The 288,358-nt window shown below is 44.9% G+C and overlaps 1 protein-coding gene and 1 pseudogene across 1 annotated transcript; both read right to left on the bottom strand.

The window, feature by feature from the left end:
- Positions 1–42,576: 42,576 nt before the first annotated feature.
- KDM5B (lysine demethylase 5B) lies at positions 42,577–159,082 on the bottom strand. Its single transcript, XM_073616068.1, has 28 exons — positions 158,775–159,082; positions 141,790–141,867; positions 129,438–129,560; positions 129,051–129,221; positions 126,303–126,353; positions 121,873–121,998; positions 121,685–121,781; positions 117,814–117,896; positions 117,519–117,677; positions 110,616–110,735; positions 109,444–109,602; positions 109,181–109,362; positions 108,947–109,109; positions 108,722–108,841; positions 104,458–104,652; positions 100,830–101,011; positions 100,063–100,184; positions 99,537–99,687; positions 83,746–83,860; positions 78,972–79,324; positions 78,731–78,869; positions 68,636–68,815; positions 67,817–67,978; positions 64,484–64,963; positions 64,214–64,325; positions 60,909–61,105; positions 60,178–60,441; positions 42,577–43,442 (listed from the first exon to the last, which is right to left on the bottom strand). Exons 1-28 carry the CDS (start codon positions 158,907–158,909, stop codon positions 43,305–43,307), a joined length of 4,557 nt encoding a protein of 1,518 aa, XP_073472169.1. The 5' UTR covers positions 158,910–159,082; the 3' UTR covers positions 42,577–43,304.
- On the bottom strand, positions 102,084–102,189 carry LOC141130843 (U2 spliceosomal RNA; annotated as a pseudogene).
- Positions 159,083–288,358: the final 129,276 nt, after the last annotated feature.

Below are 288,358 nucleotides of genomic sequence, written 5' to 3' on the forward strand. Positions count from 1 at the left end.
CAGGGACTGTGCGGACATACAGAAGATGGTCAGGGACTGTGCGGACATACAGGAGATGGTCAGGGACTGTGCGGACATACAGGAGATGGTCAGACTGTGCGGACATACAGGAGATGGTCAGGGACTGTGCGGACATACAGGAGATGGTCAGGGACTGTGCGGACATACAGGAGATGGTCAGACTGTGCGGACATACAGGAGATGGTCAGGGACTGTGCGGACATACAGGAGATGGTCAGGGACTGTGCGGACATACAGGAGATGGTCAGGGACTGTGCGGACATACAGGAGATGGTCAGGGACTGTGCGGACATACAGAAGATGGTCAGGGACTGTGCGGACATACAGGAGATGGTCAGGGACTGTGCGGACATACAGGAGATGGTCAGGGACTGTGCGGACATACAGAAGATGGTCAGGGACTGTGCGGACATACAGGAGATGGTCAGGGACTGTGCGGACATACAGGAGATGGTCAGGGACTGTGCGGACATACAGAAGATGGTCAGGGACTGTGCGGACATACAAGAGATGGTCAGGGACTGTGCGGACATACAGGAGATGGTCAGGGACTGTGCGGACATACAGGAGATGGTCAGACTGTGCGGACATACAGGAGATGGTCAGGGACTGTGCGGACATACAGGAGATGGTCAGGGACTGTGCGGACATACAGGAGATGGTCAGGGACTGTGCGGACATACAAGAGATGGTCAGGGACTGTGCGGACATACAGGAGATGGTCAGGGACTGTGCGGACATACAGGAGATGGTCAGGGACTGTGCGGACATACAGGAGATGGTCAGGGACTGTGCGGACATACAGGAGATGGTCAGGGACTGTGCGGACATACAGGAGATGGTCAGGGACTGTGCGGACATACAGGAGATGGTCAGGGATTGTGCGGACATACAGGAGATGGTCAGGGACTGTGCGGACATACAGGAGATGGTCAGGGACTGTGCGGACATACAGGAGATGGTCAGGGACTGTGCGGACATACAGGAGATGGTCAGGGACTGTGCGGACATACAGGAGATGGTCAGGGACTGTGCGGACATACAGGAGATGGTCAGGGACTGTGCGGACATACAGGAGATGGTCAGGGACTGTGCGGACATACAGGAGATGGTCAGGGACTGTGCGGACATACAGGAGATGGTCAGGGACTGTGCGGACATACAAGAGATGGTCAGGGACTGTGCGGACATACAGGAGATGGTCAGGGACTGTGCGGACATACAGGAGATGGTCAGGGACTGTGCGGACATACAGGAGATGGTCAGACTGTGCGGACATACAGAAGATGGTCAGGGACTGTGCGGACATACAGGAGATGGTCAGGGACTGTGCGGACATACAGGAGATGGTCAGGGACTGTGCGGACATACAGGAGATGGTCAGGGACTGTGCGGACATACAGGAGATGGTCAGGGACTGTGCGGACATACAGGAGATGGTCAGGGACTGTGCGGACATACAGGAGATGGTCAGGGACTGTGCGGACATACAGGAGATGGTCAGGGACTGTGCGGACATACAGGAGATGGTCAGGGACTGTGCGGACATACAGGAGATGGTCATGGTAATGAAAAGCAGAAACTCTCACCTGACTATCAAGGTAACATCACATTGCTGCAGCAGCAGCAGCACTCGCTAAACACTGGAGTCACAGCCACAGACGATCCCGGTGCAGACGGCAGACAGGACAGATAATCACTCTTCCAAGTCCTCCGTCCTCTACTACAAGCAGGAGAAGCCGACTGTCCACTTTGAGCGCCCGCTCTGCAGTGCATTCTGGGAGGTGTAGTCTCTGCAGAGCGCAGGCACCGCCCGGTCGAGTCTAGTGTGTGCTGAGCTGTGGAGAACTACATCTCCCATCACGCAATGTGGTGCCGGCTAGGACAGTGGTGGAGCCTGCTATTGGCTGCCGCCACTGATGAGGATGTTACAGGGTGGAACTTCTAAAGTGTGCCGGCGATGTTCTGTCACACTAATCTGACAGAACCCTGGCCCGCTCACCCTGCCAGCCTGGGGACACCGATCGCGACTGGGGGACATTCCCTTCCACTCCCACACACAAATTAGGAAATCTAGGCGGCCGCGAGGCCCCTATACACGCAGGGCCTTAGGCAACTGCCTACTTTGCCTAATTAGAGAAGTAATGGTCCGTCCAAACAATCACAGAACAGCCAAATCCCTGCTCACGTCACTGATTGCCCTAGTAACTGGAGACACGTTGCTGCAAATCTAGTAAACAAGTTAGGCTGGCTCACGCAGCCCCTTTAATAATTTTTTTTCTACTTGGTGAACTTTTTAGCTTTGTAATTAAATTTGCATTCTGTCTTCACCGTCTTTTGTAAATATTCAAAACAATTCACATTAACTCCTCCCTGCTGTTCTCCATCTGCTTTCTATTGGCTTAATTTCCTTGTACCTCTCCCCCTCACCATGCCCCGTAAACTTTCTCCGCCCACCTGAAGGCTGAGGAGCTTGTTCTCAAATGATAACCCCGCCCACTAGAGGAGAGATTTTTTTTGTTTTTTACCCAGTTATTACCTTAGCTCCACCCCTTGGTGTGCGAGTCCCGCCCCCTCTGTGGGGTGGGGTCTGTGGGTGTGAGTAGTTGGGGGAGGAGTGAGAAGATGGCGGCTGGGTGTACAGGGGAGGTGAGTGACTGAGGAGGAGGGGAGTGACTGAGGGGGCCCTCAACTCTGTATCCTGTCTGAGCTGGGTGTGTGATGGGGGGTCAGGAGCTCCTCCTGTATGTATCTATCCTCCTATATACACCCATCCTCTGTATATGTCACACCTAGACAGGTCCCCCCCTCCCCTATCTATATACCATCCCCTCCCCCATCTATATACCATCACCTTTGTATGTGTGTATATATTAGGGCTGTTACTGATTAAAATTTTCGTGTTCGATTAATCAATTTTTTTTTAATCGATTAATCGACTAGATTCGATTAATTATAACGCACATACAGATCCAACTACTTTTAGCTGATTTAGCACCGTTGTTATGGCAACGGCCGTAGCCGGACATAGCGGGGCATGGATAGGACGTCACACATCATAAACTCAGCCTCACCGTGCCCATAATCTTAGACTTACCGTGGCCATGATCGCAGCCTCACCGTTCCCATAATGCAGTCTCACCGTGGCCATAATCGCAGCCTCACCGTGCCCATAATGCTGTCTCACCATGCCTATAATGCTGTCTCACCGTGCCCATATTCGCAGTCTCGCCGTGCCTATAATGGCAGCCTCACCGTGCCCATAATGCAGTCTCACCGTGCCCATAATGCAGTCTCACCGTGCCCATAATCGCAGCCTCACTGTAGTCAGTGCCTGTGCCTAGATTACACAGTCTGCGGGCATCTCCCTCTGTGTGTCTCGGAGCTGAGTGTGAAAACTTTGGCCACGCTGTGAGAAAAGTCCCGCCCTCCTCCTAGATCAGCTCGTGTGATAGACAGAACACTGCGTCTATCACACGAGCTGATGTAGGAGGAGGGCGGGACTTTTCTCACAGCGCGGCCAAAGTTTTCACACTCAGCTTGGAAACACACAGCGGGAGATGCCCGCAGACTGTGTATGACATATAGAGGAGGAGGGAGCAGAGCGCAGCGCTGCAACCACAGCTTGGCCCAAAGTGGCCCCAGGGCAGGCAGCCTACCAATCAAAAAATTAACGATTAATCGAGCAATTAATCTTTAATTTCCACAGCCTTAGTATATATATATATATATATGACCCTCCGATGATGTCATGAGTGACGAAACGCGTCATGGTGGAGCCATACGACGTACGTAGACACATTAGTGAGCTCAGGGAAAGACAGCACTGATCCCTGTAGAAGATATATGCCGGGAGCGGTAGTAGACGCTGTGGAACCTGAAGTTATCTGATGTAATTCTGTGAACACTGCTACATTATATGCTGATTCCTGTTAGTGTACATCTTGAAGGGGGGTTTCTCTCTTCGGTTTTTAATGATAAATAAAATTGTTATAAACAAGATTACGCTATGTCTGATCCCTCTTTTTCATTGTTGAATAACTGAATGATCTGAGCGCTGTCACGCTTTAGATAAAGGAAGGAGGATACCGGCAAGGATGTTCCCCCGATTTGAACGATATACATGCTAAGATTAAGCTCTTATCTGGTAAGAGTTTTATCAAGAGGTGGTTTCCTTGCATACCCCCCCCTCTTTATCTGTGCACGTGTGATGTGGACTTTCCTCTGGTGACAGAAATCCTTTCTGTGAAGCGTTCTTCTTACAATTGATCTTAAAAGGACTTTCTCTACAATAATTAATGACACTATTTGGTGTTTTTATCATATTGATGTACAGACTTTACTGAATGAACATATATTGAATTGATTGTGCATGGTTTATGACTAATCATATTTATAAGCGCTGCCCGAGTCCATCTGACTTTTTGTTTTTGTTACTGTGATTCTTTCTTTTTTTTAGAAAAGGATTTTTTTAGGCAGCCGCTGTTGCCATTAACTTTGGCCGTCAGAATCAATCTGTCTCTGGGTGTTCATTACCCCTAAAGCGCTTGTTTTGTGTGATAATAGGCCCCGTTTTCACTTTCACATATATATATATATATATATATATATACCTGTCTACCATCTATATACCATCACTTATGAATATATACTTCCCCATCTATATACCATCACCTTTGTGTGTGTGTGTGGTGTGTGTGTGTGTGTGTGTGTGTGTGTGTATATATTTGTCAATATGGGGTGCTGTGTGTACATTAATGAGTAAAAAAATTAACTTAAATGATTTTAGAAAATGGCTGCAATATAACAAAGAGTGAAAAATTTAAGGGGGTCTGAATACTTTCCTTCCCCACTGTACCTCCCCTTATCATCTAAATACCATCACCTCTGTATATATACCTCCCCTCCCATCTATATACCATCACCTCTGTATATATATATATATATATATATATACACCTCCTCATCTATATCCCATCACCACTGTATATATACCTCCCTCCCCTGTCTATATACCATCACCTCTGTATATATATATATATATATATATATATATATATATATATATATATATATATATATATATATATATATATCTCCAGTGGCAAAACTTTCACGGTCGCAGCAGTCGCACTTGCGACTGGGCCCTGCCATTCTGCCTCTGTGGGGGGGCCCCAGGACTCGACATCTCCCCCTGCACCTCTGGCTGTCCATTTAGAATGCAGTGGGAGGTGACGATCGGCAGCCCTATGTTGCTTGTGGGCGGCGGGATCTCCCTGGGGCTAGAAGTTCTCTTCCTATACAGTGGAGAGGGGAGGGGCCTCTGACCCGAGCATCTATCAGTTTCACTCTTCAGTGTACAAGTGAGTTGGCTCTGCTTGTACACTGTTACTGATACATGCCCGGGTCAGAGGCCCCCCTTTCCACTGTATAAACTGGGGAAGAGAACTACTAGCCTCAGGGATATCCTGCTGCCCACGGGCAACATAGAGCTGCCGATCATCGTCTCCCACAGAAATGTGCTGGGGGTTGGTGAACAGACAGTGGAGACCAGCCAGGTACAGGGGAACCTCTGGAGGGGGCGGGCCATCTATCTGGGGACCCTGATGTAAGGGGGGAGGCCTCTGGTGACACTGATTTAAGGGAGGCTCTCTGGGGACACTGATGTGAGGGGGCTCTCTGGGGACACTGATTTAAGGGGGGGCTCTCTGGGGACACTGATGTAAGGGAGGCTCTCTGGGGACACTGATGTAAGGGGGGGCTCTCTGGGGATACTGATCTAAGGGGGGGTTCTGGGGATACTGATCTAAGGGGGCTCTCTGGGGACACTGATTTAAAGGGGGGCCCTCTGAGGACACTGATGTAAGGGAGGGGCCCTCTGGGGACACTGATGTAATGGGGGGCTCTCTGGGGACACTGATGTAAGGGGGGTCTCTCTGGGGACACTGATGTAAGGGGGGGCTCTCTGGGGACACTGATGTAAGGGGTGCTCTCTGGGAACACTGATGTAAGGGGGGGCTCTCTGGGGACACTGATGTAGGGGGGGCTTTCTGGGGACACTGATGTAAGGGGGCTCACTGGGGACTCTGATGTAAGGGGGGCTTTCTGGGGACACTGATGTAAGGGGGAGCTCTCTTGGGACACTGATGTAAGGGGGGCTCTCTGGGGACACTAATGTAAGGGGGGCTCTCTGGGGACACTGATGTAAGGGGGGGCTCTCTGGGGACACTGATGTAAGGGGGGGCTCTCTGGGGACACTGATGTAAGGGGGGGCTCTCTGGGGATACTGATATAAGGGGGCTCACTGGGGACTCTGATGTAAGGGGGGGCTCTCCGGGGACAATGATGTAAGGAGGCTCTCTTGGGACCCTAATGTAATGAAGGGGCCCTCTGAGGACCCTGATGTAAGGAAGGGGCCCTCTGAGGACACTGATGTAAGAGGGGGCTCTCTGGGGACACTGATGTAAGGGGGGGCTTTCTGGGGACACTGATGTAAGGGGGGCTCTCTTGGGACACAGATGTAAGGGTGGCTCTCTGGGGACACTGATGTATGGGGGGCTCTCTGGGGACACTGATGTATGGGGGGCTTTCTGGGGACAATGATGTAAGGGGGGCTTTCTTGGGACCCTAATGTAAGGAAGGGGCCCTCTGGGGACACTGATGTAAGGGAGGGGCCCTCTGGGGACACTGATGTAATGGGGGGCTCTCTGGGGACACTGATGTAAGGGGGGGGGCCCTCTGGGGACACTGATGTAAGGGGGGGCACTCTGGGGACACTGATGTAAGTGGGGGATCCACACTCAGATATGTAACGATCATGCGTATATATATTATCTACATGTGTATCCCCGCCCAAGTGTACAACTTTTTTTACTTCACTGCTATGGGCTCTAGCCCGAGATCTTTTGTAGACCTAGCAACACCCCTGGTGGGGGCCCTTCATGGTTTCTTGCACTGGGGCCCTGAAGATTCTAGTTACGTGTCTGACACACAGAAGGCTTTTTAACATAATGCATAGACTGCATTGAGATTAAAAACCTTCTGATTTTACAAGCCCTTTAAAATCAAACTGTCATTCATGTAGAAAATGTACTGTGTACATTGTTATACCCTAGAACAGGAGTTGGCAACCCCCAGCACACATGCCAGACATGGCACGCAGCCACATTATGCTGGTACGTGAGAAATGCCTGGGACACCCACCTCTCACACATCAGCAAAGCCGGTGTTGTAAAAAAAAAACGTCGACCATGCAAAAGCTCACCCGCATCACAACTGGTGCAGCTACGTCACAAAACAACTGATCGCGGGGCCCCAATGTGCATACGCGGCTTTACCATGCATGCGCAGACGCTAATTTCTGTCAAGAAAAATTATAGACTTGAGCGGGCAGGCGGAGGCGGTGCAAGTTTCTTAATTGCATCATCCTCAGCACCGCTTCCAGCCCCGCCCCTAGCCTGCTCTGGAGAAGGGGGGTGGGCCCCCTTGCAATATAGCACTGTGCATAACAATGGGACCAAGGTTGAGGAAAAATATAGAGCTGCACCGCCTCCAGCCCCGCCCCTAGCCTGCTCTGGTGAAGGGGGCGGGCCCAGTGCATGATATACTATGTATATGTCAATGGCAGGGCGAGAAATAATATGGAGCTGTGCCTGTGGGAGGGGCCAAGCCTTTGGATAGAAGACATTCCTCATCAATATGAGCATCCACACTGCATGATGTACATAATGTGAAGGGCTGTGCAATCTGTTCAGTAATCTGTCAAATCTGTCTGTGCACAGCCCTGTAAAATACATACAGTATCTCACAAAAGTGAGTACACCCCTCACATTTTTGTAAATATTTTATTATATCTTTTCACGTGACAACACTGAAGAAATGACACTTTGCTACAATGTAAAGTAGTGAGTGTACAGCTTGTATAACAGTGTACATTTGCTGTCCCCTCAAAATAACTCAACACACAGCCATTAATGTCTAAACTGCTGGCAACAAAAGTGAGTACACCCCTAAGTGAAAATGTCCAAATTGGGCCCAAAGTGTCAATATTTTCTGTGGCCACCATTATTTTCCAGCACTGCCTTAACCTGCTTGGTCATGGAGTTCACCAGTGCTTCTCACAGGTTGCCACTGGAGTTCTCTTCCACTCCTCCATGATGACATCACGGAGTTGGTGGATGTTAGAGACCATGCACTCCTCCACCTTCCATTTGAGGATGCCCCACAGATGCTCAATAGGGTTTAGGTCTGGAGACATGCTTGGCTAGTCCATCACCTTTACCCTCAGCTTCTTTAGCAAGGCAGTGGTCGTCTTGGAGGTGTGTTTGAGGTTGTTATCATGTAGAAATACTGCCCTGTGGCCCAGTCTCTGAATGGAGGGGATCATGCTCTGCTTCAGTATGTCACAGTACATGTTGGCATTCATGGTTCCCTCAGTGAACTGTAGCTCCCCATGACACTACCACCACCATGCTTAACTGTAGCAAGACACTTGTCTTTGTACTCCTCACCTGCTTGCCACCAAACACACTCGACACCATCTGAACCAAATAAGTTTATCTTGGTCTCATCAGACCACAGGACATGGTTCCTGTAATCCATGTCCTTAGTCGGCTTGTCTTCAGCAAACTGTTTGCAGGCTTTCTTGTGCATCATCTTTAGAAGAGGCTTCCTTCTGGGATGACAGCCATGCAGACCAATTTGATGCAGTGTGCGGCGTATGGTCTGAGCACTGTCAGGCTGACCCTCCACCCATTCAGCCTCTGCAGCAATGTTGGCAGCACTCATACGTCTATTTTCCAAAGACACCCTCTGGATATGACGCTGAGCACGTGCACTCAACTTCTTCGGTCGACCATGGTGAGGCCTGTTCTGAGTGGAACCTGTCCTGTTAAACCGCCGTATGGTCTTGGCCACCATGCTGCAGCTCAGTTTCAGGGTCTTAGCAATCTTCTTGTAGCCTAGGCCATCTTTATGTAGAGCAACAATTCTTTTTTTCAGATCCTCAGAGAGTTTTTTTGCCATGAGGTGCCATGTTGAACTTCCAGTGACCAGTATAATAGAGTGAGAGTGATAATACTAAATTTAACACACCTGCTCCCCATTCAAACCTGAGACCTTGTAACACTAATGAGTCACATGACACCGGGGAGGAAAAATGGCTAATTGTGCCCAATTTGGACATTTTCACTTCGGGGTGTACTCACTTTTGTTGCCAGCAGTTTAGACATTAATGGCTGTGTGTTGACTTATTTTGAGAGGATAGAAAATTTACACTGTTATACAAGCTGTACATTCACTACTTTACATTGTAGCAAAGTCTAATTTCTTCAGTGTTGTCACATGAAAAGATATAATAAAATATGTACAAAAATGTGAGGGGTGTACTCATTTTTGTGAGATACTGTATATGGGAGGTCAAGGAACATTATAGAGCAGTGTCTGTGACAGTGGCGGCTAGGGCTCAAAAATTTTGGGGGGGGCACAAACAAACTCAAAAATACTGAAACCACCCCCTCGGCTCCTCAGGCTTTCTCTGCCGTGTCTCCTCTTCCGCCAAAGCGTTAGGCATCCAATAGGATCGCCTAATGCTTTTGCCAGTCGGGAGACAGATCTCACTGACCTGCCTGCTGATTGGCAGGAAGAACGTTAGTGTGAAAATTCATTTGCTATGCCACACAACAGGGTGGGATCGGGACGCAGTGCTCTGTGTCCCAAGCCCACCCTATTTTGAAGCCTATTAGAGCCTCTGGCCCTAATCACGTGCTTCAAAATACACATCCCCGCCATAGTATTTCATGTGTCCAGCGTCCTCAAAGGGGCCGGGCACATGAATAGAGAGGGCAGTGGAGGTGTCCCGTGCCCACAATGCACGGGCCACCACTGGTCTGTAATCTGTCAAGTGCTGGGGGCTTGATCGCCTCCTCTGCTTTTCCTCCAATCAAGGGCCAAAGAAGCTGAGTGTGAGTTTACCTATAGCTCTCACACTGGAGATTTGTACACAGAGGACTCCTGGGTAGCCGGGGGAGAAGGAGAGGGCAGCTGGGTGGCCATTTAGTGAAGAAGAGGGCCCCTGGGTGGCTGGGGGAGAAGGAGAAGGCACCTGGGTGGTTGGTAGAGAAGGAGATGGCCCCAGGGTTGGCCAAAATTGGAAGAGCTGGTTCTTGGGTGGTTGGAGGAGGAGAGGGTGCCACCCTTCTCCCTTGAGGACAGGGTCACCCTTCTCTCCCCCGGAGGACGGAGTCATCCTTCTCTCCCCAGAGGATGGGGACATCCTTCTGTCCCCCGGAGGCCGGAGACCCCAAAGCACCCTCCCCATGTTGAGGGCAAGTAGCCTGGTATGGTTCGGGGGGGGGGGGGGGGGGGGGGGGCTCGCCAGGTCACCGGACCTGAAGGACCTGGTATGGATTTTGGGGGAGTGCACCATGCCATTTTTTTTTTATTTTTGCACGGGGTTCCCCTTAAAATCGAAACCAGACCTGAAGAGCCTTGTATGGATTTTAAGGGGGACCCTACACCATTTTTTTTGGCACAGGGTTCTCCTAAAACACTGTTTTATGTATGTATATATATATATATATATATATATATATATATATATATATATATATATATATATATATATATATATATATTATACTGCCTGCACTAACTGGTAATAGAGTCTACACTGAATATCTAGTCTATACTGTGTGAGTGTGTGCACACAGTTGTGCTCAAAAGTTTGCATACCCTGGCAGAAATTGTGAAATTTTGGCATTTATATTGAAAATATAACTAATCATGCCAAAAAACTGTCTTCTATTCAAGGATATTAATCATATGAAGCCATTTATTATCACAGTTTTTTGATCCTTTTTAAATCATAATAACAGAAATCACCAAATGGCCCTAATAAAAAAAAATATGTTTGGCCTTGGTACAGACACAGAAGGTGGCACACAGGTTAAAATGGCAATTAAAGGTTCATTTCTCACATTTGTGTCTTTTTAATTACAATTAGTGTCTTTGTATAAATAGTCAACGAGTTTGTTAGCTCTCACTTGAATGCCCTAAGCCAGGGCATGACAAATTTGCTTGGAATCTAGGAGCCAGCTAAAAAAGTTAGGAGGCAGGTTTTTTTTTTAACGACCGACAAAGCTTTATTTTCAATATGAAAATGAACCAATCTTAAATTTACACAGAAAGACGACCAGAACCAAACATTATATATAGGCATTTAACTTGTGTAGGTAATGAATATATTCTGATGTGACACCAAGAGTTTATTTCCTGCCTTGCAGGGACACAAGACCGCCATATCCCCGCTAAGGGTCCTCGGCTCGGCCTCGGCTTTCGGGGTTATACCGGGATGATGCTCGCAGCTGCAAAAAGCTACCGTTTTTTTAGAGCAGGCGATCGGCTTTCCAGGTATAACAACCAATGCAGCTAAAAGCTGCTCGGCTGTTATCCTGGAGGAGCGGGAGGGAACATCCCCCCCTCCCGCCGCTCTGAGCGGGCCTCCGTCCCACCGGGAGACCCGATCTGCGATCCAGGATTTCCGGCGCCTAGTGACAGACTGGAACGAAGCCAGAAACGGTTTTGTTCCAGTCTCCTGAATGTAAACACGAAAGCGACGTCACTTCCTGTTTACTCGGCTGCCAATGGTGCCGGTTTAAAAAAAATATACAGTATTCAGAATCGCTGAAAACGGCGATCTGAATATTTTGAAGTGTAAAGGAGGGATTTGGGCTCTTTTAGACCCCCGATCCCTCCATAAAGAGTACCTGTCACCACCTATTACTGTCACAAGGGATGTTTACATTCTTTGTGACAGCAATAAAAGTGATCTTTTTTTTTTTTTTTTAAAACACAATTTAATAAGAAAAAAAAATTTAAAGCGCCCCCGTCCCCGCGAGCTCGCGCAGCAAAGAAAACGCATATGGAAGTCACACCTGCATATGTAAACGGTGTTCAAATCACATATGCGAGGTATCACTGCGATTGTCAGAGCGAGAGCAATAATTCTTGCACTAGACCTCCTCTGTAACTCTAACCTGGTAACCGTAAAAAAAATTTAAAGCGTCAAATGTGGAGATTTTTAGGTACCGTATTTTGTCGCCATTCCACGAGTGCATGCAATTATAAAGCGTGACTTGTTTGGTATCTATTTACTCTGCGTAACATCATCTTTCACATTATACAAAAAAATTGGGCTAACTTTACTTTTTCGTTTTTTTTAAATTCATGAAAGTGTCTTTTTTCCCAAAAAGTTGTGTTTAAAACACCGCTGCACAAATACCATGTGATATAAAATATTGCAACAATCGCCATTTTATTCTCTAGATTCTCTGCTAAAAATATATAAATATATTATATATAATGTTTGGGGGTTCTAAGTAATTTTCTAGCAAAAAATACAGATTTTAACTTGTAAACACCAAATGTCAGAAATAGGCTTAGTCATAAACCAGCCACCCCACACTCACCATTAGGCAAACGGCGCCAGATGACACCTGCAATCACTTCCTTTTCTTCTCCACTTTGGGAAGGAGATGGGCGGGCAGTGAAAACAGGCAGGGGAAGCGCCATTACCATTGCTGGTTGTCTTGTCATACCAACGGCCACCACAAGAGGGCGCCAGATTCCAGAAGGAAGCATAGGACTGCAGAAGGCCGCAAAGCTGCGGCCCGACGCGATCGCGCGCTGGGGGGGTGCGCACGGAGACCGGATACCCCAGTTGTGCCGCCCCAGGTGCCAGGTCGCTAATTCTAGTCGCAAATGCGACCCGGCGCCGGTCGAGCCCTGCCCTAAGCAGGCTAGACACTGAACCATGAGGAGGTAGAAAAGAACAGTCAAAAGTCATGTGTAACAAAGTAAGGGAACTTTATAAAGTTGGAAAAGGATATAAAAAGATACCCAAAAGCCTTGAATATGCCAGTCAGTACATCCCTTATTAAGAAGTGGAAATTTTGGGGCTTTTTTGATACCAAGCCAAGGTCAGGTAGACCAAAAAAGATTGCAGCCACAACTGGCGGAAGAATTGCCCAGGATAGAAAGAAAAACCCACAGGTAACCACAAGAGAAATACAGGCTGCTCTCCAAAAAGACAGTGTGGTTGTTTTTAAAGCGGGGTTCCACCCAAATTTTGAACATTATCTCTATGCATTCTCTTCCTTGCCTAGATGCTGACATGCTGTGTAAAAAAATGTAAATCGCCGTAATTACCTTTTTTTTTCTAATCTTCTTAGCACTTCCTGGTTTTCCTCCCATGGGAGTAGGCGTGTTTCTAGCCTCTCCCAGACCTCCCACAGTCCCCTGGGAGCTAGTCTCAGGCTTCCCAGCATGCATTGTGCAACAGCGTCATCACAACATCTCGGTGAATGCTGGGAGCACAGCATTCACCGCATCCAGGAAATACATGCTTGTGGGCTTCAAATGCCCACAATGAAGATGGAAACCGCCTTCAGTGAATTTTATAAGTTATTCTTTACAACAAAATCGGACACAGGCGGACTTATTACACAGAACATGTGAGTAGATAATCATGAGAAGAAAAGTTTGTGAATGAACTCCAAAAAAAAAAAAACGATAGATAGGTGGACCCCCGCTTTAAGGAGCACAATTCAACAATACTTGAACAAAAAAGAGCTGCCAGAAGGAAGCCTTTACTACGCCAATGCCACAAAAAAGCCAATGAGGCATGTCAAGGTGTTGTTGGGCATATTGTAACCAAGCTTTTTTGTGGAACTTGTGCAGTAAAGGCTTCTATCTGGCAAGTTGACCATGCAGCTCTTTTTTGTTCAATATCATCATATTGTGCTCCTTAACCACTTCAGCCCCGGAATAATTTACCCCCTTCCTGACCAGAGCACTTTTTGTGATACGGCACTGCGTCACTTTAACTGACAATTGCGCGGTCGTGCGACATCGCACCCAAAAAAAATTGACGTCCTTTTTTTTCCCACAAATAGAGCTTTCTTTTGGTAGTATTTGATCACCTCTGCGGTTTTTATTTTTTGCGCTATAAACAAAAAAAGAGCAACAATTTTGAAAAAAAAAAGCATTATTTTTGACTTTTTGCTATAATAAATATCCCCAAAAAATATATAAAAAAAACTAATCCCTTTCTCAGTTTAGGCCGATATGTATTCTTCGACATATTTTTGGTAAAAAAAAAAAAAAAAAATCGCAATAAGCGTATATTGATTGGTTTGCACAAAAGTTATAGCATCTACAAAATAGGGGATAGATTTATGGCATTTTTTTTATTATTATTTTTTTATTAGTAATGCCGGCGATCTGTGATTTTTATCATGACTGCGACATTATAGCGGGCACATCGGACACTTTTGACACTATTTTGGGACCATTGTCATTTATACAGCGATCATTGCTATAAAAATGCACTGATTACTGTATAACTGACACTGGCAGGGAAGGGGTTAAACACTAGGGGCGATCAAGGGGTTAAGTGTGTCCTAGGGAGTGATTCTAACTGTGGGGGGATGGGCTACCACTGACATGACAGCGATCACTGCTCCCGACAGGGAGCAGTGATCGCTGGTCCCCTGGACCCTGTTCCTTCTCAAATACTTCGGTCACCATCTGACTCAATCCTACACTCAACTCATATCATCAACTTCTCACTCTCTACTGGCATCTTCCCCAGCCCTCTAAAACATGCGCTAGTCACTACCATACCAAAAAAGGCCTCAGACCCCACCAATCTTAACAACCTAAGATCCATCTCTTTACTCCCTTTTGCCTCCAAACTCCTTGAACCTTTAGCCCAGGTTCACACTATACCGGGCTGCGGATCGCACAGGAGCGCTGTGCATCCCTGTTCCCTGTTTCAGGGACGAATCAGGGCCGATTTTATGCCTGAATTCGTCCCTGAAACGGAGCCAAAGACGCACAGCGTTTTTGTGCAGTGCGCTCCGCAGCCGCCCCGAAGATATGTGAACCGGCTCCATAGGGAGCCAGTCACATTCTCCTACTATGCGAATTAGATGTGGAGAAACGCACATCTAATTCGCATAGGCGTGAACCCGGGCTCAGTCTACAACCGACTGAGCGACCACCTCATTGAGAATAACCTTCTTGATCTCCTTCAGTCTGGATTTCGCCAACAGCACTCCACAGAAACTGCCCTCCTAAAACTCACAAACTACTTACTAACAGCCAAAACCAACGGTCATTAATCTATACTCTTACTCTTGGACCTTTCTGCTGCCTTTGATACAGTTGACCACACTCTACTCCTCAAAAAACTCAATTTGCTTGGTCTCCATGGCTGCACTCTCCGTTGGTTTGAATCTTACCTATCTCATCGCACCTTCAGTGTCACTTACAACTCCACTTCCTCTTCTCCAACTCCTCTTACTGTGGGGTCCCCCAAGGTTCTGTCCTTGGACCTCTACTATTCTCGATCTACACGTCCTCCCTGGGTCAGCTGATAGCCTCCCATGGCTTTCACTACCATTTATATGCTGATGACACCTAAATCTCTCTCTCTGCCCCTCAGCTCACCCCATCAATCTCCTCAGGCATCACTGATCTACTAACAGACATATCAGCCTGGATGTCAAACCACTTCCTCAAACTTAATCTATCTAAAACCGAGCTCTTAATATTTCCTCCCCCATGTGCCCCCTCCTCTGACTTCTCTGTCAAGATCAATGGCACATCTATCAGTCCATCCCCACATGCCAGGGGTAACCTTAGACTCTGAACTGTCCTTTCAGGCCCACATACAATCCCTGTCCAAATCATGGTGCCATGGCCTCCGCAACATTTCCAGAATGCGCCCCTTTTTAACTAATGATACCACCAAGCTTCTCGTTCACTCCCTGGTCATCTCTCGCCTCGACTACTGCAACTCCTTCCTCATTGGATTACCTTTACATAAACTATCCCCCCTTCAGTCCATAATGAATGCCGCTGCAAGACTCATCCACCTTACCAACCATTCAGTGTCCTCCACCCCTCTGCCAATCCCTCCACTGGCTTCCACTCACCCAATAAATAAAATTCAAAGTACTTACAATAATTTACAAAGCCATCCATAACTCTGCCCCCAGCTACATCACTAACCTAGTCCCAAAATACCAACCAAGCCACTCTCTTCGGTCATCCCAAGACCTCCTGCTCTCTAGCTCCCTTGTCACCTCCTCCCATGCTCGCCTCCAGGATTTCTCCAGAGCTTCTCCCATCTTTGGAACTCCCTACCCCAATCTGTCCGACTGTCCCCTAATCTATCCATCTTTAGGCGATCCCTTAAAACCCTTCTCTTCAAAGAAGCCTATCCTGCTTCTAACTAACACTGTTTTACTTCCTCCATCAGCTCATCCCCCCACAGCTATTACCTTTTGTATCAATTGACCCTTCCTTTTTAGATTGTAAGCTCTAATGAGCAGGGCCCTCTGGTTCCTCTTGTACCAAATTGTAATGTAACTGTAATGTCTGCCCTCATTTTGTAAAGTGCTGCGCAAACTGTTGGCGCTATATAACACCTGTATAATAATAAATAGGCAGAACGGGGAAATGCCTTGCTTAAGTAGCCATGTCCCCATTCTGCCGCTCCGTGACACGATCGCGGCACATCGGCGGACATCGAGTCCGCGGGCGCAGTCACGGAGTACGGGGTGGGCGCGCCCACAATGCCACATCTTAAAGGGGACGTACCTATACGCCCATTTGCGCAGCCGGGCCATTGTGCCAACATATATCATCGTGCACTGGTCGACAAGCAGTTAAAAACAAGTACACCGTCTTTTTCCAGAGCAGCCTGTATTTCTCCTGAGGTTACCTGTGGGTTTTTCTTTGTATCCCGAACAATTCCTGTGGCAGTTGTGGCTGAAATCTTTCTTGATCTACCTGACCTTGGCTTGGTATCAAGAGATCCTCAATTTTTCCACTTATTAGATTGAACAGCATATTCAAGGCTTTGGATATCTTTTTATAACCTTTTCCATCTTTGTAAAGTTTCATTACCCTTTTATGCAGGTCTTTTGACTGTTCTTTTCTGCTCCCCATGGCTTAGTATCTAACCTGCTTAGTGCATCTATGTGAGAGCTAACAAACTCATTGACTATTTATACACAGACACTAACTGTGATTTAAAAAGCCATAAATGTGGGAAATTAAACTTTGAAACACATTTTAACCTGTGTGTGCCACCTTCTGTGTCTGTACCAAGGCCAAACATGCCAGGTTATGTAAACTTTTTATCAGGACCATTTGGGTGATTTCTGTTATCATTATGATTTAGAAAAGATCCAAAAAACTATGTGATAATAAATCACTATCCTTGAATAAAAATAGGATGTTTATAACAGCTTACCTGTAAAATCCTTTTCTTGGAGTACATCATGGGGCACAGAGCCTTAAGTAATTACTTAATGGGTTATGGGCCACCTTCAGGTGTTGACACTGGTATACCCAATACAGGAAGTTGACTCCCCTATATAACCCCTCCTCCTTCCAGGAGTACCTCAGTTTTTGTAGCCAAGCAATACACTTAAACCCCATAAAAAGAGGGGCGGGACCTCTGTGTCCCATGGTGTACTCCAAAAAAAGGATTTTTACAGGTAAGCGGTTATAAAAATCCTATTTTCTTTATCGTACATCATGGGACACAGAACCTTAAGTAATTACTTAATGGGGCGTCCCATAGCAATGCTACTTGAGGGGAGGGAGACACAACCTGTAGGGCACCCCCAGACCTGAGGACTTATACTGCTGCCTGCAGCACATTGCGCCCGAAGGAGATATCCTCATTCCTCCTTACATCCACTTGATAAAATTTTGTGAATGTATGGACTGAAGACCAAGTTGCGGCCTTGCAGATCTGAGCTATGGAGGTCTGGTGACGCACTGCCCAAGAAGCACTAACCGCTCTGGCAGATTGCGCCTTGACTTGAAAAGGGAGAATCTTACCCTTTAAATCATAAGTTTAAATAATAACTTGCCAAATCCACTTAGCGACAGTGGATTTCAATGCTGCCTGTCCTTTCTTAGGACCTTCTGGCAGAATAAATAAGGCATCAGTCTTACGAATCTGAGCAGTTGCCTTTAAATAGATTTTCACTGCTCTCACCACATCAAGACAATGTATTGACTTTTCTTCCCTGGAACATGGTTTTGGAAAAAACGATGGTAGGACAATATCTTGGTTCAGGTGAAAACCTGAAACTACTTTTGGAAAAAAGCCTGGATGAGGGCGTAACACCACTCTGTTCTCATGACAAATCAAATATGGCTCTTTACAAGAAAGAGCAGCCAATTCCAAAACCCTCCTTGCTGAGGATATAGCAACCAAAAATACCAGCTTCCTTGTCAGAAGGACTAAGGGAATATGCTGTATTGGTTGAAAAGGCTGTTTTTGTAACACTGACAAAACTAAATTCATGTCCCAAGGACTTAAGGGTGTTTTAATTGGTGGATTAATCCATATCACCCCTTGCATAAAACCCCGGACTAAAGAATGTGTAGCAAGCGGTCTTTGAAATACAATCAATAAAGCTGAGACTTGGCCCTTAATAGTATTCAGGGCCAACTTCATCTCTACGCTTAATGGTAGAAAGGCAAGAATTCTGCCTATGATACATCTCCAAGGGTGCCAACCCTTGGATTCACACCAGGTAACATAAGCCTTCCAAACTCTATAATATATAGTTCTGGAAGCTGGCTTCCTTGCATTAATCAAAGTTGAGATAACTGACCTGGAAAACCCACGTTTCTTCAAAATGTGGGTTTCAATCGCCAGGCCGTTAAATTTAGCGTTCGTAAAGTAGAATGGAATATCGGCCCCTGTGAGAGCAGGTCTGGCCTTAGTGGGAGGGGCCATGGACCCTCCACTGCCATCTTTACGATTTCTGCATACCATGACCTTCTGGGCCATGCTGGTGCTACCAGAATTACCGGCTTTCTTTCCAGCTTGATCCTGCAAAGAAGTTGAGGCAGCAACTGGATAGGGGGAAATGCATAGATCAGTGAAAACTGATCCCACGGGTTCACCAACGCATCTGTTCCGCATACAAATGGATCCCTTGTCCTTGACACAAAGTTGACTGACTTCATGTTGAATCTGGATGCTAGAAGATCTACGTCTGGAGTCCCCCATCTTTGGCAAACAGCCCAAAAGACGTCGGGGTGAAGAGACAATTCCCCTGGGAATAACTGCTGGTGCCTTAAGTAGTCTAGATAATTGGTCTGAAGGATTTTCCTTTCAGCAAATTCTGGGTTAGTAACCACCAACTGAGGCTTTGGGACACTCTTGGGGACAGCCGCATTGGCAAGTCCAAAGCTTGGGTCATTTTGTTCCAAGCAGACAGGATACTGTTTTGCAACAGTCTCGAATGGAACTGTGCATCTTTCCTAACAACCTCATGCAAAGGTGAATTGAGGGATCTCTTTTTGGCCTGACCATCCATACCAGCTGTTGCATGGAGCTGATCTTTGCTGGAGGCAAAAACACTCTTCTCTGGACTGTGTCTATGATCAGGCCCAAATACTCCAGCTTTCTTAGCGGTTTTAAGGAAGACTTCTCTAGGTTGAGGATCCAACCCAGACTTTCTAGGTAACTGGTTGTAATGCGTACACTTTGCTCCAAGCAAGCCACTGACTGGTCTAGTAACAATAGATCTTCTAGGTACGCCAAGACTGTTATGCCCTGTGACCTTAGCCTGGCTAGAGGTGGGGCCAGTACTTTTGTGAACACCCAGGGTGCTGTAAGGCTACAAACTGAAAGTGTTGTTGTTCTACTTCGAACCGCAGAAATCTCTGGTGAGCAGAAAATATGGGGACATGCAGATATGCATCTCTGATGTCGATGGATGCCATAATTTCTCTTCCTTGTAGGATGGAAACTACTGACTTGATTGACTCCATGTGAAAGGAGCGGATCTTCAGGAACTGATTTAGATTCCTTAGATCTAGAATGGGTCCGACATCCCCATTTGGTTTTGGTACCGTAAACAGGTTTGAATAAAACCCCAAACCTTGCTCTTCTGTGGGAATCTGTTTGATTACCCCCTGAGCCAATAATCGGTCTTTTCCGACGGAAAATGTGTGATAGGACCTTGTTGTCGGAAATTCCGACCGTGTGTAGGCTCCATCACACATTTTCCATTGGATTTTCCCACACACAAAGTTTGAGAGCAGGCTATAAAATTTTCCGCCAACAAAATCCGTTGTCGGAATTTCCTATCGTGTGTACACAAATAAAGCTATTGGCTACTGCCCCATTTATAGTCCCAACTTACTTGTTTTACGTCAGCGCGTTCAGAACGATCTGATTTTTTTCGACAACTTTGTGTGACCGTGTGTATGCAAGACAAGTTTGAGCCAACATCCGTCGGAAAAAATCCTAGGATTTCGTTGTCGGAATGTCCGATCAATGTCCGACCGTGTGTATGGGGCATAATGCTTGAAACAGGGATTGCCTTCTCCCTGGGTCTTTGGGAACGTTTGATTTCAGGAAACGAGACGGTGGGAACTCCCGAAATTCTAGTTTGTATCCTAGAGACACTGTGGAGATTACCCATCTGTCCTGAATTTCCCTTTGCCAGACTTCTGAGTATTTCAGAAGTCTTCCCCCCACTCTAGTGAGGGGGGAAGCCTCTTCATGATAAAGGCTTTATTCCGCTTTGCAGATTTGCAGCCCCAGGTCTTCTTTTGTGCCTGGGTCTGACCCTGAGGTTTTCCTCTAGAGTCTGGCAGTGGAGGCCGTCACCACTGCCTAGAGGCAGATGCCCCTGGCGCAGGAGAAAAAGTCTGTTTAAATGAAGAACGTTTATACTTTCTTTTGACTGGCAAAAGAGTACTCTTTCCACTAGAAATCTGGATGTATTTATCCAAATCATCGTTCCCCCTGACCAACATCTTAGACACTGGCGAAAAAACTGAGGTACTCCTGGAAGGAGGAGGGGTTATATAGGGGAGTCAATTTCCTGTATTGGGTATACCAGTGTCAACACCTGAAGGTGGCCCATAACATATTAAGCAATTACTTAAGGCTCTGTGTTCCATGATGTACGATAAAGAAAGACAGTTTTTTGGTATGATTAGTCATATTTTCAATATAAATGCCAAAATTTCACAATTTCTGGCAGGGTATGCAAACTTTTAAGCACAACTATAATTTTATATATATATAGATTAAATACACTGCCACTAACAAACATGCCTGCCTAATCTAGCTCAATCTATCTCCGTCCACAGTCACACACTGCCGTTATGTAAGCAGCCTTATATAGTGTGGAAGAAAAATTTTACAGCGCACCCATGCAAAAAACCAGGGCCGATCCTAGGGTCACCGGCGCCTGGGTGCAGAAATATTTCTGGCGCCCCCACATGGGCGTGGTCATCTTACCAACTCCTCTCCTTTATAAATGTTTCTATGGCAACGACTCAAACACAGAGATGCTCCCCTAAGTCTTTGTTACCCTAGGATCCTCCCATGATCTTTTAATAATAAAAAAAATACAGGAAGAGCGTACACTAATGAGACCTGGAGGGGAGTCTCTCTGATGCACACAAAGAGGGCTTCTGTTAGAGAGTCTGTTAGAAAGAGCCCCCAGACATAGTACAGGAGATGGCCAGAGACTGCAGACATGATACAGGAGATGGCCAGAGACTGCAGACATGATACAGGAGATGGTCAGAGACTGCAGACATGATACAGGAGATGGTCAGAGACTGCAGACATGATACAGGAGATGGTCAGAGACTGCAGACATGATACAGGAGATGGTCAGAGACTGCAGACATGATACAGGAGATGGTCAGAGACTGCAGACATGATACAGGAGATGGTCAGAGACTGCAGACATGATACAGGAGATGGTCAGAGACTGCAGACATGATACAGGAGATGGTCAAAGACTGCAGACATGATACAGGAGATGGTCAGAGACTGCAGACATGATACAGGAGATGATCAGAGACTGCAGACATGATACAGGAGATGGTCAGAGACTGCAGACATGATACAGGAGATGGTCAGAGACTGCAGACATGATACAGGAGATGGTCAGAGACTGCAGACATAATACATGAGATGATCAGAGACTGCAGACATAGTACAGGAGATGGTCAGAGACTGCAGACATGATACAGGAGATGGTCAGAGACTGCAGACATGATACAGGAGATGGTCAGAGACTGCAGACATGATACAGGAGATGGTCAGAGACTGCAGACATGATACAGGAGATGGTCAGAGACTGCAGACATGATACAGGAGATGGTCAGAGACTGCAGACATGATACAGGAGATGGTCAGAGACTGCAGACATGATACAGGAGATGGTCAGAGACTGCAGACATGATACAGGAGATGGTCAGAGACTGCAGACATGATACAGGAGATGGTCAGAGACTGCAGACATGATACAGGAGATGGTCAGAGACTGCAGACATGATACAGGAGATGGTCAGAGACTGCAGACACGATACAGGAGATGATCAGAGACTGCAGACACGATACAGGAGATGGTCAGAGACAGCAGACACGATACAGGAGATGGTCAGAGACTGCAGACACGATACAGGAGATGGTCAGAGACTGCAGACACGATACAGGAGATGGTCAGAGACTACAGACACGATACAGGAGATGGTCAGAGACTGCAGACATGATACAGGATATGGTCAGAGACTGCAGACATAATACAGGAGATGATCAGAGACTGCAGACATGTTACAAGAGATGGTCAGAGATTGTAGTTATGATACAAGAGACAGTCAGAGACTGCAATCATAGAACAGGAGATGATCAGAGACTGCAGACATAGTACATGAGATGGTCAGAGACTACAGACATAGTACAGGAGATGCCCAGAGACTGCAGACATAGTACAGGAGATGATCAGAGACTGCAGACATAGTACCGGAGATGCCCAGAGACTGCAGACATAGTACAGGAGATGGTCAGAGACTGTAGTTATGATACAAGAGACGGTCAGAGACTGCAATCATAGAACAGGAGATGGTCAGAGACTGCAGACATAGTACAGGAGATGATCAGAGACTGCAGACATAGTACAGGAAAAGCCCAGAGACTGCATACTACAGGAGATGGTCAGAGACTGCAGACATAGTACAGGAGATGATCAGAGACTGCAGACATAGTACAGGAGATGCCCAGAGACTGCAGACATAGTACAGGAGATGGTCAGAGACTGTAGTTATGATACAAGAGACGATCAGAGACTGCAATCATAGTACAGGAGATGGTCAGAGAAAGCAATCATAGAACAGGAGATGGTCAGAGACTGCAGACATATTACAGGAGATGCCCAGAGACTGCAGACATAGTACAGGAGATGGTCAGAGACTGTAGTTATGATACAAGAGACGGTCAGAGACTGCAATCATAGAACAGGAGATGGTCAGAGACTGCAGACATAGTACAGGAGATGGTCAGAGACTGCAGACATAATACAGGAGATGGTCAGAGACTACAGACATACTACAAGAGAAGGTCAGAGACTGCAGACATTCTACAAGAGATGGTCAGAGACTGCAGACATACTACAAGAGATGGTCAGAGACTGCAGACATACTACAAGAGATGGTCAGAGACTGCAGACATGTTACAAGAGATGGTCAGAGACTGCAGTTCCTATGGATACTAGTACATAATGGCCGATCGGCCCTCTCACCTGACCCAGCGATACAGCAATGGTTCCTCTGATCAGGAGTCAGCTCACTCTGAATTGCCCATGGTGACTCCGCTGGGTAGCATCCAGATCTGTATTCCTGCAATGACTCCATTCCTTTCTCTGCCAGGGATGGCGCTAGGCTGTGTGGCTTTCCCTCTGGTGGCGCAGGGCAGCGGGGTTCTCTCTCTGATGGTGTTCTCTCAGCACTGTCCTCTCCCTCTGGAGTCCTGGGTGTACTTCCATGAAAACTTTCCCAGGCTCCTGTCTCTCTCTCTCTTTCCCATTCAGCTGAGCATGCTGTGTGGGCTGCAGTTTCCGTGTTACAGTGGGGCTGCCAGTTCTCGGGACTATATGTCCCACAATCCTCTTCTCTGCTCCTTTTCCTATTCTGTTTCCTCCCTGGTTGATATGAAGGCGGGGGGAAGAAACATAGTGGGCAGCTGTGCTGGCAAGCACCGCTCACTAGTACAGCAGCCCGCAGGAGGAGAGGGAGGGGGGAAAGGAGAGGGAAGGGGGAAAGGAGAGGGAAGGGGGAAAGGAGAGGGAAGGGGGAAAGGAGAGGGAAGGGGGAAAGGAGAGGGAAGGGGGAAAGGAGAGGGAGGGGGGAAAGGAGAGCCCGCAGCTGCATTGGCTTCACTAGGGTTAGGGTCACCCCCCTTCCACCAACTATAGTCGCCCCTCAGTACAGACCCCTCTCCACTACATATAGACCCCCCTCCGTCAGTGCAGAACCCGCACTAAGTATAAACCCCTCCCTCAGTACAGACCTTACTCAGTACAGATCCCCCCAGGTAACCCCCCCTCTATTAGCACAGACCCCCCCAGGACAGATCTCCCTCTCCATTAGTACAGACCCCACAGGACAAACCACCCCTCCATTAGTACAGACCCCCCCATTAGTACAGCCCCCCTCCATTAGTACAGGCCCCCCAGGACAGACCCCCTCTCCATTATTACAGACCCCCCTCCATTAGTACAGACCCCCCCCTCCATTAGTACAGACCCCCAGGACAGACCCCCTCTCCATTAGTACAGACCCCCCCCCATTAGTACAGACCCCCCATTAGTACAGACCCCCCATTAGTACAGACCCCCCATTAGTACAGACCCCCCATTAGTACAGACCCCACCTCAGTACAGACCCCCCATTAGTACAGACCCCCCATTAGTACAGACCCCCCCTCCATTAGTACAGACCCCCCAGGACAGACCCCCCCTCCATTAGTTCAGACCCCCTCCATTAGTACAGACCCCCCTCCATTAGTACAGACCCCCCAGGACAGACCCCCTCTCCATTAGTACAGACCCCCCCTCCATTAGTACAGACCCCCCAGGACAGATCTCCCTCTCCATTAGTACAGACCCCACAGGACAAACCACCCCTCCATTAGTACAGACCCCCCAGGACAGACCCCCCATTAGTACACCCCCCCGACAGACCCCCTCTCCATTATTACAGACCCCCCCTCCATTAGTACAGACCCCCCTCCATTAGTAAAGACCCCCCTCCATTAGTAAAGACCCCCCTCCATTAGTACAGACCCCCTCTCCATTAGTACAGACCCCCAGTACAGACCCCCCCATTAGTACAGACCCCCCCTCCATTAGTACAGACCCCATTAGTACAGACCCCACCTCAGTACAGACCCCCCCATTAGTACAGACCCCCCTCCATTAGTACAGACCCCCCAGGACAGACCCCCTAGTACAGACCCCCCATTAGTAAAGACCCCCCCTCCATTAGTACAGACCCCATTAGTACAGACCCCCTCTCCATTAGTACAGACCCCCCCTGACAGACCCCCTCTCCATTAGTACAGACCCCCCTGACAGACCTCCTCTCCATTAGTACAGACCCCCCCTGACAGACCCCCTCTCCATTATTACAGACCACCCCTCCATTAGTACAGACCCCCCAGGACAGACCCCCCCATTAGTACAGACCCCCCCTCCATTAGTACAGACCCCCAGTACAGACCCCCCCATTAGTACAGACCCCCCCTCCATTAGTACAGACCCCATTAGTACAGACCCCACCTCAGTACAGACCCCCTCTCCATTAGTACCGACCCCCCTCCATTAGTACCGACCCCCCAGGACAGACCCCCTCTCCATTAGTACAGACCCCCCTCCATTAGTACAGACCCCCCATTAGTAAAGACCCCCCTCCATTAGTACAGACCCCCTCTCCATTAGGACAGACCCCCCAGGACAGACCCCCCCTCCATTAGTACAGACCCCATTAGTACAGACCCCCTCTCCATTAGTACAGCCCCCCCATTATTAGTACAGCCCCCCTCCATTAGTACAGCCCAGACCCCCCTCCATTAGGGTACATAAATAAATCAAAGCAGGCAGGAGTGGGAGACACAGAGAGGAGAATGTGTCAGGCACGGACCGCTCCTCCGCCCTCCCCCCCGCGCGCGCGCGTGACATCACTGTGCGGCTGGTCTCTCTCCACGCAGAGACCAGCCGCTCTGCCTCCAATGTCATCTCTGGCTGGCAGCTGCTCTCTTTCTCTGAGGAGGGGCTTGAGCAGCAAACAGCGGCGCCTTTCTTCTTAATCTTGGAACACCGGCGGAGAGCCGCCGCCGGACACAATCAAGAGGAGGATGGAAGGGAGCACTCTGGCGCTTCAGCGCCCCCACCTCTCTGGCACCTGGGTGCACTGCACCCCGTGCACCCCGTCTAGGACCGGCCCTGCAAAAAACATTCACCTCCAGCAAGGCTAGTTTAAAAACACCTAAACAGTCTCAAAAAACATTTTCAAAAATATGGGGATTTGGTCACACTATATTGCTATATGGTGCTAAGTCCACTTACTGCGACAAAGTACCCCATGATTAGTGGGTCCTACACTATCCATAGATATGGGAGACATTCTCATTCTCTCCCATATCTATGTCGCAGTAAGTGGGCTTAGCACCATATAGCAATATGGTGTGACCAAATCCCCATATTTTTGAAAATGTTTTTTGAGACTGTTTAGGTGTTTTTAAACTAGCCTTGCTGGAGGTGAATGTTTTTTGCATGTGTGCGCTGTAAAATCTTTCTTCTATTGTATGGTCTTATGGCTGCACCAGCTTTAATGAGAAGGTGTGCCACCCAAATATCTTGTTTATTTTCTTATATAGTGTGGGACGTGGACTTGGTCCCTCTGAGCCATGATTGGCCAAAGGCACCCTGCCTTTGGCTAATTATGGCTCTAGCAGCAGAGCGCGCTGTGATTGGCCAAAGCATGCAGATCAGGTGCATGCTTTGGCTAATCATCAGACATCAATGCACTGCAATCTCGCAGTGCATTATGGGGTGTTCCACGGCACTCAAATTTGCCACGAACGCCCCATAATATTCGCTGTGCGGTGAACACCCAATGATTGAGTCGAACATCGAGCTCATCCTTATTGACTACCAACAAGTAGTTAAATTCTTGATTAGCGTAACAAAACTGTCCATGTAGTTTAGCCCCAATGTTGGCCATGCACTTTAAAATTTGAAGTTTTTCATAAACTTTGAACTAATCAATGTGGCATAGGCTCAATCATTTCCTAGTTAATAGTGACTGGATAAAACTATGTATTTTTGGAAAGCAACAGAAGTTGTCTTTCAATTGATACTACAGGGGTTTTGATAAATTTCCATCCCAATTACAATCATTAGCTTGCTCAAAAAAGGGAAGCAAATGACACCATGGTTGGAAGACTGCAAAGGTTAAAATCTGACGGAGCTTTAACATGGTGTTTCGAACAGCATAACTCTTGCTGTCCGGCAAGAAAGATTGGTTTATAGTCGTAGTTCAATTTTTCCCCAAAAGTCCTGGATTCACACAGCCCTGCCCCCTTTCTGTTCCATGTCAGCTTCTGACCTCTACAAACCTAGCCCACAGGAGCATTTGCTAGGTGGCAAAAAAAGACCAGGTGCTTCAGCCAGAAGTCTGAGCCCGGCACCGGGGGGGGTGCTTTACCTACCTGACACGACTTCAGGTGATGCGACCTCCTCCTGCAGCTCAGCCGTAATGTGCAGCGCACCCAGCGGCCGCATTGTAATTCCCGCCTTCTGGAACCTGCAGCACCTATGATGGACGTCACACATCCCGCGGCCCCGGCATTGGACCAGTGGGACATCCATCATAGGCGCTGCAAGCTCCAGAAGGCGTCATTCGGCTCTGCTCGGGGTCTGATCGGTCCCCGCTCGGGGCTAACAGAACTGAGCATACCCAAGGCTTTTTGGTTACCCACTCGGGGCCCCAGCCCCCCCCCCCCCTTCCAACACCACTGCTAGCCCATTTTTAAGCTGGCCACACACTGGTAGAATTTTGTTTGAAAGGTTTCATTTTAAGAACGTTTGATTTTCTAATCATTAGTGGGGTCGAATTGATATTTGCTTTTGACCCCAGTAACAAGAAAATTCCATTCCCAGACCATTTGTTCCAAAATCAAATGTTAAAAGCAAAAAAAAAAAAAAATTGAATGGGATTCATCTGACTTTGCCAGGTATACGATATGTCTTGAGCTCATTAATATCACTACAGGGCCTGGAGATCAAACTTACTGCCAAGGAGGAACTTACATTTACTTAAAAGAGAAGTATAGGGTTTTGGGGTTTTTTTTTACCTTCTGTGTCTGTACCAAGGCCAAACATGCCAGGTTATGTAAACTTTTTATCAGGGCCATTTGGGTGATTTCTGTTATCATTATGATTTAGAAAGGATCCAAAAAACTATGTGATAATAAATGGCTTCATGTGATCACTATCCTTGAATAAAAATAGGATGTTTATAACAGCTTACTTGTAAAATCCTTTTCTTGGAGTACATCATGGGGCACAGAGCCTTAAGTAATTACATAATCGGTTATGGGCCACCTTCAGGTGTTGACACTGATATACCCAATACAGGAAATTGACTCCCCTATATAACCCCTCCTCCTTCCAGAAGTACCTCAGTTTTTGTAGCCAAGCAATACACTTAAACCCCATAAAAAGAGGGGCGGGACCTCTGTGTCCCATGATGTACTCCAAAAAAAGGATTTTACAGGTAAGCTGTTATAAAAATCCTATTTTCTTTATTGTACATCATGGGACACAGAACCTTAAGTAATTACTTAATGGGGCGTCCCATAGCAATGCTACTTGAGGGGAGGGAGACACAACCCGTAGGGCACCCCCAGACGTGAGGACTTATACTGCTGCCTGCAGCACATTGCACCCGAAGGCAATATCCTCATTCCTCCTTACATTCACTTGATAAAATTTTGTGAATGTATGGACTGAAGACCAAGTTGCGGCCTCGCAGATCTGAGCCATGGAGGTCTGGTGACGCACTGCCCAAGAAGCACTAACCGCTCTGGCAGATTGCGCCTTGACTTGAAAAAGGAGAATCTTACCCTTTAAATCATAAGTTTAAATAATAACTTGCCAAATCCACTTAGCGACAGTGGATTTCAATGCTGCCTGTCCTTTCTTAGGACCTTCTGGCAGAATAAATAAGGCATCAGTCTTACGAATCTGAGCAGTTGCCTTTAAATAGATTTTCACTGCTCTCACCACATCAAGACAATGTATTGACTTTTCTTCCCTGGAACATGGTTTTGGAAAAAACGATGGTAGGACAATATCTTGGTTCAGGTGAAAACCTGAAACTACTTTTGGCAAAAAGCCTGGATGAGGGCGTAACACCACTCTGTTCTCATGACAAATCAAATATGGCTCTTTACAAGAAAGAGCAGCCAATTCCGAAACCCTCCTTGCTGAGGATATAGCAACCAAAAATACCAGCTTCCTTGTCAGAAGGACTAAGGGAATATGCTGTAATGGTTCAAATGGCTGTTTTTGTAACACTGACAAAACTAAATTCATGTCCCAAGGACTTAAAGTGGAGTTCCACCCACTTTTACAACTCTTCAGCATCCCTCACTAAACTGTGCACTGTAAACAAATTGGATATTTTTTAATTTTTTTTCTCAGCACCTACTGTATATCTGCTGTATTCATTTTTCACTTTCTCCTCCCTGGCCGCGGCCCATCGCATCATTTCCTGTTTGCAATGCCTTCTGGGAAGGAGCGGCAACTTCCTCTGAAACTGCCGTTGCTATGGAAACCTGACCTGAAACCTATTACACTGCTTGTGCTGCACTGAGCATGTGCGAGATCTGCAAGGATGAGATCCAGGAAGAAATACAGTCTGGCTTCAGATGCCCACACTTAAGATGGCCACGGCCTGCTGTAAGTTTATAAAATAACAAACTACTGCTATAAACTAACAAAACAGACCTTAGTTTACAGACTAACTTTACTAGAATACATTAAGCTTGTGTATTATAGGGGTATTTTTATTTAAAAAGTATCATTTCGGCCGGAACACCACTTTAAGGGTGTTTTAATTGGTGGATTAATCCATATCACCCCTTGCATAAAACCCCAGACTAAAGAATGTGTAGCAAGCGGTCTTCGAAATAAAATCAATAAGGCTGAGACTTGGCCCTTAATGGTATTCAGGGCCAACTTCATCTCTACACTTAATGGTAGAAAGGCAAGAATTCTGCCTATGATACATCTCCAAGGGTGCCAACCCTTGGATTCACACCAGGAAATATAAGCCTTCCAAACTCTATAATATATAGTTCTGGAAGCTGGCTTCCTTGCATTAATCAAAGTTGAGATAACTGACCTGGAAAACCCACGTTTCTTCAAAATGTGGGTTTCAGTCGCCAGGCCGTTAAATTTAGCGTTCGTAAAGTAGAATGGAATATCGGCCCCTGTGAGAGCAGGTCTGGCCTTAGTGGGAGGGGCCATGGAACCTCCACTGCCATCTTTACAATTTCTGCATACCATGACCTTCTGGGCCATGCTGGTGCTACCAGAATTACCGGCTTTCTTTCCAACTTGATCCTGCAAAGAAGTTGAGGCAGCAACTGAATAGGGGGAAATGCATAGATCAGTGAGAACTGATCCCACAGGGTCACCAACGCATCTGTTCCACATACAAATGGATCCCTTGTCCTTGACACAATGTTGACTGACTTCATGTTGAATCTGGATGCTAGAAGATCTACGTCTGGAGTCTCCTATACTTCTCCTTTAAGTGGCTAGGTCCAGAATCTGCAAATCGTGTTAAGAGACTGAGAGCAGTATATTTGGACTACCCATGTTATGCATGATGCATGTTCAAGGCTCGAGCAAACTTAGCTATTGTTAGACTTCAAACATTTACAGAAATAATAGAGAATCATCACAACCTCCAAGAACTGAGTAATCTCTTGATGAAGCTAGCGTTGACCAAGGCAGACCCTCAACTGCCAGAATCAAGCTATTTGAACACGACTCAACATGTAAATCTAGTGGTGTCAAAATTGCCATACAACCTGCAAGAGAAATGGGTAGCACACAGATTAAAATATAAAAGAGGCAATAATGTATCCTTCCCTGCATTCTCTTATTTTTGCAGGTTCATCAGTGATCAAGCCTGAATAAGGAATGATCCCATCTTCAGCTTTATTGAGCCCATTTTGATAGCTTCTTCTACGGATTAGTGTGTTTTTGCTGATAGAAATAAAGATCCCAAAAAAAAAAAAAAATTAAAAAAAAGAAAGTGGGCTTAGGGAAAGGACTTTAAGAGCAGAAATGAACTCCAGAAATTTGGGATATGCTATAGGTGCTGTGCCTCTTCAGACCATTTTGCCAAAGACTAAAGATATTATCATTTGCACAGAATGCAGCAGTGTCAAGCATGTTACAATTATGCATCCTACCCCACCTACTGATAAATTACAGCATTCAGGTATATCCAGACCTGCCTCAAACCATGGTGGGGAGCCACAAAGTCATGTTCTAACTGCAACAATGGTTTCCTCTTCATGTACTGAAGTCTGTGGGGAAGGCTCCAATTCCAAATGTGGTGCTAAAAAATGTCTTGTCAAGAAAGGCTAATGGATACATGGGGGGTTATTTACGAAAGGCAAATTCACTTTGCACTGCAAGTGCTCTTGGAAGTGCAGTCGCTGTAAATCTGAGGGGTAGATCTGAAATGAGGGGAAGCTCTGCTGATTTTATCATCCAATCATGCTGTTTTTTTTTTAATTCTCCTTGCATGTCCCCCTTGGATCTACAGCGACAGCACTTCCAAGTGCACTTGTAGTGCAAAGTGGATTTGCCTTTCGTAAATAATCCCCATGGTCTCAAGGGTGATATGCACATACCTTTGCCAACATTATTTGAATGCAATCAGTTACCCAAAAGGAAAGCAATTTCTACTCCAGAAGCTGCATATTATTTCAACCTAAGGCACCAGACTGATCAAGTTCCTGCTATGGACATGAACGCTATAATCTTCGTTGTAATGGGTAAAGTTCCACTTTAAGGAGCAGTGTTTTGTACTACATCTGACAATAAAATAGCCCTATCAGTTGAAGACGGAGAATTAATTATTCATGGACAGTGAATTCATGGATGATGCCAACAGCTGTGTTGCACCTTTACCCCTTCATGCTATAAAGAGTCAAGCTTCCAAGTGATTGTGAGCAGGCCTTGTCCAGATACATCTCACTGCAGCAAACTGACAAATACCATGCTGAGCTAGCTCCACCATTACAAGAACATGATGAGTGCTGGTATCTCCCCTTGGATGTGTATCACCCACGCAAGCCAAAACAAACCAGGGTAGTGCTCGATTCCAGCACAAAGCATCAAGGTGCATCACAGAATGACGTTCTTCTTACTGGTCCTAACCAACAACCTTGTAGGAGTACCCAATGTGGCCAAGCAAATAGCAAACAATGAACATCTGTTAGTGTGTGTGCAGTACACATCAAAGTTATAGAATCTGTGGATGTGCCAAGTTTCACCAATACTTTAAAAGTATAATCAAAGTGATACTAAAGGATCGTTTTTTATTTATTTTTTTTTAAATGACAACCATGTCATAGTTGCCTCCACTGTGCAACTCGTTTTGCACAGAGTGGCCCCGAACATCCATTTCTGGGGTCCCTCGGTGGCTCCTCCACACATTAATCCCCTTGGAGAAGCGCTCTCCCGAGGGGGTTACCTTGCGGGCACGCTCCCAAGTCCAGCGGGGGGGGGGGGAATCTTCCAATGGAGACACTAGTTCTGGTGACCTGAGGGGCTCCAAGAGATTCCCTTAATTTGCAGGGATTTCCTCACTTCCTGTTTGGCTATGGGGCAGGAAGTGAAGAAAAATCTCCACAATGGGACACTGATGGCGCAAAAAAAAAAAAAAAACATCAGGGATTATAACCTTCTCTTGCTCTAGCCAAAATAAAAATGAAAGTTTTGCCTATAGAAATTCTACTTAAAGTATCAGTGCCCCCACAGCAAGCAGCTTGTTATGGGGGCACCCGAGCCGAGTCACAGCTCCCTGTGTCCATTTAGACACGGATCCCTGTCCCCTCTCTCACGATTGGCTAGCTGACTTTGACAGCAGAGACAGCCAATGGCACTGCTGCTGTGTCTCAGCCAATAAGGAGGGAGACCTCAGGTAAGTGTTAGGGGGGCTGCTGCACACAGAAGGCTTTTTATCCGAATGCATTAAGATAAACACCTGCCTTTACAACCACTTTAAAGGTGATTCCTTGAAATCAGAGGACCAGTGAAGCTGTTAAGACCTGACTGTGGAACTAATTTCACTCAAGCCTACCGAGAGCTACAGCTCAACTTTAAAGCCCAGTACAGACGTTCCAAAAGCGTACCGCTGTGTGTTCAACAGAAGCCAAACAACTGGCATCTGTTGAACTGTCTTGCTGGAAAACCAGCATTCAATCAGTGCTTGCAGCCAGTGGCTGCACGTGCTGATCTTTTGTATTCTGGCTGTCAGAATGGTTATACAAAAAAAAATATATATATATATATATAAAATGAATATGTATACCCAGCTTAAAGCTGACCATAGAGGAGTAGAAGTTCAAAACAAAAATTCCTAGGAAAGGAATGTTCTAAAAGTTTGTTCATTTTGTAATCATTAGTGGGTCAAATCGACATTCGTTTTCAACCACTGACAAGAAAATTCAAAGCAGAATGGAAAATTTTTCTTGAGCCATTTCTAACAGTGTACGTGGTTTTCGCTTGGTAGAGTCCATTCATTCCAAACTCAAACATTAAAAGCAAATGAAATCGTTTGAACATCTAAATGTTCTGGGGATTTTCATACGAATCCTCCTAAGAATTTTTGTTTGAAATTCTATAAATCTATGGCTAGCTTAAGCCAATCCATGGCTATCTCGTTAACAATGGCTGTACATGGGTTTTCAGCCTTCCACATTCTTCCCACATTGCTTTTGAAACGGATTAAAGAAGGAATATCTTACCATACTGCAAAGACACAGAAAATGGCAATGTCCTAACCCTAATTTGCAAGTTGGAGATCTTGTCATTTTGAAGGACCAAGCTGAAAGAATTGACTAGCCCATGGGACTCATTAGGACATCATTAACCACTTCAGCCCTGGAAGGATTTACCCCCTTCCTGATCAAGCCCTTTTTTGTGACACAGCACTGCATCGCTTCAACTGTCAATTGCACAGTTGTGCGATGTTGTACCCATACAAAATTGAGGTCCTTTTTTTCCCACAAATAGAGCTTTCTTTTGGTGGTATTTGATCATCTCTGCAGTTTTTATTTTTTGAGCTATAAACAAAAAAAGAGCGACAATTTTGAAAAAAAGCAATATTTACTTTTTGCTATAATAAATCTCATATATATATATATATATATATATATATATATATATATATATATATATATATATATATAAAAATCTTCCACAGTTTAGGCCAATATGTATTCTTTTACATATTTTTGTTTACACATAAAATCGCAGTAGGCGTATATTGATTGGTTTGCGCAAACATTATCGCGTCTACAAAATAGGGAATAGATTTATGGCATCTTTATTTGTTTTTTTTTAATTAGTAATGACGGCGATCTGCAATTTTTATCGTAACTGAGACATTGCAGCAGACAGATCGGACACCTTTGACACTATTTTGGGACCATTGGCATTTATACAGTGATCAGTGCTAGAAAAAAATTGGATTTTTAAAACAGCTTACCTGTAAAAATCCTTTTCTTTGAAGTACATCACGGGACATAGAGCTATAGTAGTTACTATGTTACTAGTAGTTATAGGCCACCTTCAGGTGATGGACACTGGCACACCCTAAGGCCCCATACACACTATTAGATTTTCTGCAGATTTTTATGTTCAGATTTACCAAAACCATGTAGTGCAAGGGCCTGCCTGATTGCATACAAATTGAAACTCTTAAGGTTTGACCTCATATTATAAGGTTTTGGTAAGTCTGAAGACATAAATCTGCAGAAAATCTAATAGTGTGTATGGGGTCTTAGACAAAAAGTCCACTCCCTATATAACCCCTCCCACTACTGGGAGTGCCACAGTTTTGTAGCAAAGCAATACACGTGTATACCAAAAAAGAAGGGAGGGACCTCTGTGTCCCGTGATGAACGTCAAAGAAAAGGATTTTACAGGTAAGCTATTTTAAAAATCCTATTTTCTTATACTACATCACGACACACAGAGCCATAGTAGTTACTATGTGGGATGTCCCTTAGCAATACCAACTGAAGGGAAGGAGACACAACAAAAGTAGGGGACTAAGGCTAGAGGACTTATACTGCAGTCTGCAGTACACTCGCCCAAAGGGGATATCCTCATGACCTTTTACATCTATTTGATGGAATCTGGTAAATGTATGGACTGAAGACCAAGTTGCGGCCTTGCAGATTTGAGCCATGGAGGCTTGGTGATGCACTGCCCAGGAAGTACTAACAGCCCTGGTGGAGTGCGCTTTAATATGAAAAGGTGGAATTTTTCTCTTTAAATCATAAAGCTTGAACAATCACTTGACAAATCCATTTAGAAATAGTAGATTTTGACGCTGCCTGTCCTCTCCGTCAACACAAACAAAACATCTGTTTTACGAATCTGAGCGGTCACCTTCAAATAGACCTTGACTGCTCTCACCACATCAAAAGAATGTAGTGACCTTTCTTCCGCAGAACGAGGTTCTGGAAAAAATGAAGGCAGAACAATATCCTGGTTTAAATGAAAACCTGACACTACCTTCGGTAGGAAATTAGGATAAGGACGCAATACAAGCTTATCCTTATGAATAATCAAATATGGCTCTTTACAATAAAGAGTAGGCAACTCTGACACTCTTCTTGCAGAAGATATGGCAAACAGAAAAACTAATTTCCTTGTCAAAAGGACCAAGGGAATATCTCGTATCGGCTCAAAAGGCTGTTTCTGTAATGCCGACAGGACTTGGGATCCTGAGTCCCAAGGATTCAGGGGTGACCTAACCGGAGGATTAATCCAAGTTACCCCCTGAATAAAGCTACAAACCAGAGAGTGTGAAGCAAGTGGTCGTTGAAAAAATAGTGATAAGGCCGATACCTGGCCTTTGATAGTGCTCAAGGCCAGCTTCATTTCTAATCCCATCTGTAAAAATTCAAGGACCCTACCTGTGACATATTTCCTGGGGTGCCAACCCCTGGGTTCACACCAGGAGACATATGCCTTCCAGACTCTATAATATATGACTCTGGAGGCCGGCTTCCTAGGATTAACCAAAGTAGAAACTACAGAACCTGACAGCCCACGGTCTTTCAGAATGTGGGTCTCAACAGCCAAACTGTTAAATTTAGCATTTGTAAGGTAGGATGGAATACTGGACCTTGCGAGAGAAGGTCTGACCATGGTGGTAGGGTCCATGGGTCCCCTACCACCATCTTTACAATCTCTGCATACCAAGATCTCCTGGGCCACAAGAATCACCTCTTTCCCTTCCTGCTTGATCCTGCGAAGAAGGCGCGGAAGCAGCAGAACAGGAGGGAATGCATAGATCAGAGAAAACTGATCCCACGGAAAAACCAAGCCATCTGTTCCGCATGCCAGCGGATCCTTTGTCCTTGACACAAAGTTGATCTTTTTGTTGAACCTGGACGCAAACAGATCCACGTCCGGAATTCCCCATCTTTGACATATTGACAGAAAGATGTCGGGGTGAAGAGACCATTCTCCCGGGAACAACTGTTGGCGACTCAAGTAGTCCGCCAGCCAATTCTCTATTCCTGGAATGAAGACTGCCGATAAGCGAGGAATGTTGTCTTCTGCCCAAGTTAGGATATGATTTCACCTCTCTGGGCCGCACGACTTCTTGTGCCCCCTTGGTGATTGATATAGGCCACTGTTGTGGCATCTTCGGATTGGATCCTGACAGGACAATTCTGTAATCTGAGCGTCCAGGCCTTCAGGGCCAGGCGTGCTGCCCGAATCTCTAGAATATTGATGGGTAAGGTCCTTTCTGTTTTGGACCATTTCCTTTGGACAGACGCTTCTTCCAGGACTGCTCCCCAGCCCAGAAGGCAGGCATCTGTTACCACCTTCCAGGTAACTGGTAGGATTTCCCTTTTTGAAGAATCTTGGATATCAACCACCAACTGAGGCTTTGACGCACTTTGGGGGATAAACACATTGGAAAGTCCAGAGCTTGGACCTTCTTGTTCCAAGTTGACAGGAGACTGTTTTGCAGCAGTCTCGAATGAAACTGCGCATAAGAAACGGCCTCGAATGAAATCTTTCCCAACAATCTCATGCAAAGTCGAATAGAAGGATTCTTCTTTGCTTTGGCCACCTGAATCAGTTCCCTTATTGAACTGATCTTTGCCTGGGGCAAGAACACCCTCTTCTGAGCTGTATCTATGATCAGACCCAAGTACTGAAATCTCCTTGAAGGTTTTAAGGAGGATTTCTCTAGGTTGAGAAACCAACCTAGGTATTCCAGGTAGCTGACTGTGGTGACCAAACTTTGGTTTAAGCGGGCTACCCACTGATTTATCAAGAGTAGGTTGTCTAAATAAGCTAGAATCGTTACACCCTGAGCCCTTAATCTGGCTAAAGGGGGAGCCAGAACCTTTGTAGACACTCGAGGTGCAGTAGCTAGACCGAAAGGCAGAGCTACAAACTGAAAATGAAGATTTTCTATCTCGAAGCGTAGATATTTCTGGTGAGCGGGAAAAATAGGTACATGGAGATAAGCATCCTTGATGTTGATTGACGCTAGCAGTTCTCCACTTTGTAGAATGGAGACCACTGATCGGATTGACTCCATGCGAAAAGAACGGATATTCAAAAACCGGTTTAGATCTTTGAGATCTAAAATGGGTCTGACATCCCCGTTTGGTTTTGGTACCGTGAAAAGGTTTGAATAAAACCCTAACCCTCGCTCTTCCATGGGGATCACCGATATCACTTTTTGAGACAAGAGATGATCCAAAGCCAGAAAGAGACTTTTTTTTCTGGATCTCTGAGAACGTTTAATCTGGGAAAACATGGAGACGGGAACTCTCTGAACTCTAATTTGCAACCTAGAGATATTGAGGAAGCCACCCATTTGTCTCGACACTGTTCCTGCCAGACCCTTGAGAACTGCAGAAGTCTTCTCCCCACTCGAGCGAGCGGGGGCGCCTCTTCATAAGGTGGTTTTAGTATTTTGTTTTGTGGGTTTCCTCCCCCAGGGCCTCTTTTGACCCTGGGGTTGACCTTGAGGTTTACCTCTTGAACTTGATGGTGGAGGCCGTCGTGACTGCCTGGAAGCTGATGTTCCTGGCACTGGAGGAGAAGCTTGTTTAAAAGAAAAACGCTTAAACTTCTTAACTGGTAAAAGGGAACTTTTTCCATTAGAAATTCTTTGGATGTATTTATCCAGATTGTCTCCAAACAACCGTTCACCGTGAAATGGAAAACTAGCCAAGAGCTTTTTGCATGGCGCTTCGGCTGACCAATTTTTCAACCATAGAATTCTACGCACATGCACCAGCCCGAGCATAAGCCGTGAGGCCTGGAGAATAGAATCTCTCATCGCGTCTACTGTAAAACATAACACCTCTGATATCCCGGCCAAATCTTGCTGCCAGCGCAGGCTGAACCACTAAACCTGCCAGAGAAACATTGTTTTTAAATAGGAATTCCAACTTCTTATCTGTTGGATCCTTTAGCATTTAAGCATTGTCTACCGGACAAGTCAAGTTTTTGTTCACAGAGGATATAGCAGCGTCAATTGCTGGAATCTCCCATTTCTTATTAAACTCTTCCTCCATAGGATAAAGTGTTGGAAACTTTTTTGGAGGAAAAATCTGTTCATCTGGGTGCTCCCACTCAGAATACATAAGCTTTTTTTAGTAATGAATGGATAGGAAAAGCATGAATAGCTTGGGGAGGCTTTAGCAAACCCAAACCAGAAATGGGCTCATCGACTGACTCTACTGGCAGCAAAAATGTAACACGGACCAATTCAGTGAGAGATTGAACCAACAACCTTACCTGTGAACCCGATCCATCCGTATTAGACTCTTCAGAAGAGGAGTCATCAGCCTCTTCCTGGTCCCCTGAGAGAAAATTCGTAATTTCTCGCCCCGTTCCTCAGTTTGAGGGTCCTGGGTAATGGACGGGGACCTGTTACGCTTAATCCTACTCCGGGAGGCGATTAAGGCATCAGTCTTTTGTTCCAAGCCTGAAATGGTTGAGGGAAAAACCTCTTCAGTAATATATACAGGGGCTGCAGTGTTAAGAGCAGCTGCAACAACTGACATCCCTGATGACTCACTCTGACCAGCCAAAGCACTTTCAGGGAAGGATGCCATCTTTGAGATGGTACTAGGCTTCCTTGTGGCTGTAGAAGCCCTTCTATAGCCCTTCTGACCATAGCCTGATGCACAAAGCAGAGGTACTACCAGAAGGAACGCATCCACTGCTTGAGCAAGAGTCCAGCCCTGCTGCTGCTATTAATGCTCAGCCTGATGCAATGGTAAATGTGTCAAAAGGAATGCCTGTGTCACCAAACCTCTTTCATGCCCCTCTTGCATCCCTCCGTCAGCTTGCAGCAATAATGGTGACTTTAAAAACGCTCATTCCCGTTCCAGATGTTGGAGGACGCCAACGCCGTGCTAAGCCCAGCCCCCCCCCCCCCCCAACGCCTACGGCCCCCTCCTCTTTTTTTTTTTTTTTAAATGGCTTTCCCGCGTGGGCCTCTGATCCTACGGGATCACTCTGAGGGGAAAAAAAAAGGCGAGGAGGGAGCCTGGAAGCCGCAGAGAAGGGTGGCGTGCTGATCATTTTTTTTTTCCGTTTTTCTCCTGACGCTCTTCCTTGCGAAGAGAGGATATTACAGCCCAGGTGGGGGGTGTCCGGTGAGGAGAAAACCCCCCCAGACTTACCAGAGGTCTGCTGCTGGCTGGAGAGAAAAGGAAGCCTGCTGTTCTGGCCACAGCGTGATCTCTTTGAGGAAGCATGAGAAGGTATGTGCTCCATACAGCCCCCAGTGGTGACATATAGGCATGGCAACATTTACTAATGAAAGGAGACATTTCATAAGAAAATTCAAAAGTTTCTTAGAAAACTCCACTTACCTTTCCCGCCGCAGGGTTTTCTGTGGTAAAAATTAACAGACCCAATCTTCACCCTTCACGGTGGGTTCTAATAACAAACCTTCAGGAGCCGGGGACCCTCGGGGAACCCACAATCCTGGACCTACAATAGCATCCTGCCAGTAAACTTTATGGTCTTAATACCTAAAGTACTGGATTCCAGGATCCAGCTCTCAAACTCTAAAGCTCTACTATGGATCTGTGTCCCATGATGTACGATAAGAAATGCACTGATTACTGTGTAAATGTCACTGGCAGGGAAGGGGTTAAACACTAGGGGGGGTTAACTGTGTTCCCTCAGCATGTTCTAACTGTAGGGAGGATGGGCTTCACTAGAACATGACAGATCACTGGGAGCAGTAGATCCTTGTCATGTTCCTAGGCAGAACATGGAAATGCCTTGTTTACATAGGCATCTCCCTGTTCTGCCTCTCCGTGCCACGATCGCAGGACTGGCATGCACAAACCCGCTAGCCACAGATGACGCAACATAGGGGTACATCGTTTTGCGCACCTGTGCCACTTTGCCGACGTATATCGGCATGAGCCAGTCGGCAAGTGGTTAAGAGCACTCCTAGTGATGACATTACGGTATACACGGTGGAGGTGAAGGTTCAAAGACAAGTTACTGTAAAGACATTCATCAGACCTATCACAAAACTTGTACTGCTTTTGCCTTTTGGGAACTGAAGATGTCAAGGACTTTCAGCTAATATTACCAGTTAGACAATATAATAGTTCTTGCCTTAATAGTTTAGGTTGTTGCATTATACGATTTTTTTTCTAATTTTGACTTTCAGATTTTCAAGACATCAACAGCAAATGTGTATACAAAAAAAGGAAAAAGGATAAAACCAAGGAAAACTCCAAGATCACTTACCGACCAGCCCGCAGACAACCAAATTGACATAACAGTATACATTAAAAACAGGGGTTTAGTCTGCACACATTTGCAAATACATGCATAAGCTAAGGCCACACAAGGCACCCTGGTATCTGTAGTCCTATCCTAAACCAGTTTTTACTGCATACTGTTAGGTCAATTTGGTTGTCCGCGGGCTGGGCGGTAAGTTTTGCTTGGAGTTTTCCTTGGCTTTTTTGTCTAACAGCAAATGTGTATGCAGCCTGTGTTTGTTTTGTGACCATTTGTTTTTTTATTATGTTGCCACCTTTATGACCATTTTTTGTATTACATGTTAATCTCCATTTCCTTTCCCCACCTTGTGAGGTGGTTTCATCTTTCTGGTGTGCAAGTTTTTTCCTTCCTCCCTTACAAGATATACATTGGGGCTAGGAAAAGACAATATTCCTTTCTGACCAACAAACACTTCCATATCAAGTCTACTGCACCCCATTGTATTGCCAAGGTGTTCAGCATGCAATAAAGACATTTGTGGATTTCAAGCTAACTGATGAAGAATGTCCCAGGTGAGTGTCTCTGCTATATACAGGCCAGGCATAGAGGTCTCAGTAAGGGATAGACTATTACAACAATTGGAGTCAGAATAGTTTGTCTGAAAATCTACTAGCGTATGGCCAGTTTTACTCAGGAAGCAGATATTACTGTAATTATTCTAATATGTTACACAATGCATTGGAATAAATATAACAGATACAAATGTTAGTTGTTTCATATAAGGACAACATTATATTTACTGTTCAAATGTGGCATTACATACATTAAAACATCTGACACTATTGAAAAAATTGTGAAGCTTCACACCTTTGTTGGTTCGATTTCTAAAGCTGGCTCAGATTTTTCAATCCCCCACCATAACCCAACTTCTCTCACCTTGGTGAGTGTTAGGAGGGCATAGATTTCTATTGCAAGGGCCAGTAAATCATAAGCATGGAGGGTGGAAATTCAGACTTGTTCCAAGTAAGTGCCTCAGTACTAAGCCAAGATCAGCATGACCGTCCCAGACCTTTAACCTTTTAAAACTAAGCTATTAATGGTTGCCTATGCATTTCTTCCATCACAAAATTACTATACTATACAAATATTAAAAAGGTAACCTGTACCTACCGTTACTCAGAAAATGCTAGCTGTCTGTCAGCTACAATCCAAGATAGAACCATAAGGTTGGAGCTATACATCTCATTCATAATGGTTTCTTTAAAATTTTGTTCTTTAGAGAAACCTATCAAGTGAGAAGTGGTCAAGCCAGGAACACAGACAAAGACTTCTATAATCTGCATTTCCAGCATGTCCATGTTCAAGCATTAGAGCCATATGGTCAGGATAACAGCCAATCAACCAGCACTTTTAAAAGAAGGTCAAACATTTTTTTTAAAAAGCGGTGGTCAGCAATGGAACCGATCCATGCCTTGTGTTATGGAGTTATCAATTGGCTGTAAATACCAGTAAAAGGATTTCAAGACCAGGTGAAATTTTAGCATTCTAGCACTTTAAATAACCAGCTTTAACTCTTAAATATGCAAAAACATTTTGTTGTAACCAAGGATTTTATTCCACAATATAAACTGCAAAATTTAATACAAGCTACAAGAAAAGCCAAAACAAACAAGAATTAATAATAATTAACAGGATTTTAAGGAAACTTTCAGAGCTCAGTTTGCTATGTCTAACACGCTGGCTGCCCTAAGCACCTACTAATCCACCATTCTGTACAAAGGCCCACTTCATTGCAGTGGCCACTTAAATCAGAGCAACTGGTTCAGTATCTCAATTCAGATATTGTAATTAATGACGGGGAGAAAAAAAAGTTATTGCTCAGGAAACATGTCCTACATTAAAGACAAAAACAGAAACTAGGTGTCGTTTAATGGAACTGAAACCTCAAAATCTTGGTACCTTACCACAAGTTAACATTTCATTCACACTCCTCCTAATGTACTGCACTGACCATGGATCCATACAGTGAGGTATGAAAGGGATGAAAGCTCATCTTTAAACAGAAAAACAATCTAGAACAATTCATTTTGCTGGAGAACCAGCACATCTGTAACGTGTAACAGTTGAAAAGTTAAGTAAAATATACAAAACAATTTGTATTTTCATTAAATCCCAATTGTCTTGAAGGAGTGAGAAATTAGTTTTCAGGGTCTGAAAAGCACCATCAGGGGCCGGATTTGAAAAGAAAACCGGGCACGTGTCTAGAGGAAAAAATCCTGAAGTCTTGGGAGCAGTACAGTCAAATCTGAGTGGAGAAATTCATTTGTGTGCAGCGGCAATTGCATCAATGCAGTGGGCACACACGTAATCCTCCTTCTCAGCAGCTTCAGCAGAAAGACCAACACAGACTTGATGAAACCAGCGATTACAGCTTCCATCACATTGCACCCAATGAACCTGCAAAACAAACATTTTTGTCTGAAAAATATAGTAATTTCTTGCAATCACTTTATTAAAACCGTACCGCAAATGCTTTGGTGCACGATCGTATAGGTACCGGGTACAGCAAAAAGTCCTAAAAAGCAACCAGCATTTCTATTTTATAGCAAAGTAGTACAGGGAGTATGATCATAAACACAGAGGGTTGGGAACTTCTGTCCTCCGATAGACCCCAAAAATTATAAATTTCTTCCTAGGGACATAGGAAGTCTAAGGGCTCTTTCACACTAGGTGCGTTGTGGGAACACATGAAAAAATATGTGTTTTCTCACACGTGCGTGCTTTCACGCCTAACAAAGCGCATAAGTACCATGTGTTTTGGTGCAGCACTATTTCAAAAAGCATGCTGGCAGCTTTTTTGCCTGCTTCTTGCACATAGGGCTGCCCATTGAAAAGCACATGTGGGGCGGCACAGTGGTGTAGTGGGTAGCACTCTCGCCTAGCAGTAAGAAGGGTTACTGGTTCAAATCCCGACCACGACACTACCTGCCTGGAGTTTGCATGTTCTCCCTGTGTCTGCGTGGGTTTCCTCCGGGTACTCCGGTTTCCTCCCACACTCTAAAGACATGCTGGTAGGTTAATTGCATCCTGTCTAAATTGTCCCTAGTATGTATGAATGTGAGTTAGGGACCTTAGATTGTAAGCTCCTTGAGGGTGTAGGGACTGATGTGAATGTATAATGTATATGTAAAGCACTGCGTAAATTGACGGCGCTATACAAGTACCTGAAATAAATAAATAAAATAAATGTGCTTGGACACATCTCCTGGTGTGAACAAGGCCTTACACCTCAGTCCATCAGTCAGACTGTTTATTCCAACAGATGGATGGGCAACACAGCAAATGAAGGTTAACAGGCTCAAGACAAAACAGAAACCTGGGGAGCTTCTAGAAGAACCTTATGCCTGAAGTTGACATCAGAAGAAGCCTTGACATACGACTGGTAGAACACCATAAATGAGTGAACAGGGAGCCAGGTAGCAGTAGAGGAATGTCAGCAGTTCTTGAATTGCAGAGAGGCTCTGTGTCTTTTTTTAAACCTATTAGAGAACCACATTCAGATCCCAAGTAGTCATAGGAGAATGAAACAGAGCAACATTGGAAACTCCCTATACAAAAGTCTCAAAACAGTGAGTGAAAGGCAAACTGTTTCAAAAGGAACAGGGAGAGCAGAAATCGGGTCCTTGACAGCACCGAAATCCAAAAGCTGGTTCAGGATTAGCTGTAGGAGGAAAAGGATTTTTCCCAAGAGGAAACTCCTAAAGGTGGAAGCCCCATGACTCACCCCATATGAAGTATGCCTTTCTAGCTTTTAGCTCTGAATAACAGACTCAGATATGCTTCAGTCTTTAAAAACCTGGACATCAATAGCCAAGCCATGAAAGCCAGCAACAAAGAAGCAGGATGATAAATACAAATCCTGACAATCTGGAACAGCCCATTGAGTGACCTCCAGGAGACTTCCCAGTGATGGCGAACATTGGCACCCCAGATGTTTTGAACTACATCTCCCATGATGCTCAACTGCTCTGCAGAGGGCATGAGCATCATGGGAAATGTAGTTCCAAAACATCTGGGGTGCCAAGGTTCGCCATCACTGATCTAGGCCTTGTGTAGGCATTGATTTCCTTCATATACTCTTTTGTGGTACGATTTCTACATCTCTTGGATGTCTCAGTGGCTATTGGTCAAAGTTCAGTTGAACTACTTTTGGAAGTTCCAAATGTTTAAGAATTTCTGAATTCCTGTTTCCCCTAAAGGAGTTTTACTAGATTGGCATACCATATCTGTATGGGCAAGTGCAGAACAATGAGAATAACCTGAATGGCCCCCCATCTTAAACCTGTGAAGCCTACGTAGCCTCAGTACTTAAAACAGAGGAAATCTCAATCTAGCATAGACCTGCTGGTGCTAACAGTGAGTGGTAGAGACAGGGACAGAAAAACTGCCTCAGCTCTGGACTGATCACTCCATCCATGTCCACTGATGCAAGCAGATCCACCCGTTGCAGGATGCAATGACTGCCCTGCCTGATTCTATACAGCAGGCTGAAAGGAACTATTTTTAAACCCTGAGAAGAGGGATTTGTTTCCAAGAGCCTTAGCTTTTTCTTTTTTTTTTTTTCTAGGGCAAAAGAGTGCTCTTTCCACTGCTGACTTCCTTAATAAAAGGGTCTAGACGTTCACCAAAGAGACATCAACATGTAAAAGGAGTGTCCAAGTGTTGTATATAGGCTAGTTCAGCAGATCAGTATTAAAAGTGTACGTAAACCCCCCTATTGTTTTCAGCCAAGGAAGCTGCCATCTTTGCCTCTGTTTAATCTACAACTGCCATGATGCTGCACATGTGATCAGTTATGACACCAGCCATTGGATGGTTTGACAATTTGGTTGAGAGCACAGTTCAACATGGCACCACATGGCAAAGAACTCTGAGAATCTGAAAAAAATTATTGTTGCTGTACATAAAAATGGCCTAGGCTATAGGAAGATTGCCAAGACCCTGAAACTGAGCTGCAGCACGGTGGCCAAGACCATACAGTGGTTTAACAGGACAGGTTTCACTCAGAACAGGCTTCTCCATGGTCAACCAAAGTTCAGTGCATGTGCTCAGCGTCAAGAGTTTGTCTTTGGGAAATAGACATATGACTGCTACCAGTATTGCTGCAGAGGTTGAAGGGATGGGGGAGGGGGTCAACCTGTCAGTGCTCAGACCATACGCCGCACACTGCATCAAATTGGTCTGCATGGCTGTCGTCCCAGAAGGAAGCCTCTTCTAAAGATGAAGCACAAGAAAGCCCGCAAACAGTTTGCTGAAGACAAGCAGACTAAGGATATGGATTACTGGAACAATGTCCTGTGGTCTGATGAGACCAAGATAAACTTATTTGGTTCAGATGGTATCAAGCGTGTGGAGCGGCAACCAGGTGAGGAGTACAGACAAGTGTGTCTTGCCTACAGTCAAGCATGGTAGTGGGAGTGTCATGGTCTGGGGCTGCATGAGTGCTATCGGCACTGGGGAGCTACAGTTCATTGAAGGAACCATGAATGCCAACATGTACTGTAGCATACTGAAGCAGAGCATGATCCCCCTCCCTTCGGAGACTGGGCCACAGGGCAGTATTCCACCATAACGACCCCAAACACACCTCCAAGACAACCACTGCCTTGCTAAAGAAGCTGAGGGTAAAGGTGATGGACTAGCCAAGCATGTCTCCAGACCTAAACCATATTGAGCATCTGTGGGGCATCCTCAAACGGAAGATGGTGGATCGCAAGGTCTCCAACATCCACCAGCACTGTGATGTTGTCATGGAGGAGTGGAAGAGGACTCCAGTGACAACCTGTGAAGCTCTGGTGAACTCCATGCCCAAGAGTCTTAAGGCAGTGCTGGAAAATAATGGTGGCCACACAAAATATTGACACTTTGGGCCGAATTTGGACATTTTCACTTAGGGGTGTACTCACTTTTGTTGCCAGCGGTTTAGACATTAATGGCTGTGTGTTGAGTGATTTGAAGGAACAGCAAATTTACACTGTTATACAAGCTGTGTACTCACTACTTTACATTGTAGCAAAGTGTCATTTCTTCAGTGTTGTCACATGAAAAGATAGAAGAAAATATTTACAAAAATGTGAGGGGTGTACTCAATTTTGTGAGATACTGTGTATATGTGTATATGTATATGTATGTATATATATATATATATATATATATATATATATATATATATATATATATATATATATATATATATGTATATGTATGTATGTATGTATGTATGTATATATATATATATATATATATATACACATATACATATATATATATATATATATATATATATATATATATATATATATATATATATATATATATATACACATATATTTTATATATATACACTACCGTTCAAAAGTTTGGGGTCACCCAAACAATTTTGTGTTTTCCATGAAAAGTCACACTTATTCACCACCATACGTTGTGAAATGAATAGAAAATAGAGTCAAGACATTGACAAGGTTAGAAATAATGATTTGTGGGGGGCAGGAGGCGGAGCCTAGCGGAGCAGACATGCATTGTTAGAGCTCCACACCGCTGAGGAGAAAAGAGAAGGACAAAGCGGAGCCTGCAGGCTCAAAAGGTATCCATTTGAAACTTTTTGCCCCAGGGAACAAACTGTGAAAGTTTGGGCAGGAAATATGGTACTGGGAGGAAACCGTGGCAGAAAAAAAAATCACCTCACAAAGAGCTCACAGGCACTCACTGCAGCTGAAGCAGCTCCAGTCACCTCACAAGATACAGCATCAGGGCGCTCTCACAGACAGAAAATGTCACAGCAAGACTCTCCATTTGAGTCAGATACAGAACAAATCCTCTCACAAACTTCTCCACAAGCCTCCTCAGTATCCCCAGTAATATTACAATTTGAAAAGATGCTTCATAAGGCTTTAAAACAAACCTCAGACCAAATAACAAAAAGCCTAACCAAAGAAATAAGAGAGCTGGGAAACCGCACCGCAGCCTTAGAAATAAAAATGGATGAAATTCCCACACTCCAAAGACATGCTGGTAGGTTAATTGGATCCTGTCTAAATTGGCCCTAGTATAGGTATGAATGTGAGTTAGGGACCTTAGATTGTAAGCTCCTTGAGGGTATAGGGACTGATGTGAATGTATAATATATATATATGTAAAGCGCTGCGTAAATTGACGGCGCTATATAAGTACCTGAAATAAATAAATAAATAAATGAAATTGAAATTACAACCCAAGAAAATATAACAGAATTGGAATTATTAAAAAAAGAGAATTTAATACTTCAAACTAAGCTCGAAGATTACGAAAATAGAGCCAGACGTTCAAACTTGCGCATAAGGGGAATACCTGAAACTGTGACAGACCTGCAATCTACTATTACTGCTCTATTACAAGAACTAAAGCCAGATATCCCTATTGAACGTTTAGAACTGGACAGAGTACACAGAGCCCTCACAGCCAAAAAGAAAGATGGACCCCCACGTGATATAATCACAAAATTTCATTATTACAGAACGAAAGAACAAATACTAATTGCTGCAAGAGAAAAAAAGGAACTTAATTTTCAAGGACACAATTATCAAATTTTTGCTGACCTATCCCAACTTACTATTACTAAAAGACGATCCATGAAACCCCAACTAATGGAACTGCAACGCCACAACATTATGTATCAATGGGGCTTCCCCTTTTCAGTCAGATTTAACTACCAAGGTACAATTTACAGAAGCAGATCAGCAGATGAACTACAACAAACCCTTTTAAAATTAAATCTGACAGAACCCACAAGCAGCAACACTCCCACACGCAGAAGAATGGCATCATCTTCACCTTCAGGCAGCACCCAGAAAATTTCAGAACAAAATGGGAATCATCATTCTCACAAAAGAGGCCGTTATGCCACATCATCCATGGACCAAGAAGATTCAATGGACTGACATCCTAATTCCTGATATCTCTTCATTTACTATACTAAGAGATGGTTCTCTATAAAAAAAACCTATATTTATAACTGAATGTAACTGCATTCTGATAGTCACACACTGTGTGGGATCATGTTACATTCCAGTTATATTTCTTATTACTTCTGATTCATATAGCCTTAGAATATATAGGTGAAATAAGGAAATTCTTGTTCAGTTATATATTATCAGGTAATAACAATAGATTTATTACTTTTTAGGACAAATATGTTCAATAATCCAGAAGTAAAACAAATATATTATTACCTAACTAGTTCCTAGAATTATGTTTTTGTTTATTCTAATCTGAAGCAATACAACCTCAATTTTATGAGTTAACATATCTAAACAGTTACATATGAATAAAATATGTAATTGTTTACTCTAAAAGGGTTAAAATCCCAAAATAATTCAAACTATCTTCATCAATACCAAAGTTATTAACAGTACCTTTCTAACTGAATTATTTAGCCTAGGGCAAGACTAACCATATACAACCACCCTGGAATAAATAATTTCAACAAAAACTATATTCTGCACTCCAATTAATGAAACATCATTTTGATGTCTTTTGACATAGCACTTCTCTCCTGTAAGCGGAAGATCCGTGTACCCCCATTAGCCCTCCTCATTCTCCCAACCATATTATGTGGGAGTGTGACGAAGGCACTTATTCCCCTGAGAGAGATATTTATTCTCTTTCACGGGTAAATTGTGATTACTTGCAAAAAATAATTTATACAATGTATCATCTAATCTCATATGTTTTTTGTTTACTCTTTACTCCAGAATTCACTGGTTTCTTTTCTATCTATTCATCTCTTCAGTCCACACAGGTTGATCTGCGCAGTCAGCTCTGCATAACAAAAAGTAAGTCAAAACTATTTGATCTATTGCCATGGCACCACTGAATATACTTTCCCTGAATGTTCAGGGAATAAATGTCCCTCAAAAAAGGACCAAAGCCTTCCGTACTTTCCATAACAAGAAGGCTCACATAGTATGCCTCCAAGAAACACACTTCACCAAAGATTCTACTCCAAAATATATTTCTCCTTTTTATCAACAAATTTACACGGCTTCTGCCTGTACCAAGCAAAGGGGAACTCTAATTGCATTTCACCGATCCACACCATTCACCTTATCATCAGAAATTAAAGACCCAGAAGGTAGATACCTGATACTCATGGGTTATATAATGGATACAGCAATCACGGTGATTTCCTACTACGCTCCTAACAAACAACCTACACCATTCCTCTCACATATATTACAAGTGATTAATACACACAAAATAGGAACAGTGATAATGTGCGGGGATTCGAACCAGGTCCTCCTCCCATTTCTAGATAAATCACCTTTTACACCATCCAAAATAACCTCTAGATTACCTTTTTCTCAACTTCTTTCCAAATACAATCTGGTAGATTCATGGAGAGAAAGTAACCCAATGAAAAAGAAATTCACTTATTTCTCGCACCCTCATCAAACCTTCACTAGAATAGATCATATTTTTCTAACAATAGGAATGATACCAGAAATTATTGCATCAGATATAATTCCGATTCCGTGGTCTGACCATAATGCAGTATGCACTACTATAGCCTCAGCCATACCAAAAGCACATGACCCAACGTGGTACTTACCGGACATAATGCTCAAACACCCACTACATCAGATGGCCATTGAACAAGCTTTAAAGGAATACATATCAATTAATAATACAACAGACATCTCCCCAATAACACTGTGGGAAGCTCATAAGCCTGTCTTGCGTGGTACAATACAAAGACAAATGGCACTATTTAAACGGGAACGCAAAAATCTAGCAAAAAAACTAGAACTCAATTTTAATGCAGCCTACATATCATTTCAAGATAATCCATCTCAGAGTACAAAATCTCATCTGGAAAAATCTAGATTGGAATACGATCTATTTCTCACTGAGTCAGTTGATAAATCCCTCAAACGCTCCAAACACAATTTCTACATGAATACAAACAAACCAGGTACATATTTGGCTCGGGCATTAAATTCAACTAACAAATCTTTCAAACCAATACGTTTGAAATTATCAAAAAATGTTTACACTTGTAATCCAGTTAAAATAGTCCATACATTTCACTCACATCTCGCAACTTTATACAAGACAAACAATGAATTTAATCCTACAGAGGCTGAATCCTTCTTCTCAAAAATAACCTTACCTGAGTTATCTCAGAATCAAAAAAGCAGTTTGGATGAGCCTATAACTATAGATGAAGTTGCTAACGCCATAAAAGACCTAAAACTTAACAAAAGACCAGGCCCAGACGGCTACTCGGCTTTATACTATAAAACATTCTCAGAAATACTCTCTCCCATTCTCACTGAAACTTTTAACAAACTTCTAGATGGACATTCTTTTCGGCAAGAAACACTAATGGCAATTGTTTGTATGATCCCAAAACCCTTTTCTGATGATACTTCCTGTGTGAATTATCGGCCTATCTCTCTGTTAAACCTCGATATTAAATTATTAGCAAAAATAATAGCAAAACGCCTCAATAGCATTATAGGAAAATTAATACATAGAGATCAAGTAGGCTTCATGCCAAATAGACAGGCAGGCGATAATATACGCAGGGCAGTGTTATTGGCACATATTGCTAAAAAACGGAAAATCCCTTTATGTTTTCTATCTCTCGATATTAAGAGGGCATTTGACACAGTATCCTGGCAATATATGCAATATTCATTACAAAAATGGGGTTTTGGACCCCACTTTTTAAGCATTATATAATAAACCCAAAGCCTATATAAAATATGCTGGATACAAATCTGAAGCCTTTAATATCGAAAGAGGTACCCGACAGGGTTGCCCATTATCTCCCTTATTATTTGCCCTTATACTCGAACCCATGGCCCAATACATCAGAACAAACCAAACTATAACTGGCATTGAAGTAGGAGGTATTACACACAAATTATGTATATTTGCAGACGATATATTACTTTTTCTATCATCACCACAGGTCTCTGGTCCTAACTTAATACCAGCTCTTGATGGATTTGCAGCCCTATCCGGCCTTATGATTAATCCTAAGAAATGCCTAGTGCTTAATATTTCACTCACAAACATGGAATTGATCCCGGCTAGGGCTGCACTCCCATTCACATGGGCAGAAAAATCAATCCCATATCTTGGAATTCATTTAACAGCATCTCATTCTGACTTATTCTCAAACAATTATCCTCCTGTATTAAGACAGATCACAAATCTAATAAAACAATGGTCGCAACTTCCTTTATCCTGGATAGGGAAGATTAATGCAATCAAAAGGACTATTCTACCCAAATTGCTTTATCTATTCAGAGTCCTCCCTATTCCAATTCCTTCCTATTTTTTGAGAATAGTACAAAAAAGAGCAACTTCGTTTATATGGGGCTCTTCTAAACCACGTATACCTATACACACACTACATCAGGGGTCTCAAACTGGTGGCCCTCCAGCTGTTGCGGAACTACAAGTCCCATCATGCCCCTGCCTGAGGGAGTCATGCTTGTAACTGCCAGCCTTACAATGCCTGATGGGACTTGTAGTTTCACAACAGCTGGAGGGCCGCCAGTTTGAGACCCCTGCACTACATCTTCCCAAAAATAAAGGAGGCCTGGGATACCCTAATTTTACTAACTACTACAGAGCAGCACATTTGGCCAGTCTGTCCAAATACCATGCAAAACAGGAAATCCCATTATGGGTATTTATAGAGGCTTCAGAAAATGACCCTCTATTAATATCAAATTTATTATGGCTTGATCCTAAAGACCGCTTTAAAATTCATAATCCCATAACTAAACACTTCCTATCTCTCTGGGATAAACTAAAAACAAAATATCAGTTACAATCTCCACACAATCCTCTCCTTTCTTTTATCAGAAATCCGGCCTTTTATCCGGCATGGATCTACCCAAATTCTTTTAAAGCTTGGACAACATCAGGCATTCAGACACTAAATGACTTCATAGCATCTAAATCATTCCTTTCATTCCCATCGCTTAGAGAAAAATATGATCTACCAAACTGAGATATTTAGATATCTCCAAATCAAAAATTTCTATACACCATTCCTAAAGGGGGATACACCATTATCCCAATTATCCATTTTTGAATCAATCTGTACAAAAGATCCATTTGCTAAAGGTACAATTTCATCACTTTATAATCAATTATATGAATCAGCAAATCTTAATAGACCCTCTTATGTTCAGCGGTGGGAGGAGGACCTGGGACGAACTTTAGAAGACACAGACTGGTCTAACATATGGCTCACATCTAAGTCATCTTCACCCAACATCTTAGCACTGGAGACAAATTATAAAGTCCTAACTCGCTGGTACCTTGTACCCGCTAGAGTGGCAAAATATTCACCTAATACCTCAGCTCTTTGTTTTTGAGGATGCCCAGAAATAGGCACATATTTACACATATGGTGGACGTGCCCAGTAATCCAAACCTTCTGGAAGGAAGTCTTCGTGATTGCATCTAAAATATTTAAAAAAATAATACAACCAGATCCATATTTAACTTTACTTAATCTAAAACCAGAATGGTTAACACTCTCTCAATTCAAACTTATGATCCAACTAATAACGGCTGCAAAACAAACAGTGGCCAAGGCATGGAAATCTCCTACATTGGTACTAGCAGAAACAATTCACAGAATGAATAATACAATGTCCCATGCTAAGATGGTAGCCATCGATCAAAATCAAATTCCAAAATTTGAAAAACTTTGGCATCCTTGGATAAAACAACAGTTCCTGTCAAACTTCAATGACTCTGTCCTGTTGCCATGGTAACAGATTAAATGACTTACAGAGACACCCATTCTAAGGCTTCAAAGAGAACTAAAAAGAATAATAAACTGACGAGCGGGACAACCTTGTGGACCATACCTCTACCTTTCAACCCTTTTTCTTCTTTCTCTTTCCTTTTCTCCACCTTACGATTAAAGCTCATTATCAGAATTTATTTGACCTATATACACTCTACTTGTAAACAATATGTATAGTAGGTATAAATCATTTAAATACCTACAAAAGTAACTAAGGAAATGATATATATCTTTAATTTAGGTTTACGTGAACCCAATGTTTAATATTTGAAATTTCATGATATTTACCTATATAAACCCTACTGTAAAACAATGAGCTTACTTTATAGATCCTTGTAAACTTACTTTATGTATCTTTATAACATTGTATACTCAATAAACTTCTTTTGACAAGAAATAATGATTTGTATTTGAAATAACATTGTTTTTACATCAAACTTTGCTTTCATCAAAGAATCCTCCTTTTGCAGCAATTACAGCATTGCACACCTTTGGCATCCGTCCACAACACTTTTTTCCAGTCTTCCTCTGTCCAATGTCCGTGTTCTTTTGCCCATCTTAATCTTTTTCTTTTATTGGCCAGTCTCAGATATGGCTTTTTCTTTGCCACTCTGCCCTGAAGCCCAAAATCCCGCAGCTGCCTCTTCACTGTAGATGTTGACACTGGTGTTTTGCGGGTACTATTTAATGAAGATGCCAGTTGGGGACCTGTGAGGCGTCTGTTTCTCAAACTAGAGACTCTAATGTGCTTATCTTCTTGCTTAGTTGTGCAACGCGGCCTCCCACTTCTTTTTCTACTCTGGTTAGAGCCTGTTTGTGCTGTCCTCTGAAGGGAGTAGTACACACCGTTGTAGGAAATCTTCAATTTCTTTGCAATTTCTTGCATGGAATAGCCTTCATTTCTAAGAACAAGAATAGACTGTCGAGTTTCAGATGAAAGTTCTCTTTTTCTGGCCATTTTGAGCGTTTAATTGACCCCACAAATGTGATGCTCCAGAAACTCAATCTGCTCACAGGAAGGTCAGTTTTGTAGCTTCTGGAAGGAGCTAGACTGTTTTTAGATGTGTGAACATGATTGCACAAGGGTTTGCTAATCATCAATTAGCCTTCTGAGCCAATGAGCAAACACATTGTACCATTAGAACACTGGAGTGATAGTTGCTGGAAATGGGCCTCTATACACCTATGTAGATATTGCACCAAAAACTAGACATTTGCAGTTAGAATAGTCATTTACCACATTAGCAATGTATAGAGTATATTTGTTTAAAGTTAGGACTAGTTTAAAGTTAGCTTCATTTAAAAGTACAGTGCTTTTCCTTCAAAAATAAGGACATTTCAATGTGACCCCAAACTTTTGAACGGTAGTGTATATATATTATATAATATATATATATATATATATATATATATATATATATATATATATATATATATATATATATATATATATATATATATATATATATATAGAGAGAGAGAGAGAGAGAGAGAGAGAGTTGTTCTATAGATATCTATAGTACTCTTCCATTCGATGTTGCTGAGACAAGCCTTTCGGAGATAAGGAAATATAAAAAATTTTACAGGATGTGACCAGTCATTGTAAAAAAATTCCTCCATTACAGAGCGTACTAGAAAGGTCTTGAACGGCTTAGGAGCCCAAACTGTAACTTTTTATCAGACAGAATCCAGAGGCTGTTTTCAACAGCACACTTTATCGACCAGTACGAAGATGGTACATCTGAGTTTTGGGGAGACAAAGATGGAAATGGCCTCTTACTGCAGAGATTCTTCTAAATCTGAAGAAAGCACTCCCTCTTCTACCCTGGAGCCAAAACAGTCCGAGAGACAGTGAGGCAGAGAAACTGAAGCGAGCCACGGTGGCTCAGAGTTTCTAACAAGGCAGTGATTTTTTCCCATTAAACCCAACATACAGGTGGAAAATCCTCAGCTCAAACAAGAGGAATTGGATGCGCCTAATGGGACTGATGAGGAGGAAAAGGCAGAAAAAAGATAAAGGTCTCTGCTGAATGAAAAAGGATCCTTAGCTGGAGAAAGAACACCCCCCCACCACCACCACTTATGGACCCCACTGGCAGAAGGCTTGTCTGAACACCCCCAACATACATCTTCCATCTACTTATCCTCCATTTTTGTGGGAATAAGCCCCTCAAGGTACTCACGGCAGTGCAGCAAGGGGAAGGTTAAAACTGCCCTGAAGGAGTTAATATGGTGTGCCACAGTAGTAATTTGCCCTCTTAAAGGGGGAAAAAAAAAAAATCAGGATGCAAAACAGTGCTAAGTGATCACAGCAGCCTGTAAACCCTCTTGAAATGGTGCCTCAAAGAATCCAGTGCCCAGGTATATGTACAGGCAAAACCCACACCTTCCTTTATTTTGGCACGGTTTGGATCGGTCCCAGTGACATGCCTAGGATACCAATTCATAAGCAGTGTAAGTAACCAGAAGAGCAGGTATGTAGTCAAGCATCCATGACCTAAGGACACTATTTAAAAAAATGAAGATAAATGGTATTTGGGGGTCCTTACAGTTCTGTTTATCAGTGCCTAGTCACCCGAGGGAAGCAACATATAACCCAGTAGTCTAAGAATATGGTTGTGTCTATCACTATATGATCAAGAAACAATGGTTTCAATCAATCACTAGATGATGGTATTAAAACTGCCTTGGTGGAAAAAAATGATTTTTTTTTTAGACAAAGTGGTCTCTTTTTAAAGCGGAGTTCCGGCCACATTTTTTTTTTTTCAGGTTTTGGATTTTATATGTTTGCTAGTGGATATTGATAAAATATTTATTTTATACTCACACCTTAGTAAATCCTCTTCTGCCCATTGCCATGATGAAGCCCAATCGCAATCTCTTCTTGGATTACCAATGGGTAACCAGCATGCACCTCTCGATATCGTGCATGCGTGATGATCTGGCAGCCATAGCGCCGATTGTTTAGAAAGTTGCCATAACATGCGGCGGAGGAAGGTCCCGCCCCATTGTTATGGCAACCGCCTTAAATCGTGTCATTTCCTGTTGGGAAATAACGCGATTTTTGCTCACAGTACTACCCACTGACTCCTGGGAAACGATGACTCGCATTTCCCAGGGGCACAGGGGAGTGAGGAAGTGACTAGGAGCTCCACGGACCAGGAAGTGGCAGATTAGGAGCCACTACATAACAGGGCATTTCTGGTAAGTAAAAAAAAAAAAATTTAAAAATTCCCCCCAAATGTTTCTTAATACTATTAAAAGTCTGAATATACAAAAAAAAATTTTCAGGGTGGAACGCCACTTTAAGTATCAAATCAATAAAAACACAATAGACTGCTTAGTTTCTGGTGATTACTTATGATTTTTGCAATGTTTTATTTATCTTTTAAAGGGCATTTAAGCCCACGTAAAAATTGTAATACAGTATCTCACAACAGTGAGTACACCCTTCACATTTTTGTAAATATTTTATTATATCTTTTCATGTGACAACACTGAAGAAATGACTGTGGTCTGATGAGACCAATATAAACTTATTTGGTTCAGATGGTCTCAAGCGTGTGTGGCAGCAATCAGGTGAGGAATACAAAGACAAGTGTGTCTTGCCTACAGTCAAGCATGGTGGTGGGAGCGTCTTGGTCTGGGGCTGCATGAGTGCTGCCTGCACTGGGGAGCTACAGTTTATTGAGAAAACCATGTATGCCATGACATGCTGATGCCGAGCATGATCCCCTCCCTTCGGAGCCTGGCCACAGGACAGTATTCCAACATAACAACCCCAAACACACCTCCAAGACGACCACTGCCTTGCTAAAGAAGCTGAGGGTAAAGGTGACGGACTGGCCAAGCATGTCTCCAGACCTAAACCATATTGAGCTATGGAGCATCCTCAAACGGAAGGTGGAGGAGTGCAAGGTCTCTAACATCCACCAAAATATTGACACTTTTGGGCCCAATTTGGAAATTTTCACTTGGGGGTGTACTCACTTTTGTTGCCAGCAGTTTAGACATTATTGGCTTTGTGTTGAGTTATTTTGAGGGGACAGCAAATTTACACTGTTATACAAGCTGTGAACTCTCTACTTTACATTGTAGTAAAGTGTCATTTCTTCAGTGTTGTCACATGAAAAGATATGACAAAATATGAACAAAAATATGAGGGGTGTACTCACTTTTGAGAGATACTGTATATTGGTGTTTACCAGTCTTTAGATATGGTGACTGCATCCGTTTTCATTTTTCAGGCTAGAAATATTTTCAGCAAGTACAGAAAATACCAGGTTTCCGGTTAAATTGCTTTTCCTCAAATTTTAGTGAATGGCCGTGAATCTTTTGAAATGTCCTTTCGCTGAAATGTTTTATCCCTATTGTGGGGTCACCAGTACGTTATTTGTACACTGAAATCATACAGTTGTATGCAAAAGTTTAGGAACCTCTGACAATTTCCATGATTGTCATTTATAAATATTTGGGTGTTTGGATCAGCAATTTCATTTTGATCTATCAAATAACTGAAGGACACAGTAATATTTCAGTAGTGAAATGAGCTTTATTGGATTAACAGAAAATGCGCAATATGCATCAAAACAAGATTAGACAGGTGCATAAATGAATGTATTTTGGACCATTCCTCCTTACAAAACATCTCCAGTTCAGTTAGGTTTGATGGTTGCCGAGCATGGACAGCCCGCTTCAAATCACCCCACAGATGTTCAATGATATTCAGGTCTGGGGACTGGGAAGGCCATTCCAGAACATTGTACTTGTTCCTCTGCATAAATGCCAGAGTAGATTTTGAGCAGTGTTTTGGGTCGCTGTCTTGTTGAAATATCCAGCCCCGGTGTAACTTCAACTTTGTAACCGATTCCTCAACATTATTCCCAAGAATCTGCTGATATTGAGTGGAATCCATGCGACCCTCAACTTTAACCAGATTCCCAGTACCCGCACTGGCCACACAGCCCCACAGCATGATGGAACCTCCACCAAATTTTACTGTGGGTAGCAAGCGTTTTACTTGGAATGCTGTGTTCTTTTGCCGCCATGCATAACGCCCCTTGTTATGACCAAATAACTCAATCTTTGTTTCATCAGTCCACAGCACCTTATTACAAAATGAAGCTGGCTTGTCCAAATGTGTGTTTGCATACCTCAAGCGACTCAGTTTGTGGCGTGTGTGCAGAAAAGGCTTCTTTTGCATCACTCTCCCATACAGCTTCTCCCTGTGCAAAGTGCGCTGAATTGTTGAAGGATGCACAGTGACACCATCTGCAACAAGTTGATGTTGTAGGTCTTTGGAGGTGGTCTGTGGGCTGTTTTTGACCTTCTCACCATCCTTCGCCTTTGCCTCTCCAATATTTTATGTGGCCTTCCACTTCTGGTCTTAACAAGAATTGTGCCTGTGGTCTTCCATTTCCTCACTATGTTCCTCACAGTGGACATCGACAGCTTATATCTCTGCGATAACTTTTTGTAGCCTTCCCCTAAACCATAATGTAGAACAATCTTTGTTTTGAAGCCCTCATGTTGCCACTCTTCAGAGGAGAGTCAAAGAGAACAACTTGCAATTGGCCACCTTAAATACCTTTTCTCATGATTGGATGCACCTGTCTAAGAAGTTCAAGGCTTAATGAGCTCACCAAACCAATTGTGTGTTCCAATTAATCGGTGCTAAGTAGTTACAGGTTCAAATCAACAAAATGACAAGGGTTCCCAAATTTATGCACCTGTCTAATTTTGTTTTGATGCATATTGCGCATTTTCTGTTAATCCAATAAACCTCATTTCACTACTGAATATTACTGCGTCCTTCAGTTATTTGATAGATCAAAATGAAATTGCTGATCCAAACACCCAAATATTTATAAATGATAATCATGGAAATTGTCAGCGGTTCCTAAACTTTTGCATACAACTGTATCCCCTCTCAAGCGTCTCTTCTCCAGAGAGAATAAGTTCAGTGCTTGTAATCTTTCCTCATAACCAAGATCCTCCAGTCTCTTTACTAGATTTGTTGCCCTTCTCTGTACTCTCTCCATTTTCAGCACATCCTTCCTGAGGACTGGAGCCCAGAACTGGGCGGCATACGCCATGTGCGGCCGGACCAGAGTCCTTGTCATTTCATGTGCGCTGCACTAATAGCACAATCTTATCCCCCTTCTATAAACTATTAATCTGTAATGAAGATGAAGTGAGAGTCAGGGTAGCTGCCCTGGGACAAAAGTATGTTAGCAGAATTGCCAGGTGAAAATAAAGGACAAAATGCCTGAAAAAAAACAAAAAAAAAAAAAAAAAAAAAAACAGAAAATCTACCTCATCTCCTTCTGGTTCCATGCAATGATCTGCTGGACAAATTGCATTTTCATCCTCCGATTCAGATGTGAAAGAACTATTTGAGTCACTGTCTCTATCAAGCCGTTGCTCTCTACTGCATAAGCCTTTGGACTGTAGCGTTTTCACCCTCTTTTTTCGAGGAGCTGGTGTCTTCTTCATCCTCCTCTCTATACCCTCATGACGCCTCTTCAATTTTTTTTCTGTGCTGTCTGACCTCTCCTTCTTGGTTATGCAGTACATGGCCTAAAAAAAAAAAACAAACAAAAAAAAAAAATATTTTACTGTAGTCAAATCAGTGCAAAACATTACCATCTAGTAACATTGAATGGTAAGGGACAATATAAACTCTACTGGATCCAAAATATTGACTCACAATGCCCCCAAAATTACAGATACTAACAAAAGAGTTGCTATTCTCATAAAAGCTTGTGCCCCTAAACGGACCAGCAAATATCTGATGCGAAACCCAGGTCTGATTTCTTCAGTGCAGGGAGATGGAGGAAGAAATGCAGGTAAATAGGGATGAAATACAAGTGGAAAGAGATGATTTTAAAATTCATCATCTACATATCGCTCCAATTTTGTCCAGCATTGATTTCACTGGCCTCAGAGTAATGAGGATCCAGCCACATTTTATTTGAGAAAACCTACAGATTCAAAAAAAGTTGTCAATAGTCAAAATTAATTTCTCTAAATCATTTTCTTGTTACCTCAGAACGTGTCGCGTTCCATTCTGTTCCCTGCTGTTTATTGTGTCCCCGATCTTTTCCTGAGAGAGTTGGGTTGCTTTCTGGGTTTGTTGTGCTTGGTTGGGTCATAAGCGCTTGATACAATTCTTGCACTTCAGGAAGTGAGACTTGTAAAAGCTGAGCTTCCATCAGTAACTCATCTAGCTCACCACTCAAACCTAACAGAAGGCAAGAGTATTTAAATGTTACCGACTTACTATTCTTCCACATTACTGCAGTATTCTTGTAACCTCTGGCTTGAAAGCCTTATGTCTAAATTGACAATAACCTAAGAGAATTAAGATCGAACCTAGAACAGCAAATGCATCTTTTATATTAAGCATATTAGCAAACATGGGGATTATGTCAGTATCTTATTTCTCAGCAGTCACAAACACCCTATATGGTGTAATAACAGTGTCTATCTTCCCACAGAAATAGTTAACTCTCCATCACTTGCATGTGGAAAACAGGTAACACTAATTCTGTAAAGCCAGATCAGAAGCAGAATTCAGGCATGAAGATCTTTTTTCAAATTTTCAAGTTGATAGAGAGAAACAGTTGCCTGAACCAACTGCTTTCAGAGATCAAGACATTCTTTATAGGGGTTAGCCAGATGCTGAATTTAACTGAGGAATGTTATCTAGCTGGCTAAACAAATTGCTCCAATTGCAGTTATTCCCTGAGATAAAAAGCCTTAAGTGTCTACCTGTAAGATTTTCTGCCCCACCCCCCTCCTCACTGGTGAATCAAACGTTCTGCTTCTGCTGAATATTTCCATACACATCTGATTTTATAAACAAATCACGAAATTAAGAAAAATGTAATTCACAAACTATATATTTTTAGATTAGATACAATTAAAAAAAAACCTTTTGAGATTTAGCAATATCAGTCTAAATGCTCATCCCTATGTTTGCATGAATCAAAATGACAGGTGCTCGAGGAAGGGTAAACTGTGTCTTCTTGTGGGAGAAATCAGTTCTGTGGCTTTAAAAAAAGAACTGCAGAATACAAAATAGTAAGGGCTTCCAATTTAAGTGAGATCAGATGAAGATCACACCTCTGTCACCTCACCAAACCCTACTCTATTCATTCTTGTTGACCACATAAACAGTGTCTATGGGAGTTCACTACGCTCTCTGAATATCATTTGGATTGAGTAATGTCAACACATGCTAATATGTATGCTTGAAATATCATGCTTCACGTCATGCTACACTGCAACGTCTAATATATATATATATATATATATATATATATATATATATATATATATATATATATATATATATATATATATATTTAACAAGAGCCTCTTGTTTATGTCATCAATAATAGGCACTCCTACTACTATTGCTTCCCCTGTAATTAAGAAATGATTGGGAGTCTAAAGATCTTGCTTCTTCCACCTATTTAAGCTTGCCATACACTTGCTATGGAATTCCTTTACAGCATGGATTGACAAATCTGCAGTGCTTGCTATAGTATTTTGCCAGCCAGTGCCATAAGATATCAAAATACCCAAACAGTGGCTGTATTATCGTAACTAACAGTGCATTTCAATCTGTGTGTGCATAAGGATTTAAAGGATGATTAAAGTCTCTTTGGGAATATTTGACAGAGCTTAGCTATACTATACTACATTAATTTCTGTAACCAGATGGCCATAGTTAGAAACGAAAAAAAAAAACCTTCCAAACAGCTTCTAAGGGGTCGGATGAAAACAGACCGCCTGTCCGTTTTCATCTCATCCGATCCGCCAGACGGATGGAAAATAGGATTTCCATCCATCTGCATTTAGCGGATCGGATGTCAGCAGACATGTCACTGCTGACATCTATCGCTCCACAGAGGTGCATGGAGCGTCCGTTCAGGTCCGCCTGAAAAACTGACAGGCAGACCTGAACGGTCCACCTGTGTGAAAGAGCCCTAACTCTCTAAAGAGTATTCTCATTCACTCCTGTTTTGCATTTTAGAATGTGTTTACAGATTTCTAGGCTTTTCTTCAGACAAAATCTTACCTGAAAAGAGGGGAGATTTGTACTTCCTGTTACTAATCAAGAGACTGTTTAAACAAGCTAAGAACCTAGGACAGCTCTTTCATATTCTAGAATCTTCTTAACAGGTGCACACCTTTAAGTTTAACTGCTTAGACCTGCTGCCAGCTTGACATCAGAGGTCCCAATCTGTGTAGCAGAGCTGCCATCAGCAGCCTTTTACAAATTGATTGATTATAAAGTTTTTGCTAAATTACCAGACAGATTAAAGAATTCCAGGCTACCATCTAACTACAGGAAGTGAGAGGAAATATCTCCAAAGTGATGTGTATTCCCCTCTTAAAATCAGTTGTCAAAGGAAAAAGGTGTTTCCACTAGAAAATTTACCCTCACCTTTCATTCTGGTCACAAACCCAAAACTAAAAAGGTATATTTGAAGATAGTTTTAAAAAAATAAAATACCCCGCTGTGTTTCCCTTTAGAAGGTTTCCTACATATTTCAGTTTTTGATCAAATCAGCAATGTAAACAGGAAGCTATTTCACTTTATAGATAGAATTGAATTAGATCACCCATTACTTCCAATCTTACAGGGACTCCAGTAGCTATTTCATGCCTTGTCACACTGGTTGTTACAAACTCAGTAATGGAGTCATGTCATCAGTTAAGTGACACCTATGTGCCAACTCATATTTTTGGGTTGAACCGGCCTTTAAATATAAATTATTTATATGTTTTTAAAATCATTGTGATACTTGTAGCAAGAGCATGATTATCTCTTATGTAGGTGCTTTTGTTTCCTATGATGTGCTGCTGCAAAGTTAGGCTTGTTGCAAAGCATATTGCTGCCTGAAAAACAACCTAGACAAAGCATAATTCCCTACCCAATATTGAAAGTCTAACTGAACTGTGTATGTTTTGGAGCTTCAGTTGACAGCATGTGACATGCCACCATATGCATTAGTACCATTAGTGAGGGCAACGTATACCGATGTACAACCCAAATGGCATCAGGCAGACACTGCATTGGGGCTGGTCATGATATTTGATGACCAACCCAATCTTACAGGGCATTACAATGCCAACCCCTTCTTCGCCCACAAGGAATTAAGGTGTGTCATTTGTGCATAGGTAGAGTATGCCTATACAAAAACAAAAGAAAGGGGTTTATTATAATTCACTTGTATTTGGTTGCTTCCCAAAACTATTTATTTCAATCTGTGCAGACAATTATGCAAATATCTACACAAGAGTCTAATCTGTAAGTTAGGAAACGTGTGCAACTTACCGTTTAGAGGGATACAATTACGCCCCGGAGAAAATGGAGAGGTGATGTATGCCGTCCTGTTGTCCCACTCATGGGGCAAAGAAAAAGATGTGGCCCCAACACTTTGTGACACCTGAAGAACAGGTAACTTACATTAAATATTTACATTTTCCCTAGCTGACACAATCCCCTAGCTGGAAATCACCACAGTCCGAGTATCTAGCTACTTGCAGTAGATGGTAATGAAATAAAATATTTTAAAGACAAATTAACAATATCTCAGACTCTTACATTACAAGTCTCTGTCAGCTGCCCAGCAGTGGCTTGCCATCTGTTGTAGAACTGACTTGAGCTGATCCTTTCCTGTGCCAGTTTTATTTCTCCAGAAGACAACATATGTTGTGCCCGATGCTGCCAGTTCACTGTCCTCTCAATAAGATAGCGGAGGGCATCCCCCTCTGGTAGTCGAACACGTAAACGTTGTAGAGATGCCAATAGAGGGAGAATCTTTTCCAGAGGTGGTTTCTTTGAGCGGTGACATTGTGGACACAGCCAGACTTGGGATCCATGCTTTGGCGCAGTAATGCAGCTAGAGTGGAAGCAGGCTCGGCACAGCTCACACTGGATCATGGGAGCAAAAGGTGATCCCTGACATATGCACACTTTCCAGTCACTCGGCTCTTCCCTTGACAAGATTCTGTTCTCATTAGACATGCGTACAGCATGTAAAGACTCCATCTCATGCAGTCTTGCTTGACCCAGAGTTGCCATCTGTTAGGGTGTACAAATTAGAGACAATGAAATCAAAAAACTCTTAAAATCAAATCCTTGATTTATACACATAGGCTGCCTCCTTTAACCCTTTTCACTGCTTGAGACCCCCCCCCATTTTTCACACACATGCCAAAAAGTACCTGTTGAAATTAACACTTAAAACTCAAAACATTATATCATGTTTTAAACAGATGACCTCTAGACTAAAAGGATAGTAGTTTTTATGTTGCTTAATATTAGTGAAACTTTTTTTTTTTGGATAGAGTAAGGGAGGGTTATAATCCCTGTAAGATTTTTTTTTATCCCATTGTGGAGATTTCCCTTCACTTCCTGTTCCATAGCCAAACAGCAAGCGAGAGGAAATCCCTGTAAATCAAGGGAATTCCTAGGGGACCCCCAGGCCACCAGAACGAGTGTCCCCATTGGAAGATCCCCCCCCTTATTACTTTTCTGGGGACAACCCAAAATTTGGGATTTTCCTTTACTTTCAATGATAATGGTAAACAGGGCAAACAGAGAGGGTGAATCTCCTTAAAGCGGAGTTAGACCCAAAAGTGGAACTTCCACTCATTTGTCTCCTCTTCCCCTCCGGTGCCACAATTGGCACCTTTCGGAAGGGGGGGGGGGGGGGGGGGGTTGGGGGGAGGACAGGATACCTGTCTTTTTTTTTTTGGGTGGAACACCGCTTTAACGGACACAGATGGCAATAAAAACTGACAGGTGTTCTAATCTCTCTTTACTCTATCCAAAACTAAAAAAAAAAAAAAAAAAAAAGTTTTATCTTTAGTTGTACTTTAAATCAAAGCAAAAAAATATACATTCAAATTTAATGCACACAAAATCTCCAAACATTCTGTACAATATATAAAACAAAAAACAAAAAAAAAAAACAAAAACATAGGACTAAGCCAAGCAAAAAGTTACTGAAGATGTCAATACTTAAATATCATGTGCAGCCTTGAAAAGGCAGCAAATTATGATGCCCAAAATGTTTCATAGGTGATGCTTTAAAACCCTTAACAAATTATAAATTTAGTTGCTACCACTTCTAGGAGGTGAATGTGTTAAACTAAGCCACCAGTCAATAGTTTTGTCAAGTGACTTAAAATCATATGAATAAAAATGTACACAATTATCTACACACACACACACTAATTTACTAAAGGAAAATCCACTTTGCATTAAAAGTGCACTTGGAAGTGTAGTCGCTGTAGATCTGAGGGGAAGGTCTGCTGATTTTATCATCCAATCATATGCAAGCTAAAATGCTGTTTTTTTAATTTTCCTTGCATGTCCCCCCCCTTAGATCTACAGCGTCTGCACTTCCAGTGCAAAGTGGATTTGCCTTTAGTAAATAACCCCCAGTATCTCACAAGAGTGAGTACACCCCTCACATTTTTGTAAATATTTTATTATATCTTTTGCATGTGACAACATTGAAGAAATTATACTTTGCTACAATGTAAAGTAGTGAGCGCACAGCTTGTATAACAGTGTAAATTTGCTGTGCCTTCAAAATAACTCAACACACAGCCAATAATGTCTAAACCGCTGGCAACAAAAGTGAGTACACCCCTAAGTGAAAATGTCCAAATTGGGCCCAATTAGCAATTCTCCCTCCCCGGTGCCATGTGACTCGTTAGTGTTACAAGGTCTCAGGTGTGAATGGGGAGCAGGTGTGTTAGATTTGGTGTTATCGTTCTCATCACTGGAAGTTCAACATGACACCTCATGGCAAAGAACTGAGGATCTGAAAAAAAGAATTGCACATGCTCAGCGTCATATCCAGAGGTTGTCTTTGAGAAATAGACGTATGAGTGCTGCCAGCTTTGCTGCAGAGGTTGAAGGGGTGGGGGGGTCAGCCTGTTAGTGCTCAGACCATATGCTGCACACTGCATCAAATTGGTCTGCATGGCTGTCGTCCCAGAAGGAAGCCTCTTCTAAAGATGATGCACAAGAAAACCCACAAACAGTTTGCTGAAGACAAGCAGACTAAGGACATGGATTACTGGAACCATGTCCTGTGGTCTGATGAGACCAAGATAAACCTATTTGGTTCAGATGGTGTCAAGTCTGTGTGATGGCTACCAGGTGAGGATTACAAAGACAAGTGTGTCTTGCCTACAGTCAAGCATGGTGGTGGGACTGTCATGGTCTGGGGCTGCATGAGTGCTATGGGCACTGGGGAGCCATGAATGCCAACATGCACTGTGACACACTGAAGCAGAGCATGATCCCCTCCCTTTGGAGACTGGGCCGTATTCCAACACGATAACGACCCCAAACACACCTCCTAGACTACCACTACCTTGCTAAAGAAGCTGAAGGTAAAGGTGATGGACTGGCCAAGCATGTCTCCAGACCTAAACCTTATTAAGCATCTCTGGGGCATACTCAAACTGAAGGTGTAGGAACACAAGGTCTGTAACATCCACCAGCTCCGTTATGTCGTCATGGAGGAGTGGAAGAGGACTCCAATGGCAACCTGCCAAGAGAGTTAAGGCAGTGCAGGAAAAGAATGGTTTTCACTTAGGGGTGTACTCACTTTTGTTGCCAGTGGTTTAGACATTAAATGGCTGTGTGTTGCGTTATTTTGAAGGGACAGCAAATATACACTGTTATACAAGCTGTACACTCACTACTCTACATTGTAGCAAAGTGTCATTTCTTCAGCATTGTCACATGAAAAGATATAATAAAATATTTACAAAAATGTGAGGGTTGTACTCATGTTTGTGAGATACTGTGTGTATAGATGTATATATGTGGGGATAGATCTATCTAGTATAAAAACGCACACACACACACACATTGCAAATATAGAAGTCAAAGCAAAAATATTTCACTTACAGCAGTAGCAGTGTCTTTACTTTCGTTCAGAGCTTTCTCAAGCTCCAGTAAACCATCTGGCTTTGGGTATTTCTTCTTCCCCCCTGAAGCCGCCTGCTCCTTTATCTTTCTCATTTTTCTTTTTAAACCTGGAGAGCCAACATCACTTCGGGGACAGAGAACCTGAAAAGATGTTTAAAAAGATAAAATTATACATATGCTAGAAACTTCCTGAAATGAGAGGGTGAAAAGTGAGTACGGTTAGCATATGTGCCCATTCAGCACAAGTTTGGTGACAAAAGTAATAATTTTAAAGGTTCAGTTAAAAGGGGGAAAAAAAAAAAAATAAAAGTTTAAAGTAAAATGGTATTAACTAATAAAATAAGATGGTTTAAAGCCCTTTGCGCTGCCCGAGCTCTGACATGTACCTATGTGTGTAGGTTAGCCCTATTTACTTCTATGGCTAATACACATCTCTGCTTCAATGCACACATCACTGTGTAGTATAATGTCAAGCTGAGGAAGGCTTTTCTCATCAAGCTATGTTTTAGAGATAAATCTTTGCCCATGTACAAAAGTTTTAAATTTGCTGAAGTGTTTTCCTGCTCTCAAGTTCAGAACATGCTTACTGAGACTGAGGAGTGAATGCACCAAGCTAAAACAAGTGCTAACCTTTATTACCCCACCCTACCACAGCGATCACCACCTTGACTAAAGCCTACATAAGTAGACCGACTCCACTAAACCCCCCAAATGATTACTATAAATGTTGCACAATACTGAACCCAAAATTAAGACAAAGAAATAACTGAACCCCTTATTCTTTTTGTTGGGACGTACCTCTAACAAAGTGTAGGGCGAGTTAGATGTTAAAAAAGTGCTGGTGGCACACTCCGTCCAGGAATGGACTTCACCCACAAGGGCTTCAAGTCTTGGCAAAGGACCAAGATGTACAGGAATTGCTCTACCCTGAGTCACAAGTTCTACCAATCCATCCAGAACAGGAACTCTAGGTCCAGTCTAAAAAACAAAAAGATTCAGAGTGATTAAAGTGGATGTAAACCTCATGTTTAACAATTACAATACATACACCATGTTAGTCTTTTCTTTAAGCACTTCCATATGGCGCAAATTCCATCACTCCTCTCCTACATGTAAAAAATCATAATTTTTTTGCTTGAAAATTACTAAGAACTCCCAAACTTTATATATTTTTAGCAGAGGCCCTAGGGAATAAAATGGCGGACATTGCAACTTTTTATGTCACGCGGTATTTGCGCAGCAATTTTTCAAACGCGTTTTTATTTGGGAAAAATAGGATTTTTTAAAACAGCTTACCTGTAAAATCCTTTTCTTTCGAAGGACATCACGGGACACAGAGCCACAGTAATTACTGATGGGTTATATAGGTATCACTGGTGATTGGACACTGGCACACCCTATCAGGAAGTTCAACCCCCTATATAATCCCTCCCCCTTGCAGGGATACCTCAGTTTTGTAGCCAAGCAATATAGTGTATTAGAAGAGGGGCGGGACCTCTGTGTCCCGTGATGTCCTTCGAAAGAAAAGGATTTTACAGGTAAGCTGTTTTAAAAAATCCTATTTTCTTTCTCGAACATCACAGGACACAGAGCCACAGTAATTACTGATGGGATGTCCCAGAGCAATGCTACCTGAGGGGGGGGAACCACGACCAAGTAGGGTGCAATCAGACCTGAGGACCCTGTACCGCTGCCTGCAGCACACTACGCCCAAAGGCGATATCCTCATGCCTTCTCACATCCACCTGATAGAATCTGGTGAATGTATGAACTGAAGACCAGGTTGCGGCCTTGCAGATTTGAGCCATAGAGGCCCGGTGATGCACTGCCCAAGAAGCACCAATAGCCCTTGTGGAATGTGCCCTGATCTGAAACGGAGGAATCTTCTGTTTCAAACCGTAAGCTTGAATGATCAACTGTTGAATCCATTTAAAAATGGTAGCTTTTGATGCTGCCTGTCCTCTATTGGGACCCTCTGGCAGCACAAACAAAACATCCGTCTTGCGGATCTGAGTAGTTGCCCCTAGATAGGCCTTAACTGCTCTTACTACATCCAACGAATGTAGAGATCTCTCTTCCGGAGAACAGGTATCTGGAAAAAAGGAAGGTAGAACAATGTCTTGGTTTAAATGAAAATCAGAAACCACCTTCGGTAAAAAACTAGGATGAGGGCGTAGTACCACTCTATCCTTGTGTATAATCAAATAAGGCTCCTTACAGGAAAGAGCTGCTAATTCTGATACTCTTCTAGCAGAAGAGATGGCCACCAGAAAAATTAATTTCCTTGTCAACAAGACCAAAGGAATCTGACTTATTGGTTCAAAAGGCCGTTTCTGTAACACAGCCAGGACCAAATTCAAGTCCCAGGGGTTTAGGGGCGCTTTAACCGGAGGATTAAGACGCATCACCTCCTGCATAAAGTTTCGGACCAAAGAATGCGAAGCAAGTGGCCGCTGAAATAATACTGATAAAGCAGAGACCTGGCCCTTGATGGTACTCAAGGCCAGCTTCATCTCTAATCCCATCTGTAGAAAATCAAGGATTCTACCTATGACATATTTCCTGGGATGCCAACCTCTGGATTCACACCAGGTTATATAAGCCTTCCAGACTCTATGATAAATCATCCTGGAAGCTGGCTTCCTTGCATTAATCAAGGTAGATATGACAGGACCTGAGAGCCCACGACTCTTCAGAACGTGGGTCTCAATAGCCAAACCGTCAAATTTAGCGTTTGTAAGGCAGGATGGAACACTGGACCTTGAGATAACAGGTCTGGGCGTTCCGGTAGTGTCCACGGGGAACCTACCGTCATCCTTACTATTTCTGCATACCAAGTCCTTCTGGGCCAAGCGGGGGCCACCAGAAGTACTGACTTCCTTTCCTGCCTGATCCTGCGAAGGAGTCGTGGTAGTAGCAGAATAGGCGGGCATGTGTAAATCAGTGAGAACCGATGCCACGGAATCACCAACGCATCCGTCCCGCATGCAAGAGGATCTTCTGTCCTTGCCATAAATCTGTCTATCTTTTTGTTGAATCGGGATGCAAAGAGATCTACATCTGGAACCCCCCATCTTTGGCATATGGCCCAAAAGACGTCGGGATGCAGAGACCATTCCCCTGGAAGTAACTGCTGGCGACTTAGATAGTCCGCCTGCCAATTTTCTATTCCCGGGATGAAAACTGCCGATATGCATGGCACATGCATCTCTGCCCAGACTAAGATCTGGTTCACCTCTTTTTGAGCAGCTCTGCTCCGGGTGCCTCCCTGATGATTGACATAAGCCACTGCTGTGGCATTGTCGGACTGGATCCTGACCGGACAACCCTGTAGCCTGATAGTCCAGGCTTTTAGAGCTAGATGTATCGCCCGGATCTCCAGAATGTTGATGGGTAAGGTCCTCTCTGTTTTGGACCATACCCCCTGGACCGCAGCCTGTTCCAGAACTGCTCCCCAACCTGACAGACTGGCATCTGTTGTTACCACCGTCCAGGTGACCGGTAGAAAGGATTTCCCCTTCTGCAGGTTTTCGGGTATGAGCCACCAATTGAGGCTCTGACGCACCGCATGCGACAGGTGCATCGGAAAGTCTAATGCCTGAACCTTCTTGTTCCAGGTCGACAGAATACTGTGTTGCAGCATTCTTGAGTGAAACTGAGCATAGGGAACTGCTTCGAATGAAGACACCATCTTCCCTAGTAGCCTCATACAAAGGCGGACTGAGGGACCCTTCTTGGTCCTTACTGTCAGAATCAGCTCTCTCAAAGCAGTGATCTTTGCCTGGGGTAGAAATATTTTCTCCTGGCTTGTATCTATAATCAGACCTAAATACTCCAGTCTTCTTACTGGTTTTAGGAAAGACTTTTCTAAGTTGAGGATCCAACCCAGGTGTTCTAGATACCTGACCGTGGTCCTCAAGTTTCCATTCAAAGAGGCTACCGACCGGTCTATCAAGAGCAGGTCGTCTAGGTATGCTATGACAGCTATACCCTGAGCCCTTAATCTGGCCAGAGGAGGAGCCAAGATCTTTATGAACACTCGAGGTGCAGTGGCTATCCCAAAAGGCAGAGCCACAAACTGGAAATGGCGCCCTCCTACCTCGAAGCGCAGAAACTTCTGATGAGCAGGAAAAATGGGCACATGCAGATATGCATCTCTGATGTCTATTGATGCCAGAAATTCTCCTCCCTGCAGGGTGGGAACTACTGTTCGAATTGATTCCATGCGGAAGGATTGAATCCTTAGGAATCGGTTCAGATCCCTTAAGTCCAAAATGGGCCTGACATCCCCATTTGGCTTTTGGACCGTAAAAAGGTTGGAATAGAAGCCCAATCCCTGGTCCTTTGCGGGAACTATCATAATGACCTCCTGCGACAAAAGTCGCTCTAACGCTAGAAGGAACGACTGCTTCTTCTCTGGGTCTCTGGGAACATTTGATCTGAGGAACGGAGGAGAAGGGAATTCCTGAAACTCCAGCTTGTACCCTAAGGTTATCGTGGAGACTACCCATCTGTCCTGGAAGTCCTCGTGCCAGAGCTCTGAGAACTGTCGCAGTTTTCCCCCCACTCGAGTGAGCGGGGGCGCCCCCTCATGCAGAAGTCTTAGTGTTTTGCCTAGTAGGCTTCTTTCCCCAGGACTTCTTTTGTCCCTGGGGTTGACTCTTGTCTCTGGACCCCGATGGAGGCGGCCGTTGAGACTGCCTGGAGGCTGAAGCCCCCGGGCGCTGGGGAAAGAGTCCGTTTGAAAGAGGGACGCTTACTCTTCTTCTTGACAGGTAAGAGAGTGCTTTTCCCACAAAAGATTCTCTTGATATAGTTATCCAAGTCCTCTCCAAACAACCTTGCACCATGAAAAGGAAACCCAGCCAGTAGCTTCTTACATGGTGCTTCGGCTGACCAATTTTTCAACCATAGGATTCTACGTATATGCACCAACCCCAGTGAAAGACGGGAGGTTTGCACGATAGAATCTCTAATGGCGTCAACCACAAAGCATAAGGCCGCTGGAAGGTTAGCAAACCCCTGGGCCTGCTGTTCAGGTAATACTTTGATGACCTGCTTAACATGGTCTCTTAAGTATTGACAGACTCCAATCGCTGCTACTGCAGGTTGGGCCACTGATCCTGCTAAGGAGAAAACATCCTTAAATAGGGATTCCATCCTTTTATCTACAGGATCCCTGAGCATCTGAGCATTGTCTACAGGACAAGTCAGGCTATTATTTACGGAGGAAATGGCGGCATCAATAGCCGGTATTCCCCACATATTAATAAACTTTTCTTCCATCGGATAAAGTGTTGAAAACTTTCTCGGCAGAAAAAAACGTTTGTCTGGGTGATCCCACTCAGAATAAATAAGCTTTTCAAGTAAAGTATGAACAGGAAAAGCATGTGCTGCTTGGAAAAGTTTCAGTGACCCCAAAGCAGAAGAGGATTCTTTAGCAGTTTCAGGTATGGGCAACTTAAATGTGGAGCGGATCAATCCAGTGAGGATCTGCACTAAGACTTTCTCCTCTTGGGAAGTCGCAGAGGGTCCCTCTCCACCTGAATCCTCCGAAGAGGAATCATCTGTCCCATCCCGATCCTCTGAAAGGGATTCATCTCCTTTATCCCAGAGCTCCTCTGTCTGAGGGTCTTGGGGAACAGAGGAAAGCCTAGTGCGTTTTCTTCCACTGAGTGAAGACGTAATCACGGCCATTAATCTTTCCTCTAGACCATTAATGGTTGAGGAAAAAACCTCTTGTGTAATATATACAGGGGCTGAAGTGCCAGAAGCAGGTGTAGCCCCTGATCCCGATGGCTCTCCCTGCCTAGCCGTCCCTGGCCCATCTTTAGGGGGGGAGGATGCTGCCGACAGGGGGCCCTCAGAACCTGAACGAGATCCCCTAGTGTCTCTGGTTCCTGGGGTGCTTGAACCTCTTCTACCCATAGTGCAAAGCAACAAGGTGTGAGGTATACAAATGAACACTGCCCGCTGAGCGATGTAGTCTGGCTAAAAGCCTTGCTACCCAATGCTCAGTCTGGTGTTACTTCAGTAAATGCTGCCTAGGAGAATGCCTGTGTCCCACCTTACATGCGACCGTCAGCTCTGTGTCTCTCAGAAGGCTGAGTGCACCTGTACAGAGTGCCTTTAATAGCATGCAGCTGGCCTGAGTGGGAGTCTAAGCACTCTGTGCTGACATCCCGCCCCCTCCTCTACCGCCCCCCCCTCGAGTTTTGAAAAAAACGAGCGCTTCCCGCGCTGCCGACTCTCCTGTCATGCTTCCGGAGAAAGGCTGGGGATGGGGGGGGGGGGGGGGGGAGGAGGGAGGGAGGCTGGTAACAAGATCTGCCTGAACGGCTATCTTGAGAGATGGTGGCCATTAGGCCGCAGAGCCCGGGTGGTATAACCACTTTCTAGACCCCTGTGGCCCCTCTCTAGCCTGGGGGGAACATTCAAACATGAGAAATCCCCCTTTCCACCTTACCTGCTTGCAGCCTGCTTGAGACGCTGGGACATAAACAGCGATTACAACACCTGAGACAGAGTCAGCATGTGTAGGTTTGTGCTCTTGGCAGCCCCCGGTGGTCACAATAGGCATAGCATGCATTTACCTTAAAGGAGAAAAGCCACTAGAACTCAAAAATTCTGTGGAATCTCCTCTTACCTTATCCAGCCGCAGGGTGCTGTTTACACAGACCCAATCTTCACCTCTCACGGTGGGCTCCGTTTGAAAAAACCGTCAGAGACTGGGGCCCCCATCAGTAGGGGGATCCAACAGTTCTGGGAACGTAAAGCACCTCGCCAGAAATTAGGAAGTTTAAAGCCATTTTCTGATCTGCGGGGTCCAGCTCTCTAAAAAGAGAAGCATTACGGGTAAAACCTCATTTCTTCGGACACGAGGCCCGGGTACCATTCAATTCGGCCATGAAAAGACACTTTGAATGGATCCGGTTCGCCTGGCTTGCCCCAGTATAGGATCTTAGGATATTCCCTTTGGAGCTCAGCACAGGACATCTTTACACGTCCATCACCTAAGACACTGGCGTAAAAACTGAGGTATCCCTGCAAGGGGGAGGGATTATATAGGGGGTTGAACTTCCTGATAGGGTGTGCCAGTGTCCAATCACCAGTGATACCTATATAACCCATCAGTAATTACTGTGGCTCTGTGTCCCGTGATGTTCGAGAAAGAAAAACACACTTTCCTGAACTAAAAAAACAAACAAAAAACAGTAAAGTTAGCCCAGTTTTTTGTATAATATGACAGATGATGTTACGCTGAGTAAATAGATACCATACATGTCACGTTTTAAAATTGTGCACACTTGTGGAATGGCGCCAAACTTCAGTACTTTAAAAATCTTTATAGGTTACATGCTTCAAGTTACAGAGGAGGTCTTGGGCTAGAATTATTGCTCTCACTCCATTGTTCACGGTGATACCTCACATGTGTGGTTTGAACGTCGTTTATATATGTGGACATGACCTACGTATGCGTTCGCTTCTGCATGCGGGGGGACGGGGGCGGCTTTCATTTATTTTTTTTTGTTTTTTTAAGCTTTACCTTTAAAAAAAATGTTTTTGATCACTTTTATTCCCATTACAATAGGAATAGTGTGCAAAAGGTCCTCTTTATGGAGAGATGTGGGATATATATATATATATATATATATATATATATATATATATATATACATATACACACACACACATATATACTCTGCCCTCTCCCGTCACTCAAATTATATATATATATATATATATATATATATATATATATATATATATATATATATATATATATATATATATATATATATATATATATATATATATATATATATATATATATATATATATATATATATATATATATACACACATATATATACATACACACACACACCCATGTGTGTTTGGGCTTTGATTTAGGGTGCACAACCTAACGCAACAGGCCGCACACACCTATGAGGTGGACATTGGGTCTCTGATTAAAGTGTCTGAACCGCTTCACAAGCATTAGACTGCTGGTGCCTGATAAACATGGAGCAGTGCAAAGAAACACAGAAGGTAAGTGCTTGAGCCCAGGGGTTAAACAGTCCTGTTCCTTCCTCTGGCCCCCAGCTGATTCCACAGAATATACTAGAATGGCTGAGCAGCCTTACGGCTCATTTACACATGTGGTGACCTCTGAAGAGCAATCCACATTTGTATTGTTCTTCAGAGGGCATTTGACAGGCAGGGAGGAGGTGTTATATCACCTCCTTACCACCTGTTTAAACCCCACAGCATCGCCCTGCAATTTAATGCATTGCACATGGATGCGGGGAGCCCCCATTCACTTGAATGGGACACATTTGGCAGGCAATACTGCTGACTGAACCCAACAGTGCAGACATGTTTTGCCGCACTGTGATGCAAAACATTTTGGCTGTGGCAGGTATACATCCCCCTCTGCTGCCTTTTCAGCTTAACCACTTGCCGGCCGCCGCACGCCGATGTACGTCCCTTTTTTGAGGACGGATATCGTTATGGCAATAGCTAACTGCCACAACCCCGGTATCCCCGTTTTCAGCCGGCGGTCGGATTCGCCGCAAGATCACTTTTATCGGTGGCGGGAGAGGCCCCTCCCGCCGCGAACCGGTGCCCTCCGCAGCGACGATCGCATCCGTTCCCTAGCTGTGCATGGAGACGAGTGAGGGGGAAGATGGCGCCCACCCGTCTCCAAGACACTGCAGGGCGGAACCGACGTCAAAACGTCACTTCCACCCATACCTCTTAAAGCCAGATTTTTTTCAATGTCGTTTTTTCAAATGACATTTTTTTTGTTTATTGCATTTAATTCCAAATATGAGAACTGAGGACTTTTTGACCCCAGATCTCATATTTAAGAGGACTTGTCATGCTTTTTTCTATTACAAGGAATGTTTACATTCCTTGTAATAGGAATAAAAGTGACCCAAATATTTTTTTTTAAAAGAACAGTGTAAAAATAAATTAAAAAAATTTTTTTTTTTAAAAACGCCCGTCGAGCTTGCGTGCAGAAGCGAACACAAACATGAGTAGCGCCCACATATGAAAACGGTGGTCAAACCACACATGTGAGGTATCGCTGCGATCGTTAGAGCGAGAGCAATAATTCTAGCCCTAGACCTCCTCAGTAATGTAAAACATGCAACCTGTAGAATTTTTTTAAACATCGCCTATGGAGATTTTTGAGGGTAAAAGTTTGACGCCATTCCACGAGCGGGTGCAATTTTGAAGCATGATATGTTGGGTATCAATTTACTCGGCGTAACATTATCTTTCACAATATAAAAAAAATTGGACTAACTTTACTGTTGTCTTATTGTTTTATTCAAAAAAGCAATTTTTTTCCAAAAAAAATGTGCTTGTAAGACTGCTGCGCAAATACGGTGTGAAAAAAAGTATTGCAATGACTGCCATTTTATTCTCTAGAGTGTTAGAAAAAAAAACAATATATAATGTTTGGGGATTCGAAGTAATTTTCTAGCAAAAAAAAAAAAAAACTGTTTTAAACATGTAAAACACCTAAATTCCGAAACAAGGCTGGTCTTTAAGACCCCTTTCACACCGAGGGCGTTTTGCAGGAGCTATAGCATTAAAAATAGCGCCTGCAATCCGCCCTCAAACAGCTGCTCCATTGTTTCCAGTGTGAAAGCCCGAGGGCTTTCACACTGGAGCGGTGCACTGGCAGGACGTCAGGAAAAGTCCTGCCAGCAGCTTCTTTGGAGCGGTGTGTTTACCGCTCCTCCAACACTGCTCCCCATTGAAATCAATGGGGCAGCGTTGGGATACCGCCGGCAAAACGCCGCTACTGCAGGGCATTGCGGGCGGTTTTAACCCTTTCTCGGCCGCTAGTGGGGGGTAAAAGCCCCCTGCTAGCGGCCGAAATGCGCTGCAAATCCAACGGTAGAGCGCCGCTAAAAATAGCGGCGTTTTACCGCCGACACTATAGGCGGCTCGGTGTGAAAGGGGTCTAAGTGGTTAAGGGGAATGGTTGGGTAGCAGTTAAAAACAGCTCAACCTCTAATTTTTACTGTCCCCCAACCACAAGTGTAAACTGAGTCGCAGGGCACTCTGAAGAGTGATCCATAGTGGATCATGTTTTGAAGGTACTGACAGGTGGTGAAGAAGAGTTATGTTGCCTCCTCATCACCTGTTTTAAATCCCTAAAAACCCATGCCACTGTGCTGTAGTCATGTGCATTGCACACGGTTGTAGCGCAGCCCCATTCAGGTGAATGGGTTGAGTTAAGCACGCGCAGTGCCATGCACCACTAAAATGTTTGGGTTTGGCTTGAAGAAAAGGTGGCAACCCTATACACAGCAGACACTGCCAACACTTATCTGTGCTTATCTCTGCTAAGGGTGGAGGAGGGGGGAGACATGCTTTTACTGTCATCAACAGAGCCAAACAGGTTGACTACTGTAACTACTACTTGAAAGTAGGGCATTACAGTAAAAGTGCCCAGCCATTGAGGGGTTAATTGTAACCTCCTGCTCAGCTCTCTGCCTGGCAGCTCCCCCTCCATTAGCAGAGATAAGCACAGATAAGTGTGGGCAGTGTCCTGCTGTGTACTTGGGCTGGAGCTCCTTTCGGGAGTGACCTGTGTGATTGGCTGTGGGAAGCATGCCCCTTCTCTCATGCCCATACATAAGTCTTCTAATTAGTCTGTCAGTCACAGGAGAGGAGGGGTGGCAACACTGTGTGTCGGGTTTCTTTATTGTAGGAAATCGATGAGGATTGTAGATGACTGGCTGCTCCTTTCCTGATAAGACTGGGGGCAGATGGCTTCTATTGCTTTGCTGTGTGTGGTAGACTGGTTATTTCAATTTTGATGTTTCAGGTTTACATTCACTTTAACTTATTTTGTGATATAAAACTAACCTGTAAAGTCTCCACCTTCTGCAGCCATTCTCGAGCTCTTTCAACAGCATCCCTTAAAGACTCCACACTTGGAAGGTAAACAGGGACACTTTCTGCTTCCCGAAGAACAGCAGTCACAGAACTAAGATTTTGCCGGGGCCTAGAAGAAAATATGTATACATTACAGAAAGGAACATTTACTATGCGCTCCCAACATTCCAGAAATTGAACTACTGACAAGTTGATATAACTGACACCTAACCTTGCTTTGAGCAGACTTTTGCACCGGTCATCCATATGTTCTGACATAGTCAGGAGCTCCTGAAGCTCAGCCATTGCTTTCTCCACAGTAGGATGAGGAGCCAGGCCAACACCCAAATCTATAAGTCTCCTCATAACATCCAGTGTCAGTGTCCCAGGATCCTGGCAGGCTTGCTGTTGTTCCTCTAACCAGCGAGCCTGTTCCAGGCGCTCTCGCAAACTTTCTAAGGGCAATTCCAGGTCAAACTGAAAGCTGGAATCAAGAAGCTGCTGCAAATCACTTGATCTGGGCATATCTGTTGCTAAAAGCTTCTGACTGCACGTTTGGAATTCCTCCACTCGGTTTAGGAGGTCCTTAAAATAAAAAAAATTAAAAAAATAAAAGAATAAAGGTCACTGGAGGTATTGTAAATAAGAAATACAAAGATGGGGAGGGGGGTAGAAATATTCTTTCTGATAAGCAAAATAAGACAATAAATCTAGAAAGCACATATGCAAACCAAAAATTTACATACGAGAAGAGGGGGAAGTTGGGAGGTTCCAAAAGAGTACACACACAAACCAGTCGTACAAAATATCACACATTAACCACTTGCCCACTGCCTAACTGTAAACGTACATCATTACGTTGGACGTTAAATACCGGAGTTATAGCAGCAGCAGCAGCAGCTAGCTGCCATAACACCGGTATCTTTATTTACAGCAGATGGCTGCCTTTCCAATAAAAGTGGTGCCAGCAGCGCATTTGCTGCAAGATCACTTTTATAGGCGGCGTGAGAGGTGTGCTGCTCTGAGAGCTGGCTGAGGCTATAAGGAGTCCAGACTATTAACCCCCATGCTGCCCTGAGAGCTGGCCGAGAATATAAAATGAGCCCAGTATTAATCATGTGCTGCCTTTTGGGGAGAGGAGACGAGTGCTGCTCTGTGAGTGTGGACTAGGACACGGCTGTACTATAATCAGGACCTCATTGTTAACCCTCTGTTGTACATATACACACACAAAACACTGCATCAGGAAAGTATTCCCAGTGCTTCACTTTTTCCACATATTATGATACAGCTTTATTCCAAAATGGATTACATTATTTTCCTCAAAATCCCCAAAATGACAAAGTGAAAGTATGTTTGAAAACTTTGCATATTTATTAAAAAAAAAAAAAAATCACATGTACATAAGTATTTACAGCCTTTGCCACGACATTCAAAATTGAGTTCAGGTGCATCCTTTTTCCACTGATAATCCTTGAGATGTTTTTACAACTTGGTTGGAGTCCACCTGTGGTAAATTCAGTTGATTGGACATTATTTGTAAAGGGACAAACGTCTATATAAGGTCCCACATTAACAGTGCATGTCAGAGCACAAACGAATCTATGAAGTCCAAGGAATTGTCTGTAGACCTCCGAGACAGGATTGTATCGAGGCACAGCTCTGGGGAAGGGTACAAGAAATTTCTGCAACACTGAAGGTCCCAGTGAGCACAGTGGCCTCCATCATCCGTAAATGGTAGTTTGGAACCACCAGGACTCTTCCTAGGGCAGGCAGCCTGGCCAAACTGAGTGATCAGGGGAGAAGGGCCTTAGACAGGGAGGTGACCAAGAACCTAATGGTCACTCTGACAGAGCTCCAGCGTTCCTCTGTAGAGAGTGGAAAACCTTCCAGAAGAACAACCATCTCTGCAGCACTCCACCAATCAGGCCTGTATGGTAGAGTGGCCAAACAGAAGCCGCTCCTCAGTAAAAAGGCACATGACAGCCTGCCTGGAGTTTGCCAAAAGGCACCTGAAAGACTCTCAGACCATGAGAAACAACATTATCTGGTCTGATGAAACAAAGCTTGAACTCTTCGGCCTGAATAGCAAGCGTCATGTCTGAAGGAAACCAGGCACCGCTCGTCACCTGGCCAATACCATCCCTACAGCGAAGCACTGTGGTGGAAGCATCATGTTGTGGGGATGTTTTTCAGCAGCAGGAACTGAGAGACTAGTCAGAATTGAGGGAAAGATGAATGCAGCAATGTACAGAGACATCCTTGATATAAGCCTGCTCCAGAGCGCTCTGGACCACAGACTGGGGCGAAGGCAGGGCTGACGCAAGGATTTTTGACACGCTAGGCAAAACCTCATTTTGTCGCCCCCTTGGCTCTGCTGAGTTTTTTGCGGCGCCTCTTTTTCTCCAGCCGCAGTCTGCAGGTCCACACTCGGGGGGGGGAAATGTAAACACAGACAATGTATAATCATCAGTTGCAGAGTGAAATTTACATACCTCAGTTCATACAGACGTAAGTGCGTTTAGGTCTGCTTACTGCTGACAGTGCAATCCTGTGTGAATTTTATAAAAGCGTACACATTGTGTCACATATCGTCTTTTTATATGGCTGTTCATAGCAGATCACTAATAGGTAATAATCATGGACCCCTCTACAGCAAACACAATCATTTTGCGCAACACAGACAAATCAGCTTCCAGACACAAAGGTGCCAATTTTTTTGCGAATATGACATTCAATAAACATTCTTGATAATCAGATAATTTTGTGAACACAGATGACTGATCCTTGCAGATTTAAAACGTAGATAGGAGTGATGGTAAGGGGTGGTGTCTACAGCCTATGTCCTCCAGCATCACAATCAAAATCTTAGAGATTTTCAGAAATAAATTTTGATGGCGGTGAGGAGATTAAGATTGGTGACATTGATCGGCCAGTTTTTGATTGGCAGGGGAAGCCATGTCAGAGATGACATGTGGGGGTTGAGGTGCAGTGCTGGCAGCCTGTAAAGGGATACTTTTTAACCTCTTTGCCAACGTTAACTCTGTTAGTAGTGGGGCGACACAGCATGTACTAGGGCAGTATGTGGTGGGCAGTAGGTGGTGGAGGCAGATTGAAGTTGCAACCCTGGGAGCAGTTTCCTGCCGTTTGTGTGCAGGTTAGGGAGCTGAAGCACTATAGACAGAAGGAACTCCTGCAGGGGAAAACTTCAGGTCACTCACCTCATGGCTACAGGTGAAGATTCCCAGGGTTACCATCTCAGCTCCTCCTTCCAGTGCAGTCTAGTGTATTTTCAGACAGAGAAGACACTGATGTATGTGGGAGTCAGCCACTGAGCCACATCCCCGTTCCACCACCCCGGCCCCACCTGGCACTTAGCCTTGCCTGCCCTACAAGGCCAAGTGCCAGGTAATGCAGCTGAAGTAAGAGGCTGCTCCTGTCAGACCCCTTTGCGACCCGATAGAGCAGAGGACTAAGCACCCACCTGGAGCCGCTCCGGGGAAGGGGGGATTCTGCCTGCTTCTCCCTGCCCAGCAACTCTGCACCAGCAACCAGCCAGATGGAGCCATGGGAGTCGCCTCCTGCTCCTCCCGCTACACTCCGCACCACGCCAGCACCTGCCAGGGGGGAACCAATCCTCTGGAGGGGACCCAGGAGCTTGCCCCTAGGCGGCACTGCGCCCTAGGTGGCTGCCTAGTCCACCTAGTGGTAGCACTGGCCCTGGGCGAAGGTTCATCTTCCGACAGGAAAACGACCATAAGCACACAGCCAAGATAACAAAGGAGCGGCTACGGAATAACTCTGAATGTTCTTGAGTGGCCCAGCCAGAGCCCATACTTGAACCTGATTGAAAATCTCTCGAGATCTGCAAATGGCTGTGCACCAATGCTCCCCATTCAACCTGATGGAGCTTGGGAGGTCCTGCAAAGATTAATGGGAGAAACTGCTCAAAAATAGGTTATTCCAAGCTTGTACCATCATACTCAAAAAGACTTGAGGCTGTAATTGGTGGCAAAGGTGTTTCAACAAAGTATTGAGCAAAGGCTGTGAATAATTATGTACATGTGATTTTTTTCCTTTTTTATTTTCAATAAATTTACAAAGATTTCAAATAAACTTTTTTCACCTTGTCATTATGGGGTATGGGTTGTAGAATTTTGGAGGAAAATAATGAATGTGTATATATATATATATATATATATATATATATATATATATATATATATATATATATATATATATATATATATATATATATATATATACACACACACACATATATATATATATATACACATACACACACACACAGTGTGTATATATATATATATATATATATATATATATATATATATATATATATATATATATATATATATCTGACAGGCTGTAATGACTCCTCTGGTGATCTCCTTGTGCTATCTGAGCTGAGGAATGGGAGTCTGCCATGCTGGGATTTGTAGTCCCATAGAGAATCTCTCCTTTATTTCACTTCCTCTCTTTTGCCTCCATTTCTCTATTTTTGTCCCCTCTCTCGGTCACTGTCCTTATACTCTCTCCTCCTACACCCACACCCCACTCTTATCCTGACTTCTGCACTCAATACACCATATTTTATGTTACTTACTCCTGCATGCAAACATGTTGTATGAACTGGAGGAGGAGGATATGGGATGACAATATGGTCCACCTGGCTGTGGGGCCGGCAGTGCTGAGTGTTGGGAGTGCTGTGTTTCTTTATCACTTGGTGTCATCCAGAAGGTAATATTACACTGCACACTGATAGAATATGGAGACCCCCCCTTGCCTGCACCTCTCCCTCTTGATCTCCCTAAATGCCAGAAATAGGTAATTGGTATTGGCAAGCACTTAAAAAAAAAAATTAAAAAGTATTGGTAAAAAAGTTGCATCTGTGCATCCCTAGTTTTAAGCCAAGCATGGAAAGTGTCTACTGCTGTTACATTTTATGCTTGCGAATACGTTTATTTTTATAAATATATAAATACCTTGAGTTGAGGTGTCTGGTTGATGCTACATGGAAGAGAATGTAGCTGCTTTACAAAAGACTTGAGTTCAGCAACAGTTAGCTGATTCTGAGACTTTCCACCCCCTGACCGAAACCTGCAATGAGGACAGGCTTTATTAGTCACTGACAAACAACTAGCTGCATTAGAATGGCAGAAGAAATCATTGGCTTTGGGCCAATATCGACAGCATCAATTTGACATAATTTTGTGACACTTCTAAGATGATTCATTCACTGAGCTTTTATCTACTTTTATCCTGTAGTTGATCTTCTTCTAGTGCAGTGGTTCTCAACCTGGGGGTCGGGACCCCCTCAGGGGTCAAATGATGATTTGCCAGGGGTCACCGAAATCCTGGGCTGTTTCATTATCCCCCCACCAAGGAGTAAGAGAAGGAATAAAAATAGAGAATACATGGAAGGGAGAGGAAAAGATGGGGAGGAACAAAGAAAAAGGGAGAGAAAGAATAAGAGAACAAGAAACACGGCTAGAGAGAGGGATGGGGAAAAAAAACAAGAAATTAGGATAGAGAGAGCTAAAAGGGAAAGAAAGGAGAACAAAGAGAAAGAGTGGTACATCCCAAAATGTACCATAAGGAGTTTTAATACTGTACGAGTGGAAGGGAGCGCTAAATGTCCGTGGGTTAGGGGCGCAAATTACTTGTCTTGCCTTGGGTGCTGACAACCCACGCTACGAAAATAATTTTACTGTTAGGTGTTTTTACTGTTAGTTACTGTCCCCACAACTTAGGAAATTTTATCAAGGGGTCACGGCACTAGCAGGTTGAGAACCACTGTTCTAGTGGGCTTTGCAGTCCGATTGAATTTTGGGAATTCAAACCCCACTTGAAGCGAACAAAGGCAAGTGGACATAGGCCGTTAAAGAGGAATTCTGGTAAAAAGGGGGAGGGGGTATTTTTCTCAGAATGAGCAGTACTCACATGACATGACTACTGCTCAGCTCTAAAGCCTGTGTGATGACGTAAAGTGGGGACGTAAAGTATTCAGACCCCCTTAAATTTTTCACTCTTTGTTATATTGCAGCCAATTGCTAAAATCATTTAAGTTCATATTTTTTCCTCATTAACGTACACACAGCACCCCATATTGACAGAAAAACACAATTATTGACATTTTTGCAGATTTATTAAAAAAGAAAAACTGAAATATCACATGGTCCTAAGTATTCAGACCCTTTGCCCAGTATTTAGAAGAAGCACCATTTTAATCTAATACAGCCATGAGTCTTTTTGGGAAAGATGCAACAAATTTTCACACCTGGATTTGGTTGGGGATCCTCTGCCATTCCTCCTTGCAGATCCTCTCCAATTCTGTCAGGTTGGATGGTAAACGTTGGCGGACAGCCATTTTTAGGTCTCTCCAGAGATGCTCAATTGGGTTTAAGTCAGGGCTCTGGCTGGGCCATTCAAGTACAGTCACGGAGTTGTTGTGAAGCCACTCCTTCGTTATTTTAGCTGTGTGCTTAGGGTCATTGTCTTGTTGGAAGGTAAACCTTCGGCCCAGTCTGAGCACTCTGGATATCCCTGTACTTGGCTGCATTCATCTTTCCCTCGATTGCAATCAGTCGTCCTGTCCCTACAGCTGAAAAACATCCCCACAGCATGATGCTGCCACCACCGTGCTTCACTGTTGGGACTGTATTGGACAGGTGATGAGCAGTGCCTGGTTTTCTCCACACATACCGCTTAGAATTAAGGCCAAAAAGTTCCATCTAGGACTCAGACCAGAGAATCTTATTTCTCACCATCTTGGAGTCCTTCAGGTGTTTTTTTTTAGCAAACTCCATGCAGGCTTTCATGTGTCTTGCACTGAGGAGAGGCTTCTGTCGGGCCGCTCTGCCATAGAGCCCCGACTGGTGGAGGGCTGCAGTGATGGTTGACTTTCTACAACTTTCTCCCATCTCGGTTGACTTTCTACAACTTTCTCCCATCGACTGCATCTCTGGAGCTCAGCCACAGTGATCTTTGGGTTCTTCTTTACCTCCCTCACCAAGGCTCTTCTCCCCCAATAGCTCAGTTTGGCCGGACGACCAGCTCTAGGAAGGGTTCTGGTCGTCCCAAACGTTTTCCATTTAAGCAGAAATTTTTTTGTAACCTTGGCCAGATCTGTGCCTTGCCACAATTCTGTCTCTGAGCTCTGCAGGCAGTTCCCTTGACCTCATGATTCTTATTTGCTCTGACATGCACTGTGAGCTGTAAGGTCTAATATAGACAGGGATGATCAGAAGAAATGGACAGCACCTGAGTTAAATATGAGTGTCACAGCAAAGGGTCTGAATACTTAGGACCATGTGATATTTCAGTTTTTCTTTTTTAATAAATCTGCAAAAATGTCAACAATTCTGTGTTTTTTCTGTCAATATGGGGTGCTGTGTGTACATTAATGAGGAAAAAAATGAACTTAAAATGATTTTAGCAAATGGCTGGATTATAATCAAAGAGAGAAAAAATTTAAGTGGGTCTGAATACTTTCCTTCCCCACTGTATTTCCCACAAGTGTGTTAACAGTCTGGGCTCAGAGGAAATGGACAGAATTAAATAATTGTCTCTCTTCCTCAAGAGGAAAGGCAGCACTGAACTAAGGGAGGAACCTGTGGACAGCACTGGAGCATGAAGAGGATATAGAAAATCCCCTTTCATTAAAAGAAAAAACAAATAAAAAAAAATAATAAAATGTAAATACTACACACTTCATTTTCTCTGTTAAATCCAATATATACAGGCTCCAGAAATCACATTTTTGGAACGTTTGGCATAATGCTTCACTGTATACAGATTGCTGTGTGCACTCCTTAAGTTTGACATTGGGCTGTAGCCCAGCAGCCAACCTAAGGAGCACAGTAGGCTGACAATGCTGATAACTGTGATGCAGTGGCTTAGCGTTGCCAGATTGCAAGTACTGTTAATGGCAAATTTTCCAGGTAAGAAACTTTGCAATAGATTCACACACAAAAAATAAAAATAGGATTTTTGTCTTACCAGTAAAAAAAATTTCTTGGAGTATATTACGGCAGTGGTCATCAACCCTGTCCTTTAGGGCCCACTAACAGGCCAGGTTTCATGTATTACCTTGGGGAGATGCAGACTAGAATACTGCAATCACTGAGCAGCAAATGATATCACCTGTAATGTATTTCAGTTATCTTGCAAACCTGGCCAGTTAGTGGGCCCTGAGGACAGGATTGATGACCACTGTATTACGGGACATATAGGATGGTATTCTGGAACCAACAGATTATGCAGCTGCCTTCAGCAGACAGGACATCGGCAAACAAAGCAGTAAGGACAGCCCTGTATAACCTTTCCCACTCCCAGCAAGCCTCAGTTATTTAGCAAGCAATAAAATGAGTAATTCAAAGAAACTCGTTTGCTGCAATTCCAAAAGAAGGATTTTACAGCAAGACAGAAAATCTCAACATCTTAATCATATTACAGGGCACAGGATGGTATTCTAAAACCAATAGGAAGTCCAGAAGCAGTCCAACTGAAGAGTTAGCAACAAAGTTAACAAACAAGAGCCAGGAAAATTAACATGGGAACATATAAGGCCCTACAGCTTTACAGGCCCAAAGAACCCGCTGGTTGAACAAATTTAATAATGTATGGCCAGAGGGGCATGACCGGATGCAGGTGTGAGCGGTGAGTGAGTGAGTGCTCTCTCTGGCTCCAACCCTGATGCTGCACTAGCGCTGCTGTTTGTGCTTACCCAGCCGCATGAACACCCGCATGAACACCCTGTGAAGATCCCGGTTCCTGCCTGTGATTTCTTGAAGGCTACTTCTGGTTCCTGACGGAGGGATGGCACGCTGACTGGCCGGGTCGACAGGAGAGGGGACCGGGAAGGAGTATCTGCCCTGCTGTACTGAGCGGAGCGGAGTGCCGGGACAAATATCGCCGCTGTGTTTGTGGTTGTGCCTGGTTGCCTAGCGATGCACTGCAGACAACGCGAGAGGCTGAGCAAGCTGAGTAAGCAGATCCGTGACGGGCATAAGAAATAGCGGCAGAGACCACCTCAGACTCTGAACGTGAAAAAAGTGAGGAGATCCGGAGCGGTGGACAACGGGTCCGGATGAATCACCTGTGAGTAGGCTGCAAACACCCTGCAAGTATCCATCCTCTAAGCTAACTGGAGAGAGGTAAAGAACTTGATTCTTATATATTTATAAAGCAAAATGCCAGTGACTGTTACAGCAGGGTGCCTAGGGCTCGTCGTTTATTAATGAGACCGGATACTTAATAAAGCAAGGACAGACTGGTTGACAGCCAGGTCAGGCCGGATTTAAAGGTACCTAGTGTGTTATGACTAAGAAGAAGGGGGAGGACCAGCAACAGCAGCCCCAGGAAAGTATGCCTATCCAAACTACCCGCTCAACTAAAGAAAAGGAGAAGGGGACTCAAAATGTGGCTGCAGAGACAGCTGCTGCGAAACTGGAAAAATTTGCTCATAGCTCAATGCAGTCCCCTACTAAAAGTATTAAACCACCTCCGGGGAAAACGTCGGTAGGGGGCCTTGGGGACAGAAAAAGCCTGGGGAGAGGTCCTGATAACCCGGCGGTTAGCACAAGAATAACAAATAAAAAAAGTCCTGAGAGGGGGCATTCGGGAGAAACAGGGGATAGCAGTCCCAGTGCAGCCGGAGTCAGTGAACAAGAACCTACCTTAAAAGAGGTATTATGCGCTGTTAATGCTTGCAGGAGCTCGATAAGTGGGATGTGGGAAGAATTAAAAGCTCTAGGCGAAGAATTTGGCACTATTAAACAAGAACTTCAGAAAACAGTGGAGAGAATTAAAGGTGCGGAGGAAAGGGTTAATCAATTAGAGGATATTGTAATCCCAATGCGGCAGGAATTTATCAAAATGCAAGCCCAGCTGGATATTAATAAGCTTAAACTGGATGAATGGGAGAACAGGTCACGAAGACAAAATGTAAGAGTGATGGGTCTCCCCGAGAAAAGTGAGGGTTCCGGCCCCGAAGAATTCATTGAAAGATGGCTTAAGGAAGTTTTTGGGGCTGAGGCTTTTTCACAGTTTTTTTCTATTGAGCGAGCTCATAGAGTGCCTTCCAGGCCAACACATGTAGGAGATCGCCCGAGACCAATGATTCTGCGGTTGTTTAATTACAAAGATAAGCTGAACTTAATGCAAAAATCGAGAGAGAAAAGGGATGTCTTCTTTAATGGGGTTGAAATCTCGATATATCCAGATTATTCCCCAGACCTTCAAAAGAGAAGAGCAGGTTTTTTGGATATCAAACGGGTCCTACGGAACCATAATATACCATATGCTTTGCTATATCCAGCACGGTTGCGTATTGAGGCCCTAGGGACTATTCGTTTCTTTGAATCTGTCAAGGGAGTCACGGACTGGTTTGAAGAGAACAAAAAGAACTTATAAAGATGACATTGTATAGGTGTAATTAATCGTTTTGCTCTTTTTCCTTTTTTTTTTTTTTTTTTGTTTTTTGTTTTCTCCTGGTGTGCAGCATCAAGGGTTGGGAGGGAGAGGGATGGGTGGAAGAAGTTGTAATGAGAGTAAGGTTTAGATTGGTGACGGGGGTCTTATTGGTCCTCGGGGTGTTGGGGCTGGGGCGGAAGGGGGGGGTCGAGTGGGGATTGAGAGGGGTGGGGGCCATCACAAACGAGGCTTGGAGAGCAAATACAGCGTGGCGCCCGATGATGACGTCACACGCATGCGACGCGTTTCAGAATAGGCTCGGCCGGCCTTATCCCTTCCTAGAGGCTTTAACCATCCAACTAGTGAGCAGCAGCACGGCTGAACGGATGCTCTGGCGTCCTACACATCTCTCCCTCCCCTTCCCTGGAACCCCTATCCGTGCATCTGGGATATAACCTGGCTCCCAACTCAGCAGGATTTGTGTTGGACTGTTTGCTGCAAGAGACTGCACCCGGCTGCAAGAACTAATCCTCTCTGGACCTGGCATGCCCTGCAGGAACCGCTGTGACCTGTAGTTTCACCGCATCTCTCCAGCCCAGCCAACTGACCCTAATGCAACTTCTCCAACTTCCATGTGAGTGGATATTGTTGTTTTAATAAAATGTATTTATGATTTATACTCAGAGGCGCCCCTCTTCTTTTTGTTGTTTTAGCTTGCTGGACCCTGCTTTTGGCTCCTTTGGCGGCCGCCCTGACTGACCTCTCGTATATACCCCCAGTATATATGCATGAACTTACACATGCATTTTTACAGTTTTCAGTTCCTGGACTAAATCGGTTTTACTTTCAAGGTAACTGTGCTTTGCGCCTTTTTACTTGTATTATACTCAAGGGGAGTGAGTATTTTGATTAGGAGAGGAGTGAAGTTTTCCTGCAGGGATGTCAGTATCGATAGTTTGGGTTGTTTTATTTTTCTGTATTGTTTAATTGAGGGTAGGCCATTTGTTATAGTAAATGTGTATATTCCCCCCACCATTTAAGATGGAGATCCTGTGGTTGCTACTGGGGTTTTTGGAGGATAAGAGAGAGGTCCCGCTTATTATAGTGGGAGACTTTAATAATGTGCTTGATAGCAGGTTAGACAGGTTCCCGCCTGGGCCTGGTGGTGGTAGAGGGTTGGAGGGAAGGCTGGTACAGTTCCTCGAGGAGGTTGGGTGGTGTGATATGTGGAGAGCGCGTAACCCCAGTTGCCAGCAATATTCTTGCTTCTCGGGGACCCATCACACTCTCTCCCGTATAGACATAGCCATTGGTAATCAGGAAGCCCAACCCTTAATAGGTAGAATTGAATATCGCCCCAGGGGGGTGTCCGACCACTCGCCATTGACATTGACAATACTTAAGCGAGATAATGGGGGCCGGAGAATGTGGGCATTAAATCCAACATGGTTGGGGTTATTGGGGAATAGGGACGAAATTTGTGTAAGACTGAGAGAATTTATCGAATTCAAAACTGGCACCGCCTCGGGGGGAGTGTTTTGGGACTCCTTAAAGGAAAACCTCAGAGGGCTCTTGATACAGCAGATATCTAAAATAAAAAAGCAAACAAGGGCAAGTGGAGAGTTGATTAGAGAAGAGGTCCGAGAATCAGAAAGAAAGTATATAGTGGATCCAACTATTCTGGGTAATGAAGCAACAGGAATATAAAAAGGAAGAGATTAGAAGAGCAGAAAACAGGAAGGTTTTCCAGTGGCAGAGGAACTTTGAGGAGGGGGAAAGAGTGGGTCGGACGCTGGCCTTACTGGCCAAAACTAATTCTCCCTCTTCAATAATTCCCATGATTAAAACTAATGAAGGGGATATTTCATCAGAGCCTGAGGTAATTATCCAAACATTTGCAGAATTCTATAGAGATCTATACAAAACGCGTCACTGCCCGGAACAAATAGAGATGGAGAAATTTTTGGAAGGTACGGACTTACCGGTGTTGTCAGACACAGATATGAATAGTCTGGAAGCACCGATAACACTGGAAGAACTTGAGCAAGCAATAAAGAATATGCCGAATCAAAAGTCCTCAGGCCCCGATGGATTGCCATCTGAGGTTTACAAACATTATGGGGAGGTGTTGGCCCCGGAGCTTTTGAAGGCACTGAATTGGTCAGCTGCAGTTGGTAGTTTACCCTTGTCAATGTCTGAAGCTATTATAGTACTGATTCAGAAAGAGGAGAAAAACCAATTAGATACATCGTCATATAGACCAATTTCATTGTTGGGTACGGATGTCAAGATTTTGGCAAAAATCTTGGCATCCAGGCTGAATAAATGTATATCTTCCTTGATCCACCCGGATCAGTCTGGGTTTATGCAGAACAGGTCTACTAGTAAAAATATACGAAGGGCCTACTTGAATCTCCAGACCCCGGTACAGAATGCAGGTTCCAGGGTTGTCTTGTTCTTGAATATCACCAAGGCATTCGACACCCTGGAATGGGGATATTTATGGTGGGTGATGGAGAAATTTGGGTTTGGACCCCTATTTATTAATTGGCTTAAGATCCTATACCAGCATCCCAGCGCTAGATTAAAAATAAATAACACATATTCAGAACGGATATCTCTCGAGAGGGGGACTAGGCAGGGGTGCCCCTTGTCGCCCCTGCTATTCGCCCTGGCAATGGAGCCTTTTGCAGAAGTGATAAGGAAATCTTCAGGTCTGCAGGGTTATAAAAGAAAAGGGACCGAGGAAAGAATAGCACTATACGCTGATGATGTATTGTTGTTTCTGGGCGACATGGGGCCATCACTAGTAAAGGCGATGCACTTGGTGGAAGGGTTTGGGAGGATATGGGGGCTAAAAGTCAACTGGGAGAAGTCTATACTTCTGTCGCTTGACTCGACTACTGGTTCTCCCCCTCAGGGGCTTCCCCGTCTCAGGGTAGTAGAGAAGTTCAAGTATTTGGGTATAGTATTAACTAATAACCCAACCCAGTATATTAAAGACAATCTAGCTCCGTTATTAGAAAAATTTAAAAAGAAGATAGATATTTGGTGTCGGCTCCCCCTGTCTATGGCGGGATGCGTACATTTGATAAAGATGATCTGGATGCCACAATTAATGTACATATTACACAACTCACCGGTCTGGATTGGGAGGGACTGGTTTCTAAAAATCAATTCTCTCTTTCGTGAATTAATATGGAAGAAGGGTAAGGCCAGGATTAGTCTCCAGACCTTGCAGCGCCCTAATAGGGAGGAGGGATTGGCGGTGCCTCATCCATATAGATATTTCTTGGCGGCCCAGTTGCAACATATGGGGGGGTGCGAACGTATGGGAGAGGTGAATTCCAGCGTAAATATTATGTTATCAGGGAATCTGCATAAATCCTTAATAGGCGCACTGGAAGCCGGGTCTATAGGAGCCCCATTTCCAACATATAAATTGGTCATGAAAGTTTGGCGGTTAGTGAAGATTGAAATGAGATATAGGGGGGTTACGGAGTTCTCACCTATTTGGCAGAATGGGCAACTACAGGAATTAAAAGCTATTGAAATAAATAAGATCTGGGAATAAATAGGCTGGTGCAAATATTCGATGGTAATATATTAACGTCCTTTTCGGACCTGAGAGCGGAGTTTGGAATCCCTAAAGAAACATTTTACTTTTATCTCCAGATCAGGCATGAATTAGAGCTGCTTAGTAAGGTGGTAAGGGCGCCCAGCCTTAAGGGATTAATATCAGGGATTTATGATCAACTAATGGCTAGGGCAACTAGTTTAACTCCACTCTCGCGCGCGCGCGCGCGAGGGAGGGGTGGGAGACTGATGTGGGGGAGTTGAGTGATGATCAGTGGGAGAGAATATTGGAGCTTGGTCCGCTGGTATCCCTCTCTGTCGCAGCGGGCCTCGCACCTCTTGCTCATGCACAGAGCCTACTATACCCCCAAGAGGTTGCATAGATTCGGCCGAAGACCAGACGATAAATGCCCTAGATGTCTAGAGACGGGTGATCTTATTCACATAATGTGGAGATGCCCGAAACTAGTCAGGTACTGGACTGAGATCTTAAATATTATAGATGCCAGGTTTGGGATAAGACTGGAATGCGAGGCTAAGGTCTGCGTGCTGGGGTTAATAAGTAAGAGTGTTGGGGAAGGCCATAGAGGAATAGCAATTGTACGTTGTTTATACCAGGCGAGGAAACTGATCGCGAAAGCATGGTTATCAACAGTGCCTCCTACTTCTGTAGAATGGGTTAATACAATGAACACAGTGATCGGCACAGAAAGGGTGATCTATACTAGAAGGGGAAGTTATAAGAAGTTTATAAGGATATGGGGCTTATGGTGTTAGGGAAGTAATGATGAAATATACAACCTTATTGAGGATAGGAAAATAAGAAACAGGGAACTGAAACACAAAGGGATAAGCATAAACACTAGGTACATAACGGGGTAATAATTTTCTTTTAAAAAAGAGAAAAAAAAAAAAATAATAATGTATGGCCAGCCTTACAAAAAGAAGCTGTAGCAGAGAGATAAACCTAAACACATTGTACCAGAGCAGACCAGAGAAAAGACAAAAATGGTCCCACAAGGTACAACCTGGGATGGAATTTCCTTGCCTACCAAGTGCATTGGAAGATCATGCGAGAAGTCTATTTCAGAGCCTTTAAAAGCATAGAGGAGATCAAATCTGGTCAGCCCCTGTACCTCAGGACCCAGGCATCAACAGCCAAGCCATTAAAGTTAGTGACCAACAGGATGGTAGACTCACCCCTGGGGGGGTTAATCCAGATGATCAGGGAAGCAACGGGGAGTCTGTCAGGACCATGGTTGTCCAAATACAAAATCCTCCTGGGCCAGTTTGGTGCAATAAGCTTCACCAGAAAGAACTCCATCTGATCCTGAAACAACTGATGCCATGGAGTCACCAGAATATACAACTGCAAAGGTCCGAGGATTCATGGTCATGGATACAACCTCATCCATTTAGTTGCCGAGTTTAGAGCCAGGAGGTCCACATGTGGTATCCCCCACATGCAACAGAACTCAAAACACTTCCAGGTGAAGAGACCATTCCTTGGTATCGAGACATTGATGATCATTGAATTCAGTATGCCAATTTTCCATGCCTGGGATATGAACAGAGGTTGGGGCTGAAATGTGAAATCCAGCCAAAGCCAGAATCAGTATTCCTTCTTTTTAACTAGCTCTAGACTTTGGGTGTGCTACACACGGAATAACTGCAAGGTTTGCAACTGTCTGTCAGACATTAGCTGACAAAGACTGAACCCATTGTTCCCCTAGCTGCAGGCTGCCCAGATACCCAACAATGGGGATAGAGCAAAGCAGGGTGAGAACAGGTGTAGCACCTTGGTGAAAACCCTAGGCGCAGTGGACAGGCCAAAGAGAATGACAACATTTTTGTAATGTACCCATAACAAAATGTAAATAGCATTGATATGCCAGAAGATGGAGATGTAAGCATACTTGACGTTCACAGAGGCCAGAAGATGATCCGGATGAAGGGAAGTAATGACTGAACGTGCGGATTCCATACAGGAGTTGTGGAACACAAAGGCATCTGTTGAGAATTTTTAGATACAGTATGGGGCAAATGCCTCCTTTTGCCTTGGGGATGGGTCAACAGATTTGAACAGAAACCCTGGAATCTTTCCCCCCTCTGGGCCAATAGCTATGGCTCCTTGAGAAAGGAGCTGCTCGGAAGAAACATGAAGGTTTCCCTGCCTGCGCAAAGATATTGCCAGGTTGTGCCCCCCATAACTTCCTAGATATAGGAGTTCAAGGATTGTTCCCAGAGGAGTTTGCCTTCCTTTCCCTTCCACAAAAGAGGCTTTTTTGCACAGAAGCTCCGCAGGCCAAACATTTCACCTAAAGGATCCTGCTCATAAGTACCAAAAGCAGACCCATCCTGGATAACTGGTGAAGTGTATCCACTAGCCCTTCAACAATTAAAGCTCTTGTCTGTGGCCCTGCACTACTGAGTTAGAGGACAGAAGGCTCTGTTAGTATAGATGTACGGTGTTAAGCGAACCATGAACCAGAAAGCTGGAGTCTTTTAGACTGGTGTGGTCACAATGGCAGGTTGCATAGCAGGGCCTGCCAAGGCAAACAAGGCCTTGGAAAGGGCTTCTAACCCTTTATCCACAGAGTCCTTGAAAACTAGAACATGCTTAATAGTTACCATTAAGGTTTCATCAAAACGGAGTTCCAACCAGATGTATCATTTTATTTATTTTTTTTAATCCATCTGTTACACTCATAGTATGCTAATATTGCATTCATTAGGCTGGTAAATTGCGCCACTTTTGTTTCCATTATATTAAAAAAACTAACCTTATATGCCTCCTGCTTGGGGATTCCCATCTTGCTTGTGGGCAGGTGAAACCCACAAGGATAAACTTCTGGGTTTATGGTGCTGCTGAATAACCAGCATGCACCGCCCCTTCTCGTGCATGCGCAGTAAGCACACATCGCATCAATGAGAGCCCTCGGCGCTGCCCACTGACTCCTGGGAAAGAATGACACACATCTCCCAGGAGCCCTAACGAGCACAGGCGCTGAGGGAAATGATGTAAATCGCTGCGGAGCTGAAGAGGCAGAATACAAGAGACCCCATAGCAACAGCGAAGAAGGGCCAAGTAAAAAAAAAAACAAAAAAAGTCCATTTGTCTTTGCTGAAGGATTATGATGTTTATTTCTGTAAAGTAAATTTTATGGGTGGAACTCCGCTTTAAGGACTGGTTCACACGATTGTGAAAAGTTTCTATGCGATCATGCGCATTCCTGTGCAGTGCGGTTTTGACAGCCCATTCATTTGAATGGGCTGCAAAATACACTGAAATGCAGAAATAGTAGTGCACGCACTACTTTTTCAGAACACCCCGCACCAAACTGCAGGTTACTATGATACCATGCGGTTTGGTGGCAGCAAACGTGTTTAACAATTCATTGGCACCTGCATGATTCTCTCAAGGGCGAGTTTACTTGTGGTGCAGGTAAACGTGCACGGAACTCCTTTCCTGAATTGTGTTTTGGTGTGAATGGGCTCTAAGATAAGAAATGGCTGGGTCTCTGACCAGCTCAGCCCACTTTTTCAGGAATTGCTGTTCACTAGGATGATGCCCAATACAGAAAATGGGTAGAAGACAGTCAGAAACTCGATACATGCACTTTATTAGTCCAAATTTATTGCAACCCCATAAAAGATGAATATATACAGCAGATATTAACGCGATTCAGCCATAATGGCATTAAGGCTGAAATGCGTTATCTGCTGTATATAGAAAACCCAGACTGGTGACCTTTGGCAAGGCCAATGCAGTTGCACCAGGTAAAGGTACATGTGCACTGCATCAATAGGGATAGACATAGTATCCTTAAAATACACTATATAATCCAGTTGTACAATCTTCTATAGATATACCATTAAATATGTAGTAATTTGCCTGCCATATTTGGTACAAACTGAACGGGCAATTTAGGTCTGTCATTCTAAAATAGTTTTAAAAAATCTGAAAAATTGTACAGATTTTGTACAATCAGACCGTATAGTGTATGGCCAGCTTAAAGAGGGGCTCCAGTCTTCCCACAAAAAATTTAAAAAAAAAGTCAGCAGCAACAAACTGTAGCTGCTGACTTTTAATATAAAGGATACTTGCCTGTCCAGGGATCCAGCGCTGTCCTCACTCAAGCCCATTATTCAAATCGGTTTCGGGATCAGGCGCTGGCATCTTAACTAAAAGAAACCGGCAGTGAAGCCTTGCAGCATCACAGCTAGCTACCCACTGCGCATGTGCAAGGCACGCTGCACTTTGTAAATTGTCCCGTAGTCTTCTGGGACCTGCAATGTGTCCCAGAAGGCTGCAGGAGATGTTGAACTTTCGATGAGATCGCCGCGGTGATCCAACCGGGAGAGGGTACCCGTCACAACCAGGTTCTGATCCACCCCCCAACCCCACCCTCTAAAAAGAGCCAATTGTTAAAAGAGAGGGGGTGGGTTGCAAACAAGCAGAACTTCTCCTTTTGGGTGAAGTTCTGCTTTAAGTTTGGAAGATATATCAGCGTACTGAACTTCCTTATGTATCGAGTCCTCTGAACCAAACAAGGTACAATCATCATGCTCCTCTTCATGAAGTGCAGAAGCAGCCAGAGGAATATTAGATGTGAAATTAAAATTCAGACATTGTGACAGAAAATTCCTCCAGGAAGTTGCCGTCCTACTTATCTAAAGGGGTAAAGGAGGACTTTAGTGAAGGAAAAAAAAAAACTCTATAGGCTTGTAGAATCAGGACTCTTAGGGGGCATACTGCAGACCCTCCCTGAGCGATAACCTGAACATAGATCGGTAGAGCCCACCCCCCTTGTGCCTTTGATGCGAAACAAAATGTGAGATGTCGCACTAGGAGTACTCACAACCATACACTGCAGAGCAGGAAGGGTTAAACATTTTTTCACCAGTTACTGTACTGTGCAGTAGAGAGCTCAGGAACATCCAAAGGATCACTGTGCTGTGGTGAGGAAGGTGCAGCCAGAAGAAGTCCATATGCACATGCGCAGCACACCCATCTGGGAAGGAGACTGTGCAGCCACAGTTCAGTACCCAGGCTAAAAGCCTGATAATTCAAACATTGGGCCATTTTTATTTTTTTTACGGCAGCGGTGTGTCCTGCAGTTCTCCAAGTCAACCTTGAGGGATGTTAGGGACAAAGGCTCATTCAGTGATCGTCACCTAGTAGATGTACCCCCTAGGGAGTCTTTAGGACCAGGTTTCCACTGATGGCTGTACCACAGCCCTGGACCTGTAGAACACACAACAGCGCAGGCCTAGGTGAGCACCGAATGCAGAGTTGACTGCCCAATTCTTTCTGGTGGTGTCTGAGAACAGTTTTATTATCACAGATAGCTACAAGAAAATGGCTGAGATCGGAGGAGCTTGATTGGCTGACGAGAGAGGTACCAGGAAGTGTTGCAGAGCGGACATAGGACAGGGGGAATGCCGTGAAAACCGGGGCTGCAGAACCAGACCACAAGTGTATATCACCCCTCAGCAATATAGCACTTTAAAAGGCGTTTTTATTTATTTCAAATGTGAGTTGTGTATATGTGGAGTTCTGTTTGCAACTAAAATGTTTTAAACGTTATCACGGTATTGCATGCCTCTGTCATTTCCCGCATGTGATGTATATGAGGAGAGTCTCTTAACATCCCAGGAGAAAATAGTGACCTCTGAGCTGTGTTATTATCGGAAGTAGCAGGTGGCCTGTGTTCGATACAAGTGTCCCATAAACCTGCATAGGATAAAGGAAGCAAAGGAGGATCTCTGTTGGCTATTGCTATCAATTACAGGCTTATTTTTTTAAGACCCTAAGGCAAGGGTACACCCGGCGGGGGTTGTGTGTGCACAACGCATGAAGACACAATTATCACATGGTTGATGTGAATATGGACTTTTGCTGTTTAGTTTAAACACTCATCAAGGATTAATTGAAAGTCATGGAGCACGAGCACTTTAGTTTTTTCATATATATGGCGTGTAGCGGTTTAGTTTAATAACCTCATTGAGGACCGAGTGCAATATCACGGAGCATGAGGACTTTATTTATAGTGTTTATATGTTGTTATGCTTTAGACATTTATGTTCTATATAGTGGTTATTGGATTCATATATTTATATTAGTATTGTTTCCATATATATCAGCTCTGCACAGTGTGATATATATATATATATATATATATATATATATATATATATATATATATATATATATATATATATATATAGCATTATCACACTCTGGGGAAGTGCAGGCAGCTGATTATAGTTATATCTGTGTTTATTTTAGGTTAATTTAGGCTTAGTGTGGCAGCTCACAAGGTTTTTACCCATTGTCTGAGAACAGTCCCCCTGGGCAAAGCCACGAGGCAACCAGAAGTTGCCAAAATGAGCCTCAGTGGAATAGCAGCAGTTAAAGAATCTTGCTAGGAAAAAAAAGCTGTTAGGAAAAACAAAAAAAAGCAAGACAATGGCTTGCTTTTCTTGGGGAGAAGACATCCATTCTCCTAAGAACTGCAGCAAAAAAAAAAAAAAAAAAAAGAAGAAGACGACAGACTTGCTGGGAGTGGGAAGAGTTATTCAGGACTGTCCTTTGCCAGTGTTCTATCTCCTGATGGTAACTACATAACCAATTTATTCCAGAATACCATGCTTTGCTTAAAAAATGTTGTGCCTCGTCATATACACATACTAAAATATATTTACAGTTTACAGATATATTTTAACCCGCTCTTTTATACAATGCACATAATTCAATGTTATCATTCCCTAGCTGTATAACCTGGTTTGGCGTTTTCCATTCAGCAGTTGCTGTGCAAGAGTTCCACACTTCTCCGCATCTTGCACAACGGCACGCAAGTGTCGCAAAAGGTCATTATCAGGAAATTTCCTAGATTCAGATTCTTCCACAAGAATTCGAAGACTGGAAAGACCTAAGAACAGTGATCAGTTCATTAAATTAAGGCAAATGACAACCATAATCAACATTTTTCAAAGCACAGAAAATTTCCCCATTACATTTCTGATAGTAGCTAAATGTATCATTTTTTCATTTTAGCCTATCACATAAAAAATGGTTTCTGACTAAAGTGAAAAAACTTGTGTTACGTATGTGGCTCCTAATTTTGCCATAACGCTATGGTGTCTTCCGGCGATAATGGTCAAATTGTGAGCAACAGAATCTGCATTATTATGGGCCCCCTTAGTGTCCATACTAGCAGGAACTAGCAGGAAAGGCTGGAATGACAGGTCAGAGGGTAACCATTAGTATCAAGGATGCTGCACCATGCCATAACAATTCAACTTACTCTTTTTACTGGCTGTTGCTTTAAGAGCATCAACAACTTCAGAAGCCCAAGCATCATAGGATTCTGCACGTAACTTCACAGCATTCATCATGGGATACAAGTCATCAAGAGAGTAGCGATACCTGGGAACATTGTAAAAAAGGAAATGTTAGAAATCTTACTGCAGCGTCACTTTTTTATACAGTAATCTATATCTGTCTCTATAGCTCTTGATATTCCTACATTAGTAACACAGCTAACTAGGAAAGTACATTTATCCCTTAAATGTCAGCTGAAGTCAATAAGTCAATAAATGCAATAAATGCCTGTGTGAATCAAAGTCTTTTTATTTTTTTATAATGAAACCACTGTAAACTAAAGCACAGTGCAGAGAAAGGCTGAATTCTATGACATGGCAATGGTCCTTGAACACTGTTTATCAGATGATCCCAGTCTACCAAGAAATGATTTTGAGATTAGACCAGTCCACACAAATCCAGGCATTCTACATTATGGTCACAGTAGTCGATGATTGCATTCCCGTGCTGTCAGACCATGCTAACAAGCATCTGCTCTCAATATTATATGCTTTTATATATTTGTTATCTAGTCTATGTACAGGTCAAAAGAACAAACACGTCTACAGTTGAATGTACAAAATTGACAACTACCTGATACTCCTTAAACACTATTCATTTATTTGTACAAATTACAGAATGATGTTCTACTAGGAAATATACAGGATCTTCTAAAACCTTAACACACTAAGCTTTATAGAGCTTACTTACCCTAAAATATACTTGTGTGGGGGACAAGAACAGAGAGCATCAATATGGTACAGACATACAAGACTGCTAGGAGTGCAAGAACAATACACTGCAGATGTGAAGCAGGTAGTCTTACACTTCAGACACTGCCGCTCATCATCTGCTAGTAACTCCAGATCAATCTTTTCAGATTCAGCAACACCCTACAGAAAAATAAAATTTTAATTATTAAAGAGATAGATACACAGCTCTAAAACATGTAAACTGCTTTATCTGCTGAAAATTGTAGAGTTTTTTATAACCAGTTACACCATTTTTTTTTTGTTTTCTTGAAAGCCCATGGTGCGTGAACACATTCAAACTTCACCCGATGCCAAAATAATGTGCACAAACAAAGAGTGTAATACAAAAAAATGCAACGGGTGTACACAAGTCCTTTAAAATTAGAGGACCTTGCCCTGATCCCCCGGGGTATTAGGCTCCAGACGGGGACTGGGGTACATACACTTGGTCCTACTGGCCGAAACCAGATGGAGCCCATTCTCTGAGGGGTCTGCCGAAACAGACCCACCCAAGTACTAGGTGAGGCTCCCCCGAAGGGAGACCCCATGAGAGAGGTCGAACCAAGCCATGTCATGTCCACTCTCTCCCAAGACTTTCAGGGCAGGCTTGAGGACCTACACCCTTACCAGTCACACGTGCAAAATCATGTACAAACATAAAAATACAAAAAGCGACAAACATAAGGGGTTTAAATAAAAGACAGTGGGGGAGAGGGAGTGAAGAGGAGAGTAAAAAGCGGTCATTGTGTGGTACAATGACCAGGCCCTCCGGCCAGGAATCAAAAATTCCTCCAGTCCCAGCTAAAAGGCCTGGCCCAGGAGGCAGGTGGAGGAAAAAAAAAAAGTGTGATATGGTGCAGTGACCATGGTGTCATAAATCAAAATGACCCTCACTTAGTGATTTTACGGCACCCCTGCACTGGCATCATGGGCTTCTTTTCGGGCCCGACCCTCAGCTGGACCAGTGTGGCCTTCTAATCCCTGCCAGATAGTGAGCCCGTTCTAGGTTTTCTCTGGGACAGCCATGGAAGCCAATCACAGCCTCCACCGATACTAACCTTTCCAGGCCCCCCATCATTGTCCAGTGGATTTGCATGGCAACACCCTGATCTCATGGTCAGGGTGACAGCTCCTCCACCGGGCGCTGACAGGAACAGCGACCACACGAATTCTAGCCAGAAGGCCGGGATGACCATCCAGATACTATCACGCCAGAGGATTTGCATAGCCCACCCCATTGGGAGCAGCACAGCTCCTCCTCTGGCAACTGATATGAACAGATATTACACTTGATCTTAGCCAAAAGGCCGAGAAGTGATAGGTAGAAGGGGTGTCCAGCCGAGGGAGCAGTGGAGTTTCCAGAGATTGAACCGATGAGGCCCTTGGACCCTTTGCTCCTGCCTGTATGGTTTGCCATGTGGAATGCTATGTCCTCAATGGGGTACTCACAAACTTCACTGCTGTGGAGAGGAAGAGGAAGCCTTTTGTACCAGGCACTGTAGGCTGTTAAAACCCAGAAAATGTCTAAGAATTACTGATCTGTACCGTGTGAGAGGAGTTTCAACTAGAGAGAGCTCACCATAAGAAAAAAAATGGCATGCACATGTACAAATAGGGCCAGGAAGCTCAAGGCCCCAATAACGACCCATGCAACAGACTGAGGCCAAAAATTGAACCACTTTAAAAACAGCAGGCACTCCTGATTCCATGGCTCTGACAGTTTAAAATCAGTCTCAGCCTGCTCTCTGCAATAGCCATCAGGGATCACAGTGCTAGCACACTGGGTTCAGAAAGGGTAAGAAGCCTGTGATTTTCTGCACCAGGATGTTCAAGACAAGCAACACCCTGACTTTGCTTCATGCTAGACATACCCCGAAGGGGTCTACAGGGACTGGGGTCCAGCACAGATCAACCTTGGCCCAAGATCTGTACAACTCCCTGCAGCCACCTAAAACAAATACAGTGCCAAGGTTAGTGCCCACACAGGATCCAGTGCCAGACGTATTGTCACAGTTCCTAGGTTCCCGGAGCAATGAGGAAAAAAGGTCATAACTTTAAAAAGGAGGTAAAAGACTCTCTCAGTTGAAATTGAGATGTTTACTACTACCCAAGGACACTTAAAAAAAAAAAAAAAAGTGAGGCTTGCTGGGAGTTGGAGGGGTTGCATGGGGGACATCCCTGCAGCTTTTTTTTTGTTTTTTTTTACCAGTGTCCCATCACCTAAAAGGTATCTGCCTATAATCCATGATAATGGCTAAGATCTATTGTCCCGTATTATGTTTAAAAACAAAAGAAAAAAAAAAAAAAAACAGTTCTACTTTCCTAGGTGGATGGATGCAGCATCTGTCCCCTGCTGCTTCTAAGGCTAATCTCTCCATTCTCAGTCTTCAGTGAGCAGACAATGGCTCGCTGAGAGGCCGAGCCAGCTGCCGTTCCAGGCATCTGGGTGGACTCCTACTGTAAAGTTGGGATCAATCCAGAGCCTGAACCGGCTGAGTAATGTCAGTCAGCTGAAAACACGTCAAAGGAGTGCAGTACAAACTGCACTCCTGTGATCCATAGAAGAAATAGGGCCAAAAAAGCTTTAGGAAATTAGATTTTCCAGTAGGCATTTAACAGCTACTCTTTAGCATTTGACTCATGAACAGCCCTTTCTCTTAGACACAAATAATAAGCAGGCATTGGCAGGGGTATGTCCAGGGCTTTTTTTCGCAGACAATAGGTGCAGGAACTCCCCTTTTCTGAGTTAACCCCCCCCCCCCTTTTCCCCGCCGATACCCACCTCCAAGCACCATCCCTTGGTTCCATCCCCTACCCACCTCCCAGTACCACCCCTTTTAGACAATACAGAACCAAGTATCATTTTGTGGTGCTAAGTAATTTGTATGGAATTTGGTAATGATATCAAGAAAAGCAGTAAAATAGATCCCCTTCAGTCAGCAACAATAGATCCCCCTAACAACAATGTTCCACCCACAACAAAATCCCCCCCCCCCCCACAATAGACCCGACAGCATCAACAGATCTCCGCACAACCAGCATTAATAGACTCTCTGGAAGCCATCAACAATAGACCCCTCCCCCAGCAGTAGATCTCCTTCAGTAACAACTGACCCCCCCCCCCAGCAACCTAAGACCCATCCCTGGCAACAATAGGTCCCCCACCAGCAACAACAGACCTGCTCAGCAACAATAGACCCCCCTGCCAAAATAGATCCCCTCCAGCTAGAATAGATCCCCCAGCAGCGAGCATCAATACCCTGCAGCACACCCCAGCACCCCTTGCCATTACATACAGTCAGTCCAGGAGGGGCCAGAACTGTGTTCCCCCACGTTCCCGCTGAAAAAAAGCCCTGGGTATGTCTATCAAACTTTATAAGCTCCTATGAAGCTAGAAAAGTAAAATGTGTCTAAGCACTGTCACATTTGACGAAGTGCTATTTCACACTAAACTGTGCTGATAGATCCATGTTATACCAACAAACTTTAGAATACAGGACAACGTCAACTATAAAGTGAAACTTTATTACTATGTTCCCATATTGAATAACACAATAAAAGAAAAAAAGAGAAATATTGGTTCTCACCATTTTACGAACTGCCTCACGAAGAGCCTTCTCTTCTTCAATCATGAGGGTTAAATCTTTCTGTACGGAAGATGCAAGAACAACATCCAGTTCTGCAGCTTTAGAAGCCATCTTGCATATCATCTCATCGTGTGAAAAGACACAATATCTGTTAAGGTGCCGATAATGTTCCACACACTGACGACCAAGAGGCAGCTGAGATAACAAAAGAGAAGGTGTGTGCACCAATAAATAAGAATAATTTGTTAATGCTGCATAATGTTACAGGTCTACCGAAGAAAAAACATCCAAAATGTGCCTCACAGCTGGTATCCTATGTGGAAAAAATGAACTCTACTCTATGATCATGTACAGTGGGGCAAAAAAGTATTTAGTCAGCCACCAATTGTGCAAGTTCTCCCACTTAAAAAGATGAGAGGGGCCTGTAATTGTTATCATAGGTATACCTCAACTATGAGAGACAAAATGTGGAAACAAATCCAGACAATCACATTGTCTGATTTGGAAAGAATTTATTTGCAAATTATGGTAGAAAATAAGTATTTTGTCAAATATCCAAAGTTCATCTCAATACTTTGTTGCCAATGACAGAGGTCAAATGTTTTCTGTAAGTCTTCACAAGGTTGTCACACACTGTTGCTGGTATGTTGGCCCATTTCTCCATGCAGATCTCAAGAGCAGTGATGTTTTGGGGCTGTCGCTGGGCAACACGGACTTTCAACTCCCTCCAAAGGTTTTCTATAGGGTTGAGATCTGGAGACTGGCTAGGCCACTCCAGGACCTTGAAATACTTCTTACGAAGCCACTCCTTCGTTGCCCGGGCGGTGTGTTTGGGATCATTGTCATGAAAGACCCAGCCACGTTTCATCTTCAAGGCCCTTGCTGATGGGAGGAGGTTTGCACTCAAAATCTCACGATACATGGCCCCATTCATTCTTTCATGTACACGGATCAGTTGTCCTGTTCCCTTTGCAGAGAAACAGCCCCAAAGCATGATGCTGCCACCCCCATGCTTCACAGTAGGTATGGTGTTCTTTGGTTGCAACTCAGCCTTCTCTCTCCTCCAAACACGATGAGTTGTGTTTCTACCAAACAGTTCTACTTTGGTTTCATATGCCAATCCTCTTTGGACGGGCCCAGACATGTACTGACTTAAGCAGGGGGACACGTCTGGCACTGCAGGATCTTAGTCCCTGGCGGCATAGTGTGTTAATGATGGTAGCCTTTGTTACGTTGGTCCCAGCTCTCTGCAGGTCATTCACTAGGTCCCCCTGTGTGGTTCTGGGATTTTTGCTCACTGTTCTTGTGATCAATTTGACCCCATGGGATGAGATCTTGCGTGGAGCCCCAGATCGAGGGAGATTATCAGTGGGGTCTTGTATGTCTTCCATTTTCTAATTATTGCTCCCACAGTTGATTTCTTTACACCAAACTGCTTGCCTATTGCAGATTCAGTCTTCCCAGCCTGGTGCAGGTCTACAATTTTGTTTCTGGTGTCCTTCAACAGCTCTTTGGTCTTCACCATAGTGGAGTTTGGAGTGTGACTGTTTGAGGTTGTGGACAGGTGTCTTTTATACTGATAATAAGCTCAAACAGGTGCCATTAATACAGGTAATGAGTGGAGGACAGAGGAGCCTCTTAAAGAAGAAGATACAGGTCTGTGAGAGCCAGAAATCTTGCTTGTTTGTAGGTGACCAAATACTTATTTTCCACCATAATTTGCAAATAAATTCTTTCAAAAATCAGACAATGTGATTGTCTGGATGTGTTTCCACATTTTGTCTCTCATAGTTGAGGTATACCTATGATGACAATTACAGGCCTCTCTCATCTTTTTAAGTGGGGGAACTTGCACAATTGGTGGCTGACTAAATACTTTTTTGCCCCACTGTATACTGAGGACCTGGGGCCAAGGTAACCAAAAAATAGTAGCAGCTTAGAGAAACCATACATACCTGCAATTTACAATAAAAACCAACCACAGGCATAAAAGCCCCCAAAAAAATAAATAAATAAACTTAAAATGCTCATTATGCCTGGGGGGTAGAACGAGAGGCTGCATCACTTACCAGACTCCCCACCCCAGGAGGCTGGCGCTGCTCTCTTCACCTGAAGCTCCAGTCTTTGGCAGAGCCTCGCAATCATCATGTACAATGCAGGGCCCTTAAAGCAGAACCAATGGCTTAACTTTTTTTTTTCTATTTTTTTTAAAGGGTTTAAGCAGTCCATAAAGTATGCAATTTTCTTTCCTTTCACCACAGTGTAAAAGGAAAGAAAACTGCTGTATTCTCCCATCAGCACAGTGTAGACGGGGTAATCCCTCTCGCAGCGCTATTGTGTTCTGTCAGCAGAGAGCCTTCCCGATCGACAGAACACAATTATCACAGCTGATGGCTATAGCTGCTGGCAGTGATCAAATAAAAAAAAAAATCTGACAGGCTGGTTGTACTTTAGTAAATCGATGGACCAAAATGGAGTACAACCAACCTGCTCATGGATGGATCGAATCTCGGGCCGGTCCCTGCTGAACCAGCCAAGATTTAACCCATCTATGGCCGGCTTAAGGAAGACTTATAACCCCTGTCATTTTTTGTCTGTGTACAATTGTAGAGAATTCCCTTTACTTCCTATCCCATAGCAAAAACAGGAAGTGAGCAAAATCCCTTCTAGTGAGGGGATTTCCTGGTTGTCACACCAGGGTCATCAGAACTAGTGCCCCGTTGTAAGATTTCCTCTCTATTACTGTTATAAGGACAACCCAAAATCTGTGATTTCATAACGTTAAAAATGAAAAAGAAAGAGGGTAAATCTCCATAATGGGAGCACAGACAGCAAAAAAAAAAAAAAAAAAGCCTGGCAGGTGTACTAATCCCTCTCTATTCTGTCCAAAACTAAAATAAAAAGTTTTGCTTTTAGTTATAGTTTACCCTTGCATTGTACATGGTGGATGCAGAAGTGTAACTGCAGTTGGAGCCAGCTTACAGAACAGGCTGCAGCAGACTGGCCACATGAATCAAGGGAGCCTGCTGGAAAAAGGAGGAAGTAATGCACCCTCTTCGGCTGCCCCATAGAACCAACAAACAGTTCGCATGTGCAGCCTTATAGAGCCCACTGTATTTCTGTGATATGTCTTAGCAGGCGAGTATACAACTCTCCCCGGGCCAATCCAGGTCTGTGAGAACCACTGGAATACCCTTAGTCTTGTTACAATTGTGCAAAGCAGTGAAGGAAGAGGCTTCAGAGTCCAGTTTACTGTTGAACCTGGAAGCAAAGTAGTCCACATCTGATATCCACCATCGGTGACACAGGTCCTGGGAACAAACAGTGCCAGCTGAGAAAATCTACCTGCCAGTTGTCTGCGCTGGGAATGTACATGGCTGACAAAGCTGAAACATACTCTGTCCAAGACAGGATTTAAGAACTATTCCCAGATATTCCAATCAATTGGTTAGAGTCAGCAACTTTTCAAGGTTCAGGATATATCCAAACATCTGTACAGTCAGTAACAGGTACTCAAGGGCCATCTTGACAGACGGAGGTCATCCAGGTAGCCATATGCGTGCTTGGGCACACTTTAACCACCTTGTGCTGCGCAGATTTCCCCTGCTGCTTGGCTGCAGAGAAAGAGACTAGGGAATCTCTATCCTCAGTCCCATTCTTTGAGGGGTCTGTTTAGAACCCTGATATTTCACCAAAGCCCCCCAATTGGGCTCCTAAAAAAAATGTATAATAGATAGATCTATCTATCTATATTTTTTACATTTAGTTTTATTTTTTAAATATTGTAAAATAAAATAGAATTGTAAAAAAATATATAAAAATAAGCAAATTATAAAAAAACTACCAACACCGATCTCTGCCCTACTGCCATATAATGCTTTGGGAAGCAGACCCTAATGCAATAGGCTGCACACATCTATGCAGGTAGCCCACTTTGGGATACCTTGAGAGCGCAAAAGGTCCAGAAACGGACCATTTAGGGCAAATCAACAGGTTTTCTTTATTCCCTTAATTCCCAGCAGCATAATGTACTCTCTTTCCTTCACTCCTCTCCATTCTGTTCTGCACAGAGAACTGAAGGAAATACCCAGCATGTTCAGGTACAAAGGTGCATGTGATACATTCCATACAAAAGCACTGGCCCATTCTAGTTCCATAATTGTATACTGACTTTAGAGTGTTAGCCCTGATCAACAGAATGATAAATTTTATAACCGTGTCAATTTTCCTTTTAATGACAACTCAGCACAAATAGTTTCCTTACCCAGTCCACTGTGCAGAAATTCACAGCCTCAGCAAAGTTGAAGCCCTGGTTAAAACCACTGTGATAAGCACGTGGAAAAGTTATAACAAATTCTCCTGCACACTGATTGGTTCGATATATCTGTAAAGAAGTACAGAATGTTTTACAAAATATGCACATATAAAGCATAAATTAAATCAAAATTTTGTTACAATACATTGAAAAAATATCAAAATGCACTCATACCGGCACACCATGAGCCATCAGTGTATTGGGATTCATAATGGTGACCAACTGATGGAGTAGATCAGGCTGAGCAACAAACAACTCTGGAGCTAGTTTCTTCATCACTTCCTCTAGCTGCTCTGCAGCATATCCAGGAGCTCCATACCAAGTCTTTGGCTCACCCCTGAAAAATGGTATTATGTTGGTGAAATGTTTTCTACAGGCTTTATGTTTCATATCACAACGAATCCTCACCAGTGCAGGTAATTGATAGAATAACTCCAGTGGTCTTCAATGTGCCAACAAAAGGAGGAAAAGCACATGCCCACATAAAGCCACGGCAACTTCATTCCACAGATGTCAGCTGTTATATGGGTCAACACTGAAGGCTCCATCACAGGCATATTATTTAGATTCCAGCCACAATCAAGGTACTCCTAAGGGGAGGGAAAGAAAAATTAGTGACAATGTAAATCCTCAGTGAATTAAAGAGAATATACAAAAATCTGTTATTTCACCTCATCTTCTGGCTTGACACGAAATTTGCCATTCCGAACAGGAAATCCACTTCCAAATTCCTTAGATGCAATATCTGCTCCATATTCAACAGTAACATCCTCCTCTATGGTGCTTACTAATCGCCAAAATTCCTTCTCTACCAGCTCTGTGGGCACCATCTGCAGAGATAACAAATTGTTAGACTTGCCTAGTAACAAAATTACAGGAATCTTCCCAAGAGAGCAAGGCAGAGGTGACTCCTTCCACTGAAAATAAAGGAAAGACAAGACCACCATATTTGTACTATGATTTATTAAAGAAACATATTTGGCTTGCGTAAAACCAGAAAAAAAATTCTCACTATACACACACACACACATAGCGAAGGCATATATTTGTCCTGAAATATTCCTGGAAACAACAAAATAACAATCTGCCCTCCCAGCCCACCATATTAAACGTATTACAGTGTGTGATCTACCTGTAGGAGCTGCAGCAAGGTGCAGAACCTTGCTCTTGAGCACAAAGGCCACAGAAAAAAAAAAAAATATATACATGGTGGATGATTCCGCTCTGACAGTAAACAATGACAATAACTGTCAAACAGTATAGTTTTAAGTTTTTTTCCTTATTATAATCATGGTAGTCATGTGAATTGTGACCTTAGGTAGGAAGAGTCACCTCTCTAGCAATCTGATAGGGAAAATTACTTAGGCCCCTTTCACACTGAGGTGGTTTGCAGGCGGTATTGCGCTAAAAATACCGCCTGCAAACCGCCCCTAAACAGCCTCCGCTGTTTGTTCAGTGTGAAAGCCCGAGGGCTTTCACACTGAAGCGGTGCGCTGGCAGGACGGTGAAAAAAGTCCTGCAAACCGCTTCTTTGGAGCGGTGAAGGAGCGGTGTATTCACCGCTCCTAAACCGCTCCTGCCCATTGAAATCAATGGGACAGCGCGGGCTATACCGCGGCTATAGCCGCGCTGTACGAGTGATTTTAACCCTTTTTCGGCCTCCAGCGGGGGTTAAAACCGCACCGCTAGCGGCCGAATACAGCTACAAGAACGACGGTACAGCAGCGCTAAAAATAGCGCTGTTGTACCGCCGATGCCCCCACCGCCCCAGTGTGAAAGGGGCCTAAGTGTCCATAAATTGTATGTTGTCACATAAGATCCTGAAAAAAAAAAAAAAACTTACATGAACGGGCATGTTAAAATAGTCAGATTTGAAGTTATCCGCCATCTCCCCAAACATACGTAGAGTATAATCCCGGGCAGCTTGTTCAAACCCAAACGCTTCCTGTGGCTTACTGCATTCCTAAAATAAAAGAGAAAAAATAAAAAATCTATCATTATCAAATCTTCATTAACTATGTCCCTGCTTCATAATTGAATATGCATCGTGAAACTTCATATAAATGCTTGTAATCTGCATTAATGCCTTTTAAATTTGGCAATGACATGGCTTGGTCATGGTATGAACCAAATGCTTCCAATCTCTGCACGTGCTGTACCCCAATGATATATCTCCTCACCTGATCTTACCCTAGTGAGATGGGCAAACAGATTAACAAACCCGAAGTGTCAAAAGTTTCAGCTTCCAGCACTGTCCAACTGTACCTCAACCAGCAGTTGATACAGGATGATCCCGGTAACGCCTCTTCCCATTTAGGATCATGAGGCTCAAATGTGCCCTAAAGGCCAAACTCTCTATTAGGATGAAGCTTGAGCAGGTTCCCCAGAGGGTCAAAGATGTAGAAGTCCAGCAAGACAAACATGTCTAGGCTATTCCTAAGATTCAGGAATGTGAAACTCATCTGATTCTCTCAGAGTAATATTGTATAAAGTTGAAGACCAGGAGAACCACTATAGAGGCAACAATTTGCAGGTCCACGGTCTGCCAGAGGAGACACGAGATGAGAAACTGGCCGACATAGCAAGGCAGCCTTTCTCAACCTTTTTTTTTACCTTGGAGAAATCCTTGAAATAATTTTCAGGTCTCAGGGAACCCCTGTTAAATATTTTCATTTACAGCCGATGACACATTTGCATGGTCTGTAAGTTGTGTAAAGTTTTAAGTAAATAAGGAATGTGGCATAGCTAGAGTATTAGACACCCAGAGAGGAGTCTGCCACTATCTGAGAAACCCCAGTAACCTCTGGAGGAACCCTGGCTGAGAAAGCCTGAAGTAAGGTATTTTTAACTCCCTACTGGGCAAAGCAGCCACCTCCTGTGAGGTTTGACAGTGTTCGCAGAGACCCTCCAACCTGAATGCAAAAAAACATACATAAGGGACGTATAATCAGCTCTACTGTTTTGAAAATAAGGCCTTAAAGTCAAACTGAAGTCCACAGCCAACAAGGAATGGCGCAACTCCCACACATGTGCATTGGAGTACAGTGGTTCTAACCCTCAAGGTTTTTTACCTAATGCATTCTATGCACCAAGGTAAAAAACCTTCTGTGCTGCAGTAGCCCCCCATTCTTACCCAAACCAATCCAACGAAGTGCAAGAGAGCAGCAGCTTTCACCGCTGCCTCCCTCCTCACTGGGCAGACTGATAGCAGCAATAGTCATTGGTTTCCGTTGCTGTCAAACAAATGCCATGATGAGGGAGCAGAGGGGGGCCCCCCCCCCCCCCCGAGTCACCCTGTGACAATAGACGCAGACTGGGCGGCTTGGGAGCAAGCACTAATGGGTGCCCTCAGGGAAAGTGACTTTTCCTGGGGAAACTCACCAAAAGAGGCCTGGAGCACCAGCGGGGGACCCCAGAAACGGGGGATCAAGGCTGCTCTGTGCAAAACCACAAAGCAGGTAAGTAGAACATGTTTGTTATTTTAGTAAAAAAAAAAAGGCTACTTTCACACTGGGGCGGTTTTCTGGTGCTTTTGCGCTAGAAATAGCTTCTGCTAAGTGCCTGAAAACTGCCTCCCATTCATTGCAGTGTGTCTTTTCACACTGGGGCGGTGCACTTGTGGGGCGTTACGAAAAGTCCTGCAAGCAGCATCATTGGAGCGGGTTGGGAGCGCTGTATTTAGCGACTGGACTGTACCATTTTTTTTTTTTTTTGGTAAAAATCGCCCCATTAAAACAAGCGGCGCTTTAGCACTAAAAGCCGGAGCTGCCAGTGTGGAACTGGTCTAATGCTGACACACATTTTTTTGAGAGAGAGAGAGAGAGAGAGAGAGAGAGAGAGAGAGAGAGAGAGAGAGAGAGAGAGAGAGAGAGAGAGAGAGAGAGAGAGAGAGAGAGAGAGAGAGAGAGAGAGAGAGAGAGAGAGAGAGAGAGAGAGAGAGAGAGAGAGAGAGAGAGAGAGAGAGAGAGAGAGAGAGAGAGAGAGAGAGAGAGAGAGAGATTTCTCATGGGTAGCTTTAATTCCGTCCTGAACTGCTGTGTTATCAGGGCATAATGTAATGCTTTTTAGACAGAGTATTGAGGCCTCCTGTGTTGTAGGATAATATATTAAGCAGGGCCATATGGATTGGAAATGCGTGCCAGAGCTTCATTAGAGATATACTGAAAGTATTGAGACCCCCTTAAATTTTTCACTCTTTGTTATATTGCAGCCATTTGCTAAAATCATTTAAGTTCATTTTTTTTTCCTCATTAATGTATACACAGCACCCCTTATTGACAGAAAAACACAGAATTGTTGACATTTTTGCAGATTTTTAAAAAAAGAAAAACTGAAATATCACATGGTCCTAAGTATTCAGACCCTTTGCTCAGTATTTAGTAGAAGCACCTTTTTGATCTAATACAGCCACGAATCTTTTTGGGAAAGATGCAACAAGTTTTTCACACCTGGATTTGGGGATCCTCTGCCATTCCTTCTTGCAGATCCTCTCCAGTTCTGTCAGGTTGGATGGTAAACGTTGGTGGACAGCCATTTTTAGGTCTCTCCAGAGATGCTCAATTGGGTTTAAGTCAGGGCTCTGGCTGGGCCATTCAAGAACAGTCACGGAGTTGTTGTGAAGCCACTCCTTCGTTATTTTAGCGGTGTGCTTAGGGTCATTGTTTTGTTGGAAAGTAAACCTTCGGCCCAGTCTGAGGTCCTGAGCACTCTGGAGAAGGTTTTCGTCCAGGATACCCCTGTACTTGGCCACATTCATCTTTCCCTCGATTGCAACCAGTCGTCCTGTCCCTGCAGCTGAAAAACACCCCTACAGCATGATGCTGCCACCACCATGCTTCACTGTTGGGACTGGATTGGACAGGTGATGAGCAGTGCCTGGTTTTCTCCACACATACTGCTTAGAATTAAAGCCAAAAAGTTCTATTTTGGTCTCATCAGACCAGAGAATCTTTCTTCTCAAGAGTCCTTCAGGTGTTTTATTTTAGCAAACTCCATGCTGGCTTTCACGTGTCTAGCACTGAGGAGAGGCTTCTGTCGGGCCACTCTGCCATAAAGCCCCGACTGGTGGAGGGCTGCAGGGATGGTTGACTTTCTACAACTTTCTCCCATCTCCCGACTGCATCTCTGGAGCTCAGCCACAGTGATCTTTGGGTTCTTTTTTACCTCTCTCACCAAGGCTCTTCTCCCCCGATAGCTCAGTTTGGCCGGACGGCCAGCTCTAGGAAGGGTTCTGGTTGTCCCAAACGTCTTCCATATAAGGATTATAGAGGCCACTGTGCTCTTAGGAACCTTAAGTGCAGCAGACATTTTTTTGTAACCTTGGCCAGATCTGTGCCTTGCCACAATTCTGTCTCTGAGCTCTTCAGGCGGTTCCTTTGACCTCATGATTCTCATTTCCTCTGACATGCACTGTGAGCTGTAAGGTCTTATATAGACAGGTGTGTGGCTTTCCTAATCAAGTCCAATCAGTATAATCAAACACAGCTGGACCCAAATGAAGGCGTAGAACCATCTCAAGGATGATCAGAAGAAATGGACAGCACCTGAGTTAAATATATGAGTGTCACAGCAAAGGGTCTGAATACTTCGGACCATGTGATATTTCAGCTTTTCTTTTTTAATAAATCTGCAAAAATGTCAACAATTCCATGTTTTTCTGTCAATATGGAGTGCTGTGTGTATATTAACCACCTCAATACAGGGCACTTTCACCCCCTTCCTGCCCAAGCCATTTTTCAGTTTTCAGCGCTGTCGCACTTTGAATGACAATTGCGTGGTCATGTTACACTGCATCCTAATGAAATTTTTATCATTTTTTCCCCACAAATAGAGCTTTCTTTTGGTGGTATTTGATCACCTCTGTAGTTTTTACTTTTTGTGCGATAAACAAAAGAATAGGGACAATTTTGAAAAAACACAATATTTTTTACTTTTTGCTATAATAAATATCCAATTTTTTTTTTTTTTTAACAAATTTTTTCCTCAGTTTAGGCCATTATGTATTCTTCTACATATTTTTGGTAAAAAAAAATTGCGATAAGCGTATATCGATTGGTTTGCGCAAAAGTTATAGCATCTACAAAATAGGGGATAGATTTATAGCATTTTTATTATTTATTTATTTTTTACTAGTAATGGCGGCGATCTGCGATTTTTATTGTGACTGCGATATTGCGGCGGACACATTGGACACTTTTGACACATTTTTGGGACCATTCACATTTATACAGCGATCAATGCTATAAAATTGCATTGATTACTGTGTAAATGTGACTGGCAGGGAAGGGGTTAACACTAGGGGGCGCTCGAGGGGTTAATATATGACCTAAGGAGGTGATTCTAACTGTGGGGGGAGGGGACTGACTGGGGGAGGTGACCGATCGGTGTCCCTATGTACAAGGGACACGCCATCGGTCTCCTCTCCTCTCTGACAGGACGTGGATCTGTGTTTACATGCACAGATCCACGCTCCTGCTCTGTTACCCGGCAATCGCGGGTGCCCGGCGGACATCGCGGCCGCCGGGCACGCGCACCGGGTCCCGAGCGACGCAGCGGGCACACGCGCGCGCCCCCTAGTGGCTCGGGAAGGCGAGGACGTCATATGACGTCCTCCCAGAACAACAGAAGCCTTGTCCCGCCGTCATATGACGGTGGGCGGTGGCTTAGTGGTTAATGAGGAAAAAAAAATGAACTTAAATGATTTTAGCAAATGGCTGCAATATAACAGAGTGAAAAATTTAAGGGGGTCTGAATACTTTCCGTCCCCACTGTATGCACATAAAACTAAAAGCTTCTAAACAGTGTTGCATTCACAAGTGGCACTTATCACCGTTGAGGGTGTTCATAAAGATCCCTCCTGAAGACTGGAAAGGGTAGGTTGAGTGTGGGACATTGTAGATGGAGATTGATCAGGTTGCCTAGGGCAGGATGGGGGGGGGTTAAATTTTCTTTTTTTGCTGGTTTTAACAAAAACACACAAGACATTTAAAAACCACAAATCAAAATATGATGTATAAAACACAAAACAAAGCAGCAACAACACATTTCTTATATTTCGTATGAGTAGATAGAAGCCCTACTGTGTGCTTCTGCAGCCATTGTATATGTCACTGCAGTGCTGGAGCTGAGGGGCCAGTGAGACCATCTCACCCTCAAGCTGACAGATATCTGCCCAGGCATTTTATACTGCACCCCCACCTCTAAGGGCTCTTTCACATAAACACCCAGTGGGGCGGCTGACCTGTGCTTTTTACCGCACCCTGCTTATGCACCCAAATCCTACCCATCCAGTCGCAGCTGTTGCAATTTTATCTGAGGCAACAGAGTTTGATTGGCAGGACTGCCTGTCAAATTCAGCCATTGAGTTCAATGGGTCCGCTCTGCAACTGTGAGCCAAACGTTTGTTGTGGTATGGTCTCACATTGGCAAACTGCTATTCAGCAATTAAACAGAAAGTAAACACATGCACCAGGAGGCAGTGGTTTCACCTCCTGAATGCCTGTCAGCTGCCACTATACCACCCTTTGAAAAGCAATCCACCACAGATTGCTTTTCAGATGGTGGTAAGCATTACTGCGAATGTGAAAGAGACCCAAAACGCTAACACACATCGTCCATTTCACACTCACCATTACCCAGAACATTACTTCCCAGACTTTTCTCATGTTACCCCCCCAACTTATATCACTGACCAACCATTTCCCAACCCACAGATGACCTATATATCATTCATCAAAAAAATCCCACCCCCCTACACAACGGATTTCAGCTACCAGACAAACTCTTGCCATCTTCAGAAGTTTTCTAATGACTCTGCCATAGTGGGATGTATCAGGGATGAGAAATAGACTGAGTATAAGACTGTGGTGGAGAACTTTGTCACATGGTGTGAGGTTAATTATCTGTATCTAAAATGTGATAAAGACAAAGGAGCTGGTTGTGGATTTCAGAAAGAGGAAGCCACCAGTGACCCTATTCTCCATCCAAGGAGTGGATGTGGAGGTAGTAGAGAGTTACAAGTATCTGTAGGTACACATAGATACTAAGCTGGACTGGAGCAAGAACACTGAGGTGCTCTATAGGAAGGGCCAGAGCCGCCTCTACTTTTTGAGGGGACTGAGGTTCCTTAACATCTGCCGCACGATGCTGAAGATGTTTTACAAGTCTGTGGTGGCCAGCGCTCTCCTGTATGCAGTGGCATGCTGAGAAAGCAGGCTTAGGGTGTCCGACACCAACAGACTCAACAAACTGATTTGTAAGGCCAGTGATGTTGTTGGATTTGAATCCGAGTCTTTTACAAGTGTTGGGGAGGAGAATGTTGTTCAAGTCACATTCTATCTTGGACAACTCCTCCCACCACATCCACAATACGCTGGTCAGTCTGCAGAGCATCATCATTGACAGATTGTTACACCCACAATGCACCACAGAGCAACACAGGAAATAATTTTTTTGGGACCAAGGCATGCATTGGGAACACAGAGTGACTATAGCTTTTGACGTTTTAGGATAGAAGCAAAAAAAAAAAAAAAAAAAAAAAAAAAAATTATAAAGGGACTGAAGTTGCCTGTCTGCAAACTAAGCAAAAAAATTATATATAATACAGTATATATACACACTAATCATGTCATTTAAATGAATCTAGATCAAATCTTTTTAAAATAAAGTTTATGTGATCTTGAAATGACATTTCATTATGTTAATACCCACAAATTCGTTTGCTATATAGTGCGTTGCAAAGACTTACCTGTGCCAAACATTTTGGGCATCTCCAGTCACCTTTGGGAACATCATGGAGAGGAGGAATAAGACAAAAGGTGTGGTAACTGTCATCACAACCATCACAAAGGAGTAAACGGTCTTCATCATTTCCACTCCCACAAATAAAACAAACATATAAATCCACCTGGAAAAAATAGAAATAAAAAAAATGTCCAGAAAAAATATACGGTCAACAAATGAAATAATTCTATCGACAGAAATTAAGTGCATAATTACATTACATGTGCATATAATGAAACAGTAAACTTTTCTATACTTACTGGACTTCTGCTCTTTTTGGATTTTGATTTTGGCTTCTCTATAACTGCTTCCACTGGCTCTTGTTTCACAAGCACAGTTTGATCTAGCAAGATAAAATTAGTTAAACTAAATTAGCAGCCATAATCAAAAACTGCACACACTACAGTTAGTAGATGATTACTAGGGAAGAGTGAAGTCAATTCAATAAAGTCCCAAGTAAAGTATACAGATAAGACATTTTCAATTAAAGTGTCAATTATTCTGTGCAAAGCATAAAAAACTCAAATAATGTTCAAAATGACAAATCTTTAAAATGTGTCAGAAATTGGTAAATGATGTAGACAGAGAAATTCCAAATACTGGTGGTGACACGCAGGGGCTTAACTAGAAATCACAGGGCCCCATAGCAAAATGTTGTAAGGGCCGCCCCACCCCCACACAAAATGGCGGGGTTTAAATTAAATTAAATAGTGGGCGTGGCTCAAAGGAGGTGTGGTTCGAGTCTGAGAAGAAAGAAAGAAAGAAAGAAAGAAAGAAAGAAAGAAAGAAAGAAAGAAAGAAAGAAAGAAAGAAAGAAAGAAAGAAAGAAAGAAAGAAAGAAAGAAAGAAAGAAAGAAAGAAAGAAAAGGTGCCCAATACAGCCTCACTTGTGCCCAATGCAGCCTGGCCAGTGCCCAATGGAGCCTTACCTGTGCCCAATTCAGCGTGGCCTGCCCGTGCCCAATGCAGCATATACAGTGCCCAATGCAGCCTCACCTGCGCCCAATGCAGCGTGGCCTGCCCATGCCCAATACAGCCTCACCTGTACTCAATACTGCCTCACCTTGCCTACCTGTGGTCAATGCAGCCTCAGCTGTGCCCAATGCAGCATGACCTGCCTGTGCCCAATGCAGCCTCACCTGCGCCCAATGCAGCGTGGCCTGCCCATGCCCAATACAAATGAAATAATTCTATCGACAGAAATTAAGTGCATAATTACATTACATGTGCATATAATGAAACAGTAAACTGAGAAGAAAGAAAGAATTGTGCCCAATACTGCCTCACTTTGCCTACCTGTGCCCAATGCAGCCTCACTTGTGCCCAATGCAGCATGACCTGCATGTGCCCAATGCAGCCTCACCTGTGCCCAATGCAGCGTGGCCTGCCCGTGCCCAATACAGTCTCACCTGTGCCCACCCGTGCCCAATGCAGCCTCACCCGTGCAGAGAAAGAGGCGAGCCAGTGGCGGAACTACTGGGGAAGATGAGGAATGCATACTGCAGCCCTCAAATGGCTGTTGGTGAGCGTGGGGCTGCCTCAGAGTGGGGGGGGGGGGGGCGAGCACCGCCCGCACGGTCCCCCAGCCAGGGGAAGTGAAGAGAGGAAGAGGCAAGCTGTCCATACGAGCAGAGAGCGTGTAATAGCTTTCATTTGAATTTCCCCTGGATCCCCGTCACATAGCCCCACCTCTTGGCCCGGCGCCTTTGATGACGGCACATGTCCCGCATTGGACCGGCGTTCTGTCTATCAAAGGCGCTGGGCCAAGAGGTGGGCTATGTGACGGGGAGCACAGGAAATTCTAATGAAAGCTCTTACAGCTGAGCTCTTTGCTCATACAGACAGATTGCCTCTTCCTCTCCTCACTTCCCCTGGCTGTGGGATCGTGCGGGCGGAGCTCCCCCCCACCACAGTATGCATTCCTCATCCTCCCCACAGGCCCCTCTCGGCTGCGGGCCCCATAGCGACTGCGTGGCTCGCTATAGCGGTAGTTGCGCCACTGGTGACACGTGCTTAATCACTGTTCAAAAGTGCTCCAAGTGATCCCTTGTCCGTGCTCCACCATATATATTGATGATGAAACGCTCACCAGGTGAAGAGACGCCAAAACGAGGTCTAACCACGCATTAGTGGGTATGCAGGCAACATTCCCTTCACAGGACCTGTATGTTAGATGTGTCATCAAAAAGATCACCTGCAGCCGGTTAGTTGGCATCACTCATTAACCAGGCATGTGTATAAAAAAGGAACACAATCGCTCATTATGCAATTCCTCAACATAAGAAATTTATTAAAAGAACAGTATGCTACTAACAAGTAAAATGAATACATCGGGCATTCAGAAGTTATCGTCCTGCGCCCCGGCGGGGGAGCTGACACTACCGCTATGTCCTCCAACCAGAAGTACATTTCGTCTCAATAGACTTTGTCTCCATTTCCCCTGTGACGAAGTCTATTGAGATAAAACGTACATCGGGTTGGAGGACACCATGGTGATGTCAGCACACCCACCAGGGTGCAGGACAATATTTTCTGAATGCCTGAAGGATTCATTTTACTTTTGAGTAGAATAGGAAATTTATTAAAAGAACATTATGTTGGGAAATTACACAATGAACGATTGTGTTCCTTTTTTATAACACATGCCTGGTTAATGAGTAAAGACAAATAACCAGCCGCATTATCGGGTAATTTTTTTCATGACACATCTAACATACCTGGCAACCCAGGTTTAATTCTATCCATATTATTTTGCAATTGTCGTCCAGTACAAATCTGAATTAACTGCCAGTACAAAAGCCCTAAAAAAGGGATAATTTTAAACCCAAAATGCTTTGGATTGTTGACTTATGAAAAAAAAAATAAGTCTTACTGTACTAGATAGTGCTTTTTGTTGCGCTCTCATCCTTGAAGTGAAGCTAGTGCTTCAGTGGCTCTTCTACTAGCGGCCCCCTTTTATCAGTTCATGATTTGCACTGCCCCAGAGTGGCAGGTATCTAGCTGCCATTATTTTTACCTTCATATTGAACAAAACGTATGTTGTTGCACTACATTTTCAGGATCATGTACACATTAGGACAACTGCCAAGCACTTGCGTAAACATGAGTAGGGATGCTATGTCATTCACTGTGCACTAGGTGAACCTTCTAGTAGCTGGGACTGACGCAGAATGGGGCAAACCTTTAGAGTAAGTGGTGAAAGATAACAGCTTGATTAACATAACCACATCCTTGTCATTGGCTAAGTTTTCAGCATCAGGACCAACAGACCCTCCCAAGCATTCCAAAGCATACATAACAATCCAGAAAAAAATGCAATGCAGTGCTTCAACTTGTATGCCTGATGGGCAAGAGCCACTCTGAGCCAGAGCTGTTAGAAATCTCCCAGTGCAAGAGGTGGCTCGCCCTATGCCAGCTGCAGTCAAACAATATTGTGTGCGACACTGACAGAAACCTTGTTGTGCAGTGCTTCCTTTTAAAATCACTCTGAATGTGCTTCATTGGGCATGGAGGTTTTGTGGACACTTCTATTTCTCATACCTGACCATGGCTATCCTGGCAACAATGTAGCGCCAACACCAGCTGCCTTCTAACCATTTGGTATGTGACCCCAGAGGTTTTGCTAAAGTTCCATATGGGGAGCAGGAGGAGATGCAGCAATTGAGGAATGAGGGGGAGGAGTCTGGGTGTTTAGCTTGAGTCTATTAGATACTGCTCCCACTAAGCTCTGCAGTGGAAACTCATATGGTTCCACATGCACAAAGTACCCAAGAGACTGGTACGTTTTCTGTGGCTTAGCAGCCCTATGTATAGATGCAGCATGTACTTGTGGAACTGGTAAAGCGGATACAGACACATAGTCCCAAAAAGCACTGTTGGGTCTATTAATAGAACTATGAACACAGGAGGGGACACAAAGATATGTAGCCTACCACAGAAAACCACAGTATAGCAGGGTAACTCTCCCTACACAGATTTGTCAGCTCTCCCCAACAGCACCAATACATACTGAAAGCTCCTGTGAGCCCACTTGTTTTTTTTTTTCTTTTTTAATAGTAAACAGGCTGGTTTTCCCAAAGCATGATGATTGTAAAAAAAAAAAAAAAAAAAAAAAAGTCACATATAGTTTACCATTATCACAGACAGAAGGTGTAGATCCCATCCTGCGGCGCAAAGTTCGAGGTTTCAATTCTGGTGTCTCTTCCGGTTCAGTTTTAATCCTTACAGCCTTAAAAATGAAAATCATATTTAAATAATGAAAGTTGCCACTCAGCTTACATACAAACAGAAGAGCCTGTATGCCTTTCCATAATGCTCACCTCTGCTTTCATACGTTTAGCTCTTCTAGCAGGCGCGCAGCTTTCTGAAGGCTGGACAGATTGCCTTTGAGGGATATCATGAGGTTTGTATTCCTTGTCTTTCACATCTGGGGCAAGATTTGGCTTCTGCAATATAAAAGATTAACTGGTGGAATAGATGAACATACAGCACAATGAAAACAAAGCAATAACATAGGATTCAAAAAATGTACACAAAACATTCATTAAAACCAACCTGTTCCCAGACCATGCAGACTAGAGCTGCACAATTATGGGCGAAATGAGAATAAAGATCAGGATTCTTTCAAGATTCTTGCGGCGTAACTTTATCTTTCATATCGTACAAAAAAATTGGGCTAACTTTACTGTTTAGTTTATTATTAATTCATTAAAGTGTATTTTTTCCCAAAAAATTGCGTTTGAAAGATCACTTTACAAATACAGTGTGACATAAAATATTGCAACAGCCGCCATTTTATTCTCTAGGGTCTCTGCTAAAAATTATAATATGGGTTTCTAAGTAAATTTGTAGCAAAAAATACTGATTTTAACGTGAAAGCAACAAGTGTCAAAAAAAGGTTTAGTCTTTAAGTGGTTAAACTGACCTCTTTTACAGACCAAAGTTTATTCCTTCTAAAAGGACTAAGGACCCTTTCACATGGAACGGATCTGTTTTGACGGACTCCGCCAGCTCAGCCGGGATCGTGCCATTGATCCCCCCGAGCTTGCGGATGACAGGTCCGTCTCTGCTCACTGTGCAGGGACAGACCTGTCAGAGCTCCGCTGTCTTCCATGGCGATATCGGATTAAAAACGGACAGCCTGTCCATTTTCATCCGATCTGCTGGATGGATCTGTCTGTTTTGAGCAGATCTTGTCGGACCAGATGGCAGGAGAGTGTCAGCGGACACATCTCCACTAATATCCACCTGTACATAGAAGTCAATGGGAGGCCCCACGCAAATCCACATGAAAAACAGATAGGCCCCTTTCAAACGATCGGCCCGCCTAAGTGTTACAGTGTTTATACGCGATGTTGTGAGAAATTTGCCAGGCTGCCTGTTTTTTTGTGGTTTTTTTTTTATTATTATTGACATCTGTCAGCTGAGCAGAGAACTCACGGCACTTAATCAGGAAAATGCTCTGTTAAGATCGCGAGGAGGGTATATTCTTTAACGATTAATCATGCAGCTCTAATGCACACTAAAGTATTTACATATTTTGATCAAGCACTGGAAGTACTGCAGAGCTGAATTCCTGGATTTCCGACTTGTTAAAAATATGTATAAAAAACAGTGGGTTTAGAAAAGAATCGCCCTCTTTAAAATAGTCACATTTTGTTTTTTTGCATCCTGAAATGAAGACAGACACACTTTGTTTTATCCAGCTCTATTTACTCAGTGCAACTTATAACATCCAAGAGAAAGATATAACATCAACATTTCAGAAAAGATGGGAGGGGGAGAGAGGAATATGAAGAGCCACCGAAGAAACCAAGGTTCTAGATGGCCACCTATCAACCTGTAATTTTTTTTTTTTTGTTAACACTTTTATCTTCAATAAAATAGAAGTAACATTTTTATGAATGCTCCTATTGCTTGACCCAGTATTTGTGAAGCTGGCTATGACAGATGTAGGTCTGAGTTATTAAGTCTCTTAGAAAAAAAAAAAAAAGTCAAAAACAGAATCACTGAGTGGGAAAAAGGATTACCCCCCTTGTGTCAGTATACTGTTGAACCACCTTTTGCTTTAATTACAGCCTTTAGTCTGTTGGGATATGTCTCTACTAACGTTGCACATCTAGACTTTGCAATATTCGCCCACTCTTTGCAGAACTGCTCAAGTTCAGTTAAATTTGATGGATACCTTGTGGTCTGCAGCCTTTAAGTCATTCCACAAATTTTCAATGAGGTTTAAGTCTGGGCTCTGACTAGTCCATGCAAGGACAGTTACCCTTTTCTCCCTCAACCACTGTGTGGTAAATTTTTGCTGTGTGCTTTGGGTCATTGTCATGTTGGAAGGTAAACCTTCTTCCCATTGACAACTTACTGGCAGAGGGCAGCAGAATTTTCCTCAAGAATTTGACGGTATTTTTCCTGCTATCCTGACAAGTGCTTCAGTCCCTGCTGCAGAGAAACGCCCCTATAACAGGATATCACCGCCACCATGCTTTACTGAAGGAATGGTGTTTAGATGGTGAGCTGTATTGGATTTCTGCCAGACATATCGTTTGGTGTTGAGGCCAAATTAAATTTTAGTTTCATAACTGACCATAACACCTTATTCCATGTGGCCCCAGAATCTTCAAGGTTCATTTTGGCAAAGCTAATTTGTGACTGCATGTGGCCTTTTTTGAGGAGTGGCTTTGCAACCCTCCCATACAAGCCACATTTGTGGAGAATTTGTGATATTGTCGTCACGTGCACACAATTACCACTCTTTGTCAAATTCCTGCAACTGCTTCAGAGTTGCTGTAGGCCTCTTTGTAGCCTCTCTGACCAGTTGCCTCCTGGCTCCTTCTTCCAGTTTGGAGCGACGTCCTGATCCAGGGAGGGTTGGTTTGTACCAAATACCTTCCACTTAATAGACTTCACTGTGCTTCTAGGCATTTTGAGTTTTTTTTTTGTATCCATCTTCTGACTTGTGCATGTCCACAACTTCATCCCGGAGATTTTTTGACAGTGCCTTGCCACCCATAGTCTGTATGCTACAGCTGCACTACCAGGGACAGAAATGCTCCACGAATGCTCTTTTCATGCTGAGCTAATCAAAATGACCACAGCTGATCACAGTTGAAAGACAAATGGCCTTGTCTGCCACTGAGTAGGTGATTAGCTACACCCGATTGAGTTTACAAGTAATTTTTACGAGGGGGGTGATCCATTTTACAACTCAGTGATTCTGTTTTTGAATCATTTTTTTTTTCTGACATGTTGGTGTTATAGGTTGTACTGAGTAAATAAAGCTGGATAAAACAAAAACAACTGTCTGTCTTCATTTCAGGCTGTAAGGCAACAAAAAAAAAACATGATTTTAAAGGGGGTGATTCTTTTCTATTCTCACTGTACTTTGATGTCCATAGCCGATTCCTAAAAATTCCACATTTTATAAGCAATATCAACACAAGAACTTTTTTGGTTGGCTAACAGAAATTACACTGGTTTAATTGTCGGTGTACTTAGCCAATTATGCACTGAAGTAGATATCTGTCATAATTGGGATAATTTCATCATCAAAACCTCATTACAGGTTTATTCCTGTGGATTCACTGATCAATACATTTCTCACTCCATACACAACCCTGGAGGCTGTGTATCAGAATAATGGTGAGCAGTGACTAGTCACGTGACCGCACTGACCAATGAGAATTCTCAATATATGCAAAACATTCTCTAAATCAGAAAAGGTGGAGTATGTGATGTTACCCCATATGCCTCTCCACCTCGATCAGAGAATGTTTTGCCATCACTTGGAAAATGCAAAATATATCTAAATGTCTCCCATGCCAAGTGGGGGACGACCTCCTGTGTTCACAATGCAGTAGGCTAGCCACACGGCATAAGACCTGGTCATTTCCAGCTTCCAGAGGGATTCCACAAGTAAGGTAAATTGTAAAAACCTAACTGTTACATATGGTTACAGTTACATTGATCCAAGCTGGTTTGGCTTATAGTTCGGAGGGGTGTAGGGGGTTGGAACCAACATACTGGGAGTGATAAAAAGGTGTGCAGCCACCTGATCATTGCCATCTACATTTACACACACACACACACACACACACACACACACCGGGTATAAAATCCATCCGCTGCTGCCAATGTGTGACATAAGTTATTGGCCGAAAAAGGTTTGAAGTGACCCTGTTACCAAAATTAACCTCTTAAAAAGAAGGCCAGCGCTGCAAAATCTATACATACCCATCAGCAGTGGCCAAGGAGAAGTAAAGCTGTGGTAGTTGAAAAAGTAATGCGGGGATTGGAAAAACCAAATATACATACTGCCCTATATGGCTGCAGCAGTGATTCGATACTGCAGTTGTCCCTGCTGGCTCTACACTGAGAACTGAGCGATCAAAGACTGCAGATCAGTTCTTGGGTCAGCTCTGAGCAAAGAGCAATAAGTGTCAGTCATCACTCTGTGCTCTGTCCCTTCAGTGCTCACCGGAGAGTAGGACTGTAGAAGGGGTGGAAGCCGCTAAATCAGGCTCTCAGCAGCACACTGAGAGGCTGAGCCAGCTGCCAATCAGACATCGGGGCAGATCCTGACATAAAAAAAAAGCAAAAAAAAAAACAGAACGGTTCTATAAAGAATAGCATTTACTTTTTATGTAAAAAAAAAAAACGAACAACTGAGCAGCTTGAAGCTTATATCGCAATATCGTATTCTGGCTATGTATGAAACATTAAACTTCCCAGATCAAGCACAAGATACCTTATCTGTGTCTGCATCATCCATATATCCAGGTTTTTTGGTGTCTGGAGACTGTTTAGAAGAAATAAAAGATTCCATCAATAAAGTGTCCTTTTTCAAACAACACAGTTTACAGTCAGTGTGGTTGAAGAACCCATTTTTTGGGTTCTTTCAAAAGTAAGAAATTGAAATTTAAGTGAACGGGCAGAATTTAATCATTTGAAGACAAACATGTTAAACAACCTTTCTGTCCAGGCCATTTTATAGTCATGTTTTGAAGGGCAACTACTAGGGCATGCAACACTATACCCAAATGAATTTTAGATTTTTTTTGGGACAGATAGAGCTTTCTTTTGGTGATATTTAATCACCAATGATTTTATTTTTTACTATATAGAAAACAAACATTATGAATAAAATAAATAAAAGTGCATTCCTAGGTTTCTTCTATGAAACTGCAAATAATAATTTCTTCATCAATATATTCCAAAATGTATTCTGCTTTATTATGTATTCTTGACATAGAAGAGAATTGACCCCTAACTGGACTTTTAAGGCACTCAGATTCGTATAGATAGAAAAGTATAAATGTTTTATTGATAACATACATATATCAAAAAATACAGGATTAAAAAATGGCGGAATGTTAAACAGACATGCATATGAGTTGAAACAGTCACCACAGTGATTGATACTTTGTCTTATGGTTCACCCTATAACATATATGTATGTTATCAATAAAACATTTATACTTTTCTATCTATACAAATCAGAGTGCCTTAAAAGTCCAGTTAGGGGTCAATTTTCTTCTCTGTCTAGCTATTTGGATGCGGTACATTTCAGAGACATTCCCCAACAAATATTGTATTATGTATTCTTATACACACAAACACGCATACACATCCACTTGCCGACCGCCCCATAGCACATTTACTGCTACAGGGCAGCAGCGCAGAACCAATTATATATACAGGATTCTGCACTTGTATCACAGTCCTGCTATAAGTCGCTGATCGCAGCCATTACTAGTAAAAAAATTTTTAAAAAAAACATCCCATGGTTTGTAGACGCTATAACTTTTGTGCAAACCAACCAATATACGCTTATTGGAATTTCTTTTACCAAAAATATGTAGCAGAATACATATTGGCCTAAAATTGATGAAAAAATTTGATTACTTTTTTTTTTTATTGCATGTGTTTAAGAGCAGAAAGTTAAATATATATTTCAAAATTGTTGGTCGTTCTTTGTTTATAGCGCAAAAATATAAGGCAGTGGTGATCAAATACCAACAAAAGAAAGCTCTACTTGTGGGGGGGGAGGACAACCGTCAATTATAGTAACACAGTGCCGTATTGCAAAAAATGGCCTGGTCAGGAAGTGGGGTAAACCTTCCGGAAGTGAAGTGGAGATTATATTTACACACATACACACAGTAAAATCTTGGATTGAGTGTAACTTGCTTTGCAAGACAAGCAACATTTTTTCATAAATTCCGACTTGGTAAACGAGCGATGTCTTGATATACCAGGAGCGTCATGTCACAACTGAGAAGAGAGGTGTCAAGTGTAGCAATATGGTTACTTTTACTGAAGGAAGTATGAATAAGTTGTGGAAGGAGTCATCTGAGTTTCCATTATTTCCTATAGGGAAATTTGCTGATATACAGGTGCTTTGGATTACAAGCACGTTTCCGGAACTAATTAAGCTGGCAATCCAAGGAGAGATAGATGAGATATAGATAGAATGAATATATATATATATATCTATCTATCTCAATGTCTGTGCCCCCGTTAAGGAGATACAGCCTATTTGTCCTATTTAATATTATCACTGAAAGTGAAAGAAAAAAATAAAACATTTTGAGGTTGTCCCCAGAAAAGTAATAGAGGGGAAATCGTCCAATGGGGTCACTAGTTCTGCTGACCTGTAAGTCCCCAAGGAATGCCCTTAATTTGCAGAGATTTTCTCTCACTTCCTCTTTGGCTATGAGATAGGAAGTGAAGGGAAATCTCCACAATAAGACACAGACGGCAAAAAACAAAAAAAAAAAAAACAAAAAAAAAAAAAAAACTTACAGTTGCTATAACCCTACCTTACTCTAAAATAAAATAAATAAATAATTTTTGTCTAAAGTTCTACTTCAAATAAAATTTCAGCTGCCTTTATTAAGCAACTAATGATTATTTTTACATTTAGTTTACACTGAAGGCAAGATATTCATATGTTTTTTAGCTATAGACTGGATTGTACAGGTTTTTGACAGTTTTACTTGAAGCATATGAACAACATGGAAAAAAAAAAGAAATGATAAGAAAAAAAGGTTTTAAAAATTGAGATAAATTCTCTAATTAGATTTTTTTTTCAAGGTTAACTTTGACCTTCTCCCAAAACTCTTTTTGGCTACAGTGGGAAGAGATGTTCTCATTTCCCATCCAGGTGAACACAAAGGAAAATGAATGTTATATATATATATATATATATTTTTTTACATTCATTTTCCTCCAGCCAGTACTAGATTTTTGTTTTGGATGGCTTAAAGCAGTATTAAACGCAAAAACATTTGGATATATAGCACTTTACATATATATATATATATATATATATATATATATATATATATATATAAGCTGCTATATATCCAAATGTTTTTGGGTTTAATACTGCTTTAAGCCATCCAAAACAAAAATCTAGTACTGGCTGGAGTTCCTCTTCACATTTTCACTGAAACAACTGCAAAATATAAACCAATCCCCAAATATGACTTACCAGCAAGCTTGTTTCAGACTGAAACAAGGTGTAAGGGTAAAGAATGCGTTCATAATGGCCTCTAATGTGGGACCCAATGGCTTTTCCTGTGGAGAATCCCATTTTCACAGCTATTTTTGTCCACTTCCTATCCCTGCAGACTATATCAAAACCCCCTTCATCAGTTACCAGCTGCAAGAGAGAAAAAAAATAAAACACATAAAAATGGATAAAGCAAAAACTAGGGAAAAAAAATTTTCAATTGCATTACCTTGACATATTTACACATCAATCGATAATTCAAGGTTTTGCATGACCGATAAAATATGACAAAAAATATTTTAACAGTTCAACATCAGAACAAAAACATTTTTTAAAAAAAAAATGGGAAAGTGTTTGATTCATTACCTTGTTTAGCTGAAACAAGTCGAGTATTTTTCGTTCAACATGAGGTATTTTCAGAGTGCATCCCTGTAATTCCCAAAACTTGGCTATCTGGTCCAAGAAGTTCAACTTCACCCTGGTTTGAGCCTGTGGGAAGAGAATTGGTGCATTGTAAGATGGCAGGGAACACCTGTTCAACGGTCTACCAAAATTAGAGGAAATTTTCCATCCGTCTGGAGAATCGGATGAAAGCGGACAGGCGGTCCGTTTTCATCCGATCTCCATAGAGGACACAGTGGGGCTCTGACAAGTCTGTCTCCGCACAGTGAGCAGAGACAGACCGGTCATCTGCCTGCTCAGCGGTGATCAGCGGATCGATCCCTGCTGAGCAAAGCAGAGTCCGTACACGGACAAGCCCGTGTGAAAGCACCCAAAGGATTACATACATTCAGTCAACGCTTTATGTAAATAAAACTAGCTAAAGTATGCCTGTTAGGGCCAAAGCAGAGTTTGCATGATTAAATTTGTCCATACAGGAGTCAGTTATTTCATTCAACTAAAAACTGACCTTATTTCCCCTATCCACACATTCAAGGTGGATGGGGGAGTCTTCCCACTGTGTTTTTGTATTCCGACAGCAGAGACACTTCCCCACTGACAAAATACACAGATGGGCTGATCGAGCAGTTAAATCCAACAGGGTGGTTAAACAGAATATGAGCGATAGATCCAATTATGTTCAGCCACAGTAGCCATACATGGATCGAAATTTGGCCGGTCCCTTTTAAACTGTCCAAATTTCACTCCATCGTTGCCCAGCTTAATAGAGTATTGCACAGCACTGTATTAATGCATATAAATCACCAAAAAGTGCTTATAAATACACAGTCAGGCCTGAACAATGCTTTCACAAATATTGATCTCCCTAGTACTATTCCACATTGTTAGACTTACAACATGGAATTCAAATAAAATTTAAATTTAAAACAATAAAACCATCTTATTTACAATACATACCTAAGGCTGGCCCATACATTAAACATTTTCTTCTACAACTTTCCTTTAGACTTACCAAAACCATATACATTTGATGTCAAACCTAAACACTTTCAACTTCGATGCAATCAGGCAGGCTCGTGCAGTACACAGTTGAAGGTAAAATCGAATGGAAATTGAATAAGAAGATTGTATAATGTATGGCCAGCTTAACACTCTAAAGATTCAGTATATTATATTGTGACATAAAAGTAAAAAAAAAAAAAAAAAAGATAGACGCATTAGTTGGAAACACATTCTTTGGTATTGTGTCAATACATGGCAACACCAGTACAGACTGCATATACAGATGCAGATATGTTGGGATATGTCTCTACCATCTTTGCACATCTAGATCAAGCTACTTATATCAAGGTTGGATGGGGAACAATGGTATACAGCAATTTGTAGGCTTGATGTAAAGTCTGAATTGGGTTGAGGACTGGACTTTGTTCGAAACAATTCTAAAGCAGGCAATACATGGTGCGACTTTCATTCCTGCAACCACGGGTTGCAGGGTAGACGTACGCTAGATTCCCCATCAACACAGACAGTGTTGGCAGGGGAATCCCTCCTGTCGAGTCATTGTATTCTGTGGGGCAATTCTTCGGGTGTTTCCTGTTGCTCCAGGACCTTCAAAAGTGTAAGAGTTAGTCAAGAAAGTATGTGTGTAATTTATGCTCATAGAACTCCTGATGGTGCACTCTGCATGTCGGGCCTCTGTATATTGCCACGCTGTGTAAAAGTCTCACATGTGGCAAAGCCATACTCAGGAGTGGTAGCAGAATGTATTTAGGGGTGTAATTTGTGGTATACATATGCTGTGTGAGAGAAATAAACTTGTTAATATGACAATTTTGTGAAAAAAAAAAAAAAAAAATCATCTTCATTTTGCAAAGAATTGTGGGGAGGGGAAAATCACAATTTCAAAAAAACTCAACATGCCTCTTACTAAATGCCTTAGAATGTCTACTTTTTAAAAAGGGGTCATATTTGGGGAGTATTTGTACTGTCCTGGCTTGTAAGGGTCTCAAGAAATGAGATAGGCTATCAGTACATCAGGTGTGATCAATTTTCAATGATTGGCACCAAAACCGGAGGTGATCAAATACCACCAAAATAAAGCTATTTGTGTGAAAAAAGGACAAAACTTTCATATGGGTACAGTGTTGCATGACTGAGTAATTGTCCTTTAAAAATGTTACATAGTAGGTGAGGTTGACAAAAAGACAAGTCCAACCTATGTGTATGATTATATGTCAGTATGACATTGTGTTGCATCCTTGTACGTTGCGGTCATTCAGGTGCTTATCTAATAATTTTTTGAAACTGTCGATGCCCCCCGCTGAAACCACCGCCTGTGGAAGGGAATTCCACATCCTCGCCGCTCTTACTGTAAAGAACCCTCTATGCAGTTTAAGGTTAAACCTCTTTTCTTCTAAATTTAATGAGTGGCCACGTGTCTTATTAAACTCCCTTCCGCGAAAAAGTTTTATCCCTATTGTGGGGTCACCAGTACGGTATTTGTAAATTGAAATATCTTCTCTCAAGCATCTCTTCTCCAGAGGAAATAAGTTCAGTGCTCGTAACCTTTCATCATAACTAACCTCCACCTAGTTTTGTTGGCCTTCTCTGTACTCACTTTATTTCCAGTACATCCTTCCTGAGGACTGGTGCCCAGAACTGGACAGCATACCCCAGGTGAGGCCGGACCAGAGTCTTGTAGAATAGGAGAATTATCCTTTTATCTCTGGAGTTGATCCCCTTTTTAGATGTATGCCAATATTCTGTTTGCTTTGTTAGGCTCAGCAATGGCATGCAATGCCAAGCTGCTGCTATCATCTACTAGGACCCCCCAGGTCCTTTTCCATCCTAGATTCCCCCAGAGGTTCACCCCCTAGTGAGTAGATTGCATTCATATTTTTGTCACCCAAATGCATTATTTTACATGTTTTCATTAACATTAAAAACTAATTTGCCATGTAGTTGCCCAGCCCATTACTTTTTTCATTGTGTTTGTTGGCGCACCGAAAACTGAAAATTGGTCTGGTTAGGAAGGGGGTTTAAGTTCCCAGTGGGCCAGTGATTAAGGGGGTAAGTATTAATATTTATTCTTTTGTTTAATGCGATTTCTAAAAATAATTGTTGTTATATCTACAGCTCGCTGATCACATTAATGTTCCGTGAGCTGTAGATATGAAAATTTTCTGGGGTTCCCACAGATCCCAGCCTTTTTGCCAGGAGTTCTTCCAAGGCAAAAAGGTTGAGAAACACTGAACTAGACTGTAAAAAAAAAAAAAATAATAATAGCCACACACCAAAAAAACCTGATTGTTTTCATGATGCTAAGGGCAGCACAGTGGTGTAGTGGTTAGCACTCTCGCCTAGCAGTAAAAAGGGTCGCTGGTTCGAATCCCAACCACAACACTACCTGCCTGGAGTTTGCATGTTCTCTCTGTGCTCGTGTGGGTTTCCTCCGGGTACTCCGGTTTCCTCCCACACTCCAAAGACATGCTGGTAAGTTAATTGGCTTCTGTTCAAAATTGGCCCTAGTATATGAATGTGAGTTGGGGACCTTGTATTGTGGGCTCCTTGAGGGTAGGGACCGATGTGGGTGTATGATGTATGTGCGGAGTGCTGCGTGAATTGGCTGCGCTATATGGGTACCTTAAAAAAAAAAAAAAAAAAAAAAATAGGGATGATTGTAGACACACACCCACACTCACTCAGGATGGACTGGTGTCTTTATTCAACCTTACTAACTATGCTGTTTACTCAGATGAGTTCTATAACACGCATTTCCAACAAGTGTGTTTATTTTGAAAGCATGAGATGCTAATTGCACATACAATGGGGACGGAAAGTATTCAGACCCCCTTAAATTTTTCACTCTTTGTTATATTGCAGCCATTTGCTAAAATCATTTAAGTTAATTTTTTTCCTCATTATACACACAGTACCCCATATTGACAGAAAAACACAGAATTGTTGACATTTTTGCAGATTTATTAAAAAAGAAAAACTGAAATATCACATGGTCCTAAGTATTCAGACCCTTTGCTTAGTATTTAGTAGAAGCACCCTTTTGATCTAATACAGCCATGAGTCTTTTTGAGAAAGATACAAGTTTTTCACACCTGGATTTGGGGATCCTCTGTCAGGTTGGATGGTAAACGTTGGCGGACAGCCATTTTTAGGTCTCTCCAGAGATACTCAATAGGGTTTAAGTCAGGGCTCTGGCTGGGCCATTCAAGAACAGTCACGGAGTTGTTGTGAAGCCACTCCTTCGTTATTTTAGCTGTGTGCTTAGGGTCATTGTCTTGTTGGAAGGTAAATCTTCGGCCCAGTCTGAGGTCCTGAGCACTCTGGAGAAGGTTTTCGTCCAGGATATCCCTGTACTTGGCCGCATCTTTCCCTCGTTTGCAACCAGTCGTCCTGTCCCTGCAGCTGAAAAACACCCCCAAAGCATGATGCTGCCACCACCATGCTTCCCTGTTGGGACTGTACTGGACAGGTGATGAGCAGTGCCTGGTTTTCTCCACACATACCGCTTAGAATTAAGGCCAAAAAGTTCTATCATGGTCTCAGACCAAAGAATCTTATTTCTCACCATCTTGGATGGCGTTTTTTTTTCGCAAACTCCATGCTGGCTTTCATGTGTCTTGCACTAAGGAGAGGCTTCTGTCGGGCCACTCTGCCATAAAGCCCCGACTGGTGGAGGGCTGCAGGGATGGTTGACTTTCTACAACTTTCTCCCATCTCCCGACTGCATCTCTGGAGTTCAGCCACAATGACCTTTGGGTTCTTCTTTACCTCTCTCACCAAGGCTCTTCTCCCCTGATAGCTCAGTTTGGCCGGACGCCAGCTCTAGGAAGGGTTCTGGTCATCCCAAGCGCCTTCCATTTAAGGATTATGGAGGCCATTGTGCTCCTAGGAACCTTAAGTGCAGGAGAAATTTTTTTTGTAACCTTGGCCAGATCCGTGTCTTGCCACAATTCTGTCTCTGAGCTCTTCAGGCAGTTCCTTTGACCTCAGGATTCTCATTTGCTCTGACATGCACTGTGAGCTGTAAGGTCTTATATAGACAGGTGTGTGGCTTTCCTAATCAAGTCCAATCAGTATAATCAAACACAGCTGGACTCAAATGAAGGTGTAGAACCATCTCAAGGATGATCAGAAGAAATGGACAGCAACTGAGTTAAATATATGAGTGTCACAGCAAAGGGTCTGAATACTTAGGACCATGTGATATTGCAGTTTTTCTTTTTTAATAAGTCTGCAAAAATGTCAACAATTCTGTGTTTTTCTGTCAATATGGGGTGCTGTGTGTACATTAATGAGGAAAAAAATTAACTTAAACGATTTTAGCAAATGGCTGCAATAAAACAAAGAGTAAAAAATGTAAGGGCGTCTGAATACTTTCCGTCCCCACTGTAGATAGACTCCATAAAAGAAATACATTGGGCTTCTGTGTACCAGGGTTTGCCATTTTTAAAAATTAAATTATACATTTGGTTAACTATATACTTTTTTTTCCATTCAGCATGGTCTAAAGGGGGGGGGGGGATAAATTCGGCAGGTAGCCTCTGCAAAGGGGATAGTGGGGGATGACCTCCATGCTTGAGTAAATACCTGTCTGGCTGCTGAATAACAAATCAATTGTTTGAGCTGGGTGTTTATACAGCATTACATTTTTCTTTTGAACATAGCGTCAGAAGGACCCTTGCAATAGAAGTACACATGGCCATACACAGTATAAGAGTTGGTATACCCCGATCAAGAATTTCCTAGCCTTTGGGCAATCCCACCACACATGTAAAAATGAACCCTCTGACTGACAGTCTCAAAAGCAGGTAGGTGGAAATGTAACAAGCACACATGGTATTTCTGTTAGTACCCAGTACTACTAATTTGCCTCAACTGCTCCAATGGTTGAGCATTTAGCTTTCAAATCTGGGCCGGGTCTTCCACCGGAAGAGGTCTCCAAAAGTTTTGTTCCCTTTTAGTTACATAGGAGGAGAGGGGATTTATGATTATTTTCCAGGAGAAGAGTATATATAGATGAATTAAGGCCCTAACTCTGTGCCCCGAGATATTCCACTCTCAAAAGAATGTACTGTATATACTCGTGTATAGGTCGAATTTTTCAGCCCCTTTTTTGGGGCTGAAAGTGCCCCCTTCGACTTATACACGTAGAATGAAATGCTAAACCCCCCCCCCAAAAAAAAAAAATCACGCCCACCAAAATGCCCCCACATCCATTATTTTATATCATGATAACTAAAGTGGACCTGTCATGGCTCTATACATGTAAAGGAATATAAAGAGGACCAGTAAAAATACAAACCGCGGAGGTGATCAAATACCACCAAAAGAAAGCTCTATTTGTGGGACAAAAAGGACCTAAATTTTGTTTGGGTACAACGTCACACGACCGCGCAATTGTCAGTTAAAGCGATGCAGTGCCGTAACGCAAAAAAAAAATGATTGAAGTGCAATATTTCTATTATTACATTGTTATATAAAATAGTTCAACTCACCATAATGCAGAATCAGTGGGAGCCCTGAGCATGTCACTTGCCAACGTCACCTGTCATCAGATGCGAATTGTCACTTCCTACGTCGCCACACATTGCGGATTGTCACTTGCCACAACGCCACCTGCCACACATTGCGGATTGTCAATTGCCACGACCCCACCCGCCACACATTGCGGATTGCCACGACGCCACCTGCCACACATTGCGGATTGTCACTTGCCACATATACCGGATTGTCGCTGGCCACGTCACCTGCCACACGTACCAGATTGTCGCTGGCCACGTCACCTGCCACACGTACCGGATTGTCGCTGGCCACGTCACCTGCCACACGTACCGGATTGTCGCTGGCCACGTCACCTGCCACACGTACCGGATTGTCGCTGGCCACGTCACCTGCCACACGTACCGGATTGTCGCTTGCCACGTCACCTGCCACACGTACCGGATTGTTGCTTGCCACGTCACCTGCCACACGTACCGGATTGTCGCTGGCCACGTCACCTGCCACACGTACCGGATTGTCGCTTGCCACGTCACCTGCCACACGTACCGGATTGTCGCTTGCCACGTCACCTGCCACACGTACCGGATTGTCGCTTGCCACGTCACCTGCCACACGTACCGGATTGTCGCTTGCCACGTCACCTGCCACACGTACCGGATTGTCGCTTGCCACGTCACCTGCCACACGTACCGGATTGTCGCTTGCCACGTCACCTGCCACACGTACCGGATTGTCGCTTGCCACGTCACCTGCCACACGTACCGGATTGTCGCTTGCCACGTCACCTGCCACACGTACCGGATTGTCGCTTGCCACGTCACCTGCCACACATTGTGGATTGTCACTTGCCACTGCTGCTGATCCCACTGGGAGGAGCCCAATGTTCTGCTGAAAAAGGTCCCCCATCGGATAGTGTCTGCCCTGTACTGCGCTTGTGCAGTACGGAGGACAAAGGAGACGCCGAAAGTCTCCAAACATCAACAGCGGGAGCGTGTGGCACAATGTACTCTGAAGCGCAGGCGCCGTGTAGAGCTCATGAACAGCTGTTCATGTTCGGAGACTTTCGGCGTCTCCTTATATGTATAAGTATATGATGGGGGACCTTTCTCGGTGGATCCTCACAGTGCTGGCTGGTGGGCGGCAATTTGCCGCCCCCCTGAATGTGTCGCCTGGAACCATGGCTCCATCGAGTCCCATGGTAGGGCTGGCCCTGGGTCCTCTATGAGTTAGCAAAACTGCCATTTAGTCTTACCTGTAGGCTGTTCTCTATGACAGCCTACAGGTAAGACAAAATGAGAGTTTTGCCGAGAGAAGCCATAGCTGTATGGGTATAAGTCTGGAAAACATCCAAGCAGTTTAGGGAACATTTCCTTGACAAATTTTGGAGCGGAACAATATTCTAAATTTAGGTGGAAAGAAGAGACCACCCTGAGCAGAAAAGAAGACTTTGGTTTCAAGATCAGCTTGTCCCGTGCAAAATAAGAAAAAGCTCTTTACAAGAAATGCTGCCAGCTCAGAAACACACCTAACAGATGTAATGGCCACAAGGAAGGCAACCTTTCATAGGAGATCTTCCAAAAGGGATATATGAAATAGGTTCAAAGGAGGATCTCTGGAATTCCAAAGGGACCAAGTTGAGATCCCAAGATAAAAGCAGGGGGGGTTGATTTACTAAAACTGGAGAATTTAAAATCTGGTGCAGCTGTGCATGGTAGCCAATCAGCTTCTAACTGTATATGCAGTAAAGCATGCTTGTTATACTCACCGTGGAACCTAAGGGGTTAATCCTCTGCATTGTTTAAGGCCATTCGATTATGTCTCCTTTGATCCTCTTCTCCTTCCACTGTCCCTAATATATTTCCTGATAATACAGAGCCAGGGGACAGGATGCAGATGCTGAGTTTGGTGTGTATTGCTAGAGAGTTTTTTGGGTTTTTTTTCCCTTGGGAGGGTGCATGTGATCAGCACAGGGCCAATCAGCACTGTCCAAATAAAGGGTATAGGGGTCCTGCATCCTGAAAGGACAGTCAGTGCAGAATGAAAACTCCTCCTACAAGCTGTAACCAGACACTGATAGAAGTCACAAGACTGCTATATACTGCTGATGAGAAAAGGTATTCTGATTTCCATAAACCTGTCCTCTAAGGGTTCTCAAGGTTAGGCACTGGTCAAGACCAGAGTGAAGAAAAGCCAAAATATGAAAAACAAAAGTATTCCTGAGGATTCCACTATCTGCCCTCGAAACAGGCAAAGTAGGCTCTTCCATGTGCAATCTTGCATGAGGTCGATTTTTTTGATACGATTTAGGTGGAGACAGAGTTAGAGATAGTCTTGCGGGGCCTGGCTATCAACAGTCATTCCATTAAAAAGACAGCGACTCAGAAGTAGGGTCGAATAGGGGGCCTTGTGACACCAAGTCTGGTCTAATTTGAAGAGTTCAAGGCTCATCCACCAGGAGACCAAGTACCGTGTCATTCTGGCACAACTTGGTGCATTGACTATCACCGTAACCCTTTCTAGCTCTGTCTTGTGCAGCAGTCTAATGAGAATCTTGATCAAAGAGAAAGCATTTATCAGCTTAGAGGCCAAGGAATCAGCAGGACATCTACTGCAAAGACCAGGATGTCCACATCTGGTTTCCCCCATCTTTGACAGAAAGTTTGGAAGATCTCATGGTCCAGAAACCACTATACAGGGTCTAGGCTTTAGCAGCATACAAGTCTATCTGCCAATAGTCCACACCAAGGATGTGGTCAGCAGAGAGCTGGAATGTGAATTTCCACCCAGAAGGAGTGCCAAACCTGTTTCTTTTAGGAATACCATTAACAGACTGGCATCGCTTCAAGCCTGCAGTATCAGTCTTCCAGGTTTACACTCTGTATTCAGGTGCTGGCAAAGATAGGGCACATCTCGCTCCATTATATAATATGGCATACAAGTACTGCCGCACACTGTAGTCAACTCCAGTGTAACGTAAATAAAAGACTGGCTTCAGGTCAAATCCTCGCCCATCAGTCATGCCCCTCTGTTTAACCCACATTGGGCTTAATCGTAGAGGTCTAGACAGACATCCAGTGTCTATGAATGCTAGAAATTTGCATTCAGAGAGCAACAATGACAGAACTTGTGGTTTCTATACGAAATCCTTGAGAACATTCTACTGAATAAACTCGTACAACAGCAGCTTGTGAAAAACAATGTTTTAAAAGAAAAAAAAACTTTTCCAAAAAGATTAAGCGGTCCATCTCCGAAGGACACTAGCAAATAACTGCTGTCTGATGGCGAGCGTGCATTAGGATCGGCCCTGGGAAGTTTTTGCCTGTGTCCAATTCCTTGATGGTAGCCTGCATATAACCCATGGTCTTTGAATACAAGTTATGTGTCCTGTACGATTAAGGTAACTATATTTAAATTATATTAGAGGGTTGGATTGCAGACTCTCTTTATTTCTCTCTATAGCTGCATTCTTATTTAGTCTGCAAATCTATTAGAACACCATTTGATTTTGCAACAGCCCCAGAATTCAGGCCCACATGGAAATCTAGTGAACTAATCTTGCTACTCCAACCATTAGGTCTGATTCACACTAGTGCAATTTCAGATGCGACTTGAGTTGTACATAAACAGCAACATTATCAAGGTTCCTGTACTACTTTGGAACAATTCCAGTGTGATTCTGGCCCATAAAATATACAAACCTTACTGAAGTTGCATTCAAATAGCACTACATAATGGCACTGAACGTCGGATCAAAATCGTATTGGAGAAGTGTGAACCTAGCCCAAAGAGTTCTAAGCCAGCACATGATTCAATTTATCAACTAAGATTATTGGATTTGCATGCAGACAGACTTTCAGGAAAGGCAAATGAGTGTATTTACACAACTATATAAAAATAGTTCATAATGTGTTGTCCTCATTATCCCACAAGAATCCACACTCGTATTGATGAAATCATTCCATGGTAACACCACCCATTTTCCCCCACACCCAAGCACCCTTTAGTACCCCTCTCACTGCATAGTTCGATCGCTATTTACCCAAAAAATCTCATGGCACCTTTTCCAGCTTTACTGAGTGTCCTTTTACTCTAGAGCTTTATCACTCTTCCCCTCTAGTATCCTTCATTATTAAAATAAAGTGGCCAATTGCATCAGAAACTTGTGTCACCTTTGGCTTTGCTTTGGTTGTGAACTATGGAAATCTGTAAATTTTAAAAATGTCTGGCAAATTTACAGATCAGCATGAGCTATCCAGCATAGTTTGATTAATGTTCCTACATGCATATTCTGACATTATAAATAATATAATGGTTGACACCTGTCTTTGTTAAAAAAAATTAATCACATACCACCAGGTTTGTGCAAGGGAGGCATTTTCTCAGTATTACTGTTTTTCCTAAAAGATATCTCTCTCTCTATCTATAGGGTCACTTAAATTTACAAAGAAAAAAAAATTAAAAACACCCAACACGGAGAAATCATTATTCAATTAAATTAGGTGTGTTCATGTTAGTCAGCTGGGAGGGGTCATTTTATAAAGCTACAAAACTGGTTCTAGGAATAAAATGCAGGTAATTAAAGGTGTCTGTGTGGACCTTTCAACAGCTTTTGAAGCACCCCAAGTGCTACAAAACCTGGGGTGCATTAAAATGTGGACATTGCAAATTAGATCTTCCTGGGTTGCAGGTTTTCTGGGTAGCTTGTAAAGCCACTTTAAGACACAAGTGTCAAGTCCAGTTTAAGTGGCAAGATCCAGTGGTAATACTTGACTGTCTTTTTTTTTTTTTTTTTTTGAGAAACTGATGGACTAAGTGTGCAATACAAAAAATTGCAACCACCATGGTAATATTCAGTGGTCCTCTGCTTTCATAAAATATGTTTTTGGGTTTTACATGTATTTTCATGTGTCAAATAGCATATGTGCCAGAAAAGAACACACAAGGGCCTTCTGTATTTAGACAATATTTGGTTATCCTGGAATTTAGTTTTCTCTGTCAGGTAGGCTGTACGGGGCCCTGTGATTTCTAACAGCAGCCCTAAGTATAAGCATCTTTCCTTTACAGGAAAGTTAGTATAGGGCTTAGAGCTCAGGGGAGTCTAAGAATCTCAAACTGGGAAATTGTTTGCAGCCCAACCCATCTCCACCTTCAGGAGCTCTGGAGAAGACAAGGTGGTTCCTTGGACTCCTCGTGTACCCCAACTGTATCCTGTGGCCCTTGCGCACCTCCATGTTCTTCATACACATCATTAGCCTTGTGCTCCTGTAAGTGCACCATCCCACTGCTGAAGTATACCCAACAGGATACAAGTACCCTAGTGAGAGGGAGGCCATACTACAAGAAGCTTTCACTGGATAACAGCAGGAGATAACAAGTTGGATATGATTACACATGCACTGTATCAGATCACAAAGGTTACGTAACTGAGGTTACGGGAAGTGGTCAGGAAAGCACTGGATAATCCTTTCTATAAAGGATTATACATGTCTTGCAGATGAACTATCACTTTACGTTCATTATATGAATGGACACAGGAAGCTATGAACTGCCACAGATTATATATACAGTGATATATGGCTTGTTATCTCACATTGTGTTGTGACCATTTATGTTTTTGGGATCTATATGGGATCTAGGTAGAGACTGGTAGCGCTGCACTTAATTTTATTGAGTAGCAAGGAGAAGGAGTTAAGGGGGTAGTAAAGAACTGAAGGAAAAAGAGAAATAGACATAGGAAAAGAAGATAATATTTTACATTATTTAAGGAACCAAGTCCATTACCACCAAAATTTACCTCAAGTTCATTAAGTCTTTGGATACGTGGAGTGAAGTGCAGTTTGTCCACATCACAAGCAAATGGAGGTTGCCAATCCTAGAGAAAAAAGAATATTACCGATTACCACTATATCAACATTCTAGAACATGCCACCAAACCTAACTCACAGCTTGGTTTATGTAATCAAATAGTTAAACCTATAGCCAAAATCAAAAATGTAATATATATCAGCTTACCAGTCCCTCAGATGTATCGGCTGCATTACTTTTTTTTTTTAGACCAAGTATATTTTCTGCTCGTACAGTAAAATGCCTGTTGACTCTGCCAGAAATAGTGTGCCTTATTAGCTTTGTACTGTATCAGCCTTTTCAATTCTTTTCTGTAAGCTAAACACCTCCCCTTGTGTCCAGTTGTAACCAGGAGAGCAGTCTAGGGTGACAACACTGCTCCATTATTGATATGGTAAAGGGAGTGTTGTCATACTAGGACAGGAAGTATGTTATTACCAGAATAAAGAGGTGAAAAAGTGAAAACTAATGCAGCTGCCCTATTCAAGGACTGGTAAGCTGAAAGTTATTACATTTTTGTTTTGGGTTTAGATATGCTTTAAGCCAGGATATGTGTAATACAAATTTTGAACCCAGTAAGATATTACACTGGTCAAAAAAAATAAAGTAACACTTTGAAAACACATCAGATCTTAATGGGGAAAAAAAATATCATGTTGAGTATCTATACTGATATGGACTGGGTAATGGGTTAGGAAAGAAAGGATGCCACATTGATGGAAATTAAAACTATCAACATACAGAGGGCTAAATTCAAAGAAACCCAGAAAATCAAAGTGAAAAAAGATGCAGCAGGCTAGTCCATTTTGCTGAAATTTATTGCAGCAACTCAAAATGGTACTTAGTAGTTTGTATGGCCCCCACGTGCTTGTATGCATGCCTGACATCAGGGCATGCTCCTAATGAGGAGGAAGGATAGTGTCCTGCAGTATTTCCTCCCAAATCTGAACCAGGGTATCACTGAGCTCATGAACAGACTGAGGTGCAACCTGGCGGCGTCAGATGGACAGACACAATGTCCCAGAGGTGTTCTACTGGATTTAGGTCAGGCGAGCGTGGGTGCCATTCAATGGTATCAATTGAATTTCAATCATTGTCCAGAAACTGGTTGCATAATCTCGCAACATGAGGCTAGGCATTGCCATGCACCAGGAGGAACCCAGGATCCACTGCACCAGCGTAGGTTCTGACAATGGGTCCAAGGATTTCATCCCGATACCTAATGGCAGTCAGGGTGCCATTTTCTAGCCTGCAGAGGTCTGTGCATCCCTCCATGGAAAAGCCTCCCCAGACCATCACGAACCCACCACCAAACTGGTCATGCTAAACGATGTATCAGGCAGCATAACGTTTGCCACGGCTTCTCCAGACCCTTTAACGTCTGTCACGTGTACTCAGAGTGAACCTTCTTTCATCTGTAAAAAGCACAGGGTGCCAGTGGTGGACCTGCGAATTCTGGTGTTCAATGGCAAATGCCAAACCAGATCCACGGTGCCGGGCAGTAACCACTAGAGGACGTTGGGCCCTCAGGCCACCCTCATGAAGTCTGTTTCTGATTGTTTGATCAGAGACATTCACACCAGTGGCCTGCTGGAGGTCATTTTGTAGGGCTCTGGCAGTGCTCATTCTGTTCCTCCTTGCACAAAGGAGCAGATACCGGTCCTGCTGATGGGTTAAGGACCTTCTACGGCCCTGTCCAGCTCCTCTAGAGTAACTGCCTGTCACCTGGAATCTCCTCTATGCTCTTGAGACTGTGCTGGGAGACCAGAGCAAACCTTCTGGCAATGGCACTTGCAGATCCTAATGTGCATGCGCCCGGTCCACGATTGGCTAAAAGGACATGCGATCCTATTGGACACCTAGGAGGGTGGGAGGAGGGTGGGGGGGCGAGGAGCTGGAATCGGCCATGGAGGGGAGGACACTCAGAGCTGAGCTGCTGGGGTAAGTGCCAGACCGACCGGCAAACAGCTGGGGGGGGGGGGGGGGGTGGGGGGGTTGTTTGCGCCCCCCCCCCTCCCAAAAAAAAAAAAAAAAAAGCCACTACTGTTGCCACAGATTTCAGAAGTATACTGTAAGCATAAAATAAAAAGGTAATCTTCTCCTCCTGAAATGCTTATTTCTTGGTTGTTGTGCTAATACTTTAAAGTGATATTAAAAGGCAACATTTAAAGTGATTGTAAACCCGAAAAAAAAAAATAATAATTAAAAAAAAAACCCTGCAAGACAAAGGCATAATGAGCTAGTATGCAACACATACTAGCTCATTACAAAATACTTAGCTTAGATCAAAGCTGTTGCAGGGGCCTCGCACACCGCTGTGAACGGCGACATGTCTCCCGGAGGTTTTTCCGGGGTCACGGGCTCCGGCACTGTGATTGGCCGGAGCCGCAATGATGTCACTCCCGCGCCTGCGGGAGCTGCCGGTCACAGCACGCTGCTGAAGAAATGGCACGAGCGAGCCGTTTCTTCAGCGCCCATGACATTAGCACAAGTGTATATAGTAAATATCTCCTAAACTGTGCAGGTTTAGAAGATATTTACAGTACCTACAGCTAAGCCTTATTATAGGCTTACCTGTAGGTACAAGTGGTGTAACAGGGTTTAAAAAAAATTATAAAAAAAAAAGCATTTTCAGAATGTGCCCAGAAAAAGAAACCACACACACACATATCCTATAAGAGGTGTGCTTTAAATATCATAAAATGCTCAAAAAAGTCATAAGTCAGTAAGTAGGTTAAGAAGGCTGCAGTATAGGAGAATGGCAACCTGGCAGAAAAAGGAAGGCTTAAGGAAACCTTCCAGTATCAAAGCCATCCTGTAAGTTCACCAACGGACTCTGTAAACAGCCTCTTGTCTTCCTTTAGTATAAATGAATAAACTTCCATTTGATCCTTCTAAAATAGACAGGATCAGATATTTATTACTGGGTCTATTGGCCAACATATGTTTTAGTTGAGGTGGTCAGCCAATAGCCTTTTTTTCACCTCCCAAAATGAGTACTCCGTAAGTAGTCCAACAACCTGCTGCTTTGCTTGACAAGTGGCTCACCTTTTCCTGTAGGGGGGGGGGGGGGGGGGGGTGATCCTTGCAATGGGGACTTCCCTTAGCACTGCAAGAATTATAACGGTTGTAAGTTTTTTTTCTTAAATAAAGTGGTTATATACTTGCCTGCTCTGTGCAAGGGTATTGTACAGAGCAGCCCCAAACCTCTTCTTCTAAGGTTTCATACATTCAGCACTTTTAAAGGTTCCCCACCTCCTCTTTTCCGTGTGTCACCACAGGAGGCCAGTTCTGAAGGAGTGAGCCCACACAAGTGCCACAGTAGGAAGAGCGGGTACCCGATCTTGACAGGTACGCGTTCCCACTTCCGCTCCAACCGTCTAGCACGTGACAGGTCCCAGAAGACTGCATCCACCATTCACGATGCGCATCGCTGCTCGCACATGCACAGTGGCAAGCTGTCACAGCCGGGTGCACATAGTGAAGATGTCAGCGCCGAGGAAAGAAGACAGCGTGTGAAACCGACTGGGGTGAGCACATCGCTAGATAGTGGGACAGGTGAGTGGCTGTTTTTTTTTTAAGACTTTTTTCCACAGGAGACTGGAACTCCTCTTTAATATTAACATAATGCATATGCACTCTAATCAATTTATATATTCTAGAACATGTGTATTGCACAACAAACCAAATTAGAAGTAAAAAAAGTTCACACTTGTGAATCTTCCCAAAAAGACCAAATTGTGCACATAAATATGCAGAATTCAAAAACCGTGATGCCCACTCCAAGTGAATCTCCACCACCTTGGGAATACAACAAAAGGCTTACCAGATGTATACGACTCTCAAATTATAGAGCAACCATATACTGAATGATATAACAGCAACCATTAATAGGCAAGGCTCAGACTTCCATAGAAGAACCACTAACAGGAACATCTTATATCATGTATTCCTCAGTTCAGCATCCCACATGCACCATGTTAAAAGACGAATGGAGACCTTAGGCTCCACATAGTATAAAATCTGATACGATTTAATAAAGCAAAATAATTGCACTTTGAATAAGAAATTCAATCCATGCCCCAAAAGACGTCAACTCTGACAAAACATGTAGGGCGGAGCAATGTAAAGTGGCACCATTGCACAACTGGAAGTGTCCCCAGAAGGGTGATCCAACCGGATTGAACCTTTGTATATTTTTATTTCCACTTCAAAGCTTTAGAATCTTTACAATAAAAATAATGACGACTAGGCAGTTAAAATATACATAAAGCCAAACTTTTTTCTGTTTAGGAGAAGTTGGGAAACCACTAAAATCCTTTTTATGTTGAATTGTGGCCTCTGCCCCTGCTGTCATTAGAACAGAAATAGAAAACATTTAAAATAGACGTGGACCCAGGCTATGAACATTCACATGTTTAACGTCTTAGCAAGCAGTAAATATACTTTAAACATAAGCCCTCACTGACCTCTGTAGCCCTTGTGGAATAATTTGCCAAAATTAAATTTCTTAATTCTACTTTCAGAACACTGTACAGAAAAAAGATTTTGCTTCTGTGGATATCTGTTACATTTGCATATGCAACTGTTGTTGCATATGCAAAATGGACAGCCATGCAAGAGAGTCACATTACATTAAAAAGAAACTGCCACTCTGAAAGATTTGATTCCAGGACAACAAACATGGCACTTGAACCACTGGTTGACCCAACAAAGATATTTTTGCCTCCGCTTCACATAAAGACTGATGAAGCTCAGACTGATGAAAAACAGTAAAAAGCAATGAACAAGGAAGATGAAGAGTTTTATCATTTGGGACAGATGTTTCTAGACTAACTGATGCAAAGATTAGGGAGCCATTTTTGTTGGTCCATAGACCAGATATATCACCAATAACAAGTGGTTTGAAAATCTGTTGTTAGCGGGGCCAGAGAAAGTTTTGTCATTGAGAATTTTCTTGGCAACTACAAAGCACCAAACTACATTCAGCTGGTTAAACTTTTTATAGCATACAAACCCATGGATTGCAACAGGTCAATGAAAATTCATTTTTTGCATTCACACTTGAACTTCCTTCCTGAAAATCTATGTGCAGTCAGCGATGAGTATGGTAAAAGGTTTCACCAGGATATTGCCACAATGAAAAAATTGTATCAGGGCAAATGGAGTCCATCAAGGCTCCCTGACTATTGATGGACACTGCAGCAAGATGCACCAGACACCGAGTACAAACCAAAATCAGCAGCAAACCAATTTTATAGCAGTGAAATTCATGCAGAGTGTCAGATACATTATGTAATTAAATACATTATAATCAAGGGTCTCACTTATATGGTATGGGTGACAATAGTAAGCTTTTGCATGAGTATCAGTACTCGTGCAAATGCTCAGATACCTGAAACACGATACTTTCAGGCTTGTTTTTTTCAGCTGTCAGCGGGATTCACCCACCAATAGCTGAATTGTAAAAGAAAATGTTTATGAATAACACGACTAAGCCAGTCGCTGAGACAAAAAGATAAAAAGAAACAGTGTGTGTGTGTGTGTGTGTGTGTGTGTGTGTGTGTGTGTGTGTGTGTGTGTGTGTGTATTTATTTATTTTTTTTAGTAAAAGTTCCTGTTTAACCTCTTAACCGTTAATTAACTCTAATCAGAATTAACTCCTTATTCTCCTTCTCCATGTAATTACTTTGCTGCTGATTTTTTTTCTTTTTGTTCAGTTCTATTTTATAAAACTACTAATAATTGAAACTTTTTTTTGTTTGTTTGCGTTGCTCGTTAATATTTACACGTTTCACACTGGAAAAAAAAAAAAAGCGCAAAAAAAAAAAATTCTTTCCTTTGTAGATAACTTTTTAATGCTTTGTACTATTGCCAACAGCTGAAGCGTAAACAAAAAACAGTTGCTGTAAGTATCGGTAATAGATATCGGCGAGTACTAAAAAAAATAAATTAAAAAAAAACAACAACAACCACCGGTATCGCTGCATCCCCATTATAGTCAATAACAATTCATTTCATATTTCTCAAGACCCCTATGTATTTGTGCTCTGTCTGAAGGGGTCTGTCAATTACCTGAAGTTTTTCAGGAAGCAAAACTTTTGAAAACATTTTTTGTCCAGTAAGATCAGTTGCTCCCTGCTTGCAATGAGTTGGCCGCCTACCAGCCTTCTAAAAACAGAGCGTCTGCGTCGCCACCACTACCTACACATTGTTAATGTTTACATCTTTCCTCTGGCCCTGAATGAGTCATCTATCAAGGCAGCTGTGGTGGCGCAGGCGCAAAATGTCATCAGTCTTCAGTCATTCAAAACATAAGAAAGTTGTTACATTTTCTTGATAATTGCAGATATTTTCAAGTGTCCTTTTCCCAAGAATAGCTGCAGTTTTTCTTTTTTTGGCAGAGGTCAGAAATAACAGCATAGCATTTATCTCGTGACAGCTTACCTTTAATTCTTTACCAAGGTAACTATAGTAACCACTCCGTTTCCATCTTTGAGGCTGGGTTCACACACATGCAAATTGAATGCGGCTTTCTCGGCATCCAATTCGCATGACAGACGAGTGTGATCGCGCTCAATGGAGCCAGTTAACACAAGTCCCGGACGGCCACGGTCCAGGTTGCAGAAGGGTCCAGTGTGTGTTTGAGTCAGGTTCAGGAGTGAATTGAGGCAAAAATTCAGACCTGAATGGCACCTGAACCAGAGAACAGACACGCACCGTACCCCAGGGACTAACCCGCGGCCACACATACGTGAACCCGGCCTTACTATTCTGATGTCAGCAGGGAGAACTCTGGTAACTCTGCATGTCAAGGACACAAGCCCAAGGCCACTGGTTAACCAAGGCAAGAACCTTGTTTGGGGGTATGAGGAAATGAGGGGGAGCTTACTTTGAGCAAGTAAGACTGGCTGTAATACACATTTCAAAGCCCACACTACCTCTGATCTAACTAGCTGGCCACACACAGGCAGATACAATTCTTACATGCAATCCGGTCCACTCTAAGGGTTGGGGAGTAGTCTAGCCATTAGCTAGACTATTCTATGATTCCTCAGGCTACCCTACTAGCTAGAATTCTTGTGTTAATCACTGCCCACGCACACCCCCACATCAGACTCTTAACAAATGGTAGCTTCCCACCACCTACCCATTGTACTAACTGGTCTGCTAGGCATGCATACACACATAATATATATATATATTTATAATATGTGTGTATGCACATATTAATATATATGTGTGTGTATATATATATATATACCTCCGTCCAGCAGATCTGCTAGTTTACAACCTACCAAAACACAGTGCAATGTGACACAGTGTAATTTAATATCCCAAAAGGTGGGCAGTGCATAAAATATATACAAAGAAAAGAATCACAAAAAAATAAATAAAAAGGGATAAAAAAAAACAGAACTTTTACATAGGTTTATCCTCTCAACAGGCGCATGTCAGAAACATTCACAATCCACCAGTCTAGGATGAATTTATGTGGATAGCACCTGACAAAAAGAAAAGAATTCTAGAAAGCACATTCATTTTTAGAATACTTATATTTCCCATTCATGAGGAAGAACTTTTTCCTCCAAGATAGGACTACCCAACTTATTTCATTTAGAATTGGAGTATATTTCATTTTAAAGTCTAAGACCCCTTTCAAACCAAGATGTTTTTCAAGCACTTTGGCAGTAACATAATAAAAAAAAGGGCTGAAAAGCTCACAAAACGCTTCAATAGCTGACAGTGCAGTGAAAAAAATCCAGCATGCAGCATCTTTGGAGCATGCTTGGTGAGCTAAAAATAAAAAGGCGCCTTAAAAACACCCCTTTCCACTGAAATGAATGGGAAGCACCCCAAATTGTTTTTTGGAGCAGTTTTTGAGTCACGTATCCTTTAAAAAGCACACCGCAATAGCCTCAAAAGTGCTACAAAGACTCTCATGACGGGCAGTTTAGAAGCTCCTCAGTGTAAAAAGGGCTCTAAGTGCAGTCAAAAAACACATGAAAATGAGCATAAGAAACTTAACTTACAGTCAGCACAATGTGTCTCTTGTGCCGACTCTTCTGTTAGGTTAGGTGAAATCTTTCTCCATCAATACCCCCACTGGTGCGGCAGGGGTTAATAGAACTTTGACAGCTGTCACGGGCTTCATCAAAAACATCTGACTGTTCCACCCAGGTGCTCTATGAAAGAAAAATGATCTACAAATGGAGGACAGGCATATCATTGAAAAGAGGGAGGCAGGCCCTTTTGATGAGAGCCTGTGACAGCTCCCGCAGTTCTAGCAGTTCTAGTAATCCTTTCCGCACTGGAAGATTATGGAGGCAGGAGCTGGAGTGCATTAGTGGAGGAGGATTTTACCTAGCAGAAGTATCAGCACAAGGGACGCGTCCAACTAACTGCAAGTTAAATCCCTTCTAATGAAATGTTTTTTTTTTTTCAACTGCACTTTAAAACTATGCTTTAAATATAAAAAGCAATGTATGAAATTAGATATACCCAAATATTTCAATGTATTGCTGAAATGTATGAACCTAACATGAAGGTTGCAGAGGTGGGGAGACTAATATTCATAATTTCAGATTTAGATAGATTAAAGAGGAGTTCTGCCTGGGTAAAAAAAGAAAAATAAAAGTCAGCAGCTACAAATACTGTAGCTGCTGACTTTTAAATAAATGGACACTTACCTGTCCTGGGAGCCCACGATGTTGGCACCCAAAGCCGACCCGTCCCTCGGGTCCAGGCGCCAGCATCATTACTAAGGGAAACAGGAAGTGAAGCCTTACGGCTTCACAGCCTGTTTTCTACTGTGCGAGTTGTGCTGCGCTTTCTGAATGGTCCTTGCTTTCTTCTGGGACCCCTGTGTCTCCCAGAAGGCATTGGGGGCAGACATTACGTAGTTCGCCGTAATCTTTCCCTGGACGTGGGAGCAGATACCTGTAGTATTGTAGCTCTTTTAGAGGGTTAAGGAGAGATGTTGAGGTCTGCTGAATATTGATGAGATATTGATTCTTACTGAATTTAAAAATGTTTCCAGCAAGATAATGAATAGATATCGGTGAGAGGACATCCCTGCATCATCCCATTATGCAAAGCAAACGGGGGGTAAAAGCAAGGCGAATATTAATAGAATGGAATATTAACAAGCATTTTACAATAATGATGGAAGCACTATATCTGAAGTCATGTAATTCACATCAAATTTTCCTTTGTTCTGCTGGCAAAAAGATTTGAAGAGAGCCCATAAGTGCAACAACAAAAAAGGGAAAAACTCTTGTTCTCAGAAGCACTGGAAAACATCAAGCCAATTATTGTGATAGAACCACTAACTTTTACTTTATCTAAGAATACACACATTTTAGATGCATTTTCAACACCGACATCTATGCAATGGCATAGATATACATGTGTGGCTGTTTAGCTTAAAACAAGAAAAAGCAGCATGGATAGAATCTGCCAGACCTTGGATGAATTATCAAATGGATGAAAAGTTAACAAGGCAGATAATTCACAACAAACGAAAATGTGGTGCAAACAAATGCTTATGCACCATCCACATGAGTTGGTCTCTACCCACCTAGATAAATGTGAAGATACACTTGTGCAGCAAAGGTAGTTCATAAAAATTAGTAAAGCACCGATAATGTTGCCCAACACGCACGCATTTTTGCCACGATTTTACTGTGCTTATGGTGTGTTTTTCATAGGTCATGTGACTCAACAACCACATCAAAATTGTAACACTGGTGTGTTATTGATGCATTCTTGCTGCATTTTCAATGCATTTCAATGGGGAGGTACAAATTTGGTGCTTTTTTTTATTCATTCTGCCATTCTGGTACAATGCTAGCCATACATTTGGCAAATCTAACCATTTCAACCTACTTTCAACTGGAAAAATTAATAAGCAGATCAAGGCATGTTACCGCTAACACGTTCGATCATTTAATGGTTTTGATAAAAATTGCTAGTGACAGGTTCCCATGATTTTTTTGGGGATAAAACAGCTATAGACTGCCAAGTGTATGGCCAGGATAAGTGATCAGCTTTTCCCTGCACAGGTCAACAAAACCAGAGCACTCAAACATCAACAGAAAGTCTGCCACCTACCCATCACCACACATACTATCCTTTGTATTGCTCCTGCATACCAAACCTGTCAAAGCATCATTCTATCTGAAGCAGCAAGCCACTATAGAATGTGGCTAAGAACTGTGATGTAACAATTCCTGAGGACCACAATAAAAGCACACCCATCATGAATGGAAATAATAGTATGCAATGTCTCTTGAAAATCAGCATTTTCTAACTGCCGGCTGCAAACTTGTTCAGCACAATACTAAGACCCCTTTCTCACTGAGGCAGTTTTCAGGCATTTTAGAGCTCGAAAAAGCACCCGTAAAGCACCTGAAAACCACCTCCCATTCATTTCAATGTGACTTTTCACACTGCGGCGGGGCGCTTGCGGGACATTAGGAAAAGTCCTGCAAGCAGCATCTTTGGGGTGGTTTGGAAGCGCTGTATTTAGAGCTCCCAAAACGCCCCGCCCATTATTTGGGGTTCAAAGCGCCCCGCTATCGGCCAAAAAGCAGCGCAAAAGCGCCGCAAAAACGAGTGGAGCTTTACCACGAATGGCCCACGCTGCCAGTGTGAACGTAGCCCAAGTGACGTTAACTAGTATATGCCCAAGCATTCAAACATGGCAGGATTCATCTGAGGTTTCTCACAAATAGATTACTGAAAGCGGCATCACATTTAACAGGCTTCTGGCAAAAAAATATTAGCAGTATGTCTTATAATCAAGAGAGAATAGTTGTATTTTATAAATAATATTTTGGGAATCCCAACATTAAATTAGATGGACCATAGCTAGCATTCCCAAGCACAAGAACTTCTTAAAGTAACCGTTCCCTTTGCTATTGTTCTCAGAAACCACTGCCACAGCTTATAAGCAACTCACCAGTGCATAATCAGCAAAACACTTTATTCAAGTCTGTCCCCCAGAGACCCAGTTACACCCCAATTGGGAACAGCCATCTTATGTCACACACCAGAGGAAATGAAGGCAGACTGTCAGAGACCTTTACTGTAACAATCATGTCACTGCTGCTGTATACCATCAGTATCAATAACAGTGGTGCTTAATCTGCATGTTTTTGGAAAAATAAAAGTGTATTTGAAAAACAGTCTATGAGTAATTAAGAGAGAAAAAGACAGACCACGCCCTTTAAGGAAGCCATGAGACAAACATGTCAGGGGCTCAGCCTATCTGCCTATACCTTCAGCTTGGCGAGTGCCTGATGTGGGTACCACTTATGAATGGTAGGATACCATTACCATATCTTTTCCCGAAGGAGATTCATCCTTATTTTTCCAGCAACATGCGTTTGCCTTGACTAGATAACCCTTCTGTGATATACATATAAGTGCAGAAAATGCCAGGAGTGCTGCATAGACCTTCTCAACAAGCCAGCATTGTTCCATGTTACTCGCAGCAATAGTGACCAATGTGTAATTCTGAGCAGAGTAAAGCTGGCCATGCACATATAGATTTTTAACAGATTCCTCCATCTACAATAAACAGCACTGATGAATTCAATTCCCACTGTGGCTATTGTTTTTGACAACTGACTCTGTCAGCTATCAATATACTCGAACAGTGCCTGCATCTTAGGGCTCGTTCATACTTGCTTGGGTCTCTGAGGAGCATTCTCCTTTCGTATTTTTCTTCAGAAAGCATCTGACAGGTGGTGAGTGCATTGCAGGGTGTTGCAGAGCAGCCCCATTCACTTAAAAGGGTGGAACTAGGTAGGTGCAATGCCGACAAAAGAGACAATGGGTTATAATCCCTGCCACAGCCCCAAAGCAAAGCATCATGGATGCAGCATGTGCACACCTCTGGCCACTGCCTCTGGGGGAGCGACTAGGGGGTAAAGTTGCAGTTCAACCTTAGGGTTTTACCACCCTACAAACTCTTGTGTGAACGAGCCTTTATGCTGGTGCTGTTCAGCCAACAATTGTCCACCCAACTCTTTTAGTTCAATCCAAGGACGTTGGAGGGAAGGCAGTCGACAGGGCCACCCCACAAAGCAAATTTTGGTCAGTTCGTCAAAAACCGGACAAAATTTGCTCTCTGTGTGGCCGTTCTAAGCCTTTTTTTCTCATCTGTGCCAACTCGCATATGAGGATATCCACTATTGCCTATGGAGTGCATTCACATCTATGCAATGTGTTTATGTATGACTTGGGGAAAAAAGTGAAGGCGCTTCTTTTGGCCCAAAGACTTCAATGAGAGCACATGAAAAATAATTGAACTAAAAATGCAAATTGAAAAAAAAAAAAAAAGGAAAAAAAGTAGAGCATGCATGAAAAAGCAGACACAATGTTTGAGCTTAGCCTTAAACATATGAACCAAGAGTCTCAATTTAAACAGTTTGTACTTCTGCACTTCACAGTGGATTTGGTCACCTGTTATTGGTGTTCAAAAGCAGCCAACACCAGGATTAGCCCTTCTAATAAACACTGCACTATCTGACGTTACCCATAGCAACAGCTACCAACATATGATTATAAGCATTTATAAAGATAAAATGAGAACTAAGAGACTATTGAATACAGTGGGGTATGCCTGTAACTTCATTTCATCTCAGGTCTCCCAGGCAGGAAATTTTTGGGGGCATTTTTTACTTTTATAATCAGACAATTCTCAAAATTTTATATACATTTCCCCCTCCCAATATTTGCCTCAAAAGCTTTATCAAAGTTTTGCCCTAGATGCAGTTTTGTTTAAAACTTGATGTACTTATGTACTCTGCCCTCAGATCTCCCTTTTAAAATTACCTATTGAGTGTAGATTTAAAAATTGGAAGTTTAGTCAAAATCTATGGCTAAATCTACTTCCTCACCCATTCTAAGTCTATCTAACCCTGTAAAGAAAAGGTGTGTATGCTTACCTGTTCTGAAGCTAGTCTGGTCACATGAGCTCTCCAGGGGCAGCTTCTGTAGAGGAGATATATACGACAATGGCTGCATAGCCTGCACAATGATGTCACCCAAATGCTTACTATGGGGCGCCCGTTGTTGGTCACCCCTCCTCTACACTGAAGCTGCCGCTGACAGCAGACCGTGGGGCCAAACCGGAGAAGCTTCAGAACAGGCAAGTACAGACATCTTTTCTTTGCAGGGTAGATAGAAGAGGCTTAGCATGGGTGTGGGGGTAGGTTTAGCCTTAGCTATGTTGACTTACTTACATAAGTGCACAGTTTCCTCATTTTAAAGCAGGATTTTTGCATCATCAGCATTTTAAAAAAGGTGATGAAATAGATTAAGAAGGTAGCACCATGTTTACATGGTTGGGGAATGCAAAGGTCCTTTTTAAAGTTGACACAAAGCAACCACCGCCAACCAGCACCCCCCATTCCCAATGAAGGGATTGGAGGCACTTTTTTCCTGCTCCTTTAAGCGAATTGTGTTATTCTATGTGTCCATGCACACTATTTTATGCTAGAAGTGTTTTTCAAACTTCAACGTTTAAGAGTAGAAAAAAAAAAAAACACCACGCTTAGGCCTCATGTACACTGCTGCTGGTAAATGGACATTTAGGATCAGTTGGGCATTTTTTTTCAGCTGCCCCTGAACTCTCCTCTATGTTATCTTATCAGTACATGTACACAGGGTCATTTATAGTAGTTTCTAGGCAGTTGAGTTTAGAAGCATTTTTTGGAAAGCAAAAAAAAAAAAAAATGCGTTCAGGACGGCGGATGTTCAGAGGCATTTGAAACGCCAAATGCCTGTAAACACGGTAACTCATGTTTAGCCCCATTTAGTTTACAGGCATTTTTAATGGAGACACATTTTTGGCTGTTTTAAAAAAAAAAAAAAAAACGCTTCTAAATGGAAACTCGGCAAAACTGACGTTTTTAAATGTCGGTTACTATCTGTCAAGTTAAATCGTTCAGGAAAAGGTTCAAAATGTCCTGTGTACATTAAGCCTAATAAGATGCTCCTAACGGCTTTTTTTGAGCAGTTTTTTTTTTTTTTTTTTGTACTGTAAAAATGCTAAGGCTCCAAAAAGCTACTACAAGCCGGCACAAAAAAACGATAGTATCCGCATTTTTCATCTAGCATTTTTTTTCTAGCGTTTTGTGAGCTTATAAAAAAACTCTATTGTGCATGGAGCCTTATTTGCCCCACAGTAATATTCTGCTTTTGGCCACCATATCACTTGTTTGGGCTTCTAAATGCTAAAAGGCATTAGTCATGTGATTTCATCTAAAAAGGGCAAAACTGTAGTTCAGTGGGAGCCAGTGATTGGTTACCACCACCTTCTGCCCTTAGGAGACATCTGTCATTCTCAGCTGGACTTTTTTTTGCTATTATTGCAGGGTATATGAACAGTCTCAATGAGGGGAATGGAGGAGGGGTGTAATTTGAGTATACGTTCACTTTAAAGTTTTAATCAGTGAGAAGGCATTTTACATTTGAATACTGTAATAACAAATACATTACTCTGCCACAGGACAGCCAATAACAATGCAAACAAAACTCACAAGAGGACTCAAGAGGTTTCAGGAATTTCAAGTACAATGACCATTGAGCTAGTAATAATTTAAACCATCTTAAATAAAGGGATACCCAATATTAATATCTATACTGTGATTAGATTTTCCACTGCCCTATAATAAAAATTAAAACAATCTCATTCCTAGCTCATCTTAATTGGAAACAAAGTCGTCTGACTCAAAAACACTACATTGTGGGACAGGCAAGTAAATAGGGATAGAATTAAGGCACAGAATACAACTAAAGTAAAATCACTCCATTGTCACATATAACTACTGTAGTGCCAACAGCATACAACTTTTATTGAAAGGTGAAGTAGCCATATTGGCTGCTCTCTGCATGTGTATATGTGACAGTGTGTAAAATGGTGGACGGTATTAAATGAGAAGGATGGAGCAGACTCCCAGATGGGAAACCTGGATGTGCTGGAAATGATCATCTATTCTGTCATACAAGCTGGGATGTGACATGCTGGGGCCACCACCACCCCAATACCACAAAAAAAAAAAAAAAAAAGGAGGACAAGGTTAAAGAGACTAAACACAGCCCAAGCTGGCTACAATAACAACATGGGGCAGCTCTAATCCAATGCTGAGGAGGCATTTCAACCCCTCACACACAAAAGTCAACCATAAAATCCTCCCTACTACACAATAGTTGTCCCCCCTCCCCCTATTATTTTGGCAATTAACTTATACTATACACAGCATTCATGGATCCCCATAGGAAAGCTCAATGCACTTGGAAACAAAAGAAAAGGCATACATACTGGTGTGTATAAACAACACTACAAAATGAAACAAAAAAATTAAACAAAAAACACAAGTTTGCTTCTTTGTATGTTTAAATACGCAACATTCTGAACCAAAATAAAGTCTATGATGCTTTTACAACTGCCATCTGTTTATATTTGTAACAGTTTGTGAAAAACAAACTTAAGTTTCAACATGAAAGTCAGCTGTAGACATAAAAAGAAAAAAACAAAACAAAAGAGAGAGTTAAAAAAAAAGAGAAGGTGGTTAAAGGGAAAAAAAAAAAAAACTTAAAAAATAAATAAGTAAAAGCTAAAAAAAAAAAATTAAAGAGATTACAAAAATAAAAAACACAAGCCAAGAGGAAAAAAAAAAAAAAAAGCAAAATAATTATGGTAGCCACTAATCAAAAGCAGCCTATAATATGACATTCACTTGACAGATAAAAGGACACAAGCCGATTACTAGGCTTGCAGGAGTTTTAAAGATGGCTGACCCGGGTGTGATTTTGGTCTGTGCTTGGATAATGAGCTCGGCAAAAGTTAAAAAAAGGGGACAGTCATCCTTGAGCAAAATCCTTAAAAGAAAAGCCAAAACGTCCAATGTATTGTTTTAAGAGAAGTGGAACATTAAACTTGGTGAAACAGAAAAATGATGTAGCCAAAAGAAAAGCTAAAGAGATCCTAAATAATGCCACCTCAATGTACACACACTGCCAATACTTTGGGTTATTTCACAGGCTTTATATCACCTATGATCCCACTATGACTTGACAACACTGGATGGGGATTTTTATTTCTGTGGGTTGAGTTATTTCTTCTTGGGATTGTTCGTTTTTGTGATAAATCTAAAAGTCTATTGCTAATAGTTAGTAGGAGGACACTGATGACTGCCCAAGATCCTGCTTGTATGTCAATACCTGGCTAATGAGCTCCAGCTCCCAGGCACAGACAGATCCCTATTCTCTCCTATGAAGAAATGGCCTCCTTTCTTGCCCAATGCCCCATCCATGTACAATCAGTAAAGTTTGGGTTCCAATGGCACTCAGTGTACATGTGATATGGAGGGGGGAGGGGGGTGTAGGCAGCTCCATCCAGTGCTGCATTGTGTCACAGCCACCATGATTCCAACTCTGGCCCCATCCATCCATGGCAGACTTTGCCTTGTCTTTGTTGTGTCCACAGGTTGTGATCGTGCACCGTGGGGGGGCTATGGTGTCATGTTATGATGTGTGCTGTGCCCCCCTTCTCTGCACACACAAAGGATTGGGGGCTCGGGCGCCATATTGAAGACTTTCTGGAGGCCCCCTGGTCTCCTTCCAACCCCCCCCTAAAAAAATACAAGTGTGACAAGCGATCGCCTAGAAAGGAGAGATGGGATGACAATATGGGGGAAACTTCCGGGAGGTGCAGCCTCCGCCATGCTGAGAGGGAGCCCATCATCCTGTGACTGGATAAGGGGGGGCACCCCAAAAATGTCTCAGATCCGCCCTGGAGGGGGCAGTTGGCTTCTATAGACTCTCCCTCCCCCATTGCCGGTGGGCACCTCCTGACCCCCCCCCCCATTCATTAGAACACGAGTGGGCGCCCCCCGTCCCCCCACCTTTCCTCATACTTACCGGCGGCGGCCGCACTTTGCAGATCCCGGTGCGCTCCGCTATGGGCCGAATCTTATTAATAAAGGCGAACGGGTCGGAGAATTCCTCGCGGCTGGGCTCGAACACCGGGCACTCCGGCGGGGGGACGAACTCCATGTCGCCGGGTACCGGGGGGGGAGGGGAACCGTTGAAGTCGCACCGAGCCGGCTCTACACACCGGGTGAGCTGCCAGTCAGGGAGGCGGAGCGACACAATCCAACCGACAGAGAACGAGCGAGGCCGCACTCAGCACAGCGATGGCAGAGGTGTCCATCCGCCGAGTAGGGGTGGCTGAGAACAAGTAGTCCCAGTGTGTGCTCCGAGCACGTCAGACACCCGGAGGGGAGGAGGAGGGGGTCTGTGTCAATGATCGGAGGGGGGGGGGGGGTCTGTGTCAGGGATCGGGGGTCTGTGTCAGGGATCGGGGTCTGTGTCAGGGATCGGAGGGGGGGTCTGTGTCAAGAATCGGGGTCTATGTCAAGGATGGGGGGGGGGGAGTCTGTGTCAGGGATCGGAGGGGGGGGGGTCTGTGTCAGAGATCGGGGGGGGGGGGTCTGTGTCAAGGATGAGGGGGGGGGTCTGTGTCAGAGATCGGGGGGGGTCTGTGTCAAGGATCGGAGGGCACACAATGCTAGGAGAACACATGACTTGCCTGGGACGGCCATAGGGACAAGCTATGCTAGTGACCTCATTATTTAACTCTGCTTTCCATCGTCCTATGATGGACTGAACTTATATGAATGGTAGACGTGTGACATGTGCGATCACAATGATAAGTGACATCGGTGTTATACTCAGAAATCAGCCGATTTTGTTTGAATGTATTTCTAAGTAATCAGCCACTGGCCGATTTCGCCATAGAGGGGAAAACTCCTTCCTCTGAGCAGCGATTGGCCCGGCCCTCCTCCACTGACAGATCCCATCCCATTCTAGACCAACTGCCTTTCAACGGTGGGATCCACTCCTTATGTTTACATGGGCGGAAGGATTTGTATACAGCTGACTGCCACACCATCGCCGGCACTTATTTTTTTAAAGAGCCTCGTTCTGTCCCCGGATTGGCGGAAAAGGAGGTGACGTCAGCAAAAGAAGAGGGGCGTGTAGTACGGGCTGTATCTGGGAGTTCATTGTCTACAATAAGCGTGGAACCCAGTCACGTGGCCCTGGGGCTGAGTGGAGACGGAGGGGAGCAGGCGTGTCACATGAAGCAAGGAGAGTCCTCCTCCTTCTATTATGTGATAGTAGATTGTATGGATCGCTATGTGACATGGAAAGTGCAGCTATTGTTCGTAGCTAGTAATCACATGGCTTGGATTATCTAGTGATGGAGCCCAGGCTGTAGTTACCCGTTTGCACATGGGCACTGAGAGTGCAGGATCAAAACTGTGAAGTGTGGTGAACATCGGAAGCTGGCCATACACTATACAATCTGATTGTACAATCGCCTTAAGCCTTGGTTCACACTGATGCAATGCGGGAAACTAGAGTGACCACCTTTGCTTCAAGTCAAACCCGAACACTTTAGCGGCGCACAGCAATTTTTTTTTTTTTACAGTATATGCAGTACATATATTTTGTGATTAAATAACATAATCATCTGAAGTTAATCACAAGAGTCCCCTCTTACATCAGAGTCCACAGAGTTCCCCTTTTAACCACTTCAGCCCCGGAAAGATTTACCCCCTTAATGACCAGGCCATTTTTTGCGATATGGCACTGCGTTGCTTTAACTGCCAATTGCGCGGTTGTGTGTGACGCTGTCAGGGCCGTCTTTAAGGCAGGGCAAAAGGGGCCACTGTCCTGGGCCCTGTCATTGTTGTGGAGCCCAAAGCAGCTGCCTCTTGGCAACTATCCCAGTTTAAATTCCCTTATCCCTTGAGGTTTTAGTCCTGTGCTATGTCCTGATATCTCAGTGTGAATTTCTGTTACTAATGCTGCCCAGCTCTGCCCTAATGTGTACAGATGACTCACCTGCAGACCCTGTGTTTACATGTAAATACCGACATTGATATGTAAATAGAGGCAGTATTCATATGCATTTCATGCCCTCCGAGGTCATATCCACCATCACCTCTGCTGAATGCTGCCCACTGGGGAGGTAAAGGGGCATACTTGAAAGTCCTGCCTATTACTGTGGTCATTCAGCTTAACATCAGCCTGTTCTGCAAAGGTAAGCAAATTGGTGGTGGGGGTAGTGTGGAGTGTGCAGAGGTAGGCAGAGAAGGAATTACAGTTTGAGGTGCACAGGTGAGCAAGGAGGGGATGTATAGAGGTAAGGAAGGTGGGTGCAAAGATGAGCAGAGGAGGCAGGTAGAGTTAAAGGGGAGGGGGATTGGAGTGGAGAGGATGGGTGAGGTTTGGGGTGCAGAGGTTAGCAGGGGTTTAAGGATGCAAAGGTGTACTGACAGCGTGGATAAAGATGTAGGTCACGTGTAGGGCAGCCCATTCATTTCAATGGGCTGCTCTATGCGCTAGAAATGCGGAAGACACTCCCAAACCCTTTTCCAAAATCACACGGTGCCAAGGCACATGTCAGCAGATGCGTGAGGGCGTCATTAACAATTAATGGCACTGCTGTGTATCTGCTAAAGGGCAGCATGTTTCTTTGGTGTCAGGAAAGTGATTTTGCATGCATTCCCAATACACACAAATGTGAACACGGGCTAAATGTCTCCATTACATTAGTGGCCAGTGTGAATGTCCCCCTTACATTGGTGGTCAGTGTAAATCCCTCCTTACTTTGGTGGTTACTGTGAATGCTCCTATTACATTAGTGGTCAGTGTAAACCCCTATTACATTGGTGGCCAGTGTTGAAACTCCTCTTTATATTGGTAGTCAGTATAAAAAAAATCAGCATTGCCACTGATCACACCCTCCCCTTCCCCCAGCACTGCCACTGAGCCCAGGAGTTCTAGGATCCCTAGGAGTTTTCTGTCTGTTGATGGGTCCCCTCACCTCCCCAGACCATGGTGTGCAGGCAGTAAGGAGACGATGTGCTGTAACCTCTATCAACCAATCAGTAAGCAGTAATGATGTGCAGTAACCTATAGCAACCAATTAGTGAGCAGTATTGATGTACAGTAATCTCTAGCAACCAATCAACAAGCAGAAATTATGTGCTGTAACCTCTAGCAACCAGTCAGTGAGTAGTAATTATACACTGTAAATTCTGGCAAGCAATCGCAATCGCTGTCTGATCTGATTCAGTAAACTGATTTTGAGTCTCGCAGCAGGTGGAGAGCGAAGCTGCATGGGGGGGCAAACATTTTTTTTTTTGCCCAGGGTCCAAACAATATTGAGGTCCTTTTATCCCACATATAGAGCTTTCTTTTGGTGGTATTTGATCACCTCTGCAGATTAAATTTTTTGCACTATAAACAAAAAAAACGCCAATTTTGAAAAAAAAAACCCAATATTTTTTACTTTCTGCTATAATACATATCCATATCCATAGTACATATCCAAAAAATATATAAAAAAACAGATTTATTCATTAATTTATTCATCAATTCCTGCTATCGCTGAGGTTCTGATGAAGAGGGAACTCCCTCCTAACGCGTAAGCCGTTTTGTGATGCCATCTGGTTCCTCCTAATATCCGGTCCAGGTTGCAGGTGTCTGGAAGACATGGCACCGAATCTTTGGAGTAATGTTAAGCCTTTTTTAAACGCTTGTTTGTGAGTATGACCTTTGTTTTTACCAGCCAAATAAATTTTATCTTTGGTAATGCACAAGGTCGGTGAGCCCTCCCTCTTTTTTTATATGTTTCAGCCTTAAGGACACCCATTGTTCTGAGGAGGGCAGCAAGACCTTTGACTTTCCACACTTTATCCAAAGGGTTGGCCACACTACCTACATATGGACTAAGGGCCTGAGCGCAGGGGATTGTTTTGTGTTGATTCATCAAGTTAGGCCAATATGTATTCTTCTACATATTTTTGGTAAAAGAAATCCCAACAAGCATATATTGATTGGTTTGCGCAAAAGTTATAGCGTCTACAAAATAGGGGATAGATTTATGGCATTTAAACAATTTTATTTATTTTTTTTTTACTAGTAATGTCGGCGATCAGTGATTTTGAGCGGGATTGCGACATTGTGGCGGACAGATCGGACACCTGACTGACATTTTTGACACTTTTTTTGGGAACCAGTGACATTATTACAGTGATCAGTGCTAAAAATATGCACTGACATTGTACTAATGACACAGGCAGGGAAGGGGTTAACATCAGGGGCAAGCAAAGGGTTAAATGTGTTCCCTGTTTGTGTTTTTTAACTGTATGGGGGACTGTGTGACTGGGGAAACACACAGATCCGTCTTCCTGCTTAGCAGAAAGACAGATCTCAGTGTCATCCCGACAGAACGGAGATCTGCCTTGTTTACTTCAGCAGATCTCTATTCTGTCACTACGGGGAACGATCGTGGGCGGCTGGTGGACATCGAGTCTGCCGGACCCTCTGATTGGCTCCCCCGCTGGCCAATCGGAGCACGCACCCACGAAAGCTAGTGCACGAATCGATGTACCGGTATGGCAATTTGCGCAACCGAGCCACCTTGCCACAGTACATCTGCGGCGGGTGGTCGGCAAGTAGTTAAACCTGAATCCGCAGAGTTCCCCTTTTACATCTGAACTTGCAGAGTTCCCTTTTACTGTAAGGGGGGACTCTGCAGACTCTGATGTAAGGGAGAACTCTGGGGACTCTAACCTAAGGGATGCTCTGGGAACCCTGATTTAAGGGGGAACACTGAGAACTCTGAATGGAGAGGACCTCTGGTGTAAAGGGGAACTCTGATGTAAGGGGTGCTCTGAGAACCCTGATTTACCTTAGTGTACTCACTCAGAGGCAGGAGAGAGAAGGGGGAGACTTCAGTCTCTCAGCTTAGACAACTGCAGCCAGCAACCCTGCTGGGAAGCCAGAGTCCGGTCTAAATAAGGTGTTCAGGTTTCAGGTGGTCTGAAACCCGGACACATGATTCAAAACCCAAACTGTCAGGGTGAATCCCGCAGAGGTGGCACCCCTATGGGAAATGCACAAGATGCGCAGCGTTTCCCCGCATCGCACTGCACAGCAATCACACAGCATCCATGTGATCTGTTGCGGTGTCAATGTTAAATTAACGATACACCGAAACAGATTGCAAAACACAGTGCAACTGCCAGAATCGCATCGCATGGGTGTGAACACCCATGTGATGCGATTCAGATGCAGAAAAAAAAGGTTCCTGCACCATTTTGTTGCAGATGGGATTTTAGCCATAAAAACTGTATGGCTGGAATCACACAGCACAGACATCGCATCGTGTTTGTGTCTGCTAATCATGTATTATTAACGAAAATAATGTTTTGATATTTTCATAAACCCTGATATCATAAACCCTGGGTTTGTTCTCCTAATAGTTGGGGAAACTCTAAGCCTAGGTGCACACTAGTGCATGTGGAACACCGCATGTGATTCGTACAGGAATCGAGCCATGTGATGTGCACAGGAATGCGGTACGATTCACATGCGGTGATTCACATGCGGTCAGGGTCAGTGCTAGACTATTTTGCGCCCTAGGCGAGACCAGCTACTTGCGCCCCCCCCCAGAAAAAAACAAAACTTCTGTACCGCTAAAATATAATTTCTATATCTCTATACGGTATAGAAAGGGCGCAAAACAGTCTAGCACCGGCCCTGTCTATACCCCCTGTAATGTTTGTTGCCCCCTCATTGAACTGCCTTACACAGCGAGCATAGTTGCCAACATTTCAAATTTTTTTTTTAGAGAAATGGTTGACAGCAGAGGGCTCGGTGACAGCAGGGCAGAGGACTGGGCGACAACAGGGGACTGGGTGACAGCAGAGGGCTCGGTGACAGCAGGGCAGAGGACTGGGCGACAACAGGGGACTGGGTGACAGCAGAGGGCTGGGTGACAGCAGGGCAGAGGGCTGGGCGACAACAGGGCAGAGGACTGGGAGACAGCGGGCAGAGGACTGGGTGACAGCAGGGCAGAGGACTGGGTGACAGCAGGGCAGAGGACTGGGTGACAGCAGGTAGTGGACTGGGTGACAGCAGAGGGCTGGGTGACAGAAGGCAGATGACTGGGTGACAGCAGAGGGCTGGGTGACAGCAGGGCAGAGGATTGGGTGACAGCAGAGGGCTGGGTGACAGCAGGGCAGAGGACTGGGTGACAGCAGGCAGAGGATTGGGTGACAGCAGAGGGCTGGGTGACAGCAGGGCAGAGGACTGGGTGACAGCAGGCAGAGGGCTGGGTGACAGCAGGCAGAGGGCTGGGTGACAGCAGAGGACTGGGTGACAGCAGAGGACTTGGTGACAGCAGAGGACTTGGTGACAGCAGAGGACTGGGTGACAGCAGGGCAGAGGACTGGGTGACAGCAGAGGACTGGGTGACAGCAGGGCAGAGGACTGGGTGACAGCAGAGGACTGGGTGACAGCAGGGCAGAGGACTGGGTGACAGCAGAGGACTTGGTGACAGCAGGGCAGAGGACTGGGTGAAATTGGGTTGAAAACTGCTCTGCCCAATATCTCACAGTCAGGACAGTGCTACAGGAAAAATCAGATAATATCTTGACCTTTGTCAGATAACAGAACTTTTTTACTTCTGTGCAAAAGTCTAAAGATAGAAATAATAAAGTTGACAAAGATCAAGATGACATCTGGTCTTTCCTGTAGCACTGTCCTGACTGAGATATCAGGCAGAGCACTTTTCAACCCAATTCTCACAGTCCAGTGGCTGCATAAAAAACAACACAGCATTTTTAGAGCCTTTTTTTTACCTCCATGTTGCTCTGCCCAGAAGGACCATGTGATCATCCCTGAGGCTGGCCGCTCCGCCCCCTGCCCCCCCCAGTGGTAGGCAGGATCACCCCTTGGCTGGCCACACCCCCTCACGAGTCCCGACCAGTGACAATGAAGGAGGCGGGCCAGCTCCTCGGCATCAATCAGAGCCCTGATCTGCCGAACAGCTCTGCAGCTGGGGGAGTCGGGGGAGGGATCAGTCACTGTACTGCATGTGATACTTCCCTCCCCGCGCCCCTGCATGATCCCCGGCAACAGACATTCCCACACCTCCTCCGGACCTCCAGTACACACTCCTGCAGACCCGCCACACAGGGACAGCAGCTCCATAGGTTACATCCAGCAGGGATGAGGAGGTGACAGGCCATGTCTGCGCCCTAGGCAGCAGTGCGCCCTAGGCGGCTGCCTTGTCCGCCTAGTGGTAGCACCGGCCCTGCATGCGGTGTTCCACATGCACCAGTGTGCACCTAGGCTAAAGCCGGGTAAAAAACTGACAGCTCCGTTCGGATTCGCTGTACTAACCATGCGAGGTTAGTCCAGCGATCTCCCCCACTGAGCTGTTGTGTTCTGACAAGGTGATGCCCCCCCCCAGAACACTCCGATCAGCACTCTCTGCCATTGGCTGAGAGCGCTGGTCGGGAGGTGGTCGGCTGCTGGTTTTCCAGCATTTCGACATACTGTACACATGGGCCGAATGTTGGCGTTTTTTTTTTTTGTTAACTGGCCGTTGTCTCCTGACATTCAGCCCATGTGTACAGGGCTTTATAGTTTCTAAAACTATTAGAAGATCAGACCCACAGTTAGAAATGATCAAAAAATTATTTTTCATTAAAAATACATTAGCGGACACAAACGCAGCATAATTTACACAATTCCTGCTAAATCTAAAAGATAAAACTGTATTGAGTTCATAAATAAAGCTCTGTGTGTGAATAAGGTCTTGGGGCTCATTGACATGGGCGCTGTGGCCTGTACAATGTAAATCAGTGTTTGTTTTTTATGTGGATGGAGCTGTGTGTAGGCAGGCTTTGATACGCTATGGGGACACAGCAGCTGTATTAAAACAGCCACAGGTACTGATTTGACAGGCGTGTCAGTGAGGGGGAGTGACCCAAACAGAGTGTATTCAGAGCAACTCACCCACACCTGACAAATTAAGAACTGTGGCTGTTAGAGCTGCACGATCAATTGTTAAAAAAAAATCGCAATCTCGAGTCAACTCCCTCTCACGATTTTAATCCGGCATTTACACGATTCATGTAACAAGTGCAGAGCCATTCTCTGCTCATAGCTGTCAAAAAATAAATTTAAAAAAATGGGCAGCCGGTGTTCTATCGAATAGTGCATCTCCGTCTAATAATGCCTCTGACGATCTGCACATGTGCAGTACGCAACGTCACTCCAGCTGATATGTTGATCAGCTGGCTTGATGTCAACACTGCACATGCACAGATCATCGGAGGCATTAGGGAGAATGCAATCGTCAGATTCTGCCTGCCTCTCTGCCCATGCTGGAGAATTGACCGATCATGTGACAGGCGGATTTGGGTGTGTTTGTAGGGTGGGCCAACGTCCAGCAACACTTTAGCATGATGGAACTTTATTTCACTATTAAGAAGATTTTGAGATAGTGGACTTTATGTGAATTATGATGCATTGCATTTGATTTATTTATACTAATCATTCATGGTTGATTGACATTTTTTGACATTTTTTTGACATTTGACATGGTTGATTGATATACTCCTGGACCCATAATAGCACCCCGCCAGAAAAAAAACTTATAGCTGAAAAAACTAAAAGCACTGGATCCCAGGGTCCAGCTCTCTAGAAAGAGAAGCGTTACAGGCTAAACCTCGTTTCTTCCGCCACGGGGCCCGGGTACCATTTAATTTGGCCTAAAAAGACACTTTGAACGGATCCGGCTGCATCGCTAGCCCCAGCAAGGATTGCTCCAGTGGAGCTCAGCACAGCACATCTTTACTCCTGACCAACACCTAGACACTGGTGAAAAAACTGAGGTACTCCCAGTAGTGGGAGGGGTTATATAGGGAGTGGACTTCCTGTCTTAGGGTGTGCCAGTGTCCATCACCTGAAGGTGGCCTATAACCACATAGTAATTACTATGGCTCTGTGTCCCGTGATGTACGATAAAGAAAGAAAAATTATTATCTTTTATTTTTTTAGTGTCTCTATGGCAGCACATGGATGGGTCAAGTCCTGGGGGAAAAAAAGTGTGGGAACTCACCCAAGATCCCCCTTACCTCAAAAATAAAAAAGTGTGTGTGTATATATATATATACAGTATATATATATATATATATATATATATATATATATATATATATACAATGTCCTCAGGCTGCCTGTATTGATTGTGCAAAGTGGGGCCTAGGCCCCGGGCTGCTCACTCCTCAGTGCCCATCAATGCAGTCTTACGAGTGCCCATCAAATGCAGTCTTACCAGTGCCCATCAAATGCAGCCTTATCAGTGCCCATCAATGCAGCCTTACCACTGCCAGCAATGCAGCCTCACCAGTAATGCAGCCTCACCAGTGTCCCCAGCAATGCAGCCTCACCAGTGTCCCCAGCAATGCAGCCTCACCAGTGTCCCCAGCAATGCAGCCTTTCCACCAGTGTCCCCAACAATGCAGCCTTTCCACCAGTGTCCCTAGCAATGTAGCCTCACCACCAGTGTCCTTAGCAATGCAGCCTCACCACCAGAGTCCTTAGCAATGCAGCCTCACCACCAGTGTCCCCAGCAATGCAGCCTCACCACCGATGTCCCCAGCAATGCAGCCTCACCACCAGTGTCCCCAGCAATGCAGCCTCACCACCAGTGTCCTTAGCAATGCAGCCTCACCACCAATGTCTCCAGCAATGCAGCCTCACCACCAGTGTCCCCAGTAATGCAGCCTTACCACCAGTGTCCCCAGCAATGCAGCCCTTCCACCAGTGTCTCCAGCAATGCAGCCTTTCCACCAGTGTCCCCAGCAATGCAGCCTCACCACCAGTGTCCTTAGCAATGCAGCCTCACCACCAGTGTCCCCAGCAATGCAGCCTCACCACCAATGTCCCCAGCAATGCAGCCTCACCACCACTGTCCCCAGCAATGCAGCCTCACCACCAGTGTCCCCAGCAATGCAGCCTCACCACCAGTGTCCCCAGCAATGCAGCCTCACCACCAGTGTCCCCAGCAATGCAGCCTCGCCACCAGTGTCCCCAGCAATGCAGCCTCGCCACCAGTGTCCCCAGCAATGCAGCCTCGCCACCAGTGTCCCCAGCAATGCAGCCTTACCAGTGCCAATAGGGGTCAGTCCACCCCGGGGGGATGTCATCCCGGCGCTTCCGTCCTCCCCTCCAATGTCCGCTGTAACAAGGTCCCACCTCCTATAATACACGCCGGCACTGTTCCGCCTGCATGATGGGACTTGTAGTTTCACAACAGCTGGAGATCACCAGTTTGAGACCCCTGATTTAGATGATACAGCTTGAGTAGGAATTCAAGGAGGCAGCTCTTCACTTGTTGACCACAGTAGAAGTAACTAACAGATGATCTAGCTTCCTAAAAGCTATGATGTAAGCTTTTAAGACCTGTGGCAATGTGTAAGAATTGCCCCCAAAAAATATGACAAACTCTCTTTGGAAGAGAAGGATGGATCATGGAAGTGCCCACATATGACTGAGCCTGATTGGAACTAGGTTACTAAACACAGTATCTGCTTGTCAGACACTTTTATTGAATTTGATAGCTCATGTCTTTGGAGTGTGTGAGTGTAGCCAGGTGCTGGGCTGCATTGCATTTTATTCTTCTCTCCCTCTACTGATATACTGGTATTATGCTGCTCCATACTCCTCCAGACAGCAGGGGGAGTGTTAAAGCCGAGCAAGACTTCTAAGCAGAGCGTCGAGAATCCTGGGTGTTGTAGTTTGAGATGGCAACCATATAATGGAGCCAATTGACTAACTATACTAGAGATCTCAATGTGCACTGTGCAGTAGGAGGAGTGAGAGATGATTTTTATTAAATTGCTTGGGAAAGCTCTTCCTCTTAGCACTGAGGGAGTTAGGGAGAGCGTACCTCTGATTGAATATTCACCTGCCAGCGGAAAACCATACTGACGGAGATCTGAGCCTGAGACTGGGAGTGAGGACAACCGGGGGCAGCTCAGCACTGCTCACATCACAGCACTTGCCCTGCTGCCAGGAGACTGGAGCATCCACTCACCCTCTGCTTCCCACTGCTGATCACTGGAGGCCTTCGGGGAGAGACCAAGGGCCCCCTATTTTGCAGCAATAGGTCACTGCAGCATCCCAGGAACTGGTAAGCATTGCTGATACTGCTAGCAGGGACTGAGCCACTGAGAGCAGGACATTAAGTGTACCCAATCTATAATGAACACTATACTGCACTTATTCCAAACCTAACCTGCAACTATACCGAACCTTTACTGCATCTGAACCAGAGATTCCTTGCACATGTGCCAAGGCTATACTGTATCTTTACTACATGCAGGCTAACTGAGACTGTTGTTAAGTGTACCAGCATTCTTAAAGGTCCCCAACGATAGCCGGCAGAAGAACAATTGAAAGGACTGCCCCTCCCATAATTATTATGGGAGAACTAGCATTGCTTCTATAAATGTGCTCTGGCAGTATAGTTCCAGCACTCAGTAAAATAAAATGTACTACTGTTTACTGCTACAATTGAGGTGGCCTTGCTACTGTTTATTCTCATCTGGACGCCAAATGTAATTTTATTCCTAATCACTTTGTATGTAAATTGAGTTTAACCATTAATAACCCATTATACAGTTGCCTAGTTACCAACCATATTGGGTGATACTATACAATGTTTATTAAAGTTAAAGTGGAATTAATGCTGTAGCAAAGTGGAAAATTTTAAAAACACCCTTCCTCCGCAAGGCAATGTTATAATGTGCTTATATGCATTGCATATTAGCACATTATGTGAAACTTACCTTATAACAAAGCCCTCCAGCTACGCGCTGTGGTCGCTGACAGGGCTTCCATCTTCACCCGGTCTTCCTTCCTGGGTCGCGGCTCTAGTCCTTTAAATGGCCGAGCCGTGATGATGTCACTCCCGCGCATGCACAAGGGAGTCACGGTTTACGGCACAGAGCTCTGAAGGAATGGCAAAGATATGCCATTCCTTCAGAGCACATGGGCCTTTAACATCACCAGCTGCTACACAAGTAAATATCTCCTAGACGGTGCACCTTTAGGAGATATTTACAGTACCTGCGGTTAAGCCTTATTATAGGCTCACCTGTTGGTACAACATAAACAAATCCACTTTACTACCACTTTAAACCTTCCTATTCTTTACAGCCCTGAAATCCGCCATCCTAGTCTCTGTTTCATCTGCTCAGTTTCATGTGATCAGTTATGATACCAGCCTTTTGATAGCTTGAGTGTTTGGTTGAAAGCTGACATAAGCATACTAGCAACTGTGACAGTTAAGCACAATGTTAGGACAGCAATCTCCCCACTGAGCTATTATGTTCTGATCCGAGCGCTGATCGGCAGCTGTTTTTCCAGCATGCCTGTTTGACAGAGGCCAGACGTTCGGCCGGCTTCTGTCGGACAGTCTGCTGTACACATGGGCCGAATGTATATGGATTGACACTCACATTATAACATGTGAGTTCTGATCTATGCAGCGTTCCATTGTGTGCCCATATGATGACATACTCCAATGGTTTCTGTCATTGACAGCCTGTGGTGACAGGAAGTGGTTGAATTATGCATCATTTAAACTAGAAAAGGACAAGTCTTGGATGATAGAGCAAGAAACAGAGGACAATACTAAAACCTAGAGTGGGTGAGTAGTGTTAAATTAAAGCAGAACTAAACACTCCTTTCCTGTACAGCCAAGCTGCCATGTTAGCCCCTGTTTGATCTGTAGCTGCCATGGTGCTGCCCATGTGATCAGTTAAATCAATTTATTCTGCATTCCTGTAACCCAGATTTAGCCGACAGTGGGCTAAAGTTCGCTGTCAGCTGACATTACTCAACCAGTCCAGGCTCTGGAGGGATCCTGACTTTAATATTGGGATCCACCCAGATGCCTGGACCGGCAGCTGGCTCAGCCTCTCAGTGCTCTGCTGAAAGCCTGAGCCAGCTGCTCCTGCCCCCTCCCCAGCCCTGTGCTCCAGTGAACTCTGGAGGGGCAGAGCAGAGAGCTGGTGACTGACAGTCACTGCTCTCCACTCACTGAAGACTGAGAATTGAGCGATCAGCAGTCAATTCCTGGTGTAGATTCGAGGGGGACAAATGCAGCATCGGACCAATGCTGCATCCACTTAGATGAGTATGTATGTTTGTTATTTTGAAATTCCACACATCTCTTTTAGGACACCAGGCATTTGATGGCGTGACAGTTCAGATGAGAGCACAAGCAACTTTGACAGTTATCATTTAAGGCATACCTTGAATGTAACTGTTTTGGAAAGTTAAATTAATGCGTTTAGTTGTCATTTAAAACGGAACTAAAGGCACAGATACTGTACTTGAAATGGAGCTCCACCCAAAAGGGGAAGCTCCACTTGGCTGCCTCCCCTCCTTCCTCAGCTGCCACATTTGGGACCTTTGGGGGGGGGGGGGGGGAGCCGCAGCAAACTCAGCTGGAAGCTTGGCCCTCCTCCTACTTTCCCCATTGCTGGGCCATTCACAAAGTGCAGCGTGCTTCGTGCATTCGCATTAGGGAAACGGCTGTGAAGCCTCAAGGCATCACTGACGGATTCCCTTAGCCGAGATGGTGGCGGCAGCACCCGAGAGCCAATTGAAAAATCGACTCGGGTGAGGACACCGCTGGATTTGTGGACAGGTAAGTGTCCTAATATTAAAAGTCTGCAGCTACAGTATTTGTAGCTGCTGACTTCTGAATTTTACTGAAGGAGCTCCTCTTTAACTCTGTTCTAACAGCCTGATGTCCATAAGGTCCCTCACCAGCATCGGCATCTTGTCCCTGGCTTCGGTCATTCTGATTGGCCGGTGAGGGATGACTTCCCTCCCATGCATCTGCACGAGGGCAGTCATTCCTCCACACTTCGAGTGTGCTGGAATGCATACCGAGCTGCACATTCTGCAAAAAATAGCCTCCCTCTTTGTAATTTTTTTACTTTTTGCCTTCAGTTTCACTTTAAACATTCTACATATTTTTAAACATGTATTAGTGGAAGAGGTATAGGAAGAGGGGGCACCATAACTGGAGATCTGCTTGAGGTCAATGGATCAGCAAAACAGGTAACCAGTAATTTCTTAGGTCAAGGTCAGCACTGCTAGCCTTCAAGACTTATTTAAAGTGATGTTCCACCCAAAAAAAAATTCATAAATGTGCCTAAAAAAAAAAAAGGAAAAAAATTTGGAAATTTTTTTTTTTTTATTTTACTCACCTCTAAATGCCTGTTGCTAAGGGGTCCCTCGTAGTCTGCCTCCTTCAGTGCCTGGGCTGGTGACATCACTTCTCCTCGGCACAGGAAGGGCTCAGCTCTGCCCCCTCCCTCTTGTCAATCATATGGGACACGTGACAGGTCCCATATGATTGCGCAGCCAATCACGGAGCGCGAACGGAAGGGGAGATGAGCGGGGCTTCCGATCCCCCGCATCGCTGGATCCTAAGACAGGTAAGTGTCCGATTATTAAAAGTCAGCAGCTGCAGTATTTGTAGCTGCTGACTTTTAATTTTTTTTTTTTTTTAGTGGGAACTCCTCTTTAAGTTGCCTTTTCCTCCCAAATTAAAGTGGTTCTAAAGGCAGAAGTTTTTTTAACTTAAAGTAGTTGTAAAGGGTAAAGGTTTTTTAGCTGGTGACTTAATATGAGGACACTTTTTATACTTTTATAATACGGGGACACTTTATATATTTTGCTATAATTAAATCTTGTTGGGTAAATTCATGGTTGATAATTGTGATGCATCTACAATGACAATAAATCTTATCTTATGTCTGCTTAGGGAGCTCTGAGAACTGAGCGACAGATTCAGCATCAGATCAATGCTGCATCCACATAGGTAAGTAGGATTAAAAAAATAAAATCCCATACTTCTCTTTTAATGAATTCCCTGCATTTGGCTCCTTTCACACTTGTACGACCTGAAAGTAGCGCGACTTTGATGCGACTTGAAGCAATACCTGTGTAATCTTGAGGTCTATGGACCTCAAGTGGCATTAAAGTCGAACCAAAGTAGTGCAGGGGCTACTTTGAAGTCGCTGAGACTTAAAGTTGCGCAGATATGAACGGTACTCATTGGAAATCATGGGGTACGACTTGTCATGCGACTTTGTAGTCCCAAGTCCCAGGTCAAGTCGCACAAGTATGAAAGGGGCCTTAAGGTAAAAGAAAATATTCTGTGTTTGGAGCCCCCATAAATACATAACTGAGCCTGATCTTGATCCAGCACAGTCACTGGGAGCAGCGGTTCTCTCCTCACTGGAAATGGAGGCAGTGGCTGGAGCCATTGGCTCCTGTGGAGTGAGGGGGTGGAGCCAAGACACGCTGTTGGTGTCTATGGACAAGCAGCTTGCTATGGGGACACTCTGCAGAGGGGAGGAGCCAAGAGCGATGGCGGGGGACCTGAGAAGAGGAGGATCCAGGCTGCTCTGTGCAAAACTACTGAATAGATCAGGTAAGTATAACATGTTAGTTTTTTTTTTTTTTTTTAAATGTACGTTTACAATCACTTTAACCCCTTTCTGCTAAGGGCATCTTCTCCTACAGTTGCTGCACACTCTCAGCACCTGACAAGCTGGACAGATGCAAGTGAAAGTGAAAGCTGTGCCCTCAATCCTAGCTTGTCATCTCCATCAGATTGTACAAGAGACTGCTTATCTGACTATATGAACAGAGTCTATCTCTGACTTTTTGAACAGAGTCTATCTCTGACTATATGAACAGATTCTATCTCTGACTATATGAACAGATTCTATCTCTGACTTTATGAACAGAGTCTATATCTGACTATATGAACAGAGTCTATCTCTGACTATATGACCAGATTCTATCTCTGACTATATGACCAGATTCTATCTCTGACTATATGAACAGAGTCTATCTCTGACTATATGAACAGAGTCTATCTCTGACTATATGAACAGATTATATCTCTGACTATATGACCATATTCTTTCTCTGACTATATGAACAGATTCTTTCTCTGACTATATGAATAGAGTCTATCTCTGAGTATATGAACAGATTATATCTCTGAGTATATGAACAGATTATATCTCTGACTATATGAACATATTCTTTCTCTGACTATATGAACAGAGTCTATCTCTGAGTATATGAACAGTCTATATCTGACTATATGAACAGATTCTTTCTCTGACTATATGTACAGAGTCTATCTCTGAGTATATGAACAGTCTATATCTGACTATATGAACAGATTCTTTCTCTGACTATATGTACAGAGTCTATCTCTGAGTATATGAACAGTCTATATCTGACTATATGAACAGATTCTTTCTCTGACTATATGTACAGAGTCTATCTCTGAGTATATGAACAGTCTATATCTGACTATATGAACAGATTATATCTCTGACTATATGAACAGTCTATATCTGACTATATGAACAGATTCTTTCTCTGAGTATATGAACAGAGTCTATCTCTGACTATATGAACAGAGTCTATCTCTGACTATATGAACAGAGTCTATCTCTGACTATATGAACAGATTCTTTCTCTGAGTATATGAACAGAGTCTATCTCTGAGTATATGAACAGAGTCTATCTCTGAGTATATGAACAGTCTATATCTGACTATATGAACAGATTCTTTCTCTGACTATATGTACAGAGTCTATCTCTGAGTATATGAACAGTCTATATCTGACTATATGAACAGATTATATCTCTGACTATATGAACAGTCTATATCTGACTATATGAACAGATTCTTTCTCTGACTATATGAACAGAGTCTATCTCTGACTATATGAACAGATTCTTTCTCTGAGTATATGAACAGAGTCTATCTCTGAGTATATGAACAGATTCTTTCTCTGACTATATTAACAGAGCCATGTCTGTATCTACCACAACATGTACATGCATCTACAAGTGACACCAGTTTAGGATGTCTGAACTCCAAGTAACAATCACTTGCTAAGTTCTCACTACTCTAATATTTCTTTAAAATGTCTTTTTAATAACCAGTACAAGGAAGGAGGAGAGCCTTGCGAATGTCTGAGTAATTTCAGCAGCTGAATGCAATGTCTGAACACCGAGCTTATCTAGCAGACAGCGGATATGAGCAATGCTATTCACTGTGACCTCCCCAGCGTCCAGCACACACACACTCAGCATCTTCAAATTCAACAGAACTTTATTGATCGCCGACACACCCATCTGGCCATACGGTGTAGCCAGAGGATCACGTAGCACACGTATACGTTGACGCCCTCTTCTCCTCACTGGTGCTGTTAGTACGAGCCCGCAGCCATATTTAAATAGGGCAAAAGCCAATGTCTAGTGCTGCACTGGAAAGATGGGAGCTCAGCTACCTGAACTTTTGCACGCTTCTGGTTCCTGAATGTGCTAATTGTAGCATTCTTTATGGCACTAATATTTAACTGATGTGTAATAAGAGATCCATAAACTACACAGGGAACCAGGAAAGCAATGAAAGAAGACACCAATGACCTTTACAGCTGAATTAGTTTACATGTTGGGATCTTTGTGTCCACAGTTTGATGGAGAAAAAAATGGAGGCCATGCAAAGGCTTTTACTCTGTAACTAATATGCAATGCAAATCAAATGTGTGTCTGTTCCACCAACAGAATAATGTGCCATAATATAATCCTGTTTTCCAAGAGAATGCATAAAAGCAACAGTGAGTGTATGTTAAACAATATGTTTCTACTGTTTGCTTTCGTTTGGACTGGTAAAGTTACCTTTGTGGCTTGGTTTACACTATGAATCACACAGGAAAGCACAACGCAATCCCGTTACAGCTGGCGTCTGCAGGCCCTTTAAAGGGCTTATGGTCATGTGACCGCCGTGACTGGCTGTGAAAGCCCCCCGATTGCAAGCAGCGAATAGGAACTTTCCGCTAGTTGCCGATTGCACGCGCTCTCTGCACATCTCTATTGGTGCTATAGTACGGAAATATGCAGCCACTCAGTCAGTGGCGTCACTAGGGTTGGTGTCACCCGGTGCAGTAAAACATGGTGTCATCCCCCTCCACCAACTATAGTCGCCCCTCTGTACAGACCTCCTTTCAAGTATACCAGTACAGTACAATACTCAGTACAGACCCTCCCTCCACAAAGTATAGTCCCCCCCTCAGTATAGACCCCCCCACTTAGTACAGACCCTCTTTCCTCAGTATAAACCCCCCACTAAGTATAAACCCCCTCCATCAGTACAGACCCCCCTCAGTACAAACCACCCCAATCTTCCATCAGTACAGACCCCTCCCCCCAGGTCAAAGCACCCCCTCCATTAGTACAGATCCCCCCAGGAAAAAGCACCCCCTCCATCAGTACAGCCCCCCCAGGACATACCACCCCCCTCCATCAGTACAGCCCCCCCCCAGGACATACCACCCCCTCCATCAGTACAGCCCCCCAGGACATACCACCCCCTCCATCAATACAGCCCCCCCCAGGACATACCACCCCCCTCCATCAGTACAGCCCCCCCAGGACATACCACCCCCCTCCATCAGTACAGCCCCCCAGGACATACCACCCCCCTCCATAAGTACAGCCCCTCCAAGACAGACCACCCCCCTCCATCAGTAGAGCCCCCCAGCACAAGCTACCCCCCTCCATCAGTACAGCCCCCCAGGACATACCACCCCCCTCCATCAGCACAGCCCCCCCAGGACAGACCACCCCCCTCCATCAGTAGAGCCCCCCCAGCACAAGCTACCCCCCTCCATCAGTACAGCCCCCCCAGGACAGACCACCCCCCTCCATCAGTAGAACCCCCCCAGCACAAGCTACCCCCCTCCATCAGTACAGCCCCCCCAGGACAGACCACCCCCCTCCATCAGTAGAGCCCCCCCCCCAGCACAAGCTACCCCCCTCCATCAGTACAGCCCCCCCAGGACAAACTACCCCCCTTTATCAGTACAGCCCCCCAGAACAAACTACCCCCCTTTATCAGTACAGCCCCCCCACCTGTCACAACACCGCGGAGGACACACCCCCCACCATCACAAGCCGACACCCCCTTCCTCCCGCCCCCCCGACTTCCACAGTTAGCCAGGGCTTTTTTCACCCTCTGGAGGGTTTCACCCGGGTGCGGCCGCACCCCCCTAGCAACGCCTCGGCACTCAGTGCCAAGGCCCAGCCACTGAGAGGACGCATATTTGCGTGCGCTTGGCGAAAAGAGGTTAACATTGATACCCACTGCATATTGCAACTGCAGTGTGTTGTGAACACAGTTTGGGAAATGCAGACGGATCTCTATCTAGTGTGAACCTAGCCTGAAGGTGTTTTATTATATCTTTTCCACATAAAAAAATAAATAAATAACTGTTTATCCAGCCAGCTTTGTGAACCGATTCCTGTGCTCTCTGCCTCTGGACTGTTATCAGTTATCATCACTCCTTGCTAGGTCTGCGGACTACAAAACACCTCCCCCCATTATGGATATGAGGGGGGGAGTGTTATGTAGTTCTAACACACTCCCTGTACGTGGTGACAATGCTGCTCAGAACGTTGTCCATAGCTCCCAACTGTCCTTGATTTTGAGGGACTGTCCCTGATTTTGAGCAATGTCCCTCTTTCCTTCTGATTTGTCCCTCATTTTGATCTGATCTATAGAGTTGTATATAAAATGCAATACGTAACTTTCAAAAAGTGTTTCCTAGTGCTAAAACATTCATCCAAATTCTAAATTGCTGCATTTTTAAATTTCAAAAGCCAATATAAAGAAATAGCAGTGATAAAGAAAAAGCATTCTCCTTTAACTACTTCCCGCCCGGCTTATAGCAGAATGACGGTCGGGTGGTGGTTCAGTTATCCTGACTGGGCGTCATATGACGCCCTGCAGGATAACAGCCGCCGCGCGTCCGTGGGGGCACGCATCGCGGCAATCGGTGGTGCTACACCAATCTCGGTAAAGAGCCTCCAATCATGGCTGATAACGATGTAAACAGGAAGAGCCGTTGATCGGCTTTTCCTCACTTGCATCTGATAGACGCGAGTAGAGGAGAGCCTATCGGCAGCTCTCCTGACGGGGGGGGGTCAATCAGCGATGCCCACACTAGACCACCAGGGAAGCCCCCAGCATGTGGATGGCCAGGTACATCCCCTATGGCCATCCACATGTGAAAAAATATGCCAATCAGTGCCCACAAATGGGCACTGACTGGCACCTCTGTGGCACATTACAAAACAGGGATGCCCAGCAATGCCACCCATCAGTGTCAGTGCCACCTATCAGTGCCCATCCATGCCCACCTATCAGTGCCCATCCATGCCACTTTTCAGTGCCGCCTACGAGTGCCCATCATCAGTGCCACCTCATCAGTACCACCTCATTGGTGCCCATCAGTGCCGCCTTATCAGTGCCTGTCAGTGCAGCCATATCAGTGCACATCATCGAAGAAGAAAATGTACTTATTTACAAAAAATGTAACAGAAACAAAAAAAAACTTGTTTTTTTTCAAAATTTTCGGTCTTTTTTTTATTTGTTGCACAAAAAATAAAAATTGCAGAGGTGATCAAATACCACCAAAAGAAAGCTCTATTTGTGGGAACAAAATGATAAAAAAATTTGTTTGGGTAAAGTGTAGCATGACCGCGCAATTGTCATTCAATTAGCGACAGCGCTGAAAGCTGAAAATTGGCCTGGGCAGGAAGGTGTCTAAGTGCCTAGTATTGAAGTGGTTAAGGGTGCGTGGCAGAGGGGTGTCCTCTAAATACTTTTGCTAACAGGTGTCCCTCTTTCCCCTCTAAAAAAGTTGCAAGGTATGATGTTGCTGCATTTGTAAATTTCAAAAGCCAGTATAAAGGAATGGTAGTGGTAAAAAAAAAAAAAAAGCACTTGTGGGTTTAACTAATCGATTTCTCTTTTTTTTTTTTTAATTCTCCTTTAAGGGGGTGTGGCAAGGGGGTGTCCTCTAAATACTTTTGCTGTATGACATTGCCCCCCCCCGGACAAATAATTTATTGGTAGGATTACCAGATTAAAAATTAAGGGGAAAGTGTAAAAAAATGTACATAACCTCCACATCTAAAGAGCGGTGAGCTGCAATACTATAAATGTTTGTTCCGGGGTTTAAAGGGGTTGTAAAGTCTTGAGGTTTTTCACCTTAATGCATTCTATGCATTAAGGTGAAAAACTTTTTGTGCTGCAGCACCCCCCCCCCCTTTTTTCTTACCTGAACCCAATCGTTACAGTGACGGGGACGAGCACAACAGTTCCAGCCGCTGTCTCGGGTCCTCATTGCATAGATTGATAGCAGCAGAAGCCATTGGCTGCATTTGCTGTCTATCAAATCCAGCGACAATGGGGGTGGGGCCAAGTCTTGCTGTCTGTGTCAAGAAACGCAGCAGCAGGACTTGGGAGCACGCCCGCACAAGTGGAAAGCAGCTCTGCGTGGGGGCATTTGGGAAGAGGAGGAGCCAGGAGCGCCGCGCGAGGACCCCAGAAGAGGGGGATCGGGGCAAAACCCTTGCACAGACGAGGCAAGTATACATTTTTTTTTTAAATAACAAACAACGAAGCTTTACAATCACTTTAAATACAATTTAGGCATCATGCATACTGCAGATTGAAAATGCCCATCTTAGAGACATTTTACTTTTTTTTGTTCTGCCCCTAAACACCCCTCTATGTTACTTTATGTGCCCATGCACATAGGCGTTTGCAGGAGTTTAGAGGCAGGAGAAATTAGGGGCAGAAATACAAATGCACCAAAATCGTGTTCAGGAAAGGAGTGTTTTGGCAGAAAAAAATTCCAACGTGCCTAACGCGTGTAAACTCATCTTAATGCTAGTCATGTTTAGCGCTTGAGCATTTATTCATTTCAATGGCCAGAATAAAGTAATATTATGGGGTCCGCACTTCAAATCTCAACCAGGACACTATCTGTATTGAATTTGCTTGTTCTTCTTGTGCTTGAGTGGGTTTCTTCCCACAGTCCAAGGACAAGTTGGTAGTTTAATTGGCTGCTGTCTAAATTGGCCATAGTACATGAGACTGAGACCTGAAGCTTATTAAAGTATTTATACAGGTTGCTTTTTACAGTGGTCCCATGTAGGATGTTCAGGGCAGGGTTTCATTTCAGGCACTGCTCGTTTGACATTGCACTGATTGGTATTTTGGTGCTACCTTAGGGTCCACATACTGCTTATGGGGTAAAGCTGCATCATGCATGACATGATGGCTCGGGGAACATAATTGCGCCAGGCTGCACGTTAGGCATTGTACAACTGAGTTAATGTAATTTATTGTATGATTGGACTCAATGGCGGCCTTTCCATTACGCACAGGCGCCGCCTCCCTTATCCATGCGTCTGGCCCCTAATCTACATGCAGGGCGCCAGCGTATGGGTTCCAATAGGGGGTTGTTTTTTTTGAAGCACGTGATTAGAGCCAGAAGCACTAATAGGCTTTAAAAAAGGGTGGGCTTGGGGCGCAGAGCACTGCGCTCCGAGCCCACCCAGTTGTGTGACAATAGCGAATGCATATTCGCTTTTCCCATACTGATCCCTCTCCCGGTCAATCAGGAAGTGGGTCCTGAGACCTGTCATCCGATTGGCTGAAAGGACAGGCGATCCTATTTGACGCCTAGGGGGAGGAGGGAGGAGACACACAGCGAAAGCCGCCTTGATGCAGAGTAGGAGACGTTGTCCATAGGAGCCCTGCCTGCCTGGAACCTAGATGGTCTAAGTGCGGGGCTGGATAACCGACCGCAAGACCCCCGGGGGGGATTCCCCCCCCCCCACAACAAAAATAAAAGAAGAAACATTTTTGAGATAGGAACCTTAGATTGTAAGCTTATTGAGGGCAGGGACTGCATAAATTGCCAGTGCTATATAATTGCCTGTGATAAATAATAATTATAGAAAAGGTGGTAGTCTGACATCAGATTAAAGTAAATGTTGAACACGTTTAGGCAATTTAAAGGAGAATATGGGGTTTGAAAAAAAAAAAAAAAAACATAAATACATTCCTCCATGCTGTAGATCTGTGTCACGCTCCAGCTGTCCCACACAGGTTTTAACCACTTCCAGCCCTGGCCTATTCTGGCATGCTTCTCCTACAAATCATCATTTCTTTGCTAGAAAATTACTCAGAAACCCCAAACATTATATATAGAGATATCTATATATAGATATCTATATCTATATATATAGATATAGATATAGATATATATATCTATATCTATATAGATATATAGATTTTTATATATATATATATATATATATATATATATATATATATATATATATATATATATATATATATATATATATATCTAGATATCTATATATCTAGATATAGATATCTAGATATAGATATATATATATATATGTACACACACAGTATCTCACAAAAGTGAATACACCTCTCACATTTTTGTAAATATTTTATTATATCTTTTCATGTGACAACACTGAAGAAATGACACTTTGCTACAATACAAAGTAGTGAGTGTACAGCTTGTATAACAGTGTAAATTTGCTGTCCCCTCAAAATAACTCAACACACAGCCATTAATGTCTAAACCGTTGGCAATAAAAGTGAGTACACCTCTAAGTGAAAATGTCCAAATTGGGCCCAATTATCCATTTTCCCTCCCCGGGGTCATGTGACTCAATAGTGTTACAAGGTCTCAGGTGTGAATGAGGAGCAGGTGTGTTAAATTTGGTGTTATCGCTCTCACTCTCTCATACTGGTCACTGGAACATGGCACCTCATAGCAAAGAACTCTCTGAGGATCTGAAAAATAGGATTTTTATAACAGCTTACCTCTAAAATCCTTTTCTTGAAGTACATCACGGGACACAGAGCCATAGTATTAACTATATAGGTATATAGGCACCTTCAGGTGATGGACACTGGCATACCCAATACAAGAAGTTCACTCCCTATATAACCCCTCCTCCCACCAGGAGTACCTCAGTTTTTGTAGCAAAGCATTATACATAAACCCCAGAAAGAGCGGAGGGACCTCTGTGTCCCATGATGTACTCCAAGAAAAGAATTTTACAGGTAAGCTGTTATAAAAATCCTATTTTCTTTATCGTGCATTACGGGACACAGAGCCATAGTATTAACTATATGGGACTAGGGATGAGCTTCATGTTCCAGTCGAACCCATGTTCGACTCGAACATCGTCTGTTCGCCCGTTCGCCGAATTGCGAACGATATGGGCCGTTCGTACCAAATTCGTGTGGCGCATCACGGCCCATAATTCACTGCGGCATCGCAGTGCATTGCTGGCTGATGATTGGCCAAGCATGCACTATGACCCGCATGCTTGGCCAATCACAACGCCGTCAGTAGAGAGAGCTGTAATTGGCCAAAGCCAGGGTGGCTTTGGCCAATTATGGCTCAGGGGGTTTAGAACACGCCCCACACTATATAAGTTAGTTTAGTGGGACCTCTGCACAGTGTTCAGCTAAAGCTACAAGTTAGTGTAGTGCGCCCTCTGAAGTGTTCATCTAAAGCTACAAGTTAGTGTAGTGCATCCTCCTCACAGTGTTCAGCTAAAACTACAAGTTAGTGTAGTGCAACCTCTGCACAGTGTTCAGCTAAAGCTACAAGTTAGTGTATTGCGTCCTCTGAACAGTGTTCAGCTAAAGCTACAAGTTAGTGTAGTCCGACCTCTGCACAGTGTTCAGCTAAAGCTACAAGTTAGTTTAGTGCGACCTCTGCACAGTGTTCAGCTAAAGCTACAAGTTAGTGTAGTGCGTCCTATGAACAGTGTTCATCTAAAGCTACAAGTTAGTGTAGTGCGTCCTCCTCACAGTGTTCAGCTAAAACTACAGGTTAGTGTAGTGCGACCTCTGCACAGTGTTCATCTAAAGCTACAAGTTAGTGTAGTGCGTCCTATGAACAGTGTTCATCTAAAGCTACAAGTTAGTGTAGTGCGTCCTCCTCACAGTGTTCAGCTAAAGCTACAAGTTAGTGTAGTGCGTCCTCTGAACAGTGTTCATCTAAAGCTACAAGTTAGTGTAGTGCAACCTCTGCACAGTGTTCAGCTAAAGCTACAAGTTAGTGTATTGCGTCCTCTGAACAGTGTTCAGCTAAAGCTACAAGTTAGTGTAGTCCGACCTCTGCACAGTGTTCAGCTAAAGCTACAAGTTAGTTTAGTGCGACCTCTGCACAGTGTTCAGCTAAAGCTACAAGTTAGTGTAGTGCGTCCTATGAACAGTGTTCATCTAAAGCTACAAGTTAGTGTAGTGCGTCCTCCTCACAGTGTTCAGCTAAAACTACAAGTTAGTGTAGTGCGACCTCTGCACAGTGTTCATCTAAAGCTACAAGTTAGTGTAGTGCGTCCTCCTCACAGTGTTCAGCTAAAGCTACAAGTTAGTGTAGTGCAACCTCTGCACAGTGTTCAGCTAAAGCTACAAGTTAGTGTAGTGCGTCCTCTGAACAGTGTTCAGCTAAAGCTACCTGTAGAAGGTTGGTGGTGTTTTCCTGATCCTATCACTACCGCAAGCAGCTAAAGTATTTACACATTGGTTTAGTGCGACCTCTGCACAGTGTTCAGCTAAAGTTACCTGTAGAAGGTTGGTGGTGTTTTCCTGATCCTATCACTACCGCAGGCAGCTAAAGTATTTACACGTTAGTGTAGTGCGACCTCTGCACAGTGTTCAGCTAAAGCTACCTGTAGAAGGTTGGTGGTGTTTTCCTGATCCTATCACTACCGCAGGCAGCTAAAGTATTTACACGTTAGTGTAGTGTGACCTCTGCACAGTGTTCAGCTAAAGCTACCTGTAGAAGGTTGGTGGTGTTTTCCTGATCCTATCACTACCGCAGGCAGCTAAAGTATTTACACGTTAGTGTAGTGCGACCTCCGCACAGTGTTCAGCTAAAGCTACCTGTAGAAGGTTGGTGGTGTTTTCCTGATCCTATCACTACCGCAGGCAGCTAAAGTATTTACACGTTAGTGTAGTGCGACCTCCGCACAGTGTTCAGCTAAAGCTACCTGTAGAAGGTTGGGGGTGTTTTCCTGATCCTATCACTACCGCAGGCAGCTAAAGTATTTTCACGTTAGTGTAGTGCGACCTCTGCACAGTGTTCAGCTAAAGCTACCTGTAGAAGGTTGGTGGTGTTTTCCTGATCCTATCACTACTGCAGGCAGCTAAAGTATTTACACGTTAGTGTAGTGCGACCTCTGCACAGTGTTCAGCTAAAGCTACCTGTAGAAGGTTGGGGGTGTTTTCCTGATCCTATCACTACCGCAGGCAGCTAAAGTATTTTCACGTTAGTGTAGTGCGACCTCTGCACAGTGTTCAGCTAAAGCTACCTGTAGAAGGTTGGTGGTGTTTTCCTGATCCTATCACTACCGCAGGCAGCTAAAGTATTTTCATGTTAGTGTAGTGCGACCTCTGCACAGTGTTCAGCTAAAGCTACCTGTAGAAGGTTGGTGGTGTTTTCCTGATCCTATCACTACTGCAGGCAGCTAAAGTATTTACACGTTAGTGTAGTGCGACCTCTGCACAGTGTTCAGCTAAAGCTACCTGTAGAAGGTTGGTGGTGTTTTCCTGATCCTATCACTACCGCAGGCAGCTAAACTATTTACACGTTAGTGTAGTGCAACCTCTGCACAGTGTTCAGCTAAAGCTACCTGTAGAAGGTTGGTGGTTTCCTGATCCTATCACTACCGCAGGCAGCTAAAGTATTTACACGTTAGTGTAGTGCGACCTCTGCACAGTGTTCAGCTAAAGCTACCTGTAGAAGGTTGGTGGTGTTCTCATACTGTAGGCAGGCAGTTGATTTTGCTAGCTGCAGTATCAGTATATAATAAATAAATATATATATATATATATATATATATATATATATATATATATATATATATATCTATATCTATATCCCAGCTTAGTGCAGCTACAGGCCATTAGTATGTCTGGAAGGCCAACAAGGAGAGGCAGACAGTCACAAGCCAATAAAAGAGGGCAAGCAGGCTCTGTGTCTAGAGGCAATGGTGCTGGTCGTGGAGACGGTGCATCCTCATCAGCATGTGGCCGTGGGACACGCTTGGCCTTTTTTTCAGCAGCTGGCCGTGTTGAGCCGCAACATGCAGAAGACTTGGTCGAGTGGATGACTAAGCCGTCCTCATCCTCCTCATCCTCCCTCACCCATGCTCAGGGTACTTTGTCTGGCAAAGCAGCTGCCAATGCGGCCTCTTCTCTCGGCTCAATGGAATCAGTGACTCCTTCCCTAGCCCCACCATGTCCTCCTGAGGAGTCCCTCGAACTGTTTGACCACAGTGTTGAGTACATGCTCCAGGAGGATGCCCAGCGTTTAGAAGGCTCTGATGATGATACTGAGCTAGATGAAGGCAGTAACGTGAGCACGGATAGAGGGGGTGTCTAAGAAGGACAGCAATCTGGCAGTCATGCTCCCCCTGCTGCAGCATACTGCCAGGTTTGCTCCAGTGATGAGGAGGGAGGGGATGATGAGGTCACTGACTCAACATGGGTGCCTGATAGGAGAGAGGAGGAGGAGGAGGCGGCACATCACCAACGAGGCAGGATGCCCTCCAGGGGCCAGCCTAAGGGCAGCACACTGACTGCATCACACCGCAAAGCTCCGCATGTGCAGGGCGCTGCTGTCTCTGCACATTATTCCAAAAGTTCTTTGGTGTGGGCCTTTTTTGAGACGAGTGCATCAGATTGCACTGGTGCTATTTACAACATATGTCTCAAGCGTATCTCGCGTGGCCAAAACATCTCCCGCTTGGGCACCACATGCTTGACCAGACATATGTTGACCTGCCATGCAGTTCGTTGACAAGCATATCTAAAAGACCCACACCAAAAAACAAAGAGGATCTCTCCTTGCTCCTCATCAGCTGAGATCTCCAACCCCACTATACCTTCAGTCCTCTCTGAGACCTGCACTGAGAGGAATGAAGGTGTAGAATTAGGTGTGTCACAGCCAAGTACTTGTGGGCAATCTGCTTTCGGTACACCGACGTCAGATTGTACCAGGCAAATTTCCCTGCCCCAGCTGCTGCACCGCCGAAAGCACTCCCAGCCATCCACATGCCCAGCAGTTGAATGCTAGCTTGGCAAAATTTCTAGCACTTCAACTGCTACCTTTTCAGTTGGTAGACTCTGCCCCCTTCCGTGAGTTTGTGGAATGTGCGGTTCCTCAGTGGCAGGTACCCAAATGCCACTTTTTCTCACAGAAGGCGATTCCAGCTCTCTACCGGCATGTGGAAGGCAATGTCTTGGCCTCGCTGGACAGGGCGGTCAGCGGTAAGGTGCATATTACCGCTGACTCATGGTCCAGCAGGCATGGACAGGGACGTTACCTAAGTTTCACGGCGCATTGAGTCACTCTGCTGGCAGCTGGGAAGGATGCAGGACAAGGTGCAGTAGTGTTGGAGGTTGTTCCGCCACCACGCCTCCAAAATGCCACAACTAATGATTGTGACACACCTCTCTCCTCCACCCCCTCCTTTTCTTCTTCCTCCATGGCCTCTTCCTGTGCTTTGTCCTCGGAACCAGCGGTGCTCCGTAGCCATTCAAGGGGCTACGCAAGTTCGCAGGCCAAAAGATGCCATGCGGTGCTTGAGCTGGTGTGCTTGGGGGACAGGAGCCAGTGTGGCAGAGGTTCTGTCAGCTCTGCAGGGGCAGCTTCAGAGGCGGTTGACACCATGCCAACTTAAGGCAGGAATGGTGGTTTGTGACAATGGCACCAACCTCCTCTCCGCCCTTCGACAGGGACAACTGACCCATGTGCCCTGTTTGGCTCATGTCCTTAACTTGGTGGTGCAGCGGTTCTTGGGCAGGTACCCCGGGCTTACAGGATGTCCTGAGGCAGGCCAGGAAAGTCTGTGTGCATTTCCGCCGGTCATATAATGCCAGTGCTCGGCTGGCAGACCTCCAAAAGGAGTTTAACCTGCCCAAGAACCGCCTAATCTGTGACATGCCCACCAGGTGGAACTCAACGTTGGCCATGCTGCAGCGGCTGCACACGCAGCAGAGGGCCATCAATGAGTACCTGTGCGACTATGGCACCAGGACAGGGTCAGGGGAGCTTGTTTTTTTTTTCCCCACGCCAGTGGGCCATGATCAGGGATGCATGCACTGTCCTGTCACCATTTGAGGAGGCCACGAGGATGGTGAGCAGTGACAGTGCATGCATCAGTGACACTGTCCCCCTTGTCTGCCTAATCTGTGACATGCCCACCAGGTGGAACTCAACGTTGGCCATGCTGCAGCGGCTGCAAACGCAGCAGAGGGCCATCAATGAGTACCTGTGCGACTATGGCACCAGGACAAGGTCAGGGGAGCTTGGTTTTTTTTCCCCACGCCAGTGGGCCATGATCAGGGATGCATGCACTGTCCTGTCACCATTTGAGGAGGCCACGAGGATGGTGAGCAGTGACAGCGTATGCATCAGTGACACTGTCCCCCTTGTCCACCTGTTGGAGCACAAGCTGCGTGGAATAATGGACAGGGCACTTGAGGCAGAACAGAGGCAGGAAGAGGAGGACTTCCTTAGCTCTCAAGGCCCCCTTTATCCAGACAGTGTTCCTGCGTGCCCGCCGATCACACAGGAAGAGGAGGAGGATTGTGTCAGTATGGAGGTGGAGCCTGGCACTCAGCATCAGCAGCAGTCTTTAAGGGATCATTTAGAGTCCCAGGAAACACATGGACTTGTACGTGGCTGGGAGGAGGTGGCTGCGGATCATGTCCTTAGTGACCCAGAGGACTCCGGACCGAATGCCTCAGCAAACCTACGCTGCATGGCCTCCCTGATCCTGCAAAGCCTGTGGAAGGATCCTCGTATTCATGGTATCAAGGAGAAGAACCAATACTGGCTGGCAACCCTCCTTGATCCACGTTACAAGGGTAAGGTTGCGGACCTTATCTTGCTGTCGCAGAGGGAGCAGAGGATGAAACATCTTCGGGAGGCCTTGCAGAAAGGTCTGTGCAACGCGTTTCCAGAGACTGGGAGGTTGCAAACTCCTGTTTCTGGACAACGTGTTGCTGAGGCTTCGGTCAGTCAAAGAAGGAGTGGTGGAGAAGGTGGCCGTCTGACCGATGCGTTCAGACAATTTTTTAGTCCGCAGCCCCAAGGTATGATCGGTTCCAGCAACCATCGCCAACGTCTGTTTTACATGGTGCAGGAATACCTAGGGGCAAGATCAGACTTGGACACCTTTCCCACCGAAAATCCTCTGGGTTACTGGGTCTTGAGGATGGATCACTGGTCAGAGCTTGCACAGTATGCAATTGAGCTACTGGCCTGTCCTGCATTCAGCGTTCTTTCGGAACGCACATTCAGTGCTGCTGGAGGCTTTGTAACCAATCACAGGGTGCGTCTGTCCACCGACTCGGTCGATCGACTGACCTTCATAAAAATGAATCAGTCTTGGATCACCACCAGATACCAAGCACCTGATGCTGATGTAACCGAATAATTTTTTTGGGAAATGTCAGATCCCTTCAAAGACTGCCTATGCTGATGCTAAGTGACTATCCTGAGTAATTATCCTCTTCCTCCTCAATGATCATTCTGATAGCTTGTAAGAACATTTTTGGTTCTGGGCGCCGCCACCAGTGCCTAAGGCCCAATTTTTCAGCCCCTGTTCAACAGGGGCGTGTAATTACAATTTTTGATACAATACTTTGCAGCAGGGCTCATTCCTGCATTCCAACTAGAGTATCTGTGAGGGGTTGCAGTGTTATGGCACCAGCACCAGTGCCTAAGGCCCAATTTTTCAGCCCCTGTTCAACAGGGGCATGTAATTACAATTCTTGATCTAATATTTCACAACAGGGCCCATTTCTGCGCCCACCAAGATTAACTGTGAGGACTTACAGTGTTGTGCCACCAGCACCACCACCACCACCAAAGGCCCAATTTTTCAGCCCCTGTTCAACAGGGGCATGTAATTAGAATTCTTGATCTAATATTTCACAGCAGGGCCCGTTCCAGCGCCCACCAAGAGTAACTGTGAGGACTTACAGTGTTGTGGCACCAGCACTACCATCACCAAAGGCCCAATTTTTCTGGCCCTGTTCAACAGGGGCATGTAATTACAATTCTTGATCTAATATTTCACAGCAGGGCCCTGTGAGGGCTTACAGTGTTGAGGCCACAACAACACCTAAGGCCCAAATTTCTGCTGAGTATATAGGGCAGGCTCCTACTTTCAAACATCCAACTTACATACAACTCCTACTTGCAAATGGAAGGAGACAACAGGAAGTGAGATGAAATCTACCCCATAGGAAGGAAAGTTCTCTCCTGTAAGAGTTAATATGGAAAAAACTTTTCTCCTTTCCACTGATGCTTTATCACCAATCCTTGTTTCACTAAAAACCCCAAATTTTCAAAAAACATTTGTCATTGGGACAAAAAGTGAGGTGAAATCTTCTGAAGAGGAGCACAGACAGCAAAACAAATGTCACAGGGGTGCTAACCATTCCCTATGTTTTCCAAAAAGCTTAAAAACTGATTTTTTGGCTGGAGCTACACTTTAAAAATGTACCAGTTCAAAATTACAAACAGATTCTACTTAACAACAAACCTACAGTCCCTGTCTTGTTTGCACCGCCTGTATACTGCTGTTCAGAGTATATAGGGCCTGGGGGCCCCACGCCTTTCCTTTTTTTAATTTGGGTGCAGGGTTCCCCTTAATATCCATACAGGACCCAAAGGGCCTGGTAATGGACTGGAGGGTACCCATGCCGTTTGTCTCACTGATTTTCATTCATATAACCGGGACCCGACATTACATTAAAGCCGCAAGCAGTTTTTAAATGACTTTTTTTCCTTTAAAAATGTCATTTTGTGCAGGGAAACACGCGCCACTTTACAGGCATACTATAGACACCCCCCAGGTACGATACTTAACCACTTGAGCCCCGGACCATTATGCTGCCTAAGGACCAGAGGTCTTTTTCCAATTTGGCACTGCGTCGCTTTAACTTTTAATTGCGCGATCATGCAATGCTGTACCCAAACGAAATTTGCGTCCTTTTCTTCCCACAAATAGAGCTTTCTTTTGATGGTATTTGATCACCTCTGCAGTTTTTATTTTTTGCGCTACAAACGGAAAAAGACCGAAAATTTTGAAAAAAAATGATATTTTCTACTTTTTGTTATAAAAAAAATCCAATAAACTCAATTTTAGTCATACATTTAGGCCAAAATGTATTCGGCCACATGTCTTTGGTAAAAAAAATGTCAATAAGCGTATATTTATTGGTTTGCGCAAAAGTTATAGCGTCTACAAACTAGGGTACATTTTCTGGAATTTACACAGCTTTTAGTTTATGACTGCCTATGTCATTTCTTGAGGTGCTAAAATGGCAGGGCAGTACAAAACCCCCACAAATGACCCCATTTTGGAAAGTAGACACCCCAAGGAAATTGCTGATAGGCATATTGAACCCATTGAATATTTATTTTTTTTGTCCCAAGTGATTGAATAATGACAAAAAAAAAAAAAAAATATTTACAAAAAGTTGTCACTAAATGATATATTGCTCACACAGGCCATGGGCCTATGTGGAATTGCACCCCAAAATACATTCAGCTGCTTCTCCTGAGTAAGGGGATACCACATGTGTGGGACTTTTTGGGAGCCTAGGCGCGTACGGGACCCCGAAAACCAATCACCGCCTTCAGGATTTCTAAGGGTGTAAATTTTTGATTTCACTCTTCACTGCCTATCACAGTTTCGGAGGCCATAAAATGCCCAGGTGGCACAAACCCCCCCCAAATGACCCCATTTTGGAAAGTAGACACCCCAAGCTATTTGCTGAGAGGCATATTGAGTCCATGGAATATTTTATATTTTGACACAAGTTGCGGGAATGTGACACTTTTTTTTTTTTTTTTTGCACAAAGTTGTCACTAAATGATATATTGCTCACACAGGCCATGGGCATATGTGGAATTGCACCCCAAAATACATTTAGCTGCTTCTCCTGAGTACGGGGATACCACATGTGTGGGACTTTTTGGGAGCCTAGCCGCGTACGGGGCCCCGAAAACCAATCACCGCCTTCAGGATTTCTAAGGGCGTGAATTTTTGATTTTACTCTTCACTGCCTATCACCGTTTCGGAGGCCATGGAATGCCCAGGTGGCACAAAACCCCCCCAAATGACCCCATTTTGGAAAGTAGACACCCCAAGCTATTTGCTGAGAGGCATGGTGAGTATTTTGCAGCTCTCATTTGTTTTTGAAAATGAAGAAAGACAAGAAAAAACATTTTTTTTTTTCTTTTTTCAAATTTCAAAACTTTGTGACAAAAAGTGAGGTCTGCAAAATACTCACTATACCTCTCAGCAAATAGCTTTGGGTGTCTACTTTCCAAAATGGGGTCATTTGGGGGGGTTTTGTGCCACCTGGGCTTTCCATGGCCTCCGAAACTGTGATAGGCAGTGAAGAGTGAAATCAAAAATTCACGCCCTTAGAAAGCCCGAAGGCGGTGCTTGGTTTTCGGGGTCCCGTACGCGGCTAGGCTCCCAAAAAGTCTCACACATGTGGTATCCCCGTACTCAGGAGAAGCAGCAGAATGTATTTTGGGGTGTAATTTCACATATTCCCATGGCATGTTTGAGCAATATATCATTTAGTGACAACTTTGTGCAAAAAAAAAAAAAAAAATTTGTCTCTTTCCCGCAACTTGTGTCGCAATATAAAATATTCCATGGACTCGACATGCCTCTCAGCAAATAGCTTGGGGTGTCTACTTTCCAAAATGGGGTCATTTGGGGGGGTTTTGAACTGTCCTGGCATTTTATGCACAACATTTAGAAGCGTATGTCACACATCACCCACTCTTCTAACCACTTGAAGACAAAGCCCTTTCTGACACTTATTGTTTACATGAAAAAGTTTTTTTTTTTTGCAAGAAAATAACTTTGAACCCCCGAACATTATATATTTTTTTAAAGCAAATGCCCTACAGATTAAAATGGTGGGTGTTTCATTTTTTTTTTTCGCACAGTATTTGCGCAGCGATTTTTCAAACGCATTTTTTGGGGAAAAAACACACTTTTTTAAATTTTAATGCACTAAAACACACTATATTGCCCAAATGTTTCATGAAATAAAAAAGATGATCTTAGGCCGAGTACATGGATACCAAACATGACATGCTTTACAATTGCGCACAAACGTGCAGTGGCAACAAAATAAATATATTTTTAAAAGCCTTTAAAAGCCTTTACAGGTTACCACTTTAGATTTACAGAGGAGGTCTACTGCTAAAATTACTGCCCTCGATCTGACCTTCGCGGTGATACCTCACATGCATGGTGCAATTGCTGTTTACGTTTGACGACAGACCGCCGCTTGCGTTCGCCTTAGCGCAAGAGCAGGGGGCGACAGGGGTGCTTTTTTTTTTTTTTTTTTTTTTTTTTTCTTTATTATTTTTTTGCTTTTTTATCTTCTTTTTAAACTGTTCCTTTCATTTTTTTTTTTTTTTTTTATCATTTTTATTGTTATCTCGGGGAATGTAAATATCCCCTATGATAGCAATAGGTAGTGACAGGTACTCTTTTTTGAAAAAATTGGGGTCTATTAGACCCTAGATCTCTCCTCTGCCCTCAAAGCATCTGACCACACCAAGATCGGTGTGATAAAATGCTTCCCCAATTTCCCAATGGCGCTATTTACATCTGGCGAAATCTAAGTCATAAAATGCTTGTAGCTTCCGGTTTCTTAGGCCATAGAGATGTTTGGAGCCACTCTGGTCTCTGATCAGCTCTATGGTCAGCTGGCTGAATCACCGGCTGCATTCTCAGGTTCCCTGTTGAGACAGGAGAGCCAGAGAAAAACACGGAAGACGGTGGGGGGGGGGGGGCATTCCCTCCCACGGCTTGTAAAGGCAGTCTAGAGGCTAATTAGCCGCTAGGATTGCTTTTACATGAAAGCCGACCGCTGGCTGAAAAGAATGATACCAAGATGATACCTAAACCTGCAGGCATCATTCTGGTATAACCACTCAAAGTCGTGAATGGCGTACCTGAAGACAAAAAAATGGTTAACAATAAAGCACAGTAAACGGTAAAGTATAAATAATTACATACCTGAAAAACAAACATGATAAAACATAATAACAATAAAACATTGCAGAATAGAATACAGTAAAAAAGAGCAGAACAATAGAGAGAGAGAATAGAGAGAGAGAACAATAAAACGACAACAATTTTTTTTTTATTTTATATATATTTTTTTTTTTACACTTTTTTTGTAACTAACTTTTATAACGGTAACCGGTTCCAGGTTCGGGTCTCTCAAAATGCGATGGCATCTTGGGAGACCCTGTGAAAGTGTGCCTAGTCTGTGCAATGCTCTACCCTACGCTAATACTCAACTAGTGAATGGTAGCGTTCAAAACATTCACCAATGCAAAGACCAGGATTGTCAGGACAGGAGGGACAATAATAGCGGGTGTCACGCCTATATCCGCGCTTGCTGCAGACACGACATCTTTTTTGGGGGGGTTCGTTGGGTAGGGGTACTCGGGAGGACATAAAGAAAATGCCTCTCATGCAGCCGACTGCATTTGGTTGGGGATGTGAATGGGGGAAGTACGGGCGCTGCAGAAGTGGTGGGTTCCCAATTAGGATTGGCGAATGCAGCAGGAAGGGCACTATGGGCACGACGGGCCTGTGTTTGTCTTCTTGGTGGCAGCGGGACACTACTTGTGCTTGCCACCTCACCAGCTTGAACTGCACTTATGGGACTCGCCACGTCACCAAGTGTTACTGCAGTGCTGGTTTGACTACGACCGGGGTGTACTAGGCCGCTGGTGCTTGCCAGTTCACCAAAACGCTACAAAAAAAACTGTTAGCGATCGCAGGGATCAGGCCTGACTCTGCGAACGCTGCAGTTATGCATTTAGTGTTTTGTAAGTGATAGTGATCGATCGATACTGCACTTGGGTGGGCTGGGCTGGGCTGGGCTGGGCGGAGGGGCAAAACGCAGGTGCTAGCAGGTATCTGGGCTGATTCCGCTAACACTGCGTTTTTGGGAACCCTAAACTGCTGGAGACGCTAGTATAGATCTGATCGGATCAGATATTGATCCGATCAGATACTATACCACTAAGGGAGGTGTATGGTGTGTGCGTGGGTGTTAGCGGTACTGGCGCTAACCTGACGCTGCCTGGGGCTGGTGCTTGCTAGTTCACCAAAACGCTACCAAAAAAACTGTTAGCGATCGCAGGGATCAGGCCTGACTCTGCGAACGCTGCAGTTATGCATTTAGTGTTTTGTAAGTGACAGTGATCGATCGATACTGCACTTGGGTGGGCTGGGCCGGGCCAGGCGGAGGGGCAAAACGCAGGTGCTAGCAGGTATCTGGGCTGATCCCGCTAACACTGCGTTTTTGGGAACCCTAAACTGCTGGGGACGCCAGTATAGATCTGATCGGATCAGATATTGATCCGTTCAGATACTATACCACTAAGGGAGGTGTACAGTGCGTGCGTGGGTGTTAGCGGTACTGGCGCTAACCTGACGCTGCCTGGGGCTGGTGCTTGCCAGTTCACCAAAATGCTACCAAAAAAACTGTTAGCGATCGCAGGGATCAGGCCTGACTCTGCGAACGCTGCAGTTATGCGTTTAGTACCTTGTAAGTGACAGTGATCGATCGATACTGCACTTGGGTGGGCTGGGCGGAGGGGCAAAACGCAGGTGCTAGCAGGTATCTGGGCTGATCCCGCTAACACTGCGTTTTTGGGAACCCTAAACTGCTGGGGACGCTAGTATAGATCTGATCGGATCAGATATTGATCCGTTCAGATACTATACCACTAAGGGAGGCGCATGCTGCGTGCGTGGGTGTTAGCGGTACTGGCGCTAATCTGACGCTGCCTGGGGCGACGCATATCACCGCCGGGCGATCGGGGGGCTAAACCTTTATTCGGTAATAAACGGCGGGTGCCCTGACACTATAAAAAATAAACGAACTAACCAGCGTCACCCGTAACGGTTATACGGTGATCAGTGGTGAAAGGGTTAACTAGGGGGCAATCAAGGGGTTAAAACATTTATTAGATAGTATATGGGGGTCCCTGTCGCTATAAAATGCTGACGGCGAACCTAAATATTTACCTCACTAACTAGCGTCACCAGCGACACTAATACAGCGATCAGAAAAATGATCGCTTAGCAACACTGGTGACAGGGGGTGATCAAGGGGTTAAAACTTTATTAGGGGGGGTTAGGGGGGTATCCTAGACCTAAAGGGGGGTAATACTCACTGTTCCAACACTGTAACTGTCACAAACTGACACATGCAGTAATCAGAAAAAAAAAACAAAAAAAACAAAAAACTGCTGGTGTCAGTTTGTGACAGGGAGGGGGGGGTGATTGGGGGGGGATCGGGGGGCGATCGGGGGGGGGATCGGGGTGTTTTGTATGCCTGGCATGTTCTACTGTGTTGTGTAGTGTTGGTGCACTCACATTGATGTCTTCTCTCCTCGGCGCTGCAACGGAATACCGAGCCGAGGAGAGATGACATCATTTCCTTTGCTGCTGTTTAGCATACAGCAGCAAAGGAAGTGATCTGATTGGCCGGCAGCGATCGCGAGGGGGGGGCCACGAACGGATGGCCTCCCCCTCATCTCCGATCGCCGGGGGACCAAACGGGACCGCCTCGGGCGGCGGGGGGGGGTCCGATCTATGGCTCAGATCTGTAAGGCTGCAACTTGGTCTTCAGTACATAAATTCACCAAGTTTTATCAGGTGGATGTAAGAAGGCATGAGGATATCGCCTTTGGGCGCAGTGTGCTGCAGGCAGCAGTATAGGTCCTAAAGTCTGGGGGTGCCCTACGGGTTGTGTCTCCCTCCCCTCAAATAGCATTGCTATGGGATGTCCCATATAGGGATGAGCCGAACACCCCCCCGGTTCTGTTTGCACCAGAACCTGCAAACGGACCGAAAATTCGCACGAACGTTAGAACCCCATTGACGTCTATGGGACTCGAACGTTTGAAATCAAAAGTGCTCATTTTAAAGGCTAATTTTCATGGTATTGTCCTAAAAAGGGTTTGGGGACCCGGGTCCTGCCCCAGGGGACATGTATCAATGCAAAAAAAACTTTTAAAAATGGCCGTTTTTTCAGGAGCAGTGATTTTAAAGTAAAAAAAAAAAAAAGTGAAATATTCCTTTAACCACTTAAGGACCGCCTCACGCCGATTTACGTCGGCAAGGCGGCACGGGCAGGCAAAATCACGTACATGTACGTGATTTGCCTCCTGCGGGTGGGGGGTCCGATCGGACCCCCCCCCGCCGCCCGAGGCGGTCCCGTTTGGTCCCCCGGCGATCGGAGATGAGGGGGAGGCCATCCGTTCGTGGCCCCCCCCTCGCGATCGCCGCCGGCCAATCAGATCACTTCCTTTGCTGCTGTATGCTAAACAGCAGCAAAGGAAATGATGTCATCTCTCCTCGGCTCGGTATTCCGTTGCAGCGCCGAGGAGAGATGACATCATTTCCTTTGCTGCTGTTTAGCATACAGCAGCAAAGGAAGTGATCTGATTGGCCGGCGGCGATCGCGAGGGGGGGGCCACGAACGGATGGCCTCCCCCTCATCTCCGATCGCCGGGGGACCAAACGGGACCGCCTCGGGCGGCGGGGGGGGGTCCGATCTGACCCCCCACCCGCAGGAGGCAAATCACGTACATGTACGTGATTTTGCCTGCCCGTGCCGCCTTGCCGACGTAAATCGGCGTGAGGCGGTCCTTAAGTGGTTAAAGGAATATTTCACTTTTTTTTTTTTTTTACTTTAAAATCACTGCTCCTGAAAAAACGGCCATTTTTAAAAGTTTTTTTTGCATTGATACATGTCCCCTGGGGCAGGACCCGGGTCCCCAAACCCTTTTTAGGACAATACCATGAAAATTAGCCTTTAAAATGAGCACTTTTGATTTCAAACGTTCGAGTCCCATAGACGTCAATGGGGTTCTAACGTTCGTGCGAATTTTCGGTCCGTTTGCAGGTTCTGGTGCAAACAGAACCGGGGGGGTGTTCGGCTCATCCCTATATGGGACATCCCATAGCAATGCTATTTGAGGGGAGGGAGACACAACCCGTAGGGCACCCCCAGACTTTAGGACCTATACTGCTGCCTGCAGCACACTGCGCCCAAAGGCGATATCCTCATGCCTTCTTACATCCACCTGATAAAACTTGGTGAATTTATGTACTGAAGACCAAGTTGCAGCCTTACAGATCTGAGCCATAGAGGCCTGGTGACGCACTGCCCAAGAAGCACTAACCGCTCTGGTCAAGTGCGCTTTGACTTGAAAAGGTGGAATCTTCCCCCTAAATCAAAAGCCAGAATTATAACTTGCCGAATCCACTTAGCGACAGTGGATTTCGACGCTGCCTGTCCTTTCTTAGGACCTTCTGGCAGTATAAATAAGACATCAGTCTTCCGGATCTGAGCAGTCGTCTTTAAACAGACTTTGACCGCTCTCACCGCATCAAGACAATGAAGTGACTTCTCTTCCCTAGAACATGGTTTTGGAAAAAATGATGACAGAACAATATCTTGGTTCAGGTGTAAACCTGAGACCACTTTAGGCAGAAAACTTGGACGCGGACTCAACACGACCCTGTCCTCATGAATAATCAAATATGGCTCTTTACAAGAAAGAGCAGCCAATTCCGAAACCCTCCTTTGCTGAGGATATAGCAACCAAGAACACTAACTTCCTTGTCAGAAGAACTAAGGGAGTATGCTGTATCGGTTCAAATGGCTGTTTTTGTAACACTGACAAAACTAAGTTCAAGTCCCAAGGGTTCAAAGGAGGTCTGACTGGCGGATTAAGCTGCATCACCCCTTGCATAAAAACCCCAACCAAAGAATGTGAAGCAAGCGGTCTTTGAAATAAGACCGATAAAGCTGAGACTTGGCCCTTGATAGTACTCAAGGCCAGCTTCATCTCTACCCCTATTTGTAGAAAGGCAAGAATTCTGCCTATGTTGTACTTCCAAGGGTGCCAACCCTTGGACTCACACCAGTAAACATAAGCCCTCCAGACTCTATAATATATAGTTCTGGAAGCTGGCTTCCTTGCATTAAAGCTTCTTCAGAATGTGGATTTCAATAGCCAAGCCGTTAAATTTAGAGTTAAGGTAGGATGGAATATCGGCCCCTGTGAGAGTAGGTCTGGCCGTAGTGGAAGGGACCATAGATCCTCCACCACCACCATTTTTACGATTTCCGCATACCAGGACCTTCTGGGCCATGCTGGGGCTAGCAGAATTACCAGCTTTTCTTTCCAGCTTGATCCTGCAAAGAAGCCGTGGCAGCAACTGAATTGGGGGGAATGCATAAATCAGTGAGAACTCATCCCACGGGGTCACCAACGCATCTGTTCCGCATGCGAGTTGATCCCTTGTTCTGGGCACAAAGTTGACCAACTTCATGTTGAATCTGGACACCAGAAGATCTATGTCCGGAGTCCTCCATCTGTGGCAAACAGCCCGAAAAATGTCGAGGTGAAGGGACCATTCCCAGGGGAGCAACTGCTGGCGGCTCAAGAAGTCCGCCTGCCAATTTTCTACACCCGGAATGAAAACTGCTGATAGGCACGGAACATTCCTTTCTGCCCAAGTTGGAATATGGTTCACCTCCCTCTGTGCTGCAAGACACTAGGTGCCTCCTTGGTGATTGATGTAAGCCACAGCTGTGGCATTGTCGAAATGGATCCTGACAGGACAACCCCGTAACCTGAATGTTCAGGCCTTTAGAGCCAGACCCACTGTCCGAAACTCTAGGATGTTGATGGGCATGGACTTTTCGGTTCTTGACCACTGTCCCTGGACAGTTGTCTTTTCTAGCACTGCTCCCCAACCAAAAAGGCTGGCATCTGTCCTTACTACCTTCCAGATAACTGGTCTGAAGGATTTTCCTTTCAGCAGATTCTGGGTTACCAACCACCAACTGAGGCTTGGGGACAGCTGCATTGGCAAGTCTAAAGTTTGAACAGTTTTGTTCCAAGCAGACAGGATACCGTTTTGCAACAGTCTCGAATGGAACTGGGCATAGGGAACCGCTTCAAATGAAGCCACCATCTTTCCTAACAACCTCATGCAAAGAGGAATACAGAGATCTCCTTTCGACCTGACCATCTGCACCAGCTCTCTTATGGAGCTGATCTTTGCCTGAGGCAAGAACACTTTTTTTCTGGGCTGCATCTATGATCAGACCCAAGTACTCCAGCCTTTTTAGCAGTTTTAAGGAAGATTTCTCTAGGTTGAGAATCCAACCCAGATTTTCCAGGTATTTGGTTGTAATGCGCACGCTTTGCTCCAAACGAGCCACCGACTGGTCTATTAGCAATAGATCGTCTAGGTACGCCAAGACTGTTATGCCCTGTGCCCTTAACCTGGCTAGAGGTAGAGCCAGAACTTTTATAAACACCAGGGGTGCTTTAGCTTGCCCGAAGGGCAAGAACACAAACTGAAAATGATGCTGTTCTACCTCGAACTGCAGAAACCTTTGGTGAGCGGGAAATATAGGGACATGCAGATATGCATCCCTGATGTAGATAGATGCCAGAAGTTCTCCTCTTTGTAGGGTAGAAACCACTGACCTGATCATCTCCATGAGAAAGGAGCGGATCTTAAGGAACTGATTTAGATTCTTTAGATCTAGAATGGGTCAGACATCTCCATTAGGTATTGGTACTGTGAAGAGGTTTGAATAAAACCCCAAACCTTGCTCTTCTGTGGGGATTTGTATGATCACCCCCTGAGCCAGTAATCGGTCTAGTGCCCGCCTCAGAATTCGCCTTTTCCCTGGATCTCTGGGAACATTTGACCTCAGAAAACGAGACGGTGGAAACTCACGAAATTCTAGTTTGTACCCTAGAGTTACCGTGGAGATGACCCATCTGTCCTGAATTTCCTCTTGCCAGACTTCTGAGAACTGCAGAAGTCTTCCCCCCACTCTGGCGAGCGTGGGCGCCCCTTCATAATTAGGCTTTAGAATTCTGTTTTGCAGATATCCAGCCCCAGGACTTCTTTTGTGCCTAGGAGTGACCCTGAGGCTTTCCTCTAAACTCTGATGGCGGAGGCCGTCGCCACTGCCTAGAGGCGGATGCCCCTGGCGCAGGAGAAAGAGTCCGCTTAAATGAAGGGCGTTTATTCCTTCTCTTAACTGGCAAAAAGGTACTTTTCCCACTTGAAATCGTTTGGATGTATTTGTCCAAATCATCCCCAAATAGCCAATCCCCATGACAAGGAAAACCAGTCAGGAGCTTTTTGCATGGTGTTTCGGCTGACCAAATTTGTAACCACAGGTTTCTACACATGTGTACTAGCACAAGCGCAAGGCGGGACACCTGGTGAATAGAATCTTTAATGGTGTCTATGGCAAAACATAATGCTCTTGGTAGTTCAGCCAAATCCCGGGTAGGGGATTAAGGGCCTATCTAAACTGATCCTTTAGGGATTGACAGATGCTTATTACAGCGACTGCAGGCTGAGTAACCGCACCTGCTAAAGAAAAAGAGGATTTTAACAGGAATTCCAACCTTTTATCTGTTGGATCCTTAAGCGTTTGTGCATTGTCTACTGGACAAGTTAGACTTTTATTCACACTGGAAATAGTAGTGTCAAATGCTGGTACATTCCATTTTTTGGTGAATTTCTCCTCCATGGCATAGAGAACTGAGAATCTCTTTGGAGGGAGAAAATGCTTATCCGGGTGATCCCATTCAGCATAAATAAGCTGCTCTAGTAATGCATGGACAGGAAATGCATGCAAAGGCTGGGAAGGTTTTAAGGAACCAAAAGAAGAAACCGAACTTTCAGCTGACTCCGTTAGGGGTAGCTTGAAAGTGGAACGAACCATTTCCGTAAGGGACTGTACCAGCAATTTCTCAGATTGGGAGGCTGAAAAGGGTTTATCCACCGTTGCTTCATCTGCAGAGGAGTAGGACTAAGCAGACTAAGGACATGGATTACTAGAACCATGTCCTGTGGTCTGATGAGACCAAGATAAACTTATTTGGTTCAGCTGGTGTCAAGTGTGTATTGGGGCAACCAGGTGAGGAGTACAAAGACAAGTGTGTCTTGCCTACAGTCAAGCATGGTGGTGGGAGGGTCATGGTCTGGGGCTGCATAAGTGGTGCCAGCACTGGGGAGCTACAGTTCCTGAGGGAACCATGAATGCCAACATGTACTGTGACATACTGAAGCAGAGCATGATCCCCTTCCTTCGGTCACTGGGCTGCAGGGCAGTATTCCAACATAATAACGACCCCAAACACACCTCCAAGATGACCACTGTCTTGCTAAAGAAGCCGAGGCAGTGGCGGAATTACCGGGGTCGCAACAGTCGCACTTGCGACGGGGCCCTGCATTCCGCCACTGTGGGGGGGCCCAGCGGGGTTGCTCTTCACAGGGCTCTGAGCGGAGATCATGTCTCTCATCTAACAGCAGCACAGAGACACCGGCATTGTTTGTTTTATTTCCATCTCCGTGTGTCCTCTCTCGCACGGGATGACAGAGGACACACAGCTGATCTTCTCCCCCCTCCCCTCTTCTGTGTGCTCCGTGGGAAATGTGAGCTCCTTAGCTTCACACTTGACTGCACACGGAGCACACAGGATAGGGGAGGGGGGAGAAGATCAGCTGTGTGTCCTCTGTCATCCCGTGCGAGAGAGGACACATGGAGAGAAAAATAAAACAAACAATGCCGGTTTCTCTGTGCTGCTGTTAGATGAGAGACACGCAGGCGTTGCAGGGGGGGGGCGGGCCGCACCGGGTGACACCCGCCAGAGGGGTGACACCTGTGGGCAGCGGCACCGCACGCCGCACAATCCTCACCCCTACACAGCGCTGCGCACAGCGGAGCGGACCGAAGCCGCCTCCCCCTCCTCTCTCTACGGAGGGGGAGGAGGAGGAGTTTGAGGGACACATGCCGCTGTGCCTATCCTGTGCTGTTCTGAGGTCTGTAAAGTTTTTATTCAAATAAACATGTGCTGGGGGGAACGCTATGGGAGGGGGGTCTGCATTGATGGGGTGGGGGTCTGCACTGAGGGGGGTCTGCATTGATGGGGTGGGGGTCTGCACTGAGGGGGGTCTGCATTATTGGAGGGAGGGGTTCTGCACTGAGTGGGGTCTGCATTGATGGGGGGGTCTGCACTGAGGGGGGTGTGCAATGAGGGGGGTACGCATTGATGGGGGGGTCTGCACTGATGGAGGGGGGATGGTCTGCATTGTGGGGGGGCTGCACTGATAGAGGGGGGGTCTGTACTGAGGGGGGTGTGAACTGATGGAGGGGGGATCTGCAATGAGGGAGGGGAGGTCTGCACTGATGGAGGGGGGTCTGTACTGAGGGGGGTGTGAACTGATGGAGGGGGGTGGTCTGCAATGAGGGGGGTCTGCATTGATGGGGTGGTCTGCATTGTGGGGGGGCCTGCACTGATGGAGGGGGGGGTGCGAACTGATGGAGGGGGGTCTGCAATGAGGGAGGGGAGGTCTGCACTGATGGAGGGGGGTCTACACTGGGGTCTATAGTGATAGAGGGGGGGGTCTATACTGATAGATGAGGGTCTGCACTGAGGGGGGTCTATACTGATAGATGGGGGTCTGCACTAAGGGGGTCTACACTGATAGATGGGGGTCTATGCTGATAGAGGGGGGCTATACTGATAGATGGGGGGACTGCAATGAGGGGGGCTATACTGATGGATGGGATCTGTACTTAGTGAGGAGGATCTATACTGTGAGAGGGGGGTCTGTACTTAGTGGGGGGTCTATACTGAGAGAGGGTCTGCAGTTAGTGGAGGGGGGTCTGTACTGAGGGGGAGCTATAGTTGGTAGAGGGGGGGTGACACCAATTTTTTCCTCACCGGGTGACACCAACCCTAGTGATGCCACTGGAGAGACACACTCTCCGCTCAGAGCCGTGCTGTCCTGAGAAGACAGAGGACACTGATGGGCACTGATGGACACCGATAGAGGACTCTGATGGGCACTGATAGAGGGCACTGATGGACACTGATAGAGGGCACTGATGGACACTGATAGAGGACTCTGATGGGCACTGATAGAGGACTCTGATGGACACTGATAGAGGACTCTGAAGGGCACTGATAAGATTTACTGATAAGCACTGAAGGGGAGGCACTGATAGGGGACATCGATGGGAGGCACTGATAGGGGACACCGATGGGAGGCGCTAATAGGATTTACTGATGGGAACTGAAGGGAGGCACTGATAGGGGGCACTGAGAAGGCACTAGGGGGCACTAATAGGGGGCACTGATGGGAGGCACTGGTGGGCAGTGATAGGAAGCACTGATGGGGGGGCACTGAGAAGGCACTAGGGGCACTGATAGGGGGCACCGATGGGAGGCACTGACAGGATTTACTGATGAGCACTGATAGGGGGCACAGATGGGAGGCACCACTGGGATTTACTGATGAGCGCTGAAGGGAGGCACTGATCGGGGGCACTGAGAAGGCACTAGGGGGCACTGATGGGGGGCACTAAGAAGGCACTGATAGGGGCACTGATAGGAGGCACTGATGAGCACTGAAGGGGGGCACTGATAGGGGGCACTGATAGGCTGCACTGATAGGAGGCATTGATGGGCATTGATGAGCACTGATAGGCAGAACTCATAGGCTGCACGGATGGGCACTGAGGAACACTGATAGGCAGAACTAAGGCAGTATTGATGGGCACTGATGGGCACTATTGAAGAGTACCGATAGGTGGCACAGATGGATGCTGCAATAATGAGTACTGATAGGTGGTGCTGATAGGCAGATTTGATGGGCACTAATAGGCAGCATTAATGAGCACTGATAGGTAACACTTGCAGGCGGCATTGATGGGCACTGATAGGCGGCATTGATGGGCACTGATACATGGCACTGATGATTGGGGCACTGATTATCAGTGTAAACAATTTACAGACATTCTTGACAGTTAATGGCAGTCCTTTCCTCACACAGACACAGCGTGGGAGGGAAGGGCTGCGGATAACCAGCAAGTCTGTTTACATGTGATCAACTGACATCACATGGTAAAGGGCCACTGTGATTGCGCTGGATGCACGTCCCAGGGGGCATGCGGGAAACACGGTTTTGGGAGGATGTCCATGGATACCCTCCCAAAATTGGAAGCCTAGAGCTCGGATGGAAGGGGGGGCCCATCATTGTTTCTTGCACCGAGGCCCTGGAGGTACGCCTTTGAGCCGAGGGTAAAGGTGATGGACTGGCCAAGCATGTCTCCAGACCTAAACCCTATTGAGCATCTGTGGGGCATCCTCAAACGCAAGGTGGAGGAGCACAAGGCCTCTAACATTCACCAACTCCATGATGTCATCATGGAGGAGTTGGAGAGGACTCCAGTGGCAACCTGTGAAGCTCTGGTGAACTCCATGCCCAAGAGGGTTAAGGCAGTGCTGGAAAATAATGGTGGCCACACAAAATATTGACACTTTGGGCCCTATTTGGACATTTTCACTTAGGGGTGTACTCACTTTGTTGCCAGCGGTTTAGACATTAATGGCTGTGTGTTGAGTTATTTTGAGGGGACAGCAAATTTACACTGTTATACAAGCTGTACACTCACTACTTTACATTGTAGCAAAGTGTAATTTCTTCAGTATTGTCACATGAAAAGATATAATAAAATATTTTCAAAAATGTGAGGGGTGTACTCTCGTTCTGGGCGGGCGTCATGCGACGCCCGTCCAATTAAACAGGGAAAGCGCGAGATCGTGTGCGCGCATCCCTGTTCCTTCGGTAGCAGCGTGTCACGGAGACACCGCTCGCCACTGAGGGGGTGAACAGCCATTGGGCATGGCTGTTTACCACGTTATTGGCCCGTAATGAAGTCACGGCATCTCCTCACAGGAGACATCTACACATGTAATCAGGGCACTGATCATCAGTGCCCTGATTACAATAGCGACACCAGTGCCACAAATCAGTGCCAGCGATGAGTGCCCACCAGTGCCAGCAATCAGTGCCCACCACTGCCAGCAATCAGTGCCCACCACTGCCCACAAGTGCCACCAATCAGTGCCCATTAGTGATGTCAGTCCGTGCTGACTATTAGTCCCGCCTATCAGTGCTGCCCATCAATGCCCATCACTGCTGTCCATCAATGCCCATCAGTGTCGCCCATCAGTGCCACCCATCAATGCCCATCAGTACTGCCTATCAGTGCCCACCAGTGCCGCCTATCAGTGCCCACCAGTGCCACCTAAAACTGCCCAACAATGCCGCCTATCAGTGCCACATATTAGTGCCACCTAATTAGTGCCCATAAGTGCCACCTCATCAGTGCCCATAAGTGCCACTTCATCAGTGCCCACCAGTTCAGCCTATCCGTGCCCATCAGTGCCGTCTTATCAGTGAACGAGAAAAATTACTTGATTACAAAATTTACTGACAGAAACTAAAGTTTTTTACATTTTTTGGTCTCTTTCTTTTTTTTTAGTAAAAAATAAAAAACACAGCAGTGATTAACCACTTCCCGCCCGGCCGTCATTTTGCTATAGGCCGGGCAGGAAGTGGTTAATCACTGGTGGTTCAGTTATCCTGACTGGGTGTCATATGACGTCCATCAGGATAACAGCCCCCGCTCGCCCGTGGGGGCGTGCATCGCGGCATTTGGTGGTGCGGTGTCAGTCTGACACACCGCTACACGTGATTAGCCGTGTCCAATCAACAGGAAAAGCCGTTGATCGGCTTTTCCTCACTCGTGTCTCACAGACACGAGTAGAGGAGAGCCGATCGGCGGCTCTCTTGACAGGGGGGGTCTGCGCTGATTGTTTATCAGCGCAGCCCCCCCCTTGGATGCCCACACTAGAACACCAGGGAAGCCGCCAGGACCACCAGGGAATGGGGCAACATGTGGATGGCCAGGTATGCACCCCATGGCCATCCACATGTGCAAATTATGCCCAATCTGTGCCAATCAGTGCCCACAAATGGGCACTGACTGGCACCATTATATAAGATGTAACATCAGTGATGCCCAGCAATGCCACCAATCAGTGTCATCAGTGCCACCCTTCAGTGTCCATCAGTGCCACCCTTCAGTGTCCATCAGTGCCACCTATCAGTGCCCATCCATGCCCACCTATCAGTGCCCATCTGTGCCCACCGATCAGTGCCACCCATAAGTACCCATCAGTGACACCCATAAGTACCCATCAGTGCTGCCTACGAGTGCCCATCAGTGCCACTTATCAGTGCCCATCATTGCCACCTATCAGTGCCGCCTATCAGTGCCCATCAGTGCCACCTCATTGGTGCCACCTCATCGATGCCCATCAGTGCTGCCTTATCAGTGCCCGTCAGTGCAGCCATATCAGTGCTCGTCATTAAAGAAGAAAACGTACTTATTTACATTTATTTAAATTTTTAACAGAAACAAAGAAAAACTTGTTTTTTTCAAAATGTTTGGTCTTTTTTTATTTGTTGCGCAAAAAATAAAAAAAGACCTAAGAGGTGATCAGATGTGATCAAATACCACCAAAAGAAAGCTCTATTTGTGGGAACAAAATGATAAAAAAATTGTTTGGGTACAGTGTTGTATGACCGCGCAATTCTCATTCAAATTGCGAAAGCACTGAAAGGTGAAAATTGGCCTGGGCAGAAAGGGGGTGCAAGTGCCCTCTAGGCAAGTGGTTAATGTAACTGCTTTGGAAAACTGTTAAACTGGTGGGTTTAGTTATGCTTTAATCCCGAGAACTGGCAGATCATATAATCACTGATTACTCAGCTCCCAGTCTGCTAGAAGCAGAGAACAGTACTTTTTAGGCTGGCCATAGATGGATCAATATTTTTTTGATCTGCCAGCAGTAGCTGACTGATAGTAGCCTTTATTCATAAATGAATGCAGCGCAAAGCCGGGCTGTCAAACTGACAGCTCAATCCTAAAATACAGATTACACAGAGAGAACAGAACACAGCTCACAGTAAATTCAACAGGGAGAGTTGCCAGTGAAATCTGCAAGACTAAGCTATAAGTTAGACAGCTCAGACCTGCACATTGCAGAAGACAGTCAGATTCTGCAGAGGCAGAGGAGGCTTCTGTCCCAGCTGCACCCTCCATACATTCTCCTCCCTACAACTCTTCCAGCGCTCTCGCTCAGTGTGCTCCAGCGCTGCCTGTAAAAAATGTCTTCTGGGTGGAAGTGGAGCTGCCGGCCTGTGCTGGCCGGATGGGAGCTCATTGTCCTAGTTCCCGCTGGGAGGGATGCCAGTTGTGGGAGTTCATTCTGAGAGGGGTGGAGGGAGAATCCAGGTTGGCAATGTATCAACTTAGCAGTGCTGTATGTATTTAGTGACAGGCAGATGCGTGTGCTGAGGTAATTTGGCAGGGATTTGTAAGATGTCAGGGGGGACCTGTGTGCAGGGACTTGAGCATACCTCCCAACATCTTGAGATGGGAATGAGGGACACCTACTAACAAATGTATGTAAGCATAGGACACGCCCCCTGCCACACCCCCTTAAAGGAGAATTAACCAAAAAAAAAGGTTAATTAAATCCACAAGGACTTTTTTTTTACCACTACTATTCCTTTATATTGGCTTTTAAAATGTACAAATGCAGCAATTTAGAAATTGGATGAAAGGTTTAGCACTGGGAAACACTTTTTGAAAGATAAAAAGTGCATTTTATATACAACTACTCTGTTTCCCCGAAAATAAGACCTAGCGCGATTGTCGGTGATGGCTGCAATATAAGCCCTACCCCCCAAATAAGCCCTACTCTGTTTCCCCAAAAATAAGCACCACCCTGAAAATAAGACCTACAAGGACTTTAACTAGGGCTTATTTGGGGGGTTGGGCTTATATTGCAGACATCACCGACAATCACACTAGGTCTTATTTTCGGGGAAACAGGATATATAGATCAGACCAAGATGAGGGACAAATGAGGTGGAATGAGGGACAGAGGGACATTGCTCCAAATCAGGGACAGTTTGGAGCTATGACTTGAGGAAGGGGATTGAGATGGCAGGGAGGGGGTGAGGGCAGTGTCTACAGCAGGGACATGCAGCCTCACCTGCCATGAACATTAAAAAAAAAAATCGAGCTTCAAGGGTTGTAGCTCGGTGACCTGAGGTCACAGAGACCCAAAATTTGGGGGGTAGGTAGCCTAAATCCTACCCCACCACTGGGGCTCCTACAACCTATGGTTCCAGAGATACGGGGCTCCTTGCGCAGCCTGTCAGAAGCTGCATACAGAGCGGCCAGTTTAAATACAAGCTGGCACACTCTGTTTGCAGCAGACTGAGAGGATGAGCTCAGTGCCTCTCCTCACTTCTTGTCAAAGGCACTGAGCTCAATGAACAACTTGGAGTCCTGGACCAATGGTAAAGTACCATTAGCCCCAGCTGTCCAATAAAAATGCTGCAGTGGAGGCACGCCTCTCACTGCAGTGTCATAGAACGGGGCATATATCTAAAAGACAAATGCTCTCTTCCAGCCCAGCCCTCTTAACTACAAGGAAAAAACATGGGTTTATAGGTATAAGATTTACCCACAATCCCATGTTTTTCTCACACAGTTAGGAGGGAGAATAAGAATCTGCTGCTGTTAAAAAGGTACTGTTATAATCAAGCTAAATCATATATTACTATGCTATATGTTATAAGATAATAATTTATTTTGGCTAAGATCAAGTGTAGTATCTGTTCTTATCAGTTGCCAGGAGGTGGCGCTTGCTTCTGTCCCTGATCTACAGCAAGGTGGATTAGGGGTGGTGGTGGCTATGCAAAACCTCTTGGTTGTAAAGGCAACCTGGAGCGGTTAGAGATAGCTGAAAGGGAAGCCTCCTGATAGGGATGGAGAACCACTGGGTCTGGCAAGAGGGTAGAGTCCCTGGCCTTCTGGCCTGGATTGGTGTAGTCCTAGCTCCGGACAGTTATTCGAGAGATAACACCAGCTCCTCTTTGTGGGGGGGGGGGTGGTTAGTATCTCTTGAATGTAATTAGGTAGGAGGGACGGGAGCGACGGTTGAGTCTTCATGCAGGGCTCTCCCTAAGCTCCCAGAACTTCAGGCCTTCCTGTGTGGAGTGGGGGTTGCGCTGGTCTGAGTTGTTGGCCAAGGTTGTGACGAAAAGCCTGTGGTGAATGTGCCCCTGAAGTGGCAGATCAGGGGTGCCGTATAATCACTGTAAGTGAGGGTCACTTTGATTTATGGCACCATGGTCACTTCACCATATACACACTTTTTTTCACACCTGCCTCTAGGGCCGAGCTTTTTGGCTAGGACCAGGGGAAATTTTTATTCCTGGACGAAGGGTCGGCCATTGTATTGCACAATGGCCACTTTTCACTTCTCCCACTTCCTTCTCCCCCACTTTCTTTTTATTTATTCCCTTGTTTCTCACTTTTTTGTATTTTTTTGTTTGGTGTGTACACATTTTGTCACTGTGTGATGAGTAGGGTGCGGGTACATAGGACTTTTGGCTTGGTTCGCCCTCTTTCATGGAGTCTCCCTTCAGGGGAGTCCCACCGAGTACTTGGGTGGGTCTGTTTCAGCAGAACTTCCAGAGAAAGGGGATCTGTCTGGTTTTGGCCAGACAGACCCAAGTGAAGTACCTCAGTCCCCGTCTGGAGCCTAACGCCCCGGGGGATCAGGGTAAGTTCCTTCTTAGGGAGGACCGTGTAGTACCCGTTGCACGTTTTTGTGTATCACTCTTAATGTGTGTGCACTTTTTTTGGCACCGGGTGGAGTTTTTGGGTGTGTTTCACACGCCATAGGCTAAAATAAATAAATAAATAAATGAAAATGTATTATTTCTCTATTTACTGTGAAATTACTGGTTCGAAGTTATAACTTCAAACTTCAGTAATTTGCCCACTAAGCCACCTGCTTGAGTACAGTTTTTGAAAATATAGTAAATTACCTTAAAAACAATATATAATAAATTATTTATATATTACTTATGGTAATTAACCCCTTGCCACCCAGGCCAATTCTGACACTTCTCTCCTACATGTAATAATCATAAATTATTTGCTAGAAAATTACTCAGAACTCCCGAACATTATATATATATATATATATATATATATATATATATATATATATATTGTTTTAGCAGACACCCTAGGGAAAAAAATGGTGGTCGTTGCAACTTTTTATGTTACACGGTATTTGTGCAGCAATTTTTCAAACCCGTTTTTTTGGGAAAAAAACTGTTTCATGAATATAAATAAAAAACACTAAAGTTAACCCGATTTTTATTGTATAATGTGAAAGATGATGTTACGCCAAGTCAATAGATACTTAACGTGTCGTACTTTAAAACTGCGTAAACTTGCGGAATTGCACCAACCTTCGGTACTTAAAAAACTCCATAGGCGATATTTTAATTTTTTTTACAGATTACTAGAGATGAGTAATTTTACAGATTACTAGGGCCGAACACCCCCTGGTTGAACCTGAGAACCTGTGAACGGACCGAAAGTTCGCGCGAACTTTAGAAACCCATTAAAGTCTATGGGACTCGAACATTCAAAATCAAAAGTGCTAATTTTAAAGGCTAATATGCAAGTTATGGTCCTAAAAACTGTTTGGGGACCCAGGTCCTGCCCCAGGGGACATGTATCAATGCAAAAAAAAAAAGATTCGCTTTAATAATGTTTTTTCGGGAGCAGTGATTTTAATGATGCTTAAAGTGAAAAAAAAGTGAAATATTCCTTGAAATATCGTACCTGGGGGGTGTCTATAGTATGCCTGTAAAGTGGCGCATGTTTCCCGTGCTTCGAACAGTACCTGCACAAAATGACATTTGTAAAGGAATAAAAGTCATTTAAAACTGCTTGCGGCTTTAATGTAATGTTGTGTCCCGGCAATATGGATGAAAATCAGTGAGACAAATGTCATGGGTAGCCCCCCCCCCCCCCCCCCCAGTCCATTACCAGGCCCTTCGGGTCTTGTATGGATATTAAGGGGAACCCCGCACCCAAATTAAAAAAAGGAAAGGCGTGGGGCCCCCAGGCCCTATATACTCTGAAAAGCAGTATACTGGTGGTGCAAACAAGACAGGGACTGTAGGTTTGTTGTTAAGTAGAATCTGTTTGCAATTTTGAACTGGTACATTTTTAAAGTGTAGCTCCAGCCAAAAAATCAGTTTTTAAGCTTTTTGGAAAACATAGGGAAGGGTTGTCACCCCTGTAACATTTGTTTTGCTGTCTGTGCACCTCTTCAGAAGGATTTCACCTCACTTTCTGTCCCAATGACAAAAGTTTTTTGAAAATTTGGGGTTTTTAGTGAAACAAGGATTGGTGATAAACCATCAGTGAAAAGGAGACACGTTTTTTCCCATATTAACTCTTACAGGAAAGAATTTCCCTTCCTAGGGGTAGACTTCACCTCACTTCCTGTTGTCTTCTTCCGTTTGCAAGTAGGAGTCATTTGTAAGTTGGATGTTTGAAAGTAGGGGCCTGCCCTATATACTCTGCAGAAATTGGGGCCTTAGGTGTTGGTGTTGCCACAACACTGTAAGCCCTCACGGTTACTATTGGTGGGCGCAGGAACGGGCCCTGCTGTGAAATATTAGATCAAGAATTGTAATTACATGCCATTGTTGAACAGTGGTAGAAAAATTGGGCCTTTGGTGGTGGTGGTGGTGCTGGTGGTGCCACAACACTGTAAGTCCTCACAATTACTCTTGGTGGGCGCAGGAAGGGGCCCTGCTGTGAAATATTAGATCAAGAATTGTAATTACATGCCATTGTTGAACAGTGGTAGGAAAATTGGGCCTTTGGTGGTGGTGGTGGTGGTGCTGGTGCCACAACACTGTAAGTCCTCACAATTACTCTTGGTGGGCGCTGGAACGGGCCCTGCTGTGAAATATTATATCAAGAATTGTATTTACATGCACCTGTCGAACAGGGACAGAAAAATTGGGCCTTTGGTGGTGGTGGTGTTGCCACAACACTGTAAGCCTTCAATGTTACTCTTGGTGGGCGCAGGAATGGGCCCTGCTGTGAAATATTAGGGGCAGAAAAATTGGGCCTTAGGCACTAGTGCCACATCACTGCAACCCCTCACAGATGCTGTAGTTGAAGCGCAGGAATGAGCCCTGCTGCAAAGTATTGCATCAAAAATTGTAATTATATGCCCCTGTTAAACAGGGGCTGAAAAATTGGGCCTTGGGCACTGGTGCTGGTGCCACAACACTGCAACCCCTCACAGATACTCTAGTTGGAGCGCAGGAATAAGCCCTGCTGCAAGAATTGCATCAAAAATTGTAATTACACGCCCCTGTTAAACAGGGGCAGAAAAATTGGGCCTTAGCCACTGCTGCCACAACACTGCAACCCCTCACAGATGCTATAGTTGGAGCGCAGGAATGAGCCCTGCTGCAAAATATTGCAGCAAAAATTGTAATGATACACCCCTGTTAGACAGGGGCTGAAAAATTGGACCTTGGGCACTGGTGCTGGTGCCACAACACTGCAACCCCTCACAGATACTATAGTTGGAGTGCAGGAATGAGCCCTGCTGCAAAGTATTGCATCAAAAATTGTAATTACACACCCCTGTTAAACAGGGGCAGAAAAATTAGGCCATGGCCACTGGTGGCGGTGCCCAGAACTAAAAATGTTCTTACAAGCTATCAGCATTAAAATTGAGGAGGAAGAGGATTGTCACTCAGCATAACAGGATAGTCATCAGCATAGGCAGTCTTGAAGCGAGCTCACATTAAAAAAAAAAAATCAATCGGTTACATCAGCATCAGGTGCTTGGTAGCTGGTGATCCAAGGCTGATTCATTTTTATGAAAGTAAGCCGATCGATCGATTCGGTGGACAGGCTCACCCTGTGATCGGTTACAAAGCTTCCAGCAGCACTGAATGTGCATTCCGAAAGAACGCTGGATGCAGGACAGGCCAGTAGCTCAATCGCATACTGTGCAAGTTCTGGCCAGTGATCCATCCTCAAGACCCAGTATTCCAGAGGATTTTCGGTGATAAGGTGTCCAAGTCTGATCTTGCCCCTAGGCAATCCTGCACCATGTGAATCAGACGCTGGTGATGGTTGCTGGAACCGATCTGACCTTGGGGCTGCGGACTAAAAAATTGTCTGAACGCATCAGTCAGACAGCCACCTTCTCCACTGCTCCTTCTGTGACTGACCGAAGCCTCAGCAACACATTGTCCAGGAGGACCAGGAAATTGTAACCTCCCAGGCTCTGGAAACGCGTTGCACAAACCTTTCTGCAAGGCCTCCTGAAGATGTTTCATCCTCTGCTCCCTCTGCGATGGCAAGATAAGGTCTGCAACCTTACCCTTGTAATGTGGATCAAGGAGGGCTGCCAGCTAGTAATCATCCCTCCCCTTGATACCACGAATATGAGGATCCTTCCGCAGGCTTTGCAGGATCAGGGAGGCCATGCAGCATATGTTTGCTGAGGCATTTGGTCCAGAGTCCTCTGGGTCACTAAGGACGACATGATCCGCAGCCACCTCCTCCCAGCCACGTACAAGTCCATGGGTTTCTTCGGACTGTAAATGATCCCTTGAAGACTGTTGCTGATGGTGAGTTCCAGGCTCCACCTCCATGCTGACACAATCCTCCTCGTCCTCTTCCTGTGTGATCGTTGGGCACGCAGGAACACTGTCTGGATAAAGGGGGCCTTGAGAGGTAAGGAAGTCCTCCTCTTCCTCCCTCTGTTCTGACTCAAGTGCCCTGTCCATTATTCCACGCAGCGTGTGCTCCAACAGGTGGACAAGAGGGACAGTGTCACTGATGCATGCACTGTCATTGCTCACCATCCTCGTGGCCTCCTCAAATGGTGACAGGACAGTGCATGCATCCCTGATCATAGCCCTCTGGCGTGGGGAAAAAAAAACAAGCTCCCCTGACCCTGTCCTGGTACCATAGTGGCAAAGTAATAAAGCATCTAAAATGAATAATAGAGTGTAAGAAGGTGGTGTTGAATAATTGCAGCAAAATCTAGGTGTTCACAACAACACAATAGGGGTCATTTACTATAGTGCCAAAAAATTCTCCTGCAGTACACAAATATAACTCTCAAAAAAGGCTAGAAAGACTTCAACTCTCAGAAAGTCAGCGCTAATGCAAATGGAAAGCAGCGCTATTGCAGCAATAATGCCTGTCAAATCACATATGCTGGAATAGTGGAAGTCAATAGGGCTCGAACCTGCCAAATCCAAAGTTCTCACTGAAGGCTTATATGCAAGTTCTTTGCCATACAAAGTATTTGGGGACCTGGGTCCTGCCCCAGGGGACATGGATCAATGCCAAATTTTTTTTTAAAAAGGGCAGTTTTTTTGGGAGCAGTGATTTTAATAATGCTTTGAGTGAAACAATAAAAGTGTAATATTCCTTTAAATTTCGTACCTGGGGGGTGTCTATAGTATGCCTGTAAAGGGGCACATGTTTCCCGTGTTTAGAACAGTCTGACAGCAAAATGACATTTCAAAGTAAAAAAAAAGTAATTTAAAACTACTCGTGGCTATTAATGAATTGCCGGTCCGACAATACACATAAAAGTTCATTGATAAAAACGGCATGGAAATTCCCCACGGGGGGACCCCGAACCAAAATTTTTTTTAAAAATGAGGTGGGGGGGTCCCCCTAAATTCCATACCAGGCCCTTCAGGTCTGGTGTGGATATTAAAGGGAACCCCGCGCCAAAAATGTTTTTAAAATGGCGTGGGGTCCCCCTCAAAATCTATACCAGACCCTTCAGGTCTGGTATGGATTTTGAGGGGAACCCTAAGCCAAAATTTTTAAAAAAACGGCGTGGGGTCTCCCCAAAAAATCCATACCAGACACTTATCCGAGCACGCAACCTGGCAGGCCGCAGGAAAAGAGGGGGGGACGAGAGAGTGCCCCCCCTCCTGAACCGTACCAGGCCACATGCCCTCAACATTGGGAGGGTGCTTTGGGGTAGCCCCCCCAAAACACCTTGTCCCCATGTTGATGGGGACAAGGGCCTCATCCCCACAACCCTTGCCTGGTGGTTGTGGGGCTCTGCAGGCGGGGGGCTTATTGGAACCTGGAAGCCCCCTTTAACAAGGGGACCCCCAGATCCCAGCCCTCCCCCCTGTGTGAAATGGTAAGGGGGTACAAAAGTACCCCTACCATTTCTAAAAAAAAGTGTCAAAAATGTTATAAATGACAAGAGACAGTTTTTGGCAATTCCTTTATTTAAATGCTTCTTCTTTTTTCTATCTTCTTTCTTCTATCTTCCTTCGATTTCTTCCTCCATCTTCTTCCTCTTCTGGTTCTTCCTCCGGTGTTCTCGTCCGGCATCTTCCTCCGCGGCGCTGGCATCTTCTTCCCTTTGTCTTCTGGGTCCCTCCGCATCCGACCATGATGGGAGGCTCCCGCTGTGTGACGCTTCTCTTCTGATGGTTCTTAAATAATGGAGGGCGGAGCCACCCAGTGTCCCCGTCCCCCTCTGACGTCATGGGGAATGCCACAGGGATGTCCCCGTGTGTCAGAGGGGGGCAGGGTCACCGGGTGGTCCCGCCCTCTGTTATTTAAGAACCGTCAGAAGAGGAGAAGCGTCACACAGCGGGAGCCTCCCTCCATGCCATCATGGATGCGGAGCGGCCCGAGGAGAAGAAGGGAACAAGACGCCGAGAAGGATAGAAAGATAGAAGAAGCATTTAAATAAAGGAATTGTCAAAAACTGTCATTTTTAACATTTTTGACACTTTTTTGTGAAATGGTAAGGGTACTTTTGTACCCCCTTACCATTTCACACAGGGGGGAGGGCCGGGATCTGGGGGTCCCCTTGTTAAAGGGGGCTTCCAGATTCCGATAAGCCCCCCGCCCGCAGACCCCCACAACCACCAGGTAAGGGTTGTGGGGATGAGGCCCTTGTCCCCATCAACATGGGGACAAGGTGTTTTGGGGGGCTACCCCAAAGCACCCTCCCAATGTTGAGGGCATGTGGCCTGGTACAGTTCAGGAGGGGGGGCACCCTCTCGTCCCCCCTCTTTTCCTGTGGCCTGCCAGGTTGTGTGTTCGGATAAGGGTCTGGTATGGATTTTTGGGGGGACCCCACGACATTTTTTTAAAATTTTGGCACGGGGTTCCCCTTAAAATCCATACCAGACCTGAAGGGCCTGGTATGGAATTTAGGGGACCCCCTACGCCATTTTTTTTTTTTAATTTTGGTTCGGGGTTCCCCTGTGGGGAATTCCCATGCCGTTTTTATCAATGAACTTTTATATGTATTGTCGGACCGGCAATTCATTATTAGCCACGAGTAGTTTTAAATGACTTTTTTTCCTTTGAAATGTCATTTTGCTGTCAGACTGTTCTAAACACGCGAATATGCACCCCTTTACAGGCATACCATAGACACCCCCCAGGTACAAAATTTAAAGGAATATTACACTTTTATTGTTTCACTTTAAGCATTTTTAAAATCACTGCTTCCGAAAAAACAGCCATTTTTAAAACTTTTTTGCATTGATACATGTCCCCTGTGGCAGGACCTAAGTCCCCAAACACTTTTTATGATAATAACTTGCATATTAACCTTTAAAATTAGCACTTTTGATTATTCATGTTCGTGTCCCATAGACTTTAACCACTTGCCTACCAGGCCAATTCTGACATTTCTCTCCTACATGTAAAAATCATAATTTTTTAGCTAGAAAATTACATAGAACCCCCAAACATTATATATGTTTTTTTTAGCAGAGACCCTAGAGAATACAATGGCAGTTATTGCAACTTTTTATCTAGCACGGTATTTGCGCAGCAATTTTTGGGCAAAAAAAAAAAACACAAGAAAGTTAGGCCAATGTTTTTGAATAATGTGAAAGATGAAGTTACGCCGAGTAAATAGATACCCAACATGGGTACCCGACATGTCGAATCGCACCAATGTGAACTAAAGCTGACACATACAACAATGCCTATCCACCAGCTGAATTTGTTACTTGCAATTCTCCACAGCTGTTATATATAAAGATTCCAACTTTATCATTAACTTACAGGTGTGCAGAAGCCTAGGTTTACATTGGAGCGATTTGTCATGCGATTTGTTAGATCAAATTGCACGACTATTGACAGCAATGGCACTGTTCCAATCGATGCAACTTTTTTTGTGGCACCGCACCAATTTGCTAAAGTAGTTCCTGCACTACTTTTGCCGATTTCAGGTGAGACTTCAATAGACGTTTGTGTATGAAGCCACACGGATGTCTATCAAGTAGCACCTGAAATCACGCTGACCTTGCTACTTTGAAATCGTGCTACTTCAAGTGAAGTAGCACGATTTTAAAGTAGTATCAATGTGAACCAGGGCAAAGAGATCACACACACACACACACACACACACACACACACACACACACACACACACACACACACACACACACGTTTATTTTACCAGCAGAAAAAAAAAAAAAAATTACATTTACTAGCTTCAAAAAAATTTGGACAGGATATATGGTGCTACATTTAGCAATGGGATTTTAAGGGCCCTGCTCATAGGAGCTTACAATCTAAAATTTGACAAAACCTTAGAGTGGACACAGCTTTAATTTCAGTGTATAACGAGCAACACATCACATTTTTATCTGCAAGATTATAGAAACATACTCAACAGTCATTCTTACAAAGCATTACAACATAATATTAAAAGACTTATTCAAAACACCCACCACCAGCCCACAATCCACACATACATACATTGGTGACCATGTTCTGCTGGAAGCTGCATTTTGGTGTACACGATTAAACAAGATCAAAAAGAGTAGGTCAGCAGATGCTTCCAAACGATGTTTGCATGATCAGACAGGAACAATACACACACAACATTGACAGCATGGCCACATAAACCCACTTTTGATTGAAAAAATGCACAAGGGGGGGCAGGAGGCGGAGCCTAGCAGAGCAGACATGCATTGTTAGAGCTCCACACCGCTGAGGAGAGAAGAGAAGGACAAAGCGGAGCCTGCAGGCTCAAAAGGTATCCATTTGAACCTTTTTGCCCCAGGGAACAAACTGTGAAAGTTTGGGCAGGAAATATGGTACTGGGAGGAAGCCGTGGCAGAAATAAAAATCACCTCACAAAGAGCTCACAGGCACTCACTGCAGCTGAAGCAGCTCCAGTCACCTCACAAGTTACAGCATCAGGGCGCTCTCACAGACAAAAAATGTCACAGCAAGACTCTCCATTTGAGTAAGATACAGAACAAATCCTCTCACAAACTTCTCCACAAGCCTCCTCAGTATCCCCAGTAATATTATTACAATTTGAAAAGATGCTTCATAAGGCTTTAAAACAAACCTCAGACCAAATAACAAAAAGCCTAACCAAAGAAATAAGAGAGCTGGGAAACCGCACCGCAGCTTTAGAAATAAAAATGGATGAAATTGAAATTACAACCCAAGAAAATATAACAGAATTGGAACAATTAAAAAAAGAGAATTTAATACTTCAAACTAAGCTCGAAGATTACGAAAATAGAGCCAGACGTTCAAACTTACGCATAAGGGGAATACCTGAAACTGTGACAGACCTGCAATCTACTATTACTGCTCTATTACAAGAACTAAAGCCAGATATCCCTATTGAACGTTTAGAACTGGACAGAGTACACAGAGCCCTCACAGCCAAAAAGAAAGATGGACCCCCACGTGATATAATCACAAAATTTCATTATTACAGAACGAAAGAACAAATACTAATTGCTGCAAGAGAAAAAAAGGAACTTAATTTTCAAGGACACAATTATCAAATTTTTGCTGACCTATCCCAACTTACTATTACTAAAAGATGATCCATGAAACCCCAACTAATGGAACTGCAACGCCACAACATTATGTATCAATGGGGCTTCCCCTTTTCAGTCAGATTTAACTACCAAGGTACAATTTACAGAAGCAGATCAGCAGATGAACTACAACAAACCCTTTTAAAATTAAATCTGACAGAACCCACAAGCAGCAACACTCCCACACGCAGAAGAATGACATCATCTTCACCTTCAGGCAGCACCCAGAAAATTTCAGAACAAAATGGGAATCATCATTCTCACAAAAGAGGCCGTTATGCCACATCATCCATGGACCAAGAAGATTCAATGGACTGACATCCTAATTCCTGATATCTCTTCATTTATTATACTAAGAGATGGTTCTCTATAAAAAACCTATATTTATAACTGAATGTAACTGCATTCTGATAGTCACACACTGTGTGGGATCATGTTACATTCCAGTTATATTTCTTATTACTTCTGATTCATATAGCCTTAGAATATATAAGTGAAATAAGGAAATTCTTGTTCAGTTATATATTATCAGGTAATAACAATAGATTTATTACTTTTTAGGACAAATATGTTCAATAATCCAGAAGTAATGGAAGCTTTTTCTTTCTTTTCTTAAAACAAATATATTATTATCTAACTAGTTCCTAGAATTATGTTTTTGTTTATTCTAATCTGAAGCAATACAACCTCAATTTTATGAGTTAACATATCTAAACAGTTACATATGAATAAAATATGTAATTGTTTACTCTAAAAGGGTTAAAATCCCAAAATAATTCAAACTATCTTCATCAATACCAAAGTTATTAACAGTACCTTTCTAACTGAATTATTTAGCCTAGGGCAAGACTAACCATATACAACCACCCTGGAATAAATAATTTCAACAAAAACTATATTCTGCACTCCAATTAATGAAACATCATTTTGATGTCTTTTGACATAGCACTTCTCTCCTGTAAGCGGAAGATCCGTGTACCCCCATTAGCCCTCCTCATTCTCCCAACCATATTATGTGGGAGTGTGACGAAGGCACTTATTCCCCTGAGAGAGATATTTATTCTCTTTCACGGGTAAATTGTGATTACTTGCAAAAAATAATTTATACAATGTATCATCTAATCTCGTATGTTTTTTGTTTACTCTTTACTCCAGAATTCACTGGTTTCTTTTCTATCTATTCATCTCTTCAGTCCACACAGGTTGATCTGCGCAGTCAGCTCTGCATAACAAAAAGTAAGTCAAAACTATTTGATCTATTGCCATGGCACCACTGAATATACTTTCCCTGAATGTTCAGGGAATAAATGTCCCTCAAAAAAAGGACCAAAGCCTTCCGTACTTTCCATAACAAGAAGGCTCACATAGTATGCCTCCAAGAAACACACTTCACCAAAGATTCTACTCCAAAATATATTTCTCCTTTTTATCAACAAATTTACACGGCTTCTGCCTGTACCAAGCAAAGGGGAACTCTAATTGCATTTCACCGATCCACACCATTCACCTTATCATCAGAAATTAAAGACCCAGAAGGTAGATACCTGATACTCATGGGTTATATAATGGATACAGCAATCACGGTGATTTCCTACTACGCTCCTAACAAACAACCTACACCATTCCTCTCACATATATTACAAGTGATTAATACACACAAAATAGGAACAGTGATAATGTGTGGGGATTCGAACCAGGTTCTCCTCCCATTTCTAGATAAATCACCTTTTACACCATCCAAAATAACCTCTAGATTACCTTTTTCTCAACTTCTTTCCAAATACAATCTGGTAGATTCATGGAGAGAAAGTAACCCAATGAAAAAGAAATTCACTTATTTCTCGCACCCTCATCAAACCTTCACCAGAATAGATCATATTTTTCTAACAATAGGAATGATACCAGAAATTATTGCATCAGATATAATTCCGATTCCGTGGTCTGACCATAATGCAGTATACACTACTATAGCCTCAGCCATACCAAAAGCGCATGACCCAACGTGGTACTTACCGGACATAATGCTCAAACACCCACTACATCAGATGGCCATTGAACAAGCTTTAAAGGAATACATATCAATTAATAATACAACAGACATCTCCCCAATAACACTGTGGGAAGCTCATAAGCCTGTCTTGCGTGGTACAATACAAAGACAAATGGCACTATTTAAACGGGAACGCAAAAATCTAGCAAAAAAACTAGAACTCAATTTTAATGCAGCCTACATATCATTCCAAGATAATCCATCTCAGAGTACAAAATCTCATCTGGAAAAATCTAGATTGGAATACGATCTATTTCTCACGGAGTCAGTTGATAAATCCCTCAAACGCTCCAAACACAATTTCTACATGAATACAAACAAACCAGGTACATATTTGGCTTGGGCATTAAATTCAACTAACAAATCTTTCAAACCAATACGTTTGAAATTATCAAAAAATGTTTACACTTGTAATCCAGTTAAAATAGTCCATAAATTTCACTCACATCTCGCAACTTTATACAAGACAAACAATGAATTTAATCCTACAGAGGCTGAATCCTTCTTCTCAAAAATAACCTTACCTGAGTTATCTCAAAATCAAAAAAGCAGTTTGGATGAGCCTATAACTATAGATGAAGTTGCTAACGCCATAAAAGACCTAAAACTTAGTAAAAGACCAGGCCCAGACGGCTACTCGGCTTTATACTATAAAACATTCTCAGAAATACTCTCTCCCATTCTCACTGAAACTTTTAACAAACTTCTAGATGGACATTCTTTTCGGCAAGAAACACTAATGGCAATTGTTTGTATGATCCCAAAACCCCTTTCTGATGATACTTCCTGTGTGAATTATCGGCCTATCTCTCTGTTAAACCTCGATATTAAATTATTAGCAAAAATAATAGCAAAACGCCTCAATAGCATTATAGGAAAATTAATACATAGAGATCAAGTAGGCTTCATGCCAAATAGACAGGCAGGCGATAATATACGCAGGGCAGTGTTATTGGCACATATTGCTAAAAAACGGAAAATCCCTTTATGTTTTCTGTCTCTCGATATTAAGAGGGCATTTGACACAGTATCCTGGCAATATATGCAATATTCATTACAAAAATGGGGTTTTGGACCCCACTTTTTAACATGGATCAAAGCATTATATAATAAACCCAAAGCCTATATAAAATATGCTGGATACAAATCTGAAGCCTTTAATATCGAAAGAGGTACCCGACAGGGTTGCCCATTATCTCCCTTATTATTTGCCCTTATACTCGAACCCATGGCCCAATACATCAGAACAAACCAAACTATAACTGGCATTGAAGTAGGAGGTATTACACACAAATTATGTATATTTGCAGACGATATATTACTTTTTCTATCATCACCACAGGTCTCTGGTCCTAACTTAATACCAGCTCTTGATGGGTTTGCAGCCCTATCCGGCCTTATGATTAATCCTAAGAAATGCCTAGTGCTTAATATTTCACTCACAAACATGGAATTGATCCCGGCTAGGGCTGCACTCCCATTCACATGGGCAGAAAAATCAATCCCATATCTTGGAATTCATTTAACAGCATCTCATTCTGACTTATTCTCAACCAATTATCCTCCTGTATTAAGACAGATCACAAATCTAATAAAACAATGGTCGCAACTTCCTTTATCCTGGATAGGGAAGATTAATGCAATCAAAATGACTATTCTACCCAAATTGCTTTATCTATTCAGAGTCCTCCCTATTCCAATTCCTTCCTATTTTTTGAGAATAGTACAAAAAAGAGCAACTTCGTTTATATGGGGCTCTTCTAAACCACGTATACCTATACACACACTACATCTTCCCAAAAATAAAGGAGGCCTGGGATACCCTAATTTTACTAACTACTACAGAGCAGCACATTTGGCCAGTCTGTCCAAATACCATGCAAAACAGGAAATCCCATTATGGGTATTTATAGAGGCTTCAGAAAATGACCCTCTATTAATATCAAATTTATTATGGCTTGATCCTAAAGACCGCTTTAAAATTCATAATCCCATAACTAAACACTTCTTATCTCTCTGGGATAAACTAAAAACCAAATATCAGTTACAATCTCCACACAATCCTCTCCTTTCTTTTATCAGAAATCCGGCCTTTTATCCGGCATGGATCTACCCAAATTCTTTTAAAGCTTGGACAACATCAGGCATTCAGACACTAAATGACTTCATAGCATCTAAATCATTCCTTTCATTCCCATCGCTTAGAGAAAAATATGATCTACCAAACTCTGAGATATTTAGATATCTCCAAATCAAAAATTTCTATACACCATTCCTAAAGGGGGATACACCATTATCCCAATTATCCATTTTAGAATCAATCTGTACAAAAGATCCATTTGCTAAAGGTACAATTTCATCACTTTATAATCAATTATATGGAGTAGCAAATCTTAATAGACCCTCTTACGTTCAGAGGTGGGAGGAGGACCTGGGACGAACTTTAGAAGACACGGACTGGTCTAACATATGGCTCACATCTAAGTCATCTTCACCCAACATCTTAGCACTGGAGACAAATTATAAAGTCCTAACTCGCTGGTACCTTGTACCCGCTAGAGTGGCAAAATATTCACCTAATACCTCAGCTCTTTGTTTTCGAGGATGCCCAGAAATAGGCACACATTTACACATATGGTGGACGTGCCCAGTAATCCAAACCTTCTGGAAGGAAGTCTTCGTGATTGCATCTAAAATATTTAAAAAAATAATACAACCAGATCCATATTTAACTTTACTTAATCTAAAACCGGAATGGTTAACACTCTCTCAATTCAAACTTATGATCCAACTAATAACGGCTGCAAAACAAACAGTGGCCAAGGCATGGAAATCTCCTACATTGGTACTAGCAGAAACAATTCACAGAATGAATAATACAATGTCCCATGCTAAGATGGTAGCCATCGATCAAAATCAAATTCCAAAATTTGAAAAACTTTGGCATCCTTGGATAAAACAACAGTTCCTGTCAAACTTCAATGACTCTGTCCTGTTGCCATGGTAACAGATTAAATGACTTACAGAGACACCCATTCTAAGGCTTCAAAGAGAACTAAAAAGAATAATAAACTGACGAGCGGGACAACCTTGTGGACCATACCTCTACCTTTCAACCCTTTTTCTTCTTTCTCTTTCCTTTTCTCCACCTTACGATTAAAGCTCATTATCAGAATTTATTTGACCTATATACACACTACTTGTAATATGTATAGTAGGTATAAATCATTTAAATACCTACAAAAGTAACTAAGGAAATGATATATATCTTTAATTTAGGTTTACGTGAACCCAATGTTTAATATTTGAAATTTCATGATATTTACCTATATAAACCCTACTGTAAAACAATGAGCTTACTTTATAGATCCTTGTAAACTTACTTTATGTATCTTTATAACATTGTATACTCAATAAACTTCTTTTGACAAGGAAAAAATGCACAAGAATTTAATCAAATTTCCCAATATCATTCCTCTCCCCCACCTACAAATCCAAACAAAAAACCTGACCTTCTCAGGCCAAACGAACCCCCCTACTGCAGGCCTTTATATAAGATAGTTTGTATTGTTAGCACACTGACACACCCAATAGAAGTACACACCCACCAGTATCTTTCAATCTGTCTCTTCATGTATGTCTAAAGTGATTGCACCTGATGAGCAGGAACACATAATACTATTTGCAACTGTGTTAGCCCTTGGCTATGTGCATCAAATCTTCAACTACAGGCCAAAGATCAAAGTCCATTTGCATCCACATAAACAAAGCAACAGTTTTCTAAGCATATGTACCCGTGCAGTGTAAACCCTAAAATTTGAAATGTCTAAGTCCCTGGGCATGATTAGTGCTAATAAACATTAACATCAGTCCCTGGCTGCAATGAGCTTCCAATCTAAAGTCCAAAATTAACTTTCTTACATTAGAACCTATTTCGACAGGAGACAAATAATATGCCAGCATGTCTTTGGATTGTGGTGAGAAACCCACACAGGAAGAACATATAAACTTCAACACAAGGATTAGCATGTTGGGGAATTGAACCAACATCCCAGGTGCTGCTACACAGAATTGCTACCCACTTAGCCACCAGGCAGCCTCACACATGTTTGCTACATCTCTGTGGTGTGAACCAGTCCTAAGTCCATAGCCATGCTCAGTGTCACAAGCAATATACAGTATATTGGCCTAAGTACTGGTATGCCTGCCTTTAAACGCATATGAGCTGTAATGGCATATTAGTATTGGGTTCAAAACTCATTTGGCCCACCCTTTGCAGCTATAACAGCTTCAACTCTTCTTGTCCACAAGGTTTAGGAGTGTGTCTATGGGAATGTTTGACCATTCTTCCAAGTGCATTTGTGAGGGCAGGCACTGATGTTGGACGAGAAGGCCTGACCTACAGTCTCCTCTCTAATTCATCCCCAAGGTGTTCTGTTGCGTTGAGGTCAGGACTCTGTTCAGGCCAGTCAAGTTCTGCACCCCAAACTCCCTCATCCATGTCTTTATGGACCTTGCTTTGTGCACTGGTCCAAATGATTTGGTGGAGGGGGGATTATGGTGTGGGGTTGTTTTTCAAGGGTTGGGCTTGGCCTCTTAGTTCCAGTTAAGGGAACTCTTAAGGCGTCAGCATACCAAGACATTTTGGACAATTTCATGCTCCCAACTTTGTGGGAACAGTTTAGGGAAAGCCCCTTCCTGTTCCAACATGACTGCACACCAGTGCACAAAGCAAGGTCCATAAAGACACGGGTGAGCGAGTTTGGGGTGGAGAAACTTGACTGGCCTGCACAGATTCCTGGCCTCAACCCGATAGAACACCCTTTGGCCGAATTAGAGTAGAGACTGCGAGCCGGGCCTTCTCATCCAACATCAGTGCCTGGCCTCACAAATGCACTTCTGGAAGAATGATCAAACATTCCCATAGGCACACTAAAACTTGTGGACAGCCTTCCCAGAAGCTGTTCTAGCTGCAAAGGGTGGGCCAAATCAAATTTTAACCCTACGGACTAAGACTGGGCTGCCATTAAAGTTCATGTGTGTGTAAAGGCAGGTGTCCCAATACTTTTGGCTAGCTAGCGTTCCTGGAAAAGATTTACAATGGTGGTGGAATGCTTCTACACATAAATACTACATTTAGACATGGTTATAGGACCTGGGAGATGAGACAACTTCTCTACACGAAGCAACATGGTTGGGATTTGAACTCGGACACTCAGGGATGCTAAGCAGAAGTTCTAACCTCTAAGCCACAGAGCTGCCACATGTGAGAACCTCCTACACATAACTACACAGGGCCGGTCCTAGACGGGGTGCACGGGGTGCAGTGCACCCAGGCGCCAGAGAGGTGGGGGCGCTGAAGCGCCAGAGTGCTCCCTTCCATCCTCCTCTTGATTGTGTCCGGCGGCGGCTCTCCGCTGGTGTTCCAAGATTAAGAAGAAAGGCGCCGCTGTTTGCTGCTCAAGCCCCTCCTCAGAGAAAGAGAGCAGCTGCCAGCCAGAGATGACATTGGAGGCAGAGCGGCTGGTCTCTGCGTGGAGAGAGACCAGCCGCACAGTGATGTCGCGCGGGGGGGGGGGGAGCGGAGGAGCGGTCCGTGCCTGACACATTCTCCTCTCTGTGTCTCCCACTCCTGCCTGCTTTGATTTATTTATGTACCCTAATGGAGGGGGGTCTGTACTGTACTAATGGAGGGGGGGCTGTACTAATGGAGGGGGGGCTGTACTAATGGAGGGGGGGTGTACTAATGGAGGGGGGCTGTACTAATGAAGGGGGGCTGTACTAATAATGGGGGGCTGTACTAATAATGGGGGGCTGTACTAATGGAGAGGGGGTCTGTACTAATGGAGGGGGGTCTGTACTAATGGAGGGGGGTCTGTACTAATGGGGGGTCTGTACTACTGGGGGGGTTCTGTACTAATGGAGAGGGGGTCTGTACTAATGGGGTCTGTACTAATGGAGGGGGGGTCTGTCCTGGGGGGTCTGTACTAATGGAGAGGGGGTCTGTACTAATGGGGTCTGTACTAATGGAGGGGGGGGTCTTTACTAATGGGGGGTCTGTACTGGGGGGTCTGTACTAATGGAGTTGGGGTCTGTACTAATGGAGAGGGGGTCTGTCCTGGGGGGTCTGTACTAATGGAGGGGGGTCTGTACTAATGGAGGGGGGTCGGTACTAATGGAGGGGTGGTCTGTACTAATGGGGGGGTCTGTACTAATGGGGGGGTCTGTACTAATGGAGGGGGGTCTGTACTAATGGGATCTGTACTAATGGAGGGGGGGTCTGTACTAATGGGGGGGTCTGTACTGGGGGTCTGTACTAATGGAGAGGGGGTCTGTCCTGGGGGTCTGTACTAATGGAGGGGGGTCTGTACTAATGGAGGGGGGTCTTTACTAATGGAGGGGGGTCTGTACTAATGGAGGGGGGGTCTGTAATAATGGAGAGGGGGTCTGTCAGGGGGGGTCTGTACTAATGGAGAGGGGGTCTGTACTAATGGGGTCTGTACTAATGGAGGGGGGGTCTTTACTAATGGGGGGTCTGTACTGGGGGGTCTGTACTAATGGAGGGGGGGTCTGTACTAATGGAGAGGGGGTCTGTCCTGGGGGGTCTGTACTAATGGAGGGGGGTCGGTACTAATGGAGGGGGGGTCTGTACTAATGGAGAGGGGGTCTGTACTAATGGGGGGGTCTGTACTAATGGGGGGGGTCTGTACTGAGGTGGGGTCTGTACTAATGTGGTCTGTACTAATGGAGGGGGGGTCTGTACTAATGGGGGGGTCTGTACTGGGGGTCTGTACTAATGGAGAGGGGGTCTGTACTAATGGAGGGGGGTCTGTACTAATGGAGGGGGGTCTTTACTAATGGAGGGGGGTCTGTACTAATGGAGGGGGGGTCTGTAATAATGGAGAGGGGGTCTGTCAGGGGGGGTGTACTAATGGGGGGTCTGTCCTGGGGGGTCTGTACTAATGGAGGGGTGGTTTGTCCTGTGGGGTCTGTACTAATGGAGAGGGAGATCTGTCCTGGGGGGTCTGTACTAATGGAGGGGGGGTCTGTACTAATGGAGAGGGGGTCTGTCCTGGGGGGTCTGTACTAATGGAGGGGGGTCTGTACTAATGGAGGGGGTCTGTACTAATGGAGGGGGGGGGTCTGTCCTGGGGGGTCTGTACTAATGGAGGGGGGTCTGTACTAATGGAGAGGGGGTCTGTACTAATGGGGGGTCTGTACTAATGGGGGGTCTGTACTGAGGTGGGGTCTGTACTAATGGGGTCTGTACTAATGCAGTGGGGGTCTGTACTAATGGGGGGTCTGTACTAATGGAGGGGGGTCTGTACTAATGGAGAGGGGGGCTGTCCTGGGGGTCTGTACTAATGGAGGGGGGGGGTCTGTACTAATGGAGGGGGGTCTTTACTAATGGAGGGGGGTCTGTACTAATGGAGGGGGGTCTGTAATAATGGAGAGGGGGTCTGTCCTGGGGGGCCTGTACTAATGGAGGGGGGCTGTACTAATGGGGGGGTCTGTCCTGGGGGTCTGTACTAATGGAGGGGTGGTTTGTCCTGTGGGGTCTGTACTAATGGAGAGGGAGATCTGTCCTGGGGGGGTCTGTGCTAATAGAGGGGGGGTTACCTGGGGGGATCTGTACTGAGTAAGGTCTGTACTGAGGGAGGGGTTTATACTTAGTGCGGGTTCTGCACTGACGGAGGGGGGTCTATATGTAGTGGAGAGGGGTCTGTACTGAGGGGCGACTATAGTTGGTGGAAGGGGGGTGACCCTAACCCTAGTGAAGCCAATGCAGCTGCGGGCTCTCCTTTCCCCCCTCCCTCTCCTTTCCCCCTTCCCTCTCCTTTCCCCCCTCCCTCTCCTCCTGCGGGCTGCTGTACTAGTGAGCGGTGCTTGCCAGCACAGCTGCCCACTATGTTTCTTCCCCCCGCCTTCATATCAACCAGGGAGGAAACAGAATAGGAAAAGGAGCAGAGAAGAGGATTGTGGGACATATAGTCCCGAGAACTGGCAGCCCCACTGTAACACGGAAACTGCAGCCCACACAGCATGCTCAGCTGAATGGGAAAGGGAGAGAGAGACAGGAGCCTGGGAAAGTTTTCATGGAAGTACACCCAGGACTCCAGAGGGAGAGGACAGTGCTGAGAGAACACCATCAGAGAGAGAACCCCGCTGCCCTGCGCCACCAGAGGGAAAGCCACACAGCCTAGCGCCATCCCTGGCAGAGAAAGGAATGGAGTCATTGCAGGAATACAGATCTGGATGCTACCCAGCGGAGTCACCATGGGCAATTCAGAGTGAGCTGACTCTGATCAGAGGAACCATTGCTGTATCGCTGGGTCAGGTGAGAGGGCCGATCGGCCATTATGTACTAGTGTCCATAGGAACTGCAGTCTCTGACCATCTCTTGTAACATGTCTGCAGTCTCTGACCATCTCCTGTAGTATGTCTGCAGTCTCTGACCATCTCTTGTAGTATGTCTGCAGTCTCTGACCATCTCTTGTAGAATGTCTGCAGTCTCTGACCATCTCTTGTAGTATGTCTGTAGTCTCTGACCATCTCCTGTATTATGTCTGCAGTCTCTGACCATCTCCTGTACTATGTCTGCAGTCTCTGACCATCTCCTGTTCTATGATTGCAGTCTCTGACCGTCTCTTGTATCATAACTACAGTCTCTGACCATCTCCTGTACTATGTCTGCAGTCTCTGGGCATCTCCTGTAATATGTCTGCAGTCTCTGACCATCTCTTGTATGTCTGCAGTCTCTGGCCATCTCCTGTTCTATGATTGCTTTCTCTGACCATCTCCTGTACTATGATTGCAGTCTCTGATCGTCTCTTGTATCATAACTACAGTCTCTGACCATCTCCTGTACTATGTCTGCAGTCTCTGGGCATCTCCTGTACTATGTCTGCAGTCTCTGATCATCTCCTGTACTATGTCTGCAGTCTCTGATCATCTCCTGTACTATGTCTGCAGTCTCTGACCATCTCCTGTTCTATGACTGCAGTCTCTGACCGTCTCTTGTATCATAACTACAATCTCTGACCATCTCCTGTACTATGTCTGCAGTCTCTGGGCATCTCCTGTACTATGTCTGCAGTCTCTGATCATCTCCTGTACTATGTCTGCAGTCTCTGACCATCTCCTGTACTATGCAGTCTCTGGGCATCTCCTGTACTATGTCTGCAGTCTCTGATCATCTCCTGTACTATGTCTGCAGTCTCTGATCATCTCCTGTACTATGTCTGCAGTCTCTGACCATCTCCTGTTCTATGATTGCAGTCTCTGACCGTCTCTTGTATCATAACTACAGTCTCTGACCATCTCCTGTACTATGTCTGCAGTCTCTGGGCATCTCCTGTACTATGTCTGCAGTCTCTGATCATCTCCTGTACTATGTCTGTAGTCTCTGACCATCTCATGTACTATGTCTGCAGTCTCTGATCATCTCCTGTTCTATGATTGCAGTCTCTGACTGTCTCTTGTATCATAACTACAATCTCTGACCATCTCTTGTAACATGTCTGCAGTCTCTGATCATCTCCTGTATTATGTCTGCAGTCTCTGACCATCTCCTGTATCATGTCTGCAGTCTCTGACCATCTCCTGTATCGTGTCTGTAGTCTCTGACCATCTCCTGTATCGTGTCTGCAGTCTCTGACCATCTCCTGTATCGTGTCTGCTGTCTCTGACCATCTCCTGTATTGTGTCTGCAGTCTCTGATCATCTCCTGTATCATGTCTGCAGTCTCTGATCATCTCCTGTATCATGTCTGCAGTCTCTGACCATCTCCTGTATCATGTCTGCAGTCTCTGACCATCTCCTATATCATGTCTGCAGTCTCTGACCATCTCCTGTATCATGTCTGCAGTCTCTGACCATCTCCTGTATCATGTCTGCCGTCTCTGACCATCTCCTGTATCATGTCTGCAGTCTCTGACCATCTCCTGTATCATGTCTGCAGTCTCTGACCATCTCCTGTATCATGTCTGCAGTCTCTGACCATCTCCTGTATCATGTCTGCAGTCTCTGACCATCTCCTGTATCATGTCTGCAGTCTCTGACCATCTCCTGTATCATGTCTGCAGTCTCTGACCATCTCCTGTATCATGTCTGCAGTCTCTGACCATCTCCTGTACTATGTCTGCAGTCTCTGACCATCTCCTGTACTATGTCTGCAGTCTCTGATCATCTCATGTATTATGTCTGCAGTCTCTGACCATCTCCTGTACTATGTCTGCAGTCTCTGATCATCTCCTGTATCATGTCTGCAGTCTCTGACCATCTCCTGTATCATGTCTGCAGTCTCTGACCATCTCCTGTATCATGTCTGCAGTCTCTGACCATCTCCTGTATCATGTCTGCAGTCTCTGACCATCTCCTGTATCATGTCTGCTGTCTTTGACCATCTCCTGTATCATGTCTGCAGTCTATGATCATCTCCTGTATCATGTCTGCAGTCTCTGACCATCTCCTGTATCATGTCTGCAGTCTCTGACCATCTCCTGTATCATGTCTGCAGTCTCTGACCATCTCCTGTATCATGTCTGCAGGCTCTGACCATCTCCTGTATCATGTCTGCAGTCTCTGACCATCTCCTGTATCATGTCTGCAGTCTCTGACCATCTCCTGTATCATGTCTGCAGTCTCTGACCATCTCCTGTATCATGTCTGCAGTCTCTGACCATCTCCTGTATCATGTCTGCAGTCTCTGACCATCTCCTGTATCATGTCTGCAGTCTCTGACCATCTCCTGTATCATGTCTGCAGTCTCTGACCATCTCCTGTATCATGTCTGCAGTCTCTGATCATCTCCTGTATCATGTCTGCAGTCTCTGACCATCTCCTGTATCATGTCTGCAGTCTTTGACCATCTCCTGTATCATGTCTGCAGTCTCTGACCATCTCCTGTATCATGTCTGCAGTCTCTGACCATCTCCTGTATCATGTCTGCAGTCTCTGACCATCTCCTGTATCATGTCTGCAGTCTCTGACCATCTCCTGTATCATGTCTGCAGTCTCTGGCCATCTCCTGTATCATGTCTGCAGTCTCTGGCCATCTCCTGTACTATGTCTGGGGGCTCTTTCTAACAGACTCTCTAACAGAAGCCCTCTTTGTGTGCATCAGAGAGACTCCCCTCCAGGTCTCATTAGTGTACGCTCTTCCTGTATTTTTTTTATTATTAAAAGATCATGGGAGGATCCTAGGGTAACAAAGACTTCTTAGGGGAGCATCTCTGTGTTTGAGTCGTTGCCATAGAAACATTTATAAAGGAGAGGAGTTGGTAAGATGACCACGCCCATGTGGGGGCGCCAGAAATATTTCTGCACCCAGGCGCCGGTGACCCTAGGATCGGCCCTGTAACTACACATAAATACTGCATTTCTATGGACATACAAGTGATGGAATTACATTACTCAAGAGTTATTCTTCTTGATTAATTCTGTGATATTTCGTGTTTTTTTGTGGGTGAGAGTAGAATATTACCCTCAAATTTTTGGGAATTACATTTTGCTTTCTGATGTTGGTACACATATCACATTTTTTGGGCTCAAATTATGAATATTTGGAAATAATAAAAAGCACAAAAAATTGTGATTCATTTTAAATTTGCATCAGCAATGGTATTGTTTGTGGATTATAAAGACACCTGTGTGAGTTTGGGGTAAAGATTGTTGTGAGATTGAGAGTCACAAGTGAAACTGACAGAGAAAACGGAAAATTGAATACTTACCTTTCCGTAATTTTCCTTTCCTGGTGCCTGCCCATGGCAGCATACCAATGGTTGGTTGCTCCACCCCCTACCAACCCACAGGACCACTTTAATTCTATAAAAAAGAGTTGCTCCTCTCAGTCAGTATTCTTGTAACTAGATCTCATAACAGTAAGGATCACTGAAGGGAGGGTGTATGCTGCCATGGGCAGGCACCAGGAAAGGAAAATTACGGAAAGGTAAGTATTCAATTTTCCGTTTTCCTGGTGCCTCCATGGCAGCATATCAATGGTAAGTAACTCGCATACAGGGAGGGTACTGCAATAAAGAAAATTTAATAATAAAAAAAAAAACTACAGTACAGTTGACTGCAAGGTCCTTTCCCCAAACTCTCGGGAAGTAAGGACTGCTGGGTCTACACTATAGTGGGACATGAACATGCTAAAGGACGACCAGCTGGCCGCTCGGCAAATTGTCTCAGGGGAGACCCGCGCCAAAGCTGCCCAGGAAGAGGCTATTCCACGTGTTGAGTGTGCATTGACCGCAATTGGAACTGGAAGACCACTAGCCCGATATGCTCTTTGTATTAACTGTACAATCCAGCTTGCCAAGGTCGTCTTGGATGCCGCCATTCCCTTCCTGGCACCTTTTGGGATGACAAATAGCCGCTGATGTTTCCTGAACTGCTGCGTCAAATTCAGGTAGTGACTTAGGGATCTGGCTATATCCAACTCATGCAGTTTTGAGGAGGCTGGATCCTCCCCGAATGCTGGAAGAACCCACTCTTGGTTTAGATGGAAGACTGAAGGTACTTTAGGGATGAACTGATGAATAGGCTGTAACACCACCCTGTCTGGGAAGAAGGTAACGTAGGGCTCTTGTGACCCTAATGCTTGGATCTCTGATACCCTGCGACCTGAAGTGATGGCGACTAGAAAGACTGCCTTCAGAGAAATATCCTCCAAGGTGCATTTTTCTGTGGGAGCAAACGGAGGTTTCGAAAGGACACTAAGCACAAAAGTCAAATCCCATTTGGGGTATAGCGTCTTTCTGGGAGGTCTCAATCTAAGAACTGCTTTCAAAAAACATTCCACAAGAGGGTCTAGTGCCCACCGGGTATCTGTTAGAGCTGAAAGAGCTGAGACCTGGAGTCCAATCCACTCTATAAAAAGAGGAGTATGTTCTTGATTCCGAGGTTTAGAGGATCGAAATGGTTAGTCTCTGCCAACTCCGTAAACCTTCCCCAAATTCTATAGTATGTGGAATTCATAGATGCTTTTCTGGCCTGCAATAGTGTTTGAATGACATCATGCGAACATCCTAATTCGCCCAACCCTTTCCGTTCAATTTCTAGACCCTCAAGTCCAGCATCTCTGGGTGCGGGTGACAGAACTTGCCTTGAGACAGAAGGTTGTCTATGCGTGGAAGGGGAAGCGGTTTGCATAAGGCCATCTTGACTAGCAGCGTGAACCGCGGTCTCTTGGGACAGTATGGAATCACTGCCAAAATTGTGATCGCCTCCGTTGTTAGGCGTTGGAGGAACCTCAGTATCAGTGGAGTTGGGGGGTATGCGTATGCCATCTGAAAGTTCCATGGTTGGGTTAGAGCATCCACCCCGGCTGACTTCGGAGATGGGGATCTTGAAAAGAATAACGTGTCTTTGCATTGAGCGGGGAGGCAAATAGATCTATTTGGGGAGTGCCCCACTGCTGGCATATCCAGGAGAAGACCCTCGGATTCAGAGACCACTAATTGTGGCTGAAAGATCTTGAAAGCTAATCAGCTAACTGGTTCTCTGGTCCTGGGATATATGAGGCCCGTAGGTTGACTAAATTCCTTTCGGCCCATGTCAGAATGGGTGTCACTTCGTTGAGGAGGGACCTGCTGTGTGTTCCCCCTTGATTCTGAACATAAGCCACTGCCGCTCTGTTGTCCATCTGGAGGAGGATGGATTTGCCCCTGAGGAAGGTGGCCAGAGACAAGATTGTCAACCAAGCTGCCCTCAGCTCCAAAGTGTTTGACACTACCTCTGTTGCATTGAACTGCCATCTGCCCTGTACCAACTGGTCTTGACAATGCGCCCCCCATCCTAACTGACTCGCGTCTGTCGTCAGAACAGTCCACTGGATGGGGTCAAGGGGACAGTGAAGCAAAAGGTTGGATGGCCTTGTCCACCACCAAAGGCTGGATTTCATTGCAGGCATAATTGATATCCTCTGATCTAGGAGATTTTTCTTCCACTGGGATAAGAAGCCCATCTGGAAAGTCTGTAGATGCCATCTGGCCCATTTCACCATGGGTATGCATGAAGAGTGGGAACCAAGCAGGGTCAGACAGTCTGACGCTGACATAGAATGGCTCGCTAGTGCCCTTTTCACCTTCCCTATCAATGAAGGGATCTTTTCTGATGGGAGTGAGACTGCTCTTCCTGGAGTGTTGAAGAATGCCCCTAGGTAAGTTATCTCCTGTGTGGGCGTAAGTTGACTTTTGGCGTAGTTGATTAGCCAACCGAACTTTATCAGTGTGTCTAGGACCAATTGTACATGTATCAGCAAGGTCTGTCTGTGCTGGGATAGAACTAAAATATCGTCCAGATAGTGTAGTACTCGTATCCCCTTCTCTCGAAGAGGAGCCAAGATCGCTACTAGCACTTTGGTGAAGGTTCTGGGCGCTGTTGAAATCCCAAAGGGAAGGCATTGGAATTGAAGATGTAAGTTACTTATTCTGAACCGAAGAAAAGGCTAAAACTGAGGGTGGATAGGTATATGAAGATACGCATCCTGAAGGTCTATTTACGCCATCCAATCTCCTGGCTGAACGGATAGAATGACCGTGTTTAAGGACTCCATCTTGAAATGTTCCACACGGATATGCCTGTTCAGTCTCTTCAGGTCTAGTACTGGCCTCCAACCCCCCGACTTTTTGGGGACCAAGAAGACCAGGGAATAAAAGCCTAAGCGTTTCTCCAAGTCTGGAACTGGTACCACTGCCTGCTGGAGAACAAGCATTCTGACATATTGAAGAAGGGCCTCCTTCTTTTCTCTGGAGGCTGGGATCTTGGTGGGTTGAAAGGAATAGAGGGAAGGTTGCCTTTTGAATCTCCAGAAATGGCCTTGACAGACCGTGGACACTGCCCACTGGTCTACACAATCTTCTACCCAAACCTGGGCAAACGCCTTTAGACGGACTCCCACCGGACCAGTTTGGGTGGGCAGGGCGTCAAAAGGACTTCTAACTCTCAATTGTGGATGTAGAGGCTTTTGGTTTTGGCGATCTCAGGAAAGTAGCTTGTGAACCTTTCCAGCCCCTTCTGTATTCCCTTCCAGGGTGGTAGGATCTGGAATTCTTCCCTCTTAGCTGGCCCGCTGGACGACTAGCGAATCTCTTCCTCCTGCCTCTGTCCTGGGGAATTAAACCACTTTTTCCCCCTGTGACCCCGGTAATTGCCATATCCATCTTCTCGACGAACAGGGCTTTTCCATGCCCCCACAATGCCCTTCTGCCCATGTTGGAATATAGCATGGCCCTGGAAGAACATTTTAAAACATCAATCGCTGCTTCTGCTATGAAATCTGAGGCCAACTTTAATTCATCCAGTGCCTTAATAATTTCTTCGGAGCCCACCCCTTGTCTGAGGGTCGTTTCCACATTGTCTGACCATACTCTGATGGCCCTTGAGATGGAGGTCAGAGCTACCGCCGGTTTGCATGCTCCTCCAGCCGCCTGATAAGTCTTTTTCAGGTCTGAGTCAATCCTTCGGTCAAGGACATCTTTAAAGGAGACTGCGTCTTCTAGTGGTAAAGTCGAATTTCTCGCCAACCTCATCACTGAGGCGTCCACAGATGGTACAGAATCAAAAATGAGGCGTCCACAGATGAGGCGTCCACATTCAGAAGCCACTATATGAAATCTTTATGGGTTGTTTAACTATATCACATTACCAGCCAATCACCCAATAGATTCTGTACCATCTGTGCTGAAATATCTTTAAAAGTGTGAGAAGTGTGTTGGCACCTAGTTGTCCAAAACGGGGAATTTTTCACTTCTCACACTTTTAAAGATATTTCAGCACAGATGGTACAGAATCTATTGGGTGATTGGCTGGTAATGTGATATAGTTAAACAACCCATAAAGATTTCATATAGTGGCTTCTGAATGTGGTCTCACAGAACTCTCACCTTCAAGCTGGTAAATATTAGCGTCTAGGATTAAGGATATGTTGATATAATTGCTGATTCTGTCAGTGAAGCCCGTTGTAGCTTTCTCCTTTAAATTCCTCCGTCAATGTCTCCTATGAAGGCTCTGATATCGCTACCACAGTGGCGGCGGAGAAAAGGGGGAAAAAAAAGAGAGGCCTCCACTAGTGTAGTAAGTATAAACAGTAGGGGGATATTTATTGGGTGTCTAAAATTGGACTCTTACATTGTGACAGATATCTGTCACAATGTAAGAGTCCAATTTTAGACACCCATTAGACCACATTCAGAAGCCACTACTGTATACGAAATCTTTATGGGTTGTTTAACCATATCACATTACCAGCCAGTCACCCAATAGATGATCTTCAATTACTCACGATGCCACACATAAGAGACTGTTTATGAAATATTGAATTTATTATATGGACTACAATATTAATTATTATTCACTTGGATCTCATACCGTTATTATCATTTTTTTAAACATATTTATTGATTTTACATTTATTTTTTCACAGTTGTTTCATTATCACAAATGGTATCAGTGGACCCTTTTGTACACATGTTTATTATGTATATCGTACGGAATACGACACCATGATTGTTTAGACGTCGGGTCGGCCGACCATGGTTTTAACCACAATGCCCTTCTGCCCATGTTGGAATATAGCATGGCCCTGGAAGAACATTTTAAAACATCAATCGCTGCTTCTGCTATGAAATCTGAGGCCAACTTTAATTCATCCAGTGCCTTAATAATTTCTTCTGAGCCCACTCCTTGTCTGAGGGTCGTTTCCACATTGTCTGACCATACTCTGGTGGCCCTTGAGATGGAGGTCAGAGCTACCGCCGGTTTGCATGCTCCTCCAGCCGCCTGATAAGTCTTTTTCAGGTCTGAGTCAATCCTTCGGTCAAGGACATCTTTAAAGGAGACTGCGTCTTCTAGTGGTAAAGTCGAATTTCTCGCCAACCTCATCACTGAGGCGTCCACAGATGGTACAGAATCAAAAAGCTGCGCATCTGCTTCTGCCAGTGGGTATAATTTAGAAAAACGATTATACGCAATGGGTCTTCTTTCCACCTTCTGCCATTTGTCTGTCACCACCTCCTTGATTTCTTCCATCAAGGGAAAGGTTGATAACTTCTTTTTCAGATGTAGGAAATACTTCTTTGTTTTAGAAGGGGGCTCCGGATTTTCCCCCCACTGGATTGCATACTTGACTGCGGTGATGAAAGGTTCAACTAGAGCGAAGTCAAAAGCTGAGATATTGTCATCCACCCTTGCCCTCTCATCTTCAGAATTCCCCTCTGCGTCCGAATGAGGAGAGGGCGCATTTATTGCTGCTTCGGCCGAGGATGGGTTAACTTGGTCTTGGGAGAGGGCCAATTCCCTAATTGAATCCTTGATCAGGCTCTTAATTGATTCCAGAGAGTGCTGCTTGTCTCTCTCCTTGTCTCCTGTAGCTTCTAGTAGACACTTCTCGCAAACAAATTTTTCCGGCAGCGCTTGTTTTCCACATACCCAACAGGACCTCTCTCTTGGATACACCGATCTGTGGGATTCGTGTCTGCTAGGGGTATGTCGGGGTGACCTCTGGCCACTGCGGGAGGCATGAGCTGAGGATGAATGAGAGTGCCCCGAGCTCCTATGACCTTTCGATCTCCTATCTTGAAAGCTTTGGTGGGATGATCTGCGGGATGATCCCCGGTGCGGGCTGTAGAAACAAAAAATATGTTCTATGTTGCCCGGAGTGCTCTTTTTTTTTTTAAACTTACCTGATTGTTGCAGCCCTTACCTAGTGGTATGATGAGGATATTTTTGTAGCGGTATCACATTACTAGGGGCAGCTGGAAAAAAAGGATAGAGAAAAAAAAATTTTTTTGAACTATATATATATATATATATATATATATATATATATTCATACATATATATACACTAACATGTATACCCAACACATAAAACAAGCCAGTCCCTAAATACCTTGGCCAGGCTCCATTGTCTTTGTACAACAGGGAAGACACTTAGGGAGATGTCTTCTCCTTGACAGCTGGCTATGTAATGAATCCCAGGCTCTCCATTTATGCTGAGAGCGCTTTGAGAGTACCAAGATGGCCACCGACGGCTTCAGTCTGCTACTGAGCATGCGCCATATAGTCACATGACGTTGCGTGACTCCGCCCCCCTGCCGGGTAAAACAGAGCAGTTCGGTGCGCGCGAAGCGCCACACACTGCTACAGGAGGAGGGGGGAACAATATCCATGGAGGAATGCTGAAAGGCAGGTAAAAGCCTGCTCTACAAGGAGATGAGGCATGCCATCAGGGAAGAGCATAGAGGAGAGAAATTAGGCTCCTGTTAATCTTCCAATCTGGCCCAAAAAAAAGATCCACAGAAAAAAATGGCCTCCCATACCTATCTGGCGCATTTAGCAGCCCAAGCCATGGGACTCCATACTGCAAGAGAGCATGAACCTGCAATGGTTACACCATAAAGCGGTGAGGTAAGGCTGATAATGATCCTGCTGGGATGAGGACAGAGAAAAGAATACTGACTGAGGGAAGCAACTCTTTTTTATAGAGTTAAAGAGGTCCTGTGGGTTGGTAGGGGGCGGAGCAACCAACCATTGGTATGGTGCCATGGAGGCACCAGGAAAAATATATTTTACCAAAACATCAAAACATTGCACATTCTAGTATTCTTAAAATCAAAATATTTTAAGTAGAAGCAACAATGTTGCAAAGGAAATTTTTTTTCACAAATGTATCTTTATTTCAGAAAGATACATTTCATCTCAACATTAAAAGGTTTTTTTTGTGAAAGTTACAATTGTTCCATTAGAATCAATGGCTAATACTTCATTTGGACTAGAATAGAGCAGATTTTCATTTAAAAAAAATGCTCTCTAATTGTGACAGACCTAGCTGGGAGGGAGACTTTTGGAGGGGACTGTATGCTAGCCTCTTGCCGTTCGATCGTGTGCCCTGGCATTTGGGGGAACGATGCTCTTTGTGAGCTGTATGCCTGGGGACCCTTGAGGTGGTATTACTGTGGATTCGGGTCCTGGTCCCCCAGGACACACAGACTCTGGGGACCCTGGATTTGCCATATTGGAATAGTGACTGATTCATACCGTTGGGACTCCTACTGTTAAATGATAATGTCATCAATTCCAGCTACCTGTCTGTTGTCTGCTAAAATGTGTATTGTAAATAGGTCTCTAGTATGGGATCTAAGAGTCATTAGATCCCCATTGTTGGTTGTGTTTAATTAACTCTGCTATTGTGATAATGTTGATTGGATTTTCTGAACTACAAGACGACCAGTCTGGCCTAAAGGTCATGTCTGAGTCATCTAGGCTGTCTAAAGGGATTAGTTAATTAGCTCATGTTAATTAGGTTAATTAGGTTACAGCTGTATTGTTAGAGTAATATGAGCAGGAGGTCTGCATCTCCTCTTTTAGTGTATAAAAGAGCCTGTCTATTGCAATCTGATTCAATAGCTGCAGAGGAGTGTCGGGAGAGTGGAACCGAGCGAGCAAGGGGCTCGTTACATTGGTTGGCAGCCGTGGGATTTGCTCTCCAGTTACTGGGACACTCCAAACCAGCCTGCAGGAGAGCCACGCTGAAAGACTTACTTGAGAGCCGTGGAGGGAATGGTGGGATCGTGCTTCCTTGCCGTGAACACATCCAAACCATCACCTGGATCCAAGGTAGCAGGATAGCAGGAGAGGAGAGATACCAGCCACCATGGATGAGGAATTCAGAAGGAGGTTGCGAGAGATGCAGATACAGCACAGAGGACCAGTATCAGAGCAGGTCCTGCTAGGATGGTTTGATTCTATCCGCTGTGAACTCTGGAAGGAAGCGCTAGCCCGTGAGCAGCGACACCAGGGAAAAGTTCTCCCCTCCATCCATGTAAGGTACTGGTCGCAGTATGAAGTGCGAATGCTGTTTTTGGGGGAACAGCCGAACCAGGAGTGGACAGCCGAGTTAAGCAGGCTGATCCGGGCAGAAATGCGGTTGGACGAGAGCTACAGAGCATGGGAGAGTGGAACCGAGCGAGCAAGGGGCTCGTTACACTAATTAGCTCTTATTTTGGTATTTACTATAGCGCCGGCTAAAAAAGACACTTGAGTTAAAATGAGAGTTATTTTCAGGTCTGAGCATGCTCAGTTGTGTTGGCACCTAGTTGTCCAAAACGGGGAATTTTTCACTTCTCACACTTTTAAAGATATTTCAGCATAGAAATCACTTTTTCACACTGTTTAAAAGCAGATTATCTTTAAATAATATACTGCATATTTCAGTACCATTTAGGCAATTGTATCATGTTCTAAACATTATTTCCATGTGCAATTCTCCAGGTTTTAGCAGAGTAAGGGTTTGGGCGCTATTTGGTTTCAGGGAACTATAGTAAATTCGATTATGGGAGTATTTTCTCACCAGCGTTATAGTGAATACCGTTTTCGCGCTAATTAGCGCAAATTACCGCCAATTAGCGCCGCAGCTCTATAGTAAATGACCCCCAATGTGGTATTAATAAAAGGAAAAGTGATTTCGCGCAGTCCTTTGGTGTTAGAGAAAAAATTCTCTGAATGGTGTGCATAAAGTGCACTATGAGAAAAAAATCTATAAATAGTGAGCTATGTGATATGTGAATAATCTCTACCAGGACATAATAGTATCACATAAATAATAAATACTTGAAATCATCACATAATAAAAATGTGTACAAAAGGGTCCACTGATACCATTTGTGATGTGAAACAACTGTGAAAAAATAAATGTAAAATCAATAAATAATTTTTACAAAAATGATAATAACGGTATGAGATCCAAGTGGATAAAAATATTAAGTGAATAATAATTAATAGTGTAGTCCATATAACGAAATCAATAATTAATAAAAAGTCTCTTATGTGTGGGATCGTGAGTAATTGAAGATCATCTATTGGGTGATTGGCTGGTAATGTGATATAGTTAAACAACCCATAAAGATTTCATATAGTGGCTTCTGAATGTGGTCTCACAGAACTCTCACCTTCAAGCTGGTAAATATTAGCGTCTAGGATTAAGGATATGTTGATATAATTGCTGATTCTGTCAGTGAAGCCCGTTGTAGCTTTCTCCTTTAAATTCCTCCGTCAATGTCTCCTATGAAGGCTCTGATATCGCTACCACAGTGGCGGCGGAGAAAAGGGGGAAAAAAAAGAGAGGCCTTCACTAGTGTAGTAAGTATAAACAGTAGGGGGATATTTATTGGGTGTCTAAAATTGGACTCTTACATTGTGACAGATATCTGTCACAATGTAAGAGTCCAATTTTAGACACCCATTAGACCACATTCAGAAGCCACTACTGTATACGAAATCTTTATGGGTTGTTTAACCATATCACATTACCAGCCAGTCACCCAATAGATGATCTTCAATTACTCACGATGCCACACATAAGAGACTGTTTATGAAATATTGAATTTATTATATGGACTACAATATTAATTATTATTCACTTGGATCTCATACCGTTATTATCATTTTTTTAAACATATTTATTGATTTTACATTTATTTTTTCACAGTTGTTTCATTATCACAAATGGTATCAGTGGACCCTTTTGTACACATGTTTATTATGTGATGATTTCAAGTATTTATTATTTGAGTGATACTATTATGTCCTGGTAGAGGTTATTCACATATCACATAGCTCACTATTTATAGATTTTTTTCTCATAGTGCACTGTATGCACACCATTCAGAGATTTTTTTCTCTAACACCAAAGGATTGCGCAAAATCACTTTTCCTTTTATTATTACCATAGTGGCATAGGTACTCATTGATAGCCCTCTGCTGCGTGTGCATCTGCTGCACCATGGCCAATATGGAGTTCCACCTGGTGGGCATGTCACAGATTAGGCGGGTCTTGGGCAGGTTAAATTCCTTTTGGAGGTCAGCCAGCCGAGCAATGGCATTATATGACCTGCTGAAATGCACACAGACTTTCCTGGCCTGCCTCAGGACATCCTGTAAGCCCGGGTACCTGCCCAAGAACCGCTGCACCACCAAGTTAAGGACGTGAGCCAAACAGGGCACATGGGTCAGTTGTCTCTGTCGGAGGGTGGAGAGGAGGTTGGTGCCATTGTGGCAAACCACCATACCTGGCTTAAGCTGGCGTGGCGTCAACCACCTCTGAACCTGCCTCCGCAGAGCTGATAGAATCTCTGCCCCAGTGTGGCTCCTGTCCCCCAAGTACACCAGCTCAAGCACCGCATGGCATCTTTTTGGCTGCATGCTTGTGTAGTACCTTGAATGCCTACGGAGCACCTCTGGTTCCAAGGACAAATCAGCACAAGAAGAGGCCATGGAGGAAGAAGAAGAGGAGGGGATGGAGGAGAGAGGTGTGGCAGAATCACCACTAGTAGAATTTTGGAGGCGGTTTGGCGGAACAACCTCCAACACTACTGCACCCTGTCCTGCATCCTTCCCAGCTGCCAGAAGAGTCACCCAGTGTGCGGTGAAAGATAGGTAACGTCCCTGTCCATGCCTGCTGGACCATGAGTCAGCAGTAATATGCACCTTACCGCTGACCGCCCTGTCCAGCGAGGCCAAGACATTGCCTTCCACATGCTGGTAGAGAGCCGGAATCGCCTTCCGTGAGAAAAAATGGTGTTTGGGAACCTGCCACTGAGGAACTGCACATTCCACAACCTCACGCAAGGGGGCAGAGTCTACCAACTGAAAAGGCAGCAGTTGAAGTGCTAGCAATTTAGCCAAGCTAGCATTCAACCGCTGGGATGTGGATGACTGGGAGCGAACTTCTTTCGGCGGTGCAGCAGCTGGGGCAGGGAAATTTGCCTGCTACAATCTGACGTTGGTGTACCGATAGCAGATTGCCCGCAAGTACATGGCTGTGACACACCTAATTCTACACCTTCATTCCTCTCAGTGCAGGTCTCAGAGAGGACTGAAGGTATAGTGGGGTTGGAGATCCCAGCTGATGAGGAGCAAGGAGAAGTCCGCTTTGTTCTTTGGTGTGGGTCTTTTAGGTACGCTTGCCAACAAACTGCATGGCAGGTCGACATATGTCTGGTCAAGCATGTGGTGCCCAAGCGGGTGATGTTTTGGCCACGCGAGATACGCTTGAGACATATGTTCCAAATAGCAGCGGTGGGATCTGATGCACTCATCTCAAAAAAAGGCCCACACCAAAGAACTTTTGGAATAACGCGCAGAGACAGCAGTGCCCTGCACATGCGGAGCTTTGTGGTGTGATGCAGTCGGTGTGCTGCCCTTAAGCTGGCCCCTGGAGGGCATCCTGCCTCGTTGGAGATGTGCCTTCTCCTCCTCCTCCTCTCTCCTATCAGGCACCCACGTGGAGTCAGTGACCTCATCATCCCCTCCCTCCTCATCACTGGAGCAAACCTGGCAGTATGCTGCAGCTGGGGGAACATGACTGCCATATTGCTGTCCTTCTTGGGCACCCCCTCTCTCTGGGCTCACATTACTACCTTCCTCTAGCTGGGTACCATCATCGGAGCCTTCAAAATGCTGGGCATCCTCCTGGAGCATGTACCCAACACTGTGGTCAAACAGTTCGGGGGACTCCTCAGGAGGACATGATGGGGCTAGGGAAGGAGTGACTGATGCCATTGAGCAGAGGGAAGAGGCCGCGTTGGCAGCTGCTTTGCCAGACAAAGTACCCTGAGCCTGGGTGAGAGAGGATGAGGAGGATGAGGACGGCTTGGTCATCCACTCTACCAAGTCTTCCGCATGTTGCGGCTCAACACGGCCAGCTGCCGAAAAAAAGGACAAGCGTGTCCCTCGGCCACGTGCTGATGAGGATGCACTGTCTCCACGACCAGCACTGTTGCCTCTAGACACAGAGCCTGCTTGCCCTCTTTTATTGGCTTGTGACTGTCTGCCTCTCCTTGTTGGCCTTCCAGACATACTAATGGCCTGCAGTGAGATGTAGCTGCACAAAGCTGGGATGTATATATATACTGATACTGCAGCTAGCAAAATCAACTGCCTGCCTGTAGTATTATTAGTATGAGAACACCAGCAATTGTCTTCAGGTAGCTTTAGGTGCACACTGTGCAGAGGACACAGTACACTAACTGTAAATACTGCAGCTGCCTGCCTGTGGTACTAATAGGATCAGAAGAACACCACCAATTTTCTTCAGGTAGCTTTAGGTACACACTGTGCAGAGGACACAGTACACTAACTGTAAATACTGCAGCTGCCTGCCTGTCGTATTAATAGGATCAGAACAACAGCAATTGTCTTCAGGTAGATTTAGGTGCACACTGTGCAGAGGACACAGTACACTAACTGTAAATACTGTAGCTGCCTGCCTGTGGTACTAATAGGATCAGAAGAACACCACCAATTTTCTTCAGGTAGCTTAATGCCGCGTACACACGGTCGGACTTTCTATCCTACTTGGTCCGGCACACTTTCCGACGGACTTTGTCCGCCAGGTGCGCCGGACTTTAAAACGGACGGACTTGCCCACACACGCCCGGACTTTCCGGCGGGCTAAGTCCGCCCGTCTTTCCGACGGACTTTCGCCGGAGTTCCGGCGGACTTTCAGAATGAACGGACTTGCCCACACACGGACAAGTCCGTTCATTTTGAACGTGACTCAGGTGCGACGGGACTAGAAAAGGATGTCAATCTTGCCGCTTTTATCGGCGAGATTGACACCTTGCGAGCCCCGTCGCGGGGCATACCAGGCCCTTAGGTCTGGTATGGATTATAAAGGGAACCCCCTACGCCGAAAAAACGGCGTGGGGTCCCCCCTAAAATCCATACCAGACCCCGATCCGAGCACGCAGCCTGGCCGGTCAGGAAAGGGGGTGGGGACGAGCGAGCGCCCTCCCCTCCTGAACCGTACCAGGCCACATGCCCTCAACATGGGGGTGGGTGCTTTGGGGGAGGGGGGCCGCCCTGCGGGCCCCCCCCCACCCCAAAGCACCTTGTCCCCATGTTGATGAGGACAAGGGCCTCTTCCCGACAACCCTGGCCGTTGGTTGTCGGGGTCTGCGGGCGGGGGCTTATCGGAATCTGGGAGCCCCCTTTAATAAGGGGGCCCCCAGATCCCGGCCCCCCACCCTATGTGAATGAGTATGGGGTACATGGTACCCCTACCCATTCACCTAGGGAAAAAGTGTAAGTAATAAAACACACTACACAGGTTTTTAAAATATTTTATTAAACAGCTCCGGGGGGGGATCTTCCTCCGGCTTCGGGGGTCTTCTTCCGGCTTCGGGGTTCCCTCCGCTTCATCTTCTCCCGGCGTCCGGTTGGTTCTTCTCCGCTCTCTTCTCTCCAGTTCTTCGGCCGGCTCCTCTGCTGTCTTCAGGTAGCTCTCTTGCCAGCAGAGGTCCAGACTTCTTGTCTTCTTCTCTTCTCCAGATGTTGACACGACACTCTCTCCGGCTGGACTGCTCTCCGAGGGCTGCGTTGTGACTTATATAGGCGGAGACCGCGCCCCCTTTTGATGTCACAGTCCCTGGGCATGCTGGGACTGTGACGTTTTAGGGGGCGTGGTCACTGGGTGATGTTGACCACGCCCCCTAAAACGTCACAGTCCCAGCATGCCCAGGGACTGTGACATCAAAAGGGGGCGGGGTCTCCGCCTATATAAGTCACAACGCAGCCCTCGGAGAGCAGTCCAGCCGGAGAGAGCGTCATGTCAACATCTGGAGAAGAGAAGAAGACAAGAAGTCTGGACCTCTGCTGGCAAGAGAGCTACCTGAAGACAGCAGAGGAGCCGGCCGAAGAACTGGAGAGAAGAGAGCGGAGAAGAACCAACCGGACGCCGGGAGAAGATGAAGCCGGAAGAAGACCCCCGAAGCCGGAGGAAGATCCCCCCCCGGAGCTGTTTAATAAAATATTTTAAAAACCTGTGTAGTGTGTTTTATTACTTACACCTTTTTCCCTAGGTGAATGGGTAGGGGTACCATGTACCCCATACTCATTCACATAGGGTGGGGGGCCGGGATCTGGGGGCCCCCTTATTAAAGGGGGCTCCCAGATTCCGATAAGCCCCCGCCCGCAGACCCCGACAACCAACGGCCAGGGTTGTCGGGAAGAGGCCCTTGTCCTCATCAACATGGGGACAAGGTGCTTTGGGGTGGGGGGGCCCGCAGGGCGGCCCCCCTCCCCCAAAGCACCCACCCCCCATGTTGAGGGCATGTGGCCTGGTACGGTTCAGGAGGGGAGGGCGCTCGCTCGTCCCCACCCCCTTTCCTGACCGGCCAGGCTGCGTGCTCGGATCGGGGTCTGGTATGGATTTTAGGGGGGACCCCACGCCGTTTTTTCGGCGTAGGGGGTTCCCTTTATAATCAATACCAGACCTAAGGGCCTGGTATGCCCCGCGCTCGCCGCAATAGGAAAATTTGTTTTTCCTATTGCAGCGAGCGCGAGATGCAATACCCTGCCCTCGTGTCGTATCTGGTCCGTCGGACCAGCATACACACGAGCGGGCTTTCCGTCGGACCAGCACACACACGAGCGGACTTTCCGCCCGAAACTGAGTCCGGCGGAAAGATTTAAAACTTTCTTCAAATCTAGGTCCGGCGGGCTTTTGGGAAAAAGTCCGCCGGAAAAGTCCTCCGGCGCCCACACACGGGCGGATTGTCCGGCACACTCTGGTCCGCCGGACCAAGTATGCCGGAAAGTCCGACCGTGTGTACGCGGCATTAGGTGCATATTGTGCAGAGGACACAGTACACTAACTGTAAATACTGCAGCTGCCTGCCTGTGGTACTAATAGGATCAGAAGAATACCACCACTTTTCTTTAGGTAGCTTTAGGTGCACACTGTGCAGAGGACACAGTATACAAACTGTAAATACTGCAGCTGCCTGCCTGTGGTACTAATGGGATCAGAATAACACCAGCAATTTTCTTCAGGCAGCTTTAGGTGCACACTGTGCAGAAGACACAGTACACTAACTGTAAATACTGCAGCTGCCTGCCTGTGGTATTAATAGGATCAGAACAACAGCAATTGTCTTCAGGTAGATTTAGGTGCACACTGTGCAGAGGACACAGTACACTAACTGTAAATACTGCAGCTGCCTGCCTGTGGTATTAATAGGATCAGAAGAAAACCAGCAATTTACTTCAGGTAGCTTTAGGTGCAAACTGTGCAGAGGACACAGTACACTAACTGTAAATACTGCAGCTGCCTGCCTGTGGTATTAATAGGATCAGAACAACAGCAATTGTCTTCAGGTAGCTTTAGGTGCACACTATTCAGAGGACACAGTACACTAACTGTAAATACTACAGCTGCCTGCCTGTGATACTAATAGGATCAGAAGAACACCACCAATTTTCTTTGGGTAGCTTTAGGCGCACACTGTGCAAAGGACACAGTACACTAACTGTAAATACTGTAGCTGCCTGCCTGTGGTACTAATAGGATCAGAAGAACACCACCAATTGTCTTCAGGTAGCTTTAGGTGCACACTGTGCAGAGGACACAGTACACTAACTGTAAATACTGTAGCTGCCTGCTTGTGGTACTAATAGGATCAGAAGAACACCAGCAATTTTCTTCAGGTATCTTTAGGTGTGCAAAGGACACAGTACACTGACTGTAAATAGGGTAAATACTGTAAAAACACCTGCCTGCCTGTCAGTAGAAGGAGAATAACAGGAACAGATCTAGCTAAACTGAATACAGTATATATATATTGTCAGGTCACCTAGAGGCTGGGTGACAGATGCACACCGTTGGGATCAGGAGTGCACCACAAGGTAGTAGACCCTACGGCTGACTGATGTGGATTAAACCCTGGGAGGTTTCAGAAAGCAGGTCTACTGGATCACTGACACAGATCCCACTGGGAGCTAGAGCATAGATTCCCCAGGCGCGGAGTCTAAGAGCCATCAGGTGTTCACCAGAGCCTTTGATGGTAAGGATGGACTGCGCTGCAGTCTGGCTCCAGGTTGCGGCCCCCAGGGTCTCACAGCTCACGCTCACGGTAGACTACAGGAGAAGAGGAAGGAGGCAGCAGGCTGGAACAACAAGGAAAGTAAGGGATAAGCCAAGGTCGGGGCCACAAGCAGACAAGGACAACAGAGTACACGCCAAGGATCAGGGTCACAGGCAAACAGGGATAGTCGGGAACACGCCAAAGGTCAGGGTCACGAGCAGACAGGAATAGTTAAGAACAGGCCAAAGTTGGTAACAGGAATCAGATCTAGGTAACACAGCAAGTACACACAGAGGCTAACACACAATGGTTGATCAGCACTGCTGGCTTGCAGTGCACAGGTTAATATAGGGTTCCCTGATAGGGCCTGGGGTGGGGCCATGCTTAGAGGAGAGGTTACAAAAGCAGTCAGGTGAGGGTCAGCTGGTCTCTAGAGATAAACACATGGAGACAGGTATGCTGATCGACAAACTCTATTGCATAACCATGACATATATATATATATATATATATATATACATATACACACAACACCTAGGATGCATATATATATATATATATATATATATATATATATATATATATATATATATATATATATATACACAATACACTGTACTTGCAGCTGACTCGCCTGCCTATTCTAACTTAAATCAAATGACACTGTCTCTCTGTCTATCTCTCTCCGCCGCAACACACTACACAAGGCCACCACGCAGGCGGCCTTATATAGTGTGGGGCGTGTACTAAACCCCCTAAGCCATAATTGGCCAAAGTTACTCTGGCTTTTGCCAATTACGGCTCTCTGTACAGACGGCGCTGTGATTGGCCAAGCATGCGGGTCATAGTGCATGCTTGGCCAATCATCAGCCAGCAATGCACTGCGATGCGGCAGTGAATTATGGGCCGTAACGCACCACTCAAATTTGGCGTGAACGGCCCATAATGTTTGCAATTCGACGAACGGTCGAACAGGCGATGTTCGACTCGAAATCAAAGCTCATCCCTACAGATTACATGTTTAGAGTTACAAAGGAGGTCTATTGTTAGAATTATTGATCTTGCTCTAACGATCGCTGCCTATGTAACCTGTGTGTATCTGGCTCTGACACTAGCCTAAGTGCCTCACCAGCCACTGACCCCACCGCACGTCCCTGGTCTACAGGTGGTAGGGAGGCCAGTACTGCTGCTGTGTGCCTGTAGCCAGTGTCCATACATACCACTTCCCAGTGGCCTCTGTAGTGCTGGAGCAATGACTTTGTACCCCTCTCTCTGCACATACTACCCACCACTGTACACTCCGTACCCTTCTCCCTTCACATACTACTCACCACCGTACACTCCGCAGCTCTCTCCCTGCTCATGCAACCCACCGCCATACCCTCTGTACCCTTCTCCCTGAACATACTACTCACCACCGTGTACTCCACACTCCTCTCCCTGCTCATACTACCCACCGCCATACTCTCTGCTATCCTCTCCCTGCACATACTACCCACCGCCATACACTCTGTACCTTTCTTCCTGCACATACTACCCACCACTGTATATTCGGTACCCCTCTTCCTGCACATAATACCCACCACTGTACATTCCGTACCCCTTTGCCTGCACATTCTACCCACCGCTGTACATTTCGTACCCCTCTCCCTGCACATTCTACCCACCGCTGTACACTCTGTACCCCTCTCCCTGCACATACTACCAACCACCGTACACTCTGCACTCCTGTTCCTGCTCATACTACCCACCCCCATACATTCTGCATTCCTCTCCCTGCACATACCCACCACCGTACACTCCATACCCTTCTCCCTGCAGATACTACCCACAGCTGTACTTTCCGTACCCCTCTCGCTGCACATACTACGCACTGCAGTACACTCTGCATTCCTCTCCCTGTACATACTACCCAGCGCCGTACACCCTTTACCCTTCTACCTGCACATACTAAACACCGCTTTACAGGGGCGTAACTAGAAATCACAGGGCCCCATAGCAAAATGTTGTATGGCCACCCCCCCACAAAAAATGGCGGGCTTAAATTAAATAGTGGGCGTGGCTTAAAGGGGGTGTGGTTCGAGTCTGATATAAAAGAGGGATGGAGAAAGGAAGGAAAGAAGGAAAGAAGGAAAGAAAGAAAGGACAACAGGCCCAGATCCTACACCACAATAGCAATATATGTATTCCAGAAAGTTTAACAATCAACAGATAAAGATACTCCAAACACCTGGTGTTGGCGCTTCAATCACCCTCACCTGTGCCCAATGCAGCATGACCAGTGTCTAATGGGGCCTGTGTGTTCCCAGTGCAGCGTGGCCTGCCCGTGCCCAATACAGCCTCACCTGTGCCCAATACTGCCTCACCTGTGCCCACTTGTGCCCAATGCAGCCTCACCTGTGCCCAATGCAGCGTGGCCTGCCCATGCCCAATACAGCCTCACCTGTGCCCAATACTGCCTCACCTTGCCCACCTGTGCCCAGTGCAGCCTCACCTGTGCCCAATGCAGCATGACCTGTGCCCAATGCAGCAAGACCTGCCTGTGCCTAATGCAGCGTGTCCAGTGCCCAATGCAGCCTCACCTGTGCCCAATACTGCCTCACCTGTGCCCAATGCAGCCTCACCTGTGCCCAATGCGGCTTGACCCGTGCCTAATACAGTCTCACCTGTGCCCAATGCAGCCTCACCTGTGCCCAATACAGCCTCACCTGTGCCCACCTGTGCCCAATGCAGCCTCACCTGTGCCCAATGTAGAGTAAGCCGTGCACAATGCAGCCTCAATATATATAAAAGAACCGCGCTAAATAGGATTGATGATTAAATAAATGAAAACCATAAAGTGATCACAATACTATACTTAAATAGCAACACGATGTAAAAAATCAAAACACTGTGCTATGAGCCACATAGGTATAATATAATTGTGGAAAAAACATAATTAGAATAAGGAAATCAAAAAACACAGTCCATAAACCAAGGTGATTTCTGTTGTCAACAGTCCTTATCATATTAGATTCCACCCATAGTGATTGTAGGCTTTTAAAACTCGTGAGAAAATCCACCACCTATGAAGGTATATGATTACCAGAAATCAGTAGTAATGAAGCCTTATATCAGAAATCCGCTCAACAGGGACATCACCATCCGTCTCAGCCAGGAGGAATGATCACCAGGATACATCGGAAGTAATTGGCTCAATTATGGAGACCCAGGGAGATAAGAAATATATCCACCATAGTGTAAATCCGTTTGACCAGTTTATTAATAGTAAAAGTAACACACTTACCGAAAGGAACAATTAAAATCGCATATATAAAATCAGCCGGCCGGCCTGCATACACCCGTTCGTTGTAGAGTGAAACGATGACGTCAGCGCGTCTGCCTTCCGACGTACGTTTCGTCCTATTGGACGTTGTCATAGGAACGGGCGACGCACTGACTCATCGCTCTTTAAATACACTTGTACCACCATACCTCGTTCTGACGCTCTGGTGACCACATCCTGTTAGGGAAACAGGAAGTGCCCAGGACAGACCAAGCCTCCCTGTGAACCAGGAAATGACGCTCATCAGCCTAACCAATGTGACAGGAAGCTGCTATACGCCAAGCCTCCATATGATGACAGGAAGTGATGTTCGTCAGCTTATCTAATGTTAGCATAAAAATGCTGAACTTAGGGCGAACCTTTGTACATAAAGTACAAAACACTGGAACGTTAGGCCTACTAGCTAGACCTCCTAGTACCATCTCATTTAGGGAGTGGACATTCTGACAAGAACAACTTAATGAAAGTCGCCCTATCAGAATCCGTCCATAGAGATTAGGATAACGCCATCTAGTGGGGATCAATCAATTAACATTCTTTTAAAGCAACACAAATTCTATTCGAAAAGATGAATAGTTATTGCTATGATGACCAAGGGGCCCATAGCAATCCCTAGAAATTATGGATCATCTCATTTCTCCGCTATGTATCAGAAAAAAGAGGTTATCTTAAGTATAGGAACATAAAAAAACTATAAAAACAAATAGGCTAAATAGCCATAAAACCATATATGCCTCAAAGAAAGGGGGGTTGTTATACCCACTCAGCTATCCTATAAGGTAGATAAATATTAAATTATTAAAGGAACCTCTACTAGGAATGAGGTATATCGGATGTTAGGTGGACATAGGTAGGTACCTTATCCGGTATTCTAATAAAACATTGGCACTCAATATAAAAACCCATATTGATATATATCAGCTCAGCCACCATTCCAGGAAGGTTACAACTCTCAAAAAATTGAGCCTTTATCAGGAATGGGGCATGCCAGATATTAGCTAGACTTATATGAATATCCCAACCATATGGCGGTCATTACTCAAACCCTGGACATTATATGGTGTGAAACATACGTATTCTCAGAATAAGGCCATACTATATTGGAAAGTCGAGACCCTAACTGCTAAATTAACCAACAACTTAAGGCCTGAGGGGGGCAAAACCGGTAACAGCTGGTGGGCATTACCCAGTTGGCAATAGAGCAAGGCTACCAAAGGGTCAGAGCAGGTTTACATTAAACAACATAATCTAAATTATATATCATAACTAGTCAACATTCCCAAACCTTCACAGTCAATGGATACATTTTCATATATATGCAACTCTCACAGCCCTATAGGCGTATTATAAACATGTGAATTCATGAGTTGTCAAGAAAGGCGTTGAGGTCTACTTCAACGTTGAGTCCAAACGGAGTATAACACCTAAGCCTGTATATCCAGGCCATCTCAAGCCTAGAGATCCCCCTTAACAAGGAACCGCCTCTCCAGGGTGTGGTATACCTATCAATCCCCAGAAATATGGTCTTCCTAGGGTCACGATTGTGAGTTTCCAGATAATGTCTGGAGACTGGATGTTTGGGAAAACCAGCCAGGATGTTGGTTACATGCTCGTTGAGCCTTACGGAGAGAGGGCGCTTTGTCCTCCCTACGTATTGCAATCCACACGGGCATTGCAATAAATACACCACACGCTCAGTAGAGCATGTAATAAAGGTTTTGATCTCAAACTCAGCCAACGTACTGGTAGAAATGAACTTATGTGTCCTCCTATGTGTGCATCCACTCAGGGAGCATATTCTACATTTTTTGCATTGGTAAAAACCAGTCATATACTCAAAAAAACCCTTCTTAATTGGGGGAGGGTCAAGGATGTTGGGGGCCACTCTCCCTCTAAGTGAGGGAGCCCCTTTATATACCATTTGTGGCTTAGCCGGGAGAATGGTACCCAATACAGGGTCATTACGAAGGACATGCCAATATTTATTGATCAGCTTCGCCACATTTCTATGCTGTAAAGAATAAGTGGTTATAAACGGTACAGATGGAGTCCTATCTTTATTGGGAACCTTATCACTAAGTAGAGTGCGCCTATCGATAGTAGCGACCTCATCCAATGTGGTTCTAAGGGACACCTCCGAGTAGCCTTTCTCAAGGAAACGTTCAATCAAGACATTGGCCTGAATTAAAAATTCCTCATGGTCTGAACAATTCCGTTTCAGACGTATGAGTTGGCTTTTCGGTACTGACCTTAACCAGGTTTCGTGATGGCAGCTATCTGTAGGTATGTAAGAATTACGGTCAGTATTCTTAAAAAAGGTTGCTGTGGAAAATTGTCCATCTTTAATACTTATCCTAAGATCTAAGAAGTTGATCTCAGTCTGACTTGCCTCGTAAGTGAATCTTATGCCACGATTATTGTCATTCAGCATATTCATAAAGATATCCAGATCATGGCGGTCACCATCCCATAGGAGGAGGACGTCATCTATATATCTAGCCCACAAAGCCACCTGTGGTCTCCGATGGGCATAGATGACATCCTCCTCCCATAGGGCCATAAAGAGGTTAGCCAGGCTCGGGGCGTATTTAGCCCCCATGGCGACCCCTCTATCTTGTCTGTAAAACTGACCCCCAAACCAAAAATAGTTCCGGGTAGCCACAAAGTGAAGTAACTGCATGATGAAACAAACCTGTTCATCAAATAATGCGGAGTCGCGCCTTAAATAATACTCAACCGCAAATAACCCCAAGTTATGTGGTATCACTGTATATAATGAAGCGACATCAGCTGTCACTAGCCAACACCCTGATTTAGGGGTAACGTTAGAAAGTAGGTTGATCACATGACGGGAATCTCTTAAATATGACGGCATTTTGGAAACCAGGGGTTGCAAAAAGAAATCGATATACCTGCCCACCCGGGATGAGATAGAATCAATGCCACTAACAATAGGGCGTCCCGGGGGGCAGGTAGGATGCTTGTGGATTTTTGGCAAATAATAAATAACTGGGGTGCGTGGGGCCTTAGGAACCAAATATGATCTTTCCTTACTATTCAGGACACCCAGCTCGAAGCCATATTGAACAATAGCTTCGAGTTCCCTTTTATATTGTACCTTAGGGTCTGATCTAAGGGGGGTGTATGTGTCACGATCACCCAAAATCCTCGACATCTCCGCAAGGTAGTCCTTTTTGTCTAACACAATAATACCCCCCCCTTTATCGGCGGGTCTTATTATTAAATTCTTATTTTCACATAGGGAGTTCAAACCTAATTTCAACTCACTATTGAAATGTACTTTTTTCAGGGGTAATTGCTCCAAATCTCTGAGGAGGAGGTCCCTAAATACCCTCAAGGAGGGGGCCATAGCACCCGGGGGGTTGAATAAAGACGCATTAGCCAATCCCGAATGACGGTATTCAGCGGAATGGGACACAGTATTTGTAATGGGGTTGGAGGTCATATACCTTTTAATATTAACCCTTCGCACAAATTTGTGTATATCTATATAAGTCTGGAATTTATCCAGACCACGGGGAGGTGCAAACTTGAGGCCCTTGTTGAGTAAGGTTTTTTCAGAATCGTTTAACGTAACAGAACTTAAATTGAATATCCCATCAGAGGTTACGATTTTTTCTTTTTTTGCTCGCAATCGCCGCCCCCCTCTAGATCCTCTCTTTGGTCTGCCGACCTTTTGATGCCCTGACCTGGTCTGTGAAAACCCCACCGTTGGTGGCCCATATCGGAGGGACCAGAAACACCCCCATTGTCGCTAGATCCCCTCATCATGGACATGGACTGCAGGACACCTCCATTCAGGTCCTCTCTTGTACTGGGACGTGGAGCGGGTCCTTCTAAATCATTTAGGGGATAGAAACAATTGGAGGTGCTGATATTATAATCAGGATAGCCTCTCCCATTGTTAGAAGGTCCAGGAATTTGTGAACCCCGCCCTCGTCTTTCATAGTAGTCGTGCCTGAAGTTTTGATTGGACTCATAGTTACGATCAGGATATGACCCAAAATCAAAGGCCCGGGGGGTGGGTGGACAGTCCGCATAGGCATTATATTGGTCATACGGTCTGTCCCCAAACCCCGGGGCCAACCAAGAGTCATCACTGGCCTGATTACCCACTCTGCCACGTCCCCCCTGATGGGGAACACTCATCCCACGAGACCGTCGTGGGAGGGCATGTGGATAATTAGATGTAACCCTTTTCCCTCTACCACCCCGTCTTGCGGGAGACTGTTGAAAACCCTGTCTAGATCTCACCTGGGGGCCAATATGGCCGCCAGGGTATTGCCTAGCATTACCAGGTTGTGGTGGGGGGGAGGGGCAGCATATGGTACAGAGGGAGGTAATCCCCCTGCATATGCCGGAACTGTCTCCATATTGACAGGATCAGTGGAGGCCTGCTCTGCCAGCAGCTTCTTCTGCCATTCGAACACCACTGCCCCTTGGTAGTCCAATAGATCTCTATTGTACTTCTTTCTCTTTTTAACTCTCTGGTCCCTCTCTTCTTTCTCTAAAAGAGTCAGAAGAGAGAGGGATCTTTCCTTATATTCATTACTTTCCCTGAGGGGACTCATTTTGTCCTTGATACCCTTAATTTCTTCATCTAATCTAGTAAGTTTGGCCTTCTTGCGATCAATAAGAAATATCAAAAAATCGATCCCTGCTTTGTTGAAATAGCTGAACCAATCTTCAAGTTGGACATCGCCCTTCTGTGGGCTAACCTCCCACCTGAGACTTCTTGGAACCATACCTCCCTTCACATAAGTCTCTAGGTAGGCTATATCCCATTGAGTGTGAATCTCAGAGACTGTAAGGTTTTTAAGCCTCAAAAACATACCACTGAGGTCACCCTCATCTTCTTTGTATATTTCAAACACACCCTCCGTGTCAACCACCCTAGTGGCTCTATATTCGAACACATCCATGGAGGTAACAACTCTCCCACGGGGGTGCCCAAAAACAAAAAATTTAGTAGTGGGTGGCAGCAGTAAAAAACCAAATGTGTAGATACCAAAAAAATATATATAAAATTACTGCGCTTCCCTCCAACACAAAGCTGCAGTTCTGATTCTTAGGTGCAGAATAAAGTAGACAAAATATATAAAAGAACCGCGCTAAATAGGATTGATGATTAAATAAATGAAAACCATAAAGTGATCACAATACTATACTTAAATAGCAACACGATGTAAAAAATCAAAACACTGTGCTATGAGCCACATAGGTATAATATAATTGTGGAAAAAACATAATTAGAATAAGGAAATCAAAAAACACAGTCCATAAACCAAGGTGATTTCTGTTGTCAACAGTCCTTATCATATTAGATTCCACCCATAGTGATTGTAGGCTTTTAAAACTCGTGAGAAAATCCACCACCTATGAAGGTATATGATTACCAGAAATCAGTAGTAATGAAGCCTTATATCAGAAATCCGCTCAACAGGGACATCACCATCCGTCTCAGCCAGGAGGAATGATCACCAGGATACATCGGAAGTAATTGGCTCAATTATGGAGACCCAGGGAGATAAGAAATATATCCACCATAGTGTAAATCCGTTTGACCAGTTTATTAATAGTAAAAGTAACACACTTACCGAAAGGAACAATTAAAATCGCATATATAAAATCAGCCGGCCGGCCTGCATACACCCGTTCGTTGTAGAGTGAAACGATGACGTCAGCGCGTCTGCCTTCCGACGTACGTTTCGTCCTATTGGACGTTGTCATAGGAACGGGCGACGCGATTGCGAGCAAAAAAAGAAAAAATCGTAACCTCTGATGGGATATTCAATTTAAGTTCTGTTACGTTAAACGATTCTGAAAAAAACCTTACTCAACAAGGGCCTCAAGTTTGCACCTCCCCGTGGTCTGGATAAATTCCAGACTTATATAGATATACACAAATTTGTGCGAAGGGTTAATATTAAAAGGTATATGACCTCCAACCCCATTACAAATACTGTGTCCCATTCCGCTGAATACCGTCATTCGGGATTGGCTAATGCGTCTTTATTCAACCCCCCGGGTGCTATGGCCCCCTCCTTGAGGGTATTTAGGGACCTCCTCCTCAGAGATTTGGAGCAATTACCCCTGAAAAAAGTACATTTCAATAGTGAGTTGAAATTAGGTTTGAACTCCCTATGTGAAAATAAGAATTTAATAATAAGACCCGCCGATAAAGGGGGGGGTATTATTGTGTTAGACAAAAAGGACTACCTTGCGGAGATGTCGAGGATTTTGGGTGATCGTGACACATACACCCCCCTTAGATCAGACCCTAAGGTACAATATAAAAGGGAACTCGAAGCTATTGTTCAATATGGCTTCGAGCTGGGTGTCCTGAATAGTAAGGAAAGATCATATTTGGTTCCTAAGGCCCCACGCACCCCAGTTATTTATTATTTGCCAAAAATCCACAAGCATCCTACCTGCCCCCCGGGACGCCCTATTGTTAGTGGCATTGATTCTATCTCATCCCGGGTGGGCAGGTATATCGATTTCTTTTTGCAACCCCTGGTTTCCAAAATGCCGTCATATTTAAGAGATTCCCGTCATGTGATCAACCTACTTTCTAACGTTACCCCTAAATCAGGGTGTTGGCTAGTGACAGCTGATGTCGCTTCATTATATACAGTGATACCACATAACTTGGGGTTATTTGCGGTTGAGTATTATTTAAGGCGCGACTCCGCATTATTTGATGAACAGGTTTGTTTCATCATGCAGTTACTTCACTTTGTGGCTACCCGGAACTATTTTTGGTTTGGGGGTCAGTTTTACAGACAAGATAGAGGGGTCGCCATGGGGGCTAAATACGCCCCGAGCCTGGCTAACCTCTTTATGGCCCTATGGGAGGAGGATGTCATCTATGCCCATCGGAGACCACAGGTGGCTTTGTGGGCTAGATATATAGATGACGTCCTCCTCCTATGGGATGGTGACCGCCATGATCTGGATATCTTTATGAATATGCTGAATGACAATAATCGTGGCATAAGATTCACTTACGAGGCAAGTCAGACTGAGATCAACTTCTTAGATCTTAGGATAAGTATTAAAGATGGACAATTTTCCACAGCAACCTTTTTTAAGAATACTGACCGTAATTCTTACATACCTACAGATAGCTGCCATCACGAAACCTGGTTAAGGTCAGTACCGAAAAGCCAACTCATACGTCTGAAACGGAATTGTTCAGACCATGAGGAATTTTTAATTCAGGCCAATGTCTTGATTGAACGTTTCCTTGAGAAAGGCTACTCGGAGGTGTCCCTTAGAACCACATTGGATGAGGTCGCTACTATCGATAGGCGCACTCTACTTAGTGATAAGGTTCCCAATAAAGATAGGACTCCATCTGTACCGTTTATAACCACTTATTCTTTACAGCATAGAAATGTGGCGAAGCTGATCAATAAATATTGGCATGTCCTTCGTAATGACCCTGTATTGGGTACCATTCTCCCGGCTAAGCCACAAATGGTATATAAAGGGGCTCCCTCACTTAGAGGGAGAGTGGCCCCCAACATCCTTGACCCTCCCCCAATTAAGAAGGGTTTTTTTGAGTATATGACTGGTTTTTACCAATGCAAAAAATGTAGAATATGCTCCCTGAGTGGATGCACACATAGGAGGACACATAAGTTCATTTCTACCAGTACGTTGGCTGAGTTTGAGATCAAAACCTTTATTACATGCTCTACTGAGCGTGTGGTGTATTTATTGCAATGCCCGTGTGGATTGCAATACGTAGGGAGGACAAAGCGCCCTCTCTCCGTAAGGCTCAACGAGCATGTAACCAACATCCTGGCTGGTTTTCCCAAACATCCAGTCTCCAGACATTATCTGGAAACTCACAATCGTGACCCTAGGAAGACCATATTTCTGGGGATTGATAGGTATACCACACCCTGGAGAGGCGGTTCCTTGTTAAGGGGGATCTCTAGGCTTGAGATGGCCTGGATATACAGGCTTAGGTGTTATACTCCGTTTGGACTCAACGTTGAAGTAGACCTCAACGCCTTTCTTGACAACTCATGAATTCACATGTTTATAATACGCCTATAGGGCTGTGAGAGTTGCATATATATGAAAATGTATCCATTGACTGTGAAGGTTTGGGAATGTTGACTAGTTATGATATATAATTTAGATTATGTTGTTTAATGTAAACCTGCTCTGACCCTTTGGTAGCCTTGCTCTATTGCCAACTGGGTAATGCCCACCAGCTGTTACCGGTTTTGCCCCCCTCAGGCCTTAAGTTGTTGGTTAATTTAGCAGTTAGGGTCTCGACTTTCCAATATAGTATGGCCTTATTCTGAGAATACGTATGTTTCACACCATATAATGTCCAGGGTTTGAGTAATGACCGCCATATGGTTGGGATATTCATATAAGTCTAGCTAATATCTGGCATGCCCCATTCCTGATAAAGGCTCAATTTTTTGAGAGTTGTAACCTTCCTGGAATGGTGGCTGAGCTGATATATATCAATATGGGTTTTTATATTGAGTGCCAATGTTTTATTAGAATACCGGATAAGGTACCTACCTATGTCCACCTAACATCCGATATACCTCATTCCTAGTAGAGGTTCCTTTAATAATTTAATATTTATCTACCTTATAGGATAGCTGAGTGGGTATAACAACCCCCCTTTCTTTGAGGCATATATGGTTTTATGGCTATTTAGCCTATTTGTTTTTATAGTTTTTTTATGTTCCTATACTTAAGATAACCTCTTTTTTCTGATACATAGCGGAGAAATGAGATGATCCATAATTTCTAGGGATTGCTATGGGCCCCTTGGTCATCATAGCAATAACTATTCATCTTTTCGAATAGAATTTGTGTTGCTTTAAAAGAATGTTAATTGATTGATCCCCACTAGATGGCGTTATCCTAATCTCTATGGACGGATTCTGATAGGGCGACTTTCATTAAGTTGTTCTTGTCAGAATGTCCACTCCCTAAATGAGATGGTACTAGGAGGTCTAGCTAGTAGGCCTAACGTTCCAGTGTTTTGTACTTTATGTACAAAGGTTCGCCCTAAGTTCAGCATTTTTATGCTAACATTAGATAAGCTGACGAACATCACTTCCTGTCATCATATGGAGGCTTGGCGTATAGCAGCTTCCTGTCACATTGGTTAGGCTGATGAGCGTCATTTCCTGGTTCACAGGGAGGCTTGGTCTGTCCTGGGCACTTCCTGTTTCCCTAACAGGATGTGGTCACCAGAGCGTCAGAACGAGGTATGGTGGTACAAGTGTATTTAAAGAGCGATGAGTCAGTGCGTTGCCCGTTCCTATGACAACGTCCAATAGGACGAAACGTACGTCGGAAGGCAGACGCGCTGACGTCATCGTTTCACTCTACAACGAACGGGTGTATGCAGGCCGGCCGGCTGATTTTATATATGCGATTTTAATTGTTCCTTTCGGTAAGTGTGTTACTTTTACTATTAATAAACTGGTCAAACGGATTTACACTATGGTGGATATATTTCTTATCTCCCTGGGTCTCCATAATTGAGCCAATTACTTCCGATGTATCCTGGTGATCATTCCTCCTGGCTGAGACGGATGGTGATGTCCCTGTTGAGCGGATTTCTGATATAAGGCTTCATTACTACTGATTTCTGGTAATCATATACCTTCATAGGTGGTGGATTTTCTCACGAGTTTTAAAAGCCTACAATCACTATGGGTGGAATCTAATATGATAAGGACTGTTGACAACAGAAATCACCTTGGTTTATGGACTGTGTTTTTTGATTTCCTTATTCTAATTATGTTTTTTCCACAATTATATTATACCTATGTGGCTCATAGCACAGTGTTTTGATTTTTTACATCGTGTTGCTATTTAAGTATAGTATTGTGATCACTTTATGGTTTTCATTTATTTAATCATCAATCCTATTTAGCGCGGTTCTTTTATATATTTTGTCTACTTTATTCTGCACCTAAGAATCAGAACTGCAGCTTTGTGTTGGAGGGAAGCGCAGTAATTTTATATATTTTTTTGGTATCTACACAATGCAGCCTCACCTGTGCAGAGGAAGAGGCGAGCCAGTGGCGGAACTACCAGGGAGGATGAGGAATGCATACTGCAGCCCTCAAATGGCTGTTGGTGAGCATGGGGCTGCCTCAGAGTGGGGGAGCGAGCACCACCCGCACGGTCCCCCAGCCAGGGGAAGTGAGGAGAGGAAGAGGCAAGCTGTACATACGAGCAGCGAGCTCAGCTGTAATAGCCTTCATTTGAATTTCCTGTGTTCCCGGGGCTCCCCATCACATAGCCCCACCTCTTGGCCCGGCGCCTTTGATGACGTGCATTCTGTCTATCAAAGGCACCGGCCAAGAGGTGGGGCTATGTGACGGGGAGCCCCGGGAACACAGGAAATTCTAATGAAAGCTGAGCTCTCTGCTCGTACGGACAGCTTGCGTCTTCCTCTCCTCACTTCCCCTGGCTGGGGGACCGTGCGGGCGGTGCCCTCCCCCCCGCAGTATGCATTCCTCATCCTCCCCACGGGCCCCTCTTGGCTGCGGGCCCCATAGCGAGCGCCTGGCTCGCTATGGCGGTAGTTCTGCCACTGCCTCTATGAGCTTGCCACATCTTACCACTGGGATTTTCACCCATTCCTCCTTGCAAAACTGCCCTAGCTCCTTCAAGTTGGATGGTTTGAGCGTGTGAATAGAAATCCTTAAGTCTGACCACAGATTTTCTATTGGATTGAGGTCTGGGCCTTGACTAAGCCATTCCAACACATTTACATGTTTCCCCTTAAACCGCTCAAGTGTTGCTTTAGCAGTGTGTTTGGGGTCATTGTCCTGCTGGAAGGTGAACCTTCCTAGCCTCGAATCACACACAGAGTGGTACAGGTTTTGCTCAAGAATATCCCTGTATTTAGCACCATCCATCTTTCCCTCAACTCTGACCAGTTTCCCAGTCCCGACTGCTAAAAAACATCCCCACAGCATGATGCTGCCACCACCATGTTTCACTGGGGATGGTGTTCTTTGGGTGATGTGATGTGTTGGGTTTGCGCCAGACATAGCGTTTTCTTTGATGGCCAGAAAGTTAAATTTTAGTCTCATCAGACCAGAGCACCTTCCTCCATACATTTTGGGAGTCTCCCACATGCCTTTTTGCAAACTCAAAACATGCCATTTTGTTTTTTGCTGAAAGTAATGGCTTTCTTCTGGCCTCTCTGCCATAAAAGCCCAACTCTGTGGAGCGTACAGCTTATTGTTGCCCTATGTACAGATACTCCAGTCTCTGCTGTGGAACTCTGCAGCTCCTCCAGGGTTACCTTGGGTCTCTGTGCTGCCTCTCTGATTAATGCCCTCCTTTCCCAGTCCGTGAGTTTTGGTGTGCGGCCGTCTCTTGGCAGGTTTGCTGTTGGGCCATGTTCTTTCCATTTGGTTATGATAGATTTGATGGTGCTCCTAGGGATCATCAAAGATTTGGATATTTTTTTTATAACCTAACCCTGACTTGTACTTCTCAACAACATTGTCCCTTACTTGTTTGGAGAGTTCCTTGGTCTTCATGGCAGTGTTTGGTTAGTGGTGCCTCTTGCTTAGGTGTTGCAGCCTCTGGGGCCTTTCAAAAAGGTGTGTATATGTAATGACAGATAATGTGACACTTAGATTGCACACAGGTGGACATCATTTCACTAATTATGTGACTTCTGAAGATAATTGGTTGCACCAGAACTTTTTATGGGTGTCATGGTTATGCAGTAATCTTTCTCTGTCAGCTTACCTCATCTCATGGGTTCAGACTAAGAGGACAGCCACTCTCACCTGGTTGTTTTTATAACCTCTCCTCTAAGCATGGCTCCACCCCAGGCCCTGTCAGGGAACCCTATATTAACCTGTGCACTGCAAGCCAGCAGTTCTGATCAACCATTGTGTATTCACTGTGTGTTTGGCTTCCTGTTTCCTGCTTGACATGTGCTCTACGTTTGTCTCTGTTACCGACCTTGGCGTATTCTCGATTATTCCTGTCTGCTCATGATCTTGACCTTTTGGTGTGTCCCCGACTATCCCTGTTTGCCTGTGACCCTGAAACTTTGGCATGTACTCTGTTGTTCCTGTCTGCTAGTCATCCTGACCTCTGCCTTATCCCTTTACTATCCTTGTTGTTCCAGCCTGCTGCTTCCTCTATCTCCTGTAGTCTACCATGAGCGTGGGCTGTGAGACCCTGGGGGTTGCGACCTGGAGCCAGACTGCAGCGCAGTCCATCCTCACCACTGGAGGCTCTGGTGAACACCTGGCTTTTAGACTCCGCGCCCTGGGGAATCTATGCTCTAGCTCCCACTGGGATCTGTGTTAGTGATCCAGTAGACCTGCTTCCTGAACCTCCCTGGGTACTATCCGCAGCAATCAGTCCCAGGGTCCACTATCTTAGTGGTGCACTTCCGATTCCTACGGAGTGCATCTGTCACCTGGTCTCAGGAGACCTGACAATGGGCTTCATAACAAAGGGGCTGAATACATATGCACATGCCAATTATCATTTTTTTATTTCTGAAAAATAGTTTTATGTATATATTTTTCCAATTTTACTTCACCAACTTAGACTATTGTGTTCTGATCCATCACATATAATTCAGATTAAAAAAACATTGAACCAAAGGCAGTAATGTGACAAAATAGCTAAAAAGCCAAGGGGGGTGAATACTTTTGCAAGGCACTGTATGCTGCACTTATGGCAATGATAGGCTGCACTTATGGGCAATGATAGGCTGCACTTATGGGCAATGATAGGCTGCACTTATGGGAAGTGATAGGCTGCACTTATGGGCAGTGATAGGCTGCACTGATGGGCAGTGATAGGCTGCACTGATGGGCAATGATATGCTGCACTGATGAGCAATGATAGGCTGCACTGATGGCCAATGATAGGCTGCACTTATGGGCAATGATAGGCTGCACCGACGTGCAGTGATGGAGATTGGACTGATGGGTACTGATACGCTTAAAGGCTTACTAAACCCTTGTTTAAAAAAAAAACAAAAAATAAATAAATGTTATACTTACCTCTACGCATGCTTCTGAGTCCAGCATTTGCGTCCAATGACACAGAATGCCGGACTCGGTCCCCCCCGGCACCCGCATCATTGGATTTGATTGACAGCACCTGCGCTGCTATCAATCTATCTAATCAGGAGCCGAGACAACGGGCAGAGAGGTAGAGCGCGTCTCCGCTGTGGGATGCATTGAGATGAAAAAACACGAGGGTTTACAATCCCTTTAATGTTAATATTTCTTTTTGGAACTAAATTCAGTATAAAATATTTAACAGTGTAATTTCATGAGATAATTTATGAGGGCGTGTTTAGGGGCGGGACAGGGTAGAGGTTGGGTGGGAACCGTGGGATAACTGGTGGCGAGTAACTTTTAAGGCCTGGCTAGTGGCTCAGGACTTGAAATTTTGAGCCCTAACCTACAGTATGTTAGTGGAGTAGCCTTTCCTGGCACCAATCCATGGCAGCATTCTACCACATGTATGCTGCCATGTTGGTGGCAGGAAAACAGAAAATTGTATCACATACTTGCTATAATTTTTCTTTCCTGGCAGGGACGGAACTTTCACGGTCACAGCAGTCGCAATTGTGACTGGGCCCTGCCGTTCTGCCACCGTGGGGTAGCCCCAGGACCCGGCATCTCCCCCTGCACCTCTGGCTGTCCATTTAGAATGCGGTGGGGGAGGTGGGAGGCGACGATCGGCAGCTCTATGTTGCCCATGGGCGGCGGGATCTCCCTGGGACTAGAAGTTCTCTTCCAGGGTCTATACAGCGGAGAGGTGAAGGGGCCTCTGAGCATCTATCAGTTTCACTCTCGAGTGCATAAGTGAGCTCTGCTTGTACAATGTTACTGATACATGCCAGGGTCAGAGGTTCACTGTATACACTGGGGAAGAGAACTACTAGCTCCAGGGAGATCCCGCCACCCACGGGCAACATAGAGCTGCTGATCGTTGCCTCCCATAGAGATGTGCTGAGGGTTGGAGGTGACCAGACAGTGAAGACTAGCCAGGTACAGGGGAACCTCTGATGTAATGGGGGGGCTCTCTGGATACACTAATGTAAGGGGGGCCCTGATGTAAGGGGGCTTTCTGGGGACTCTGATGTAAGGGGCGGGCCTCTGATGTAAGGGGGGGCTCTCTGGGGACACTGATGTAAGGGGGGCTCTCTTGGGACCCTGATGTAAGGAAGGTGCCCTCTGGGGACACTGATGTAGGGGGGGCTCTCTGGAGACAATAATGTAAGGGGGGCTCTCTGGGAACACTGATGTAAGAGGGGGCTTTCTGGGGACACTGATGTAAGGGGGGGCTCTCTGGGGACAATAATGTAAGGGGGGCTCTCTGGGGAAACTGATGTAAGGGGGGGCGCTCTGGGGACACTGATGTAAGGGGGGGCTCTCTGGGGACACTGATGTAAGGGGGGCTCTCTGGGGACACTGATGTAAGGGGGGGCTCTCTGGGGACTCTGATGTAAGGGGGGCTCTCTGGGGACACTGATGTAAGGGGGTGCTCTCTGGGGACACTGATGTAAGGGGGAGCTCTCTGGGGACACTAATGTAAGGGGGTGCTCTCTCTGGGGACACTGATGTAAGGGGGGCTCTCTGGGGACACTGATGTAAGGGGGGCTCTCTGGGGACACTGATATAAGGGGGGGCTCTCTGGGGACACTAATGTAAGGGGGGGCTCTCTGTGGACACTGAGGAAAGGGGGCTCTCTGGAGACACTGATGTAAGGGGGAGGCTCTCTGGGGACACTGATGTAAGGGGGGGCTCTCTTGGGACCCTGATGTAAGGAAGGGGCCCTCTGGGGACACTGATGTAAGGGGGCTCTCTTGGGACCCTGATGTAAGGAAGGCACCCTCTGGGGACACTGATGCAAGGAGGGGCTCTCTGGGGACACTGATGTAAGGGGGGCTCTCTGGGGACACTGATGTAAGGGGGGCTCTCTGGGGACACTGATGTAAGGGGAGGCTCTCTGGGGACACTGATGTAAGGGGGGCTCTCTGGGGACACTGATGTAAGTGGGGGGGGCTTTCTGGAGAAACTAATGTAAGGAGGGGCTCTCTGAGGACACTGATGTAAGGGGGGCTCTCTGGGGACAATAATGTAAGGGGGCCTCTCTGGGAACACTGCTGTAAGAGGAGGCTCTCTGGGGACACTGATGTAAGGGGTGTTCTCTGGAAACACTGATGTAAGAGGGGGCTCTCTGGGGACACTGATGTAAGGGGGGCTCTCTGGGGACACTGATGTAAGGGGGGCTCTCTGGGGACACTGATGTAAGGGGGGGGCGCTCTGGGGACACTGATGTAAGGGGGGGCGCTCTGGGGACACTGATGTAATGGGGACTCTCTGGGGACACTGATGTAAGGGGGGCTCTCTGGGGACACTGATGTAAGGGGGGCTCTCTGGGGACACTGATGTAAGGGGGGGCGCTCTGGGGACACTGATGTAAGGGGGGGCGCTCTGGGGACACTGATGTAATGGGGACTCTCTGGGGACACTGATGTAAGGGGGGGCTCTCTGAAGAACTGAGGAAAGGGGGCTCTCTGGGGACACTGATGTAAGGGGGGGCTCTCTGGGACACTGGTGTAAGGGGGGGCTCTCTTGGGACCCTGATGTAAGAAAGGGGCCCTCTGGGGACACTGATGTAAGGGGGGCTCTCTTGGGACCCTGATGCAAGAGGGGGCTCTCTAAGGGACACTGATGTAAGGGGAGGCTCTCTGGGGACACTGATGTAAGTGGGGGGGAGCTTTCTGGAGACACTAAAGTAAGGGGGGCTCTCTGAAAACACTGATGTAAGGGGGCTCTCTGGGGACACTGATGTAAGGGGGGCTCTCTGGGGACACTGATGCAAGGGGGGGCTCTCTGGGGACACTGCTGTAAAGAGGGGCTCTCTGGGGACCCTAATGTAAGGAGGGGCTCTCTGGGGACCCTGATGTAAGGAGGGGCTCTCTGGGGACCCTGATGTAAGGAGGGGCTCTCTGGGGACCCTGATGTAAGGAGGGGCTCTCTGGGGACCCTGATGTAAGGAGGGGCTCTCTGGGGACCTTGATGTAAGGAGGGGCTCTCTGGGGACCCTGATGTAAGGGGGGCTCTCTCTGGGGACCCTGATGTAAGGAGGGGTTCTCTGGGGACCCTGATGTAAGGAGGGGCTCTCTGGGGACCGTGATGTAGGGGGAGGCTCTCTGAGGACCCTGATGTAGGGGGAGGCTCCCTGGGGACCCTGATGTAATGAGGGGGGCTCTGGGGACCCTGATGTAAGTGAGGGATCCACACTCAGATATGTAACAATAATATATATATATATATATATATATATATATATATATATATATATATATATGTATATACACACACGTATATTATATACATGTGTATCCCCGCCCAGGTGTATGGCTTTCTTTACTTCGCTGCTATGGGCTCTAGCCTGAGATGTTTTGTAGACCTAGCAACACCCCTGGTGGGGGCCCTTCATGGTTTCTTGCATCGGGGCCCTGAAGATTCTAGTTACGCCTCTGTTTCCTGGCTCCAATCCATGGCAGCATACATGTAATAGTATGCTGCCATGTTGGTGCCAGGAAAATAAATTCTTCAAAACCGGTTGATGCACCTATAGCATCTACACAGTTCACTTTCATAGTAGAACTCTGTCCAAAGCTCAGTTTTGGGTAGAGTGAAAAATTATTATGCTTTTGTGTCCCGCTTGGGCAGATTTTTGCTTTCTGACTGTTGTTGCCAAAACAAATAGCCATGGGAAATCTCAAAAAAAAAAATTTGTTACCAGAACAGGGTAATCTTTTAATAGAGACAGTCTGGTCAAAGGATGAATTTCCCCATCCTTTTGGGAGTTTTCTTCTAACTTCCTGCTTTGCCTCTGAGACAGGAAGTGAAAGGAAACTTCCCCAGTGGGGACACACAACAATAAAACCTGAAAAGGGTCCTAAACTTTACCCACTCAGTCTAAAACTAGGAACATGTTTTGGCTGGAATTCCATTTTAACCATTAAAATGTTCTATCAGAGACACCTTTTAAATAATTTTAGGGTTGAAAATGTTTTTATTGGTAGTATAAACAGCGTAACAATGACATGAAAGTAAAGTGGCAGCGAGTGGGCCAGGTGCCTACAGCGGTGCTCATGCCTTATAACATCATAAACATAGATGAGTGCAAATTATATCAAACAATGAATAATAAGGGGAATAAAGAGAAAGAAAAAGAAGGATAGGGAAAGAAAGGCATGGGAAAGAAGGAGGAAAGGAGGGGGAGGAGAGAGAGAATCTGCTGGGAGAGCATGGAGTAGAAAAAAACTAACTTGACTAGTGAGGACCATCATCACACATTAATAAATTCATGGCAAAGGTTAAACTGAGCTTCGATGGGTGGGGAGCATGTCAGCCAGAGTATCGGATGAGAAGAAGCGCAGCCAAACAGACCATAGAACTTTATGCTTATCATGGGTATTATTGTCAAGCGCCACCATCTGCTCCATTCTCATAATATTCACTGTGGAGACCCACATTGACAATGGGGGAGTAGTGGTGGTTTTCCAATAAAGCAGGATAAGTTGCTTCAGACAAGAAGAAACAGAGGAGAAATTGTTTCTGGGAGGCTACGGAGCCCAGCAACATGGAGAGGAGGGCAATCTCTGTGGTCAGCTGTAAAGATTCCTCATAGATCGCATTATACACCTGAAATACCTGAGTCCAGAAGGGTTGTATCCGTTCACACTGTCACCAGACATGGAGATAAGTACCAGAGGCTGCACCGCAATGCCAGCAGGAGGCCGGGGTAGATGGGAAGATTTTGTCATATCATATAGGGAGCTTAAACGTTCAAATTCAGAAAGCGGACGATGTATTTGAGAGGAGAGGAAAAGGTGTTTTGCAAAGGAGGCCAAGTGTAGGGAAGTGAGCCAGTCTCGGGTATCCTCAGGGAGGATCGGGGTCCCAAGTCCTGGGCAGATGAAAGTATGGGCCTGGGGCCAGGAGGAGTGGTGGAATGAACCCAATGTAGGGACCCCGATGCCCTGGGGAAGGGCCAGATTGTCAAATAGGGAGGATAGGGTAGCGGGATCTGAAGAGAGGACCTCACATAGCCCCCTCCAATCCCAGAGTGTGAGGACAGCGGTGGTTAGAGGCGAGGCGCAGGATAGGCTGGAGAAGCTATTTTTATAACCCCATAGGAGGGAACGTAAATCAACTGGAGCCAGATCCTGCTTAACCACGACAGAGGCTATTTGAAAAGGGTGTGGGAACCACTCTAGGGCGCGCACCATAAGAGTAGCTTTGTAGTATAAATTATAATCAGGGAGTCCCATGTCTCCCTGTAGCTTCGGGCGGGTGAGCAGTTTGTACTGGACTCTAGTCCCTGGTTCCAGATAAAGCGGATGGAGAGGGAACGTAGGGCAGAAAAAAGGATATAGGAATTAGTGTGGGTACAGTTTGGAAAAGGTACAGTCATTTGGGGACAGTATCCATTTTAATGGTGTTGATTCGGTCGAACCAGGTTAGGGCAGTGCCCCCCCAGGAAGCTAAGTCTTTCCGGAGACGGGAGAGGCGAGTGATGTAGTTCAGTGAAAAGAGGTTAGAAAGGTTGACAGGTATTGTTATGCCCAAGTAAGAGATGCCCTTGGTCTGCCATTGGAAGGAGTAGTTGGAGCGGAGTGAGGACATTGCGGTGGGCGGATAAGGAGGTGTTGAAGGCCTCTGTTTTGGAGATATTGAGCTTAAAGTTACTAAAAGAGCCGAAGCGCTTGAACTCAGAAAAGAGTGAGGGCAGGGTCGTATGGGATTGCCGGGCATATATCAACAGATCATCCACATAAAGGGACAGTTTATGGTGGTGGGAGCGAGTTTGGACGCCTCGTATGGAGGCGTTCTGACGGATGGCACACACCAGGTGTTCACTTACAATGACAATTAAAAGTGGAGAAAGGGGGCAACCTTGGCGGGTGCCATTCGATATGTTGGACGCCTCTGACGAGGTGCCATTTACCAAGACTGAGGCAGGCGGGTGTGAGTAAAGAGACATAATCTTGGCAATGAAAGGGGAGCCAAAGCCTATTTGTTCCAGGGAGAGGTGCAAAAAGTGCCAGTTGACCCTGTTAAATGCCTTTTCGGCATCAAAGAACAGGAGGCACGCCTGTAGATGGTGGAATTGGATATAGGAAATGAGGTGTATTGTTTTAGTCGCGTTGTCCCAGGCCTCCCTACTCGGGACAAAACCGATCTGGTCTCTGTGGATAATCCCTGGAAATAGCGGTGAAAGGCGGTTAGCGAGGACCTTCGCAACTAACTTTAGGTCTCTATTCAGTAAGGATATTGGGCAGTAGCTACTTCATTGGATAGAAGCCTTGCCGGACTTCAGAAGGATGAAGACATTGGACGACAGGAGGTCCCTGGAGGGAAGAGTAGAGTTATCGATCACATTGAAGGCCTGGGCCAGGAGTGGCATTAGTAGGGGTGCAAATGTTTTGTAGAATCAAGGGGTATATCAATCCGAGCCCGAGCATTTGCCTAATTTTATAGCCTTGATGGCGCCCAGAAATTCCATTTTCGCCAAGGGCCTATCCAGGTCAGAGGACTCCTAAGGGTCAATTGCAGGCAAGGCAGTTTCCACTGTGTAGGCCTGCATGGCGTCCGTGGAGTTATAGGATATGGAAAAATAGCTGTAATCTTTCTCAGTGGGGTGGTGTATGCGCCAGACATCTACCAAGTGAAGTGAGTGCAGTAGGGATTTGATATGTGAGAGAAAATGCGGTCATGGAAGACTTACCAGAGGATGTGTCGGCAGACAGGGACAGAGCAACGTTAAGATCACCTCCAACAATGACACAGGGACCCCTGAAGGAAGATAGTCTGGTGAAAGTGGAGGAAAGGAAGCGAGCCTGGGAGCATAGACATTGGCCACTGTAAAGAGAAAATTTAGTTTCAATTTGAGAAATATAAAGCGACCACAGTCATCAATGTAGGAATCAAGAACTTCAGGATGAAAATATCTATGGAATGCAACGGAGACCCCATTGGACTTAGCTTTGGGATTAGTGCTATGGAACCACGTAGGATAGTAGCGGTTACGGACTACTGGTACTGAGCCAGAGCAAAAATGCGTCTCCTGTAGTAGCAGGATGCTGGATCGCATTTTGTGGAAGTGGTAAAGGATCTGGCGGCGCTTCCCTGGGGTGTTAAAAACCACTACAATTATAGGATGCTAGGTTAAGAGGTTGTGCGTCTGCCATGGTGGGGAATGTGGGTTAGGGGGGAGGGAAGTGGATGATATGGGCCCTTCGGGTGCCAATATCCCCCAACAGAGGGAGGGGGGGGGGGAGAGGATAACTGGTGAGAAGGATAGGTAAAAGAAAAAGCAGCATGAGGATATAGAACCTTTTAAATAATTTTAGCGATAAACTTCTAAAGACAATTTGAAGTGTTTTGCACAATCTGGCTGCAAAAATGTTGTTCTTTTGAAAGAGGTGACCTGAATTTACGTGTTTATAGTTATGGAAATGGGAGGTGAGAGAGCTGGAAGAAACCTTCAGCATACCAGTCAACATTCTGGACAGAGGAACTTTGTTCCAAATGAGGGACAGTCTCTCGAAATCAGGGACAGTTGGGAGCTATGCTTCAGTGCTGGTATATGGTAGGGAAAACAGTCGCAATCAACTTAAATACTCAAATTGTCAAAACCAGTTGTACTAGTGACTTCTGACTAGGGATGAGCCGAACACCCCCCAATTCGGTTCGCACCAGAACCTGCGAACGGACCGAAACGTCGCGCGAACTTTAGAACCCCATTGAAGTCTATGGGACTCGAACGCTCAAAATCAAAAGTGCTAAATTTAAAGGCTAATTTGCATGGTATTGTCCTAAAAAGGGTTTGGGGACCCGGGTCCTGCCCCAGGGGACATCAATGCAAAGACTCAGGGTCAGTCTGAGTGTTGACACTGTGGAGAGCAGACCTCTTGTGAAGCAGCTCCGGCCACCCAGCCACCCAGCTCCGGCCATCCGGCCACCCATCCTTGGATTCATCCCGGACTCCCCCAGCAGAAGTGCACCGGGACCCCCCCTCCTATCCCCTCCTATCCGTCACACCGTCCATACCATCCGGACGCTGCGTTCAGCCGGCCGGCCGGCCGCTCAGGCCCATTCCGCAAGATAATCCGCGGCTCCGGCCCAGCCCCGGCTGCTAGCCCGGCAGCGCATCACCGCCTCTCCTCCCACAACCGACAGGCAGCCCGACCGGCGGGCCCACGCTCCCCCCTCCTGCTCGATCCATCCTCACCGGACCTATCCGCCCACCATCACCGCAGACAGTCCGGGTAACAACACTAGGACAGCCCGTGGCTCGAGCCTAGCCGGCGGCCATCTTGGTACTCCCTAGCGCCAGACAGCCCGCGGCTCGAGCCTAGCCGGTGGCCATCTTGGTACTCCCCAGTGCCCGGCCAGCCTGCAGTCATCTTGGTCCTCCCTCCTGAGGCCACTAGCACTCCGGCTGCATCACCTCCAGGTTGGATCCACCATCCCACGGACCCCTCTGTCCTAGCCTCCCCCCCCCCCCTGGACACCACCGCAGCCGCGGTCTAATCACCCCATTCTCTAGCTGCTAGATTAGGGGGCAGACCACGGCTGCGGCCTAGCTCCGGCCAGCCAGCCACCTCATACCCCTCCCACTCTCATCCAACAGAGCCCCGTGCCCTTCCACACCTGGAATCACCCCCTCCTGCTACTGGACCTCAATGCAGGGGCACTGGTTATTCACCGGAGGCCAGACCACTTTAGATCGTCCTAGATGCACCACCCCACCAGTAAGTAGTGGTCAGACCCCCCCTGTCTTTCTTCTGGACCATCCGCACAGGTAAGCCCACCAGGGTACACCAGCAGTTGATCCAGGGGCCCTGAGTCCAATCTCCCCTCGGCGGGTCAGGAAGGAATTTTTTTCCTCTGCTGCACAATTGGCCAACGCAGCTAGGGGTTTTTCGCCTTCCTCTGGATCAACAGGAGGGCAGTAGGCAGCCCCTCACCTCCTCCAGTACGTCCGCACCAACATCCAGCCCGTCACCCACACCACTCCAGAAGTTGTGGCAGCCATCTGATCCCTCCGTCCTCCAGCAAGCTCTTCATCGCTACATCAGTACCATCATTGGATCACCCTTCCTTCAAGCAACTCTGTCTTCCTCACCATGTGCAACTTCAAATACACAGCAGACACCCTCCACAGGCTAAGAAACACTGCCTCAACTTTACCAACCGCCACTCAAAAAAGACTAAAAAAAGAACAATTACTAAGGACCAACCCACAATCAACCATCAAATACAGGGAGACACCGATCCAACCTCAACAACTAGCATGCGCCCTGATTAACACCAGATCTGCAGTCAAGCACAGGCTGGAAATCCACGACTTTATCATCGAAAACAACATAGACTGCCTCTTCATTACAGAAAGCTGGCTAACATCCGACTGCAACACCATCCTAACTGAATTGGTGCCTGAGAACTACAGTATCCTAACTGAGCATAGAATAGGAAAAAAAGGAGGAGGCCTAGCAGTGATCTTTAAATCGCACCTTGGGTTCACCAAACCAACTTTACAGAACTCAGTGCCTTTCATGGAAACACTCTCACTGCATCTTCAAACAACACCTCAAGACACCATTCAAATACTACTATGCTACAGATCACCTGGACCAAAGACCAATCTCCTTACTCCACTCACTGAATTCTTTTCAATACACACCCTGAAAACCAAAAACCTTCTGGTACTTGGGGATTTTAACCTCTGGGCAAACTCTGCCCAAGACTTTATTGCAACCGCCTGCGTCAACCAAATGGAAGAACTAGGTCTTCAACAGCTGATAAATGCTCCCACGCATGGTTCAGGACACACTCTAGATCTCATCTTCAAACAGAATATGGACATCAACATATTTGACAACACTCCACTACCATGGACGGACCACCACGCTATCAAATTTAAAATCACCACTAATACCACCCTCCAAAAACAGAAACGCGAAACAACAACACACTGGAATAGATCTCAGAAGAAACTACACTCCGAACTCTTCAAAACTACATTATCAAACAAAATAACCTTGCTAAACTTAAACCTCTCAACGGAACAAACACTCAATTCCCTAAACAAGGTGTTACTACAAACAGCAGACTCAGTGGCGCCAAAACGCAGAACACTCGTCCGCAAAAAAAACTCGAGATGGTTTAATGGCACTCTCACCCTACTCAAGAAAGAACGTAGAAGATCTGAAAGAGCATGGAGAAGAAATCCTACCAAGGAAAACCATACTAACTATAAAGCACTCACTGTGAAATACCACAAGGCAATCTTCAAAGCCAAAAAAGAACATTTCTCGGACACCATCTCAACTGCCTTAAACCGTCCGCGGGAACTTGTCAAAATATTCGCCCAGTCAATGAACCCAACCTGCTTAGAGCCCCCAGCAAACGATACTCAAGAATTTTGCAATGAGTTATCAAATTTCTTCATCGACAAAATCGACAACATTCGGAAATCGATTTATCAGAAAATAACAACTAACCTCACTCAACCAAAGCAAAAAGAGGATATTGGCACGAACATGACACAACCACCGAATTTCTCTTTTTCCCCAATCACCACTGACACGACTAAAAACATCATCAGAAGCCTTCGAGACAGCACATCACCAAACAACATCATTCCCACAAAACTCCTGAAAGAATGTTCCGACATCTTGGCCCCTACCATAACACACCTCATAAATCAATCATTCAAAGAAGGGACTGTGCCAACCACCCTCAAGCAAGGCATCGTCAAACCCGTGCTAAAGAAACCCAATCTCGACCCTAAGGACCCTAACTGCCGCAGACCGATAACAAGCCTCAACACCATCTCCAAGATTATGGAGAAAGCAGTAGTACATCAGCTACAACGCCACTTGGACACACACCAACTCCTGGACCCTCTGCAATCAGGTTTCCGCCCAGGCCATGGCACAGAAACAGCACTTCTCAAAATATGGAACGACACCCTTGAAGCAGCAGATGACGGAGAATCGTGTCTCCTGGTACTGTTAGACCTCAGCGCAGCATTTGATACAGTGGACCACAATACTTTACTTGTCCACCTCGCAGAAGTAGCAGGAGCTACAGATTCTGCTCTAAAATGGTTTGCATCCTTCTTAGAGAATCGCTCTCAAATAGTGAAACTAGGAGCATTCACCTCGGAAACCCGGGCAATCTCCTGTGGAGTCCCTCAGGGCTCACCCTTGTCACCAGTGCTATTCAACATCTACATCCGCCCACTCCTCAATATCATCAGAGAAACAGACAAAAAGACCATCATCAGCAATTAGAGAAATGCCTCACTTTAATAGATGACTGGATGACCATTAGCTCCCTCAAACTCAAAGGTTCAAAAACAGAACTTCTTCTCCTACACGCTAACAAAAATTCCAAAACTAAGACTCCGTGGACACCTTCCACCATCTTCGGACAGACCATCTCTCCAAGCACCAAAGCCAAGAGTCTCGGAGTCATCTTTGACTCAGAAATGACAATGGATGCACAAATAGGATCAGTAGTTAGTGGATCCCACCATCTCCTCCGCCTGCTACGTAGACTCATCCCCTTCATCCCAGAAGAGGACAAAGCGGCAGTTGTTGGAACAATCATCAATTCCCGACTCGACTACGCAAATTCGCTCTACGTAGGATTACCCCAATATCAGCTTGTGCGCTTACAACTCATCCAAAACACGGCGGCAAGACTGTTAACAGGAAAAAAACCCTGGGAATCCATTTCCCCATCCCTAAAGAGCCTACACTGGCTAACCGTAAAGAATCGTATTTCATTCAAGATCCTCTGCCTTACCCACAAATGTATATAAGGAAATGCTCCGCTATATCTCCGGGAGAAGATAAAACACTACACACCTAATCGCAGTCTTCGATCAGCTAACCAAAACCTCCTCATCATTCCCAAATATCGCTACAAAGAAAAGGGAGAACGAAGATTCGCAGTCCAAGGACCTCGGCTATGGAACGCTCTTCCAACCTACATCCGCATGGAAGAAAACCATCAGGCCTTCAGGAAAAAACTAAAGACCTTCCTTTTCTAAGAAGCTGACAACAGAGAACGCATCTAGCGCCTTGAGGTGATTCAGTTCGCATTTGCAGCGCTTTACAAATCATTCATTCATTCAATGCAAAAAAAAGTTTTAAAAACAGCCGTTTTTTTCGGAGCAGTGATTTTAACCACTTCCCTACCCGGCCATAGTAATATGACGTCCACAGATGGGATCTCCCATCCTGGGTGGACGTCATATGACAGCCTGGGCTTCCCGGCCGCCTTGGGGGCCGGCGCGTTGCTCGGGACCCAGTGCGTGTGCCCGGCGGCCGCGATGTCCGCCGGGCACCCGTGATTGCCCGTTAACCGGGACGGACCGTGGATCTGTGTGTGTAAACACACAGATCCACGTCCAGTCAGTTGAGAGGAGACCGATCTGTGTTCCCAGTACAGCGGAACACTGATCGGTGTCCTCCCCTTGTACGTCCCCGCCCCCTACAGTTAGAATCACTCCCTTAGGAAACATATTTAACCCCTTGTGTCCCCCTAGTGGTTAACCCCTTCACTGCCTGTCACATTTATACAGTAATCAATGCAATTTTATAGCATTGATCGCTGTATAAATGTGAATGGTCCCAAAAACTGTGTCAAAAGTGTCCGATGTGTCCGCCATAATGTCGCAGTCACGAAAAAAAATTGGGATCGCCGCTATTACTAGTAAAAAAAAAAAATAAATAATTGTTTTTAAAAAATGCCATAAATCTATTCCGTATTTTGTAGACGCTATAACTTTTGTGCAAACCAATCAATATACGCTTATTGCGATTTTTTTACCAAAAATATGTAGAAGAATACGTATGTAAAGTGGCGCGTGTTTCCCGTGCTTAGAACAGTCCCTGCACAAAATGACATTTTTAAAGGAATAAAAGTCATTTAAACCTGCTTGTGGCTTTAATGTAATGTCGGGTCCCAGCAATATGGATGAAAATCAGTGAGACAAACGGCATGGGTATCCCCCCCCCTCCCAGTCCATTACCAGGCCCTTTGGGTCATGTATGGATATTAAGGGGAACCCCGTACCCAAATTAAAAAAAAAGGAAAGGCGTGGGGCCCCTAGGCCCTATATACTCTGAACAGCAGTATATAGGCGGTGCAAACAAGACAGGGACTGTAGGTTTGTTGTTAAGTAGAATCTGTTTGTAATTTTGAACTGGTACATTTTTAAAGTGTAGCTCCAGACAAAAAATCTATTTTTAAGCTTTTTGGAAAACATAGGGAAGGGTTATCACCCCTGTGACATTTGTTTTGCTGTCTGTGCAACTCTTCAGAAGATTTCACCTCACTTTCTGTCCCAATGACAAATGTTTTTTGACAATTTGGGGTTTTTAGTGAAACAAGGATTGGTGATAAAGCATCAGTGGAGAGGAGACACGTTTTTCCCATATTAACTCTTACAGAAGAGAATTTCCCTTCCTAGGGGTAAATTTCATCTCACTTCCTGTTGTCTCCTACCGTTTGCAAGTAGGAGTCGTTTGTAAGTTGGATGTTTGAAAGTAGGGGCCTGCCCTATATACTCTGCAGAAATTGCGGCCTTAGGTGTTGGTGTTGCCACAACACTGCGGCCTTTGGTGGTGGTGGTGGTGCTGGTGCCACAACACTGTAAGTCCTCACAGTTACTCTTGGTGGGCGCAGAAATGGGCTCTGCTGTGAAATATTAGATCAAGAATTGTAATGACATGCACCTGTTGAACAGGGGCAGAAAAATTGGGCCTTAGGCACTGGTGCCACAACACTGCAACCCCTCACAGATACTCTAGTTGGAGCGCAGGAATGAGCCCTCCTGCAAAATATTGCATAAAAATTGTAATTACACGCCCCTGTTAAACAGGGGCTGAAAAATTGGGCCTTAGGTACTGGTGCCACAACACTGCAACCCCTCACAGATACTCTAGCTGGAGTGCAGGAACGAGCCCTGCTGCAAAGTATTGCATTAAAAATTGTAATTACATGCTCCTGTTAAACAGGAAAAATTGGGTATTAGCCACCAGTGGCGACGCCCAGAACCAAAAATATTCTTACAAGCTATCAGCACGATCATTGAGGAGGAAGAGGATAGTCACTCAGCATAACAGGATAGTCACTCAGCATCAGCATAGGCAGTCTTAAAGGGGTCTGACATTTAAAAAAAAATATTCGGTTACATCAGCATCAGGTGCTTGGTAGCTGGTGGTGATCCAAGACTGATTCTTTTTTTTGAAGGTCGATCGACTGTGTCAGTGGACAGGCGCACCCTGTGATCAGTTACAAAGCCTCCAGCAGCACTGAATGTGCTTTCCGAGAGAACGCTGGATGCAGGGCAGGCCAGTAGCTCAATTGCACACTGTGCAAGCTCTGGCCAATGATCCATCCTCAAGACCCAGTAACCCAGAGGATTTTCGGTGGGAAAGGTGTCCAAGCAGATCTTGCCCCTAGGTATTCCTGCACCATGTAAAACAGACGCTGGCGATGGTTGCTGGAACCGATCATACTTTGGGGCTGCGGACTAAAAAATTGTCTGAACGCATCGGTCAGATGGCCACCTTCTCCACCGCTCCTTCTTTGACTGACCGAAGCCTCAGCAACACGTTGTCCAGGAACAGGAGTTTGTAACCTCCCAGTCTCTGGGAACACGTTGCACAGACCTTTCTGCAAGGTCTCCCGAAGATGTTTCATCCTCTGCTTCCTCTGCGATGGCAAGATAAGGTCCTCAACCTTACCCTTGTAATATGGATCAAGGAGGGTTGACAGCCAGTATAGATCCCTCTCCTTGATACCACGAATACGAGGATCCTTCCGCAGGCTTTGCAGGATCAGGGAGGCCATGCAGCATAGGTTTGCTGAGGCATTCGGTCCAGAGATCTCTGGGTCACTAAGGACGACATGATCCGCAACCACCTCCTCCCAGCCACGTACAAGTCCATGGGGTTCTTGGGACTGTAAATGATCCCTTAAAGACTGCTGCTGATGCTGAGTGCCAGGCTCCACCTCCATGCTGACACAATCCTCCTCTTCCTCCTCCTCCTCCTCGTCCTCTTCCTGTGTGATCGGCGGGCACGCAGGAACACTGTCTGGATAAAGGGGGCCTTGAGAGCTAGGGAAGTCCTCCTCTTCCTGCCTCTGTTCTGCCTCAAGTGCCCTGTCCATTATTCCACGCAGTGTGTGCTCCAACAGGTGGACAAGGGGGACAGTGTCACTAATGCATGCACTGTCACTGCTCACCATCCTCGTGGCCTCCTCAAATGGTGACAGGACAGTGCATGCATCCCTGATCATGGCCCACTGGCGTGGGGAAAAAAACAAGCTCCCCTGACTCTGTCCTAGTGCCATAGTCGCACAGGTACTCATTGATGGCCCTCTGCTGCGTGTGCAGCCGCTGCAGCATGACCAACGTTGAGTTCCACCTGGTGGGCATGTCACAGATTAGGCGGTTCTTGGGCAGGTTAAATTCCTTTTGGAGGTCAGCCAGCCGAGCACTGGCATTATATGACCTGCGGAAATGCACACAGACTTTCCTGGCCTGCCTCAGGACATCCTGTAAGCCCGGGTACCTGCCCAAGAACCGCTGCACCACCAAGTTAAGGACGTGAGCCAAACAGGGCACATTGGTCAGTTGTCCCTGTCGGAGGGCGGAGAGGAGGTTGGTGCCATTGTCGCAAACCACCATACCTGCCTTAAGCTGGCAAGGCGTCAACCACCGCTGAACCTGCCCCTGCAGAGATGACAGAATATCTGCCCCAGTGTGGCTCCTGTCCCCAAAGCACACCAGCTCAAGCACTGTATGGCATCTTTTGGCCTGCGTGCTTGTGCAGCCCCTTGAATGCCTACTGAGCACCGCTGGTTCTGAAGACAAATCAGCACAGGAAGAGGGCATGGAGGAAGAAAAAGAGGAAGGGGTGCAGGAGAGAGGTGTGGCAGAATCACCACTAGTCGTATTTTGGAGGCGTGGTGGCGGGACAACCTCCAACACTACTGCACCCTGTCCTGCATCCTTCCCAGCTGCCAGAAGAGTCACCCAGTGCACGGTGAACGATAGGTAACGTCCCTGTCCATGCCTGCTGGACCATGAGTCAGTGGTAATATGCACCTTACCGCTGACCGCCCTGTCCAGCGAGGCCAAGACATTGCCTTCCACATGACGGTAGAGAGCCGGAATCGCCTTCCGTGAGAAAAAGTGGCGTTTGGGAACCTGCCACTGAGGAACCGCACATTCCACAAACTCACGGAAGGGGGCAGAGTCTACCAACTGAAAAGGCAGCAGTTGAAGTGCTAGCAATTTAGCCAAGCTAGCATTCAACCACTGGGCATGCGGATGGCTGGGAGCGTACTTCTTTCGGCGGTGCAGCAGCTGGGGCAGGGAAATTTGCCTGGAACAATCTGACGTCGGTGTACCAGTAGCAGATTGCCCCCAAGTACTTGGCTGTGACACACCTAATTCTACACCTTCATTCCTCTCAGTGCAGGTCTCAGAGAGGACTGAAGGTATAGTGGGGTTGCAGATCCCAGCTGATGAGGAGCAAGGAGAGGTCCCCTTTGTTCTTTGGTGTGGGTCTTTTAGGTACGCTTGCAAACTAACTGCATGGCAGGTCAACATATGTCTGGTCAAGCATGTGGTGCCCAAGCGGGAGATGTTTTGGCCATGCGAGATACGCTTGAGGCATATGTTGCAAATAGCAGCGGTGGGATCTGATGCACTCGTCTCAAAAAAAGGCCCACACCAAAGAACTTTTGGAAAAACGCGCAGAGACAGCAGTGCCCTGCACATGCGGAGCTCAGCAGTGTGATGCAGTCGGTGTGCTGCCCTTAAGCTGACCCCTGGAGGGCATCCTGCCTCCTTGGTGATGTGTCTCCTCCTCCTCCCCTCTCCTATCAGGCACCCACGTGGAGTCCGTGACCTCATCATCCCCTCCCTCCTCATCATTGGAGCAAAGCTGGCAGTATGCTGCAGCTGGGGGAACATGACTGCCAGATTGCTGTCCTTCTTGGGCACCCCATCTCTCTGGCCTGCAGGCAGCCCCTGCCGCGGTAAAGACTCTCTTCAACCCTGAGTCAGCCCTTCTCTCCATGGAGGGTCGCTGCAAGAACCCATCGATCTTAGGAGGTGAATCCCAGGGTTCTAATCCGACTGGCAAAATGGGTATAGTCTTCTAACCCACTCTGCACTGCCGGACTTCTGCCTCGCTAGGCCCACTCATCCTTATTAACTGCTTCATTCCTGCATGAAAGGGAATTAGGGAGCTCCCTTCCCAGATATGGATAGTACTTCCATGGCTCCTAAGGTTACTGGTTATCCTGAGCAATATCAGATTCCGATTTTGAGCTAATAGCCCCAGGCTCTGGCGAATCATCTTCACGCCGCCTAGAAGAAGGAGGTCTTTTTTTCTTAGAGAGGTGTGGCAAGAGGCTCTACATTCCCTCTTCACCCTCCTATTTAATACACTGCCAATCTCCTCGTTCTCCATCTGGGAACTCTGAGGGGCCTCCCTAAACATAACTTCACAGAGATGCTTAAAGCAGAACCTCAGTTCTGTTCCTCCAATCTGCTAGAATTGAGTGCAGCAGTGAAGCCCTAAAAGCATTCGTTCCAATCACTTAAAGCAAGAAAGTCAGACTTCTGATGGACGACAAGACTGCAGTTTCTCATGTGATGAAGCAGGGAGCGCGAGGAGTCTGCGTCTTCTCCAAGTCACATCGGAAATCTTCGAGTTTGCCGAAGTTTATTTGCTGGACCTGTTGGCAGCATACCTTCCAGGTTCTCAAAACACCCTAACGAATCAGCTAAGCCGCAAATTCTCCAGCCACAGGGAATGGAAGCTGAACCTAAAGTATCTGTCAGAGATCTTTGCACGGTGGGGGACTCCTGAGGTGATTCTTATACGTCTCCAGACAATCGTCACACCCCACAGTTTTTCTTCCACTTCTTTCATCCACAAACTCTAGCCCAGGACATCCTTTTCCATAAGTGGGGCTTCAGTCGGGTATACATCTTCCCTCCAACGGCCCTGATTCTCAAGTCATTGCTAAAGATTGTGAAGGAGGAATTGCCCCGTTCTGGCCGAGGAGGCCATGGTTCTCCCTTCTTTGTCACCTAGCAACGCGCCCTTCAATCAGATTGCCTCAAGCAGGAGACATGCTTCTCCAAAATGGCCAGTTTCATCCAGATCCAGCCTAGTCTAGCCTTGACTGCTTGGCAGTTGAAAAGAGCAAACTGAGGGGCCTTAATCTTTCAATTCAGATCATGTCAACACTCCCTTTGGCAAGGAAGATCTCGACCAGATATACTTACCGCTGAGCATGGCAGAGATTGGAAGATTAGACTGTCCAACAAGGATTTCCTTTCAGTCCCCTTCGGTGGCGAATGTGCTGGGATTTCTTCAGTCAGGACTGGAATTAGACCTAAGCTGCAATACCATTAAAGTACAGGTTTCGGCACTGTCGGCATTGGCTGACACTTCTTGGTCCAAGGAACCACTGTGGTCAGATTTATGAAAGCGACAATTAAAACACAACCTCCAATACATCCGATATTTCGAATATGGGATTTTCCATTGGCTCTGAGGGAGTTGCTGAAGTCTCCGTTTGCTCCGGATTTAAGCAGTCCATTATATTACCTCACTTTGAAGACAGTGTTTCTTACAGCTATCATCTCAGCTAGGGGAATCTCTGACATTGTTGCATTCTTCTGCAAGGAGCCGTACTGCACCTTTTTTCCGGTCAAAGTCACCTTCATTTAAAGTGGAAGTTCTATTTTTGGGTGGAACTCCACTTTAATGTCATTTAAAAAGTCAGTTTCAATACTTTAGGAAGTTGCAGGAGATCAGCAAAATGAGATACAATGAAAATTAAGAGGTAAAAACAATTATTTTTTTATTTTAAAAAAGGGCAATGGTTTGTACAACGTGCTTTAGCAAACTTAATGTTATGTGTTACATTGAGTTCCACTTTAAGGAAAATGTTGCAATATGATTACATTGCAAAATATCTGTAAACAATTTAATTCAGTTAATTATCTGAAAATGTCACGCAAGAGTTGCTGTTGCCCATATCCAGTTTATGCAGTCCTTCCAGTTCTTCATGAATTGTATTTTGTAGTTCCCATATTTTATTTTCCTGGCTCAGCCTCATGCCAGTAACCTTGGGTCAACTCCACCCCTTGACCGTATAGGACATCCCTGAATAGATCAATAAAAAGGCCACCAGTAGCTGGTGCAGGTGTTCTCATTCTGTCCTGGCTCTGGACGTTCCTGTTTCGTGTTATCCTGCTGTTAGTCCCCGGGGATGGATAGTCTCTTGTTGGGGGTAAATCTTCCTGATAGTGGGCGCCCCTGATGCCGTGCAGCACAGGCATAAGATGCTTCATGTATCCAGAGCAGCCATCCTGGGTCTTTTTCGCTCTCTCTCTTAGCTCCTCACTGTTAGTTTCTGTGGCTGTAGTGTAGGCTGCGGTTCCTGTAGCAAGGCTGACAGAGGCGGGCAGACTCCGTGCAAGCTAGGCGCCATCGATGATGTCATTTCTTGCTGTGGGTCCCAGTGTAGCGTCACATATGGCGACCCATCACATTTGACTACCTGCTGAAGTGCGCATGCGCAACACCGCCATATGCGTTCCAACACTTTTACGACAAAACAGCACAGTAAAAGAGGCTCCACCACTAAGTCCAGGTTCAAGCCACTTTACAACAGGGCCCCTCGCGGGCTCGCTTCGCTCGCCATGCTTCGGACACGGCCTCGCTTCGCTCGGCATAATTATATTCTAACGCTATGTCCACTTGGATGGTGGGGCTTGAACCTGGACTTAGGGGTGGAGCCACATAATAACTGTGCAAGCGCAGTTCAACGTCAGTTCCGTCACACTACTTGACGGTTTTAGTGTGTCGTAAAAGTGTTGGACGCATATGGCGGCGTTGCGCATGCACATTCCAGCGGATAGCCAAATGTGATGGGTCGCCATATGTGACTCTACCCCGTCACATTATCTGACGGTTTTAGTGTGTCGTAAAAGTGTTGGACGCATATGGCGGCGTCGTGCATGCGCACTCCAGCGGGTAGCCAAATGTGATGGGTCGCCATATGTGACACTACACCGGCCCTTTTCTCTCCTTTGCTTTGCGCTCCTCCTGTGTTCCATCGGCAGAGGCGTGGGGTGATGATGTCACTAGGCCTCTCCTGATTGGCCACTAGCCGGCCGCCGATTGGTGCAGAGAAGCACCGCTTCCCATTGCAGGGAAAGGGGCTGCACGGTGTTTGAAAGGCCTGGGTTTGGTCTGGACACTGCGGTCGCTGGTTCTCTGCCTGTCCCACTGGTCCTGTGAGTGCTCTGTTCTATGCTGTCCTCCTGCTCCCTCACACGATTGGCAGTTATGCAGACTAATGTTTGTCATGTTCCAGCTGTCTTGCCTGATAGTCTAATTGGAAAAATTGGTATATATCGCGCTAACAACATAATAATCAAATAGCAGCCAGCACAACACCAAACAAGTGCAAACCAAAAATACATATATAAAAATTATGTGCAGCGCTCAAACATATAAAAACAATGAAGTAATTGTGAATAACTACAAAAAATTATGTATTTCTACACGTTCAGTGTGACATGAAAAATCAATATGTGAAATGTAAATGACTGCAAACAATATTAATATAGAGGAGTAACATGAATATCACAGGATATTCAATATTCAGTCAGTCCATATATTATCATAAGTGAAAAAAAGTCCATAAACAATAATGGGAAGAAGGTGACTTCTGAACCAAGAAAGACTTTTCCATGTGATATCAATATTTAGGTGAAGAAAAAACAGTAGAACTACCACTGGTTGTGAAAAGGCTTACTGGAGTAAGAGGACTCAAATGGGCTTATGCACAATGAGTCAGTAGGGCTTGTGGTGTAAAACACCAATGCATGGAACATCTACGCCTGTAGTCAGGATCAGAGTGGAAGATGGTCCATCCGTCCAGGGATCAAGAAAAAAACGCAATCCTTGGAAATGGCCAGCATGGTGAAATCCGTGTGAAATGTGAGCTCCTTAGCTTCACACTTGACTGCACGCGGAGAACACAGGAGAGGGGAGGGGGGAGAAGATCAGCTGTGTGTCCTCTGTCATCCCATGCGAGAGAGGACACACGGAGAGGGAAATAAAACAAACGATGCCGGTGTCTCTGTGCTGCTGTTAGATGAGAGATACACAGGCGTTGCCGGGGGGGGGGCGGGACGCACCGGGTGACACCCGCCAGAGGGGTGACACCTGTGGGCAGCGGCACCACACGCCGCACGGTCCTCACCCCTACACAGCGCTGCGCACAGCGGAGCGGACCAAAGCCACCTCCCCCTCCTCTCTGTTTACGGAGGGGGAGGAGGAGGAGTTCGAGGGACACATGCCGCTTTGCCTATCCCGCGTTGTTCTGAGGTCTGTAAAGTTTTTATTCAAATAGACATGTGCTGGGGGGAACGCTATGGGAGGGGGGTCTGCATTGATGGGGTGGGGTTCTGCACTGAGGGGGGTCTGCATTGATGGGGTGGAGGTCTGCACTGAGGGGGGTCTGCATTGATGGAGGTAGGGGGGTATGCACTGAGTGGGGTCTGCATTGATGGGGGGGTCTGCACCATGGGGGATCTGCACTGAGGGGGGTTGTGCTAATGGAGGGGGGTGGTCTGCAATGAGGGGGGTCTGCATTGATGGGGGGTCTGCACTGATGGAGGGGGGGTGGTCTGCATTGTGGGGGGGCCTGCACTGATGGAGGGGGGTCTGTACTGAGGGGGGGTGTGGACTGATGGAGGGGGGTCTGCAATGAGGGAGGGGAGGTCTGCACTGATGGAGGGAGGGTCTGTACTGAGGGGGGGTGTGAACTGATGGAGGGGGGCGGTCTGCAATGAGGGGGTCTGCATTGATGGGGGGTCTGCACTGATGGAGGGGGTGGTCTGCATTGTGGGGGGGCCTGCACTGATGGAGGGGGGGTGAACTGATGGAGGGGGGTCTGCAATGAGGGAGGGGAGGTCTGCACTGATGGAGGGGGTCTACACTGGGGTCTATAGTGATAGAGGGGGGTCTATACTGATAGATGAGGGTCTGCACTGAGGGGGGTCTATACTGATAGATGGGGGTCTGCACTAAGGGGGTCTACACTGATAGATGGGGGTCTATGCTGATACTGATACTAATACATGGGGGGTCTGCAATGAGGGGGGCTGTACTGATGGATGGGGTCTGTACTTAGTGAGGAGGATCTATACTGCGAGAGGGGGGTCTGTACTTAGTGGGGGGTCTATACTGAGAGGGGAGTCTGCAGTTAGTGGAGGGGGGTCTGTACTGGGGGTGGGCTATAGTTGGTGGAGGGGGGTGACACCAATTTTTCCCTCACTGGGTGACACCAACCCTAGTGATGCCACTGGAGAGACACACTCTCCGCTCAGAGCCGTGCTGTCCTAAG

This window comes from Aquarana catesbeiana, linkage group LG02 (genome assembly GCF_042186555.1).
Source record: "Aquarana catesbeiana isolate 2022-GZ linkage group LG02, ASM4218655v1, whole genome shotgun sequence".
NCBI lineage: Eukaryota > Metazoa > Chordata > Amphibia > Anura > Ranidae > Aquarana > Aquarana catesbeiana.

Coding starts and splice junctions, on each gene's coding strand:
- KDM5B (XM_073616068.1), bottom strand. CDS start 158,909: ATGGAGTTCGTCCCCCCGCCGGAGTGCCCGGTGTTCGAGCCCAGCCGC. Junction 108,842..108,946: donor TGATGGCTCATGGTGTGCCG/GTATGAGTGCAT, acceptor ACTTCTTTACAG/ATATATCGAACCAATCAGTG. Junction 64,964..67,816: donor GTAAAGACACTGCTACTGCT/GTAAGTGAAATA, acceptor ACACCCTAACAG/ATGGCAACTCTGGGTCAAGC.